This window comes from Scyliorhinus canicula, chromosome 18, assembly GCF_902713615.1.
Source record: "Scyliorhinus canicula chromosome 18, sScyCan1.1, whole genome shotgun sequence".
NCBI classification, from domain to species: domain Eukaryota; kingdom Metazoa; phylum Chordata; class Chondrichthyes; order Carcharhiniformes; family Scyliorhinidae; genus Scyliorhinus; species Scyliorhinus canicula.
The window spans coordinates 14,441,011-14,722,776 of NC_052163.1; the positions used below are offsets into that span (position 1 = coordinate 14,441,011).

The 281,766-nt window shown below is 45.3% G+C and overlaps 2 protein-coding genes across 6 annotated transcripts; both read right to left on the reverse strand.

Annotated features, from left to right (window-relative positions):
• Positions 1-1,635: 1,635 nt before the first annotated feature.
• Positions 1,636-199,774, reverse strand: LOC119953583 (E3 ubiquitin-protein ligase rnf213-alpha-like). 4 transcript variants are annotated; one of them, XM_038777977.1, is made up of 68 exons: positions 199,589-199,774; positions 196,632-196,757; positions 182,570-182,796; positions 173,261-174,247; positions 164,834-165,487; positions 161,135-161,394; positions 143,826-143,978; positions 139,406-139,611; positions 136,744-137,033; positions 134,978-135,228; positions 130,065-130,283; positions 124,239-124,431; positions 123,282-123,337; positions 120,601-120,781; positions 118,542-118,700; positions 115,179-115,277; positions 114,188-114,310; positions 113,852-114,041; positions 104,993-105,166; positions 104,746-104,886; positions 102,340-102,938; positions 98,972-99,131; positions 97,577-97,794; positions 96,568-96,705; positions 96,208-96,372; positions 93,172-94,345; positions 91,535-91,725; positions 88,155-88,310; positions 81,467-85,051; positions 80,901-81,037; positions 80,000-80,095; positions 75,229-75,347; positions 74,526-74,648; positions 72,973-73,028; positions 72,202-72,355; positions 71,605-71,740; positions 67,372-67,560; positions 65,693-65,823; positions 62,391-62,548; positions 60,217-60,429; positions 58,190-58,368; positions 54,257-54,377; positions 52,020-52,120; positions 50,453-50,635; positions 49,092-49,264; positions 44,750-44,849; positions 38,689-38,803; positions 37,717-37,915; positions 36,487-36,683; positions 34,879-35,001; positions 30,449-30,559; positions 29,903-30,145; positions 23,240-23,321; positions 23,112-23,146; positions 22,917-23,014; positions 21,621-21,774; positions 18,867-19,032; positions 18,681-18,775; positions 13,257-13,505; positions 11,745-11,877; positions 11,577-11,660; positions 9,555-9,738; positions 8,710-8,911; positions 8,499-8,576; positions 6,933-7,130; positions 4,758-4,847; positions 2,806-2,984; positions 1,636-2,422 (listed from the first exon to the last, which is right to left on the reverse strand). In XM_038777977.1, the coding sequence occupies exons 2-68, from the start codon at positions 196,747-196,749 to the stop codon at positions 2,263-2,265; spliced, it is 16,611 nt and encodes a 5,536-aa protein (XP_038633905.1). In that variant the 5' UTR covers positions 196,750-196,757; positions 199,589-199,774; the 3' UTR covers positions 1,636-2,262. The 4 variants fall into 4 exon arrangements, with proteins under 4 accessions (XP_038633905.1, XP_038633907.1, XP_038633908.1 ...); XM_038777979.1 differs by lacking the exons at positions 196,632-196,757; positions 199,589-199,774 and having other exon boundaries at positions 173,261-174,246; positions 182,570-182,782; XM_038777980.1 differs by lacking the exons at positions 196,632-196,757; positions 199,589-199,774 and having other exon boundaries at positions 173,261-174,249; positions 182,571-182,780.
• Positions 199,775-221,139: 21,365 nt separating this feature from the next.
• On the reverse strand, positions 221,140-238,450 carry LOC119953494 (BTB/POZ domain-containing protein 17-like). Of its 2 annotated transcripts, XM_038777835.1 has the most exons (4): positions 238,192-238,450; positions 234,281-234,568; positions 226,141-226,423; positions 221,140-223,249 (listed from the first exon to the last, which is right to left on the reverse strand). In XM_038777835.1, exons 1-4 carry the CDS (start codon positions 238,274-238,276, stop codon positions 222,169-222,171), a joined length of 1,737 nt encoding a protein of 578 aa, XP_038633763.1. In that variant the 5' UTR covers positions 238,277-238,450; the 3' UTR covers positions 221,140-222,168. The 2 variants fall into 2 exon arrangements, with proteins under 2 accessions (XP_038633763.1, XP_038633764.1); XM_038777836.1 differs by lacking the exon at positions 234,281-234,568 and having other exon boundaries at positions 238,192-238,447.
• Between the last annotated feature and the right edge of the window lie 43,316 nt (positions 238,451-281,766).

Consider the following 281,766-nt stretch of genomic DNA (forward strand, 5'->3'; position numbering starts at 1 on the left):
GCCATTCAACCCATCATGTCTGCACCGACACCTCTGAAAGAGCCCACTCCCCCACCCTATCCCTGTAACCCCACCTAACCATTCTGACTCAATTTCTATTTCAGTCCCTAAATGGTCTCAACCGTAGACTATCCTTTCACCATTTTTGTTTCTAACACTCTAGGCTCCCGTTTATGTTAATTGGTAATCAGCTTTCATGCTCTGTCTCATCTATTCCCTTTTCTATAAATCTCTGTATTTGCTTTATTCAGCCTGGTTCTCTACATTAATATGAATCTTAAGCCTCCTTTATCTGTCTCATTTTGACCTCGACATCTCGAGTCATATCCAGGGACCACTAGTTTTAGATGACCCCTCGAGGAAGTGTGCCTGCTCGGTCCAATTTCCTTTACGAAGGCCTCCAGTTGTTCAATTATTGATTTAGGAATTTAATTTACCTGGGCCAGATCACTTTTCAATTCTGATGTCAGCCCTCCTACAGCTAAGTATTTTCACAAACTTTCTCTCCTAGTGTTTTTCAATAACTATTCTAAACCTGGTCCTATTATGATCATTTTTCACTCCCTGAAGAAACTCCAGTTCTCCCATTTCATTCTGCCAGAACTAGATCTAACATTGCTTCCTTCCTTGTTGAGCTGGAAGCACACTAATGAAGAAAGTTCTCTTGCCCACATTTCAGGAAATCCATTCTATGTCCTCGACACTGTTATCCCGGTCTGTCTTTGGATAATTTATGTTCCCCATTATCACTTCTTGTATCTTTGTAACCTGTTTTCAAAGTTCCTCCTCTATCTCCTTCCCACTGTTTGGCAACCGGATACACCCAGTAATGCAATAGTTCCTCTATTCTTTAATTCTAATCAAATAAATTGTTTTTAAACCTCTTAACTAGAACAACCCTCATCAATGCTTTAATAGTTTCTCCATATCTCTCTTTAATAGAGGGCTGATTCACTCAGTTGGTTAGTGTGGGCCTCAGAATAATGCTAGCAGTGTAGGCTCGATTTGTGTTTGAGCTGGGATCTGCCTCCCCACCTTGCTCCGGAGCGTAGAAGGCATGGCAAACCACTGCTGACAAAAAGTCAAGGAAAACAGCTAAGGATGAAGCATCAGCAAACAATGAGCTAGGGACCTGCCTATAGGCAGGGCACACATGAACAAAATCTACCCGAAACACCTTGTAGCCAGGAACATTTAAGTTCTCAATCCTTCTTTGAACCAGGTTTATTATTCAATTGCACTGTGGCCCCTTTAGTGACTGGAGCATGCAGCTCAACACCCTTTTTGCACTTTACACATGCACTCCAAACCAAACTTAGACTGCTTTACATACACCCATCTGATCTCTAAACTATTCTTTACTATTATTTGTTTCTATAAGCCATCTGCACACCTCATATCTCCTCTCAATATCGGTTGCCCAACCAAATGTCAAATTAGTTTAACCCTCCCGCACATATGGCTAATTTATGCTCATTCACGGTTGAAGTTACCCACAGAAGTAACACCTACACCATTTAAATCGGGCCTCGCGTCTTCCCTCAACGTCTGTTCTGATGTGACATGCAGGTGATGTTAACATGTTTCCAACACGATTTGCAGTCGCATTGTTTTCAAATAATAAAGGTTTGCTGCTTTGTTGAAAATCATGTATTTTTTAATTAACGCGCTTTATTTTAGTAGAAACGTACAGCAAGACATAAAATTAAAAGCAAACATTATGTTTTCAAAATTTACTGAACAGTTTATAAAAAACAAATGCACTTGGAAGTCTTTATTCAAATATGGCTTCTTTACGGAAACCAACATCCACGTTTTTAAAGCAGCTTTTTAGCATAAAGGCACCTCAATGAATATAGAAGATCTTGTACATTCTTTGTTATCACAGGCAGAATATATTCCAACACCCGTATTCAGATAAATTTAATGTGCAGCGCAGAGGAAAATTGTAATTTCATGATGTGTTACAATGCTTAATCAACCTTGGACTAAGACACCAAGATAAGCAATGACTGACTGAACTTTTAATAATGTAATCTGTATTTTGTAAACTTCAAACATCTCTTCAAAGCAATTTAAGGTGCAAAACAAAAGCAGTTATATCAGACAGTCCTTCATAAAATCATTGCTTCAGTGATAAGTAGAAACATTTAGTTTCCAATTCTTAAAATAAAAAATCCCTTTTCTTAATGATCTCTATTTTGTATTAGAATTATAGTTATCGCTATGAAACAAAGATTTTTGTCCAAAGGTTCTTCGAAATTATCTCAAAACTTGTAATCGTTCCCGTTTGAAAGTCACGGCAGCTTTCCAGGTCGCCACACTCTTTGACAACAGAATTTGGTCTGGGAAAAGATCATCAAGTTCAGGCAAATTATCCTCCACCTTCATATCCATAATAATTCTCAGTGACTCTTTCAAACTGAAATGCAAATAAAAATTAGCTTCAGACATTGGAAAAAAATAAGGTTTTTCAACATTATTATTAAAGTTCCAAGTTGCTTTGAATTTAGAAACAGGAAGCAGGAATACATTCAGGAGGCAGCTCGATATGGCACTTGAGGCGATTGGGATCAAGGGTTATGGAGAGAAAGCAGGATTAGGTTATTGAGTTGGATGATCAGCCATGTTCGTGACGAATGGCGGAGGAGGCTCGAAGGGCTGAATGTCCTCCTCCTGCTCCTATCTTCTATGTTAAAACTGTATTTTACTTACAGTTGAATGGTCCACTGAAAAACTGACAGCAAGATGTTTTGGCATGATGAAGTGATTTACTGGTACAACTTTTCTAACAAATGGACATACCTCCACGATGACTTTAAAGATTCCGATGGTTGAACCTTTTTGCATTTCAGGGTCAACATTTCATGCAGTTCCAGTATAAATCTATCTACACTTGCTTGAACGAAGAAGGCATGCAACTGTTTCTTTTCCTCTGCACTGAGGTCCTTTTTATATTCATCTCGAATTCCTGAGAAGGGATCCTGAAAATACACATGGAAATAATGAAGAATCTACACTTTTGATTATTACATTACTTTCTGTCTGATTGTATAGAAAGTTGCCCCTTTGGGAATCAATCAAGTTAAATGGCTGTAACTGTAGGACTGTAGTAAGTATGGACCATGCAGAGCTATCATTCATTTTTTAATCTGTACTGAAGCATCATCTAATTACTCAACATTTTATCGTGCACACTAGCCTTTGATGGTTCTATTAATTAAATGCCAAATTATTGCTTGATAAATTGACAGTAACTTTTCTGTTATTAAACCAGCAGTAATCTGAAACAAATGAAATTTCACTTCATCCCACTGTTCTTCACAACATATGATGCATGGAAGTTAGTTGACTAACCTTTCCCAGACTTTAGCCAATGCCAATTAAAGCCTACCGCTCAAAGACATGTACCAATGATCTGGGATTAAACACCACTCTTTGCAGGGAAACACCTTGCATCTACCCAGTTCTTTCCTGCAGAGGTGCAGATCAGAAAATCAACAGCATGAACACTAAACCCAAACTTGTGGCAAAATATATTGGTATTTCAATGTATATATTGAGCATTGGCCACCATGAGCAATTAGCGTGCAGTACATTGAAAGCTCCTAGCAGAACTGAAAAATTTCAATTGAAAATAGTACAAAACGCTATATGATATGCTGTTCACAATTTACTCGTGGTTTAGGGTGTTCCCTGAACCTTCAAAACTAGTTGCTGCCTTTTAATTGCACCCAAGTCCCCTTATTTATATATAAGCATGCAAAAAAACATTGAATATTAACGTTTTTCTGTAACTAACATGCATTCACAGATGATACCAGGAAGTCCATCCCATGCACTGACAAATACCGTTCTGAACCTGACCATGCAATAACAAATGGGGCAGAACCGTGACTACTCCCATCAATTACGCTCATCTTCTTGTGGGAAGGTTTTTGGTCTTAACCCAACCCCTCTCTACTGTGCCTGGTTGAGTCCATGGGTCAAGTAGATGGGGGAAAATCACCAAAGTTAGCCAGTTGCTGTTTAGTTATTATACCCAATCGTCATTCATTCACAATTTAGTGTTTGATTGCAATGCTTTCTTCTTGACAACATAGCTGAATATATATTTTAACTGAAAACAGCCAAAACACAGTCAAGTGCCTACAGTCATACATAAGTATGTAAATTTATTAATGTATGTAATGGCGGGTGCAGGTGCAGTACCATCCAGGACCAGCAGTTCTCAAATCATCACCTCTGCCATTGAACTCAAAATCAACTCCTACCATCACAGTTCACTGTGCTTGCTCTATGTACTGGCTGCAGAGTGCACAGCAGGAACTCATCAAGGTAACCTCTACAGCAGTGCATCTCAAACTATCTGATGTGGCGTACCGGCAGTTTTTTGTTTCAATGTGCCGGGGACCGGTGAGCGAAACAAGTCAATCCAGGATTACTGTCTCTTTCTTTTCTGGAAACACTCCAAGTACCGGCAGACGATGGCTCGCGTACCGGCACACGTACCACACTTTGAGAAGCACTGCTCTACAGCACTTCCCATGACCACTCTCTCTACTCCCAAGATGGCAACAAGAACACAGGGACACCATTATCTTCAAATTGCCCTTCAAGTCACACACCATCCTACTTCGACGCCATTCTTTCGTCTGGGGAACTGAGGGATTGAGCAATAAATGTGACCATGCCTGCAAAGCCCCAACCCCAAGAAAAATAAAATAATTTTTGCTGATAACGATTCCAGTTCATACCCTCTTCAGACGGAGAAAGCATTCTGATTTTCTTGCAGCAAGCAGTTGCCAAAGTGCTTGGATGTGTTTTAAGCTGCACCTCCTTAATGCCTAGAGTAAAAAAAAATTATATAATATGTATTAAGAACGCATGTACTAACAATCACTTGGTGTGAACAGCTTCAAACAACAAAGATATTTTTTTTACAAAAAAAAGTACCCAATTAATTCTTTCCAATTAAGGGGCAATTTAGTGTGCCCAATCCACCTACCCTGCACATCTTTGGGTTGTGGGGGCGAGACCCACACAAACACGGGGAGAATGTGCAAACTCCATACGGACAGTGACCCAGAGCCGGGATCGAACCTGGGACCTCGGCACCATGAGGCAGCAATGCTAACCATTGCGCCACCGTGCTGCCCTCTCAAACAACAAAGATAAAAGTTCAACAAGTCTGTTAACAATAACATTCTGATAGTAGTACAATGCATTATGTTCCAATGGTACACGATGATGATGGATGAACATGCTGCATGGAATTTTCCAATCCCAGCTCCCACCCCTCCCAACAGCATCAGCTCGGGCAGCCCGCCAGCTATACCGGCGGCTTTTCCCGCCATACTTTGTGAAGAACAGTGTGGGATCAGGACGCACGACATGATGCTGGCGGACGAGCTCTGAATGAGCCACTCCCCCAGCAACGTAGGCTTTTAAAAGATCGGCATATCTTTTTTAAAGAGCTCCCCGATTTAAAAACAAACACTCCACGGAACCTCCCAGCCACCTGCCATGGAACCCCTGCACCCTCTCCACACAAACCTCCCTCCCCCCAACTACCCAGGTATGACCCTCTCCCCCAATGGATACTCACCTGTGCACCGCTGGTGGGTTCTGCTCGCCAGATGTACATTGTGGCGAACCTATCATGATGCACATGTGAATGGCCAGACTAACATGGGGAGGGGGGAGAATAAAAATCAGACTGCATATTCAAGTATGTTCTTATATAGGTGTAAACGGGAATCCTGACGTATACATTTGGGACCCCCATTATATCATTGGTAGTGGGAAGAGGACAATGGAGTGTGGAAATCGTGCAGCGTAAAAGCCATTTTGGGTCTCTTGCTCGCTCTTCCGCCCCCTCTGCTGTTCCTGACCCACAACAATGGGAATGGAAAATGTCATGCAGGTATAGGAGGAAGGCAATTTGCTTGCAGCAAGATCACACAATAGAAACTAGATGAATGGCTAGTTAATTTGTTTTTGGTTATGCTGGCTGAACGTGTGACTCTTAACCAGGATACCAGGAAATTCCCTCTTCTCCAATAAATGCTATGTAATCTCGAGAGTCTATCAAATCATCTGAACAGGCAGGAGTGCCTTATAGAATTTACAGTGCAGAAGGAGGCCATTCGGCCCATCAAGTCTGCACCGGCTCTTTGAAAGAGCACCCTTCCCAACCGCACACCTCCACCCTATCCCCATAACCCAGTAACCCCACCCAACACTAAGGGCAATTTTGGACACCAAGGGTAATTTGTCATGGCCAATCCACCTAACCTGCACATCTTTGGACTGTGGGAGGAAACCGGAGCACCCAGAGGAAACCCACGCACACACGGGGAGAACGTGCAGAGTCCGCACAGACAGTGACCCAAGCCGGGAATTGAACCTGGGACCCTGGAGCTGTGAAGCAATTGTGCTAACCACTATGCTACCGTACTGCCCGTGCTTGTTTTCAGCATTTGCAGTACTTCACCGTTGTAAATTGTCTTGGCTTTGTGTTGAATCAACAGCTCCAAGCGCCAACTTAACAATGCTCCCTTACAATGGCTGATGTCCTGGAGCAAGGCTTGAACCCACTGTGCTCCGACTCAAAAAGGTGAAAGCGCCATCGACTTTTCACAGTAACTTAATTTCAGTGTTAATGTAAGCCTGCTTGTGACACTAATAAAGATTATAATTGAGTCAAGTTGACACATCACCAAGAAACACTGAACATCTCCATGAATGGGCTTGAATATTACTGTGGTGCATTACACATAAGAAGAAAGTGGAAACCAATTAATGATGTAGATTTAGTACAAATAGGAATAATTAATAAAGGGTTCAAGGGGGAAAAAATGGTGTATGTTAGCTTAACCACAAAAAATCCAGAGCAACCTATTGCAGAGTCAGGATAAACATGTACTTACTTCCATTACATGAGGTGCCATTTGATCTTCCATTTGCAAAACCTCCTTCAAGTAAACCACCAGCTGCAGATCAGGATCCGCCCCTGACATGGCCAAAAATCCTAAAGTGACTTCTACGGCAGTAAATGCTTCACACACGTCACTGTATGACTGCAATTCACCACTTATGGCATTAATAATCGAGTTTGGCAGTAATTCCTAAAAGGAAAAACATTGGTAGATATAGAAGATGGGCTGACACGAAACTGGATGAAGGAAATACCATAAATGGGACATCATTTTATTTGGGAGGAGATGAATAGGATTGCCATCTATTGTCATTCAGTTTTCCTCACAGTCTCACCAATATTGTTACATTTGTGAGATCTCTTACGCAGGAAATTAAATGTGAAAATGTCATATTCAACTGCAAGAACTTGAATTTGTTAAGGAGAATTGTGCCATTTCAAACATAACTGTAAATTGAGAGTATTCTGTGCTTTGCGAAAAAATGAATTTTAGCAATACTTCCAGAGTCTATCTTGGGTGCAGAATTAGCAAAAAAACATAACCGGGAGCACTGACAATTTGAACCCACAGTAATTTTTTTATAAACTTGAAAATCTGAGCTGTTCAGAGACTTATTTTAGGTAGCTATCTTATTCAGGACTGGATTCAAAGTTTGGTACAAAAAGAAAGACAACAATATGCAAAGATCGGCACTTTCCATGGAACCATCTTTTATTTCTTGTTCCATTACCACCCACTTTTTCTTTTTCCTTTTTTTTTCTATAAATTTAGAGTACCCAATTAAGTTTTTCGAATTAAGGGCAATTTAGCACATCCAATCTACCTACCTTACACATCTTTGGGTTGTGGGGGTGAAACCCACGCAAACACAGGGAGAATGTGCAAACTCCACACGGACAGTGACCCAGAGCCGGGATCAAACCTAGGACCTCAGCGCCGTGAGACTGCAGTGCTAACCACTGTGCCACCACCCACTTTTTCGAGGCACCATCATCCCCCTTTGTTATTTAATTCCAGTGTTTCACAGAGCTTCCCTCTTATTTCTTCCCCACTAGAATTTACAGTGCAGAAGGAGGCCATTCCGCCCAACGAATCTGCACCGACCCTTGGAAACAGCACCCTACTTAAGCCCACACCTCCACTCGATCCCCCGAACCCAGTAATCCCACTTAACCTTTTTGGACTCCAAGGGCAATTTAGAATGGCCAATCCACCTAACCTGCATATCTTTGGGCCGTGGGAGGAAACTGGAGCACCCGGAGTAAACGCACACAGACACGGGGAGAACATGCAGGCTCCGTACAGACTGTGACCCAAGCCGGGAATCAAACCCAGGTCCCTGGCGCTGTGAAACAAAAGTGTTAATCACTGTGCTACCGTGCCGCACATACCGTTTAGAAAGTGTTAACTCACTTGCAACTTTGAGTTTGAATAAAAGGCCATGGCTTGACATATCAAAGTTTGTTTCTCTCCCTACAGATGCTGCCTGACCTGAGGATTTCCAGCATTTTCAGTGCAAGACTATCCTTCCGCTTGAAACATAAAAATAATAAGTACCTGAGGCAGCTTGTTGTTCACATCTTTAAAGATGTTTTCATAATTTCTGTCTTGTCTGTAAACCATAGTTGGTATTCCCTGAAAAATTGAGGAAAAAGATTTCTATGCAGAGCACCATACTAATATAATTCACAAGGTCCCTTACCATGGGTATGGTCCTCATGGTTGATCACTGACTCAGATTTATTTACAAATCCCTCTTTTGACTTACTGTTAAGCTAATAAGTGGTTTTCCTTTCAAGAATCTGTTAGTAAGTTGCTGTTCAATTCTCCTCAAGTCATACTCAAACACAGTTTCCCCTCCTTTTTCCATCGTGTATTGGCAGTTGGATGAAATGAGAGGAATCAGGTCTCTCCCGATCTCGTACTTGATTACATGCAAGTCTGCAACATCGGCTGGGTTGATCGAGTATCTATAAAAGTTCAAGAAATATGCAGTTTGTAAGATGAGCACAAGGCTGAAAACATTAATTTATATGTTTGAATGATTGATGGGGGCACAGTGCTGGAAGGGAACCCTTGGGGATAAGAGTTTTACTCGTGCTACATGTTTGCATACACGAGGATACAACTGACTACTGACGTACGATTCGAGTTTTTAATCTTTACTCCATGAAACATAGATATTCACATTCTGGACACCTTTCACCACTGTGACCTCCCAATCAAATTATCACCAATTAGTTCCAAATTAGAGGGCCCTTTTTCTGATGCTCTAATGGCCAAATTGACTCTAAATGTTCATGTTTTGCAAATTTTAGGCTTAGAAAGATACGTACGTGGGTTTTACATTACAGTTGCTATACAAGCTTTAATTGTCCCCAATAATCCACTCCAACTCGCAGACCCACAAATAGATATATTTTTTATTCTTCCCGGGGTTTCTGATACTCAGTGATCTTTTTTCAAGCAAGGAAAATTAAAATTTGAAACATGGGATAAGAAAAAGATGGAAGAAAACCCGACCATTTATTTTTGCATGACAGCTCCGGTTATTAAACCATGAATCTAAATACACCAACGTTAGGAGGCACTACTAGACAGAAATAAACTCACAGTGCAGATTTGCTGGTGTACTTCTCCACTGTATAAACAAAGTCATTCTGAAGATCAATTAGGTAGCTAACTAACGCTGTGGAGCACAAGCCAAGATTCTGTCGACGGGGGAGCAGAACTTCAAGTCTGCAGTTCTGCATGTCCAAATCAGAAGCACAGTATTCCTCAGGAATTTTAATTGCACCTGTAGAATAGTTTGTGATTTGTTAAACAAAAAGTCAATTTTCCTCAGAATTAAAAATGTTGAAAAAATAATGATACTTTATTCAAGAAACACATTGCAGCCTCCAGGCTGAAATCCTGGTATATGATTTAATATCGTTTGAATGCCGTAGTATTTTCATTGAGGTCATCCACCTCAGCAATGCCCAGACTGTAATGTTTTTGCAGGCCACTTAGTCAAACGCTATGGTGTTTTAGAAGTAATATTAGGATTTCAATCAATGCTCCCATTCGTTCGGTTCTCTTGCAAGGCACGGATAAAACATCTTGGGTGAGATTCTCCGCAAATCCGGCGTGCCGTGAAGGCTGGCGTGAAACTGGCCGTGTTTCACGCCAGCCTCGGAGCTCCGTCCCGGGACCCGATTCTCCCCCCCCGGGCGGGGCTAGTATCGGGGCCGGGGGAATCACGGTGACGCGGAGTTAGCGAACGTCGCTAACTCCGCCCGCCAAGAGTCACGGCGGCTGACACGCACGATGACGTCAGCCGTGCATGCGCGGGTTGGACGGCTCCAACCCGCGCATGCGCACGATGACGTCATCACGCAGATGCGTCAAACCCGCGCATGCGCGGGCCGTCATGCACCTCAGCCGCTCCGCGGACTGATCCTGTGGGGCGGCGGCGGAAGAACAAATAGTGCGCGAGTATCGGACCCGCTGCCCACGATCGGTGCCCACCGATCGCAGGCCCATGCCACCCTTGGCACGGTTGTGCCAATCGGTGCCATGGTTGTCCGGGATGGGCAGTTTGCGGCCGTTTTCACGAACGCTGAAAGCAGGTGTGATCGCGGCCGTGATTCGGCCCATCGGCCTGCGGAGAATCGCTGTTCGCCGTAAAAAACAGCGAGCAGCGATTCGTGTCGGGGGGCGGCCGGAGGGAGGGGGGGGGGGGGGGGGGGGGGGGAAGAGAGAATAGCGGGAGGCCGTGAAAATTGTCGGGAAGGCCCTCCCGCTATTCTCCGACCCGTTGTGGGCAGCGGAGAATCTTCTAAGTTGTAACAAATTAGTGGCTGCTGTGGCTGCGGTTGGAAGCAATCCAGCTTAACACTCCTGTGCCATTGAGGGAGTGCTGCACAATCAGAGGTGGGACCTTTCAGCCCTCGCCAGTGGATGTTAAAGATCCCACGGCACTATTCTGAACAACAGGTTACTAAGATGACCCAGAATTCTGGCCAATATTCCTCCCTCAACAAAAACCGTCAAAAAAAAAATTATCAGGTCATTATGACATTGGTGCTGGTGGGACGTTGCTTCATGTAAATAGGTAATAATGTTTTTGGCTTTAACTATTTACCACGGAAGTGAATTCTACAGTCAAATTGGCTACACTGCAGCAATGACTACCCAAACAAAATTGCATTGGCTGTTGTAATGCTCTTTGGGATGTTCTTAGTCATAAGGACTTGCATTTACTTATAGTGTCTGTCTTTTGAATGTTCTAATTTAGGATTTTTGCACCAAACTTGTAGGTTCTGAAAGTTCAAACAAAACAAACCAACATAAAAGAAATGCAAACAGGACCGAATTGTCTGGACTAGGTGGGCTGGATCGCAGTGGCTCAGGGGTGAGAAATGGTCCATGAGCCATTATCTGAGTGCCCCGCTCTGCCTGGAATATTTAATCAAATATCCTATACTTCAATCAGAGATGTATCATGTCCATATTATCACAATAATAACAGTGATGATAAAATATAACATTCTGCTTCCAACATTGTGGATTCGTTTTATTTTTTCGATGAAACAAATAGCTAAAAAGTCATTTTGTTGTTAATTTAACTGGTATAAATAAGGTAACACTCACCGTTAGTTACAAGGAATGTTCGAAGTTGGTTCCACACATTGAGGAAACATGAGATTCGGAATGCAAATGTACGTTTTACAGACTCTGAAAAAAACAAAGCACGTGTTGGAATAAGGATGGATACTGAAAGGACTCGGGTCTGAACTGCTTTGCAAGATGATTAATTACCTGGACTAAAGTTCTGAAGAAACTCATGAGCAGATTGTGCAGGTACCTCAGTTGCATTCTGAAATCGTTTCACCAAGTCGTACTGGAGCGCCAGTATTTCTGGCAGGAACATCACCAATCTCAACTGAGCTTCCTGCACATTAGGAGATTGTTAACAGGTTGCAGAAATGCCACGGATGAATCTACGACACATCAGCAAGTTACATTCACTACACTTAATGTTTACACTGCTAATGTGGGCATGAACAGGGAAAACATGAAATAAGCTGAGCACTTCGATTTGGAATACTCCAATTAATGTGAGCTATACTAAAATTTTACTAACAATGAAGCATTTGTACTCAAATCCTGGCTGTTTCTTTCAGATAACTATTTCAATGCTTTCCTTTCCCAGCATCTCAATCTCCCCCTTCCATAAACTCCAACTTGTCTAAAACTCTGTCCATTTGTTAAACACCAGCTCTCACTCATCCATTCCTTCAGTCCTCACTTCGCAGCTTTCTCATCCACAATACGTTAAATTTTAAATCATTATGCCCATGTATAAATCCTCCGCCGCATCACTCCAATCCTTTAATTGCCCCGCTATACTTTCTCACTCTAATATTAGTCACATCTTCCCTATTCAATCACTGGTAACGCAGCCTTTAGCTGCCCAAGTACTGGTCTCTCTTCACATCTTTCTCAAACCATAAAAAACCCTCTCTAAAAACATCCTAGCAACCAAAGTGTCAATTTTTCCTTACTTTTTTTAACACCATTATTCAGACTCGGTATCCATTTCCAGCATACATTTGTGAAGCACTGTGGTCCTCTGCTAAATGTTCTCTAGTTTACTCCTCAATGTTTTTCAAAATCAATTCAAATGATGCATTTGATATGATAAAGTAAAAGTCCAGAGCTAAAAGTTGCACTGATTACTTGGATTAAGTGCATTTTGAATTTAGAGCAAACTATAGAAATAATAGTTATTTTTGATACTCATGTTAAATGATGTATTTCAGATATTTCTTATTCTGGTGTTTTATGCCTTAAAATGTGAGTGTCTATAGTGACAATTTAGGAATCAATACTTTGTGGAGAATGTCACCTTTTTGTGCATCATAAAATCAATATTTTTCCAACACTTATTGGCTGGGCCCAAAGCAACTTTAAATCTTTACGTCCGTCTTAGATTAGTGTCTCCCTCATCAATGTGCTTTTATTAAAATGCAGCCACAATGTTGAAAATGTCGCAGAAACATTAAGTATGCCATTTTACATGAAAAATGAGAAAATTATTTTAAGAATTATCTTTGAAAAGAAGAATGGAAATTTCACGCTAGTTAGCACTCATATTTTGTTCTGATGCACAGGAACTGGATTCTTTCAGCTTACACCAAGCTTTTCTTCACTCCTTGTGATGTTTTATGTTCGAGGGTGAGCTATGTCATTACCGTGAACACTCAAGAATATATATAAAATTTAACCAGAATATATGCACAGGACCATTAGACAAGCTGCATCAAATACCTTTTGCAGAAACCTCCACAAAATGGGTAGAGTATCTTTTCCATCCTCATGTTCCACTATATGTCTCAAATGTTCAACAGAAATCCTCTTCCGGCAGCTCCATATAGTGGAACAGTACAGCGCATTCCCTTGAGGTAGTTTAAGGAATGTTTGGGGGTCCCCATACACAACTTTGACAATGGGATTTGAACATATTCGCTTATCCTGACTTATTCGGCTGTTAATATCCACAATCTTTCTATCCAGGTCCTGTTAAAATAAAGTTGCACAAGTGAAATGATGACAGAAGTGTAACGATTACATGTTTTAATTGGCGTCTCACACCCATCTACATGAAAATATCATAATGAAGCTTTTAGTAATTTTATTTAAAAAGAAAAAGCCAGCAGAGATGTTAAAACAGGACATCATGCACTTATAAAGTTGCCTTTTGATCCTTGGGGCTTTTCAGTCAATTAATTACTTCCAAATAGTCGTGGCAGCCTTCCGTCTCGTAAGGATGGCAGCTCTGCTCTGATCTGGACGAAGGTATAGGTGGTCTGATGAGCAAGTTTGCAGATGATACTAAGATTGGTGGAGTTGCAGATAGCGAGGCGGACTGTCAGAGAATACAGCAAAATATAGATAGATTGGAGAGTTGGGCAGAGAAATGGCAGATGGAGTTCAATCCAGGCAAATGCAAGGTGATGCATTTTGGAAGATCTAATTCAAGAGCGGACTATACGGTCAATGGGAGGGTCCTGGGGAAAATTGATGTACAGAGAGATCTGGGAGTTCAGGTCCATTGTACCCTGAAGGTGGCTACGCAGGTCGATAGAGTGGTGAAGAAGGCATACAGCATGCTTGCCTTCATCGGACGGGGTATTGAGTACAAGAGTCGGCAGGTCATGTTATAGTTGTATATGACTTTGGTTAGGCCACATTTGGAATACTGCGTGCAGTTCTGGTCGTCACATTACCAGAAGGATGTTGATGCTTTAGAGAGGGTGCAGAGGAGGTTCACCAGGATGTTGCCTGTTATGGAGGGTGCTAGCTATGAAGAAAGGTTGAGTAGATTAAGATTGTTTTCATTGGAAAGACGGAGGTTGAGGGGAGATCTGATTGAGGTCTACAAAATTATGAGAGGTATGGACAGGGTGGATAGCAACAAGCTTTTTCCCCAAGAGTGGGGGTGTCAATTACAAGGGGTCATGATTTCAAGGTGAGAGAGGGAAAGTTTAAGGGAAATGTGCGTGGAAGAGTTTTTTACGCAGAGGGTGGTGGGTGCCTGGAATGCTTTGCCAGCGGAGGTGGTAGAGGCGGGCACAATAGCATCATTTAAGATGCATTAAGATATATGAACGGGCGGGGAACAGAGGGAAGTAGATCCTTGGAAAATAGGCAACAGGTTTAGATAAAGGATCTGGATCGGCGCAGGCTGGGAGGGCCGAAGGGCCTGTTCCTGTGCTGTAATTTTCTTTGTTCTTTGTTGATTCTGCAGAGGAAGACTGAGAAGGTGCATGATTAGCTTGTCTTTGTTTTGTCTGAGCCTTAGCCCTCTTCTTGGCCAGCTGAGCTTTTAATTTCTGCTCGTCTTTTCCAATCAATTAGCCTCCATAGGCCATGGCCGTCAATGACTGTCTCACAGTTCCATTGTCAATATCTGCCATCTTCAAATCTTGCTTGCAGGTAGCAGAGGTATGCATGCCCAGGAAAGTGTGACCCAGGGGCCAATTCACCACACAGACGGTTTTCGGGTGTACAGCTGTCACACACTCGATTAATGTGGCCAAGCCAGTGCAGACATTGTTGGCATAGCTGATGGAATTGTGATATTCCAGGACCTCGGGGTTAGTGACCTTGTCCTGTCAAGATATTCTGAAGATATGTCTAAGGCAGCGAAGGGAGAAACTTCAGTATTTTCTCCTGCCTAGCATATGTTGACCATGTCTCACCACAGTGGAGGAATGCGATGTGCAGAGACAGTTTTGGTAGACAAATCAGTTTGGTGTTCTCAGTCAGGTTGCTGTTGTTCCACACACTCCTACTCAGCTTGGAAATAACAGCTGCAGCTTCTGAGCTGTGTGCGCAGATTATAGCATCGAGTGACAGGTTGCTGTGATTGTGGAGCGTAGATATATGAAGTTATCAACAACCTCCATTGACACAATGTCAGTGCTGATAGATGATGGTATGGCAACATTGTGGACCATGACATCTGTCTTTCTGATACTGATGGTCAATCCACACTACAGGCGTGACAGTCTTCCCAATTGCCACTGAAGGTGTTCTTCAGGATGGAATGTTAGTGCAGCATCATCAATACAGAGCAACTCGCTGATGAGGACTTGGTAAACTTTGTCTTAGATCTCAGGCAAGCTAGGCTGAACTGCTTCATCAGTAAATAGATACCAGGCATTATTCTGCCAAAAAATTAAGAAGTGTCATTTTGGGCGGGTTTCACGAGGTGATCCTGACAGGGTGTTTGGATGTGATCCAAGTCTGTATCCACCCACACGTAGCGCCCACCACCCCCTTCCAACAGCCTCCGAACTCCCGGCGTGGCCATCATGTCTGGTCTCCATTTCTGGAGACTAGTACTAATTTGCGTCGGCGCAGAACCTGGTCGGTGACTACCAGGAGCCGGGAGACTGTGGCCTCTAACTGGCGCCGCATATTTAAATGAGCCTAATGACTCATTTAAACATGCTTATCTGGATCTCCCACCCAGCAAAGGTGTGACTTAGATCGCGCCAGGCGTAGTGTGTCCGGTGCATTGCGGATGGAACAGCACAAAACCCATTTTTGGCCTCTCTAGCTATGCACCCAACCATGCTCTCCGTCTGAAGATGGCCTGAAGGCATATGGCAGTAGCTAAGAAAATAATATTCCAAAGATTGTCAGTGCTAAAATACAACCCTGTTTGACTCCACTGCGATCTCCAATGGTTCTGATTTTGCCCCTCAGTGCTGACCTTTATCCATCATGTTGTCATAGAAAGAGATCACACGGAGTGGGGTGGCCAATTTTCTTCAGCAATTTAAATATGCTGCCTCTGCTCACATGGTTGAATGTCTTGGTGAGATCTGTGACGGCAATATATAGTAGTCTTCTTTGTTCATGGCATTTCTCTTGCATTTGCCAGACAGAGATAATCATGTACCTTGTAGATCTTCTAGTTCTGAGACCACACTGGGTATCAGGTATCAACCAGGATCTGACTTGTCACAGACCTTTCCCATGATGCTCAGCAGGGAGGTGACTCGATAGCTTTTGCAATTGCTGCAGTTGCCTTTGTTCTTCTTATCTTTGCACTAGAAGGTCCTTGGGCACAGCTCCTTCCATCTAGCAGAGGCAGAATGGTTTGTACAGATGCCGCAGGAGTGCCGGTTTCCACGGTAGTTTCCCTTGAATAGCAGTAACTTTTAATTAAAGTCAATGCACACAAATTTCCAACACTCTTGTATGTAAATTGTTCTCCTCACTGAATTCTCCAAGATGGCACCGGAGTGTGGTGACTCTCTGTGAGCTCTCCCAAACAGAACCTCGTTTTACATCTCCTATAACTGTAATAATCTCTTAAAATTTTATTCTAACACTATCACTGTTCTTTCTCTTTTATCGAGGTATTTACATTGTGTACCTTGTGTTGCCCTATTATGTATTTTCTTTTCATGTACTAAATGATCTGTTGAGCTGCACGCAGAAAAATACTCATCACTGTACCTTGACAATAAACAAATCCAATTCAATCTCATTCAGCCAAACTATGAGGTGTAGAAAATCTAACAATATAATAGCAGAAACTTTAAACCTACCAAATACCAAGCATTGTGATTCTTTTCTTTGGGTACAAATATTCATCAATTAAAAGTGTTCCAAACTTAATAAAACACAAAAAGAGTATGCACATTTCATTATGATTAAATCTACCTATACAAGTTCCATTTCTATCTTTGACCCACTTTGTTCTCAAAGGCCTTAATCTCTCCCGAAAGTTTGTGCTTTGCATTCATGCACTCCCAAAGGCATCCAAACTCAAAAGATTAGCTCCATTCTCTCTCCACAGATGTTGTCAGACCTGCTGCGCTTGTCCAGTATTTTCTGTTTTTGTTGCTATTAATTTGTCAACCAGGCTTCCACCAACAATACCTTTATTTCCAAGAAAGCAACAATCTGACCATATCGAGTGTAGAGGATTTCCTAGCATTGCAGCATTCTCAGTGCAAACAGATCCACTCCATTTCTCAGTCTACAATACAATCATGTTACAAACGTATGGTTTTATAAGATGTTTTTGTGCTGTGTCTATAATTTTGGGGGAAATGGAGCAATGGAGGGGTCACTTGTTCAGTTAGAAATTCTGCTGGCAAGAAGCCTGGATGCTCTGGTTGTTAAAGGAATGCCGAGGTAAATGAGCTCAGGGTGTGCCTTTTCACAGCTATCATGTGGTTTTAAATACATACACCATATAAACACAGTTACACAACTGCATTAGGATATAACATTTGTCAGATATGATATACCACTCCTGAAGCTCGAAAAAAAAACATAGCATCTATATTTAACAGACTGCCGCCACATCTGCCACCGTTCCTAATCGTTTACCAAGTTAAAAAGAGTTTTCCAAAATGTATTTTCTCAAGAGTTATTAAGCCAATGTGCAGAGCGCATGGGGCAAGCCCCTAATCCATCCCCTTACTTGCTCCAAAAAAAACAAGTCAATTCATGGTCGCTAGACAAGGGACATACCAGATGACAGGAACAGGTATTACACCTGATACCTCACACCTGATCTTAGTCTAAAGGCCGAAAGGGTGTATTGGCTCAGCCATATTAAGTTGTACCATCTGAAAAACAGTTTTGCATCTGGCACTAGTCCATTACATCCCAGGTCGCACACGGTAAGGTGACAGCTTATAATATTGTTCTAAATCTTTGGAGGAAGAAAGGTAATTATACACTGTGATCTTCTTCTGACCCAGAACTCAAGTATAAAAGATGCATACACATCGCTTCTCGGCCTTTTGGCTCAGATCTGGCATGCCTCCCTTGTGAGGACCATGAATTGGATTCAATTTGAATTTGAATTGGTTTTTGAGCAGGCAAGGAGCTGGATTAGGGGTTCGCCCCTGACCATACTGAGCCCTGGCTTTGTAACTCAGAAAAAGTAATTTAAAAAAAGATGCATTCACTGACCTCAAGAGTTTAAATAAAGGAGTAATTACTTGGGGTTGCCATTTTAGATCGAACACAAATACTTGGGCAGTGATCTTAAATGGCCAGTTAAATACAGATTTTAAATATATTTGTGATACTATGTAAAACGCTTGTAAAATTAATTCCTCCAAAGTGGAATATTCACCATTTAAGATCTATATATATATATATATATATATATATGTGTTACATTAATACATCAAAGCACAAAGAAAGATACCTCACCTCCATTGTAGGAGTTATCACAAATTGCAAAATCATTTGCTCCCATTTATTTCTTTGCTGTTTACTGGAGAGTCTTTCACTTCCGAAGCTAGGCACTGGAAAAATATATAGTATATCAGAGACAGGCACAAATGGGTTAATTACGGAACTGAGTTTTCCACTATTTTTTAAAAAGTAAATACTTACGCTGCTTTTGCCACATGAGATGGCTGAGAACGAGATGAATAACTATAGCAGCTTCATCAGCACTCTTTCCCAGTGACCTCATGAGTTGGTCCATGTCTTTTTCAATATGGCACAGGAGAAAGTCCGCTGGATTTGGAACTTGTGGCTTTATAATGTGTGCTACTGCCTGTAGAAAAGAAAGCAACAGGTCAAAAATGATCCAAGCTTGTTGATTTATGAAACATTAATTTTCTTTCAGCAAGAAATCTTGTAATTGAAACCTGGATTCATTTGAAAGATGTACATGTTCCTGTAACATTGCAACTAGTAGGTCCATCTGTGCACAAGTTGATGGCGTGCCGTTTTTTAAAAATTCTTTCATGGGATGTAGACCGCTGGCAAGGCCAGCATTTGTTGCCCATCCACAATTGCCTTTGATCTGAGTGGCAGTTAAGAGTCAACCAGAACAATGATAGAGAAATTACAACATGACTGCACTTCGAGCTGCCATAAGAAGACTCTCATCTGAAAGCCCGAGGATGATCATGAACACCTTTACTCAGAAGGAAACCACCCAAGTTAGCAGGAACTAGCTCCAGAATCAGAACTGATTGCTATTGAGTAGGCAATTCACAGACAATAAATTCTCCTTAGGCTTTTGTTTCCTTCCCCTGAATCTATGCAGCTAACACTACTTTTTAAAAAATCAATATGGCACCACTGCCCGTTTTCAGCGCCCATTCATTTGCTACTATTATAGACAAACTGGGTTTGCCCAGTTACATTGCTTTCATCAGAAAAACTGAAGCACTCAATTTTGTGTCAGTCTTATTTTGTGGCTAATATTTGAAGGGATTACAAAGACAATTCAATTGCTCTGCTAGTCACAACTAATTGGCTTTGTGTTAGAAGAGATCTGTAGAATGCACATTTTGATGTCAAACATGGAGCTCTTTAGCTATTGAATACTGACAAAACCTTGGGTTCTCTGCAAAATCCCGAGTATGACTATAAGAAAGGGTTTACAATTCCCAAGCAGAAGACCAATATCTGCACAAAAAGCAGAACTGTAAAATGAACCATTCTTCATTCACTCATTCCCAGGATGGAAAGACTACATACATTCTTATCACTTTTCTTTCCCTCTTACAATGCCCAGACATTTAAAAGTGAAGATTTGTAGCACATAAACAGCAAATTCCAGATCTACGAGTTACCTTTTCAACAGTGGCCAACTTTTGTTATGGCCCCAAATTATGGATTTTGACTTTTAGGCATAAACAAACACACTGTTTTTAGAAAGCGTGCCTTGGGGGGGGGGGGGGGGGGGGGGGGGGGGGACCCTGAAACGGAACCGTAGCGAGGGGGGGACTGGGCAGCTAACATAGCCACGATAAGGAAATGGATGGTGGTTACGGGGTCGGTTTGGGAACGGGTGGAGGCTGCTTCGTGCAAGGGCACCAGCTTGCAGCCCTGGTCACGGCTCCCCTGCCACTCCCGCCGGCCAGGTACTCCACCAGCCCTATAGTGGTGGCGGCTCTGATGGATTTGGGGCCAATGGAGGAAGCATGCGGGGGAAGTGGGAGCGTCGGTCTGGTCCCCAATATGTGACAACCACTGATTTGTCCCGGGGAAGATGGATGGCGAGTTTTGAGCGTGGCGGAGGTGGGAAGGATGGGCAACTTGTTCCTGGAAGGGAGCTTCGCGAACATGAGGGCACTGGAGGAGAAGTTCGGGCTGGCGAGGGGGAATAACTTTCGGTACTTGCAGGTGCGGGATTTCATACGTAGACAGGTCCCGTCCTTTCCATGCCTTCCACCAAGGGGGATCCAGAACAGGGTAGTTTCCAGGGGTGAGGTAGGAGAGGGGAGAGTCTCGGATATTTATAAGGACACAGGGACCGAGGAACTGAAACTCAAGTGGGAGGAGGAGCTTGGTGGGGAGTTGGAGGGAGGCATATGGGCAGACGCTCTGAGGAGGGTAAATGCAACCGCAACATGTGCCAGGCTCGGCCTGATTCAGTTCAAGTTGTTCACCGGGCCCACACGACGGTGGCCAGGATGAGCAATTCTTTGGGCTGGAGGACAAGTGTGATAGATGTGGGGGAGGACCAGCGAACCATGTCCACATGTTCTGGGCGTGTCCACAACTCAGGGGATACTGGCAGGGATTTGCAGACGCCATATCCCGGGTACTGAAAACAAGGGTGGCGATGAGTCCAGAGGTGGCAATTTTTGGGGAGTCGGAGGACCCGGGAGTCCAGGAGGGAATAGAGGCCGACGTTGTGGCCTTTGCTTCCCTGATAGCCCAGCGACAAATACTGTTGGCCTGGAGGAACCCAAAACCCCCAAAGACCGAAGTATGGCTGTCGGACATGGCAAGCTTTCTCGGCTTGGAAAAAAATCAAGTTCGCCTTACGAGGATCGCTATTGGGGTTCGCCCAGAGGTGGCAACCATTCGTCGGCTTCTCCGCGGGGAACTAATCGTCAGCAAGGGGGGGGGGGTAGAATAGTGTAGAGTAGGGGGAAAGAATAGGCGGGTCTATTTGTGAGAGAGGAACTGTTATTTGCACTATGTTTTTTGTAATTGGTATCTGCACACTAATGTATATTGATATTGTTTACAATGCCAAAAAATACCTCAATAAAATTGTCTGTTAAAAAAAAAGTGTGCCTTCCTTATGGGAGATTCTGGGTTAGCAGTATTGATGTAACTGATCAGCAGGATTATATGAGACACTGCTAAACTAAAACCAAAATACTGTTAATTAAATACCTTAGGATCTTGTATTGTTCCTAGAAACATAGCTGCGTGCGTGATTAGACGAGCAAGTAGAAACGAAACAACGGACATCTGCCGGTCAGGAGCAACAACTGTTTCTCTTTTGCTTGGATCTCCTAGAACATGTCCCTTTTGTGTTCTGTCCATTCTATAAATCAGACAAATAGACTAGAATACATTCTTTATAAAAATAAATATTTAGGACTAAGGATAGGTTATCTCATATAGGATAAGTTAATCATCTTTTTCAGAAAACTCATAGTTGTTTAGACACAGGAAATTTAAATACAATATACAGTCAAATAAATACAAATCCTGAGGTTATACCATCAAACTATAAGACTGCCCGAGTTCAATTCTGACACCTACTAAAGATGATTGCTTCAATAATCATCCAGCTAGCTGAACAGAATACAGTATCTTGCAGGGGGAGAACACCTAATCGATTTTGGGGAAGTAAACCAGCTGTTATTACCCACTCTAGCCCCTGGGTGACTCGAGGCTCACACTAAAGTTGACAAGAAAAACGACCTTAACAAACCACTTAGTTACATCAAACCTCCACAAAGAATTTATCACAGGGATTGCTGCGGTTCAAAAAAGTAGCCAAACGCTATCTGCTCAGGAAAACTATGCCAGGCAAGAATGCCTGCCTATCCAGAGGCACCCGCATCTCGTAAAATAATAAGAAACTTGAATCTCTATGTTTCGCATGTGTTTTTCAAAGTAGTGACTGAGCTAAAGTTTCTATTGCCTTTTTTCAACTGCTCCATTCTGCTCCTCATTCCTCATCTAAAATCTTCAATAATAACCAGAAAAGAGAATAATGTAATATGAATGCGCATGTGGTAACATAACTCAGCAATTTCCAGGTTACATCCTTTAAAAACAGAGGACCTTTTGGGGTGTATTAAACTTTGCTTGTTGGCGGGAGTTGGACTGAGCTATTTAATTTGGTACTATTTAAGAGAAAACAAAGGGAAAGAGATTACAGGAGAAGATTTCTTGCGTAACAAGAACTTGCAATTAAACTTCAACGCAGCCGTGATTTGCATGCCAAAGCATCCGAAGATACAAGTTGACATGAGCCACTATCTTTGGACACCTACCACAGAAATAAACTCACCAGTAATTTCTGATCGATATGATTTTTATTAAAAATGAAGACACCAAACGAATGTTGCTGATGTCAAAACATATCAATGTCCAGTTGACTAAATAGCTGCTTATCTGTCTTCTTAGTTTTAGGCAAGGCATTTCTTTACTTAGTTTGCATGGAAATGTTCTTACCCAACAGCATGGCCGAATCCAGCAACTGCCCTGTGGTTAACTCCTCCAATTGCAACATTACATTCAATACAGCGAGATGTTTCCATAGGCTGTCCACACTACAATTACAAAACAGCATTGCTACAGTCCAAAGCATTTCACCAATATGGCATTTAAAATATGCAATTAATAAAATTAAAATAAATCACTTCTTACCTCTCCTACAACACATGGATGTCCATTCGGGCACTCTGAAAGGTAAAGGGAATTGCTGATGGTTCCTTAATCGTTCAACATTTCTCAAAACGGGTAAATAAATTCAGAGAGAGATTTTTGTCACTTACGAAACCACACTAGATTCTGAAGAGCAGTCCAGCCCCTAGCTTCTAGAGTAACATCCTCAGGCATGGTAGGCAAGAATGCATCCTAAATGTGGGAGGAAGAATGAAAAAAAAGCAAACTTTATTTTCAGTCATTCTTATCTCTCTCGGTCGTGTCTTTTTGTGCCCGTCACCAGCAATTCTTCCTTTCCATCTGAAAATCTGATAAAGATTGGAATTCAGACTGAACATGCTGAGATTTTTAAAATATTGCTTGCAGATATTGGGGAAACTATTTAACAGACGACAGGTCTTTCCAATGGGGATGGAAGCGAATTTAAGTCAAACTGGGCTCCCTCTAGTAACATGCAGCTCAAGACCGCTAGTCAAAGTTGAATGTGCCCATCTGCTTGATGTAACATGAAGAATGGAAGCCTTTATGAAGAAGGGCAGCATGGTTGCACAGTGGGTAGCACAATTGCTTCCAGGGTCCCAAGTTCGATTCCCGGGTTGGATCACTGTCTGTGTGGAGTCTGCACATTCTCCCCGTGTCTGTGTGGGTTTCCTCCGGATGCTCCGGTTTCCCTCCACAAGTCCTGAAAGACGCGCTGTTAGGTAATTTGGCCATTCTGCATTCTCTCTCTGTGTACCCGAACAGGCGCCGGAATGTCACGACTAGGGGCTTTTCACAGTAACTTCATTGCAGTGTTAATGTAAGCCTACTTGTGACAATAAAGATTATTATTATGATTAAAACATTAGAAATTGTACGACGGGAAAGAGAATCGGAAAAGAAAAACATTGTTTGAAATACATTGAAATTGAGCGGCAGGAAGAATTGCTAATAGTGGTCTTGCTTTACAACCCCTGGCTGCAGGCTGCCAACAGATGGTTTGCAAATTTCTAGTTCAATAAGTCCAACTGAGTGTGTATACTACTGCCAGAATCAACAAAATATGTTTTCATCAGCTTTCTCGCTGCACCAGTTGAAAAGTCCCGTAAAATGTACAGATACCTTAATTTATAACGCTCAAGATCATGGAGTAATTTACAAATCTATTCTTCAATTAAAAGGACTTTTGTTTTCTCTATTTTCACTCTGTTTTACACAAATTCGTTGTATGAAATGGGCAAAACAAAATCTTTCATTAATTTAATCTGATCGACAAGAATGATAGTCAACATTTATACCAATGATCAGGATTATATCACAGTTCTTCCATAACTGTTTCTATACTCCCCGGTATTCCAACTGCTGCCTGGTGCATACTTGTCCAGAAGGCTGCTCACCACCACCTGGTTAAAGGCCTAGCTGCAAAACACGGACAGAGACCACAGAGTACAAGATGTAAGCATTAAAATTACTGTTGGAAAAGTAGATATGGGGATTTGTCGGGTTTTACATGGCAAACAAGCTTTTTCCAACATTAGCTCTCAGAATCCGATTGCAGCTTCAGGAGTTTTGCACACATGAACACAATATTCCTGAAGTTGCAGTCGTCAATCACTGCTGCGCCATAGGCTGCCCCGTCAACAAACCCACCCCAAAGTTGGATATCAATTCACTCTGGTGGGAACTTCCCCTTTCCACTCTAATTTCACTGCTGAATTACTTAAAATGTTACGCCTTGCTTAATGAGGTCCAACCGAGCTTTTAACAGTTATAAGCAATAACTATTGTTAAACACCCGATTTGTCTCAAAATGCAGAAGGTCTCCAATATGATTAATAACTAAATTTGTTAAAATAATTTAACTAATTTAAGTATTTCATGATATTTCAGCTTCTACCTTCACCCCAAGTGTATGCCCCAACTTTTATTTTGCATTGCAACATTTTTAAGTGATTTGATTATTGGTCATTTTAATTTTCTGATTGGATACTTTAACAGTGTGAGGATGGTGGATGAAGTTTCAATGGGGGAGCATTTTGGAAACAGTGACCATAACTCAGTAAACTTTACGGTAGTTATGGAAAGAGACAAAGATAGACCAGAAATTAAGGTTCTGAATTAGGGGACGGCCAATTTTAACAAAATAAGACAGGATCTGTCCAAAGTTAACTGGAAGTAGCACTTGTCGGAGAATCTACATAAAAGCAGTGGGATTGATTTAAAAAGGAAATAGAGGGCGACATGTGGCGCAGTGGTTAGCACTGGGACTGGGGCGCCGAGGACCCGGGTTCGAATCCCGGCCCTGGGTCACTATCCGTGTGGAGTTTGCACATTCTCCCCATGTCTGCGTGGGTTTCATCCCCACAACCCAAAGACGTGCAGGTTAGGTGGATTGGGCATGCTAAATTGCCCCTTAATTGGAAAAAAAATTAATTGAGTACTCCAAATTTTTTTAAAAAGGAAATAGAGAAAGTACAGGGCCAACATGTTCTCATGATAGTGAAGGGTGGGAGCAATAAGTCCAGAGAACCTGGACTTAGGATAAGGAAAAAAAGGGAGGCTTACGGCAGATACCAAGGACTAAAAACAGCAGAAACCCTGGAGGAATATAGAAAGTGCAGGGGGTTACTTAAGAAAGAAATTAGGAGAGCAAAGAGGTGCCATGAAAAAGCACTGGCGGGTAAAATCAAGGAAAATCCAAAGGTGTTTTACAAGTATATTAATGACAGAGATTTGATCAGGGTAAGAGTGGGGCCCATTAAGGACCAATGTGGCAATTTGTGTGTAGAATCGGAAGAGGCTTTAAATGATTACTTTGCATCTGTGTTCACCAAGGAAAAGGATGCTGTCGATGAGAAATCAGGGAAGCGCATTGTGATTTACTCGAACATCTTAACATCGAGAGGGAGGAGGTATTAACAGTTTTAATGGGCCCAAAAGTGGATAAATCCCCGGGTCAGATGAGATGAATCACAGGATTCTTTTTCCCAATTAAGGGGCAATTTAATGTGGCCAATCCACCTACCCTGCACATCTTTGGGTTGTGGGAGTGAGACCCACGCAGGCACGAGGAGAATGTGCAAACTCCACATGGTCAGTGACCGGGGGCCGGGATCGATCCCGGGTCCTCTGTGCCGAGAGGCAGCAGCGCTAACCACTGCACCACCACACTGCCCTGATGTATCCCACTTGCAGAACCTCTGACAAAAATTTTCAAATCTTCTCTGGCCACCGACGACTGGAGGACAGATAATGTGGTTCCATTATTCAACCATTATTCAGGAAGGGAAGTAGGGACAAACATTGAAATTACAGGCCAGTGGTGGGCAAAATACTTGAAAAAATTATGCGGGACTGAATTAATCTCTAGTTGAGAGGCAAAGATTAATCAAAGATAGTCAGCATGGTTTTGTCTTAAAAACTTGATTGAATTACTGGATGCGTAAATGAGGTTAGCGAGGTTGATGTAGTCCACATGGGCTTCAGTAAAGCTTTTTACAAGGTCCCACATCGGAGGCTGATGAAGAAGGTAAGAGCCCATGGGATCCAGGGCAATTTGGCAAACTGTATCCAAAACTGGCTGAGTGGTAGGAGGCACAGAGTATTGGTTGAAGGTTGGTTTTGTGACTGGAAGACTGTGTCAAGTGGTGTTCCACAGGGATTGGTCCCGGGTCCCTTGTTATTTGTAGTATACATTAATGATCTGGATGTGAATGTGGGAGGAATAATAAGCTAGTTAACAGATGACACAAAAATTGGTGTGGTAAATAGTGAGGAGCAAAGCCTGAGATTACAGGATGGACAAAAGAGTAGCAAAATGCATGAATTCACATCATGAAAAGTGTGAGGTAACGCATTTTGGGAGGAATAACAAGGCATGGGAATATACAGTGAATGGTCGGACGTTAGGAAGTAGAGGATCAAAGGTACCGTGGTGTCCACAGATCTCTGAAGACAGCAGGGCTAGTAGGTAAGGTTGTTAAGAAGGCCTATGGAATTCTTGCCTTTATTATCCAAGGCATTGAATATAAGAGCAACGAGGTTATGCTGGAGCTGTAAAAGAAACGCTGGTTAGGCCCTAGCTGGAGTACTGTGTGCAGATCTGTTCACCACACTATAGAAAGGAGGTTATTGCACTGGAGAGGGTGCAAAACAGATTCACCAAGATGTTGCCTGGGCTAGAGCATTTCAGCTGTCAAGAGAGACTGGATAGGCTGGGGTTGCTTAAGGAATCGCACCTAGAAATAGTAGATTAATTGGCAGTCATTTTCCAAAATTCTTTGGACTCTGGAATGGTTCCTACAGATTGGAGGGTCGCTAATATAAGCCCGCTATTCAAAAGGGGAAGTAAAGTTAAACAGGGAATTATAAACCAGTGAGCCTAACTTAGGTAGGAGTTGCTGGAGTCCATTATCAAGGATTTTATAGCACAGCATTTGGAAAGCAGTGATATAATCAGACATGGTCAGCATGGATTTACGAAAGGGAAATCACGCTTGACTATTCTACTGGAACTCTTTGAAGATGTAATTAGTAGAGTTGAACAGGGAGAACAGGTTGATGTGGTTTATTTAGACTTTCAGGCTTTCAACAAGGTCTCATATAGCAGATTACTATGTAAAATTAAAGTGCAGGGGATTGCGGGTAGTGGCTTGAGATGGAATAGCGAGAATGGATAGAAAGCTGGTTAGCAGACAGGAAACAAAACATTGGAATAAATGTTTTTCCCCCCCCCGATTGGCAGGCAGTGACTAGAGGCGTACTGCAGGGATCTGTGCCAGGACCCCGACCTGTTCACATTATATATTATTTTATTTTTTAAAATTTGGAGTATCCAATTATTTTTTTCCAATTAAGGAGCAATTTAGCAGGGCCAATCCACCTAACCTGCACATCTTTGGGTTGTGGGGCTGAGACCCACGCAGACACGGGGAGAATGTGCAAACTCCACACAGACAGTGAGCCGGGGCCGGGGTCGAACCCTGGTCCTCGGCACTGTGACACATTATATATTAATGATTTGAATGAGGGAACTAAATGTGTTATCTCCAAATTGTGCAGATGATACAAAGTGGGGTGGGAGGGTGAGCTGTGAGGAGGATGCAGAGATGCTTGCGTGTGATTTGGACAGGTCGAGTGAGCGGGCAGATGCAGTATAATATGGATAAATGTGACGTTATCCATTTTGCTAGCAAAAATAGGAAGGCAGATTATTATTTGAATGGGTGTAAACAGAGAGGTGGATACTCAGCGAGACATTGGAGTCCTCGTGCATCAGCCACTGAAAGTTAAGCGCACAGGTACAGGTACAACAGGCAGTTAAGGCGGCAAATTGTATGTTGGCGTTCATAGTGCAAGGAGTTGAGTATAGAAATAGGGATGTTATGCTGCAATTGTTTGTAGGATGCTGGTGAAACCACACCTGGAGTATTGTGTGCAGTTTTGCTGTCCTTAGGTTCATAGAAGTTACATTACAGGAGGCCATTTGGCCCATCGAGTCTGCACCAGCCCTTGGAAAGAGCACCCTACTTAAGCCCTCATATCCACCCTATCCCCGTAACCCCACCTAACTTCTTGAACACGAAGAGGCAATTTAGCATGGCCAATCCACCTAACCTGCACATCTTTGAATCGTGGGAGTAAACTGGAGGAAACTCATGCAGACACGGGGAGAAAGTGCAAACTCCACACAGCCATCCGAGACCGGAATTGAACTCGGGATCCTGGAGCTGTGACACAGCAGTGCTAACCACTGTGCCGCTGCGAGGAAGGATGTTCTTGCTATGGAGGGAGTGCAGCGGAGGTTTACATGGCTAATTCCTGGAATGGCGGGACTGTCAACTGAGGAGAGACTACTTTGGTTCATTAGACATCCTTTCTCAACCAACTTTCAATCGGGACAGGTCTCCCCAAAGAATCAGGTGAAAAAGGCCAAAAACCAAGGACTCTTGCGGGAGCTACCCAACGTGCGACCGTCTCCTACATGTTGTCCCCGGAAGTCTCACATGAGGGAATACTAAGTCAGTTGGGATTATATTCATTGGTGTTTAGAAGAGGGAGAGGGGAATCTCCTAGAAACTTATGCAATTCTAACAGGATTAGATTCAGAAAGAATGTTCCCGATGTTGGGGGGAGCCCAGAACTAGGGGGGTCACAGTTTGAGGATAAGGGGTAAACCTTTTAGGGCTGAGGTGAGGAGAAATATCTTCACCCAGAGAGTGGTGAACCTGTGAAATTCACTACCACAGAAAATAATTGAGGTCAAAACATTGTGTAATTCCAAGAAGGAATTAGACATAGCTCTTGGGGCTAAAGGGATATGGGGGGGGGGAGCGTGTGTGTGTGTGCTGGGTCCGGGTATCGAACTTGATGATCAGCCATGAGCATAATGAATGGCGGTGCAGGCTCGGAGGACTGAATGGCCTCCTCCTGCTCCTATCTTCTATGTATGTTTCTAAGTAAGTAGTGGCATCTGTGGAACTGTATCGCAGCAAGCAATCAATGTCTTTATCCTGATTATCTGCTGAAGAAGAAAAGGAAGAAAATAACAATAAAATATCAATTAATAAGGGAAGAGCATGGAAAGATGGAGGACGAGAATGCATAGGTTGGTTCAGCTCAATCTGCTGCCTGGCGTTTTTGATTATAGGTAAAGTCTGTGAGGAGAAAAAGTGCAATTATTATACATGATCTGCGAAGTGACACAATGGAAATAATGCATTAACAATTATGTTTTATCTAGACAGACATTTAATTATGGAAATGGTAAAACAAAATATGAAGAGAATCCATACCAACATATCAGCAGGTTGGAATGCAAGGTTTTGCAGTGGAGTCAGGATACAGTTGTTCCCCGAGATGAAGACAGCTGCTGCATGAACGATTATTTCTATTATTGTCCGCTTCAGGCTACTTTGCTTAGGATTAATCGGAATTCCGGGAATGCCATTGTCGACTAATGTAATGGCAAATGTCTTAAACCTGTCAGAACCAGGCAGCATTTTCTTCTCAATGTACTTTTTAATAGTGTCACATTGCTGAAAAACATCATCAATGAAATTCACTCAGGGAACTTGAAAATGAAACGTGATAAAACTTTAGGTAAAAGAAACAATGTCCTAAAGCTGAAGGCCTGCAGTGGCATTTCTCCATCAAGGAAACATGCTTGACCTGGGACTGTTCGATATTGACAAGCATTGAGATGCTCAATTCCCTATCACTAACATTCTCCAAGCACAAATGCTCACCAGAAGAACAGAAAGCAACCCATCCTAGATGCTTTACTAAACAACAAATCATTTCAAAGAACAAAATCCTTCATACTTATTATTCAGACTTACAGATTGCTGTGGCTGGACACCTGGGTCGCTTGATGCGTTCAAAATAGCGATCTCCCGGAATATTGCAAGAGTCACGTAAACTTCTTGTTCATTGAAAGGGCATTTGCAATTCTAAAGAAAAATAACGCTCGTCAAGATTACCTTAAAAGCAGAACCATGCATAAAAGCTAATAAACACGTCATAGTCGGCTGAGCCTAATGAGAAAACAAAACTTTGTTCACAACATTAAGTCTAGGATGATAGATGACACAGCCCCAGAACTTCCTGGAATTTATTGCTGTTTCTATGGGGCAACATTATGTTGCACCAATTTTTTTATTTTTTTTTAAAAAAAGGATATCTGTAAGTAATTGATTTAAACTGGTTTTATACTGAAACAGCAGCATACAACAATTTCTTAGATTTTTTGCACAGATTCCGCCACTCCTGCAAAGTTTTTCAATAAGCAAAGAGTAAGAGAAACAGCAGTGGCAGGTGGCTGAGTGTAAATGGTGATGATATAGGGCAGCAGCCCCCCTGAAATTACCTGTTGTATTTGTACCTGTTTTTTTTTTTTACAGCACAGAACAGGCCCTTCGGCCCTCGATGTTGTGCCGAGCAATGATCACCTTACTTAAACTCACGTAACCCGTATACCCGTAATCCAACAATCCACCCATTAACCTTACACTACGGGCAATTTAGGATGGCCAATCCACCTAACCCGCACATCTTTGGACTGTGGGAGGAAACCGGAGCACCCGGAGGAAACCCAGGCACACACGAGGAGGACGTGCAGACTCCACACAGACAGTGACCCAGCCGGGAATCGAACCTGGGACCCTGGTGCTGTGAAGCATTGATGCTAACCATCATGCTACCGTGAGGCCTTTTATAATGAAGCACGGGCAAATAAGCTCTGCAAGCTTTTGTCAGCAAGACTGGTACCAAAATCGGATTAAATTTCAGTCATTTCTGCATACGGATAATCGAGGAAAACCGTGGCAAAGTCTTCAACTTCTTCCAGACAAATCTTGAAACATGGTAATGTGTGTAGAACAGAATGCGCTCAATAATAACAAAAATGAGGCAAGTCACGAGTCAGCAAGTTTCCTTCTGCCTGCCTCTCCAAAGGATCTTCTGGAGTTTGATTCATAAACTCAATTCCTTTTTCCTCAGCTTGGGCAGAACAAACCCAATCCCAGGGAGAGACAGGAAGTTTCAACCACCTGTAGCATGCAATGGGTTTCCAGCTAAATTATAAGTATTGTCTGACAGCAGTGATTCTGAGCTGGTCAGATGATCAATTTCAGGCATTAGCAATTTCTTCACGTAGGCCAACATAAATAATTACAAAAGACAGCATATCCACGGGTTTCAAATGCTTCATAAATTGTTTTAAGATCTACATTCAGTTATTTATGTTAAAGAAAGTGGTTTTCAAATTAAATTGCCTTCTTCTTTGGCACCATCTGTCTCAGGAGACGACGGACAGCACCTGCCGTGTAGATCACTTCGTCATTGGCCATTTTCTGCTGTGGCTGTTGAGGCTGTGTCACAACGTTCTTTCTGGAGCTGGCGCAGTTGAATTCCATTGGCTTGAGGTTCACCGATGTTTCTTTCCCCTTCTGGCGGGTGCTCTTTTCCGCCATCTGGTCATTTCTTTCATTCTTTACTTCTCCACGATATTTCTGACTGTCCATCACCAGGCACTCCAGTCAACAGCAAGGACTTTTCATCCATAAACTCCGATCCTGGTTGAGGTGTTGCTTACAGAGGTCCTTGTAATGCAGATGTAGACGCCCTGTCGTTTTCATGCCAATAGCAAGCTTGCCATAGAGTTTATCTTTGGAGATATGGCCATCACCCATTCAGTGCACATTGCCCAGCTTGCAGTGTCACTGCTGACTCAAGAGAGTAAACATGTTAAGGATCCCGACACACTGATGCACTTCCATATTTGGCAGGGTCCCAGGTTCGATTCCTGGCTGGGTCACTGTTTGTGGAGAGTCTGCACATTCTCCCCACGTCTGCGTGGGTTTCCTCCGGGTGCTCCGGTTTCCTCCCACTAGTCCCGAAAGACGGACATTCTGAATTCGCCCTCTGTGTACCTGAACAGGCGCCGGAATGTGGCGGCTAGGGGCTTCTCACAGTAACTTCATTGCAGTGTTAATGTAAGCCTACTTGTGACAATAAACATTTTTAAAAAAAAATTATTAAGCTGTGACATGACAGCTGTTGCCTTCGCAATTCTACTGCTGATTTCAGCATCAAGGAACAACATGTTGGTAATTGTTGATCCAAAGTATGTGAAGCTGTCAACGACTTCCAGACCAAGGTTGTCAATCTGCATGGAAGGTGGAATCTTTATGTTCGGGCTCATAACATTTGTCTGAGGCCGATCATCAGTCCAAACTCATTGCAGGCCCAGGAGAACTGGGACATTATGCACTTTGGTCTTGGTGGAGAGTCTTGCCAAGTTGAAACGCTTGCCATCAGCTCTGACATGCAGGTGGACCCCCTCATCTGAGTCACCAAAAGAGCTCAATTGCAGCATGGAAAAAATATATCAAAGCATCCTGCTGCTCATCTTAAAGACATTTGATTCTTCTCGATTGTAACGGACAGAACTGTGCGTGTTCTTTTCGAATGAAGAAATCAATCACATGAGTCATGGCAAGCAGCTTATTTCTCGCAGCAATTTAAAGACACCCTCTCTGCTGACAAGACTGAAGGTCTTGATGAGGTCTTTGAAGGCAATATAGAGTGGTCAGCATTGTAACTGGCGAAGTGAGAAAATCATGTTAACTGTCAATCTGTCAGTTTTGAAGCCACACAGACACTTTGGAAAGTCTGGAATGGCTCCGAAAGCTTCTTCAGTACACAATACAGTTCAAAGTAGTGCTTCACCCACCTTTCAGCTGCTTCCTAGATTCAATGATGATGATTCCTTTCTTTTGTCTTCAAAGGGTTTGTGATGATTCATGACTTTTGTCTTCAAAGGAGCTGTTGCTTTCTTGATTCCTTCATACATCCCTCTAACATCCCCAGATTCAGCAGCAAATGTTATATAGTTGCAGAGCTTCAACCAGTCTGATTTGGCACAGTGCCTAGCAGTCTGTTGAGGTTTTATCCTGACAGTTCTGAGATCATCTAGATTTGTTTGCTAGGAACTTGCTTGTAAGTTCTTGAGAGCCCTCCACTTGTGACAATATAGGACGTCTCCCTCCGCCTTCGTTTGGGGAGGGGGTGAGCACTGCAAGTAGTGTTACTTCCCACTACAAAACCCACGTCAAATGTTGCCTCTTGGGTTTTCCCCTGCCAGAAAGGCATGTTGCATTTCTCTTTTAAGGGATACACTCTGATAAGGCCTATTTTTATATATTGTTTTTGCAGAGTAGCAATGTCTACATTGAGCCTTGTAAGTCCTTTGTTTATCACAGCTGTCTTCCCTGCGAGATTAACTTGCAAGTCGTCAATAAGGCCATTACCTATGGTCCTCACAGTTCAGTTTGTGATGTGAAAGTCTGGTGTCTTCTTTGTTGAGTTAGTCTTGTCTGGTCCATAGATTAGCAATCTGCCTTTCAAAAGATTACTTTCTGAGCTCAAAGTACCCATTGAAGCAAGCATGCCCTGGTGGGACAGCACCTAACTGATTGGGGACTGCTCAGCTTGGGGAGGGTAACCGTCCACTGAGATGCGATGATCTCTTCGTCTTCAGCAGTAACCCCTGGCACTCATATTCTATGACAATCGAGTGAGAGGTTCTAACAGTTCCTGTTGCTTCCTGTGTTACGCCATTCTAAGTCATGAAGCAGGAATGCCCTCTCCAGGGCGCAGGCATGGGTAAATAGTATGGAGACCCTTAGTTGCACAAGCATTAGGGCTGCCCCCTCTCGGCATTACTAGTATTATCTAAAGGAAAGGAGAAAACCAGTCCAGCTTGGTACCAGCTCTGTTGCAGGAGTTTTTGGAAAGCTGCCAACATGACTCCACTATGGATTTTCTGTCAGGGCTTACTCCTTTAGTTTTCTTCTCTCCCTTGACACCCACAAGGCAGTGGAGCTATTTACCCATGGCTGGGCTTCTGGTTTGTGGTTCTGGTTTCCTGGTGCCCATGAAATTACCTTGTGGGACAGTGTTTTTGAAGTCTTCTCGTTATTAGTGGAGCCAGAAACCCATTTACTTTTTAGTTGGTTAATGACTCCACTAATATATTGGGCAGAGAAACTTCAGCATCCACACGTGATTAATCCACAGCTCAGGTTGAACTGAATAAGTAGTTAAAATCAATAAAATTCCAAAATTTATCAAGTAACTTACTCACAGGTAGCTTTTTGTAATGTTAAACTGCTTTGAGCTTAATTAATTTGTTAGTTCAGTCAGTTGGTGACAAACATTGCCCCTGGCTTCAATGTGCTATCGTGATTTCAGATGTTCAAACACTTACCTTCTGAGCTTCAGCTATACTTTCAGCCTTGCATTCAAGAATAGCACTGCTTATTGCATCTCGAATCAGTTTATAATTTTCACCATACACAAGGTAACGATCAATTTGTCCAGGATGATCTCTCTGAAAGCAACAGAACAGAGCAAAGTCGATTTTTGCCAATAACACAACATTTCTTCAAATTACAACCATTACTGCTGACGTTTTCTCACGGGCAATGAAAGTTGCTGCATATGTTTCTACGAGAATTTATAGTTTTTTTAGAACCTCATCCAGGTGTCCATTTGCTACGTGCGAACATTACTGCTGGCAGCCTATTTGATTATGAGCAAAATGGTAAGCAAGCTTAGTCCCAGCAGGAGCAGAAGAGATTTGTTTCCTGGCTCTAAGTCAGCAGTGTCCACCATTTCAAATATTCCATTGAAATTTTACCCTTTGGAAAAGGCAAATTTTCATCTGTATTGAATTTTTATACCCTCAAGAATGTCCTAAAGAATTTCACATAAAGAAGTACAGTTGTTAGGAATACGAGATCAGGAAAGGTTTCATTGAAGAAGTTCAGGCCTCCATTTTGTAGTTCAGGGATATTTTTCAGAATTTGTTAAAACAGGCAATATCTGGCAGGTCAAACTTCCCAAGACTAAAATGATGCAACCATTCTAATACAAGATAGGCCTGTGTAGTCTTAATGTTCTAACAGATATATGTATCCATCGGTTGACCGTTTCTTCACAAGAATTCTTATAAGACCCATCCTCTGGAACAGAGAGCTGAACTGATGTGGTTAAACCAGGATGAAGTCATGGAATAAGTATGATGTAATAACCTTTCAGCTGAGGAGGAAAAGTGAGACCATTGTAAGGAAATTCGGGAATACCCAGAGAGCTGACTGTACTCTGGTCAAACTCAAATATTAATTCAATGTCTACAGCCGCCTTGCATCACTGTGCTACTCAAGAGGATGAGCTGAATTTCCTTGGCCCATTCGTGAAGGGCTGGCAAAAGGGTGGGGGGAGGAATGTTGGGAGGGCCGTCACACATCTTCCCATTTCCATGCCATTTTGTCAGCAGTGAGAAAGGTAGCAGCTTGACTGCCTGCCCAGTGGCCAATTGAGCCACCCAAGAGGTCAATTAAGGGCCACTTCCTGCCTCTGCTGGCATTTTGCCAACATCGGGAGGGTGGTCTGCTTTATGGGGCGACTGCGAGGTGAAACATTTTTGAGCTGGTGAATGAAGAAAGGAGTTCCCCATTCAGGAGACTATGGGACATTCAAATATGCATTTTCAAACATTTGCCAGATTTTATGTGAATTTAGTATTATATTTGCTCTGGTTCCACACCAAAAAGTTTATAATTTTGCTATTCCATTTGGATGTTGATGGAATATACATCAGTGATATGTTTACTTATAGTGTGAATATACAGTCTTACAGCAATATTTTCACAGCCAAGCGCTATAACTTTTACCACTAACCTTTCAAGGCTGTTGGTAACTGTGAGAAAGAGTATTTAGTTCATCATTCATGGAAAAACAAAGTTAACATTTTTAATTGATCTTGACTAAAGTACAAGGGACTCAAGAAATAAACAGATTATTTATTTTGTACCTGTTGAATTATTTCCTCTGGAAACACCCAAGCAAATTGATCATGCATTGAAAGCTGCTGAACAAACTCCATTCCGTTCAGACTACATAGCTTCCGCACAAGGTAGATCCGGAACCAATCATTTCCACGCTTTTCAAACATTTGCTTTATCGACCGCAGAAAAGTTTCTTTTGCACGAACATATTCCAAATGTGCAGCTGGAATCATGAATAAAGCAAACATCGATTTTCAACATGGGCCAATATGAAAAGGTATTTACACTTCATTCTTATGTCATACACTGAATAAGAAGCAACTGTCCAGTACTCAACCAAGTCATTCTTCACACAAGTCGAGACAGTGAGCACTAGTAGGTTATTCACCTCAGATAATGAGAAGCAGCTATCATGACTGATGTATCCTTTTTCTAACCAATGCGCACTAAAGTCAACTATAATAAAAGCAAATACTGTAGATAGAACATACAGTACAGAAGGAGGCCATTCGGCCTATTGAGTCTGCACCGACCCACTTAAGCCCTCATATCCACCCTACCCCCATAACCCAATAACCCCTCCTAACCTTTGTGGTCACTATGGGCAATTTATCATGGTCAATCATCCACCTAACCTGCACGTATTTGGACTGTGGGAGGAAACCGAAGTACCCGGAAGAAACCCACGCAGACACGGGGAGAACGTGCATACCCCACACAGACAGTGACCCGGCGGGGAATCGAACCTGGGACCCTGGCGCTGTGAAGCCACAGTGCTATCCACTTGTGCTACCGTACTGCCCCTGTTGGAGATCTGAAATTTTTAAAAAACTGCTGGATAAACTCAGCGGGTCTGGCAGCATTTGTAGAGGAACTGAGTTAACATTTTGAGTCCAACATAACTCTTCATTTCTGAAGAGTCATCCGGACTCAAAATATTAACTCAGCTTCTCTCTCCGCAGACGCTGTCAGACCTACTGAGCCTATCCGGCACTTTAGTGAACGATAAAACATATTTTCTGTTGTTGCTTAGTCAGCTGATAATAGATAAGCTGACAAGAGGCGATAACATGCCTGGTCTGTACATCTCACTACCATAACACACAGATCTTTACTGAATAACAGATTTGGCAAGCACAATTTAGACTTGTTTGATTATTTTGTTTACTGGTCCAGTTGGGTGGAGGTGGGGGGTGGGGGGGGGGGGGGGAGAGAATACAATACAAACATTATTTAAATAAAAACGCCAGCAGTACCAAATGTATCATGTGATTCACACAGCAGTTGAGAAGCCATGTCAAAACAAAGTCGGATTCGAGCAATCATCTGCAGGGTTTCTATCGGAGTCTGACAGCCCTTGTGTTTAATACACTTCTGAAGGAAATCTTTCTCTTGAGCCAGATAAGCAACTTTTTCTTGCACCGTACAAATCTGGGATTTTTCGTATATAGCATCCTGAAAATAGGAAGGAAAAAAGTCTAGTTAATGTTTCCAAAATGCTGATGTTTTTGTCGACTAATATTAATCACGGGCGTGTAAACTGTGTTCCCTACAAGTGAATTTATGCTTTAATTACTTTATCTTCTTTCTGAAAAAGAGGCAAAAAAAAAGAATAAAAGAAATGCTTGCATTTACTGCATCTTTAATGACCTCTGAACACTCCAAACTCTTTGACAGGAAATGCAGTACTTTTTGGTGTAATTGTAATGCAGGAAACATGGCAGATGATTTGTATACAGCATGGTCTCAAAAATAGTAATGTCATAACAACCAGATATTTTCCTCTTCGGATGTAGATTGAGGGGTAAGCATTGGCTGGGAACCATCCGATTCTTCAGTATAGTGCTATAGGCCTTTTATGTCCACTCAAGAGGAAGCATGGGCCATGGTGTAACGTCTCCATCAAAGTTGGCACATCCAATAGTGCGGCACCATCTCGATACTGAACAGAAATGTCTCCCTCGCCTATGTACTTATTTGGATTATGGTTTGAACTCAGAACATTCTGCCTCAAAGGCAATAACTTCGACTGAACTAATGTAACGACAAATAATATATGCATTCCATAGACCAACATTAAATCATAGCAATATCATACCAACTATAATTGTGATGATGAAATAACTAAGAACTTTGGAAGGAGTACAGAATATTTAGGCAATGATCTGATTTGTGATAGAAGCTGCTTACAGTTTTAAATTAGTACCAATGAGTTTAAACAAACATACCTCCAAACAGTTCAAAAAAAGTGTATAGAGTTCAGTCCGATCTTCCTGATCGAGAATGTTTGTTTCCTGAACCGCAGTAAGATACTGCTGCAAATGATCCTTAATGTCATCAAAACTGGAAGGAAATCATTTATTTCAGTTAATTTAACACTAAAAAGTGGAATAGAGAACTAAAATAGAGAATTTAAATCTTTGCTCTTGTGGTGGGATTCAACATTTGCATAACATTTTTTAAATGCAGAATCATAAGAAGTACAAAGAACAAAGAAAATTACAGCACAGGAACAGGCCCTTCAGCCCTCCCAGCCTGCGCCGATCCAGATCCTTTATCTGAACCTGTCACCTATTTTCCAAGGATCTACTTCCCTGTGTATTCCCGCCCGTTCATATATCTGTCTAGATGCATCTTAAATTATGCTATCGGGCCCGCCTCTACCACCTCTGCTGGCAAAACGTTCCAGGCACCCACCACCCTCTGCGTAAAAAACTTCCCACGCCCATCTCCCTTAAACTATCCCCCTCTCACCTTGAAATCGTGACCCCTTGTAATTGACACCCCCACTCTTGGAAAAAGCTTGTTGCTATCCACCCTGTCCATACCTCTCAATTTTGTAGACCTCAATCAGGTCCCCCCTCAACCTCCGTCTTTCCAACGAAAACAATCCTAATCTACTCAACCTTTCTTCATAGCTAGCACCCTCCATACCAGGCAACATCCTGGTGAACCTCCTCTGCACCCTCTCTAAAGCATCCACATACTTCTGGTAATGTGGCGACCAGAACTGCACGTAGTATTCCAAATGTGGCCTAACCAAAGTCATATACAACTGTAACATGACCTGCCGACTCTTGTACTCAATACCCGGTCCAATGAAGGTAAGCATGCTGTATGCCTTCTTCACCATTCTATCAACCTGCGTTGCCACCTTCAGGGTACAGTGGACCTGAACTCCCAGATCTCTCTGTACATCAATTTTCCCCAGGACTCTTCCATTGACCGTATAGTCCGCTCTTAAATTAGATCTTCCAAAATGCATCACCTCGCATTTGCCTGGATTGAACACCATCTGCCATTTCTCTGCCCAACTCACCAATCTATCTATATTTTGCTGTATTCTCTGACAGTTTGCCTCGCTATCTGCAACTCCACCAATCTTAGTATCATCTGCAAACTTGCTAATCAGACCACCTATACCTTCCTCCAGATCATTTATGTATATCACAAACAACAGTGGTCCGAGCACGGATCCCTGTGGAACACCACTAATCACCGTTCTCCATTTTGAGACATTCCCTTCCACCACTACTCTGTCTCCTGTTGCCCAGCCAGTTCTTTATCCATCTAGCTAGTACACCCTGAACCCCATAAGACTTCACTTTTTCCATCAACCTGCTATGGGAAACTTTATCAAACGCCTTACTGAAGTCCATGTACATGACATTTACAGCCCTTCCCTCATCAATTAACTTTGTCACTTCCTCAAAGAATTCTATTATAAATGTGAATAGATCCTATCCCTCAGTATCTTCTCCAACAGTTTGCCTACACTGACGTCAAGCTCACAGGTCTATAATTCTCTGGATTATCCCTGCTACCCTTCTTAAACAAAGGGACAACATTAGCAATTCTCCAGTCCTCCAGGACCTCACCCGTGCACAAGGATGTTGCAAAGATAACTGTTAAGACCCCAGCTATTTCGTCCCTTGCTTCCCTCAGTAACCTGGGATAGATTCCCATCCGGTCCTGGGGACTTGTCCACCTTAATGCCTTTTAGCAGACCCAAAACTTCCTCCTTCCTTATGCCGACTTGACCTAGAGTATTTAAACATCCATCCCCAGCCTCAACATCCGTCATTTCCCTCTCCTTGGTGAATACCGATGCAAAGTACTCATTAAGAATCTCACCCATTTCCTCCGATTCCACGCATAAATTCCCTCTTTTGTCTTCGAGTGGGCCAATCCTTTCTCTAGTTATCTCTTGCTCCTTATATACGAATAAAAGGCTTTAGGATTTTCCTTAACCCTGTTAGCCAAAGATATTTCATGACCCCTTTTAGCCCTCTTTATTGCGGGTTTGAGATTTGTCCTACTTTCCCGATATTCCTCCAAAGCTTCATCAGTTTTAAGTCGCCTAGGTCTTATGTATGCTTCCTTTTTCATCTTAGCTAGTCTCACAATTCCACCCGTCATCCATGGTTCCCTAATCTTGCCATTTCTATCCCTCATTTTCACAGGGACATGTCTGTCCTGCGCTCTAATCAACCTTTCCTTAAAAGACTCCCACATTTCAAATGTGGATTTACCCTTAAACAGCTGCTTCCAATTCATATTCCCTAGCTCCTGCCGAATTTTGTTATACTTGGCCTTTCCCCAATTCAGCACTCTTCCTTTAGGACCACTCTCGTCTTTGTCCATGAGTATTCTAAAACTTACGGAATTGTGATCGCTATTCCCACAGTAATCACCGACTGAAACTTCAATCACCTGGCCGGGATCATTCCCCAATACCAGGTCCAGTATGGCCCCTTCCCGAGTTGGACAATTTACATACTGTTCTAAAAAACTCTCCTAGATGCTCCTTACAAATTCTGCTCCATCTACACCTCCAACACTACAAGAGTCTCATTCAATGTTGGGGAAGTTACAATCTCCCATCACGACCACCCTATTGCTCCTACATTTTTCTATAATCTGTCTACATATTTGTACCTCTACTTCATGCTCGCTTTTGGGAGGCATGTAGTAAAGTCCCAACAATGTTACTGCACCCTTCCTATTTCTTAGCTCTACCCAGATTGCCTCAGTGCTCTAGTCCTCCATCGTGCCCTCCTTAATCACAACTGTGATATCATCTCTAACCAGTAATGCAACTCCTCCACCCCTTTTACCTCCCTCTCTATCCCTCCTGAAGCATCTATACCAAAGAGTCCAAAGATGTGCGGGTTAGGTGGATTGGCCATGCTAAATTGCCCGTAGTTTCCTAATAAAAGTAAGGTTAAGGGGGGAGTTGTTGGGTTACGGGTATAGGGTGGATACGTGGGTTTGAGTAGGGTGATCATGGCTCGGCACAACATTGAGGGCCGAAGGGCCTGTTCTGTGCTGTACTGTTCTATGTTCTATACCCTGGAGTATTTAGTTGCCAGTCTTGTCCTTCCCTCAACCAAGTCTCAGTAATACCAATATCATATTCCCAGGTACTAATCCAAGCCCCAAGTTCATCTGCCTTACTTGCTACACTTCTCGCATTAAAACAAATGCACCTCAGACCACCTGCCCCTTTGCGTTCATCATCTCTTCCCTGTCTACTCTTCCCCTTAGTCACATTGAGTTTATAATCTAGTACCTTACTGGCTTTAGTTGTTGCCTCTTTACTGTCTCTAACTTCCTAATCTGGTTCCCATCCCCCTGTCACATTAGTTTAAAACCTCCCCAACAGTGTTAGCAAAAGCACCCCCTGAGACATTGGGGCAATAGTAGGGGCAGGTTTAGGCCATTGAAGTCCTTTGACCCGCTCTACGGCTGATGTGATTGTGGCCTTAACTCCACTTTCCTGTCGGCCTCTCACTCTCAATATCCCTACAGATCGTATATCTGTCCAATTCAGTCTTGAACATATTCAATGGTTTCCCAGCCTCCACTGCTCTCTGTGAAAGGCTAACAGCCCTGAGAGAAGAAACTTTCCTCATCGCCACCTTAAACGATGGCCCCTTTTTATTTTTAAACTGCTGTTTTGTGGATTCCTCCAAGAAGTTAAACATCCTCTTGGCATTTGCCCTGCCCATTAGAATCTTATGTTTCAATAAGCTCACCTCTCATTTGTCTAAATGCCAATGAGTGTGGGCCTAACCTGCCCATACTCCCTTTCCTCACAAGACATCCCAGGAATCAGTCTAGTGAACCTTCTTTGAACTGCTTCCAATGCAAGTAAGGAGACCAAAACTGTACACAGTACTCCCGGCAGTCTCAACAGGCTTTGTACAGTTGTGGCAAGAATCCCTACTTTTATGCTCAACCTCCCTTGCAATGAAGGCCAATATTCCATTTGGCTTTCTAATTACTTATTGTACCTGCATCCTAGCCTTTTGTGATTCATGTACAAGAATACCCCGATCCCTTTGTGCCACAGAATTAGGCAGTCTCTTCCATTTAAATAATGTGTTTTCCCTATCCTTCCTGCCAAAGTGGACAACTTCACATTTTTCTACAATATACTCCATCTGCTATTTTGTTGTCCACTCACTTAACCTTTTGCCGACTCTTTGCATCGTCCTCACAATTTGCTTTCCTACCTATCTTACACAGAAAAAGTGATCACATGGCTAGAAACTAAACAATTATATGCCAACACATTAGATTGGACACAATTCACAAGAACAATTCCCCAAATCTGAAAAAAAAATGACAATCAGCCATCTGGTATGTTGTAACTTAAATAAATAAGTATACTCAAGTTACGCTGCTGATTTGTAAAGCAAATGATCAGATCAAAAGTCATCTTGTATAATCCCTGGGATGATGAACGTTTATAAAAACTGCTTGAGAGGAGTGAGCAAACCATGTGTCCATGAAACCATGACATAGAAATGAAACTGAAGAACAATCATGAGATGGACAAAAACTGAAAAAAAGCCCTCTGACCCTTCCACTCTCCTTTGATAAAGAATTGGAGATCATGAGTTGCTGTTTTCAGTGTTAAGAGGGGGGATTTTGCTCGGAAATAGAAACACTCGTAGCTGAATCTCTATGTTCATTAAACAGATGGCTGACTACTAAGAATCGTAGAATGGAATCATAGAATTTGCAGTGCAGGAGGCCATTTGGCCCATCGAGTCTGCAACGGCTCATGGAAAGAGCACCCTACTTCAGCCCATGCCTCCACCCTATCCCCGTAACCTAACCTTTTTGGACACTAAGAACAATTTAGCGTGGCCAATCCACCTCACCTGCGCATCTTTGGACTGTGGGAGGAAACCGGAGCACCTGGAGGAAACCCACACAGACACGGGGAGAACGTGCAGACTCCGCACAAACAGTGACCCAAGCTGGGAATCGAACCTGGAGCTGTGAAGCAACAGTGCTAACCACTGTGTTGTCCCCACTGTGCTACCGCGTGCCCCCACTGTGCTATCGAAATAGCAGAATTTTAAGTACTCGAATATTATTCACGAGATGCAGGACAGATAAAGTCAAAACCAAACCAATAAAAGATGGTTTTGCACAGATGTTTTGCAATGGGCAAGTATTTCAGTGCTGCTCGAGTCATGCCATTTTAAATTTGACTCAGGTTTAGAAATGTGACATATTGGAATGGTCAGGTTAACTGTCACATCCAAAATCAGATTAATTTACCCATTACCTCATGGACACCTGTAGGATCTTCTGGTGTGTAAAATGGCTGCCACAACAGCGGCTGCCTTTCAAGGCAACCCTGCGCACAGCACGGGTTGTTAAGTTTGGCAGGTGTGATAAGGTGCTGTGTACACATTTCCATTCCATTTTAAGAGAATGAAGAGTTTGTAGTTGCATCAACCAAATCATGACATTAGAATTGTAATCCAGTAGGGCAGCACGGTGGCGCAGTGGTTAGCATTGCTGCCTCGCGGCGCTGTGGTGCCAGGTTTAATCCCAGCTCTTGGTCACTCTCCGTGTGGGATTTGCACATTCTCCGTGTGTTTGCGTGGGTTTCACCCCACAACCCAAAGATGTGCAGGGTAGGTGAACAGGCCACGCTAAATTGCCCTATAATTGGAAAAAATTAATCGGGTACTCTAAATTCTAAAAGAAGAATTGTATTCCAAGATACTTAATCCATTCAGTAATGCCATTCCCATTTAAAACTGTTCAATAAAGCATGTGGTTGCGACTAATTTCCTGAAGCTTCTATTAACTATCCACAGTTTTATACAAACTTTATTTGGGACCAAGTTCTTCAGTGAGAATAATTGAAGAGTTCTGAATGAACATAAAACACTACTCTTCTTCCATAATTGTTTTTGGATTTATAACAGAAAACAAATGATTAAAATGCTACAGCCTCCTTATCCTATCAATAGTTTGTACCTGTACTTTAGCAGCAGTTTAAGTACAATGGAACGGACAACAGGATTTCGATCAACTGAGTCATCAAATGGTGAAAGGGTTCTGGTATGATACTGGCGATCTAAAGAAAGACAAAAATAAATATCTGATGCAAAAAGAAAAGTTTCCAGTGGAATGTTTGAGATAGATACAAGACTTACATGCTTTTAGAATGCTGATGGTAGACGGTACAAGTTGGGCATTTAGAGCATTTGCTTCCCAGCAAGCCGACTTCTGTTTGGAGTAAAAAGCGGCAGAACAACAGCTTCCACCGGGCCAGATAAAACAGTGAGCAACAAGGAATGCCCCACTGCAGCAAGAAGGAACTAAGCTACAATGAAAATGGTTCTACTGCCTCTTAAACGATGACTCCAAACTGCAAGACGCCCAACAGACAGCACTGCATTTGAAAAACATGTTGTTTGCCTTTCCCAACATTTTCATTTTGTACATATAGCAGAATAATTGTGATTATTTTGAAATGAACCGAATCCCAGTTGTTGCCAAGAGGTTTCCCCAACTCCTAAGCAACTCACTCCCTTTGCCTGTTCATTTATTGGCCCACCGCCTTTTATTGTGCATTCTGAGCTATTCAGTGAAGGGTGTCACTGTTGATATTTCTATTATTTATTCATGGAAAATAGGCATCGTTATTTAGGCCAGCATCTATTGTCCATTCTTAGTTGTCCTTGAGAAGGTGGTGGTGAGCTGCCTTCTGAACCACTGCAGTCCATGTGGTGTAGGCACACACACAGTACAGTTAGGGAGGGAGTTCCAGGATTTTGACCCAGCAATAGCGAAGGAACAGCAATATATTTCCAAGTCAGGATGGTGAGTCACTTGGAGGGGAACGTCTAGCTGGTGGTGCTTTCATCTGTCTGCTGCACTTGTCCTTCTAGATGGTAGTGGTCGGGTGTTTGGAAGGCGCTGTTTAAGGAGCCTTGGTGCGTTCCTGCAGCATCTTGTAGAGGGTTCAGAAAATTTACAGTGTAGAAGGAGGCCATTCGGCCCATCGAGTCTGCACCGGCCCTTGGAAAGAGCGCCCCACTCAAGCACATACCTCCTCCACCCCATCCCCTTAACCCTGTAACACCAATTAACCTTTTTGGACAATAAGGCCAATTTAGCCTAGCCAATCCACCTAACCCACACATCTTTGGACTGTGGGAGGAAACCGGAGCACCCAGAGGAAACGCACGCACACACGGGGAGAACGTGAAAACTCCGCACAGACAGTGAAGTGACCCAAGCCGGGTATCAAACCTGGGACCCTGGAACTGTGAACCAAATGTGCTAACCGCTAATGTACCGTGCTGGTTCACATTACTGCCACTGTTCATCGGTGGTGGAGGGAGTGAATGCTTGTGGATGGGGTATCAATCAAGCAGGCTGCTTTGTCCTGGATGGTGTCAAGCTTCTGGAGTGTTGTCAGAGCTGTATTCATCCAGACAAGTGGAGAATATTTCATCACGCTCCTAACCTGTGCTTAGTAGATAGTGAACGGGCTATGGGGAGGCAGGAGGTGAATTAGTCACTGCAGAATACTCAGCCTCTGACCTGCTCTTGTAGCCACAGTAGACATACGGCTAGTCCAGTTCAGGTTCTGGTCAGTGGCAACCCCAGGATATTGACAGCAGGGGATTCAGCAATGGTAATATCATTGAATATCAAGGGGCAGTGGTTAAATTCTCCCTTGTTGGAGATGGTCATTGCTTGGCATTTGTGTGGCATTGTTGCAAATGCCTCGTCTTTTGCACTGAATTTCTGGGTTCCCCCAACATTAAAGATGGGGATGTTTGTGGAGACTCCTCAAGTGAGTTGTTTCATTGCCCACCATCCATCATGACTGGGTATGGCAGGACTTCAGAGGTGAGATCTGATCCATTGGTTGTGGAATTGCTTAGCTCTATTTATTACTTATTGCTAATGCTTTTTGGCTCACAAGTAGTCCTGATTTGTAGCTTCCCCAGGTTGCTATCTCATTTTTAGGTATGCCTGGTGTTGGCTCCTAGCATGCCCTCCTGCACTCTTCATTTAACCAGGATGATCCCCTGGCTTCGCAGCAGTGGAAGAATGGGCACCATAAGGTTACAGATTTTGATTGAGTACAATCCTGCTGCTGATGATGGCCCACAGTGCCTCATGGTTGCCCAGTGTTGAGTTGCTAGATGTCTTTGAAATCCATCCCTCACAATCCCTGCCATGCATACTTTTGCATAGGGGATAGTGAATCGCCTCATGATTTACACTCCCAGCGTGAATGCAAATCAGAGGCGATTCTTCTCTGGTGGGAGAACATAGTCTCACAAAAGGAGGATTCCAGCCATTGTGTTTAATCTAAGTAAATAGGTCAGATGATATTGAGTGGTTGGTGGGAGGAACCAGGTCTGGGGCAGGCAGAATTGGTTTTTGGCTGAAAGCCGAGCCGAGAAGCAGTTTCTGTGGAAGGCTGCCAGAGATTCTACATTATTCTGACAGGGCGTCAGGTCTCTCTCTTCAAGCAGTCTCACAAGATCTCGATCCAATGTTTGGCAAGTAACCCTGTGTTTGCCACCTCTATTTAAAAGTGGGTTTTGACCTATGCTGGGTTTGCGTGATTGGAGATAAAGAAGATATCAGTCAGGAGTTAAAGTGTTTCCTTTAATTGTTCAGCATTGTTTAACTGGTAATTGAAAGCCATATTTCTGTAATGTTAGGGTAGTTTTAATACTGTGTTAGAAATAAAGTTTGTTTTAATACACCATATCCCTATTTGAGCATGCAATCACTCCTGGAGCAAAGTATCCTTTCCTCAACAGTTCTACAAATTTATTAAAAGTATTGGAGCTTCTGTCCGGTACCCTAACAAATGTTGGGAGTGTGGCCCGGGATCAGAATAACAGTAAACTAATAGAATCAAATAAATTTACAGCATAAAAGTCCATTTAGACATTCGCACCCATGTCGGTTGAAAAACACCTCTCAGGCTTAAACACAATTACAATCTTAATTGATGGACGTTTAGTTCATGGCACTTCACATTTGCAAGCTAGTACTTCTTAAATGTTCTTCTGCCTCGCCCATCCTTCCAGCCCTCCACCTTGCTCTAAATTAAAACATTTAGCTTCAGCTACCTTTTAATCCTTCAAGGGTTACTTCAAATCTAGAACCTGGTTATTGACGTCTCTGCTGTAGGAACTAGGTCAATTTTGTCCACTCTATCTGGCACATCATAATTTAATAGACCTCAATTAAATCTCCCCAAAGCTTTCATGGTTCCAAAGAACACCAGCCTATCCAATTTTTCCTCATAGCTGAAATTCTCCAGGCTTGGCAACACCCTCATAAATCTCTGTACCTTCTCTAGTAGTCATACTTTTCCTCAAATCTCTCAACCATTTGTCCAGACCTCTGGATTACTAGCCTGTAACATACCACTATTGCTATCGAAGAAGAAAACCAATTAATAATTGTAGGGTTATTGTACAAGGTTAAACAAAAGGACTTGTACTTTCCAAGTGTTTTTCACAGCCATCGGACATCTCAAAACAATTTACAGCCAATGAAATGCTTTTGAAGTGTAGTCACTGTTGCAATGTAGAAAACACAACAGCTAATTTTCACAAGCAAACTCCCAACAAATAGCAATGTTAGCACTGCTGCCTCACAGCGCAAGGGACCTGGTCTTGGGTGACTGCCTGTGTGGAGTTTGCACGCGCTCTCCGTGGGTTTCCTCCGGGTGCTCCGGTTTCCTCCCACAGTCCAAAAATGTGCAGGTTAGGTGGATTGGCCATGCTAAATTACCCCTTAGTGTCCAAAGATGTTCAGGTTAGATGGGGTTAGGAGATAGATGGGGTGGCGGAGTAGGCCTAGGTAGGGTGTTCTTGGTAGGGTCGGTACAGACTCAATGGGCCAAATAGTCGCCTTCTGCACTGTAGGGATTCTATGGATAATCGTTTTTGGTGATATTGATTAAACAGTAAATATTAGCAAGGATGCTAGGAATAACTCCCCAGACTGCTATGAGATGGTACCATGGAATTGTTTATGTCACCCTTGGAGGGGAGACAGTTTGATGTTTTATCAAAAAGACAGCTCCTCCAATTGTCCACTCTTCTCAGTTCTGCATGGAAGCATCAGACTATGTGCTCCAGAGCTGTATGCCTTAGAGGTAGGATTACCATCAACTGAACCACAGCTGTGCTGCTGAATAGAACCCAACTCCAGGAATAAGGCAATATCATCAGGAGAGAAGAGTGGAAGGAGAGAGAGGTTGGGGAAATACTGTACCGCCTACTCCATTAAAAAATGTATGGAAATTACTTTTCCCAAAACGTATCCTTACCTATGCCGGAGATGTTGCGACACAGCTGCTTTTCAATAACTAGTTGTGACAGAAGATCAGCAACCACTTCTTTTGCTGGTGGCGAATTATCTTTGAAACAGACCATGGAAACCAGAGCTATGAAAAACGCGTCACACCTCTTACGAAAGATGGCATTTTTTCCAACAGCTTCTCTGTAATAGAAAGGAGCTCACATTAATGAAAATAATGGGAACATAAACATTTGGCTGAAAACATGAGCAGCTATATTGAATGGTCTCCATTTGACCATCTTCCCTGCAGCCATGCCAATTACAAGGAGCCCAGAAAATACAATTTTCTTCCGTATTGCACACAATGGGCTTTTCACAGTAACTTCATTGCAGTGTTAATGTAAGCCTACTTGTGAGAATTTAAAAAATATTATTATTGTAAAATGGGGCAGCACGGTGGCTCAGTGAGTAGCACTGCAGTCTCACGGCGCCGAGGTCCCAGGTTCCATCCCGGCTCTGGGTCACTGTCCGTTTGGAGTTTGCACATTCTCCCAGTGTTTGTGTGGGTTTCGCCCCCACAACCCAAAACGATGTGCACGGTAGGTGGATTGGACATGCTAAATTGACCCTTAATTGGAAAATATGAATTGGGTACCCTAAATTTTTTTTTTTTAATTCTTGTAAAATGGTTTGCAACAAACAAAGGTGCAGAAGTGAACACAATTCTGCCTTAATTGGTATATTAAGAGGGCACAACTTTGCACTATAGATATTAAAATTTATGTGAATTATTGGATAATAATAAAGTTGTTGGAGTGAATGATACAGTTTAGGGCTGTCATAAGCCAATTGCTTTTATTAACAAAAAACGTGGCTATTTTAGTGGAGATTTGATGTGTTAAACAATTGACTTTAATTTTAAGTGCAAATCATTGAAAAAATGTTGTTCTTTTGTTAGTATCTCATTGATGTGGAACATCATTTGCACCTTAAGTTACATTACTGAAAACCAAGTTTATGCAATGAATTGCAGAGCAACTGTTATGCAGTTATAAAATAAATCCTCGAGAGAAAGCCATTGTTTGGTTAAATGACCTAAATCGGATGATGCAATAGCATATGATTTCGTTCATCATTCCAAACTAGCAAAATTCTAATGACAATCAGAAAATATCATGAAGCTCCTGATCCACGTGTATCAAACTGTTAATACCATCACCTTCTCAGGAGGATTTAGGGGTGTGAAACAAATGCTGGCTTTGCCAGCAATGCTCACATCCTGTGAACTAAGAAAATACAAGGCTCTTGGTGGCTGCTCTCTATCTTTTAACTGTCCCAAACAACAAAAATAATGCAATCGTATTTTTCTCTCCAACCTCTTAAGCGTACCTTATTTCTTCAGATACCTTCATTACGTAACCATCATCGAGAGCAGTTATGCACATTGGGCAAAACATCTGCCCTGGAGCAAGCCACAGCTTTAAACAGTTGTGACAGTAAATGTGATCACATGGAAGTAAGATAGGATCGTTAAGCTCTCCTAAGCAAACTGGACACGGCCTCAGTCCATATCTGTAATGAAACAAAGACAAAGCTAAAATAAAATCAACAACTCTGTAGGGTGGATGGGGGCTGCACTTAAGAGAATTACCGAGGAAAGTGTGTCTACGCTAACAGTTCTGTGAGTTACTATTTTAAACTGTGCAGACATTTTGTGTCCTGACAATCTGGACGCTACTATAAAGAAATCAGTAAAAGATTGGCAGAAGCACAACTCAGATCAGATTGGGAATGAGGGATTGATGGTCTAGGAAGGAAAGTTCAAAACAATGATTTCAAATGGATGCACAAATGTCACAGTTCTATCCAATTTTGGTTCAACCAGATCTAAACCGAATAAGAACAAATATGTGAATCAAACTGCCTGAGATCACTATTAGGGAGACTATTTGAAAATTCTCTTTCTTCATTTATTTGTTTTATCCCACATTTATTTGCTTTATCTAACTTGTTGGATAATAACAGACTTGACTAAATAAACCCCGGATAACTTCTTGTTCGAAAGGACAAATATGGTGTCATAAACCGTTAATCAGTTTTCTACTTGATTTAGTTTGGGAAATATCTGACTGAACTCAACTTAAATAGACTTGGAAAACCACCTAATTTAAAGTGAGGCATACTTCACTGTACAATGGAAGGAATCTTCTAACGTTGTGGGGAAACTTTCTAAGATGTAAACATAGTACTTTGTCTATTAATGAGACCATCTAGCTTCAGATGTGCTTTGTAATCCGGTAATCCTAAAACCTGTGTGTAATTGTTAAGTTAAAAGGGGAATAAAGGAGTGTTGTATATTGTCGTGGGCGGCACGGTAGGATAGTGGTTAGCACTGTTGCTTCACAGCAGCAGAGTCTCAGTTCGATTCCTGGCTTAGGTCACTGTCTGTGCGGAGTCTGCACATTCTCCCCGTGTCTGTGTGGGTTTCCTCCGGGTGCTCCGGTTTCCTCCCACAAGCCCCGAAAGACGCGCAGTTAGGCAATTTGGACATTTTGAATTCTCCCTCTGTGTACTCGAACAGGCGCCGGAGTGTGGCGACTAGGGGCTTTTCACAGTAACTTCATTGCAGTGTTAATGTAAGCCTACTTGTGACAATAATAATGATGATCATAATCCAAGTTTTCATGCTTAACAAATTTTTTGTTGGTAAAATTAATTAATGGACCTGTGACTCTGTTCCTCCAAGTTTTATTTTTAAAAAGTAACATTTACGGTGTTTGAGCCAGGGTTCCATTCTAGGATCTTCCCGTCCAGTTATAACATCGAATGGAATTGTAACACTGACCCATGACCTTAAATGGACCCACGACCAATAGCAGATGCAGGAAAGCCACCAATCTATAGCCACTCGCAGCTCTGATGTTATACCTCATTATAATGGCACACAATCTCTTACCTACAGAACACGTGTCCTGCAGTATCTTTACAATCTCTTAGAACCTTAATCACAGCCCGAAAGGGATCTTGCGTTCTTACATCCGAGTTGTTGTGTAAACACTGTAAAATAGGGAAAAAAGAGGCTTCAAAGTACAGGTTATAAATAAAGGTGAGCCATTTCTATTAACTTAAATAAACTGGATTTTTTTAATAATCAAACAATTGGGTGTGTACTTCATTATCAATAAACAAACTATTTACCATAAAATTCTCATTTACACCTTTAATGCAAAACAAGCATTAGGTTAATGTTCTGACAGGCATCAAGACTGTGCTCGTCAATGGGCTGGTCCTTTGCTTTGATGAATTAATGTAATAACTATTTATCTTAGGTCACTAGCTTCTGCATATAAAAGGGCATTGCACAGCTTTGAATTTAACTGAGTACGCCGTTTTTGAGGTGGCTGTGCATCTCAAAAACGGCCCCACCCCCGATTCCAGCTGAAACGGGGATTCTCCGGCCGATTGTCAAACGCAATTTCGGCGTTGGCGATCGGAGAATCCAGCCCTATATTCTCCAGCCGAAGTTGAATTGCACCAAATTTGCACTGCCAACCGTAGGATTAAAAGGGATTCCCTAGGGAATTCCGCATTTGGGGTGCCGTTTTGAGCGGGCAGACTGATAGCGAGGTCCCGCGACTGCTACCTGGATTTTCTAGCGCCCGCCCCATGTACAGGGTGACCTGACACCTCCTGCCAACCAGAGACCCGCTAAATAAAGACCCATCCCAAAGAACCCCCAAATAAAGAGACCCCACAACCCCCTTCAGAGGGTCGTTTCCAGCTGACCACTTCAAAATCACTCAACTGTGAAAAGAGATGAATGGAAAACACTTAACTCTGTTTGAAGTAAGGGCAGCACGGTGGCACAGTGGTTAGCATTGTTGCCTGCGGCGCTGAGGACCCGGGTTCGAATCCCAGCCCTGGGTCACTGTCCGTGTGGGGTTTGCGTGGGTTTCGCCCCCACAACCCAAAAGATGGGCAGGATAGGTGGATTGGCCACCCTAAATTGCCCCTTAATTGGAAAAAATAATTGGGTACTCTAAATTTATTTTTTTTAAACTCTGTTTGAAGTGGTCCAGGAGCTGTCAATCAAAGATGGATGTTTATAAACATTGCAGTTATTTTCTCAGCTGACCACTTCAAAGTTATTCAACTGTGAAGGGAGATGAATGGCATAATGCCGACAGCTGGGGGGGCGGTTGATTTGGAAGCTGCCAATCACAGCCTAGTGAAGTCAATATCAGAGAGAAGTTAATGAATGGTTTGCAGACAGAGATTTAAGGGGGTTTAAACACAGCTGACTATGTTTACTGTTTTCTCTTTCCAAGAATTGACAGATGTTGTTACCTGTGCCTGAGCAAGCAGGTGTATTGTCCAGGTGAGTATTAAAGCAGTTATTTTTCTCAGTGCCTCTGTCTGGACTGCTCTCCAACTTCCAGTCAGGGTCTCTCTCCTGGGGGATTCCTGGTGGGGGCCTCTCTCCTGGGGACTTCCTGGTGGGAGCCTCTCTCCTGGGGACTTCCTGGTGGGAGCCTCTCTCCTGGGGACTTCCTGGCGGGGGCCTCACTCCTGGGGAGAGGGCTTTCTGACAGGGGCCTCTCTCCTGGGGGGCTTCCTGACAGGGGATTCTTCTGGGGGGTTTTCCTAGGCGGCTCTTCTTTGGGGGCTTCCTGTCAGGGATCAGGAGGGTCTGTGGGGATGTCTTTTATTTAGGGGGTTTCTGGTTGGGGGGGGGGGGGGGGGGGGGTACGTAGGTCTTGCATTGTGGGGGTAGAGAGTGACCCTCTGATGAATGTTTGGGGCAACTCCCTTAAAATAGTTATCCCTTTGGCCCACTGCAAGGCCCACAGCGTCAAAAACACGCTCATCAGGGCCAGCAATAATTCTCACCCATGTGATTCCTGGCTCAGAGGCTTGGAGGATATGGTGTCTGTCCCAATAATTGGATGAGCGGGTCTTAATGATGGATTTACATCCTCCCACCTGCCACGAACTGTGATCCCGACGCCTGCAGGTGGGCAGAACATCGGAAACAGGTCACCGCCGTTTTCTCCTCGACACTGGATTCTCCGGCGCATCGGTTGCGCCGCTACCGGTGGCGCAAGGCGGAGAATCCAGCCCTATAGACCCGTAGACTTTCATAAACATAAGAAATTATTCATGGAATCACAAACATAAAACACAATGGGAGACCTTTCCAAGGAATCCAGCATATGTTGCAACCAACTCCTGCAGCCTCTTGTCAATTTCTTCAACTCCCAGCATCACATGTTCCACAAAAAGTGACACTGAAAATATTCGATTCCAACCCGTTCTGAAATACAAGTGCAAGCACTTAATAGGTAAAGGTAAAAGATCTTCCTTCTAAATGCAGCACATACTTATTCAATTTACAGCTAAGAATTTGATAGCTCCATTTGTTGAGAGGATGCGACTCATTTGTAAATACCATCTTTGCTCCTGTAAAATAATGAATTACAAAATGGCTTTTTGTATTTTGTAAATACTGTAAATTAAAAGAATAGTTCGACAATGAAAGAATATGAGCAAATATCTTTTTTTTAAAAAAATTTTTGTTTTTCATAAATTTAGATTACCCAATTATTTTTTCCAAATAAGGGGCAATTTAGCATAGCCAATCCACCTACTCTGCACATTTTTGGGTTGTGGGGGCGAAACCCACGCAGACACGGGGAGAATGTGCAAACTCCACACAGACAGTGACCCAGAGCCGGGATCGAACCTGGGACCTCAGCGCTGTGAGGCGGTTGTGCTAACCACTAGGCCACCATGCTGCCCATGAGCAAATATCTTGACGGCCGATTGGATAAAGGAGTCTGAATGGATCAGTAGCACTGATAGCCTGTGTTCTCATTCAACCAACAAAAAATTTGCTATTATTAGGATCGATTTCACAGGACGGGTCTCCGCGTAACGTATACGAGGCAACTGAAAGTGCTTATCGAATAAAGTACTGTTTGTCAATAGTTTTACAAAGCTCTTTAAGATTTCAACCAAAAAACGTATCCCTTTTGAGAACATAATATGGAATTGTTATATTTAAGGACAAGTTTCATTCATTGTTTTGGGTGACTACAACTTTTCAAGGAACTGAAATAGGATTTTATCTCGTGTAAGGTGAAAGCAAAATTACCTTTTGTTAGACTACTAAATTATTTGGTGCATTCTGGCTCTTAACGGTTTGCCATTTAACAGTATTTGATCTCTCTCAAGGGGTCTGACCGGATGGCAGCTTCATAACGGAGCTCCTTTCTTCTGCAACTATTCACCATCTTTTACCTTTTCTTCCCAAGTTCCTCTCTTTTACTACTCGAGGTCCTTAGGCTCTAATAGTGGCAGGAATTTAACCAAAATTACAAGTTCAAGTCATAAGTTTAAAGCCACCTCTATATAGCTGCTTGTTCATTTCCTGGCCTTGATGGTTATTCCATTTCCACAGTGCTTTTATCAATGGCTGGAACTTTAGAACATAGTGCAGAAGGAGGCCCTTCGGCCCATCGAGTCTGCACTGACCCACTTAAGCCCTCACTTCCACCCGATCCCCGTAACCCAATAACCCCATCTAACCTTGTTTTTGGACACCAAGGGAAATTTATCATGGCCAATCCACCTAACCTGCACGTCTTTGGACTGTGGGAGGAAACCAGAGCACCCGGAGGAAACCCACGCAGTAACGGGGAGAACGTGTAGACTCCGCACAGACAGTGACCCAGCAGGGAATCGAACCTGGAACGCTGTGAAGCCACAGTGCTATCCACTTGTGCTACAGTGCTGCCTCAACTTTGTTGAGATTTAGTTTTGAAATTCCTTCAGGATCCAAATAGGCTGCTCTATTAGATTGGACTGTACAGCTCGTGTAACCACGCACTAGTTTGCAATAGTTTCTACAACTTAGTCATTAAAAAAGTCTATGCCAGTTCTCTGTGCAGCAATACAGTAGATCTCATTCCTTGCTCCACCCCAATATAGATTTATATTTGTAAATTTCAAGTTTTACGTTGAGCTTTTCCATTTGACAGTCCACCTTCCACTTGCTGCAAATCTTGCTCTACGGTCTTTTGCTGTTTGTCCAGCCTTATTCCATTTATATACTGCAACAAAATTCTCTGATGGCCCATTCAGATTCTAGTATCTGGCCTGCAGCCGAGTCCTCAATTCACCGTTCTTTTCTTTGGGAAATTTCCAAATCATGCTTAGCTTGTTCTGATACTTTTCTGCGGGTTCCTGCTCTGCATTCTGCAAAACTGCTGCGGAATGACTTTTCCTGTAACTTACTGCCGGATTGTCACTATGGCTACTATATCTCTGCCACTACACCAAACATCACCAGTTCCACTCTTACCTTTGCTGGATCAAACTATGTTGGTTCACGGTCTATTTTTTACGCCTCCTTGATTCCCCGGCTTCTATGGGAAAACCTTTAGCAGTGCGTCCAACAATACTCTGTACTTCAAGCAGTTGCTGAACACACTCATACACTATATACTCACTCACAGACTATATCCAAAACTCTGCTGTCCATATTCTAAACCTTAGCCCAGTCGTTCTATTATTTGTGCTCACTGACCTGCATTGGCTCCCGCAGTCTGTGAATGCCTCCAATTAAAAATTCCCATCCCCGTGTTCAAAGTTTCTCCATGGCCTCACCTCTCCACACCTCTTAATGTCCTCTCTGTACCTCTATTTTCCTCCTGGTTTACAATTCTTCAATGACTCTGTTCCCCAAACTTTGACTTCTTATACATTCCCCATCCCCTTCGACCCCACTGTCTGTGGCTGTGCCTTCAGGCACTTTTGGTGCTAAGCCTCAAAATTCTCTGCCTAAGTCACTGACTCTTGTCCTCCTTAAAACCCATCTATTTCACCAAGCTCTTCTTCATCCTTATTAATATCTCAGGCTTTAGCTCAACCTCAATATTTGCCCTATTATGCTCATGTGAAGCATCTCAAGATGTTTACCTACATCAAAAGCAGTATACAAACGTTGTGGTGATTAATCTAACTATTGAATGTGCAGTATCACTGGCCACACAGTAAACTGAAATGTTTCCTTTATCACTGCACATGGTTGCTTTAGGTACATTAACATGGGACAAAAATGACGGCAGTTATACTGTCACAAGGTTGGAGAAACACAGGCCACATGGTCTAATTTTAATTCATTTGGGAAAATTTGAACAAGATGGTTCTGCAAAAATATCCTTTTTTATTGTGTGTTATTTTGGGGATGTCGCAAGAGTTAATTCCTTTAACAAGTTTCTAAATTAACATTAAATTTAACATCACCGTAAACAGAATGCCCCTTTAAATAATTTATTGCTTCACTGATTTAAAATATAATGTTTGTGTATATTTCTTTGTGAAGTGAGAGCCAAGTCTGTTTCAGGGAAAATGTTTCCTAGCGCTGAGTAGGAAACAGGAAAGATTGAGGGAAGGGGTGAAAGCATAGTTGGGGTGATGAGCTTTTTAAAGGAGTATGTTAATACTCAAACTCATAGAAATTACAGTGCAGAAGGCCATTCGGCCCATCGAGTCGGCAATAAAGTGAAAAGGCTGAAGTAAAGTAGATTTGAAAGAGAATTCCAAAGAAGGGGGCAGTGATTTAAGGATCAGCGACCAAGTGAAATGAAAGTGCAATAATGTGGTGTCACAGGATTATAAAATAGTGAGCTGGTATACTTAGCTGGAGGAAAATGCTCATCAGTACATTAGAAGAAACGTCCCTGCTCATAATTTTAATAGCAATTTATTAACGCCTTATCACAAAGCATAACCTTGTTGGTGATGATCCCAAATCTTGATGCTACTTTGCAGTATTTCCCACTTATGTTTAATATCTGGTTTAGCTCACAAGGGGCTGGTTTAGCTCACAAGGCTAAATCGCTGGCTTTTAAAGCAGACCAAGCAGGCCAGCAGCACGGTTCGATTCCCGTATCAGCCTCCCCGGACAGGCGCCGGAATGTGGCGACTAGGGGCTTTTCACAGTAACTTCATTGAAGCCTACTCGTGACAATAAGCGATTTTCATTCATTTCATTTTCATTTCATATCTATGCCTCTTTCACTTTAAATCTTCAAAGTGTATGCTAATGAAAAACATTCTTACTGGACTAACTGTACAATCGGTGATTTGATTCCCTGGCACTGCAGAAATTCTTCAGTGCAGATTAGCTCAATCGGCATTTGCAGACTGTTCACCTTCTGCAGCCAGACCGTACATGATGTTTCAGTACGTGCAGATTCTAGCATTTCAATACAGGCAGCTGCTGCATAAACATCTATGACCTGCATTAAAATAAGAAAAAGTAATTGACCACAAGTTTATAAATGGATGGAAAAGTTCCATAGAAGCAGCTCTGCACAAATGTAGGGGAACCCATTAAGCTATTAATGACGGAGGTTGAGAGGCGACCTGATAGAGGGCTACAAGATTATGAGTGGCATGGACAGAGTGGATAGTCAGGTACACTTTCCTAAGGTAGGAGGGTCAAATACCACGGGTCAAATACCATGGGACATAGGTTTGAAGTGTGTGGGGGAAAGTTTAGAACAGATGTGCCCGGCAAGTTGTTTTTTTTTTTTTTACACAGAGGGTGGTAAATATATGGAACGTGCTGCCCTGGAGGTGGTGGGAGCAGGTACGATCACGGCATTTAAGGGGCATCTAGACAAATATATGAATAGGGTGGGAATGGAAGGATACGGACTTCGTAAGTGCATACGGTTTTAGTTTAGGCAGGTACCATGCAGGCTTGGAGGGCCGAAGGGCCTGTTTCTGTACTGTATTGTTCTTTGTTCTAACACTCTGGAAAAAGGCACTTGGAGAAGTCTGAGTTAATTAAGGACTAGCCAGTGTGGGCATGTAAAAGGCAGATTTTGCTCGACTAATCTAACCTAATTTTTGTGATGAAGTAACAAATAAAGTGGATGATGGGAATGTGGTGGATGTTGTTTATAATGATATGGAAAGCATTTGACAAAGTACCAAATAAAAGGCGGCTTATACGAGGTTTATGAAAAAGGGCACCAGTGTCCAAAACTGGTTTGAGGACAGAAAGCAGTTAAATTGTGGCAGACAGTTGTTTTACAGACTGGAAGGTGGTGGACAGTGGCACTCGCCAAGGGTCAGTGCTAGAAAGACTGCTTTTTGCTCCAAATTATTTGGTTCTAGGACCTTGAAATGGGGAGTAAAATTTCAAAGTTTGCCGATGGTACCACAGTGAAGATAATATGAATTGCCTAACAATAGGATATTGATAGGCTGCAGGGGAGCCAGTATGGACTTGATGGACTGAATGGCATCCTTCTGTAACATAAATGACTATGACATCAGATACAACACATGTTTTTGAAATTCTGATGTCCTTAACTTTACTAAATGCACCACAGATATGCCGATAGCAAGCTCAAAGACAATTAAGTACTAATTGTTTTGCACTTAAACTTGCTGAAATACATTTGTTAATATTGGAAATTTTATCAAATGAACTCGTGCGCCACTTGAAGTGTGGATGAAACATTTCTGTTTTGGTACATAACGGGTGATTCACAAGTATTTGTGTCTTCTATGTGGTCTATGGATATAGCACTCACTAGAATTCAATAACGAATGACATTTAATAACAATAATAGTCTTTTACTGTCGCAAGGAGGCTTACATTAACACTGCAATGAAGTTACTGTGAAAAGCCCGTAGTCGGCACCTTCCGGCGCCTGTTCGGGTACACAATAGAATTCAGAATGTCCAAATTACCTAACAGCGCGTCTTTCGGGACTTATGGGAGGAAACTGGAGCACCCGGAGCAAACCCACAGAGACATGGGGGAGAACGTGCAGACTCCACACAGACAATGACACAAGCTGTGAATCGAATCTGGGACCCTGGAGCTGTGAAGCAACAGTGCTACCCACTGTGCTACCATATTGCCTCATTTCTTCTGCCTACGATAATATTAATGGTTAGTGACCAAAGAACAGTGGTTGGTCTTTGAAAATGATCTGGGTTGAGATGTTCCAAGTGTAATCAAAAGATGTTAAATGAATGCAATTTTTTTCTTCCCTATGGTTATGAAAACTAAATTACGTTGTAAAATCGTTCTGCAATTTCACCAAAATATTGATAAGCATACTCACCATCTCTCTGTTTTCTGCTCTCTGAATTTCATTTCCAACCCTCTGTAGAAGCTGCAGGACCAAAGGATGTACTGCAACAATTCGTGAAAAATTTTGCAGACGATTTTTGAAGTGTTGATATGCAAAGTGCACCCAAAGCAAAGAGACTTCATCTCCCATGCTATATTTTATTTTCAGCTCATTTACACAGGACATCAGTGCTCCTCGAAGGAACTAAATTAAACATGCAAAAAAAAAAAAAAAGTTCAACAAATTTAACAATTAGGATAACACATTTAACAAAAGGTTCCTCAAATAGCTCTCCGGCTGAGCTGTACAGTAATCATACTACATGAATTACTGAATATACTGGTAAAAAGTTGAATTTTGAGAGCCTTTTAAAGCAAACAAAAAGTTAGGGGGTCAACCTTTACACAAGTAATGTTTGTGAGGGGTTGAAAGTTAATGGGGGAAAGCTATCGCCGAGACAAAGAAAGACGGTTGTGACCGTTGGAGGCCAACATCTCAGTGCCGGGACATCACTGCAGGAGTTCCGCAGGGTAGTGTCCTAGATCCAACTATCTTCAGCTGTTTCATCAATGATCTACCTTCCACAGAAGGTCAGATGTGGGGATGTTCACTGATTATTGCACAATGTTCAGCACCATTCGTACGAATGTAGCAAGACTGGACAATATCCAGGTTGGGCTGACAAGTGTCAAGTTACATTCGCATCACACAAGTGCTAGGCAATGACCATCTCCAACAAGAGAGAATTTAACCATCTCCCCTGGACATCACCAAAACCCCCACTATCAATATCCTAGGACGTGCCATTGACCAGAAACTGAACTGGACTGGCCATATAAATACTGTGGCTACAAGAGCAGGTCAGAGGCTAGGCATCCTCTGAAACTCACCTCCTGACTCCCCAAAGCGGTCCACCACCTACAAGGCATAAGTCAGAAATGTGATGGAATACTCCTCAATTGCCTGGATGAGTGCAGCTCCAACAACATTCAAGAAGCTCAACACCATCCAGGACAAAGTGTTCCTGCTTGATTGGCACTCTTTCCACAAACATTCACTCCCTCCACCACCAACGCATAGTAGCAGCAGTGTGTGCCATCTACAAGATGCTCTGCAGGAACTCAAAGCTCCTTCGGCAGCACCTTCCAAACCCATGACTACTACTATCTAGAAGGACATGGGCAGCAGATACCTGGGAACATCGCCACCTGGAAGTTCTCCCCCAAGTCACTCAGCATCTGACTTTGAAATATATCGCCGTACCTTCACTGTCACTGGGCCAATATCCTGGAACTCCCTTCCTAACAGCACTGTGGGTGTAACTACACCACATGGACTGCAGCGGTTCAAGAAGACAGCTCACCACCACCTTCTCAAGGGCAATTAGGGGTGGGCAACAAATGCTGGCGTAGCCAGTGAAGCCCACATCCTGTAAAAATGAATTTTAAAAAACATACAGGAACACTTGATCAGCATTCCTTTCATTTGGGCAGGTGTCTATGAACAGTCGAAAGCCATAGAATAAAACCAGAAAATGCTGGATAAACTCAGTTAATCTGGTCAGCATCTATGGAGAAACGGAATCAACGTTTTGAATCTCTGAGTCTTCTGGGAGGACTGAAGGTGACTAGACCTCAGGTGGGTGGGTTGACACTATCAATGCCTAGGTCTTTACAATAGTTAGTTGAGGTTTTCTCTCTAACTTTTTCTGGGTAACTATTTGTGTGACACATACGAAACCTATCCAGAGTTTGTGATTTAAATAGCATTTTTGGATGGTTTCCAGCACAGGGCAGTTGCCGTGCAAACCCTTGTCTGGGAAGTTCCGAGAGGGACTTCCCAGTGAATCTTTGGGCTACCCACACAATCTGATGCTGGGGAGCACGGAAGTCACGTCCTATTGTGTTCCGGTTTCTAATTTTAATTATGAAGCCTTGCATTTTCCTAGCACTATACATTGTACAATAATATAGATTATTTGAAAATTGGGGTCGATTTTCAGTTTATTGCCTCTACAGAGTACACAAATGGAATTTGGTTGAGGTCCTGCTTTTTCTTCTTCTCTGGTCTGTCCAAATGGTAAAGATCTATCGCGTTATGAATAGTTACATGAAAGTATTTTCCCATTTTTGGAAAGTTAAATCACCGAGACTGGAATACTTTACCTGAAACTCCAATTCGCAAGAAATGCTCATGGTCATCAGTAGGAAATCATCCAAGTATCTCCAGAAAAATTCCAGTCTCCATTCTTCACTCACATTTGAGAGGTACTTTCCAAATCCAGTTTTGTTAAATATTTCATTCACCTTTTGCTCAGTTCGTCCTGTTTTTGAGTTTGAGAAATAGGACAGGTTATTATTAATTCTGTGAAATAACGTCAAATTTTCCAGCTATTTTGTTTTGCTGTCTAATATATTTCGCAGAAGGTACATGGAGATAATAGTACTAAATAAAAAAGTGACTGTTGTGTGGTATCATGGTATCTATAGGCCTACTCCATTAGCTCAATCCTGATATTTTCACCTGAGTGTTGAAATGGAGAATTTGTGTTCATCTGCTATCTTACCCACTGAGTCATAAATATCAGTATATGATGGAGGTATAATGAAAGAGACTCAGTTCAAATTATTACACCGTCTGGATATCAACACCAAGCTTGAGACACAGGTTAGACTCTGCTACATCCTCGTTGTGCCAAAAGTGCAAGGTAACTGAGGGAGACTACATACACTGTGTGGTGTCCTGTCACAAGATTAAATCCTATTGGCTTGGTGCTTGAGGACATATTCGGCATGGCCTTAGAATTTGATCCTTAATTCCTATTTTTGAGGCTCCCAGATAGAATATTGATGCTAATAAAAAAAGGCTGTGTAGCATCCTAGCTTTTGTGCATGGAAGAACATGCTTTGCTGGTGGATTAACGATAAATATTCTTCAATTCAGACCTGGCGTAAAATTATTATTTTTTTTTTCAATTTCTGGGATGTGGGCTTCATGGACGAGGCCAGCATTTGTTGTCCATCCCTAACTATCTTTGAGAAGGTGGTGATGAGCTGCCTTCTTGAACTGCTACAGTCCATGTCATGTAGATATACCCACTGTGTTATTCGGGAAAGAAATCCAGGATTTTGACCCAGTGACAGCGAAGGAACAGTGATATATTTCCAAGGCAGGATGGTGAGTGACTTGAGGAGCACGAGGTGGTGGTGTTCCCATGTACCTTGTCTTTCTAGATAGTAATGGTCATGGATTTGGAAGATGCTGCCTAAGGAGCCTTGGTGAGTTCCTGAAGTGCATCTCATAGATGGTACACACTGCTGCTACTGTGTCAGTGGTGGAGAAATTGAATGTTTGTGGAAAGGGTTTTCCTGGATGGTGTCAAGTTTCTCGAGTGCTGTTGAAGCTGCAGTATCCAGGAAAGAGTGTGTGTGGTGGGGGGGGGGGGGGGGGGGGGGGGTATCCCATCATACTCCAGACTTATGCCTTGTAGGTGGTAGACAGGTTCTGGGTGTCAGGAGGTGAGTTACTTGCCACAGGATTCCTGGCCTCTGACTTGCTCTTGAAGCCACAGTATTTATGTGGCTGGTCCAGTTCAGTTTCTGAATACATCCCGATCGAGTTCCTAACTTGCATACTCAATTTTAAATCAGATGCTCTCCGAAAAGTATGGGACCCCATCTCAAATTTATAGGTTGTAATGTCTGACTTGCTCCTACAAGGTTTTCCAGAAGTTATGTAGCACCATCTTGACCTCGCTACACCTGATGGTGTGCATCATATTACCATATTTACATAGCCTTATTCTCTTCTCCCCCATCCTCTAGCTTATTCATTCTGTGTTTTTTAATGGCATAATCGGAAGCACCAAGCTTAATGATTAAGCTGAACCAATTGTGCTGCATTCTTCTGTCTTTTTCTGTATTCATGTATGCAGGAGCATTTATGCTGTACTCTACCAGTTTTGAGGATTTGGTGCATTATTTGTAAAAATTGAAAAACTCTAATAAAATACATATAAAAAAAGAAATGCAATGTCTGCTTGGTACAAAAATATATTTGCTGATGTAGGAACAAATAAACTGAAACGGGACTAATGGTTAAAACAACAAATGATGCAAGGGAGTCATGGGGTTGGAGCCCAAGCAAGTAAACACTGTGCGCAAGAATTGGATAATAAATAGGGTTTTGGTTGCAAGCCAGTGATTGGTTTAATGGGTCTGATCATTTTTGATCCACAGAAAGGATACACAAAAAGCGTGATTGGGCGAATACTTTATTTGTTTCTGCAGTTGTTCAGCCTCTGCCAAGGCTGGATTCACGATATCAATAGGACTGAAGGAGGATGGTGGTTGGCTGTTCTATTTTACCGTTTCAGTTCCAAAGCAATGCCCAATGAAGCAGGGGGAGATGTGTGTTTCAGCACCTGGTTCCTTATGCTGTTTGTTCGATTCTCAATTATATTTGTTTGGAGAGAATGGAACAGAGATCACAGGGAAGATGGAAAAATCAGTGTCAATAGCACAGGCTAATTCCATGCTCTGCCTGCACCTCAATTAAACAGTGCCACACTACATGAATGGGTTTGAGTCTGCGCTTTTCTGGCAGCTGAAGAAAGGGGTATACAGCAAGGGTAGATTTAAATAAATAATGGTTTCATATAAAGCTTATCCAATTCATTTCCAATGGAAATAAGATCTTGGGCTGGATTCTCCGTTTTAGCGGCTAAGTGCGGGCGCGAGTGGAGAACGCCTGGTCTTTTATGGCCAAAAAATTGGCGCGAAACTTTCACGATTCCGTGACCGGTGAGGGGCTAGCACCGGCGTCAGGTGAAACTCCGCCTCCCACGACCTGCAGCAGTTGCATCGCACAACAGGTAGCCGGCCGTGTGCGGACCCAACCCGCCATCCGCGACCCCACGGCCCATTTGCACCGCACAACAGGTAGCCGGCCGTGTGCGGACCCAACCCGCCATCCGCGACCCCACAGCCCATGGCCTGGCCACCCCCACCAGCCCTCGTGGAAGACCCGCCCGGCCAGTGGCATGGATCCTGGCCATGTGTGACAGCGCTGGACATAGTCCGCAGCCGCCAAGCCGGATTCCCGCATGGCTGACACCACACGTGTCCCGCGTTGTCGGGAACTCGGCCCATCAGGGGCGGAGGATTGCAGGTGGCCTGGCCGATGATGCGCCAACGCCGTTGCAACGCCGTGTGCTGCAATGACGTCATTTCCAAGGGGGCGGAGCATGGCTGACCGCTGTCGAACCGGTGCTGGGCCCGAATCCGCCGTCAGAGCCCATTCTCCGCCCAATTGCCGAACATGATTTTGGCGTCGAGCAATGGAGAATCCCGCCCCTCGAGTATTTTGTTTGAACCCCCTACCAATTGTCTATGTGTAAACATATCACAGCAATAATACAAATATTTAACTTCATTTAACTCTCCTTGTGAACACAGTTATCAAATACCTTCCATGTACTGGGTCTGAATCCACAACTCATCCAGAAAATCTTTTATTCTCCAACTGAAAGGCAGGACATTGCTAATTGCCAGTACATCCATCTTCAAGTAGTTGTGGACAACAATTTCAGATTGTAAGCTGACAAAACAAAAATTAACATATTTCTCAAAGATTATAAGGAAAGTGCAGACCATTTTAACACACAATTTAACTTTTCACCTGGCAGGTAAAAAGGTAAGCCAGAAATGTACGGGGATGATGCAAAACAAAACTGCTACTCTGGAAGCCTGTGGTGATGGTGTCAACAACTGAACTGAACCCTACTTCTTGTTAAGTTCTTATATCTGCACATGAATGGTAGACACAGTCCTCTTTAGGTAAGACAGAAATTGAGTTTTCTTCAAAATACAATAAGGGGAAAAACCCGACTGTTTATCATTCACTATATCTGGCACAGGAACAGGTCAGCACATGTAGCCAATAAGGTAAAGGCTTAAAACCTGTTCCTGAGTCTGTGCAAAATCAAATGTGTGCTGGGAGCACTCTATATGGGGCGGCATGGTGGCACAGTGGTTAGCACTGCTGCCTCATGGCACCAGGGACCTGGGTTCAATTCCGACCTCGAGTGACTGTGGGTGCGATTCTCCGAAACGGAGAAAAACACTCCGGCCTTGGAGGCCGCCCCCCCCCCCCCCCCCCCCCCCCCCCCCCCCCGCGGGAGGCTAGGAGCGGCAGTGCACAAATCTCGGGCGCCGGGCCTTGACACTTGCGTCAAAGCGGCGCGCCGAGGATGACACGGCCGGCGGCGCCTAAGTGACGTCAGCCACGCATGTGCAAGTTGGCCGGCTCCAACCCGTGCATGCGCGGTTGCCGTCTTCCCCTCCGCTGCCCCGCAAGACATGGCGGCTTGATCTTGCTGGGCGGCGGAGGGAAAAGAGTGCGTCTCTTAGAGACGCCGGCCCGACGATCGGTGGGCACCGATCGCGGGCCAAACATCCGATGAGCACGCCCGTGGTGCTCGATCCTCTCTCCGCCCCCCACAGACCCCACTGTGTCACGGGTAGTGAATTCCAGGGTTAAGCCAACCTGGGGGCTTTCAATATTTCAGGTGTCAGATGAGCCGGGAGTGCAGGAGGCGAAAGAGGCCAGTATTCTGGCCTTTACGTCCCTGGTAGCCCAGCGAAGGATTCTGCTTCAGTGGAAGGATGTGAGGCCCCCAATCGTGGAATCCTGGATTAACGACATGGCAGAGTTTATTAAATTGGAGAGGGTGAAATTTGCCTCAAGGGGATCTGTGCAAGGGTTGGGGATTTATTATTATTTACTGGTTAACGTTTATTTGTTTATTTATGCACTTTTGTTCTTGTTGTTTTATTATTGGTGTAAAGGGGCTTGGGGGGGGGGGGGGGCTTTCTATTTTTCCTTTCTGTTATTTATATTATGTGAAAAGTTTGAATAAAAATTATTTTTATAAAAACACTGGGGAGATAATGAACCATCCTGATATTATTCAGTAGTGGAAAATCCAGTACACGGTGTGATACATTAAAGCAGTATAGATAACAGATGCTGCACGTATGCAGAATGAGCGAGGGAGGAAACTACATTTAGTATGCATTATGTCACAGATAATGATCAGTTTGGAGCCTTTATAACAAAGACCTTTCTACTTATTAAAATACCTACCTGAAGGTACTTCTGTTGTAAGGAATATCCAGCAGATTTGAGTCACTAAAAATGTCCATCCAAAGTTTTTGTACAGATACAGGAGAATCATCAATTAACAAGTTTAGGTTACAGTCCCGGTCTATAATCGAGATAATCTGTGCCAGGAAAGGTGTCACTACTTTTTGAACTCGTTTCCAAAGTGTGTGCCTGTAAAACAGGAAGTATTTATAAAAAATTGTGATCAAAAACCAAGTACCAGGCAGTACAAAGATTGGGAAGTATAGAAAAGGTAAGTCGATAAGTGAAGCCAATCTTGTGTTTTAAAGGTCCATAAATTATTGGGATGGACAGTATTGTAACATCACAGGAGTTAATGCCAATGTACAGTGGCACAGTGACGCAAAACTATTTGTGCAATGAAGTAGTTAAAGTCTCATTAGATTCCCATGCCTGGAAGCAGGAGACTGTTGTAAATTGCCTCATATTGTTTAGACTTTACAGATGTGGTATAAATATACCCCAAAAAAGACTATGTTGAAACTCCTGGTATCTTCCTTATCAGAGCATGGGATTTATTTTAATTTTAGGAGTATTCTGAAAGAAATACAATTCCTACTCATTCTCCCTACGTTGAAAATTAGTAATCTATCACATGCTCTCATTGTTCTTTCTTGTTAACATGAAGTTGAAGCGTAATGATGTGGATGCTGTTAAGAACATAATAACTAAGAACTAGGAGCAGGAGTAGGCCATTCGCCCCCCCCCCCCCCCCAAACGTACACCACCATTCAATGAGATCACGCTGATCTTTTTGTGGACTCAGCTCCACTTACCCACCTTCAAAAATCTATCTTTGCCTTAAAAACATTGAACGAGGTAGCCTCAACTGCTTCACTGTGCAGGGAATTCCACAGAATCACGACACTTTGGGTGAAGTTCCTCCTCATCCCCATTTTCGTTCCGAGGGCCTTTTTTAGGAGGGTGAACAGCAGCATTCTGGGATTTGTTTGGGCGCACGGGACTCCGAGGTAAGGAGGGTCTTTTTGGAGCGGGGCAGGGATAGAGGGGGACTGGCGCTGCCCAACCTCGCTGGGTACTATTGGGCGGCTAACGTCTCGATGGTATGTAAGTGGGTAATGGATGGGGAGGGGGCAGCATGGAAACGGATGGAGATGGCGTCCTCTGGAGGCACGAGCCTGAAGGCACTGGTAACGGCGCCGCTGCCGCTCCCTCCAACGAGGTACACTACGAGCCCGGTGGTGGCGGCTACCCTCAAAATTTGGGGGCAGTGGAGGCGACACGGGGGGGGAAGTGGGGGGCTCGGTGGAGGCCCCGCTGCGGGGGAACCACCGGTTTGTCCCAGGGAACATGGATGGCGGGTTCCTGGGGTGGCACAGGGCGGGCATTAGGATGTTAGGAGACCTGTTCATTGACGGGAGGTTTGCGAGCCTTGGTGAATTGGAGGAGAAGTTTGAGCTCCCCCCGGGGAATATATTCAGGTACCTTCAGGTCAAGGCATTTTCTAGGCGGCATGTGGAGGGGTTCCCTTTGCTGCCCCCGCGTGGGGTAAGGGATAGGGTGCTTTCGGGGGTGTGGATCGGGGATGGGAAGGTGTCTGACATCTACCAGGTGATGCAGGAGGTGGAGGAGGCGTCGGTAGAGGAGCTGAAGGCTAAATGGGAGGTGGAGCTGGGGGAGCAGATTGAGGAGGGGACTGGAGAGGGCTGAGGGACTGAGGATTGGAGAGGGCGAACTCCTCCTCTTCATGTGCGAGGCTTGGCCTCATCCAGTTTAAGGTGCCCACATATTCGGGTCTAGGATGAGTAGGTTCTTTGGGGGCGAAGACAGGTGTGTCAGGTGTTCGGGGAGTCCAGCGAACCATGCCCATGTTCTGGGCATGCCCGGCACTGGAGGAGTTCTGGAAGGGGGTGGCGAGGACGGTGTCGAGGGTGGTAGGATCCAGGGTCAAGCCAGGCTGGGGACTCGCGATATTTGGGGTTGGGGTGGAGCCGGGAGTGCAGGAGGCGAAAGAGGCCGATGTCTTGGCCTTTGCGTCCCTAGTAGCCTGGCGGAGGATCTTGCTGCAGTGGAAAGATGCGAGACCTCCGAGCGTGGAGACCTGGATTAATGACATGGCGGGATTCATTCAGCTGGAGAGGGTCAAGTTCGCCCTGAGGGGGTCGGTACAAGGGTTCTTTAGAAGGTGGCAGCCTTTCCTCGACTTTCTGGCTCAACGATAAGGAACTAGGTCAGCAGCAGCAGCAACCCGGGGGGCAGGGGGGAGGGTTAATTTGCTTATTGTTAATTTATTTTGTTGTTTATTGGGCTGGGTGGGGGGGGGGGGGGGGGGGGGGGGGGGTTGTTATATGTGTTGTTACGGGTGCCGGGGGGTGTTTATTATTGTTATTGCTATTATTGTTCTGTTGATATTTATTTTTCATAAATTCCAATAAAAATTATTTACAAAAAAAAAAGAAGTTCCTCCTCAACTCAGTCCTAAATCTGCGCCCCTTATTTTGAGGCTATGCCCCCGAGTTCTAATTTCACCCGCCAGTGGAAGCAACCTCCCTGCTTCTATCCTATCTATTCCCTTCATGATTTTATATGTTTCTATAAGATTCCCCCTCATTCTTCTAAATTCTAATGAATATAGTCCCAGTCTACTTGTGTCTCTCCTCATAAGCTAATCCTCTCAACTCTGGAATCAACCTAGTGAATCTCCTCTACACACCCTCCAGCGCCAGTACGTCCTTTCTCAAGTAAGGAGACCAAAACTGTCCACAGTACTCCAGGTGTGGCCTCACCAGCACCCTTTCCAGCTGCCAAATAATCTCCCTGTCTTTAAACTCCATCCCTCTAGCAATGAAGGACAAAATTCCATTTGCCTTCTTAATTACCTGCTGCACCTACACACCAAATTTTTTGTGATTCATGCACAAGGACACCCAGGTCCCTCTGCATGACAGCAAGCTGCAATTTTTTACCATTTAAATAATAGTCCATTTTGCTGTTATTCCTACCAAAATGGATGACCACACATTAATCAACATTGAACTCCCTCTGCCAGACCCTTGCCCACTCAGTTAAACTATCTATATCCCGCTGCAGACTGTGTGTCCTCCGCACACTTGGCTCGACCACTCATCTAAGTGTCATCTGCAAACTTTGATACATTACACTTGGTCCCCAACTCCAGATCATCTATGTAAATTATAAACAATTAAGAAGTGAAAATGGATGAAATTTTGATGGGAATCGGACAAAAATGGGTGACAGTCAAATGATAAGAAGGTCAAGCCAATTTACAAAAAGTTAAAAAGTGGGAAAGCTTCTGAAAATTACATGAAATGAAAATGAAAATTGCTTATTGTCACGAGTAGGCTTCAATGAAGTTACTGTGAAAAGCCCCTAGTCGCCACATTCCGGCGCCTGTCCGGGGAGGCTGGTGCGGGAATCGAACCATGCTGCTGGACTGCTTGGTCTGCTTTAAAAGCCAACGATTTAGCCTGGTGAGCTAAACCAGCTCCATGTGATGCAAGACTAAATTTGCTCATCCTGCGCACTCAGAGGTAAGTCATACTCGAAGGGCGATGCAGCAATGCAGCATTAACGATACAGTGGTGTTGTTTTACCAGCCTATGTCCTCTCGGTACAGCATTACAATGGGAGAACAGGATTGTTGAATGTACGTTGTATAATTGAGATTCATTTGTGTCCTCAAGTGTGAATTCAGCTAGCGCCAGCGCACTTTAATTTTATACAAGCAATTAACAAACTTTTGTCTCATGCAAGTATATTTTGTGGGCAAGTCATAGTGCATTACTAAGTTATTCTGGTATGTGCCTGCTGAGATCACAAATTAAATTGTTCTAACTGATTAAAATGCAATACCAGACCATCACTAAATTTTCAATTTACAGGAGACATTTTTTTACAAAGAGAATCTTCAACAATTATTTATTTATTTATTTTTTTTTAAATGATGTTTTTTAAAAATTTCAGAGTACCCAATTATTTTTTTCCAATTAAGGGGAAATTTTAGCATGGCCAATCCACCTATCCTGCACATCTTTGGGTTGTGGGGGTGAAACCCATGCAGACAAGGGAAGAACGTGCAAACTCCATACAAGTGACCCAGGACCGGGATTCAAACCCGGGTCCTCAGCGCCGTGAGGCAGCAATGCTAACCACTGTGCCAAAAATCAAAATGATGTTTTTTGACCTTCACAGAATGACCAGAATTGGACGCACCTGAAGGTACCACCTTCCTGAAGTGCTTCGAGGTTTGAGGCTTCCCGCACCATCCACTCAGTTGCGTTGAGAGACTCCTCATCTCGTTTCAGCAGAAGAGAACATAGCTTTTGTTTCATCATTGCCAGGAAGGAAGCTAAATGAGAAAACAGTATGAAACGGTGAATCCACCGAGAAGTCACTGTCCTGTACACCACAAATATCTTTCGGTAATTAACACGTAAATGCTGTCCATTTTTACAATAAAGACACAGTAAATAATGCATACAAGATAATTATTTAAGTCAGTTTGAAAATCATCCAGAACACTGAAACGAGGATATGCAAGACCAACATAAATGAAATGCTTTAAGCTGTGTGTTCTATATTTAAAAAGTTTAAGCAATCCTAGTCATTAAAGAGCCTGAGACCCAATAGCTATTTCAACTTACCACTTCTAGTAATATTGCATGATCAACATAAATCTGTGCATGACAATCTCAATCGCTGCAATGAACTTTTGATGGATGAACAGAAACCTGACATGATGACGACGGTAGTTTGTAAATTGCTACTTTTAGACATAATACCTTGATCAATGTAAAGCAGTTAGCAAACCTTTGAACTCAACATCTTCCGTTAACAGCGAAAGCAGGATCTCTACTCGTTTGGTGCTGCGACTAGAACTTTGGTGCTGGTCCCTCAGCATGCTAACAGCAGACTGCACACAACTCCTTATGAGGGAAGCTGCATCAAGCACCTTTTCATTATCCTTTTGAAAGAAATAAGTTACATTTGAAACCAGTTTGTAAGTGATTAAGTTTTAAATATACATAACTAGTTGCAAAATACCTGCAGTGCAACAACGCAATGAAGCATAATTATAAATTGTTTATAACCATCAATATCAGTAACGCAGGAAAAACTACACTTCAATTCACTAACACAACAAAATTACGATTTTCCTAAGATGTTTGAACTAATTTCATTGTTATCTTTGTTTTTCTTTGGTATTTTAGAATGCCAACTCAAATCTGCCAAGACATGTTTTTTTAAATTTAAAGTATCCAATTCAATTTTTTTCCATTAAGGGACAATTTAGCATAGCCAATCCACCTACCCTGGACATCATTGGGTTGTGGGGGTGAGAACAGAAACACAGAAACGGAGAGAATGTGCAAACTCCAGAAGGATAGTGACCTGGGGCCGGGGTTGAAACCGGGTCCTTTGCGCCATCGACAGCAGTGCTAACCAATGGGCCACCGTGCCGCCCGTTCAAAACTTGCTCTTAATGCTTAATTTCAAGATTTGAAACATTGCACAAATATGGTACTGCCAATAGCAGATTCAGTGATTTAAAGGATTCAAAATGAATTAGCAAACACTTACAACAGGTGGTTCAGCTACAGGCTCTTCAGGCATCTCCTCCTTGTCTACAATCATGGCTGGGATACAAACAGATAGCTGTTAAGTATATTAATTTTATTTTCAAAAAGCCATCAATTAAACAACTAATAACATAACTTTTGGTGAGTTATTTATTTGACTTTATTGCACCAGTTAAGGGCTAATAATAGCATTAAAACATTCTAATTATTGAACTAGACACATATCAAACAGATATCCAAAGTTTTGGAAAGAGAAAATCTATTTCATAAATACAATTAAGATTTGACCATTAAAATCATTAAGCATTTCATATGTACTTTGAAAATGTTAACTTTTATATTAAGTCACAATATTGATGCAATTGTTTTAGGTTACTGGTAGATGTACCTTGAAACCATCAGCACAATTGTACTTAAGCAGTAAAGTTTAAAAATATGATCTTGAATGGTATAGACAGGGAACAAAACACAAATCACAGAGTTTGGAGGCAGCACTCCGGTTAGGCTCAACTGCAGTACAATGTACAATTCTGATCAGCCAATACAAAAAAGGATAAAGTTACACTGGAAGGTATGCTGTGACGGGCAACTATGTCGACAGCTGGGAATAGACATTTGAGTAATGAAGAAAAGGCTGCAGAAACTGGAAATGATTACACTCGATAAGTAGTCTCAGATGACGTTATAGAGTATAAACAAGATAAACATCATTAATAGATACATAGTGAGATTTGTAGCTCTTGAACATTTGGACTGGCCAGAGGGATGGAAGTGTGCTGTTTTCTGTTTCTCTATGTTCCTGGGCGAGACAAGGATTCTGTCCCATAGGGCAAACGCCATTGCTTACATCTGGGTTCTCTTTAAAACAAGCCGAATAAAAGGCAGGAAAAGAAAAGGTATGTCTCTCAGGTAGAAAAGAGAGATTATCAGATAGGAGTGACATAAATAGGGTTGCAGGTCACCTGCTCACCCATATGGTCGAGGGACAGAACATATCACAGGTCCTAAAAGTGGGGTGGAAAACACATGATCAAGTAGCAACTATATAATTCACTAAATATATCAAACCAGAAAATTCGAATTTTAGGATACTTTTAATTTATCTGGGTTAGATAAACAGTTCAAGTTATTGACTATCATTCAATTATCTAATAACTAATTGCCCCTGAATATAACAGATGCTAATTTTCTGGTATTTTCCTGAAAGATGCTCATATCCTGAAATAATTGAGCATCCTGCCTAGGTCCAGGGTTTTAGTTTGAAAACATCTAGTCACTACCCTGGACAAATGTTTACTGCATGGCAAAACTATTTTAAAGCAGGTGCTGGGAATAGCACAAAATATTGGTCACACAATTGTACCAGAGCTCTGCTAAATAAGAAGCCACATGAAAGCAAATCAATCCAAGCGCAGGGGCCAGTTTTCAAACTCTTCTGCAACTGCTCAACTTCTTTTAAATGAAAATTAAATATCAATTCAATGTTCATTAAGATCAGGTTGCAGATATCGAAAAAACACCCAGAAGAGCGCACAAAAAATATGAAATACATACGTTCAGGCTCCACTGGCTCTTTGCCAAAGAGCTGGCTAATAGTAACACCTTTGAAAGCAGTCACATTTGCAACCATGTCTTTCGACTTCCTGAGGTCATCAATATGACCAGACAGCCACGGATCTAATCAGAGATAGAACATTTATATTCATGATTTACTGCAACTTACGTTTTTTTTTCAAATGTACAAATGCATAGATTGGACTACATATTGATTAAATGTTACACAAAGGCAATATAAAATGTACACAAACCCTGAATCACGTTTCATAATTTACCATTTCAAAGTAGCCACTGGATGTTGCGATAGCTTGCAAGAACATTATTATGGTTATCTAAGCCAAAGATGTTCAGGATAGGTGGATTGGCCACGCTAAAATGCCCCTTAATTGGAAAAAAATTAATTGGGTACTCTGAGAAGGGCTCAGAGATATTTTACAGGGCAATTCATGGTGATTCGATAAAGAGTCTGCTGGATTTAACAATCCAGACAGGTCCCTAATTTAAAGCAGACGACAATAATGTCGCAAATAAAACAGTTCAATAATAATTCACGGTCTTAGCATAAACTATTGCAAAGATTTAGATGCGCAACCACCAGCACACAAACTAACTCCATGCTCGATCAGTAAGGTCGCTTTGACCCAGGAATTTTGAAGAAAAAAAAATTTAACTTGTGGAAAAAAAAATTCAATTTCTTTACCTCCATGAAATCCTACGTATGTTGATCCACCTTCCATTCTTGGCAATTTAATGATGAAATACACATAGACTGTCCAATCATCACTTTTGTTTTTACTGATTTCATTTATAGCAGAGTACCTACCAAAAGAGCAGGGTATTGTATTATAACAGGTATAAACTGAGTTCAGTGAGTAATCTCTTATTCACCAAAATCTGTGGCTTGCATGCAATGATCTTTATATCCATGAGCCAACTTTCTCCTCCTCAATGATAAAGTGATTGTTTTTACTCATCAGTTAGAGGATCGTTTCTATCCTTTCTAATCAGCACTTCCAGTTATTTTCTACTTCCATTATTTATAAGTCTGGAAATTTACAGGAAACCAACTTTACAAATGTTAAAAGACAAAATGTACATATTGCAGAACAAGCAAAAACAACACAAAAGACAAAGTTTTTCTTCATCAAACTCATGGATGCAGAAAAATAACGAGGAAGAGATAATTATTTTTAAAGGTTTGGGAATGAAAAATGAGAGATTACTCCATTTTAGCGGTTTTAAATTTATTTTTTAGTATTAAAAAGGGTAGCAGCATAAATGCAAATATTGCTGGTGGAAATACTCATTACAAGAAGAAATAGCAGTAAATTAATGATTCTCTACCCAGACATGCAGTGGGTGCAATTGCAAAAATATGAACCGAGCTCCCAGCAATATGTAATTCCAGTATTCAGTGCCAGGAGATCACATGACTGTTTAACATGATACATACTTAGGAAGAAAACCCAAGTTCAGAATCATAGAATTCCTACAGTGCGGAAGGAGGTCATTCAGCCCATTGAGTCTGCACCGAACCTTCAAATGAGCACTCCACCCCTGTACCTAACCTAAGGAGGCGAATGGAGTTTTGTCCTTCACTGCTAGAGGGATGGAGTTTAAGACTAGGGAGGTTATGCTGCAACTGTATAAGGTGTTAGTGAGGCCACACCTGGAGTATTGTGTTCAGTTTTGGTCCCCTTATCTGAGAAAAGACGTGCTGGCGCTGGAGGGTATGCAGAGAAGATTCGCTAGGTTAATCCCAGAGTTGAGGGGGTTGGATTACGAGGAGAGGTGGAGTAGACTGGGACTATACTCATTGGAATTTAGAAGGATGCGGGGGGAGGGGAGAGAGAAGATCTTATTGACATATATAAAATTATGATGGGAATAGATAGGATAGATGCGGGGAGGTTGTTTCCACTGGTGGGTGAAAGCAGAACTAGGGGGCATAGCAGCAGAACTAGGGGGCATAGCCTCAAAATAAGGGGAAGTAGATTTAGGACTGAGTTTAGGAGGGACTTCGTCACATAAAAGGTTGTGAATCTATGGAATTCTCTGCCCAGTGAAGCAGTTGATGCTTCTCCAGTAATGTTTTCAAGAAAGAAATAGATAGTTTTTTTTGAAGTATAAAGGAATAAAGGGTTGTAGTGTTCGGGCGGGAAAGTGGGGCTGAGTCCACAAAAGATCATCCACGATCTCATTGAATGGTGGAGCAGGCTTGAAGGACCAGATGGCCTACTACTGCTCCTAGTTCTTATGTTCTTATGTAACCTGCACATCCCTGGACACTAAGGGGCAATTTAGCATGGCCAATCCACCTACCCCATACATCTTTGGACTGTGGGAGAAAACCTACGCAGACATGGGGAGAAAGTACAAACTCCACACTGACAGTGACCCACGGCTGGAATTGAACCTGGAACCCTGGCGCTGTGAGGCAGCAGTGCTAACCATTGCGTCACTGTGCCGCCCCGCGAGTTCCCATTACTAAATTCATTTCAATAAAGAGGATTTTTATGAAAAGACTATTTTAAGCAAATTTTGATGGGAGCTGGATACAGAATTAAACTGTGGGCTGTGTCACAAATTGGGAGACCCAGGTTAATATTGTTGACATCTCGGTCATTCCTCAGGGAATGAGTTGCTTGCCTTGACCAAACTTGTACTAAAGTCTCTCAGGACAAAACCAAGCAGGTTAGCACACTCTCCAATTTTTTTAAATCACTTGGGCCCTTTTCCTATCTCACCACAATATGATAGCCATCCACAGTTGCCTCTCATTTCTCTCCTATTTGCTTCATATATTCTCTGAGCAGATCTTGTTGCTGAGATCCACCTCTGAAAATTCCATTTACTACCAACATGCTAATGATCAACTTCCTTTGGTGGTTCTTGTACTCGCTGACATTGTGATTGTTTCTCTGCTTTTCCTGCCGAAACCAGCATCATCTAAAACAAATCTTCAACCGCTCTCTCCTTGCAAACTACCATCTAATCTCGAAACTTCACCTTACTACCGTGTCTGTCTTTCCAAACAAACTTCATGCTTTCCAGTTAAGCTTCTGTTCCTTTTATAATAACTTCAACAATTAAGGTGCATTAGCCTCCATCATTCTCCTTGACCCTTTGACAAAGTCTGTACCAGCTTCTTCCAATGCCTAACATTGTCCAGATCAACAGTACTGATCCTTACTTGGAATCATTCTTAAGCACTTGATCATAGTCAGAGCATCTCCATCAAGAGAATTGCTTATTGGCCTGTTACCCTGAAGAAATTAACCATAACCCCTTCACTTCCTCAATTACCAACAGCAACATTGGTAACATTACCAGCAGTCATGAGGTCCTTTCATGTATAGTGTGCTGATAACACCTAGTTCTTCAGTTTTGACCATGTTTTGTTTCTACCTTTCCACTACTCTTCATGGTCTGATTTTATGTTGTCAGACTGCTTGTTCGACATCCAGTATTGGATGAGCTTTGCATCTTCAGCAGTGATCCCACTGCCCACCGCAGCCAATAACTAGCCACAGGCTAAACCATCCTTAGTGTCCAAAACGGTTAAACTGAGTTAAGGGGATAGGGTGAAGGTGTGGAGAGCTGTTTCCATGGGTCGCGCACTCGATGGGCCGAATGGCCTCCTTCTGCACTGTAAATTCTATGTCTAATTCACTGGTTCAGGCATTTATCAACTTTGGTGTCTTATTTAAGCCTGGCTGAGCTTCCAACCTCACCACCTCTCAATCAAAAAGACTGCCTACTGCCACTTCAATAGCACCATCCACCTCCAAACGTATCACAGCCCATCTTCTATTGAAACCCTTGTCCATGTCTAAAGGGACTACAGAATCCTCCCGTACATGTACTGTAAAATGTTAGCATGCAGATACAGCAATTAGGAAGGCAAATGGAATGTTGCCCTTTATAGTAAGGGGAATGAGGTACAAAGGTAGGAAAATAAAAGTAAAATACTGCAGATGCTGGAAAAAACTTAAGTAAATGCAGCAATGCTGGAAATACTCAGCAGGCCTGGCAGTATCTGTGGCGAGAGAAGCAGAGCCAACAGATTTGAATAGTATTCTTCAAAATGAAGGAAGGTAGAAATGTGATGGATTTCAAGTTGTTAAAAGGTGGGTGGGGTGGGGGGGGACAAAAGGGGAGGTCTGGGTATGTGTAGAGGGTGGGAGAGATTAAATGACAAAGATGTCATGCAACAAAAGGCAAAAGTGATGATTGCAGTAAATAAATAAAGCATTTGTCCAGAGTTGGTGTGATTATTAAAATAAGAAGTCTTGCTACAACGGTGCAAAGCATTGGTATGCAGGGCATTGGTAAGACCACAACTGGAGAACAGCATTTAGTTTTGGCATCTTAGTTTAAGGAGGGATATACTTAGATTGAAAGCAGTTCAAAGAAGATTCACTAGGTTGATTTCTGGGATGAAGTAGTTGTTGTGTGAGGGAAGTGTAGACATATACTTGTTGGGAGTTTGGAAGAATGGGAATTGACACCAGTGAAACCTATAAGATTCTGAGGAAGCCTGAAATTATACATACCAGGAAGAGGATGTTTTTCCTTGTGGGAGAACCTTCAGGGAGCGCAATTTCAGAATAAAGGGTTTCCCATTTAAGATAGAGGTGAAGATGAATCACTTTTCTCAGAGTTGTGAATCTTTGGAATCCTCTTCCCCAGAGAGCAGTGGAGGCTACGTTATTGAATATATTCAAGGTTGAGTTAGAAATAGATTTGATCTACAAGAGTTTGGGGAAGTAGGAAAGTGGAGTTGAAGTTGATCTTATGGACTGGCGGAACAGGCTCAAGGGCCAAATGGTCCACTTCCAGTCCCTACTGCTTATGTTCTTAGTTGGGCATTTTCACATGACTAGTCAACAGCTCTCCTGGCTGGCTTCCCATTCTTCACCTTTAGCTCATCCTGTGTTTTTACACAGCAAAAGTTTATTCCTGTGCTCTCTGAACTCCATTGCTTCCTGGTCCTTCAATGCCTCCAATTAAGTTTATTATTCAAATGTTTGATTCTCCCCATGATCTCAACCCCTCCCCATCTCTGTAAATTCCTCCAGCCCTAAATATTGCCTGAACGCTGTCCTTCCCCTCTTTTCTTGTACATTTTCATTCCCTTTATTGTATCACGGTTGCCGAGCCCATGGCCTGGTCTCTTTAGTCCATCTTCTCCCACTCCTTCCATTAAGACATTCCTTAAAGACCTGTGCAGTTATGTATGTTCACTGTATGATGATTTTGGCAAATTAAAACTTGGGAGCTTTTCATTCATTCTTTAAAATATAAAAAGGCACATTGTATCTTCAAGAACGGAAGTCATATCACTTTGCAACTGCAGTGACAATGCTAAAGAACAGAAGAGCCCAAAACTAGATCTACGTTCTTCTAATTTATACCAAAGGAAGAAAAATAAAGTAATAATGAGGGCAGAGAACAGGTATGATACTCACTTTGCAGAGGCAATCAAATTTGCACTTTGTGAACTGTTTTCAAAGTCTGTTTGGACAAGCAAGATTTTGCTTCCATGGTTGGAATCAACACAGTGCCTAGAGACAAATAAAATAATTAAGGACATTTAACTCGGTCAACATTTTGCATTCTTTTAAACATTGAGGAAGCAAGAATTAAGGAGGGTTCCTCTTGGAAACAATATTGATCAAAACATTAGTTATCTGGTGAGCCACACTTTTTTTGTGCGAGGACCTGTATTATCTACCAGGGAAAAAGACAGGAAACTTTATTACAGCTCATCCAAGTAAAAGCATATAATAATTGCAGAGCCCCCAGAGCATGCAGTCATTATCAAGTACATTTATCTATTACCAACTATTTTAGGACACATTGATTCGCTACGCTAAATTCGCCCTTAATTTGGAACAATAAAGAATTAGGTATTTTAATTTTTTTTTTAAATAGTAACATTTGCACTGTAGAATAGGGATATCGTTATAAATTATTGGTCCAAAGAAATACAACTAGATGTTGCAAAAACAATGGCATAGACAATTTATTGTCACGTTTGAATTCTGATTAAAAAATTAGATTTGCAATGGCTAAAATAATAGAACTGGTCTGAGTGGATGAATGGTCTGTTCCTATTTGTATGTGGAGCATTTTTACATTTTCAAGACCCTCCCGTAACAAGAAAGGTAGCAATTTAAATTATTGCAATAAAAAAATACCTGGACTAAATTTAAATGTTCAATGTTTTCACCCACTTTGTGTAGAATACAACTTGTGCTTTGTGACACTGGCAAAAAACAAAGTGACCATTTGCTGTTGCCGCTCACTGAAGATAATGGTTAATTAGCAGGTAACAGTTTAATATGCGAGTACCAGTTGATAACAAACCTTATTTTCTTCAGAAACGAATGTTCTGTGTCAAACTGCTGCAGTGAGAAACAGAAGACCGTCTGAATACTTTCACTTACTTCCCTTTGCAAAAATTCAATGTCAGAAGCTGTTAGAAGCCGTGAATAAGTTGTAAGCTGAAACAAAAAATACAGTTCTTCAATTACAGGTAAGAATGCAGTGGGTATCACAATCCTTTGTGTCCCAATAAAACCTACAATTACAAAATTGAGTCTTGTGCTTTTAACACCAGCCATGGTCTTACCAAGCAAGACCAAAATTGACAACTAAATACCAAATTGCAAATACAACTATAGTTAAAAGGTAGATAAACAGAAACCTGAAGTATTATATAAAGAAATTTAATTAAAAGGTCACTTGCAAACAATACATTAAAAGATTCAAATGTTTACGCCTGCCTTAGGAAGTCAATCAAGTGATAAGGGGGATTCTCTATATTGAATCTGCATTATAGTTAGACTGAGACACTGTAATCCAATAACTGACATATTTCTATGCTACTGCAATAACATAGAAAAATATGTTTATCATTACATGTCGCTTACCTCAGTGTAAACTGCCCAATGTTGAATTTTGGATTTGATGTGAGAATGGATGAAATCCGCAAGGGAATCGTGATGCTGGTCTACAAAGTACTTCTGCATTATCATGTCAGCTTGATATGAAGGAAATTCAGAACTAGATAAACGAACCACAGAATCTGGGGTGGCACAGTTCAACAACACACATTGTGCTTCTTTGAGAATTTCCTCCCAAGAACCTTCAGTCTGCTTCAGCCTTTGAGTCAATTGTGAAACAACAGATGCACAGGTGTCAGAGTGATAGCCAACAAACACATCTGATGGACTGTATTCCTGCTGCCTTCCATGGATCGAAGCATTTCTGGGTCTGACTGCTGTGAAAGTTTGCACCCATTGCTTCAGCTGTTTTACAATGTCCCTTTGATCTCTATCAAGAACCGTGTTAATATCAACGTAATGCTTTTCAAGCCTATTGATAAGTGGAATTGGAAACTCTTTGTAGACCACCTCCTTCTCTTCTATAACGATCAGTCTAAAATCTGGATGGACTCTGCATTTGACTCTATGGGTTCCCAAGCCCAAATCGACATACTTCTGTCCTCCAAGGTACACATAATATTGATTCAATGCATCATAAAGACTTTCGTAAAGATTCTGCAGATTTAACAGAACCACTGTTTGCCCAGTTTCCATGCAAATCTTTACCCGGTTGATGTTTCTGCAAATCTGAGTATATTCTTGATCTTTGGGAAAACTGGACCCAAAGATTATCTCAGGCTGCTGTCTTCTGGAGAAGAACATCTGCTGAAGTATTTGAAGGGCTGCGTAGTTTTTGGTTAGAATGAGCAAGTACCGACATTCGCTGTCACGAGAATCAGCATATATATTGTGACTGATCAGTTCCAATGTGTCAATGCCATCACGGGAGGCATTCTTGAGTACAGGCTTGAAAATGTCCATAACATTAACATCATCACTTCCACTGAAATTACGCAACACAATTTGCACCAACTGCTCTGGGGTTGGTTCTGACTTGGTGGCTTTTGAAAGTGAAAAGACCATTTTTATTAAGCTGTAATAGTCACGCAGCCCAAAAAACTCTTTACTTTGTTTTTTGCAAATAGTTAGATAAGCTTCTGCCAGGCTCACAAACAAACCAAGCACCTTTCTCTGTATCACAGGGTCAGAAGAACAGATCCCTTTGGCACTTTCAATCAGTTCTTTTTTGTCAGGATCCCCTCGGGACACAAAGATTCCTCTATTCATTTTAGCAGGATCTAGAGCCCAGTTGGATATTCCAATGAAACCAACTTTTTTGTGTTTAAGGGGGTCATCATCAATACACCCATCTTCCAGAAGTGGATGAAGAGTTTTCAGCGGCATTTTTGGAGAATCTTCAGCGAGGCCAATTTCATCCAAGACAACGACTGAAACATACTCGTCAAGGTTCTTCCCTTCTTGGAAACGCGCACACTGTTTAAATGTATTAATGATTCCCTCGGGGGTAGAATGGGGACTGCACTGAAATGACACTAGGTGGATCTGCTTTAGGTCTTTATACAGGTCAGAATGAGCTGCTTGTCCCTGCATGGCATCTGCTACAATTGTTTTTGCAAGAGACTTTGAACTGCCAGGTTTTCCAACCAAGAACAGTGGGATTTTCAGTTCAATGCAAATCACCATCATGAAAACATTTTCTTTTAATGCTGAATTTCTTGCAATCGTTTCTCGCAGTGGTACACCACTCAATAAAAGATCTTGAAGGAGCACAAGTTGCTCCAAAAACTTGGCAGGATTACTGTACGGTGGAGGGAGGTGACGGCAGATGGCTCTCCGATATGGGTTCTTCTTTTCCAAACATGCATGATAAGAAACTCCGAGTGCCAACACCAAACACCAGATGACTTCATTGTTCAATGCAGTGTGCACACTCCTATTGGCTTGACCTTGGTTCAATTTGTGCAACAGCATCTGCCGTTGCTCATAAAACCAAACAAACACTTTCATGCACCTCTCAACGTCGCGAAGACTGACAAAACTGCACTCATCTTGCTGATGCCTCATGAAATGTTGTGACGCTGACAAAACATCCACTATGCATTTAATATAGGTAGAGGGAACTGAAATGGACTGAATCAGCCTTTGAACGATTTGCTGGATGTACATCTTCTCAGTGGCATCATTAAGTTGCCCAAAATCCCACACCAATGGGATCATACTTGGTGGCAACGCTTGTACACGATAAACAAGTTGCCTCAAAGGAATAGATCCCAGTTTATCTTCTGTATCATCTGCTCGAACACGGTAGCCTAACCCAGCTGACTCTAAACGCTTTATCATTTCATCTGTATGTTTTCGATAGGGATTGCAGGCTGCTATTATTTGCAAACCTGTATTGGGAGTTGAAAGTTCCCCTTCAATCATCTGATCACAAAGAACTTCCTTAATGCAGCTAACAGCTTCAGTTGTATTGGCTTCATCAAAAAATAGAATGGTGTCAAAATCAAAATTTGCCTTGTTATACATGGCGAGAGCTTCTGCATCCTTAATTTTTGAATAGATCATGTCCGCAGTTGTTCCACCATGAACCTTCACTAGTTTCATGTTCTCAGTGTTAACACCTGCTTTCCGCAACTCGCACAAGTACTTGATCAACCTGGTCTTGCCACAGCCAGTCTCGCCCATGATAATCACAGGAATGCCACATCTAAAACGCATGTGAATCGCAAGAATTTTTAAAATATTATCCGTGGTGAGTTCATAGGTTTCATCAGGGTCCATTGGCCACTGAATGCCCAATACTGTGCAAAGACGCTCAATCTTTTCACCACGTGGAAGCTGGTCAAAATCTGTGTTGAACGGGACTCTTTGTAGGAGTAAACCTTGGTACAGTTCACGAGTCATTATATTTGGTTTAATAATCTTACGATTTGATGGATTTATAGCATCAATCCCACCATTGCCATTTTCTTGGAGGTGGAACCCAATGAAAGTCATCGATGTATGGTCATCGTTGAAAAAAATGTACGGGTGCGGTTCCGACTCCCACTTCTTCCTCACAAGAAACGGTGCAAGATCTTCTTCATTAACACCTTCTAGGTTAATGGCTTCCCTTCCTGGACTCTGGTCTGATATGCTCAGAGAAGGTGTTGCAAAATCTCTCGCCATCAAAATCATGAAATTAACAACAAAATTTTTGAATCCTTGCAGAGTATCTTTGATAAAATCAAAGTCACAAAACACAGAAGTTTCACAGTCCTTTAGCTGCAGATTAAGAAAACAGGCAAAATTCCGCAACTCAGACCAAGAAGGATCCATCACCCCACAATAGATCAGAAACAGCTGCAGGCACTCTACATGGTTGCCTTCAATAGTTCCCTCTGAGTAACTAAAGGTATCCAGGTTTTCTTGGTTTTTGAATCTTCTGAGATACTGATATGGCCTCTGAAATGCCTCACTCTGAAACTCTTCAGCATCCACAAGAGGATCAAGGTCATTGCATGACAGATTTTCAGATTTCCTTACTTCCTGTTCAAGTACTTCTTTGGGTGGTCGACAATGTACTTTGGGAAAAACATCCAAAAAGCCGTGCTTTGGCATTTGGGCCCCCTGAAATGAAAAGACAGATAATTGAATCAGAACATCATTCTGAATTGCTAAGTGTAATTCTACTGTCCTTTCCACATGCTCATTTTTTTTGCTTTTTACAGAAAGACATCAAAAACAGTTCAATTATATTTAGTTGCTTAGTGGCACAGGACTGGACTATTGCTGAACCACGAAACATGCCGCTGGCGTTTTTCGTCTTGGACTCATCAGGACAGGCACAGCAATGCCAAATTTCAAAGCGAGCAACAATTTATACTCCTGAGAAAAGGGCGACCATTGTTTGGCAAGTTTATTCCGATTGGTTGACACCTTTCCATGGAGAATGCATCAGGGGACTTTTTCCCCCATTCCAATTCGGTTCCCACACCTAGTGGTGCACTAAGGAAGACTTTTGTCCATTTCCATCGCTAATAATTCCTGGAACAGGTCGCGCGTATGTCGCCAGAGGCTTATAGTTTGAGGAGCTGCAAGCGTGGCTGACCAGGAGTCTCTCCCACTCTTTCTGCCAGCCACGAGTGTGCCTGGAAGGATTTACAGGTTGACAAACCCAACCTGTTGGACTGTGTTATGAATCCACCTTCCTTGGACATCAACTTCTGGGGTGTGACTTGAAGCTGGTGCTTATGGATGAGGGGCGGGGTGGTACCCACTGTGCCACAAGACCTCCACATTGTCCCCCATGTTACAAAAAAAGTGTGCAACGCCTGGACATGTCCATTTTGCCTGCAGAGAGCAGGTCCCTGCGCATGAATATATGTAGCTGCTATCAAGGGTAAGTGAGCCACATTGTCAGCCCGACTGAATCTTAAATTGGCTGCCAGTGTAATCCGCAGCACACATTCAGCAAGTGCTGTCCAATTACGGAATCACATCTAATGTTAGGCATTATGTTGGGTTTTGCAAGCACAGGCTGGTTGAACCGGGTCAATACTGTTCCTATTGCAAACATCTAGCATACAGAGGAGGGTCCTTCTGATGGGCATTGTTGTTTGATATATCCAAAGTACATGACATCACACCTGCACTGAAATTCATATGCCATTTGAGGGATTCTATGATTTGACTTCTTGTGTTGACATCACTACATTTACTAGAATGTTGCCAGGGCTGGAGAATTGTAGCTACGAGGAGTGATTTGGGTTGTTTACCTTAGAGAATGCTGAGGAGGTGACATGATTGAGGTATGCAAAATTGCGAGGGGTAGAGGTAGAGTAGAAAGGAGGAACCAATTTCCCTCGGCAGAGAGTTCAAAAATCATGGGACATAGATTCAAGTCGAGTGGCAGAAGGTTTAGAGGGGACATGAGGAAAACATTTTTTTTTCGTAGAGTGCAGTGGGTGCTTGGAATTCGCTGCCCGAGTTCGTGGAGGAGGCAGAGACCCTACACTTTATCTGCTGTAAGTTGCAGGGCAATGGGCCGGGTGCAGGAAGATGGGTTAGAAAGCATTTGGGTGTCATCATCATAATAATAATAACAACAACAATAATAGTAATAATAATAATCGCTTATTGTCACAAATAGGCGTCAATGAAGTTACTGTGAGCGATAGCATAGTGGTTAGCACAGTTGCTTCACAGCTCCAGCGTCCCAGGTTCAATTCCTGGCTTGGGTCACTGTCTGTGCAGAGTCTACACGTTCTCCCCATGTGTCCGTGAGATTCCTCTGGGAGCTCCGGTTTCCTCCCACAGTCCAAAGATGTGTGGGTTAGGTGGATTGGCCATGCTAACTTGCCCATAATGTCCAAAAAGGTTAAGTGGGGGTTACTAGGATAGGGTGGGGATGTGGGCTTGAGTAGGGTGCACTTTGTACGGGCCGGTGCAGACTCGATGGGCCGAATGGCCTCCTTCTGTACTGTAAAGTCTATGATAGCTCATTTTTGTGTTTGGTGGAATGTCTTTTTGACTTGAAAGCAGTATCCTGTTTGTGGAAAATACCACTTGTGTTAGTGCTGTATGATAGCAGCATGAAATGGCTAGCTTCACCTGTTGCTCAAAAATGTCAAGATATCTTACCCTTCCCGGGTAATCTGTGGTAGACTGGGTCCTTCTCAGGTCCACGATTGGTGGCCTTAGGCCCATTAGAGAGTATGTGCTTTCCACAATGAACATCTTTTCAGGGTAGCCATTGTCCCACAGGATAACTTTGTTATGGCCTATTCAGCATCAAACTTGCATGATGAACAAATGGCTTGGGTCTTATTTAGGAGCTGTCAACAAGGCCATTCTTATAGCACGTGGAGCTGTAGGAATCCCAATGTATATTTTGGCTTGTGACAGTAGGCAGTAGAATCATAGAATTTACAGTGCAGAAGGAAGCCATTCGGCCCAATGAGGCCACCCATTTGGATTTCCCAATAACTCTTGTACATACTTATCTTGCATGTTTTCTCGAAAGGAATCCAGATTCCTCCAACATTTGTACAATGTACATATGACATGGCTTGCACTTCCACATTTTTCCATCAGTGCCCATCAAGTACCCTTGGAAAGAGCACCCTACTTAAGACCAAACTCCACCCTATCCCTGTAACTCAACCTAACCTTTTGGACACTAAGGGGCAATTTAGCATGGCCAATTCACTGAATCTGCACATCTTTGGACCCACGCAGTCATGGGGAGAAAGTGCAAACTCCACATAGTCACCCGAGTAGGCAGAGGTGGAGAATCCATTGGTGCTATTTTCCACTAAAATGATGCTGCCATTAACTCAAAAAGATGCTTTGCCTAATACACAAATGAGTAACATGGTATATGAATTTCAATGCCGGTACAAAGATCACACATCTCGATGACTAGCAGTAATCAGCACATCCCTTCGGCAGTTCACAACAGAGTATTGAGCATACTTATCCAACCCATGCTTGCAAAATTAAGTATATAATATCAAACATGGAGGCAAAGTTAATCAATTTGACCAAAGTGGAACGAGACGATCATGGTGGTGGAGCAAAGGTTCACCTTGGAATTGAGAGTGACACCAAAATTACAAACAGTTTGGTTCAGCCTTAGGACATTGGCCTGGGTGATGGACAATCAGTGACTAGAAACAGAGTGTGCAGCAGGGGCCACCCAATTGGATTTCCCAATAACTCTTGTACATACTTGTCTTGCATGTTTTCTCGAAAGGAATCCAGATTCCTCCAACATTTCTACAATGTACATATGACATGGCTTGCACTTCCACATTTTTCCATCGGTGCCCATCAAGTACCGCAAGATGAGTAGTTTAAAAAGAAACTCGCATAATCCTTTCTGTACCTGAAAGAAAAATACTTTGATTATGAGCTAAATGTACAGTAAAAACAAAATGTTAATACTTAGGATGTGCAAACAGCATTTCTAATGGAGTCACGACAATGCATTATAGCCTGTATTCCTTACAGGTATATTGAACTTCTTAAGAGAGACGTGTCTTCAAACAAATGCAAGCAGAGACAATTGAAAGGGGAGATAGGAAAATGCAGAGGCTGAACTTTAATCTCCTGCAGTTAGGGAAACCATGGAGGTTGATTGTCACATCCCAGCAGACTCCAAAACCCATCTCCTGCTGATGTATAGCTCAGAGTGTGGAAATGGACCGAGTTCGAAGAAAACTGACTCTGAGGGGAGAGACACATTGTTTGTTTCCTTCCATGAGTACACAGGGAACTGGGATAAAAAGCCAACTGCAGACCTGATCAGTGTGTACTGCGATGTCAATGTGTGTGTCACAGAATCCAGAGACAGCAGTTACGTCATCCCTGCAGCTTGGATGCAAATATTTCTCTCTTTCTCTCTATGGGTGGACGACAGCTCAGCAAAAGCCACAAGCGAAATGAAATCAGACAGTTCTTCAGTGACCCTGCAGAATCCAGTGTCTCCAAACAAACTGTTTTCCTGCCAAATTCACCTCGATGGAATCACTCAACTTAACCACTACAATGTATAATGATCTACGCTCAGCCAAAGACGGATTTGTATATTTTGTCATTTTATCTGGACATTCAACTTCTCATCTGATCAGTGTGTGAATGTGCGTGTTGTGTTATTTATTATTTTCTCATTTTCTTTTGGTAACAAATAAACTTACTCATTCTTTGACTCAAGAAAGCCCAGTTAAATTCGCTCTATCTAAAATACATTTGGACTGGGAAAAGGTATTCATGGCCGATGTGCGTGTGTGTGTGTACATGCACACGCGTGCATGCGTGTAAGTAAAACAAATTCAAAAATGTGATTGTGGAACCACAAAACACAATTAGCTCTCAATATTCTCAACTGATCTAACTTTACAGTGTGGAATGCTAAAAGTGGGGACACTGTTGAGGCATTCCTGCAATAGGCAATTAATTAACAGGATACTGGGCGAGTGCAGCATGGCAGCGCAGTGGGTTAGCCCTGCTGCCTCACGGAGCCGAGGTCCCAGGTTCGATCCAGGCTCTGGGTCACTGTCCGTGTGGAGTTTGCACATTCTCCCCGTATTTGCGTGGGTTTCGCCCCCACATGCCAAAGCTTGCAGGGTAGTGATTGGGCATGCTAAATTGCCCCTTAATTGGAAAAAAATGAATTGGGTACACTAAATTTATTTTTAAAAACAGGATATTGGGCTGAAAAAAATGTGTTTTTTCAGTACAATAGTCCTATTCTGTAGTATTCATTTTCAGCAAATGGAAGTAATCAACATAATTTATTTAAAACAGCATTTAAATAATAATACGGAGCCATTAGGTTCATTTAAATATGTATGGCCTATTTGAAAGCACATTCCCCCCCGTGCCCAAGAGTCACCTGCCGCATCAGCAAAGCATCAACCGGGCACTCATTACTACTGGTCTCCACTTCGTGATAGCCATTCCGGGGGTCATGAACGCCATTGGAGCACCTGGATGGTCAGGGACCTGGCACATTAACACCCTGGCATGCCCCCTTGCAGTGCCAACCTGGCACCTATATGCAATGGACTGAATTGGATGCTTCTCCCAGAGATGGGTTGGGAGGTGATGGTAAGTGGGAGGGGGACCTTATAATGGGGCAGGATGGGCGGCATGGTGGTGCAGCGGTTAGCACTGCTGCCTATGGTGCTGAGGACCCAGGTCATTGTCTGTGTGGAGTTTGCACATTCTCTCCGTATCGAAGTGGGTTCCACCCCCACAACCAAAGATGTGCAGGTTGGGTGGATTGGACCCTGCACTCCCAATTCCCCCTGTTAAAGTCCAGGATGGAACGGGTCAAAGAATCATAGAATCCCTATCGTGAAGAAGGAGGCCAGTCAGTCCATCAAGTTTGTCCTGACCCTTCGGAAGACCACCCTACCTAGGCCCAGTAACCCCAGTCAACCTTTGGACAGTTAGGGGCAATTTAACATGGACAGCCCACCTAATCTGCACATCTTTGGACTGTGGGAGGAAACCTGGTGCCCCCAGAGGAAACCCACGCAGACATGAGGAGAAAGTGCAAACTCAGTAGACAAAACTATTGTCTACAGGAATAGTGCCAGAAGACTGGAGGATAGCAAATGTTGTCCCCCTTGTTCAAGAAGGGGAGTAGAGATAACCCTGGTAACTATAGACCAGTGAGCCTTACTTCTGTTGTGGGAAAAGTCTTGGAAAAGTTTATAAGAGGAACAATTTGATTAGAGATAGTCAACACGGTTTTGTGAAGGGTAGGTCGTGCCTCACAAACCTTATTGAGTTCTTCGAGAAGGTGACCAAACAGGTGGATGAGGGTAAAGCAGTTGATGTGGTGTATATGGATTTCAGTAAAGCGTTTGATAAGGTTCCCCATGGTAGGCTATTGCAGAAAATACAGAGGCATGGGATTCAGGGTGATTTAGCAGTTTGGATCAGAAATTGGTTAGCTGATAGAAGACAAAGGGTGATGGTTGATGGAAAATGTTCCGACTGGTGTCCAGTTACTAGTGGTGTACCACAAGGATCTGTTTTGGGGCCGCTGCTGTTTGTCATTTTTATAAATTACCTGGAGGAGGGCGTAGAAGGATGGGTGAGTAAATTTGCAGACGACACTAAAGTAGGTGAAGTTGTGGACAGTGCAGAAGGATGTTACAAGTTACAGAGGACACAGATAAGCTGCAGAGCTGGGCTGACAGGTGGCAAATGGAGTTTAATGCAGAAAAGTGTGAGGTGATTCATTTTGGAAGGAATAACAGGAAGACTGAGTGCTGGGCTAATGGTAAGATTCTTGGTAGTGTGGACGAGCAGAGAGATTTCGGCGTCCATGTCCATGGATCCCTGAAATTTGCCACCCAGGTTGAGAGGGTTGTTAAAAAGGCGTACGGTGTTAGCTTTTATTGGTAGAGGGTCAATCAGGAACAATAATTCTTTTTAAATGAGCTCAATCAGAAACCATTGAGGCATTACAAAACTTTTTCAAAGCCTTTAAAAAATGATTAAAAATTACAGTTGTAAATCTAAACTTTCTAACTTAGACATGTATCACATGTAGAAATAAAAAACCTCAAGTTCATTCTTCAAAAGCAAACTTACAGAAGAAGTGATGTCAAAATGAAAAATCATGGGCTCCTTCTCATTTGATGATTTCATCAATGACAAAACGGTTTGGAGAACTTTATTTTCATCGATTCGTGGCTCTATTAGACGGATGGTTTTCAACAGGTTACCTTTCCTGGTTTGTTCTTTCAACGTTTCATGTAATCTCTTAACATAAAGTGATTTCCCTTTTGAAAAAAAGTTTTTTTTTTTTAATAAACTTCTATTTAACTTAAAATCTTTCCAGCTTTCATTACAACCCAATCCAGAAACTATTCAGAGACAGTTCAAAATCAGGTCTTCAGAAATAGTACACCCATCTCAGTTTGGGAGTAGGGACGGCCATTTTTTTCTATGACTAATTCGGCCTTTAAATTAATTACCCAAAATTATTAAATCTTACATTAAAATGTAGGCAACATTCAACTTAATACAAGTACTGCATAACTTGAAAAGAACTGTTACTTTTATCAACTGGAGCATTGTTCTGAGCTTTGATTTTTAATAAATCATATTTCAGGTACTCTACTCAGTTGTCCAATCATCAGTTCTAAAATAAACCTGGATCAATGAGTTTTTAAAAAATTATGAGTACCCAATTCATTTTTTCCAATTACGGGGCAATTTAATGTGTTCAATTCACCTACCCTGCTCATCTTTGGGTTGTGGGGCGAAACCCATGCAAAAACGGGGAGAATGTACAAACGCCACACGGACAGTGACCCAGAGCCGGGATCGACCCCAAGACCTCAGTGCCATGAGGCAGCAGTGCTAACCTGCTCGCCCTAACCTGGATCAATGATAAGTAATGATAAATACAAAGGCAGCAATTTACTTTATTTATTAGATTTTACAAATTTGTTTTGTGTTTGTCCACACCTGTACTCAAACCAATCAGACCAACCATAAATGATAGTTCCTTCCTTGCTCATTTGGCACATAATTCCTTATTCGTTGTTCTTTAAAATTTCTGACGGGTTATGTGACTTTAAAATGGAGTCTAAATTTTGGTACCTTGCTCTGGCCCAACTAGCCCGTGCCCCAACCCCATTTCGCTTGTAGATTTTGATTCTCCTTTCCTGCTGCAGTAAATGGGATATTTGGCTGAGCACCAAATTCTCCGTCCTCGCTGGCAGCGGTAGCAGGGCGGACTCGCAATGGAGAATCCCGCCTGTAGTCTATGTGTACCACATCATTGTTGGTTGATTAGTTAGAACATACAAGTTGCAGTATTGAACAAAAATGTATCAGTACGCAGTAACTAATAGGAATGCACAAAAATAAAACATTTGTACAGTACATAACTCCTCATATATGCAAAATGATGTAAACTTTTAACTGAATATTTGTAATTATTTGAGAGATGACTGCTCAGATTAAACTTTATTTTTAAACACAGTATCACAGTAAAAATCCTCCATTCTATCTTGCTGGCGACTTAAGATCTTCTATTTAGTTCGTATGAATCTGCCACTTTCCCACCATTATTGCCTCCCTCCCAGGTTAACAGTGATCTTACAGTTACATTCTAAGTACTGTTGTACCATACATACACATGAATGAACCAGCAATATGTTTTGAGACTTCCCAAACTCACTTCACTTCATAGCCAGCAAAAATAGGAAAGAACTTACCAACTCCAGCTCTTTTGGAAGATATGATCCTTACAAACATCCTATCGTTAAACACAGAAGCCGCCGATGAAATGGTCGTTGCAATTCTGTAGTGCGTCTGTAGGTAACTCTGGATTTTCTCTAAAGGTTCATTAGGAATTACATGCACCTTGTATCGACTAAATGCAGATGGAATGTAGCAGTGCTCCCTCTCACAATTGCATAATATGACCATTTTATAATCTGGCGGACTCTCCAACTCGAAACTTATGAACAGTTCTTCGCACCTTACACTGACGTCATAAGTCAGTTCATCTGCATACAAAAGTGCATATATCTTGGAACCTTGGCAGCCAGTCAGGCAGCGGCGCAGAAACAGCTCTACTTGCTCAAATGTGGTTTCAGCTGTGCAAAGCAGTACTTCATCATAAGCAGGCAATGGCTGATCACTGGAGTACATATATACACACAAAGCAGATGTAAGCAATTCAGAGGGTTGACAGACAACAAGATTAGGTTGACCTTTCTGAAAGCCAGGTGGGAGAGCTCTTGCAACAGTTTGCTTTGTGCCAGCAACAATATTAAGAAGTTGACCAAGCGTGTTGACATCCAGACAGTTGGACAGAAAATAACTCATATTCTTCATAAAGTGCTCCCACAACAAGTCCATCTTTTTCTCCATGTCTTTTTCTGTTGCTATATCTTGGATACCTGCTGCAGTTTCACTATCCTCCCTGCCACCAGCTAAAGGCTGGTTTCTTGTAAACCTACTTTCTCCAAAAATCTTCTGCAAAGCTATCCTTACATCTTTGGCAGTACAGTCAGGGTTAATGAAGGACAACATCATCAGGATTTGCAGACTAGTGTAATTCTGGTCAAATAACTCGGTGCTGAGGTAAACAATCTGCTCCGCTGTATAGAAGTTTAAATAATAATATTGGGATCTTTGCTGATCCATATATTTCTTCCACTTTTCCAGATAGGTTTCCATCTTTTTGCAGAGAATCGGAAGCTGTTCAGTGACATTTCCAATAGCATGAATCTTGCTGACGACACTCAAGTTAAAATCAATCATCATGCAAACCTTTTTCTCACTTGAGCAATATACTTCTGTTTTCCAATTTCTAAATAACATGTTGCCAGCTGAAAACAGACTGATGAATGATGCTGCAAGCCGTTGAATATTGGCAAACACCTGCAGACAAAAGAATGTATTTATGTAATATAATCTTTATTAATGTCACAAGTAGCTTACATTAACACTGTAATGAAGTTACTGTGAAAATCCCCTAGTTGCCACATTTGGATAGCTGTTCGGGTACACTGAGGGAGAATTCAGAATGTCCAATTCACCTGGCAAGCACGTCTTTCGGGACTTGTGGGAGGAAACTGACGCACCCAGAGGAAACACACGCAAACAGGGGGAGAACGTGCAGACTCCGCACAGACAGTGACCCAAGCCGGGAATTGAACCCGGGTCCCTGGCGCTGTGACACAATAGTGCTAACCACTGTGCTGCCATTTATGGTTTGCAGCTTAAGTCAATGTGAGAACAGTTAGAGCACATGTAAAATAACTAATTGTACATTTTTTTTGTATATATTTGACAAGTTTCAGTCAATAATGCACCATCTCAATGATGGTTTTCAAATAAGGCAAAAATATCTAAAATTTTCACGTTTGGCTCCACTAGCCACTAGGCTGAGTCTTGATATTTTTAAGTCTTTTATTTCACATTCAACCTAGGAACTGTTTAGAAAGTTATCAATATATATATATTTTTAAAACTTACTAAAGAAAAAGAGGCATAATTTATCATGGACTTTCATGATTGCCTTAAATACAGAAAAAATAAGATATATACATCAATGTATTGTAAGGGCGCTTCCCATTGATTCCCTTATTTCCCATTTGTTTTATTTTGCTGTTATCATTTTTGGTCCATGGATGTTTCATGGACATGTTCCTTTAAGTTGAGCATAGGAAGTGAGGAACTCAAAAGTTACAAAATAGTACACTGTGCTAGCTTTCAAACAGCAGAATTCAGACTTTTTGGCACCGTGAGAGCAGAGGGACCCGGTTTGATTAGTTGGCTGGTGACCAATGAATTGGTCAAAAGGATGTATTCTGCCTGCCGACCTGCGGTGATTGGGTCCTACCCGTGTGGGGTGGTGTTCAGAGAGCCAGGAAAAGAATAGTTGGGGTCTGGAAGAAGCCGCGATTCTCTCACCATCTCTCCAGAAATGCTGCATAGCTGCTGTACTTCTGAACATACAGAAAACCTGGATGAATCTACAGTGAAAACCTTTACAAACTGAAAGCGGATACCTCAAACTGAAAGCCTAGACTGAAGGAAGGTGTGCTCGAAGATAACCATCTGTAACAAAGACTCTTATCCTTTTCATCATTAATTTTACACTTCCCCCCCCCTCTATGTTTATTTGTGTCTTGTGTATGTAATGGGGGGAGAGGGGAAGAAAGAGAGCGTTAAATAGAGGGGGCTTAGGAATTTGATAATAGTTAACCAGTTGTATTTTCTACATATTAAATTATAGTTATTGTTATTAATAAAATTGTGTTTAAACTTACAAACCTGGTGACTGTAGTTATTGGACAGCCAAGGGCCAAATACTTTTTTCCTAAGAATTATTTGTTAATTTCAATTGACCGCACAATAACCAGGGGGTTTGTAACAGTATTACAATACTAATGTATTGTCATTAATAATAATGTACTAATAATCATTGCACTGCCAATGAAATTAAGCTTTCCATCATAATTTACTAATTCTCACTATTTCTCACCTCTTCCTATTTTTGTAGGAAATGGCAGTGAGGTGCTTCTACCATTAACCTAGCGAGAACGTATGAAGCTAACAAGGGTTGGTGGATTGGACATTGCGGTAGCTCTGATTCAAACTGCAACCTGGCTCCTTATGAACGCACTTCAGCATTCAAAAACTACTGTTTCAACCTCGAGCTTCTTACTCTGCATCAAATTGAAACAATAGATCACTGAACCACAGATGTGGCAAATCGCTTTGAGAGAGATGATTACCTCTACAAATCTTTCGACTTCTTCTCGTCCATGGTCTCCCTTGCCCGACATCAGCATGAGTTTGTTCTGCAACTCTTTCAATTCTTCAAGAGAGTAGCTTCGCACCTCCTCACTGTCATCGTGCACTTCTGACAGATTTAATGTGATAGCTGATCCAAATGAAAGCTGTGAAATAAGAGATTACCAACTCAGAACAGTTTAGATCTATTGCCTTTGAAATTAAAAGTTTTAATGGCTACTTTTGATCCGCCAGAATCTATGATCATAAAGTGCCAGGAAGTTGCATTCAACCGGCTCAGGATCGCATGCATACAGAATTTAAATGTTTGGCTACTTAGAATAGTTTTGCCCTTACTGTACCTTATTTTTCTCCGGAGAGCTGATGATGTAGATTCCATTGTTGTTTATGGCGGAAGCCAGCGAAAGGGATGACAGCTCTACAGATCCATGACTTTCCTTCACAGTTTTTAGCCACTCCAAATGCCGAGCTGAATCTCGCTAAGTGGAAGAGGAAAATTGAGAAGCTGCCTTCAAAACTCATTTGCAAACCAAGTAAAACTGTATGCAGGATACCACTGGTCCATCTCACCAGCTCTTCCAGACCTCACACCAGTCTGCTCATTGTGAGTCAGGAACTAATAAACCAATATCCTTTTCCATTCCGGCCCTCCAGGAACAATATTGGGGTTGCTGGAACAGGCAGGGTCCCAGGGGTTAGGCCATGACTGGAGGTTACCAGGCCTTAAGGAGGGACACCCCTAGTCAGGATGGAGCTTCTGATGAACTCTCCATCTTCGAGTTTGCCACCCTAATTGGTCAGTCACCTGCCATGTCTAAAAATTGAGGCTGGGTGGAAAAAGGCCCTTAAGTGGCCATTTAAGGGTCTTAATTGGGTCAAAAGCAGGCTTTCTGGCTGAGGCCCCATCCATCCTAGTGAAAAATAACCATCAGGTTGGGGGCATGTTGGATGCTGGAGGGAATGCCATTCACGCAAATCCACCCCTCCACTGTCTCTGGATCCTCCAGGGGCTGGGAAGCATAAATATCTGGCCTTAAGGTTGATAGGAAAAAGTATTGGTAGAATTATGTTCATTAGCCAGAACTATTTTGATTCAAAGAAACTCTGTCACCAATATTCATTATTACAATAATTATTGTAAAAGGAATGCTCTTAACTACGAAGTAAAACTTTTGAAACCTCATTTTGGAAACACTGTATCCAAGGAATGGTAGTCTTTTGGAACAGACTCAGATCCACAGCTGCAAACAGGAAATAAGTTACCACTCAGACGAAATGCTTTTTTAAATTATTCACTCTTTAAATTTACATAATAAACACAATAGTGTTGAATATCAAGATTCGATTTACCAGCTTCTTGGAAAGATCAGGATCATTGTCTAAAGCATTCCACAACTTCTCTAGACAAGACATAAAGTCAGTAAATCCGGCATTTGGCTTTAGTTCAAAAAGTAACGATGAGTAGCCTAACACAGCATCATGAAAGCAAGCCACACGATCAACATCAAGATCATTTTCACCAGCTGAGATTGAAGCGAGGTCAACAAACACTTTCAGCTCATTTGTATCTAGAAAAGAAAAAACAATGGAGAAAGGGGCAAAACTTAAATGTTCGTTAACAGAGAAAATGAAGCACAAAATATATAACAGTTGCTCAAAGTATTTCACAAACTAATTGAAGAAACACCAAAACCTGAGAAAATCACAAACAGATTACGCATATACATGATCAAATTTTCAATATTCAACTCGACGGTCCGTGGTTGGTCCTCATTCGGTAACGGTCTGATTACCAACACACTTCCCAAATGACCTGCCCTCTCAAAGCAATGGCTCTTTGCGACATGACATGCTGCATCACTGGCTTCCACCATCCAGTACTTCAACATCCAAACCGTCTGTTATGGCAAAGTTGTGCATGACGCAACAGCATGTTGACCATCTTCTCTTCCTTCTGGCCACCTTCCCAAAATTTGAGACGCACCTGAAGCAGCTCCTCCGTACCCTGATGGACCCCTCAGCTAACTGCCTTGTGGACGCATGTACTTGACTGTACCTCTCCTGTTTTGTGAAATGGAGTCATGAAGCACAGCAACAAGGAACCATCCCGATCGCTGATGACCCAGCTTTTCATTACCACATGTGAACCTCGACTTTAAAATCAGTTATTGCTTTTGTTATCTGAAATGTCAATCAAAGCCTATACATTCTCTGCTCTGGGTACATGTGCGCAGAGTACTGTCTCTACTTGCGATGCTTCACACCCTGGGCCTCATGTTTGGTTCTTTTACTCACAAGAGTAAATAGCAGTAAGTCAATAAAAGGGGCATTTTTCTTAACAAAATAACTCTAAAAATGGTTGCCTGAAGTGGCAAGATGAGAATATCCTCAACGTATCCTAGAGTAATTTCTCAGTCCTGCTACAATATTGGGCTGAGCAAATACAATTCAATAAAAATATACAATAAAAATGTACACACAGGTTTGGTTATGGGGTACTATTGTAGTCAGAGATTTGTAGGCTATATATTTACAATGCACCTTAATTGTGCTTCTCTGAGGGAAGTCCAATCTTGAAGTTCAAAGATGGTGGAACATTTAATTAATATTAAAGTCTCTTCAAGTAAAAATGTAACCAGCTCAATAAAAAGAGACACAAATCAAACCAACTTTCAGAAATAATGCAGAAAAAGTTAAATTAACTAATGCATATTACATAGCTTGCAAAACATTTATTTGATTTACCTTCTAATGCTTCTTTGACCCAATGTATGAATTGTTGTCTTAGTGTAAGCTCTTCCAAACATTTTCTGCGAGGCTTTGTCATTTCCTCAAGACGATTTTTGGCTTGTATAAATTGGTCATCTATGCAGTCTAGCCTTTCATTCTTATAGGATTCATCTGTCTAAAATAAAACATAAAATTGTGTTATCATCTGATTTAGAATCAAACTATTTCAAGCTTTTGTCGACAAGCAATCGTAGTAATTAAAGTTCAGCAAGACTTCCGGTGGCAACCATGGAGTGAGCGGTCGCACATAGGGCAACTCCGGGTCCAAGGTGTTGGTTTGGGCACTTTATACCCGTTAGTGGGGTCGCTTCAGCAGGAAAGTGGTGCAGAAGGCGTAGAGGGCAATGTTATCCCCAGAATTGGCATGTCTACTGGCTACCAGCCCCAGCAAAAAGCAGTCAAGGACCTGACTAAGGAATTGGAACGGGCCTGTGGCGTAGCAACAAGTGCGAAAATTGCATGGTGGGGGATTATAGGGGTATTTATAAATGCCTTTATAAAAATATGTTTTTAAAAAAGGAAATGGCAGAGAGGAAAGCCCCAGATGGAACAGTTGATGAATTTTGCCAGCAAAGGAAGGCGATGCACGGTTACTGGTCGAAGGCCACTGAGGGAGCAGTAGCACCTCTGCGAGGATTGATGCACCATGTAGGGAAGTGCCAAGGGGTGAAGATACGAAAGGTGGAGATGGTAGTGTCGACCAGAGCGATCGGATCCTGTCCTTGGAGGAGGAGGAGAAGGAGGAGGTGGGGGGGCTGTCTGTGCAAGTCGTTGAGGGTGAAGATGGAGGAGCAAGAAAACAAGTAGAATTAGAATTAGAACAGTACAGCACAGAACAGGCCCTTCGGCCCTCGATGTTGTGCTGAGCAATGATCACCCTACTCAAGCCCACGTATCCACCCTATACCAGTAACCCAACAACCCCCATTAACCTTATTTTTTAGGACACTAAGGGCAATTTAGCCTGGCCAATCCACCTAACCCGCACATCTTTGGACTGTGGGAGGAAACCGGAGCACCCGGAGGAAACCCACGCACACACGGGGAGGACGTGCAGACTCCGCACAGACAGTGACCCAGCCGGGAATCGAACCTGGGACCCTGGAGCTGTGAAGCATTGATGCTAACCACCATGCTACCATGCTGCCCCGAAGTACAGATGGCAGAACTTGCGGATTGTATACCAGAGGGTGTGGAAGGAACGAGCGCCACAAAATATGTGTCAAGGATGTTGGTCGGGCTGGTGGAGGAGGGAGTGCTGGACAGGGCCCCAGAGGTAGACAGGGCCCACAGGTCTTTAAGGCAGAGGCCGGAGCGGGGAAGCTGCAGTTATTGTACAGTTGCACAAATTTGTGGAGAAGGAAAAGATTCTATGATGGGCCAGGGAGAAGTGAGACTGTGAATGGGAGGGGAATCGTATCTGAATATATGAAAATATTGGTGTGGAGCTGGCAAAGAGGCATGCAGGATTCAGCAGGGCCAAGGCAGTGTGGTACTGAAGGCATATTCGGTTTGGGGTGTTGTACCCAGCAAAACTGTGGGTCACATTTGAAGGCCAGGTGTACTATTTTGAAACATCAGAAGAGGCTAATGACTTTATATGGGTCCATAAACTGGGGGAAGAACGGAGAGTTGGTTCAAGACAGAGAAGTTGCACCTGTAAAGGTTGGAGATTTGATTGTTGTACGTTGCTGGAGCATGGAGGGTTTTTCTCATTTGTTTTTGCTATTTTGGAGAGTTAGAAGTTCATATAATCTTTATTATTGTTACAGGTAGACTTACATTAACATTACAAAGAAGTTACTGTGACAGGGTAGCCTCTCCCTTTATTCTCTACGGGTAAGGGGTGTGTACGGTGGGGCCCACTGGGTGGGGTTAAAATCCAAAAGTCTTAACAAGAAGATTGCACCTTCGCTGAAACTGAGGATGGTTTGAAAAATAACCTGTACCTCAAGAGTTATATAATATTGGATGTATTTTGGGGAAAGGGGCATCTCAGAGTTCAGGAAATGTGGGTGGTCGAGAACAATGGGGTAACCTCATGTGATACTGTGTGTGTGTGTATAGCCACAAGTGTAGTTGAATGTACTGTGGTAGTGTATTTATAGTCCTTCTTCTCATGTGTTTTTCTTTCAAGTTAATAAATATTGTTTATTAATTGATCACACATCGACTGAATTATTCCTCCCTGGTCTGCATATCTTTTCCCACAGTATACCAACTTAAAAATATACACCACTAAGAACTGGTGTCCCAACCCTTCTAGGTTTTGGGATACCCCTCGCAGTTATCAGCGGGGTTCTTAACTATATTGTCTCTCGTGTTCATCCTACAAAAATGCATCACTTCTCCGCATTGACCTTCAGCTGCTGCCTATCTGCCTCTCCACCAACTTGTCTATGTCCTTCTAAAGTTCTATATGGTCCTCTTCAAAGTTTACAATCCTTCTTAGTGTCATATCATCTGCAAACTTTGAAACTGTCCCCTGCACACTAAGATTTAGGTAACTGATGGGGGGGGGCAATGGTTAATACTGCTGCCTCACGGCATGGAGGACCCAAATTCGATCCCAGCCCTGGGCCACTTTCTGTGTGGAGGTTACACATTTTCCCCTGTGTCTGCATGCGTCTCACCCCCACAACCCAAAGATGTGCAGGTTAGGTGGATTGGCCACGCTAAATTGCCCCTTACTTGGAAAAATAAAGAATTGGATACTTTAAATTTTTTTTTAAAAAAAGAATATGTGTTAATTGCAATGTTTAACCATTCGGATGAAATGTGGACCTTTGCAGTACCGTGATAAATCCTCTCTTCCTGCATGGAATATGATTTGCAGTTTGAGTACCACTAACAGCTGGTTGAGTGCAGTTCCAACAACACTCAAGATACTTAGCACCATCTGGGACAAAACAGCTAGCTTGATTGCCCCCTCCTTCACAAACATTTACTCCCTTTTCAAACACACGATGGCAGCAGTGTGTGTCAGCTCCAAAATTCATGGCAGCAATTAATCCAGGCACCTTCCAATCCCTTGATCTGTACCACCTAGAACAAGGGCAGCTGGATCACCATCACCTGGAAGTTCTCCTTCCAGCCACGCACCATCCTGACTTGGAACTACATCACCTTTCCTTCACTATTGCGGAGGCAAAATCCTCGAACTCCCTCCAAAACAGCACCGTGTGCACACCTGCACCACACGGACTGCAGCGGTTCAAGGGGGCGGATCAACACCACCATATCCGGGGGAATTAGGAATGGCAACAAATGCCGGTCTAGCCAGCGACGGTCACATTCAGTGAAGGAGTAAATAAATAACTTACCAGACTTAGTAGCGTTTGCAGAATACTGAAGTTTCCAGTAAGGCTCAACATATTCTGGGCTTTCATGATCACTTGGGCAGACTCAACAGCCAAATGTAGCTTGTGGTATTCCTCAATTTGTTTGATTCGTTTTTCTATCCAGTCGCTGTTGGTACTCATCTCTATTCCACACATAATCTTGAAATCACTCCTTAGCTCCTCATATCGATCAACATAAACTTTAAAGATGGTACTGACCTCTTCAAATGTAAGACTCCCCTGCTTTGTTTTTTTAAAAATCCCCTTGTACTTATCCAAACATGGTACCCACATCGCAGTATGAACAGCTTCGAGAGGTATTTCTGATGCTTCTTCATCATTAGCTGCGTAGTGCTCATGAAATGCTTTGGCCTCGTTTTCCCAGCACATTTGTAAAACATGGCTATCTTTAAAGTTATGAATGTCTCTTGCCATTTCTTTCAGCTGCTCACTCAAAGTGAAGTAAGTAACCCGAGTGGGGAATGGCACCAAATCTTCAATCTGCTTTACAGTCACTAGTTCACTTAGTCCCTTTGATTTAATATTGGCTGAAAGAAGTTTTTCATGCTCTTCAATTTCCACTGCAATTAAAGAGAAAAGTAGATTAATATTTTGCAGAAATACAACAGAGGTTCTCTTCCCACATTGAAGCTTGATCATCCATTGCAAAAAAAAAAATTCTTTACTCAGATGAATTGCAAAGCCCCATATTGTATTACATGGGTTTAGATACTTCTCGAAGCAACAAATCCTCGAACTATTGGTCGTAAATTTCCTACTTTAAAAAGGGCAACACCGTTCTATGAAAGCACACATCTTCGAGGGAAGATAGGACTAAAGAGTAGGGGTTGGCTGCTTGGTCCTGCCACCTTTTCTAATCTGGATGGGGCCTCAAACTCCACCTACCTGCCCGTCACCCCCCACAGACTAATGACTCTCAGAAAAATTATTTCTCATCTCCATATCGGGCGGCACGGTAGCACAGTGGTTAACACTCTTGCTTCACAGTGCTAGGGACCCGGGTTCGATTCCCTGTCACTGTCTGTGCGGATTACGCACGATCTCCCTGTGTCTGCATGGATTCCTCCAGGTGCTCCGGTTTCTTCCCACAAGTCCCGAAAGACGTGCTGCTAGGTGAATTGGATATTCTGAATTCTCCCTTTGTGTACCCGAACAGGTGCTGGAGTGTGGTGACTCAGGGCTTTTCACAGTAACTTCATTGCAGCGTTAATGTAAGCCTACTTGTGACAATAATAAAGATTAATATTATTAAAAGGGAGGCCTACTCTTTAACTAGTTCTACTTCCCCTAGTTCTGGTCTCCCCATTGTATTCATCTCTCTCACCTTTTTTACCCTACGCCAATTTTCGAGGGTTTAGGTAATAATCTGGAGATTGCTTACGGTTTTCTCTTTAAATTTAGCCTCTAACTGCTCATAATCTCAGAGCAGAACCTTTTTTCTTATCCTACCTATGTCGTTGTTGCCTATATGGACTACGACAACTGGATCTTCTCTAAATCTATGCAGCTAGCCCAAACCCTGGCATCAGACATACAACAGAGCAAGTAAGATTCTCGCTCTCAGCTTTGGAGATCTGTCTCTGTCCTCTTATTATACTACCCCCACTATGCTAGATTCCTATCTGCTCCCCCCCACTTAACTGGCTTCCTGTACCATGGTCATTTTGCTCATCAACCTTGCAGACCTCACCATAGGCTTCACTGACTAGATTAGCATTTGCTGCCCTTCCCTGATTCTTCATAGATTGCAAGAACCTCAAATCTGTTAGACAATCGCAAAGGCTGCGGCTCCTCCAGCCCAAGGGGTGTGACTGCCGATTGGAACAAAGTGGCCAGGTAACTTTCACCGTCCCTGATGCATTGCCGTGTGTGCAGCTCAGTCTCTAGTTCACTGACTTTGTGCCGAAGCTCCTCGAGCCACAGGCACGTACTACAGACGTGTTTCCCCTGGACCATACTGTTGTCCAGGAGCTCCCACATTCTGCAGCTGCGACCTATCACCTGCCTTGCCACCTTTACTGTGTACTAATTAATTTGTTTTTCTCAATTAAATAAACCCAACAACTAATAAGTCTTACCACTATTAGGAAACACCATTACGAATAAAACCTTATAATTACTAATGAATTACCCGAGTTTCAAAATGCATATGAGAAAAACCAACCAATAGGGCTATAGGTGGAAATCAAGCAACATAGTCTTAATGGTTAGTCACCAGAGGCTAGTGGCAGCCTAATGGGTCACCGCATACAAGATATCTGCCCTCTGCAATTGCGCCTCCATACAGCCAGCTGTAGTTGTAAACCATGAAACCAAGTCCTCTTGAAACAAATATAAGATGTAAATAAAAATGCAAAAAAGCAATACCTTTCGCAAACTCATTAATTTTTCGACACATGATCAAGAGACTGTCCATCCAATTACTTTCCTCATTAAATGCAAATAATTCCTTTTGTCGCAAAACCAACAAGTCTTCTAGATTCTTTCCTCGGAAAGATCCTGCATTTCCTACAAAAAATAACTCGGCATTAAAAAAAAATTCAGCAATGTCCTTTATGTGTCTGCATATGGAAGTTTTCTTTTGAAGCATGACAGTTTATATTAAAAACTTTACTTGTGTTGTGCAAAGCTTTAAAGCTGCTCTTCTTTTTTAAGATCCACTCCAAATGTTTTACTTGCACGGAGCCATCTCGAAGTTTGCTCATCAGGTCCAAGAACACCGAATCTGCCATTGCCATCAAATGGCAAGCTTCATCTGACAGCTGATTAATAAGTTTGCTGTCCATTCCTATTCACAAAAACAGAATGAAATAGTACTGGATGAAAGAGGGCTTGGAGACATTAAGGCTAATTACAGTTTATATCAGGACTGTTCATACGTCAATTTGATCAAATTTGCAATTGGTTTTGTTCAGGGACACTGCTATGTCAAATCATATCTGAAGTTTAAACTGAAATGTAATACACATTAAACCACTTAGTTGACAAGGCTGCAGGAATGCAAAAATTAGGACATGCACTTTGAAACTGATGTAGAGGTGCACGAGGAACCTGGTGAGAACTAGGGTGATTAGATGATTGGTGATGGTAGGGCAGTTGATGTTGTCTACATGGACTTCAGTAAGGCCTTTGACAAAGTCCCTCATAGAAGACTGGTACAGAATGTGAAGTCACACGGGATCAGAGGTGAGCTGGCAAGATGGATACAGAACTGGCTCAGTCATAGAAGACAGAGGGTAGCAGTGGAAGGTTGCTTTTCTCAATGGAGGGTTGTGACTAGTGGTGGTCCGCAGGGATCAATGCTGGGACCCGTTTGCAGCGCTGTTTGTAGTGTATGATATATATATATATATATTAAAAAAGGACTTGGAAGAAAATGTAACTGGTCTGATTAGTAAGTTTGCGGAAGACACAAAGGTTGGTGAAATTGCGGTGAGGACTGTCGGAAGATACAGCAAGATATAGATCTGTTGATATAGAGATGGCAGATGGAATTTAATCCGGAAAAATGTGAGTTAATGCTTTTTGGAAGGTCTAATGCAGGTGAGAAATATACAGTAAATGGCAGAAAGCTTAAGAGTATTGACAGGCAGAAGGATCTGGGTGTACAGGTCCAAAGGTTACTGAAAGTGGCAACGCAGGTGGAGAAGGTAGTCAAGAAGGCATATCGCAAGCTTGCCTTCATCGGCCGGTGAACTGAGTATAAAGATTGGCTAGTCATGCTGCAGTTGTATGGAACCTTACTTAGGCCACACTTAGAACATAGTGTTCAATTCTGGTCGCCACATTACCAGGAGGTGGAGGCTTTGGAGAGGGTACAGAAGAGGTTTACCAGGCTGTTGCCTGGTATGGACGGCATTAGCTAGGAGGTGAGGTTGGATAAACTTGGTTTGCTCTCACTGGAACGACAGAGGTTGAGGGATGATCTGATAGAAGTCCATAAGATTATGAGGGGCATGGACAGGGTGGATAATCAGAAACTTTTTCCCAGGGTGGAAGAGTCAATTATTGGAGGACATAGGTTTAAGATGCAAGGGGCAAAGTGTAGAGGAGATGTGCAAGGGAAGTTTTTTTACATAGTGGGTAGTGGGTGCCCGGAACTCACTGCCGGAGGAGATGGTGGAAGAAGGTGCGACAGTGACTTTTAAGGAGCATCTTGACAAATACATGAATAGGATGGGAATAGAGGGATACGGACTCCGGAAGTTAGACGGGCAGCATGGTCGGCGCAGGCTTGGGCGACCGAATGGGCTGTTCGTGTGCTGTACTTTTCTTTGAAAGTTCAGGATTTTGAGCAAAAATAGGCAATGGCACCAACATCTGAATACATTGGTGGAAGAACAGTAGAAATGTTGCAATTTCTAGTGATTAAAGTGCAGATTAGAGTCTCAGTGGCAGCAAATAGCTGGAAGTGAGCAATATTTTGGCGGTGGAAGAGGGCCTTGGTGACAGAATGGAGTGGGAAAGAAATCTGAACTTCAAGAGCCATCAGACTTGGCTCAAGTTCACAATCAGTTAATAGTTGATAGAGTTAAGTGAGACACATTAGTGCCAGGAAAGCCAAAAAGGCCGACTTTGGTTTTGTCTGCATTTAATTGGAAGTAATTTAGATTCACTCGAGATTGGATGTCAGATTTATTCTGAATAGTTGAGAAATTGTTTTGAAAAGGAGCAAAAAGGTTAAGCTGCATGTCACCAGCACACACTAGGGTCCGAATCTAGTGCTTGGGGATGTTGTTACCAAGGTGGAGCATTCCCCAGTGCTGAGATAAGTGACAAAGGATAGAATCCGGGAGCTACATCAATGGAGGCAAGACTCCATTGGAGGATGCACTTAATTATTTTAGGGCTAAGTGTGAATGAAGCAGTTAAAGACAGTCTTTGTGGGAGGATGTGTGTTCAAAGCCAACGGCAGTAACTAAATATGTACAGCAAGTGTACACCGAATTAAAAAAGGGACAGAAAAGAATTACCACAACAGAATATGTCAGTCTGATTATAGGAATTTTGACTATAGGCAGTACAGAAACTATTCACAGGGTTCAAATGAAGTAGTTGACGTGGCACAGTAGAGCAAGGCAATTTAGTCCAGAACTTGAGAAGGACAAAATTTCTATCTGAACCCTGGTCAATAACTGGAAAACGTTGAGGGGTTTAAGATGGGCGGCAAGGTAACACAGAGGATAGCACTGTTGGTTCACAGCGCCAGTGTCCCAGATTCGATTCCCAGCTGGATCACTGTCTGTGCGGAGTCTACACGTTCTCCCCGTGTCTGCGTGGGTTTCCTCCGGGTGCTCCGCTTTCCTCCCACAAGTCCCAAAAGGAGTGGTGTTAGGTAATTTGGACATTCTGAATTCTCCCTCTGTGTACCCGAACAGGCGCCCGAGTGTGGCAACTAGGGGCTTTTCCCAGTAACTTCATTGCAGTGTTAATGTAAGCCTACTTGTGACAATAAAGATTATTAAGGCAGGTTTCTCAGGAGAGATTGACAACAGCTATCTGTAAGAAATAAGGATGATATCACAGGGTACAGCCAGAACAATGATTCTGGCAAACCAAGGGTAGAAACGGAAGACTCGGAGGGGAGGGGGAGGGGGCTAGATATGGTAGATGCCGAGAGGATCTTTTTAAGCATGGCAAATCCAGAACTACGGGACAGTTTATAAAAGGTCTCCATTAAGATGGAGATGAGGAGTTGCTTCTCAGAGGTTCATTCATTTTTGGAACTCTGTTCCACTGAGAGCAGTGAAGGCCGAGTTATTGAATATATTCAAGGGTGAGCAAGACAGACATTTTATCTACAGGGAAGTCAAGCATTATGGGGGGCAGACAGGAGAGTGGAGTTGAGGCTGTGATCAGATGTCATGATCTTATGGGATGGTGGAGCAGGCTCGATTGGCCAAATGGCCTATATCTTTAGGGAGTTATTGGCAGAGTGGCAATGTCACTGGACATTACCAGGGAGCCCACCATTGCAAACAAGAAAACTGAAGCATTTGCTGCAATCTTCAGCCAGAAGTGCTGAGCGGTTGCTCCATTTCGGCCTTTTCCCCAAGTCCCCAGCATTACAGATACCAGTCTTCAGTTAATTTGATTCGCTGCGCGTGGTAACAACAAACAGCTGAAGACACTGGATACAGCAGCAGCTATGAGCCATAACAATATTCCGACAAGAGCAGTGAAAACCTGTGCTCCAGAACCTTCCACGCCCCTAAGCAAGCTGTTCCAGTAGAGTCGCAACACAAGCATCTACCTGGCAATGTGGAAAATATACATATGCCTTGTATAACCAAAGCAGGTAAACGAAAGCTGGCTAATTATGGCTCTATCGGTCTAGAACAAAGAACAAAGAAAATTACAGCACAGGAACAGGCCCTTCGGCCCTCCCAGCCTGCGCCGATCCAGATCCTTTATCTAAACCTGTTGCCTATTTTCCAAGGATCTACTTCCCTCTGTTCCCCACCCGTTCATATATCTGTCCAGATGCATCTTAAATGATGCTATCGTGCCCGCCTCTACCACCTCTGGTGGCAAAGCATTCCAGGCACCCACCACCCTCTGCGTAAAAAACTTTCCACGCACATGTCCTTTAACTTTCCCCCTCTCACCTTGAAATCGTGACCCCTTGTAATTGACACCCCCACTCTTGGAAAAAGCTTGTTGCTATCCACCCTGTCCATACCTCTCATAATTTTGTAGACCTCAATCAGGTCTCCCCTCAACCTCCGTCTTTCCAATGAAAACAATCCTAATCTACTCAACCTTTCTTCATAGCTAGCACCCTCCATACTAGGCAACATCCTGGTGAACCTCCTCTGCAACCGCTCTAAAGCATCCACATCCTTCTGGTATGGTCATTCCGACCAGAACTGCACGCAGTATTCCAAATGTGGCCTAACCAAAGTCCAGTGTTACAACTGTAACATGACCTGCCGACTCTTGTACTCAATACCCCGTCCGATGAAGGCAGGCATGCTGTATGCCTTCTTGACCGCTCTATCGACCTGCGTTGCCACCTTCAGGGTACAATGGATCAGAACTCCCAGATCTCTCTGTACATCAATTTTCCCCAGGACTCTTCCATTGACCGTATAGTCCGCTCTTGAATTAGATCTTCCAAAATGCATCACCTCGCATTTGCCTGGATTGAACTCCATCTGCCATTTCTCTGCCCAACTCTCCAATCTATCTATATTTTGCTGTATTCTCTGACAGCCCGCCTCGCTATCTGCAACTCCACCAATCTTAGTATCATCTGCAAACTTGCTCATCAGACCACCTATATCTTCGTCCAGATCATTTATGTATATCACAAACAACAGTGGTCCGAGCACGGATCCCTGTGGAACACCACTAGTCACCTTTCTCCATTTTGAGACACTCCCTTCCACCACTACTCTGTCTCCTGTTGCCCAGCCAGTTCTTTATCCATATAGCTAGTACATCCTGAACCCCACGCGACTTCACTTTTTCCATCAACCTGCCATGGGAAACCTTATCAAACGCCTTACTGAAGTCCATGTATATGACATCTACAGCCCGTCCCTCATCAATTAACTTTGTCACTTCCTCAAAGAATTCTATTAGGTTTGTAAGACATGACGTTCCCTGCACAAAACCATGCTGCCTATCACTGATAAGTCTATTTTCTTCCAAATGTGAATAGATCCTATCCCTCAGTATCTTCTCCAACAGTTTGCCCACCACTGACGTCAAACTCACAGGTCTATAATTCCCTGGGTTATCCCTGCTACCCTTTTTAAACAAAGGGACAACATTAGCAATTCTCCAGTCCTCCGGGACCTCACCCGCGCTCAAGGATGCTGCAAAGATATCTGTTAAGGCCCCAGCTATTTCGTCCCTAGCTTCCCTCAGTAACCTGGGATAGATCCCATCCGGTCCTGGAGACTCGTCCACCTTAATGCCTTTTAGAATGCCCAAAATCTCCCCCTTCCTTATGCCGACATGACCTAGAGTATTTAAACATCCATCCCTACCTCAACATTCATCATGTCCCTCTGCTTGGTGAATACCGATGCAAAGTACTCATTAAGAAGCTCACTAATTTCCTTTTGACTCCACACATAAATTCCCTATTTTGTCTTCGAGTGGGCCAATCCTTTCTCTAATTTTCCTCTTTCTCCTTATATATGAATAAAAGGCTTTGGGATCATCAATAGAGTGCTGGAAGCGGTCATCAACAGGGCTCTCAAGTGGCACTTGCTTGCCAATAATCTGTTCACTGATACTCAATTTGGGTTCTGCCAGGGTCACTCCACTCTTAGCTCATTACAGCCTTGGTTCAAACATCGATAAAATAGCTGAGCTTCAGAGAGAGTAACTGCTCTCGACATAAAGGCAGCATTTGATCGAGTAAGGCAACAAGGAGTCTGAGAAAAAATTGAGTCAATCCAAATTGGGGTGGGGGTGGAGAGATGACAACTCTCCACTGGTTGGGACTCATACCTAGCACAAAGGGAGATGGCTGTGATGGTTGGGGGTGAGGAAGATGGTACTGATTGTTGGAGGTCAGGGGCAGCATGGTGGTGTGGTGGTGATCATTGCTGCCTCACGACGCCGAGGTCCCAGGTTCGATCCTGGCCCTGGGTTACTGTCCGTGTGGAGTCTGCACATTCTCCTCGTGTTTGCGTGGGTTTCACCCCCACAAACCAAAGATGTATAGGTTCGGTGGATTGACCATGCTAAATTGCCCCTTAATTGGAAAAAATGAATTGGGTAATCTAAATTTTTTTTTTTAAATGATTGTTGGAGGTCAGGCACCTCAATCTCAATGCAAGAGTTCCTCAGGGTAGTGTCCTTGGCCCAATCATCTTCAACTGTGTCATCAATGACCTTTCTTCAAGGTCTGAAGTGGAGAGGTTTGTTGATGACTGCAAAATGTTCAGCACCACTCGTGACTCTTCAGACACTGAAGTAGTCCATGCCCAAATGCAGTAAGAATTGGACAATATCCAGGCTTGGGCTGTCAAGTGGCAAATAACATTTGCGCCACACAATGTGCCAGACAATGGCCATCTCCATAAAAAGATAATTTAACCATCGCCCCATGGCATTCAATGGCACAACAATTGCTGAATCCCCCACTATCAACATCCTGCGGGGTGATCAGAAACCAAACTGTACTAACCATATACATACTGTGGCTACCAGAGCACGACAGAGGCTCGGAATCCTGTGGCGTGTAACTCACCGCCCAACTCCCCAAAGCCTGTCCAACATCTACAAGGCACAAGTCAGGACTGTGAAGGAAAACTTTCCCCTTGCCTGGATGAGTGCAGCTTCAGCAACACTCCAGACATTGAACACTATCCAGGACAAAGCAGCGTGCTTGATTGGCACCCCAGCTACCATCTACAACATTCACTCCTTCAGCACTAAAGCACTTTGGTAGCCATATGCAACATCTACAAAATGCCCTGCAGCAACTCACCAAGGATCCTTCGACAGTACCTTCCAAACCCTCGACGTCTACCACCCAGAAAGACAAGGCACAATACACATGGGAACACCACCATCTGCAAGTTCCCTTCCAAGTCACACACCATCTTGACTTGAAACTATGTCACTGTTCCTTCACTGTTGCTGGGTCAATATCCTGGAACCTCCCTAACAGCACTGTTGTAGCCACCTGGGTTGGCCACTTTCTCACACAAAATGGAAGAACACAAAGATTGCAGGGTAAAATGGACATTGGCAAAGAAACCAGCAGTCTGCAGAATCCCCTGTATTCTAGCTGCCACAGAAACCCGACAGAATTGTAACTAACAAGCTGCGCATATTAATGAAGCGATTTACGGTGATTCCCAGGCACAATGGACACAACAGTTAAACATTCTATGGAAGGCCAGGCATTCCGCCGCCAGTAGAGCCTAAGACCAATAAGGTGTAAGGAATCGGCCGGTGATCGAGGGACAGCCCGTTATTGGGGAAATTCAAATCAATCGATTGGGAAAAGAACCAATCGATTGCAGGTTTATAGAGGGTCCGCCCTGAAGGAAACAAAGCCCCTGGGACCTATAAAAGACAGGTCCCAGAACTGATTCGCTCTTTTAGCCAGCCTCTCCTTGACCAGCCATCCCTCCCAGCAGAACACCGTTGCAGCTGAAGACCTTGAGAAGGAGAGGCCTGGTCGGCAGCCGCCATCAAGTAAGTGTCATACAACGCACGCTACGAGAGTAGACACTCCTGACCCCTTTAGTCCACACCGACTGGAAGCCTGCAGAACCAGGACAAAGCAAGAGGTGGTTGTTCCCTGATCCGGCAGTTCCCTTATTCCAGATAAGTATTGGCCTGTTAGTGGTAGGATTAGCCTAGTCTTGTAGTTTTATATGCACAATTAGTAGATAACTAGTATAATAAACATGTCTTGTTTGAACTTACTAACTGGTGTATTGAGTTATTGGTCTGAACTTGAACTTGAAACCTGTGGCGGTATCTTAACGATACCTGGCGACTCTAGAGCTAAGGAACGAAACAGAGCCAAATTGAGTGTAAAGCACACTCACCCAGAACGAGCAACACTGTGGGGGTACCTACATCACATGGGCTACAGTGGTTCAAGATGGCTGCTCAATACCAGCTTCTCAAGAGCAAGGAGGAATGAACAATAAATGACCAGCAACATCCACATTTTTTAAAAGAATATTTTTTAAACTCCTGTTCCAATTCCTTATGATCAGATTGGAATATTGGATGAAAAGAAATCAAAACGAACAAGTTGTCTTCAAGAACAGGATGGGGAGAAAAAGGAGGAAATGGGGGTGGGGGAGAAATTATGAGTAAGCTTGGAGTAAAAGCTGACTTGGAGGAGGGCAGTAGCATGGGATCGGAGGTAAGTGACAGGAGGGTACCTTCAGTTTTGAATATATGAGGTCGATAAGTAGTTAAGATGGGGGTAGGTTTGTCCAAAGTAAGGCCCTGGGGCCGGATGTGAAGCCCCTCCATGTGACCCCCCCCTTCACCAGTTTTCAAAATCCAGTTCAAGATCTAGTTTCACTGGAGGATCCTACTTGGTGCTGGTCCTCCAAACAGTTTCTTTCTAAAATTTGAGTGAGAGAAGTATGTAAATGTTGTCCCTCGAGTGAAACAGTTGGACAAGTCTGACCTACGCTATATTATTTCAACTTGGTGCTTCCAGCATGCAAGACTGTCCATGAGACACAAAAGTCAAAAAATTATCCCTTTGGAGCATAAAAGACAAAAGGGAGAAGGCAATACAGGAAAAAGTTGACAGCGGAGAAGAAAAATGAACGAGCACCTCGGAGAAGAACTGGGATAATTGTGACTATGAGCAGCTGAAACGAAGTATAATGGACATTCCAGAAAAAGGGGCATCAGGATTCTGCATTTAAAATATCTATACTTCCTGGTGGGTCACTGGAGGACTCAGGTTAAAGGCCATGCACAATTACCATTACCAAGTAAATTAAACATACTAATATTGTTCCCATACCTTGCAATTTAAAGATAGTTCTTGTCGCTGACCAATCAAGTAAATGCTGGACAACTGAATCACGATCGTCCAAAAAATTTCCATCAAGGTTCTTAGGCCAAGAATTTTCAATTATTTTTGACACCAACTTTCCAAATTTGCTCAAATTATAATGAAATAAATGATCTAAAAGTCTTGCCTCAGACTTGTCCTAGAAGGGGCAAAATACAAAAAAGTAGCAGGTAAAGTATGAACTAGTCTTTGAAAAGTATGAATATTAACCATCTAATTTTGATTGATTGATTAACCATCTAATTTTGATTGATTGATTAACCATCTAATTTTGACTGTTGATACCTGACATATGGAATGGACAGCATCAAGTGCACAATTCTCAAAACATTTTGCAACCAAAGGCTGCAAGCTGCTCAACTCCTCAATCTGTTGGCAGTAAATTTCTATCTGATGTTGAGGACGCTCCTGATAAAAAGAAAAGGTATGTTGTTATTTTGATGCCTCAATCTGGAATAGGATTGCAAAAACATTTTAAAAATGGACAGATGGCTAACACTATTCAAGTCCTTGTGCAACACTGGCAATATTTCATGTTTCCTGCTGAAAGAACTGGCCATATTAGTTCTTTTGTGTAGCAGGAATTAAGTGCCTGCTAACTTTTCAGAAGTTCATAAATGAAAAAATGAAAATTGCTTATTGTCACGAGTAGGCTTCAATGAAATTACTGTGAAAAGCCCCTAGTCGCCACATTCCGGCGCCTGTCTGGGGAGGCTGGTACGGGAATTGTATCCTTCCAGCCATTAATGTTACAAATTATTTCCAACAGATTAAGCACAATAGCCAGAGTACCACATAAGGGTACAAATATAGAGTGCAAGACATCTGCAGTTAAGAGTATTTTCCTTTCCAAGAATATGCTTTATACATGCAGAGTTCTCACAATGGCACAGTGGGTGCATGTGCACCATGTTGTATGTGCAGACATACAAATCAGAAATGCCTCAAAGTCAATTCTTGGTGTGTATTGAGTTGCCTAGCCTCTGTAGGTGCAAGTCTGCAGTTGGCCTCAGCATTTTGACTCCAATTTCCACCAAGGATGCTCTTTGGAAATACGCGAGAAATATCAGGTGAAAACACATTAGAGCTTCACCGTTGTACTCCCTTTTTATCCCCTCACGTTCTCGTGTTTGCACCTGGAAGAGATGTCACAGGGCTGTTGACTTTGATCAAATGTTAATGTAGAATTAGTCAATGTGTTAAGGAATGGCAGATAGATAATTTAAAATCTTAACATTCAGACACGTGACCTACATTTGGATATCTGATACACTACCTTCTTTACCCGTCCTTCCAGATCACTCAAGAGTCCTTCCCTCCATATGGAAGTCCATTCTTTGTCTCCCAAGTCTAACGATACAAGTGTGACCCACACCTTTATAAATGAATAGAGAGTATTTTATTCAAATACACCTTTATCTGTACATGTCCAAAATCTTGGCTAATATTTATCCTTCCACCAACATTGCTAAACGAGATTAGCTGGTTATTACCTCAATGCTGTTTGTCAGACCTTGTTATGTGGGCTGCTACGTTCACCTAAATTTAAATAGTGATGGTACTTGACACACTTTGAAATAGCAGTGCTTCCTTTTTTTTAAAAATTCAAATAAATTCAAAACCGAAATAAACTCAGTTTTTCCCCATCCCTCATTTTCCTTCCATATGTTAATAAAAGCAAAATACTTTGAATGCTGGAGATCTGGAATAAAGACGGAAAGTGAAGGGAAACCTCAGCAGGTTTGTCAGCATCTGTGGAGTGAGAAACTATTAACGTTGTGCCCCCGATATGTATTTTTCAGAATATTGGACTCGAAATCTTAATTCGGTTTCTCGCTCCAATGATGCTGCCGGAGCAGAGGTTTTCCAGCATTTTCTGTTTTTATTCCAGATCTTAGGCAGCCTCGGTACTTTGCTTTTATTAACATGGAGATGAATGGGGTAGTGCAAAAACCGAATTTGTTTGGTTTAGAATTTTTCAAAAAAAGGAAGGAACCTGCTCAAGAAGGAAGAAGATACGTATCGATGGGAGGTCTCCTGGAGAGTCTAGCAGGAAGACCTCTGGCAAACATTGTTAAGCAACCGACAATCATCTCAGATTTACCATTTGTGGGCAACTGCACGATTTGATTGAAACTCAGAGAAGATGCGCATCAATGGGAAGAGTACTGGTGAATCTCAGTCAAAGATCACTCTTATGTGGCCTACAGTCATCTCACAGCTGCCCCTCAGATGTTCAATCAACGATTTAATTGAAAAAGTTTTGTTCTAAATTCTCAATAAAAGGTATTGTATTTAGGGAGATATTGGGCGTAATTCTCCGAGCCTCCACGCCGAAATAGTGATCAGCGCAGGAGCGGAGAATGGGCAGTGGCGCCAAAATTCGGTGCGCCGCCGCTCAAGTGATTCTCCGGTACCGCGTGCATTGTCTACGGGTTGCGGGTTATTGACAGAGGCCCCAGCGGTTCTCCAACAAAATCTAACCGAGTTGAGTTCCCGACAGCGTGGTTCTAACCACGTTTTGCCTGTCGGGAACGGCCAGTGGCAGCTGCGGAATCAGTCCGCAGCCGCCCTGATGGAGGGCAGGGTTATTGTTCATCGGGTTTGGGGGTGGGAGGCTCTCACTGGAGTGGGGGCATATCCCCATTATTGGAGAATCCAGCCTATTGTGCCAATCATAGCTTTCGTTCTATGAATTCAAGAAACAGTAAAATCACCTATGTTTAAACCTGCCACCACTGTGCTATTCTCCAAAGCTAGGACATTGGTCTTAGCCTTCTTCAGCTGAAGCTTGTTGAACAGGTACATTACACTCCTGTCCTAGAACTTGTCTCAATGTCCCAGGAACCTGAACATCTTCTTTCTATCAGCATTCTTTAGCGATACATTAAACTCCCTTAATTTATCATTCCTAAAATGAGAAGCAGTTGACACTAGAGATTAACAAATAGCGCTTTCAGGGCAGTAATGTAACACCTAATTTTACTAACTCACTTTGCAGGACACTAGTTGTGTCCCTTCCTATGATATTACTTCTATTATATTATCATGAATCAATCTATTACTGGTTTCAAACCATTCAGTTGGATTTGGATTTGATTTATTGTCACACGTACCGAGGTACAGTGAAAAGTATTGTTCTGCGTACAGTCCAGACAGATCGTTCATACTTGAAAAAAAAATAGGACATACATAAATACACAATGTAAATACATAGACACAGGCATCGGATGAGCAGACGGAATGTAGTACTAATCAGTAGAGAAGATGTGTGAAGAAATCAGGTCAGTCCATAAGAGGGTCTTTCAGGAGTCTGATAATAGCGGGGAAGATGTTTTTGAACCTGTTAACGCGTGTTCTCGGACTTTTGTATCTTCTGCTCAATGGAAGAGTTTGGAAGAGAGAATAACCTGGGTAGAAGGTGTCTTTGATCATGCTGCCCGCCTTCCCAACGCAGCGGGTGGTGTAGACAGTCAATGGACGGGAGGCGGGTTTGTATGATGGACTGGGCTGTATTGAGAACTCTCTGTAGTTGGGTCAGGTAGTTGCCATACCAGATTGCAATGGAGCCAGATAGGATGCTTTCTATGGTGCATCTGTAAAAATTGGTAAGAGTCAACATGGACATGATGAATTTCCCTAATTTCCTGAGGAAGTATAGGCGCTGTTGTGCTTTCTTGGTCATATCATCGACGCATTGAGGACTATCGTGGAGGAGGTGTTGTTGTTTATCCTTACTGATTGTGGTCTATGGGTCAGGAAGTCGAGGATCCAGTTGCAGAGGGAGGAGCCAAGTCCTAGGTTTTGGAGCTTTGATAGAAGTTTGGCTGGGATTATGGTGTTGAAGGGGAGGTTGTCAATGAATAGGAGTATGACGTAGGAGCCCTTGATGTCGAGATGCTCCAGCGATGAGTATAGTGCCAGGGAGATGCAGTTTGCTGTGGACCGGTTGTGGCGGTACACGAATTGCAGTGGATCACGGCATTCTGGGAGTATGGAGTTGATGTGTGTCATGACCAACCTCTCGAAGCACTTCATAATGATCGATGTCAAGGCCACCGGACAGTAGTCATTGAGGCACGTTGCCCGGTTCTTCTTTGGTCTATGATGGTGGTCTTTTTGAAGCAGGTGGGAACCTCGGAACGGAGTAAGGAGAGATTGAAGCCGTCCGTTAACACACCCGCCAATTGGTCCACACAAGATCTGACCAGGGACTCCATCAGGACTCGTTGCTTTCCAAGGGTTCACTTTCAAGAAGGCTGATCTGACTTTGGATGCTGTGGTGGTGGGTATGGGTGTGTCCAAGGCTGCTGGGGCAATTGACACTGGTTTGATGGTTTCTTGCTCGAAACGAACATAGAATGCATTGAGTTCATCGGGGAGGGGTGTGCTGCTGCCGAAGATTCTACTCAGCTTCGCTTAGTTAAGATCCCAAATAAAATAAGCTTAAACAGTTCTTATTTCATTTATTGAACAGTTAAAATGAAGCAAAAGTTAATCTCAAAAGCAACAAATAAATTAATAAATAATAATTTTAGCAATTGTGCCCAAACTATTGCCATGAGGCTAAATCCCATATTCCATGACCATTTACACTTCAGGAGAAATTAATTTAGGTCTTATCACAAAATGGCCTTACCTGGAGTTCACGTTGTTTGATCGAAATACCAAATTCATATCCACTTGTGTTAAGGACATCTTTCAGCCAACTTCTTGTATTTTCCAAAGCCTTGTTTAGGAATATTTCAGTGCTTTGCATTGTTGGGCCTTCTTCATTTTGAAATTTCTCATCTGCAATCTAAGTTTTTTTTAAAAGTGTTCACTGACTTATCCCTTCAAAGACTGAGTTAAAGCGCTATCATAATAAGTGCATGAAACGGAGGTAGCCGTTTAATAATAATAATCTTCATTAGTGTCACAACTGCAATGAAGTTCCCCTAGTCACCACATTCTGGCGCCTGTTCGGGTAAACGGAGGGAGAATTCAGAATATCCAATTCATATAACAAGCATGTTTTTCGGGATTTGTGGGAGGAAACCGGAGCATCCGGAGGAAACCCACCAGACACGGGGAGAGCGTGCAGACTCCGTACAGACAGTGACACAAGCCAGGAATCCAACCCGGGTCCCTGGCGCTTTGAAGAGAGGGAGAGGGGTGAGGGGGGAAAGGGAGAGAGAAAGAGAAATAAAGGGAAAGAGAGACAGAGACAGACAGACAGCGACACAGAGACAGACAGACAGACAGCGACACAGAGCGACAGACAGCGACACAGAGAGACAGACAGACAGCGACACAGAGACAGACACGAGAAACAGACACGCAGAGACAGAGAGAGAGGCAGAGAGAGATTCACACACACAGAGACAGGGGGAGGCATAGACATGCACTGACACAGGAGGAGATACGGACACACATTGCGAGAGGGGATACACATACTCAGACACACTGCGAGGGGGGGAAAACACTAAGGGAGAGAGGAGAGCCAGACTGATGGTTACCCATGTGGGTGAGAAATTAGATTTTTCTCTGGAGACTAAGTATCTTTGAACTCTCCCTCAAAAGGCTGTGGAAGCAATGTCAAAGAACAAAGAAAATTACAGCACAGGAACAGGCCCTTCGGCCCTCCCAGCCTGCACCGATCCAGATCCTTTGTCTAAACCTGTTGCCTATTTACCAAAAAGAAGAAAAAAATATATATGGCTTCGAATATTTCTACGGAAGAGTCCAGATCCACCATGATCTCGTTGAATGGTGGAGCAAGCTGAAAGGACTGAGTGGCCTATTTCTGCTCCTAATTGGTACGTCTATATTTGTGTGAAGGATCATCAGAATGATTCTAGAGACAAGGAACTTCAGTTATGTGGATAGATTGAAGGAGCTGGGGCTGATCTCCTTGGAGTCGAGAATACCGCTGATTTGACAGAGGTGTACAAATGTATGGGAGATGTGGAAGAGCAGATGGGGAGAAATAGTTTCTGCTGACGGAAGTATGTAGAAACAAAGAAGACCAATTTAAGGCAAGTAGTAAAATCAACAGTAGCAGAATGAAAACCCCTTTAATGGAGTGAATGCTTTGAATCTGGAAAGCTCAGCCTGCGCCTGTGATGGAAGTAGATTCAATCAAAACCTTCAAAAGAGAATTGAATTAATTATCTTGCAGCGAGCTGGCGTGGACATGATGGGTTGAATGGTCTCCTTCTGTGCTGTAACCATCCCATGTTATACTATCTAACAGCATTCCTTAAAACAAATTAGAAATTTCTAGTAATAATCTTTATTAGTGTCACAAGTAGCCTTACAGTAACACTGCAATGAAGTTACTGTGAGAATCCCCTCGTCGCCACATTCCGGCATGTGTCCGGATACACAGTGGGAGAATTCACATGTCCAATTCACCTAACAAGCACGTCTTTTGGGACTTGCGGGAGGAAACCGGAGCACCCGGAGGAAACCCATCCAGACAGAGGGAGAATGTGCAGACGCCGCACAGTGACCCAAGCTGGGAATCGAACCCGGTCCCTGGTGCTGTGAAGCAACAGTGCTAACCACTATGCTACCGTGCCTCCCTTCACCATCGTCCAATTTTACAGAATATCCAACATTGCACACAAACAATTAAGAAAATTATTTTTTATTATGAAATATAAATCGACAATTTCAATGATTTGAACCATAAGTTATTATATCGGCTGTTTCACCTGTGTATTTGTTTTTACTGATGCCTTTAGTGAGGATTTTTTTAATTCAGAAAGCTTGCTGATTAACCCAATAGAAATGGTAATCATTTCTACACCGCTCAATGCTCGAGATTTACATATCTTCTCATGGATTTTCAAACTGATCTTCATGCACGCTTCAATATGTTCACCACCAAGATCACTAGAAGTGGAAACATTGAGATACATTTCTCAAAACAATATACATTTGCAATTACCTTTATAAAGTAAAACTAATTAGAAAGACTAATTGATTCAAGACCGGCAATGATCAGATACAGTTTTTTTAATTCAAATAGTGACAGAAAACTATTGGCACAGTGATAGGTTGCAATGTATGGAAGTGTATTAAATGGCAGATTATTAGGTATTCACTATCAATTAACACCCAACGTTACCTCACTTAAATTTAAGTGGGCAGAATGAAAATCAAAACCTGCACGAACATACTTGGGACACGTCATTTAACCTTTTACGTTAGTCTTTTTCCTCACATTATACGTTATCCCACAGCAGCTAAAGAAATGCAATGTACATACACCCACATCCCAAGTACAGATTTATATTCACATGTCATTTACATGATATGAATTTCACAGACATTTATAATCTCGCTCTCAAAAGATTAATAATAATCTTTTATTGTCACAAGTATGAAGTTACTGGGGAAAGCCCCTAGTCGCCACATTCCGACGCCTGTTCGGGTAAGCTGGTACGGGAATTGAACCCGCACTGCTGGCCTTGTTCTGCATGACAAACCAGTTGTCTAGCTCACTGAGCTAAACCAGCCCATAAATCATCCCTTTCTGATTCTTTCATCTTTCTGACAACTTCAACTCTGCCAACACTTTCTCCCAATATGATTTCCTGCATCAGGTGACCATATCTAGAGTAGTGAACATTCTTCAAAGTTGCAACACTTAATGTTGTAATATTCTCATTAAAACCAAAATTAAGTTTTCTAGATAGTTACAATTATTTTCACTTGTACGAAAGTTCTAATATAAATATTAAAACTAGTTTTGACATCTTGGATTCCTTCAATCACCGTCTTTGGGGGAAGCAATAGTGCCATTGACGGCACAGGAAGAGGTCGTTCGGTCCACCGAGCCCATACCAGTTCACTGCAGGATAATCCAGCTCAGTCCCCATAGCCCTGCAAGTTTATTACTTTCCAGTGCCAATCCAATTTTCTTTTCAAATCATTGATTGTTTCTGCATCCACCAGCAGAGTAGGCAGTGAGTTCAGGTCAATACCATTCACTGCGTAAAGAGTTCTTCCTCACATTCTCCCTGCATATCCTGCCCAAAATCTTAAATTATGTTTCATCAACTAATGGGATGAGCTTTTCCTTATTTATTTTATCCTAGCCCATACTGCAATCAACTCTCTCCTCAATCTCCTTTGCTCCAAGGAGAACATCAGGAGCATTTTCAACCTAACCTTAAACTAAAGTCCCCTTCCCTGGAATCGCCCTGGTAAATCTCCTTTGCACCTTTTCAGGGATCTTTCCTAAAATGTGGTCACCAGAAGTGGCACCAGAGCCTTATATAGGTTCAGAATAACTGCTTATGAACTCAATGTCCTTATCTATGAAGCCTAAGATCCCAAATGCTTTGCTGAGCAATAAACATCCAGTATCGTGGAAAGACGCTTTCTCTACATGCCCCATTCTGGTAGGCTTTCAGTTCCAAAGTACACTTAAAACCATCATTATACAGCAAAGCTTGCATATCAAGTAACATTAGAATTGATAAAAGGGGAACTGAAATTTGAGGAAGATTCAAAAAATAAATTTGCTGAAAGATGCTGCTTTGTAACTTGAAAACATTGTGACACCAAATACTGCAACCATTTTATATAACTATGTTTTATTTTCTTAGTGAAGTTGGCTGCAGACCCATCATCCTGTGTTCATTGTTGGGCACCAAAATGCAATCAAGAAATTCAATTCACCACAAGGCCAGTGGCTAATGTATTTATGATGCTAAAGGCAGATAGAAACATAAGGAATAGGAGGAGTAAACCAGGTGGCCTTCAAATCTCCTCTGTCATTCAATAAATTGGGGCCGGTTTAGCACACTGGGCTAAATCGCTGGCTTTTAAAGCAGACCCAGGCAGGCGAGCAGCAAGGTTCAATTCCCGTACCAGCCTCCCCGAACAGGCGCCAGAATGTGGCCACTAGGGGCTTTTCACAGTAACTTCATTGAAGCCTACTTGTGACAATAAGTGATTTTCATTTCATTGGCTAATCTTTTGCTTCAAATCCACCTTTGCACACTACCCGCATGTCCTTCAATATGCTCAATGACTGAGCATCCATAGCCCTCCAGGTTAGAGAATTCTACTGATCCATTCTTTGAGTGAAGAGATATCTCACCTCAGTCCTAAAATGCTCGGCATTTTATTCTGAGATCGTGGTCTCTATTTCAAACTCCCCAGTGGGGACACACCCTCACAGAATCTAGCCTATCAAGCCCCTTTAAGAATTTTATGTGTTTCAATGAGGTCGTCCTTTATTATTCTAAGCTCTAGAGAAAACAGGTATAGTATTCAATCTCCCCTAAGCGGACAATTCTCTCACCTTAGGAATGTCTGTATGTACAATAACACTCTTTAAATAAGGCAGATCAGATAGATATAGTATTAGAAACGGATGTACCTTCTTTGATGACTATCCACAGTTTCTTTTACATATTTCAACAGGTTTTCGAAATGCTACAAGCATAATATAGATAAAAGCAAAAACAGAATCAAAATTAAGTTTACCAATACACTAAAATGCTTTCATAATAAAATCCAACTACAATATTCACATCATGGGTCATTAATACAATACTTAGATATGAACACAATGTGTGAATTAATACAATGCCACAAAAACTGGAGTTATACATTGTAAGATTGCTAAAAGCATTATATCGTTATTTTAGAAGCATTACCACAATACAAGTGATAATGCTTCCAGTAAATAATTCGAAGCATTATATGACTTAAATTATTTTACCAGTTGAATTGCTCATTTTCAGACAATAAAGAATACACATTGTGATTTATAGAAGAGTATTAAAGCCAATTTTGTTCCAATAGATGAATGAAATTCATATAGAAATCAAGCGACCAAGCAGCCAATGCATTTGAATCATTCAGTGCATTAATTTTAAAAAGTAAATGCTCAAATTCTCAAATTTGTGGCTAAAATGTTTAACCCCAAAAACAGGGACAGGGATTAAGATTCCAAGGCAAGGTATAAAGGCAATTATAGATTTGAGATCAAATTATCAGAATCAGAAGTTACAAGTAAAATTAGGTATGGGGAAGGAATCTGTAACTTGGCTTGTCCAGGACAGCACAGTGGCGCAATGGGTAGCACGGCTGCATCGTGGCACCGAGGTCCCAGGTTCGATTCGGGCTCTGGGTCACTGTCCGCGTGGAGTTTGCACATTCTCCCCGTTTGCGTGGGTTTCACCCCCACAACCCAAAGATGTGCAGGCCAGGTGGATTGGCCATGCTAAATTGCCCCTTAATTGGCAAAAAATTGGGTCCTCTAAATTTATTTTTAAAAACTTGGCTTGCCTTGAACTAGCATTAAGCATACCACTTGTCTCAAAACACAAACCTCATTTCTGCGTAAAATATAGCCACTCTTCACTCTCTGAAAGATTCCTTGTAGGATATCGAGTAGATCAGGAGTCATCATTTTTAAGTACTCTGGCAAAGCTTCCATTGACAACAAACTGAACCAAGATCGGATCAACAGTCTATCTACTGTCATCAAGTGCTTATTTTTGCACATCAGTTCAAGCAGGTCCCTTCATAAAATAATTCACAAAAAGTTAAATCCATCACGTCATTGTGCACACTGAATGATGAGCATTTTCAAAGGAGCTTATTTTAAGGCATGCCAGAAATATGAAAATGTTCTTAAAATTGTACAATTTAAATGGTTGGCCTAGATTGTTGAAAGGTACATTGCTCGCTGGTCCAAGAGTTTCAAAGTTTCACTTAATGTATGAATTAGATTCAGACATTGATGAAAATAAATAGCAATGTAGAGGCAATCAACAATTTCCACCTTCTCTAATCAGTTTTCTGAATGCCCACTGCCAACAGTAATTATAATCTGATGCAGCATCTGATGCATTACTCAGATGCCATTCATTTCATGAACCTTGGCAGTGAATATAGCTATTCAACTATACAGATCATTATATCATATTCACAAAGCTCAGTGGTTGTTGAATAGACAAACGGTAGACACATTAACTTATACTCAACAGCCTGGAAACACCTATGCCAGCAGCAATGCCTGCTATGAGATCAACTAACTCAACATAAATTAGGGATCAAACCTGGGATTATTTGTTCGTATACTGTTAATCCATAATTGCCGTCGAGAAGATGGTGAGCCACCTTCTAGAGCTGTTGCAGTCTTTTGGTGTAGGTATGTTCACAGTGCTGTTAGGAAGGGAGTTTGACCCAGCAACAGTTAAGGAACGGCAATGTAGTTCCAAGTCAGGACGGTGTGCAACTTGGAGTGGATCATGTAGATGGTGGTGTTCCCATGTGGCTGCTGCCCTTATCCTTTTAGGCGGTGGAGGTCACGGGATTGGAAGGAGCTGTCGATGGAGTCCTGGGATGCATCTGGTACACATCTGGTACACAGTATACACTGTTGCTGCACATCAGTAGTGGAGGGAGTGAATGGGGTAGTGGTCAAGCATGCTGCTTTATCCTGGATTGTATTGAAGTTCTTATGTTGTTGGAGCCACACTCATTCCAGACAAATGACAATAGCCTATCACACTAGTGCCTTCCAGATTGTAGGCAGGCTATAGGGAGTCAGAGGGAGTTACCCAGCGCAGAATTCCCAGCCTTTGACCTGCTCTTGGAGCGACATTTATAAGGCTAGTCCATGTTCGCGAGGCTGATGGTGGGGGATTTAGCGCTAGTAATGCCATTGAGTATTGGATTGGATTGGATTTGTTTATTGTCACGTGTACCGAGGTACAGTGAAAAGTATTTTTCTGCAAGCAGCTCAACAGATCATTCAGTACATTGGAAGAAAGGGAATTGAACAGAATTCAAGAAAGTACATGAGAATACATAATAGGGCTACACAATATATACAATGTAACTACATAAGCATTGGCATCGGATGAAGCAGACAGGGTGTAGTATTAATGAGGACAGTCCAGAAAAGGGTCGTTTAGGAGTCTGGTGACAGTGGGGAAGAAGCTGTTTTTGAGTCTGTTCGTCCGTGTTCTCAGACTTCTGAATCTCCTGCCCGATGGAAGAAGTTGGAAAAGTGAGTAAGCCGGGTGGGAGGGATCCTCCCATATCAAAGGGAGATGGTTAGATTCCTTAATGTTGAAGATGGTTATTGCCTGGCACTTGTGTGGTACAAACATTACTTGCAATTTATCAGCCCCAGCCTCAAAGTTGTCCAGGTCGTCCTATATGTGCACATGGACAGCTTCAGTATCTGAGGTGTTAAAAATGGTTCTGAACACTGTGCAATCATCTGCAAACATTCCCACTTCTGATCTTACGGTGGACGGAAGATCAAGTGGAGCCTAGGGACTGCTGCAGTGATATCTTGGGGTTGAGATGATTGGCCTCCAACAAACGCAACCTTCTTTGTTTGTGCCAAGTATGATTCTAACCAATGGACAGTCCTGTGACAACCCCTGCAGCCCCCCCCCCCCCCCCCCCCCCCCCCCCCCCCACTTTGCATTGATGTCAAGGGAAGTCAGTCTTGCATAACATCTCAAACTCAGTTCTTGATAGCACTGATGATCAAGATCAGGCTAATAGGGTAGAAACGGAATGTCTTGTTCTTGTGTGGACATGGCACACATGGGCACTTTCCCATATTATTGGGTAGACACCAGTGTTGTGGTTATACTGAAATTGCTTGGCGAGGGACCCAGCTAGTTCTGAAGTAGAGGCCTTCAGTATTACTGCTTGGATGTCGTCAGGGCCAATAGTCTTTTCCTTTCCGTTTCCTGATATTACAGACAGTTAATTTTCTTTTTAAAATCTTTTTATTGCCATTTTCAAAATTATGTACATTGCCGTTCGTTTTCCTTTATTGTACAGTATCCAAAGGCTTCTTCTTAGGTTTCTCTATTTACAGTTTGTCACCGTCTGACTCAGCGTACAATCCTCTGTACCCTCCTCCCCCAGCTTCGACGACCACCCCCCTCCCTTCTTCACTGCTGCCCCCCATTCTCTTCCTTTCTTGCTAAGTGTTGCTACCTCTCCTTGCTTCCCCCCCCCCCCCCCCCCCCCCGTCCCCCTCCCACAGGTTCACACCAGCACTCCTCTCCTTCCCTCCTTCCCCCCCGGCTTTCCTATATGTCTTGTCCTGGCTATTTTTCCCTGGCAACTGGCTATTTATTTATGTGTTTATATTTATTTATATGCCACAAACAGGTCTTGGAACAGTTGGGTGAATGGCTCCCATGTTTTGTGGATGCCCTCTTTCAACCCACGATGATGAATTTGATTTTCACCATTTGGAGAAATTCCGAAAGGTCAGAAAGCCAATCTGTAACTTTCGATGGTGCTGATCGGCAACCAAACAGGATTCTACGGCGGGCGATCATGGAGGCAAAGGCAAGGACATCCGCCCTCCTCCCCATGAAGAGATCTGGCTGGTCTGATACCCCGAAGACCGCCACTTTCGGGCATGGCTCCTCCCTCATCCCCACCACTTTGGACATTGCCTCGAAGAAGGTTGTCCAGTACCCCACAAGTCTGGGGCAAGACCAGAACATGTGGGTGTGGTTGGCCGGGCTCCTTGGCACCGTTCACATCTATCCTCCACCTCCGGGAAGAACCTGCTCATTTAGGTTCTGGTAAAGTGGGCTCTATGTTTTAGCTGCATTAGGTTGAGCCTCGTGCATGTGGAGGTAGAGATGACCCTGTGCAGTGCTTCGCTCCACAATCCCCACTCTATTTCGAACCCCAAGTCTTCCTCTCATTTCCTCCTCGTCATGTCCAGTTCGGTGTCAGCCCTCTCTAGCAGTCGTTCGTACATATCAGTAGTTTCCTCTGCCTAGACTGTCTGCGTCCAGTTGCTCTTCTAATAGTGTCTGTCGTGGTGGTCGCGGGCTTGTCCTCATCTCCTTCCGTAAGAATTTTGTAAGCTGCAGGTACCCGAATTTGTTGCCTTTAGTTAGTTCGAATCTCTGCGTTAGTTCTTCCAGTGGTGTGACTCTGCCGTCAGTGTATATGACTGTCAATGTCTCCCTGTCCTGTCTCGACCTTTTGAAGGTGGTGTCGGTGAGTGCTGGTGGGAACCTGTGGTTATTGCAGATGGGGGCTTTGTCGGACGTTTCGGTAAGTCCAAATTGCTGCCGTAGTTGGTTCCAGGTCTGGAGGGTGGCTATCACCATTGGGCTGCCCAGATACTGGGCTGGAGTGTTTCTTGACAGAGATGGGAGTGCCGCCGTGGCTAGGACCCGGAGAGAGGTCCCCTTGCAGGAGACCTCCTCCGCGCGCACCCACTCGGCTTCTGGCTCCTTCGTCCATCCCTTCACTCTTTCCGCTGTCGTTGCCCAGTGGTAGAATTGTAGGTTTAGGGGGGCTAGCTCTCCCCTTGATTTTGTTTTCTGTAGGACCTTGTTTGTGATCCTAGCATTCTCCCCCCCCCCATACAAACACCATGATTAATTTGTCCAGTGAGTTGAAAGAGGCTGGGAATATAGATCAGGATGGATCTTAGGGGAAAGAGGTATCTGGGCAGTACGTTCATTTTAATTGTCTGTACTCTCCCTCCCAGAGAGAGTGGGAGTGTGTTCCACCTCTGCAGGTCCTTTTGGACTTCCTCTGTCGGACTGGTCAGGTTCCATTTGTGGATCCCCGTCCAATCATGAGCAATTTGGATCCCCAGGTAGTGGAATTTCTCACATTTGCTCATGTTGATGTTGTAGCCCGAAAAGGCACCAAACTCTTTCAGGAGATCACGGGGAGTTAATTGAATTGGTTGAAGACTGTATGTGTGATGCTGGGGAACTCAGGAGGAGGCCAGGTTGGATGATCCATTCTTGATAATTGCAAATGCTGAGCTTCCCCACCATTGAGAATGGAGATATTTGTGGATCCTCCTCCTCCAGTTAGCTGCTTAATTGTCTACCATTGTTTCTATTGCCAATGTTTCTATTTCTTATTTAATGTGCCAGCCCGAAGCGAGAAACTTTTATGTCAAGCTAGTGGCAACTCGGGCAGCACGGTGGCCTAGTGGTTAGCATAACCGCCTCACGGCGCTGAGGTCCCAGGTTCGATCCCGGCTCTGGGTCACTGTCAGTGTGGAGTTTGCACGTTCTCCCCGTGTCTGCGTGGGTTTCGCCCCCACAACCCAAAAAATGTGCAGAGTAGGTGGATTGGCTACGCTAAATTGCCCCTTAATTGGAAAAAAATAATTGGCTAATCTAAATTTATAAAAAAAAAAAAAAAAAAAAGCTAGTGGCAACTCTTCACTGGTGCTGGGATAAAGGAATAGTGGGAATTTGAACTGTCTTGGGCTTTCTTTCCGACTGTTTTGTGTGGTGTAATTTAGTTCACATTTCTCTTTTTAATAAATATTTTATTCTTTGTATTAAAGGTTATCAGCAGATTCCTGTAAATTTGTTCTGTAACTTTCCTCCACAGTTTAAAATAAGTTACAATCTTATCAAGCCTGGTTTCATTCTGGGACTTGTCCAGTATTAATGGCTTCACAGCTCCTGGGTCCCAGGTTCGATTCTGGCTTGGTCACTGTCTGTGCGGAGTCTGCACATCCTCTCCGTGTGTGTGTGGGTTTCCTCCGGGTGCTCCGGTTTCCTCCCACAGTCCAAAGATGTGCAGGTTAGGTGGATTGGCCATGATAAATTGCCCTTAGTGTCCAAAATTGCTCTTAGTGTTGGGTGGGGTTACTGGGTTATGGGGATAGGGTGGAGGTGTTGACCTTGGGTAGGGTGCTCTTTCCAAGAGCCGGTGCAGACTTGATGGCCCGAATGGCCTCCTTCTGCACTGTAAATTCTATCTAGCTATCTATGATAAACAGCAGCTGAGATCATAACAGCACACACACAGGTAGAAACATACACACATGTACACTATGTAGATGGGCACACACATACGCATTCATACACACACACCCACCCACCCATAATATATAGTTATATATAAAATATATATATTTCCTACAGCTAAGAAATTTATGCAGATCTCCACTACAGAGGAGTCAGAATATGGGTCAGAATGGCAGATAAAGAACAATGGGTTTGCCAGTTTGTGCTTGTATCCTAGATTCTTAATTAGGGACCCTGCCAATTAACTCCCTGCCAATTAACTCACACAAGTTAATTTAACATCAGAGAAACTGCAACAATTTGTCTACAGGGCCCCAGGGATATTGTATACTAACTGACCTCATGGGTTAAAACAAAAGGTTTACCTTGGCTTTTTGTACTGAAATTGGTCTCTGAAATTAACAAATGGAAGTCCATCAAGTCCAGCCCAGCTGGCTTCAGATTTAAAACTCGTGTCCGGAAGATCTGGGTTTGCTGGATTGGATGAGACACCAAATAAATGGAAAACTGGAATCACTTGCACCCATTTTATTATTCCTTCATCAATACATCTGACCATCATCTGCTGCAGTAAAGTTTCAATGCTATAAAAAATAAATTTCAGATATATTAAAACTTGGAAAACATATTTACTTAAAGTAGCACTGTGGTTATTACACAGCTTTGACGTATTAAATTGTAGAAGACACCAGACTATAGCTTATCCTTAGCCACAGTGCATAGTCCATTACTATTAACTTCAGAGCTTGGGATACAAAGATAGGCTTCTTCACCCCTGCATTTCAAAATTGGCTTATACAGAAAAAATGTAATAAAAGTTTTATATAATGGGAAAATTGGTGCCAAGTTCCTGAATAACATCACATGGTTGATCCAAAAGAAGGCGTTACCATATCAACTTGCTAAGCAAGCTCCAGACCAGTTGAGAGCCTACATAACTTTGCTACATTGAGGACACACATTAAGAATATCACGCAATTCTTAAGTTGTATTTAAAGAAGTCTATCTTTGGCAAGCAACCACTCTAGGAGTAGGATTTTGAGGATGGCAAGCAATCAGCACTCGCACCATCCCGAGGGTAGGGTGGAACGCATCTCGAAATCCCACTGCCGTTTAACGCTCACTTGCACGTTGCTTGGACGTGGGCGGGACTTCCGACCTCCCTTGGAAGGAAGCCCAGTCTGTGAGAGCTGTCGGTCAAACAGATTGGCCAACAGCTCTCCAACCCGGTGAGGCACAGTGCTGTAGTGGCCAGAATTGGTACGACATCACTCTGCCTGGAACTCTTCTGAAGGCAAGTCCCAGGAGTGAGAGGGAGTCTCAGAGCATCATGGCTCTGGAGGGGAAGTCACCCCAACTCGGAAGGAGCCTTCAGAGTGAGGCTATCCAAGATGGGCAAAAGTGTTTTTTTTTGTACATTTCCCACCCTACCCACACCCACCAGCCTAAAAATTGAGTTTGAGCAGTAAAAGTTAATAGGTGAGGGGGCAGGATTTTGGCCTGAGGCCTGCCCGCTCAAGTGTGAACTTTGGGTGGGGAGGTTCCTGTGGGAATCCCATACATTAAATTTTAAGCTCCCCCACCCCTCGGTCTCAGAACCTGCCTTGAGGGGAGGGGAGGCGTAAAATTCTTCCCCAGAAGCGCTGCCCCCTTAGAAAGAAGACTGCCTTGTTGTTTCTCCAAATTACTTTGTACACAGTTGTCCTGATCCCCAAAACAAATCATCACTGAGATATTTAGAAAGCCTTGGAAATTCTGAACCAACCACAATTTCAAGATGATAGTATAGAATAGGCCTTAATTTTTCAGTAAGAACATGTTTTTTTGATTAAAAAGGTATTTTTTAAATAATTCTTAAAGATATTGGGCCTCACGGTAGCATGGTGGTTAGCATCAATGCTTCACAGCTCCAGGGTCCCAGGTTCGATTCCCGGCTGGGTCACTGTCTGTGTGGAGTCTGCACGTCCTCCCTGTGTGTGCGTGGGTTTCCTCCGGGTGCTCCGGTTTCCTCCCACAGTCCAAAGATGTGCGGGTTAGGTGGATTGGCCATGCTAAAATTGCCCGTAGTGTAAGGTTAATGGGGGGATTATTGGGTTACGGGTATACGGGTTACGTGGGTTTAAGTAGGGTGATCTTTGCTCGGCACAACATCGAGGGCCGAAGGGCCTGTTCTGTGCTGTACTGTTCTATGTTCTATATTCTAAATTATACAGAAACTAGAGATATTGTTCAGTTCTAATGCTGTATTGTTCTGGTACATAAAATAAGAACCCAAGTTAAACAGAATTGTCTAAGATGAAGAATGGCCCCATCTGTACAGGATGTGGAAGTTTACATTGCTCTACGCTGATATACAGTACTTTTGCATGGTTTAATTTTGGCAATACCTCTATGCACAATTGCTCTTCCAAAATGGCTAATGCTCAATGTGCATAAATGGGTATACTCCATATAGTTCCAAAAAATGTGTATATTCACTAATCTGGTTGGAGACTCAAGATAGAGGATTTGCATTAACATTAAGATATTCACCTTGTGATGGCTGCAGGAATTTCATATATATTGTATTGTATGTATTTGGTGCAGTCAGGGTTAAAAGCCTGGTTTAGTGTGAGCATGGCTGCTGCAGTAGTGTTTTTAAAAATCCTAGTTTGCAAGCCAGCTAGGCTGTTTTGAGCCATAGGTACAATTAAAACATCGTAAAAGTTCGGGGTAATGGAATTTTAATTTTATATTAAGAGGGTTCCCTGTGGAGTAGGCGCAATTCTCCCCCCCCCCCCCCCCCGCAAACCGGCGCGCCGAGGTTCACGGCTGGCCGCTCGGAGAATCGCTGCTCGCCGTTTGCAACGTGCGAGCAGCGATTCTCCGGCCCAGATGGGCCGAGCGGCCTGCCCAATATGACGGGTTCCTGCCGGCGCCGTCCACAACTGGTCACTGCTGGCAGTAACAGCGCGGGAATGCTGGGGGGGGGGGCTCAAAAGGGGTCTGGCCCACGATCGGTGCCCACCGATCGGTGGGCCGGCCACTCTGAAGGAGGATCTCCTTTCCTCCGCCGTCCCGCAAGATCAATCCGACATTTCTTGCGGAGCGCCCCCGGGGAGGACGGCAACTGCACATGCGCGGGTTGGCGCCGGCCAACCTGCGCATGAGCGGGTGACGTCATTTACGCAGCGCCAGCCACGTAATTTACGCGGAGCCATGGCCCGGCGTGCGTAAATGATGCGCCGCCGCACCTAGCCCCCTGGTGGTGGGAGAATAGGGGCGAGGAGTGGCCTCCATCGCCGGAGTGAAACACTCCGGTTTTCACTCCGGCGTCGGGACTGAGTCTCCCGATGGGAGAATCTCGCCCAGGGGGTGGGTTTCTCCGCCCTGCCGCACCAGATTTCAGGTGTGGCACGCCGTCGGGTTTCTCAGTGTCGTCGGCTGGTCAATGGGGTTTCCCATTGTGGGGCAGCCCCACGCCGTCGGGAAACCCCCGTGCTGCCGGCAAAACGGAGAATCTCGATGGCAAAGAATTCAGCCCATTGTGTTCAGTTTAGTGAAACAATGTAGTTTTTTTTTATAAATTTAAAGTATCCAATTATTTTTTTTCCAATTAAGGGGCAATTTAGCTTGGCCAATCCACCTATCCTGCACATCTTTAAGTGTGGGGGTGAGACCCACGAAAACATGGGGGGGAATGTGTAAACTCCACACGGACAGTGACCTGGGGCTGGGATTGAACCCGGGTCCTCAGTGCCGTAGGCAACAATGCTAACCACTGCGTCACCCTGTCACCCAAGATGATGTAGTTAATGGGAGGAGCATGGGGTTGAGGTTTTCAGAGAATTAATTTTTGGCTGGAATGCAAGCTGAGAAGATTTCTGAAGAAATACAGCCAGAGATTTTGCATTATTCTCACAAAGTATCAGGTCTTTTTCTTTAAGCAGTCTCAAAAGATCTCTCTTTCTCAATTATTCAAGACAAGTCTTTACAAGTATTCCAGAATGCTGACTATATTTAAAGTGGATTGGATCAGAGTTGGTTTTGTTTTTGAGTGGAAATAAAGATAGCAGTTAAGGGTTATTGTGTTACTCGATTAGCATTGTTTCAGGGGTAACTGTAAACTATTTTCTTGTGTGATGTTAAAGATATTTTAATAATGTGTTTGTAATTAAGTTTGTTTTAATATACCATATCCCTATTTTGTATGAAATCACTCCTGGAACAAGGTATCCTTTCCTCACAGTCTTGCAAAATTAAAATAAGGGTCAGCAGGGTCGCGCAGTGGTTAGCACTGCTGCCTCACAGCACCAAGGACCCACATTCGATCTGGCCCCAGGTCAATGTTCGTGTGGAGTTTGCATATTCTTCTCCGTGTCTGTGTGGGTCTCACCCTCACCACCCAAAGATGTGCAGGGTAGGTGGATTGGCCACATTAAATTGCCCTTAATTGGAAAAAAAAGAATTGGATACTCAAAATTTATTAATTTTTAAAATTAAAATAAAATATTGGGGTTTCTGTCCAGTATCCTAACCACTGGTTTAGCTCACAAGGCTAAATCGCTGGCTTTTAAAGCAGACCAAGCAGGCCAGCAGCACGGTTCGATTCCCGTACCAGCCTCCCCGGACAGGCGCCGGAATGTGGCGACTAGGTGCTTTTCACAGTAACTTCATTGAAGCCTACTCGTGACAATAAGCGATTTTCATTTTCATTTTTTTCCACTGTTGGTGGCTGGTCCGAGACCGTAATACCAGGTTTCCCCATAAAATTCTGATACCAAGAAATCAACATAAAGCTAGGTTTACAGGGAAGCACTGAGGGAGTGCTGCAGAGTGTGTCAGAAATGCTGTCTTTCTGGTCTGCCTGTTCGTATTAATGCATAAAATCCCATGACACTTTGAGCAGGAACAGGATTCCCTTCTAATAATAATCTTTATTACTGTCACAAGTAGGCTTATATTAACACTGCAATGAAGTTGCTGTAAAAATTCCGTAGTCGCCACATTCTGGTGCCTGTTCGGGCACACGGAGGGAGAATTCAGAATATTCAATTCACCCGACAAGCACGTCTATTGGGACTCGTGGGAGGAAATCGGAGCACCCGGAGGAAACTCACGCAGACACGGGGAGAACGTGCAGACAGTGACCCAAATGGGAATTGAACTGGAATAACTTTCCTACAGAAACTATATAACCTCATTTATTTTAAGACCAAACAGAATCAAATTTTAAAGTTCAACCATGACACAAGCATCATAATCCACTAAATGCTGTCATTCTATTTACAGTTATTACCTTTCCTTAAAATAGAAGCTTTCTTCAAGTGCCTCAAATTCCTTAGTAAGGTTATTCGCTGATTTTTGCTGTATGCAGAGAAGATCACAAACCATGTACAGATCAGATTTTTGTATGTCGAGTCTGTAAGCGTCAGCCAGGTACAAGAGTAGCACGCCTGTTTGCAGACGGTTTTTCACAGAAGATGTCTCAGCTTCATTATCTGGACACTTAGCCCTTTCTTTCAAAACCTTGTATAGGAGATCCTTAATCTAAAAAACAAACATAACACTATCTGAACATGTTCAACAGTACCTCTAGTCAATCTGCAGAGAAAGCATTAATCATGGCACTGGAACCTTTATCAGTCTTGCTACAAAAGCAATTTTGCTCGAATAGTTCTGCAGAAATATCTAATGCATTTCCAAAAGATCCTCTTTTCTTTTTTTTAAATAAATTTAGAGTACCAAATTCATTCTTTCCAATTAAGGGGCAATTTTAGCATGGCCAATCCACTACCCCGCCCATCGTTGGGTTGTGGGGGCAAAACCCACGCAAACACGGGGAGAATGTGCAAACTCCAAACGGACAGTGACCCAGGGCCGGGATCGAACCTGGGACCTCAGCGTCGTGAGGCAACCGTGCTAACCACTGAGTCACCATGCTGCCCAAGATCCTCTTTTCTGCCTTCTTTCCAGGCTAATATGATTTTTTTCTAGCATGGAGATGTGTCTTCCAAAGATACAAGATGTGTTGTTCAGTGAGTCAGGGCCTGTTTCTGCCTTTCAAGAGATAAATTAAATTCATTGATTTAGACTGACAATGAGCCCAATTCCATTTTTATTCATGTGATTCTGGGATTTTTGCTGAAGCTTTGGGAATTGAATTTCAAAACTCTGTGAATGAGTAATCTCATAGCTGTTTCCATTCCCTTGAAGGAGCAGTGCTCTGAAAGCTAGTGATCTGAAACAAACCTTTTGGACTTTAACCTGGCGTTGTAACATTTCTTACTGTATCAACAAAAAAGTTGTTAAAAAATACTTTTTTTTTGTTAAGTTTCGAGTACACAATTCATTTTTTCCCAATCAAGGGGAAATTTAGCACGGCCAATCCACCTAGCTTGCACATTTTTGGGTTGTGGGGCGAAACCCATGCAAACACGGGGAGAAAATACAGAAAGGAGCACATTGAGCAATAAAATGATTTTCCAAGATGGGCCAATTCAAGGAGAAAAAGAACAACGGTGGCAGCTAGAGTAGAACTTTGTACACCATGTTAAGCAAAACCAGGTGATTCATGTAGCTATTTTCAGGAGGAAGTATTAGCTAAAAGGTCTGTGCCCTGTGATTTGATCCAGCCTTCAGGAATATTTGAGTGAAGAATGGGATTAACTTGTATCAAAACGTTTCCATGCAAAGATTTGCCGTTCAAATTGAAAAACAATAGTTTTTACTGGGGCGGTACGATGGCGCAGTGGTTAGCACTGCTGCCTACTGCGCTGAGGACCCGGGTTCGAAACCCGGCCCTGGGTCACTGTCCGTGTGGAGTTTGCACATTCTCCCCATGTCTGCGTTGGTTTCACCCCCACAAACAAAAGATGTGCAGGGTAGGTGGATTGGCCAAGCCAAATTGCCCCTTAATTGGAAAATAATTATTGGGCACTCTAAATTTATAGAAAATAACATTACTTTTTATATTCTCAGAGAGACCACCTTTCTTTAAAAACAGACTCATTTCTGTACATTATTCCTGAATAATACAAAGCATCAATGTATAACCCTACTCACTTCCTTCTCCCCAATCGAAAGGCTAGCCCAATGAATGGGTTCTCCTTCAAAAACCATAGGATGTTTATAAACTTCAAAGAATTGCCGCAGTTGACTCAGGAAACTCTTCAAATTCTTTTCATTCCACGTTGAAAGGATGTTAAACATTGACTCCAACAAGATTTTTCCAGCTATTAGTTTTCCTTTTGAAACATCATTTTTTTTGTTTGTCAATCTCCACCACTGCTTAATTTGGGCTTTCCAACCTTCCTCGGGTGCCGCACAGATAATATCATCATACTGATGCCATTCTGATTAAATACAATAAGAAACTTTTAGCAGTGAAAGAATGTGTAAAAGTACCCCAAAAAAATGCATATGACGTTCTCTCAGCCAAGCTTCATCTACTTTTCCTTTAAATGATGCAATGGTCTTTCCTTAACTGACGACGCATTCTATACTCCACCTTTTTGTATAGAATTATTTCTTATGCTTTCCTTACCCTCCCAAAATTAGATAACCAACGGTGAAATATGTGCATAATGGTAGAATCAAAGAATACAGGAGCAAGGGATGTACAATTTTAATAGAATATATGTATAGCATCCTGATTAGGAAATAGGTTTATTTTAAATGAGCCAGACCTATTAAATTAGTAGATACCAGTTTTATCAAGTATAATAGTTTGAAAGGAGGGAGAGAAAGCATTAGACTTATAAATCTGACATCAGGAGTAGCAAAAATCTATTAGCAATGTGTGCAAAAGCATTTGGAAAATCGTAACGTGATGAGGCAGAGTCAATACAGTCTTACGAAAGGGAACTTATGTTTGATAAATCTATTCAAAAAATGTTTTAAATCTTTTTATTGTCATTTTCAACATTATGTACATTGACTTTCGTGGTTATTTATTGTACGGTGTAATGCAAAAAACTTTTTGTCTTACTCTACTTTATTTACAGATTGCTGCCGTCTCGTTTGGCATGTCCCCACCACCCTCCCCTGCACCCACCCTCCTTTCCCTGACCCCTCCCCATCTCCCACCTCCCTTGCTATCCTTCTCTGTCGATACGGGGGTTCCCCTTTTTTTTGGTGGATGAGTGGGGGGGAAACAGTAAGAATAAATGACCACCCATCAAGTTGGCAGGTTGCAACTAGTGGATGCTAGGACCTCAACTATTTACAAACTATATTAAATTACTTTGATGAGGGAACAGAATATAATGGGCACGATTCTCCGCTCCTCTCGCCAGGTGGGAGAATCACGGCGACCGGCGATTCTCCGGCCCGGATGGGCCGATCGGCCTGACGTTCCCGACCTGTTCAGGCCGGCGGCAACCGCACCTGATCGCTGCCGTCGTGAACATGGCGCCAAAGGTTCGTTTGTGGCTTCTGGGGGGCGGAGAGGGGACTGGCCCGCGATCAGTGCCCACCGATTGTCGGGCCGGCGTCTCCAAGGGACGCACTCTTTCCCCTCCGCCGCCCCGCACGATCAAGCCGCCACGTCTTGCGGGACAGCGGAGGGGAAGACGGCAACCGCGCATGCGCAGGTTGGAACCGGCCAACCTGCGCATGCGCGGCTGACGTCACTTAGGCACCGCCGTCGCGTCATTCTCGGCGCGCCGCTTTGACGCAAGCGTCAAGGCCCGGCGGCCGAGTTTCTCACAACGCCGCTCCTAGGGGGGTGAATAGGGTGCGAGGAGCGGCCTCAGACGCCGTCGTGAAACTCAGCCGAGTTCACGACGGCCTTCCCGATGCTGCACGGGAGCGGAGAATCGCGCCCAATGTATCTATGTTTGCTGACAAGACAAAGCTAGGTAGGAAAGTTATCTATGAGGTAGACAAAGGAACTGTGATGGAAAATAGACAGGTTAAGTGAGTGCGCAATGCTGCAGCAAATAGAATATAATGTGTGGAAATGTGGAATTATCCATTTAGGTAGAATTTTGTTTCAGGATTCACACCATCGGTTGCATGTTTTTTGGTCTTCCTTCAAAGGAAAACAACCACTTGAAAAGAATGAAAATGACATGCCGAGAAGCAAATAAAGAGAAGCAGAAGAGAGACAAGGAAAGAAACAGCATCACAAAGACTACTGACAACATATAGAGACTATATTCTCGGAGTTAATGGACAGTACCCCAAAAGGTTGAAAAACGTATTTCACAATGTGTGCAGGCTTTGGGGAGCAATGGCTCTGGCTTTCTCCTAACTTTTTCTGTCGTATTCAGGACAGGGAGGCCGTTCAATAACAGATCAAGATTTCTAATAACCAAAACCTGCACCTTTATACATACAATGAATGCGGTGACATGTAAATAATCCCTGAATTATGGAGCAGAATGCAAGAGATAATGCAGGATGCTGATCATATTTAAAACCACCATTTTAAGTGAAGCAAAGAGTCAGGTTTATTTACAAGCTACATGGTACACAGAAGAAATAACCCACAGCAAGTTAGTAAATGCTGAAATACACTGTGTAATGCGGTATGAAATTAAACCAGGATATGCATAGTCTAATTGATGACCTAATGTGCCAACAACTTCAATAGAGGTGGAATAAGATTATAGCACAGCAAATATTTTATAACAGGACCATGTCACTTCTATATATTATTTTTAAAATTGAACTGGTTATGAAACTAGCAAATAAAATTGGCTGAGAGTGCACAGCTACTTACCTCCTTCATGAAGCAAGTGTGGGTTAATATGTAAACAACGATCAGTGGTACGATCGTCAGGTGTATCCCACTTATAAATCATTTCATACTCCACTTGATTACTATGCGTTTTACGGACAGCATATTTATACGGAACTTTCAAACCAACTATTTTTTTATGAACAAATAGCTGTCCTTCAACTAAATGTCCGTGTTCTTTCAAATTCCTGTTATGGAAGAAACAAATAACATTATTCATTGACTTAAATGAACAAGTATTTTTTATAAATTTAGACTACCCAATTCTTTTTCTCCAATTAAGGGGCAATTTAATGGCCAATTCATCTACCTGCACATCTTTTTGGGTTGTGGGGAATCGAACCTGGGACCTCGGCACCATGAGGCAACAGTGCTAACCACTGCACCATCATGCTGCCCTAAGTATTGCAAACAAATTATTCAGATCGTTACTGATCACTCAGTGAAATACGATTGTTCTAGGTTAAGGAATGCAATAGAACCCTATCCTGAACCGAGGAGGTTCCTGTATAGAAAGTGACATACTATTAATAACATGCTACAGGAATTCAGCCCCTTCAGCCTATTCTGCCTTTCACGGAGATCTGCAACCTAAATTAATATTGCCCTCGTCGCATATCCCTTAATATTTTTAGATGGCAAAAAATCTATCAACCTGTGTTTTAAAATTAAAAACTGGTCTAGAATCAAAGAGGAGCTCAAAATTCTACTGCCCTTTGTGTGTACAAGTGTTTCCCAATTTTATCCCAATCTTAGACTCCCCAATCAAAGGAAATAGTTTTCTCTCTCTACTCGACATCTTCCCTTCAGTGATGGGAGGAGGAGGTGTTACAAAATATAAAATTTGTAAAATTGTTGTTTTCTTGTTGTGTCTTGTACTTAAGGTAAAATGGAGAATTGAAAGGCCATGTGAGGAGTTCTCAGTTCAGCCTGACAACATGCCTGGCCTGACTGCTATGGAAATAAGAACATCCCAGTCAAGAGGCTTGTTCAGCAAGGTACAACATTCTCATACCTGTGCTGACAATGAACAGATTTTCTACCACTGGGTTTTGGGCAGAAGAGGAAAAGAATGGGAATTAGTGTGGTTAGCAGAGAGAAGAAGCGGTGAGTACTCAGTGAGCTACCAAAGCAGGATCAAAGAAATGCATCCCACAGCTATCCAAAGAATCCAGTAGATTCATCCTGGATTGGAGGTAGGGTTCAGAGGAAAGAATTGTCAGATTAGGCTTTAGTGCTGGTAGTGGATTTGGAAACGGTACAAAAACTGAGGGATGCACCTCAAGTCTGTCACTTGGAAGTTCCTACTTAGCAAAACAGCAAAAAGTGAACCCATTGGAAGCTGGGAGTGGCTGTGGATTGTTTGGATATATGGACTGCAATATTGTGGAGAATGTGGCATAATATATAGCCATATTCAAGGATGTGGCAAAAGTAAAAGGAGCAAGTTATTTTCTGGAGTTTGGAGTTTAGTTGCCTACTCAAATAATATTTAGTCAAAGTCGTTTTTAATTCATTTGCTACAATAAAAGTTTAAAAACTGAAAGAATCACCTGACGATTTCAAATCAGTCATGGGAAGTTAGAAAATATTTTTTAAAGTGATCAATCTCCATGGAGATTGCAAAAAGTACCTTAAATTTTGATCAAATCTTCCCTTAACTTCTAAATTCTAGGGAAAACCTTAATTTTCACTCAATCTCGGAGTTTAAATATCATTCGAATGGATCTGCGCTACCCTCCCTCCAAGGCGCAGTACCCCAAATCCAGCAACCCCAGAAGCAAGGCCATGCCATATTTCAGATGTTCTCGGACCTTGGATTGCCCATTTAAATCATGCTTTTTCATCATGGTGAAGCCACAAGAAACAAATAACGTGCCTGAGGATACAACCATTTTCATTTCTGCATCCATCTATAAGCAAGTATTCCCATCTTTGATCTTAATTCTGACACAACTTTCTTTAAAAATAAATTTAGAGTACCCAATTCATTTTTTCCAATTAAGGGGCAATTTAGCATGGCCAATCCACCTAACCTGCACATCTTTGGGTTGTGGGGGTGAAACCCACGCAGACACGGGGAGAACATGCAAACTCCACACGGACTGTGACCCAGGGCCAGGATCGAACCTGGGACCTTGGCGCCGTGAAGCAACAGGGCCAACCCACTGCGCCACCGTGTTGCCCCATTCCAACACAACAATGGCAAGTAACAATAGATCAGGTCTCTGATAGCAGTGCTTTAGAAGACATCAGTGGTTGCACTGCGCATGCGCAGAGTTCTCAGTGGCAATCTTTAATGTTGGAGACCATATGTGCTGCACCAGAAATGGTACTGTTACAATGCTAGCCTACACCAGCAACCAGGATAGCTTCTGAATGCTGGTATCTGAGGCACATGTTATTTGATAAAAGAGACAAGGTAAATTATATAAAAGTTGTGATGTTGAGTGGTGCCCAGAAGAGAGAAAAGTGCCAGATTTTCAGACAGCTGGATTTGGTGCACTGTACCTGTATGTTCCTCCTTAGGTGTGGTGCCCAAACTGTTCCCAGTGCTCCATGGGTATGCTAACCAGAGTTTAGTAGATCTGAGCCTACTTCTTCCTTATATCCCAGTACGTTAGATGTAAAGGCCAGCATTGCATTTGTGTTTTTGAATACTTTCTGTCCCTGTTTGTGGCATTGCAATGAACCTCCACTTTGGACCTTCATGGTTTCCAGTTTAGAAAGTATACTGTGTGGTCCTCTGAGATACAAAGTAGATGGCCTCACCTTTGCCTACAGTTTTGCCCATTCACTAATTATCCACTTCAAACTCAACTGCTTACAATGTTGTCTATCTTCTGTGTCGTCAGCAAATTTGGATATGTAATTTTCTATCCCATCATGTAAGCCATTAATAAATACAGTGAATAGGGGAGGCCTCAAACAGATCCTTGCAGGTCTAGTCACATTCCAGTAATTAGAACGCCTATCTGCCTCCTTCCCCTCAGCCAATTTTCTAATCAAGTTAATAACTTTCCTTCAATTCTATGAGCTTCAACTATAGTTAAAAGACTCTCAAGAGGCACTTTTTCAAATGCCTTCTGGAAGTTCATATAAATCAAATCCATAGACATTCACCTGTCCACCACTTCAGCTTACAGGTCAGAAAGCCACAAGACAGTCATCTTTCTATCCCTTATAAAATGGAAAGAATCAAATTTGCAACAATTCACTGCGGTATATATGTTCAATGGATAGCAATTTATATCTTGTTTTATCTTTAATGCAAGAATTCGTTTTTTTAAATACATGAATAATATAAGCCAATTTTGCAAAGCTACAATATTTAAGGTGTAATGGCTTGCATGACTGGCCAAAATAAAATGAGATTTTATATGCAAAATCTTAGCTGAGTTTCTCCCAAAAAAGGACATAATTTATAACTCATCAAATATTAAAAAGCATCACCATTTTAGTGGTGGAAAACGTTACATTAAAGTTCATTACAATGCAAGTTGTCACGTTAATCTTCAAGTGCATAACTTGTCAGATGAAGAGTCCAGCACGCCATGTTCCCCATTATGAATCGTTTCTAAAGGAATTAGATTTTAGGGTGAAAGCATGTTAATTTCACGTCTAAGGCAAAGTTTAAGTTTTTGAGCTGACAGAGAATATATTGCAGGATTCAAATTTACCAATTTTCAACAGGACATTGGCTTCTAAACAGAAGGCAATTTTAGGTCCAGTAGAATTGACCAGTGAGACAGATGGACCATGACACAAGTCATTCCTTCCAGTGGTTTGGGGGCTTGACCACCTTTTTCACCTCCAGACCACACTCCTGCTTCAGCTTGTCCGTTTCAGAAATCCTCATTCATTCCTTTTTACCTTTAGACTTGACTAGTCAAACACACTCTTGGCCAGTCTTACATCTTCCATTAACTTGAGCCAAAGCCATTCTGCACGTATCCCAATTCACATTAGGTCTCATTCACCCAACAACACTTTGCTTGATGAAATATATTGGCTCTTGGTTAGGCAACCCTCAAAATCCTCAATGGTATTTTCAAATCCCTCCATGGCTGCAACCTCCTCCAGTCCTTCAAGAAACCTGTGCTCCTCCACTACTGGTATCTTCCACATCCATGATTTTAAACATGCTGATGCAAGTTCTGGAAATTCATTCTTAAACCTCCCTTCCTCTCTACCTTTCTTTCCTCTTTAAAACCTACCTCTGACCAAGTATTTGGTCATCTGCCCCAAGATTTCCACATGTGACTTTGCTCCTGCTATAACCTATTTTAAATATGCAAATATTTTAATTTCTCTCACGTTCAAAGTATATATATATTTTCTTTAAGTGCCTTGAAAGACCTCCAGCAGTAAATCTCACAAAGTGCATAAATCGGAAACATACTTGGTTACATTCAGCTCCAACATATCCTTGTTCCAGTCACTGCCAAGACCTCTCACAACTACCACATCCGATTCCGGATTGAATTTAAAATCCTTCGATAATAACGCATGGAAGTAAATCACAACAGTATCTTCTTTGTTTGAAATGGCAAAGCTGTTGATCAAAAAATATTACTTTAAAAGAACAGAACAGATAAACACTAATCGTTGAAAGACAATATTTGGCATTCAATTTTAATAAACTTTACAGTTTCTACCATTTTATAACTTTCAGCTTAAAAATGCAAATACCTGCAGTATAATTGATGTTCTGCAAGGCTTTGGCAAGGATTGTGTGTTGGTAGTGACTGCAAAACCGTCAATACCCCGTTGAAACTGGCAGCAACTTCTGGAGTTCATTTGTGCACTGTTCAACACAGAAATCCAGGAGTTGCTACCAGTGATTCTCCATAGGTTGTACTTTTATAAAATAAATTTAAAGAACCCAATTCATTTTTCCCAATTAAGGGGCAATTTAGGATGACCAATCCACCTACCCTGCACATCTTTGGATTGTGGGGGTGAGACCCACGCAGACACAGTGAGAATGTGCAAACACCACATGGACGGTGACCCAGAGCAAGGATCGAACCTGGGACCTCAACGCCGTGAGACAGCAGTGCTAGCCACTGCGCCACCATGCTGCCCCGTCCATAGGTTGGACTGCTCGGTCCATGGAGACTGCAGCCAAATAGAACTCGCTGAGCTGAGAAAATTATTTCCCTTTACATTATCTTTTTTTTTTTAATTTAGAGTACCCAATTATTTTTTCCAATTAAGGGGCAATTTAGTGTGGCCAATCCACCTATCCTGCACATCTTTTGGGCTGTGGGGGCGAAACCCACGCAGACACGGGAAGAATGTGCAAACTCCACACGGACAGTGACCCAGGGCCGGGATTCGAACCCGGGTCCTCAGCGCCGTAGGCAACAATGCTAACCACTGTGCCACCGTGCTGCCCTCTCCCCTTTACATTATCAGTCTTGCTGTAATAACCCTTGGAAGAAAAGTTACACCTTTTTGAATGAGATGTATTTATTGTAAATCGGCACACCGTAAGCTCATAATTATGGCTGAGAAACCTCTAGACCGATAAAGCTAATTTTAGGTTTATGCAATGTTAAATGTCTTAAAGGAGTCCTTTAGTTTGGCACTTGCGTTTGGTATTTCAGCTTCTACCTTAATTCTATTTAAATATTCCAATCACTTACTTTGCTCTGTAAAATGTAACTGAGAAAAGGATAATCAGTGGGTTTTACTTTCTAAAATTCAGTGTTTACCCTGTCAATTAATTGCATCACTGTTGCTGGATGGCCTGGAGATCACCTTGACTTTGTGAAGATTCAAACTAATATTAGGAAAAGGGAAATCCATGGAGCAGGGATCACTAGGTCTTTGCATGCAGCTTTTTTTGAAGTCAGTGGCAAGCATAGTTATTTAGCCACTGACATCGAAATTATCGATTTAACGTTATATCTGCAATAAAGTCAACCACCTCAACTTAACTGGTCACAACTGTGAAAGGCTTTTGTCAATGGGTGGACTGCAGGCAGGGATATCTTTAGAACACAGGACACTGTGAGTGGTGATAATCTTGTTTTTAAATGTGTTGAGCTGAGGAAAGCTGCCAGCATGGCTAGACATAGCTAAATAATCAGAGCAGGTAGCTGTGATTGGCACTAAACAGAAAATGGAGGGTCTTGAAGCATAAGGAGCTCCAGAGAAAATGAGGCTAAATGGTTTTGAAAGGAAATATTGTTCAATGGCTGCTGGGAGCAGGGACCAAAACAATAAACAGAGGGAGCAGCAACTGGGACAATCAAGCGTGGAGTGGGTGACTGGAGAAGAAAGTAGAAGGTGGGAAACTTTGTTTAAAATAAATTTAGAGTGCCCAATTCATTTTTTGTTCCCAATTCAAGGGGTAATTTAGCGTGGCTATCCACCTAACCTGCACACCTTTGTGTTGTGGGAGTGAGACCCACGCAGAGGCGGGGAAAATGTGAAAACCCCAGATGGACAGTGATCCGGGGTCAGGATCAAACACGGGTCCTTCGGCGCCGTGAGGCCACTGTGCCACCGTGCTGTTCATGAGGGACGGGTTTTTTTTCTTTTAAATTGCAGGGACCATGAAGAAAACCAGAGAGCATTCAAAATGGGTAAGATAGCCAAGAAAATTTTGAAGTATAATCACTGTTAGAATATAAATACCGTATATACTCGCGTATCATGCGACTTTTGAAGACCTAAATTGTAACCTAAATTTGGGGGGTCGCATGATACGTGAGATACAAATTTCGCGGGTGTTTTACTTGCTGTTTTTATGAATGGATACGTCAAGTGGCTGAACATCTTCCCATTAGAATGCTGTGGTCAAAATCTGTAGAGGGTGGTCCGGTTGCGGCTATGACCAGCTAAGTCGCACGTTTGGCTGCTCCTGCTACAAAGGTGTTTTCGGGCCGATTGGAGGGCCCCAACGGCGCTGTAAGGACAAATCCCGGTGGGGGAAGGCTCCCTGAAGAGAACCAGACCAACTTTATGGTCGGTACCCGGAGTGGGGTGGTAAAAAGAGCAACAGCAGCTCCCAAAAAAAAGCGGGGGAAGAAGACCAAAATGGCGGCCGGTGGTGCACCCGAGGAATGGAGGAAATGGGCGGAGGAGCAGCAGGCCGCTCTCCTGCGCTTCTTTACGGAGCTGAAAATGGAGCTCTTGGAGTCAATGAATGCGACGACCACCAGGCTGATGGGAGCCCAGGCGACCCAAGAGGCGTCGATTCGGGAGCTGCAACAGGAGATGACTGCGAGGGAGGAGGAGGCCACGGTCCTCGTGGGAAAGGTAGAGGTGCACGAGGCACTCCACCTGAAATGGCAGAGCCGTTTTGAGGAGCTGGATACCCGAATGAGGCGGAAGAACCTGAGGATCTTGGGCCTGGCAGAAGGCCTGGAGGGGTCAGACCTCCCGGGATATGTAGCAGAAATGCTGAGCTCCCTGATGGGGGCAGGGGCCGTCCCTTCGCCCCTGGAGCTGGAAGAGGCCTACAGGGTCATGGCTAGGAGGCCAAGAGCAAATGAGCCCCCGAGGGCGGTGCTGGTGCGGTTCCAGCGACTCAGCGACCGTGAAAGAGTGCTGGAGTGGGCCAAGAGGGAAAGGAGCAGCAAGTGGGAGAATTCGACAGTGAGGGTCTACCAGGACTGGAGTGCGGAGGTGGCAAAGCGGCGGGCCCGGTACAACCGGACGAAGGCGGTGCTACATGCAAAACGGATCAGGTTCGGAATGCTGCAGCCAGCGCGCTTGTGGGTCACCTACAGGAACCAACACCACTATTTTGAGTCCCCAGAGGAGGCGTGGGCCTTTGTGCAGGAAGAGAAACTGGACTCGAATTAGACCCAGGGGATACTTGGCGGCCGTAGCCGCTCGGGTACTTTCAGCTGAATTCTTTGTTTGGATTTTGAACTCTTGCTGTGGTTTTTCTTCTGATGTTTTTTCCCCCTTTGCCAACTTCCCTTAGTTATTGTTATTGTGGTTATTCATGGTTATTTATGGTTATTTATGCTGTTTGGTAGAGGGCGACTGTTAAGTACATTGTTATTTGTTATTTATCTGTTATTTATAATGTTAAGTTGGGGAGGCGGGACGGGGGGGGGAGAGCAGATCGGGGATATGGGCTCCTAGGGGGGGTTCTTTTACAGGCATGGACGGGGACGGGGGTGGAACTGAAGATGGCGGGGTGGGGTGTGGCAGGGCGAAAGCGCGGGCTTTCCTCTGTTTTCCCGCGCGCGGGGCAGAGGAGGGGGGAGGGGAGGAGTGCGGGGCGTGGCTAGCAATGGCGACCTTTCCCGTGCTGGAGCGGGGCCAGGGAGGAGTGGCAAGGGGGGGGAGGCCCCCCCCCCGAGCCGGGGGGAGTCGGAGTGTGGCAGGAGCAGCCGGGTCAGCGTGAACCAGCTGACTTACGGGAGTACAATGGAGGGTACATCGCGGCTAGGAGGGGTCCTAGCCTGGGGGGGGAGGGGGGTTAGGGAGGGACACCGGGTTGCTGCTGAAAAGACCAGAAACGAGAAGTGGAGGACTGGAGAGGTGGGGGGAGGGGGACATCGCCATGGGGAGCGGGTCAGAAGGGGAGGGTCGACCCGGGGCGAGCAGGGAACAGGACATGGCTAATCGGCAGGGGAGGGGGGCGGGTCGTCCCGCGACCCGGCTGATCACTTGGAACGTGAGGGGGTTGAATGGGCCGGTCAAGAGATCAAGGGTATTCTCACACCTGAAGGGACTGAAGGCTGATGTAGCAATGTTACAGGAGACCCATTTGAAGGTAGTGGACCAGGTTCGCCTGAGAAGGGGGTGGGTGGGACAGGTGTTCCACTCTGGATTGGACGCAAAGAACCGGGGGGTGGCGATTCTGGTGGGAAAGAGGGTGTCGTTCGTGGCGGAGGAGGTGGTGGCGGATAAGGAGGGTAGGTATGTGATGGTGAAGGGTAAGCTGCAGGGGGAGAAAGTGGTGATGGTCAACGTATATGCCCCGAACTGGGATGACGCGGGTTTTATGAGGCGCCTATTGGGCCTCATTCCGGGACTGGAGGCAGGGGGCTTGATCATGGGGGGGGACTTTAACACAGTGCTGGACCCCGGGCTAGACAGATCGAGCTCAAGGACCAATAGGAGGCCGGCAGCGGCAGAAGTGCTGAGGGGGGTACATGGAGCAGATGGGAGGAGTAGACCCATGGAGGTTTGGTAGGCCGAGGGCGAGGGAGTATTCCTTTTTCTCCCACGTCCATAGAGTGTACTCCAGAATCGATTTCTTCGTGTTGAGCAGGGGGCTGATCCCGAGGGTACGGGAAGCTGAGTACTCGGCCATTGCGATCTCTGATCATGCACCACATTGGGTGGATGTGGAAATGGGGGAGGCGAGGGACCAGCGCCCGTTGTGGCGGCTGGATGTGGGGCTGTTAGCGGACGACGAGGTGTGTAAAAGGGTCCGGAAGAGCATTGAGAGCTATCTGGACTTGAATGACACGGGTGAGGTGCAGGTGGGGATGGTCTGGGAGGCCCTGAAGGCAGTGATCAGGGGAGAGCTGATCTCCATAAGGGCGCACAGAGAAAGAAAGGAGAGGCAGGAGAGGGAGAGGCTGGTGGGGGAGCTATTGGAAGTGGATAGGAGATATGCGGAGGCACCAGAGGAGGGGCTGCTGGGAGAACGGCGCAGCCTGCAGGTCAAGTTCGACCTGCTGACCACCAGGAAGGCAGAGACGCAGTGGAGAAGGGCACAGGGCGCGGTTTATGAGTATGGGGAAAAGGCGAGCAGGATGCTGGCACACCAGCTTCGCAAACGAGATGCGGCTAGGGAGATTGGGGGAGTGAAGGAGAGGGGCGGGAAGGTAGTGCAGAAGGGGCAAGAAGTGAACGGGGTCTTCAGGGATTTTTACAAGGAGTTGTATCGGTCTGAGCCGCCGACGAGGAGAGGGGGAATGGAGGACTTCCTAAACAAATTGAGGTTCCCAAGGGTCCAGGAGGGGCTGGTAGAAGGGCTGGGGGCGCCAATAGGGCTAGAGGAGCTAGTCAAGGGAATAGGTCAGATGCAGGCGGGGAAGGCGCCGGGGCCAGATGGGTTCCCGGTGGAATTCTATAAGAAAAATGTGGACTTGGTGGGACCGGTACTGGTACGAGCCTTTAATGAGGCGCGAGAGGGGGGGGTTCTGCCCCCGACAATGTCGCAGGCTCTGATCTCCCTGATATTGAAGCGGGATAAAGACCCCGTGCAGTGTGGGTCCTACAGGCCTATCTCGCTTCTGAACGTGGATGCCAAGTTGCTGGCAAAGATCCTGGCAGCTAGAATAGAGGATTGTGTGCCAGGGGTAATCCATGAGGACCAGACGGGGTTCGTGAAGGGGCGGCAGCTCAACACGAACGTGCGGAGATTGCTGAATGTAATTATGATGCCGGCAGTGGAGGGGGAGGCTGAGATAGTGGTAGCGCTGGACGCGGAGAAGGCATTCGATAGGGTGGAGTGGGAGTACCTGTGGGAGACGTTGGAACGGTTTGGGTTTGGGGAAGGCTTTATTAAGTGGGTGAAGCTGCTCTACTCGGCCCCGACGGCGAGTGTAGTGACAAACGGGAGGAGGTCGGAGTATTTCGGGCTCCACCGAGGGACCAGGCAGGGATGTCCCCTATCCCCCCTACTTTTCGCACTGGCGATTGAACCGTTGGCGATGGCACTGAGGGGTTCAGGGGGGTGGAGAGGACTGACTAGGGGAGGGGAGGAACATCGAGTATCGCTGTATGCGGATGATCTACTGCTGTACGTGGCAGACCCAGAAGGGGGAATGCCGGAGATAATGGAACTATTAGCAGAGTTTGGGGACTTTTCGGGGTACAAACTAAATTTGGGCAAAAGCGAGGTTTTTGTGATACACCCGGGGGACCAGGGAGAGGGTATTGGGAGACTCCCCTTCAAGCGAGCAGGAAAGAGCTTTAGGTACTTAGGGGTGCAGGTGGCAAGGAACTGGGGGACCCTCCACAAGTTGAACTTTTCCAGGCTGGTGGAACAGATGGAGGAGGAATTTAAGAGGTGGGACATGGTACCGTTGTCGCTGGCGGGGAGGGTGCAGTCAATCAAAATGACGGTCCTCCCAAGGTTCTTGTTTTTATTTCAGTGCTTGCCCATCTTCCTCCCTAGGGCCTTCTTCAAAAAGGTGACGAGTAGCATCATGAGCTACGTGTGGGCGCATGGCACCCCAAGGGTGAGGAGGGTCTTTTTGGAGCGGAGTAGGGACAGTGGAGGGCTGGCACTACCCAATCTTTCGGGGTACTACTGGGCGGCAAATGTGTCAATGGTGCGCAAGTGGATGATGGAAGGGGAGGGGGCAGCTTGGAAACGAATGGAGAGGGCGTCCTGTGGCAACACAAGCCTGGGGGCCCTAGTAACGGCACCATGGCCGCTCCCCCCCACGAGGTACACCACGAGCCCGGTGGTGGCGGCCACCCTCAAGATATGGGGGCAGTGGAGGCGACATAGGGGGGAAATGGGAGGTCTGTTGGCGGCGCCAATAAGAGGGAACCATAGATTCATCCCGGGGAACATCGACGGGGGATTTCAGAGCTGGTACAGGGTGGGCATACGGCAGCTGAAGGACCTGTTTATAGAGGGGAGGTTTGCGAGCCTGGGAGGGCTGGAGGAGAAGTTTGAGCTCCCCCCGGGAAACATGTTCAGATATTTACAAGTGAAGGCATTTGCTAGACGGCAGGTGGAGGGGTTCCCCCTGCTCCCCAGTAAGGGGGCGAGTGATAGGGTGCTCTCGGGGGTCTGGGTCGGAGGGGGGAAGATATCAGACATCTACAAGATAATGCAGGAGGCGGAAGAAGCATCAGGGGAGGAGCTGAAAGCCAAGTGGGAAGGGGAGCTGGGAGAGCAGATAGAAGACGGGACGTGGGCGGATGCACTGGAGAAGGTCAATTCTTCCTCCTCGTGTGCGAGGCTGAGCCTCATTCAATTTAAGGTGCTGCATAGAGCTCACATGACGGGGACAAGGATGAGCCGGTTCTTTGGGGGTGAGGACAGGTGTGTCAGATGTCTGGGAAGCCCAGCGAACCATGTGCATATGTTCTGGGCATGTCCGGTGCTGGAAGGGTTCTGGAAGGGGGTGGCAAGGACGGTGTCGAAGGTGGTGGGGTCCAGGGTCAAACCAGGATGGGGGCTTGCGATCTTTGGGGTCGGGGTAGAACCGGGGGTACAGGAGGCTAGGGAGGCCGGAATACTGGCCTTTGCATCCCTAGTGGCTCGACGAAGGATATTAATTCAATGGAAGGACGCGAGGCCTCCAAGCGTTGAAACTTGGATTAACGATATGGCTAGCTATATTCAGCTAGAAAGGATCAAATTTGCCCTGAGAGGGTCGGTACAGGGATTCTCCAGGCGGGTGGCAACCTTTCCTTGACTTTTTAGATCAGAGATAGACGTTCGGGGTCGTGGCAGCAGCAACCCGGGGGGGGGGGGGGGAGGGGGGGGAGGGGGGGAGGGGGGGGGAGGGAGGGGGGGGGAGGGGGGGGGCAGCAAGGGTCGTGGGGGGACATGCACGACTGTAACGCGGGCAAGTCTGCTCGCTGCTCATGTCTGAAACTGTAGGCTGCCTTGTTGTTAAGGTTGCCTGGGGGGGGGGGGGGGGGGGGGGAGGACGGGTGCGCGCGAGAGGGCGGGCGAGGGAGGGACATTTGCCTAGAGGGATTGTGTTGTAAATAATTTAAAAATTAGTAGGGGTAAATGTTTGTATGGAAAAACTCTTTCAATAAAAATTATTTTAAAAAAAAAAAAAAATCTGTAGAGTAGTATCCAAATCATTAACGACTATTGGTTCTTTGTTCAGGTTGTCTTCCTGATCATATGGGTAGTTTATTCAATACATGGCCGTCTTTTTCCGATACAAAATTCGCGGGTGTTTTACTTGCTGTTTTTATGAATGAATATCAAGATGGCTAGGGAAAAGACTTTCTTTAACGGATAGATTTGGCAGACTGCTTATCTTCGCGTTGTTGTCCCATGATATGTGCTTATTAGTTTTTTTGTTGGTTGGATGTTAAGAGGTTAATTTACCCACTTTCCTTATGCATGGTTCATATATTTCCCTCCTCTTCAGTTGTATTATGAAAATGAAATTTGAGCCAATCAAGTCAGATGTAAACTTTGTCCATGAAGTGTAATGCTGAGCATTGAATGATCAATCGCATGGTCCTTAAAAGGGACAGCTGAAGGCTGCTTGCAAAACGTACAAGCAAATGCAGTGATTATTGTTAGGGCTCAATGGACGTGCGTGTTCCTCCTGCCCCGACTGAAAAGATCGCAACTGCTGTCAATCCTTAAGTGCTGCACCTAACATCCAGTGCCCTGTCCTTTAAGGTCCACGTCCAGCTCTGCTCTGCTGAGGAGCTGCTAGATCCCGCATTATATTAAGCATTATGGCACAGTTAAAATGACCAATACGCCAGCAAAGTATCTGCCCTTGTATATTTCCTGGAGTGTGGAAGGTGTGAATCTGTTACTGACACTGTGCAATGGACAATGAGTCAAGGACACTGTACCGAAAACAGGAAAGGCCTATAATCAGAAGACCTCAACTCTGATATACATTGCCACATATTATTTAGCTGAGCATAGTATTTGCCTCTGCATGGAATGTCCCTAAATGTACTTTCCTCGTGCTGGTGAGGTCAATGTATGATGAAAACATTCATGCGGAGATTCTTCTTCCTGTTTAATTTCAAATGGTAAGTGGAACTTCTCAAAAGTTGCCTAGAGAATAAAGCTGCAAGGATTCCAATATCTATCCTATATCTAATATTCCAGGTTAATGTGAGGTACATGTGAATTAACAGACAATTCGCAGGTGTTTTACTTGCTGTTTTTATGAATGGATACATCAAGTGGCTGAATGACGCTAGTCAAGCCAGCTGGAAAGCTGTTCGATTCGCAAACAGCTTTCACAACAGAATCCACTCTGCAGAATCCACAGACAATGATACCATTTGGAAGTTTTAGTTTGGGCATTAATTTCCAAAAAAGTGACTCGCATGATACATAAGATATAGCATAAAATCATGTTTTGGGGACGAAAATTTAGGGGTCGCATGATACGTGAGTATATACGGTAAGTATTGGCACAAGATCCTCGTGAGACAAAATCATACACTATCTACAGTGCAGGAGGAGGCTATTCGGCCCATCAAGTCTGCACCAACCCTCTGAAAGAGAACACAATCTAGGCCCACTCCCCCACCTTATTTCTGCAACCACATAACCCCACCTAACCTGCACATCTTTGGACACACAAGGGGCAATTTTAGCATGGCCAATCCACCTAACTTGCATATCTTTGGACTGAGGGAGGAAACCGGAGCACCCGGAGCAAACGCCTCACAGTCACCAATGGCAGGAATGGAACACGGGCCGCAGGCGTTAAGAGGCAGCGGTGCTAACCACTGTGTCACCCTGACCAGGAATAAATGACCAGGAAATCAATTTTAGAGATGTTGGTTGAGCTATCAATATTAGTCAGGACACCAGAAATCTCTTCCCTTCATGTAGGCTGAACGTTTCATCGGAGGTACAGAACCTGTGACAGTGCAGCACGCCCCCTAAAGACTAAACTAATATATGGCCTGAATTTGAGCTCAATTCTCTATAATGAGGCTGTTTTTACTTGAATAGCACTTTTGACACAAAGCTCACCATAATTTGGAAAAACAAGATTGCCGAATTGAAGTTGGTCCACCATATAGACCGAGGGGCTCAGAAATGTAAAACTGAGGGAAGTAAGTTCCACCAGCTATGTGAGGATGTCATTACATCAGAAATTCACACAGGTGATTTTAATTGTGATCACAAATATATAAATTTTAAATGGCAAATGGTCACAAAAGTGTAACAAAGTCTGTTTTGAGTATATAAATAGATGTGCATATTGCAAAATAATTTAAAATAACAGAAGCTGGATTCTTCGAAAATGGGGCTATGTCCCCACGCAGGCGTAAAAACGCTGGCGTTTTATGCCAGGCTTTCCTTAAAAACATTAAGAGGTATTCAGCTACCTGCAGGGGACTGGCAGGGCCCCGGGGTTCTTCTCACAGCTTTAGCTGCGGATACGGGCCCCCGCAACTCCGGTTCAGAGTCCTCGCATGTGCACGGCGGTTGCCTCCAGCGGCCAAGCCGAACGTGATGGCGGACTCAGCTGGCAGACCTGGACCAACAAACAAGGTCCCAACAATCTGACCCGCTCCATCTAACCTGCCCGATCAACGCCCTGGCTGCCCATAAGGTGTCCGTCCCCCCCCCCCCCCAGGGCGGCCGCAGACTGAGTCGCTGGGTGGGCCGCTGGCAATGGCCCCCCAGCCGCGTAAATCGTGCACGAGCCGTTCTCCGGAGAATCGCGGGAGCGGCACCAGGCCTGATTCGGGCGTAAAAGTGGATTCTCCGCCCCCACACCAAACGCAATTGCGGCACGGGGCTGCGGAGAATCCAGCCCCAGATATTTAGGAGGTTAAAAAAAAAAGCTCTCGGGACTTCCGGTTGCGGCTATGACTAGCTAAGTCGCACGTTTGGCGGCTCCTGCTACAAAGGTGTTTTCGAGCCGACTGGAGGGCCCCAACGACGCTGGAAGGACAAATCCCGGTGGGGGAAGGCTCCCTGAGGAGAACCAGACCAACTTTATGGTCGGTACCCGGAGTGGGGTGGCAAAAAAAGCAACAGCAGCTCCCCAAAAAAAGCGGGGGAAGAAGACCAAAATGGCGGCCGGTGGCGCACCCGAGGAATGGAGGAAATGGGCGGAGGAGCAGCAGGCCGCTCTCCTGCGCTTCTTTACGGAGCTGAAAGTGGAGCTCCTGGAGTCAATGAATGCGACGACCACCAGGCTGATGGGAGCCCAGGCGACCCAAGAGGCGTCGATTCGGGAGCTGCAGCAGGAGATGACTGCGAGGGAGGAGGAGGCCACGGTCCTCGTGGGAAAGGTAGAGGTGCACGAGGCACTCCACCTGAAATGGCAGAGCCGTTTTGAGGAGCTGGATACCCGAATGAGGCGGAAGAACCTGAGGATCTTGGGCCTGGCAGAAGGCCTGGAGGGGTCAGACCTCCCGGGATACGTAGCAGAAATGCTGAGCTCCTTGATGGGGGCAGGGGCCGCCCCTTCGCCCCTGGAGCTGGAAGAGGCCTACAGGGTCATGGCTAGGAAGCCAAGAGCAAATGAGCCCCCGAGGGCGGTGCTGGTGCGGTTCCAGCGACTCAGCGATCGTGAGAGAGTGCTGGAGTGGGCCAAGAGGGAAAGGAGCAGCAAGTGGGAGAACTCGACGGTGAGGGTGTACCAGGACTGGAGTGCGGAGGTGGCAAAGCGGCGGGCCCGGTACAACCGGACGAAGGCGGTGCTACATGCAAAACGGATCAGGTTCGGAATGCTGCAGCCAGCGCGCTTGTGGGTCACCTACAAGAACCAACACCACTATTTTGAGTCCCCAGAGGAGGCGTGGGCCTTTGTACAGGAAGAGAAACTGGACTCGAATTAGACCTAGGGGATACTTGGCGGCCGTAGCCGCTCGGGTACTTTCAACTGAACAAGCGGTTCTTTTTCGGCTGGGTCGGTACTGGGCAATCCTTATTGGAACGGTTTCCCTTTTTTTTTTCTCCTTTCTTTGTTTGGATCTTGAACTCTTGCTTTGGTTTTTCTTCTGATGTTTTTCCCCCCTTTGCCAACTTCCCTTAGTTATTGTTATTGGGGTTATTCATGGTTATTTATGGTTATTTATATTGTTTGGTAGAGGGCGACTGTTAAGTACATTGTTATTTGTTATCTATCTGTTATTCATAATGTTAAGTTGGGGAGGCGGGACGGGGGGGAGAGCAGATCGGGGATATGGGCTCCTAGGGGGTTTTTTTTACAGGCATGGATGGGGACGGGGGTGGAACTGAAGATGGCGGGGTGGGGTGTGGCAGGGCGAAAGCGCGGGCTTTCCTCTGTTTTCCCGCGCGCGGGGCAGAGGAGGGGGGAGGGGAGGAGCGCGGGGCGTGGCTAGCAATGGCGACCTTTCCCGCGTTGGAGCGGGGCCAGGGAGGAGTGGCAAGGGGGGGGGGGGGGGGGGGGGGGGGGCCCCCCCCCCCCGAGCCGGGAGGAGTCGGAGTGTGGCAGGAGCAGCCGGGTCAGCGTGAACCAGCTGACTTACGGGAGTACGATGGAGGGTACATCGCGGCTAGGAGGGGTCCTAGCCTGGGAGGGGGGGGGGGGGGGGGGTGTTAGGGAGGGACACCGGGTTGCTGCTGGAAAGACCAGGAACGGGAAGTGGAGGACTGGAGGGGTGGGGGGAGGGGGCCATCGTCATGGGGAGCGGGTCAGAAGGGGAGGGTCGACCCGGGGCAAGCAGGGAACAGGACATGGCTTATCGGCAGGGGAAGGGGGCGGGTCGTCCCGCGACCCGGCTGATCACTTGGAACGTGAGGGGGCTGAATGGGCCGGTCAAGAGATCAAGGGTATTCTCACACCTGAAGGGACTGAAGGCTGATGTAGCAATGTTACAGGAGACCCATTTGAAGGTAGCGGACCAGGTTCGCCTGAGAAGGGGGTGGGTGGGACAGGTGTTCCACTCTGGATTGGACGCAAAGAACCGGGGGGTGGCGATTCTGGTGGGAAAGAGGGTGTCGTTCGTGGCGGAGGAGGTGGTGGCGGATAAGGAGGGTAGGTATGTGATGGTGAAGGGTAAGCTGCAGGGGGAGAAAGTGGTGATGGTCAACGTATATGCCCCGAACTGGGATGACGCGGGTTTTATGAGGCGCCTATTGGGCCTCATTCCGGGACTGGAGGCAGGGGGCTTGATCATGGGGGGGGACTTTAACACAGTGCTGGACCCCGGGCTAGACAGATCGAGCTCAAGGACCAATAGGAGGCCGGCAGCGGCAGAAGTGCTGAGGGGGTACATGGAGCAGATGGGAGGAGTAGACCCATGGAGGTTTGGTAGGCCGAGGGCGAGGGAATATTCCTTTTTCTCCCACGTCCATAGAGTGTACTCCAGAATCGATTTCTTCGTGTTGAGCAGGGGGCTGATCCCGAGGGTACGGGAAGCTGAGTACTCGGCCATTGCGATCTCTGATCATGCACCACATTGGGTGGATGTGGAAATGGGGGAGGCGCGGGACCAGCGCCCGCTGTGGCGGCTGGATGTGGGGCTGTTAGCGGACGACGAGGTGTGTAAAAGGGTCCGGAAGAGCATTGAGAGCTATCTGGACTTGAATGACACGGGTGAGGTGCAGGTGGGGATGGTCTGGGAGGCCCTGAAGGCAGTGATCAGGGGAGAGCTGATCTCCATAAGGGCACACAGAGAAAGAAAGGAGAGGCAGGAGAGGGAGAGGCTGGTGGGGGAGCTATTGGAAGTGGATAGGAGATATGCGGAGGCACCAGAGGAGGGGCTGCTGGGAGAACGGCGCAGCCTGCAGGCCAAGTTCGACCTGCTGACCACCAGGAAGGCAGAGACGCAGTGGAGAAGGGCGCAGGGCGCGGTCTATGAGTATGGGGAAAAGGCGAGCAGGATGCTGGCACACCAGCTTCGCAAACGAGATGCGGCTAGGGAGATTGGGGGAGTGAAGGAGAGGGGCGGGAAGGTAGTGCAGAAGGGGCAAGAAGTGAACGGGGTCTTCAGGGATTTTTACAAGGAGTTGTATCGGTCTGAGCCGCCGACGAGGAGAGGGGGAATGGAGGACTTCCTAAACAAATTGAGGTTCCCAAGGGTCCAGGAGGGGCTGGTAGAAGGGCTGGGGGCGCCAATAGGGCTAGAGGAGCTAGTCAAGGGAATAGGTCAGATGCAGGCGGGGAAGGCGCCGGGGCCAGATGGGTTCCCGGTGGAATTCTATAAGAAAAATGTGGACTTGGTGGGACCGGTACTGGTACGAGCCTTTAATGAGGCGCGAGAGGGGGGGGTTCTGCCCCCGACAATGTCGCAGGCTCTGATCTCCCTGATATTGAAGCGGGATAAAGACCCCGTGCAGTGCGGGTCCTACAGGCCTATCTCGCTTCTGAACGTGGATGCCAAGTTGCTGGCAAAGATCCTGGCAGCTAGAATAGAGGATTGTGTGCCAGGGGTAATCCATGAGGACCAGACGGGGTTCGTGAAGGGGCGGCAGCTCAACACGAACGTGCGGAGATTGCTGAATGTAATTATGATGCCGGCAGTGGAGGGGGAGGCTGAGATAGTGGTAGTGCTGGACGCGGAGAAGGCATTCGATAGGGTGGAGTGGGAGTACCTGTGGGAGACGTTGGAACGGTTTGGGTTTGGGGAAGGGTTTATTAAGTGGGTGAAGTTGCTCTACTCGGCCCCGACGGCGAGTGTAGTGACAAACGGGAGGAGTTCGGAGTATTTCGGGCTCCACCGAGGGACCAGGCAGGGATGTCCCCTATCCCCCTTACTTTTCGCACTGGCGATTGAACCGTTGGCGATGGCACTGAGGGGTTCAGGGGGGTGGAGAGGACTGACTAGGGGAGGGGAGGAACATCGGGTATCGCTGTATGCGGATGATCTACTGCTGTACGTGGCAGACCCAGAAGGGGGAATGCCGGAGATAATGGAACTATTAGCAGAGTTTGGGGACTTTTCGGGGTACAAACTAAATTTGGGCAAAAGCGAGGTTTTGTGATACACCCGGGGGACCAGGGAGAGGGTATTGGGAGACTCCCCTTCAAGCGAGCAGGAAAGAGCTTTAGGTACTTAGGGGTGCAGGTGGCAAGGAACTGGGGGACCCTCCACAAGTTGAACTTTTCCAGGCTGGTGGAACAGATGGAGGAGGAATTTAAGAGGTGGGACATGGTACCGCTGTCGCTGGCGGGGAGGGTGCAGTCAATCAAAATGACGGTCCTCCCAAGGTTCTTGTTTTTATTTCAGTGCTTGCCCATCTTCCTCCCTAGGGCCTTCTTCAAAAAGGTGACGAGTAGCATCATGTGCTACGTGTGGGCGCACGGCACCCCAAGGGTGAGGAGGGTCTTTTTGGAGCGGAGTAGGGACAGTGGAGGGCTGGCACTACCCAATCTCTCGGGGTATTACTGGGCGGCAAATGTGTCAATGGTGCGCAAGTGGATGATGGAAGGGGAGGGGGCAGCTTGGAAACGAATGGAGAGGGCGTCCTGTGGCAACACAAGCCTGGGGGCCCTAGTAACGGCACCATGGCCGCTCCCCCCCACGAGGTACACCACGAGCCCGGTGGTGGCGGCCACCCTCAAGATATGGGGGCAGTGGAGGCGACACAGGGGGGAAATGGGAGGTCTGTTGGCGGCGCCAATAAGAGGGAACCATAGATTCATCCCGGGGAACATCGACGGGGGATTTCAGAGCTGGTACAGGGTGGGCATACGGCAGCTGAAGGACCTGTTTATAGAGGGGAGGTTTGCGAGCCTGGGAGGGCTGGAGGAGAAGTTTGAGCTCCCCCCGGGAAACATGTTCAGATATTTACAAGTGAAGGCATTTGCTAGGCGGCAGGTGGAGGGGTTCCCCCTGCTCCCCAGTAGGGGGGCGAGTGATAGGGTGCTCTCGGGGGTCTGGGTCGGAGGGGGGAAGATATCAGACATCTACAAGATAATGCAGGAGGCGGAAGAAGCATCAGGGGAGGAGCTGAAAGCCAAGTGGGAAGGGGAGCTGGGAGAGCAGATAGAAGACGGGACATGGGCGGATGCACTGGAGAAGGTCAATTCTTCCTCCTCGTGTGCGAGGCTGAGCCTCATTCAATTTAAGGTGCTGCATAGAGCTCACATGACGGGGACAAGGATGAGCCGGTTCTTTGGGGGTGAGGACAGGTGTGTCAGATGTCTGGGAAGCCCAACGAACCATGTGCATATGTTCTGGGCATGTCCGGTGCTGGAAGGGTTCTGGAAGGGGGTGGCAAGGACGGTGTCGAAGGTGGTGGGGTCCAGGGTCAAACCAGGATGGGGGCTTGCGATCTTTGGGGTCGGGGTAGAACCGGGGGTACAGGAGGCTAGGGAGGCCGGAATACTGGCCTTTGCGTCCCTAGTGGCTCGACGAAGGATACTAATTCAATGGAAGGACGCGAGGTCTCCAAGCGTTGAAACTTGGATTAACGATATGGCTAGCTATATTCAGCTAGAAAGGATCAAATTTGCCCTGAGAGGGTCGGTACAGGGATTCTCCAGGCGGTGGCAACCTTTCCTTGACTTTTTAGATCAGAGATAGGCGTTCGGGGTCGTGGCAGCAATGGTCGTGGGGGCACATGCACGACTGTAACGCGGGCAAGTCTGCTCGCTGCTCATGTCTGAAACTGTAGGCTGCCTTGTTTGTTAAGTTGTTGCTTGGGGGGGGGTGGGGGGGAGGAATGGTGCGCGCGAGAGGGCGGGCGAGGGAGGGATATTTGCCTAGAGGGATTGTGTTGTAAATAATTTAAAAATTAGTAGGGGTAAATGTCTGTATGGAAAAACTCTTTCAATAAAAATTATTTTAAAAAAAAAAAAGCTCTCCATTCAAATAAAAGATATGGCATTTATTGTTACGGTTTATAATTGCAATTTTGGTGAGCTTCCCGTGCTAACAGATATTTTGAGGGAAAATTCTCCTTTTAAGTAATAAAAAAGTCAATGCAAATTGAAATTTAGCACATCGTCAAGATGTACAAGATACTGACGCAAAGTGCAATGCCAAGATATATTAGAAATTAAATAATCTAAAGTTAGTTAACAATTGATGTTTGTTTCATAAACAAACTGACATTTTTCTATAAAATAAACAGTTCGCTACCCCTGAAGTTAGCTCATTTCTCACCTTTGGATAGATGGCTTGTTACTTGAATCTTTTTTCTTCTTCTTTTTGCCCTTTCTATTCGAGCTCCCAGATTCAGTGCCTTTCTCGTCATTTTTGTCATTCGTTGCTGTAGTAGACAATTCTGTACTGTTTTTCCACTTCATCGGTTCCAATGAGCTATCTATCAATTTTTCCTGCCCAGCTTCGGGATCAGGCTCAAGTCCTTTCTTTTCATTCTGTTGAACCTGATTCGCTTTATCGTAAGTTCCTGAAAGTTTATCCTGGAGGCCACCAAAAAAAAAAACAATCTGAATGCACCTGCCATCTGAGGTCTTGACGCTTTATTTATTTCCTCTAGGTTTAGAGTCAATAGCCACCACTGCAAGTAATCTCGTGATCTCTAATGTTTTGTGGGTTTTTCCCCCAGTGTCAGCCATCGCTCAGTTGGTGTCAATAAAAAAAGACCAAACTCTATGTGAACAACCAATTCTTTCATAGACATCGTTTTTCTTTTTTTTAAAATAAATTTTAGAGTACGCAATTGATTTTTTCCCCAATTAAGGGGCAATTTAGCGTGGCCAATCCACCTTCCCTGCACATCTTTGGGTTGTGGGGGTGAGACCCATGCAGATGTGGGGAGAATGGGAAAACTCCACACAGACAGTGACTCAGGGCCAGGATCGAACCCGGGTCCTCAGTGCCTTGAGACAGCAGTGTTAGCCACTGCGCCACTCCCTCAACATCCTTTTTTTTAAAAATAATTTTTATTGAAATTTTTTGAAAAATATATAATCAACAAAACAATACAATAATAACAATAAACACCCCCCCCCCCGGCATCCGTAACAACGCATATAACAAACCCCCCATCCCCCCAACCCCAATAAACAGAATAAATTAACAATAAGCTAATTAACTTAAACACTATCCCCCTAAACCCCCCTCCCTCCTTTTCTCCCCTCCCTTTCTCCCCCCCTCCCTCCCCTTTCTCCCCCCCCTCCCCCCCCCCTCCCTCCCCTTTCTCCTCCCTCCCCTTTCTCCTCCCTCCCCTTTCTCCCCCCTCCCTCCCTCCCCTTTCTCCCCCCTTCCCTCCCCCCCCTGTCTCCCCCCTTTCTCTCTCCCCCCTTCCTTTCTCCCCCCTCCCCTTTCTCTCCCCCCCCCCTTTCTCTCCCCCCCCCCCTTTCTCTCCCCCCCACCCCCCTCCCCTTTCTAGGGATGCAAAGGCCAAGACATCGGCCTCTTTCGCCTCCTGCACTCCTGGCTCCACCCCAACCCCAAATATCGCGAGTCCCCAATCTGGCTTGACCCTGGATCCCACCACCCTCGACACCGTCCCCGCCACCCCCTTCCAGAACTCCTCCAGTGCCGGGCATGCCCAGAACATATGGACATGGTTCGCTGGACTCCCCGAACACTTGACACACCTGTCTTCGCCCCCAAAGAACCTACTCATCCTAGATCTGAACATGTGGGCCCGGTCTCCCTCAACATCCTTAATATAAACTGGGTCATTGCTTTCCTCACAAGGAACCAAACTGCATTTTCTAATGTAGCAGTTAGTAACTTCATTCCAAGCTCAAGTGGCTAAGTGTGTGTGATACATCCATCACATTATGTATAGTTTTACATATCTTTGAAATACAGATTCCTCAGAGGAAACTGAAACGAAACAGCGTGCATGAATTGTTATCTGTCTGTCAGGCTTCTAATTGCTATTGCGTTCCTCCTTCCTTCCTTCCTTCCTTCCCCCCCCCCCCCCCCCAGTCCTTCAAGATATTTTCTTTTCAGAATTCGAGAAACTGGAGAATGGTAAATGCCTTGCTTCTGCACTAGTTTTCCAATGCTTCATTCCTTCAAATTTTCCTGATAACCACTTGTTGTCACACACTCATGACGCTAACAAATAGGTTTCACAGAATTTACAGTGGAGAGGAAGGCCATTCGGCCCATCGAGTCTGCACCGGCTCTTGGAAAGAGCACCCTACCCAAGGTCAACACCTCCACCCTATCCCCATAACCCAGTAATCCCACCCAACATTAAGGGCAATTTAGCATGGCCAATCCACCTAACCTGCACATCTTTGGACTGTGGGAGGAAACCAGACCACCCGGAGAAAACCCACGCACACACGAGGAGGATGTGCAGACTCCGCACAGACAGTGACCCAAGCCGGAATCGAACATGGGACCCTGGAGCTGTAAAGCAATTGTGCTATCCACAATGCTACCGTGCTGCCCTTTGGCAAGTTGACCACTAAACGCAAATTGAATTGGAAGGTGAAAGTTTCAGGTTCGAAGCTGACAAATGTCATTAAAGTGAGATTTCTGCGCGTCCCAATTATATACAAGTGGGATTTGCAACTAATTAATTTTCAATAAACAAACTTTTCACACTTAAAATAATTTATTTATTTATTTATTTATTTATTAAATTTAGATTACCCAATTATTTTTCCAATTAAGGGGCAATTTAGCGTGGCCAATCCACCTACTCTGCACATTTTTGGGTTGTAGGGGCGAAACCCACGCAGACACGGGGCGAATGTGCAAACTCCACACGGACAGTGACCCAGAGCCGGGATCGAACCTGGGACCTCGGCGCCGTGAGGCGGTTGTGCTAACCACTAGGCCACCGTGCTGCCCTCACACTTAGAAGTAATGATGGGGGGGGGGGAATGGGACTTTAGAAGTGTTTGTGATAAATAGCAATTGCAATAAAGTAAATCGACAATAAATAGGACCAGATATAGAAATGGGACTACTGTACATATCAAAAGCGAAAAAAGTTAAACGTTCATAGGTAATTCTAGAGTTTTAAAAAATTAATTATAAGTGTTGGCTAGTCGATCTCATCTTTCTGCAGAATGTTCAATGTGCTCAACTGAGCTGAGTTTTGCTGGGCCAAGATCCTAGAACTCCCCTCCAACGACATTGTTTGGGGGTGGGAGGTTGTCTCTGAACATGTACACCAGTTCACGGTGGTGGCAAATCAGAACCTTCGAGGGCAACTAGGGACTGACAAATAAATGGCAATGCTGGGCAATGCCCATATCCCAAAAATTACCATGGTGAAATCCTGGAACAAAAGACATTTCAAAAAATTCTTCTTCGGAGCTCTGAATCTTACCGACTCAAAAAATTAACTGCGTTTCCCTCTCCACTGGTGCTACCAGACCCGTTGAGTTTTTTCAACATTTTCTGTTTTTGTAACAAATATCCCATGCTTTTCTCTTTATTTATAATGTCTTTACAAATTAATTGAAACTAATACAGGACAAAATAATTAGGGGCTGTTCAAGGTTCACAAAAAGCACCAGAGGCAATCAAAAGATCATGACGCATTAGCAGTCAAGGCAGAAATTATGGATATGAAAAAAGCTTTTTAAAACTCATGCAGAATTATCTTTCTTTAGAAGAACAAATCGCTTATTGTCACAAGTGGGCTTCAAATGAAGTTACTGTGTAAAGCCCCTAGTCGCCACATTCCGGCGCCTGTTTGGGAAGGCTGGAACAGGAATTGAACCGTGCTGCTGGCCTGCCTGGGTCTGCTTTCAAAGCCAGCGATTTAGCCCTTTGCTAAACCAGCCAACATTTGTTCGGGTATGTCAAGTTTCATTAGAGTTTCAAGCTACTTTTATTGATTAAAATATCATTCAATTATTTTTAAATCTAAAATAGTCATAAAAAATGTATTTCTTTATAATATAGTAAAATTGTAACCTTGGTGCATCGAACGTCCTTTTCTTTCTTCGAGTCATATTGCTTACTAACATTTTCTGCAACAGAACTATTCAGGTCACTGTCAGTTGTGTACCGTTGCTCACTGTCGGTATTCACAACTGCTGCTCCAGATTCACCTGAACCATCCTCTCTTCCAAGTTCAATGTCCTCTTTACCAGTGCTCAGTTTCTCAGTGGTTAAAATCCCATCACCCATTACGTAGGGCGATTTGTTGTCCCTGTTTGGGTGAGGTAGGCCAGTTCCAGTAGCAGTCTGGACTGCACTATCCTTGTTCTCAGTAGTTACAATGGCACCTTCGGATGCTGTAGAGCCTGGATAAACCGGATCTTTCACTCGATTAGAATTATCTGGAGTTTCCTCCGTACTTGTTGAGTTGGGAGGATGTCCATCATCTATTGCACCCTGCAGATCAGCAATATCACTCGCAGCGTTTAGGTCGTTGGTCAAATCATTGCTGGCAGAGTCACCACTAGTTTCAATACCAACTTTATTGAGTTGGTCAGTTACATTGTCAATTTTAATTTGTTGTTCAATGTCCTTGTGTTCACTTTCACTCAAGTGCTCAGGTTGAAGAGCAGAAGAGATCTCTTTATCAGCTGCACTCAATTTCTTCAATCTCTTTTTTCTTTTTTTCTATATAGAAAAATACACAATATCAGAATCAGGCTCCAGTGTAGGAAAACAACGAATACCAATATCAAATTGACTCAACTACAAGACACAGGAATTTACTCATTTAAAAATTCCATCCCTCTTCTATCGCATAGCTACAAAGTGTCAAATTTCCTCAACTAATTTGTTGAGGTTATAACATTTCAAGGAAGGAAAACATTTTTAAAAATATATTTACTTTAAAAAAGCGACAAACTCCTGTTTAGTGCTGAGATGTTACCAACATAAAAGGGATATATAAAATCTGATGATAAATTTGGTTCAACCCTTCATGGCATTTTTGAAATCTTTAATAAGAAACGGCATGAACTAAAATATTTAAATCTTGGGAATTAGCCAGACTACGCCATTTTACAGAAGAAACTTCAACCTGGCCCATCATCACTGGGCCAAAATCCCAGAACTCGCTATCTAACTGCACTGTGGGAATTTCATGACCACATAATAACAATAATCTTTATTGTCACAAGTAGGCTTACATTAACACTGCAATGAGGTTAAGAGAAAAAACCCTAGTCACCACATTCCAGCACCTGTTCGGGTACACCGAGGGAAAATTCAGAATGTCTAATTCATCTGACAAACACGTCTTTCGGGACTTGTGGGAGGGAATTGGTGCCCGGAAGAAACCCTCACGAACACAAGGAGAACGTGCAGACTCTGCACAGACAGTGACCCAAGCCAGGAATCGAACCTGGGACCCTGACACTGTGAAGAAATAGTGCTAAGCACTGTGCTATTATGCGAGATTGACTACAAGAGCTCAAACCACCACCTATTCAACTTCAACTAGGGATGAGCAACAAATGGTAATCTTGGCAATGATGCCCACATCCCAAAGATTACAAAAAATCATGCTCTAGGGAAATCCTGGAACAGATAACATTAGAACAATGATATTGGTTTGACCACCTGCAACGTTATATTTGTTTTTTTTTTAAAAAGTATGTGGTCTTCAAACAAAGTCCATAAAATCCAGATAAGTATGTAAAAGGGAAGAGGGTAGCTAACGTGAATGTTGATCCCTTGGAGCATAAGACTGAGGAGTTAATAAGTGGGGAACACAGAAAGGTGGCAACACTAAATCAATATTTTGCCTAATTTTTCACAGTGGAGGATACTAGTACCACCCCAATAGCAACAGGTAATGTATAAGTAATAGAAAGGGAGGAACGTCAATAGGGAAAAAGTACTCAACAAACTATTGGGATTGAAGGCAGACAAGTCCCCGGGGCCTGATGGCCTACATCCTGGGATCTTAAAGGAAATGGCAGTGGAGAGAATGGATCCATATATAATATAATATTCAAAAATTCGCTGGATGCAGGAAAGGTTCCAGTGGATTGGGAAAATACTAATATTGAAAAAGAGAGGGAGGCAGAAAGCAGGAAACTATAGGCAAGTTAGTTTAACATCTGTCATTGGGAAATTGTTAGAATCCATTATTAAGGAAGTAATAACTGGACATTTAGAAAGTCAAAACACAATCCAACAGAGTCAGCGTGGTTTAATAAAGGGTAAACCGTGTTTGACTGATTTGCTAAAGTTCTTCGAAGATGCAACAAGACACGTGAATAGTGGGCACTCTGGAGATGTAGTATATCTGCACTTCCAGAAGACATCTGTTAAGATGCCGCACAAAATTGCCACAGATTTCGGTCCTCGGGCCCCAACTATTTACAATATATATTACATAGAACATAGAACAGTACAGCACAGTACAGGCCCTTCGGCCCACAATATTGTACCGACTATTTATCCCAATCTCAGATCAACCTAACCTACACTTAAATGTCCCTAATGACTCTGACTCCATCACCTCTGCTGGCAGTGCATTCCACGCACCCACCACTCTCTGTGTAAAGAACCTACCTCTGACATCTCCCTTATACCTTCCTCCAATTACCTTAAAATTATGTGCCCTCGTGACAATCATTTCCACCCTGGGGAAAAGTCTCTGGCTATCCACTCTATCATGCCTCTCATCACCTTGCACACCTCTATCAAATTACCTCTCTTCCTTATTCACTCCAGTGAGAAAAGCCCTAGCTCCCTCAACCTTTCTTCACAAGACATGCCCTCCAGTCCAGGCAGCATCCTGGTAAATCTCCTCTGTGCCCTCTCCAAAGCATCCACATCCTTCCTATAACGAGGTGACCAAAACTGGACACAATATTCCAAGTGTGGTCTAACTAAGGTTTTATAAAGCTGCAGCAAAACCTCGTGGGTTTTAAATTCAATCCTCCTATTAATGAAAGCCAACACACCACACGCCTTCTTAACAACCCTATCAACCTGGGTAGCAACTTTGAGGGATCTATGTACATGGACCCCAAGATCCCTCTGTTCCTCCACACTTCCAAGAATCCTGGCTTCAACTCTATTAATGGCTTGGATGTCGGGATAGAAGGAATTATCGCCAAATTTGTAAATTGCATTAAAATAGACGGAAAAGTAAGTTGCAAAGAGGAAATAAGAAATTTACAAATGGATATCATAGAATCATAGACAAGCTATAGTACATACGGAGATCATTCGGCCCATCTTGTCCATGTCAGCCCTAGGACACCCAGGTGCCCTTTCTAATCCCACCTTCGTGCACCAGGTCCACATCCCTGGAGCTTAGAGCACTTAAGGTGCACATCCAGGTGCCTATTAAGAATTTCGGGTCTCAGCCTCCACCACCAACTCAGGCAGTGAATTCCAGACACCCTCTACCCTCTGCATTAAATTATTTTTCCTCATGTCTCCTCTACACCTTCTGCCACTTATCTTGAATCCGTGTCCCCTAGTTCTAGAATTCTCCGCCGGGGAAACAATATTATTCTGTCCACCCTATTTCTTCTCCTGATAATTTTGTACACCTCAATTAAGTCACCCCTCTCCCTTCTTTGTTCCATGAAAAATAACCCCAACCTAGCCAATCTCTCCTCATAGCTACAATTTTATAGCCCTGGCAACATTCTTGTAAACCTCCTCTGCACTCTCTCCAGAGCAATTACGTCTTTCCTGAAATGTGGCGACTAGAACTGCACACAATATTCCAGTTGTGGTCTCACCAGCATTTTATGCAATTCTTTTTTTCCCCTTTTTTTTTTAAAAACAGAATTTAGAGTACGCAATTATGTTTTACCAATTAAGGGGCATTTAGCATGGCCAAGTCACGTAGCCTTCACATCTTTGCGTTCTGGGGGGTGAGATCCACACAGACACGGGGAGAATGTGCAAACTCCACAAGGACAGTAACCCAGACCGGGATAAAACCTGGGTCCTCAGCAACACGAGGAAGCAGTGCTAACCACTGTGCCGCTCCTGTTTTATGCAATTCAAGCATTACATCCTTACATTTATATTCTATACCTCTGTCAATGAAGGGGAGCATTCCATATGCTTTCTTAATAACCTTCTCTACTTGAACTGCTGCCTGTGTACCTGCACTCCAAGATCTCTCACTTCATCTACCCCGCTTAGTATATTCCCATTTATTCTGTACTCCCTACAACCCTTTCACCCCCTAAACATACAACCTCATACTTGTGTTAAATACCATCTGCCACTTTATCACCCACTCCACCAATCCATCTATATCATTTCGAAGGTTATAGCTATCCTCTACAATGTCCACCACTCAGCTCATCTTTGTGTCATTTGCAAATTTCCCAATCATGTTCCCTATGTTCACATCCAAATCGTTAATATATAACACAAATAATAAGGTCCCAACAAAGCCCTGTGGAATACCGCTTGAAACAACTTTCCAATTGCAAGGGAAGCCATCTGCCATTACCCTTTTGTTTCCTGACGCTAAACCAACATTTTATCTAGCTTGTCACATTGCCTTGTATCACATAGGCTTTCACTTTCTTGACAAATCTGCCATGTGGGACTTTGTCAAACGTCTTGCTAAAATCCATGTAAACCATAACCACTGTACTACTTTCATCAACCCTTCTTGTCACTTCCTCAAAGAATTCAATCAGATTTGTGAGGCACGACCTTCCTTTAACAAATCCATGCTGACTATTCCTGACTAGTCCATGCCTTTCTATGTGACAGTTAATCCTATCTCTCAGGATTGATTCTACTAATTTGCCCACCACTGACTCAAGACTAACTGGCCTATAATTGTTCGTCATTTCCTTCAATCCCTTTTTAAACAATGAAACCACGTTGGCATTTCTCCAGTCCTCCCGTAGCTCCCTGTGTAACGCGAGGATTGGAAAATCATTCTCAGAGCATCTGCTATCTCCTCCCTGACCTCCTTCAATAGCCTCAGAAACAATCCATCCGGCCCTGGTGACTTATCAACTTCCAAGTATTTCAATCCTTCGATTACGTCCTCTCTCTTTATGATTATCCTATCAAGTATCTCACAATGTTCCTCCTGGACTACTATATCAGCATCATCCATTTCCTTTGTAAACACAGAGACAAAATATTGATTTAAAATCCTTCCCACAGCCTCTGCATCTACACAAGTTCCCCTCTTCATCTCTGACAGGTCCCACTTTTTCCTCAACTAACCTTTTATCATTAATATATTGGTAAAACATCTTTGTTTTGGTTTTTTTTTTAAATCTCTCTTCATGCCCTCTCTTTGATTTCCTTATTTCCTGTTTGACTTTGTCCCTGCACTTCCTATATTCATCCAAGCTATCTGCAGTGCTTAGTTCTTTACGCCTATCGTACACTTTCTTTTTCTGTTTGATCTGGTTTTCCACAGATTTATCCCCTCGCAGTGTTTGCCAGTCCACCTCAGACAAGTCTCTTCGCATTTCTACAAAATTTGCTTTCCCCAGTTCAAAATTTTTACACCTGCTTTATCGCTGTCCTTTTCCATGGTAATACTGAATCCTTTTTTATATAAATTTAGAGTATCCAATTAATTTTTTCCAACTAAGGAGCAATCCACTTATCCACCTACCCTACGCATCTTTGGGTTGTGGGAGTGAGACTCATGCACACTTGGGGAGAATGTGCAAACTCCACACACACAGTGACCCAGGGCCGGGATCGAACCCAGGTCCTTGACGCCGTGAGGGAGCAATGCTAACCACTGCAGCACCGTGCCGCCCGGTAATACTGAATCTAACTGAATTGTGCTCATTATCCCCGAAATGGCCACTTCACCCACTTGCCATTCTTCGTTCCCCAAGACTAGGTCTGGAATTGCATTTCCTCTGGTTGGGTTTGTCACTAATTGGGTGAAATTCTTTTTCTGGAGATACTGCATGAATTTTTCTCTCTCAATTGTCGGAAAAATGGATGTCAACTTATCTAAATGGAGAGAAACATCAGAGTGCTTCAGTGCAGAGGGACCTGGGTGTCCTTGTGCATGAATCGCATAAAACTAGTATGTAGGTACAGCAGGTAATAAAGGAAGGCTAATTAAATTTTAGCATTTATAGCTGTTTAAAAGTATTGCTGAAACTGTACAAAGCATTGGTGAGACCGCACCTGGAGCACTCTACAGTTTTGACCCTCTTAATTGAGTAGGGATATAGTTGCATTAGAGGCAGTTCAGAGGAGGTTCACTAGATTGATTCCAGAGATGAGGGGTTTGTCTTATGAAGAGAGATTGAGCAGTTTAGGTCGATACTTTCCCCAGTTTAGAAGAATGAATGGACATCTATTTGAGCTATACAAGATGATAAATGGTATTGACAAAGTAGAGGTAGAACGATGCTTCCTCCAGTGGGGCAATCTAGAACAAGAGATTCTAGTTTTAGGATAAAGGGTAGCATATTTAAAACAGATGAGAAGAAATTACTTCTAGAACATAGAACAGTACAGCACAGAACAGGCCCTTCGGCCCTCGATGTTGTGCCGAACAATGATCACCCTACTTAAACCCACGTAACCCGTATACCCGTAACCCAACAATCCCCCCATTAACCTTGCACTACGGGCAATTTAGCATGGCCAATCCACCTAACCCGCACATCTTTGGACTGTGGGAGGAAACCGGAGCACCCGGAGGAAACCCACGCACACACGGGGAGGACGTGCAGACTCCACACAGACAGTGACCCAGCCGGGAATCGAACCTGGGACCCTGGAGCTGTGAAGCATTGATGCTAACCACCATGCTACCGTGAGGCCCCAATTTTTTCTCTCACAAGGTCATGAATCTGGGGAATTTGCTACCTCAGAATGTAGTGGATGCCGGGACATTCAGTAAATTGGAGAAGATTGACAGATTTTCAAAAAATAATGGGTTGAAGGGGAAATGAGCAGGAAAGTGGAGTTGAGGCCAAGAGGAGATCAGCCATGATCATATAGAGCAGCAGAACGGGATTGTGGGGCTGAATTGCCTAATCCTGCTTCTAATTCTTAAGTTCTTAAATGGTTTTTTCATTCTTTAGTTCTGCTAAAAAGTTACACCTGAAATTGGAACTTATTCTGTATTTTCCACAGATGAATGATCGGCTGTGTATTTCAAGCATTTTCTATTTACCTTTCAGATTTCTAGCATTTGTTTCTTGGTTATTTTTGAATGTTTTGAGATAAACTAAGTTATAGATTGTACGGTTACAGAAAAACAAGATGTCAATAAATAATTCATCATAGACAAAGGTGCTCTATTTTTGCCATGGTTGAAAAATAAGCAGGTCAAGTGACCCAGTTAGCTCCAGTATTGCTATCTGGATAGTCAAGTTTTTCAGCCACACCAAATAGATAGGTAGACCCACTAGCCAACTATTTACCAGTAACAAAACATGTGCGGAATCATCAGCCTTATATCCAATTGGCTTTGCGTTCAGTAAATACCTCAAAATACCATAGGATGCAGAAAGCATTCCAGTCAATATAGTTTTTAGAATTTTTATCCCATCCTTAAAGTTACACAATCTGCAGAGTGGACAGGACAATCCCTTAATCCATCTCATTGCTAGCTCCTAAAACCAATTCAACTTCAATTGGTCTTCACAAGAGAGACATACAAGATCCAAGCTGACAAGCAATGGCATCGCACCTCATCTTGGGCTCAATCTGATGCTTGATCGTAAGGATGAGAAGCAATGCATTCCAGTCAACATAAATAAGCAACTGCATGGTCTGTGAGTTAAATGAAAGCATTTAGAATATTTCAGGTGACAGCATCATGGATCATGTACAACAGACCATTCAGCCCAGAGTTCATTCCAGCTCTCTGGAGAATTGTCACTGACCTGAAACATTAACCTTCACAGAGCTGCTGATTACTTCCAGCATTATGTTGCAGCTAATTCCAGTGATTTAAGGGACCCCTAACTCAAACAGGCTCAAGTAGTAAAAACTGTGTGTTATTCCATATAGCAAAGCCTATAGTATTCAGGTAATGAAAGGGCAGCATTTGTCAGTGATGCATCATCGATTAAATATGCTGCCAATAGTCACTACTCAATCTACTCTTCTGTCTTTAATGGTTCGACAGATTAGTTTTAAATTAATAAAAGAAAAAAAGGCTCTTCTAGGCCCTCACGTGAATGAGATTAGGGGAGATGTCAGAGCCAGAATCTGCGGATTGTGCTCTTGGAAATTCGAGGGGAGAGGATTTTAAAAGTTTGAAAAAGCATTCTTAGAATTGCCCTGCTCCACTAACTATCTCACCAACAGAAAAGAACACATCAAACAGAATTTCAACATTTGTTCTGGTATGAAAGTTCAATTTGACACTTTCAGGTTATTCCTATTTGTCTGAAACAGCATTTTTCTTTAAAGGCAGTTTGTTTCATAAATAAAAATTGTAACCTTAATGAGTGGAATGTCCTTTTGTTTCATCTCACATTGCTCATCAGTTTTTTCTTCACTAGAACTATTCAAGTCGCTGACGGCCGCATAGAGTTGCTCGCTGTCGGCCGTATAGAGCCGTTCAGTGTCGGCAGTATAGAGTTGCTCAGTGTCGGCAGTATAGAGTTGCTCAGTGTCGGCCGTATAGAGCTGTTCAGTGTCGGCAGTATAGAGTTGCTCAGTGTCGGCAGTATAGAGCTGTTCAGTGTCGGCAGTATAGAGTTGCTCAGTGTCGGCAGTATAGAGCTGTTCAGTGTCGGCAGTATAGAGTTGCTCACTGTCGGCCGTATGGAGCTCCTCACTGTCGGCTGTATAGAGTTGCTCAGTGTCGGTAGTATAGAGTTGCTCAGTGTCGGCCGTATAGAGCTCCTCACTGTCGGCTGTACAGAGCTGCTCATTGTCGGCCGTATAGAGCTGCTCACTATCAGCATTAACAGCTGCTACTCCAGAATGATCTTCTCTCCCAGTCTCAATGTCCTCTGTCCCAGTGCTCAGTTTCTCAGTGGTTAAAATCCCATCACCCATTACGTAGGATGATTTGTTGTCCCTGTTTGGGTGAGGTAGGCCAGTTCCAGTAGCAGTCTGGACTGCACTATCCTTGTTCTCAGTAGTTACAATGCCACATTCGGATGCTGCAAAGCCTGGATGTACCGCATCTTTCACTCGATTATAATTATCTGAAGTTTCCTCCATACTTGTCGAGTTGAGAGGATGTCCATCATCAATATCACTCGCAGAGTTTTGGTCATTGGTCAAATCATTGCTGGCAGAGTAACCACTAGTTTCATGGCCAACTTTATTGAGTTGCATTGTTACATTGTCAATTTTAATATGCTGTTCAGCTTTAATGTCCTTGTGTTCACTTTCACTCAAGTGATCAGGTTGAAGAGCAGAGTCAATCTCTTTTTCAGCTGCATTCAATTTCTTCAATCTCCTTCTTCTTTTTTTCTGTATAAAAGATATCAGAATCAGGCCATGTAAAGGCTAACAATGAACACCAATATCAATCTACTCAATTACAGGTCCTTTACTCATTTTAAAACTCCATCCCTCTTCTATCACATAGCTACAAAACTTTAAATTTCCCCGAACAAAATATAGTTAACTCCTTTGACAAAAAGCTTTGACAAAGAGTCATCGGACTCGAAACATTAGCTCGTTTCTCTCCCTACAGATGCTGCCAGACTTGCTGAGATTTGCCAGCATTTTCCTTTTCGTTTCAGATTACAGCATCCGCAGCAATTTGCTTTTATATAGTTAACTCCGCCGCTCACGGGAATTCTCACGAGCGAGCTACAAAATCATGAATAGCGTGCTTGCACATGTGCAGAGTCAGCGAGAGTTTAACATTCGAAATCGGGGATGAGCGAGGCCACGAATCGAGATTATATCTACAATTACATTCGTGTGGGCAAACAAATTTGTGATGAGAGGAAGTCGCAAACAATGAGAGTTAACTGTAATGTCAATGAGAATATTTCATGGAAGTAAAATATTTCGAAACTTATTCACTTTTAAAAAGGGAGTAACTCCTTTTCAGTGCAGCAACATTACCAACATAAAAAGGGACATTTAAAATTTGTGCTAAGAACCCCAATGATTTCAAATGCTAATTTATCCCAAATCCCGGAACGGAAACTTTCTATTTAGAACGCCAGTTAGTCAATGTTCATTTGCAATTTGGTATACGGTGAGAAAAATCAGTGAGAATAGGTCCAGTCTTGTTGCGTCACTCAAGGGAGAAGGCCAGTTGCCTGTTGGCAGGCAGGTGCCCCCGGGAGGGGGCTGGATCCATAATGTAAACAAGTAGGTTGTTTGAGTAAAGGGACACAGGATGCCCCACCACTCCCTGACTAATCCCCCCCCCCTCACCCCACCCGCCCTACCCCACCCCGCCACTTACTAGAGGACCTCAGCGCTGCGAGTTGCTCTATTGCCAAATATTCCATTTGAGCAGCAAACTTGTTTCCACCCCTCCTCAGGTTAATGAGACCATTGAATCTTTGTACCGCGATCTTTATAGATCGGAGCCTCCTGCGGATGGGTCGGTCATGTCTGACTTTCTGACGGCCTACCCATCCCAAGAGTTGAGCTGGATACGAGGCAGCGAGTTGGAATCCCGGTAACACCCTGATGAAATTTTTTAATATATGGTGTTGATGCAATCTGGCAACACCGCTGGTCTGGATGGCATTCCGATTGAATTCTAGAAGAAGTTCTCAGAGCAGCTTGTGCCTTTAATTTTAGACATGTTCAATGACTCCCCATCCAGTGGTCATTGCCCCTAACCCTCACTCAAGCCTCTATTTCCCTGCTTCTTAAGAAGGACAAAGACCAAATGCAGTGTGGTCCATACAATCCTACTTCGCTTCTGAATGCAGTCGTAAAGCTACTCACTAAGGTGCTGGCACTTCGGTTGGAGCCTTGCCTCGCAAATATAATCTCGGAGGATCAAATGGGCTTCGTGAAGGGTTGACAACTGTCGGCCAATATATGTCCCGTTGGCCTTTTCCCCTCCTCAGTGTCCAAACCGGAGGTGTTAGTATCTCTTGATACCGAAAATGCATTCGATAGAGTGGAAAGGGAGTATTTATTTGAGATTCTTGGGAGGTTTGGATTTGGCCACAAATTTATTTCTTGGTTTTGTCGGCTGTACCGTGCTAGTGTTAGCTCTGTACAGAGCTCCAGTGCCTCTGGTTAGCAGCCTATAAAAGAAGAAACTTAACTTGGGAACAAAGCAGTATAAAGATGATTTATTGATGTATGGTTTTGTCAATTGTAACAATGCAAGTAAGGATGCAGAGCCCATGTGTGCTATATGCAGGAAGTACTGGCAAATGAGAGAAAAAGTTTTAGATTTTGAAAGAGAAGTGGTGGGTAAGAAATTCCTTTTGAGAATGAGTCAATTATTAACTTACAGCTGACTAAAATGAAAAGACTAAGCTGCTGTACCTGATCTGTGATGGCACATTAAAAACACGCCAAAGGACTTCCGGTGGCGTGGGCGCGCAGGGCGGCCGCAGCGCAAAGAGCTCCCGCCGGTGGCCGCGAGTCGCGGCGATTTTGGGGAAATCCCTGAGTTTCAACACACCCCCCGACTACCGTCGGCCTTTGGGCCTTTGCGAGCAGCCAGCGCGGTCAGTGAAGAACCCCGCGCGGGTGTCGGGGCGGCAGGGGCTGAGGTCCTTGGCCCAGCGTGGCATCGGGGCCAGAGCAGCGGGGGGGAGCTACGAGGAGGCCGAGGAGGCAAGCCCGAGTCGAGGACACCATGTAAGTGCGGTGTCCCACAACGGATGGCTCCCACCTAGGAGGAAAAAAGAACGCTGGAACCTGGTCCCAGGGGAGTTCTGGATGAGTACAGAGGGGAAAGGAAGAGAGCTGGAAGATTTAAAGAAATTTAAAGAAGTTTGGTGAAGTTTTTTTTCCCTCCCCTTTGTCTTTAAAAAAAGAATAATTCAGATTGATGAAGGGCAGAAGGGTGGAGGGAGAGAGGGAAGAAGAGAAAGAAAGTGAAAAACAATAAGCTGCTAAAGGATGTGAAAAGCAGCGTCGAAGAAAGGAGGAAACGCGGGGTCGCCGCTGATGGAGAAGACAAATAAAAGTGGTGATAGGATGGCGGAAGCCGAACTGCAAATCGGGGCCACACTATTTACGGTGGAGAAGATGACAGAGGTGATGGCGGGGGAGCTGGAAAAACAGTTTGGAAGGCACATGGAGGCCTGGGAAAAGGAGACAGCGGCCGCATTGAAGTTACTGGTGGAGGAGGCAATCGCCCCAATAATTGCCCCGTTGAAGGTGGCGATGGCAAACGCATTGGCCGAGGTGAGAGAGCAGGGCGAGAAGATGAAAGAAGTGGAGGAAGCCATGTCACGACACAGCGACCAGGTCACCTCGATGGGAGATGAGTTGTGGAGGGCTGGAATAGCAAAGCTGGAAGACTTGGAAAACCACTCAAGGCAGCATAATTTGAGAATTGTGGGCTTGCCCGAAGGGACAGAGGGCCCAAGGCCAACACAATACTTCGCTAAGAAGTTGGCGGAGCTAATGGGGGAGGGTGAGAGCCCCTCCCAGTACGAGCTAGACCGAGCCCATCGGTCATTAAGGCCGAAGCCCAAAGTGAACGAGCCGCCAAGGGCAGTAATTATCTCCTTCCATAAGTTTTGTATGAAGGAGGAGGTGTTGAACTGGGCGAAGCAGAAGCGGGAGATACTATGGGATGGTACTACGGTCCGGATCTACCAGGACTTGACGGTGGAGTTGGCAAAAAGACGAGCGGCGAGTGAAGGCGACGTTGTACAAGGGGGTACGGTTTGGTATGGTGTACGCAGCAAGGTTGAGGGTAACGTATAACGGCAAAGACTTTTATTTTGAGACAGCGGATGCGGCTGAGGCGCTCGTGAAGGCAGAAGGCTTGGATAGACATGAAGAGCGGAGCTGGAAGAGAGACTGTGGACTGTGTCTGAACAGCCAGAAAATGTATAAATGTTATAACTTTCTTTTTATGGATTTGTATTGTAATCTACTTCTCTTTGTATTGTTGTAGAGTTTAAGTTAATGGTGGGTTGATGGGCGCTCTGTGTTGCGACGGTTAAATGTTATGTTAGTGAATTGTATGGGTTGGATTGTTGGGTTTGGGTTTTTTTTTCTCTGGGACTGGGTGGAAGGGGATGATATGTCTTGGCGGGGGGGAGCCACCCGCACTAGGTAGCTAAAGTCAGTCAGCTAGTGAACGGAGGTGAGAGGAGAGGAGGGCTGTGGACATTGGAGTCTGGATAGCAGCCGTCAATGTGCCTACGAGGCGAGCAAGAGGGGGGGGGGGGGGGGGGGGGGGGGGGTTGGATGCTGGGGATGTTGTTTCTAGGGGGAAAGATATGGGGGGGTTTCAGGAGGGGGGTTCGATGTTAACAATGGACAGGGGCGGGTCAGGCTTATTGGGGCAGGGCCCGGCAGTGTGTTGATGGTGGATAAGGTGGGGGGGTGTGGGGAGGCCCCCAGTAAGGATAGTTACGTGGAACTTGAGAGGGCTAGGAGGTCCAGTCAAGAGGTCAAGGGTGCTTGCGCATCTTAAAAGACTGAAAACCGATGTGGCAATGCTGCAGGAGACTCACTTGAGGGTGAAGGACCAGGTGAGACTTAAAAAGGGTTGGGTTAGCCAAGTGTTTCACTCTGGATTTGATGGAAGGGCTCGAGGGGTAGCAGTGTTGGTCAGCAAAAGGGTACGCTTCCAGATGGAGAAGGTAGTGGCAATCAGGGGGGTAGATATGTGATTGTGCCACGCTCGCTGATCCCATCAGGGGGGGCAAAGGCGCTAGCTGGGCTAACGGTTTTGCTGGCTGGAGTCAAGGGGTCGGCATACTCTGCAATTGCTGTGACAGATCACACGCCACATTGGGTGGATATGGTGCTGGAGAAGGGGGTAGTGCAGAGGCCGGGATGGAAACTGGATGTGGGGCTTTTGGGGAACCAAGTATTCTGTGAAAAAATTGAAAAGGAATATGTAAGATTCTACTGTACGGGTGAGGTGTCAATGGCAGTCGTCTGGGAGGCTCTAAAGGCGGTAGCGAGGGGTGAGGTAATTTTGTTTACGGCCAGGGTGGACAAAGAGGAGAGGTTAGAGCTGCAGAGGCTAATAGATGAGATGTTGGAGGCAGATAGGAGTTATGCGGAGGATGGGGACCCAGCGGTGCTGGGAAAGTGGAAGGAACTACAGGCGAGCTTCGACCGACTATCCACCAGGAAGGCAGTGCGCCAACTGAGGCGAGCGAGGGGTGCAATTTATGAACATGGAGACAAGGCAATGTTAGCAGGTCAGCTCCGGAGGGAGGCAGCAGCAAGGGAAATTCTTCAGGTCAGGAATAGGGCCGGGGAGTTGGTGGTGGCTCCGGAGCTGATTAACAAGGTTTTTGAGGAATTCTACGAGAGGTTGTAAAGGTCAGAACCACCCAGTGAAACATAGAACAGTACAGCACAGAACAGGCCCTTCGGCCCTCGATGTTGTGCCGAGCAATGATCACCCTACTCAAACCCACGTATCCACCCTATACCCGTAACCCAACAACCCCCACCCCACCCCCCAACCTTACTTTTTAGGACACTAGGGCAATTTAGCATGGCCAATCCACCTAACCCGCACATCTTTGGACTGTGGGAGGAAACCGGAGCACCCGGAGGAAACCCACGCACACACGGGGAGGACGTGCAGACTCCGCACAGTGACCCATTTATGCCAAGCGCCATGCTACTGTGCTGCCCCCAGAGACCGGGAGATGCTGGAATTTCTGGATGGGTTGGAGTACCCGAGGCTAGGGGAGGGAGACAAGGCTACATTAGAAGGAGCAATACTGGAGCAGGAGATAAAAGACGCGATTGGGAGGATGTAGTCGGGGAAGGCGGCAGGGCCGGGTGGATTTCCGGTGGCATATTATAAAACATTTAAGGATAAGTTGGCACCCCTGATGGTAGGGATGTTTGAAGAGGCGATAGGGAAGGGAGTGCTGCCGCAAACCTTGGGGCAGGCATTGATTTCACTGTTGCTTAAAAAGGATAAGGATCCGACGGAGTGTGGGTCGTATAGGCCCATATCACTTCTTAATGTGGACGCAAAGGTATTGGCAAAGGTACTGGCGGGTAGGCTGGAGGGGTGCCTCCCAAAGATGATAGGTGAGGATCAGACAGGGTTCGTGAAAGGGAGGCAGCTGTTTTTGAATATTAGGAGGGTCTTGGACATCGTTATGGCACCGGCGGAAGGGAAGGAAACAGAGGTGGTGGTGGCACTGGACGCCGAGAAGGCGTTTGATCGGGTGGAATGGGGGTACCTGATGGCAGTGCTGGAACGGTTTGGGATTGGAGCAGGATTTGTGAAGTGGGCAAAGTTATTATATAAGGAGCCGAAGGAGAGTGTCCGCACGAACAATATCAGTTTGAGATACTTCTCTCTCCACCGTGGGATGAGGCAGGGATGTCCTATGTCCCCCCCCCTGCTGTTTGCGCTTGCGATTGAGCCGTTGGCCATCACATTAAGAAGTTCGGGAGCATGGAAAGGAATAGTGAGGGGTGTGGAGATAGAGCATAGGGTGTCCTTGTATGCCGACGACTTGCTGCTGTATGTGTCGGAGCCGAGTGCGTCGATAGGATGAATATTGGAGTTGCTGCAGGTATTTGGGTCTTTCTCTGGGTATAAGCTGAACTTGGACAAGAGTGAGTATTTCGTGGTGTCTCAACCGGGGGTGGGGGCAGGGGTGGTGGGGCTGCCATTCCGTAGGGCAGGGACTCACTTTAGGTATTTGGGGGTGCAGGTTGCCCGGGAGTAGGGAAGGCTTCGCAGATACAACATCACTAGTTTGGTGGGGCGAGTGAAAGCCGATCTGGCAAGGCGGGATGGTCTCCCTCTGTCACTGGCAGGTCGGGTACAGGTGGTTAAAATGAATGTGTTGCCGCGATTTCTGTTTATTTTTCAATGCCTACCGATTTTCCTGCCAAAGTCTTTTTTCAGGGAGATTGAGGGGAGGATTACCTCGTTTATATGGGGAGGGAAGGTGGCCAGAGTGAGGAAGGTGCTACTACAGAGGGGAAGGCAGGCAGGGGGTTTGGGTCTCCCGAACCTGATGTACTACTATTGGCGAATGTGGAGAAGGTGCGGAGCTGGGTCAGAGGGGTCGATTCCCAGTGGGTCAGAATGGAGGAGAGTTTGTGCAGGGGGTCGGGGCTGAAGGCACTAGCAACGGCCCTGCTCCCGATAGCTCCGGGGAAATACTCAGGGAGTCCGGTAGTAATAGATTCATTGAAAATCTGGAGGCAGTTTCGCCAACACTTCAGGTTGGGGGCAGGGTCGAGGGAAATGCCGATCCGGGAGAACCACAGATTTGAGCCAGGGAGGTGGGACGGAAGCTTTCGGAAATGGGAAGAGAAGGGGATTAAGACTCAAAGATTTGTTTCCTCGGGGTTGATTTGCAGGATTGAGGGAGCTGGAAGCGAAGTATGGGCTGGAGCAGGGAGAAGTGTTTAGATATATGCAGGTTCGGGACTTTGCCAGGAAGGAGATACAGAGCTTCCCGGAGGAACTGGCTTCCACGTTGTTGGAGGAGGTGCTGGCGGCAAGGGGACTGGAGAAGGGGACAGTGTCAGCGGTATACGAAGCTATGTTGGAAAAGGATAAGGCACCACTGGAGGGGATCAAAGTGAAGTGGGAGGAAGAATTGGGAGAGATTATAGAGGAGGGGGTCTGGTGTGAGGTGCTCCGGAGAGTGAATGCCTCCACCTCGTGTGCGAGGTTGGGGCTGATACAGCTGAAGGTGGTGTACAGGGCACACCTCATGAGGGCAAGCATAAGCCGATTCTTTGAAGGGGTAGAAGATGTGTGTGAACGTTGCCGGGGGGGCGGGCGCTAATCACGTTCATATGTTTTGGTCCTGTCCAAAGCTAGGGGAGTACTGGAAGGAGATGTTTAGGGTAATTTCCAAGGTGGTGCATGTGAAGCTGGACCCGGGTTCCCGGGAGGCCATATTCGGGGTGTCGGGTCAGCCAGGGTTGGAAACGGGTGCGGAGGCAGATATCATAGCCTTCGCCTTGTTGATCGGCCAAAGGCGGATCCTGCTGGGATGGAGAGCGGCCTCTCCACCCTGTGCCCTGGCGTGGCGAGGGGACCTGTTGGAATACTTGACCCTTGAGAAGGTTAAGTTCGAACTGAGGGGAAGCTCGGAGGGGCTCTATAAGTCATGGGCACTATTTATTATGCACTTTCAAGAACGGATAACATCGAACATTAGTTTGGGGGGGTGGGGGGGGGGGGGGGGGGGGGGGGGTGCGGTGTATGTTGAAGATGGTTATGAGTAATCCCCGATTCCTTTTTTTTTTCTTTGTCATTTGTTTATGTTAACATGCGGGCTGATGTCTGGGCATGGTGGGAGGATGGGATTGTTGTTACTGTTATGGGGTTTGAGATATTGGTTGTTGGTTATTCATTGTTGTTGGGTGTAAATTCGGGAGAAAAATTGTGAAAAAGGAGGAGAATAAAAATATTTGTTTTAAAAACACGCCAAAAGCCCATGAGGCAGTCAGCATTCTGGAGTAGCATCCCCCAGGAGTATCCAGTGCTCTGTAAAACAAGCATTTTGTTGCTATTGTCCTTCACAATAACTTAAATGGGTAAGGCTGGATTTCCCGTTTTCATAAAGATCGTTCAGAGTAGGAGGCGAGTTAGAATTTATAGTACACCATCATAGAAAAATAATCCATAAATTGTGAATACAGTTGCGTGCTTAACTAACTTACCTTTTTATTTGAGTTCTCCTTTCGTGGATGCTCGGATGTTTTGTTTTCCTTTTCTAAAATGGCTGAGTTTTGACCACACTGCACCTGACGAGGTGCTTCTGGTTCCAGGGAGGACAGGTCACTCTCAGTTGTTGTCTGGGTGGTAGAAGACACTTCCAGGCCCACATCCAAGGGCTTCAATAAATTTGGAGCTTCTGCTTCAATCTTCGCACTGATCAAAGGCGTTGCTTTAAGTGAACAAAAAACAATTACCAAAAAGTGAACCAGGACAAATAAACCTAGAATTTACACACATTATTAACAATTTGATAAATATTTCAAGAAATTTTCCTAATAAGAAATATTATTCCAAATGTTCCTAGATTTCCTCCCATTGGCACAAAACATTTAAACAAGCCAGGATCTTAGCTACCTCGGAAGTCTGCGGGCCTCAAATCACAAATGACTGTCCAACAAGATATTCCCAAGACCCCTAAATTCATCAATAACCGCGTCAAACCAGACAGAACAATTAAAGTCCGCATTCCAGACAGTAAGTGAACTTGCGAATATGGTGCTTTACAGACCCAATAAAGAAAATCAGACTAATTTTGATTACATACGGCTTGAAAATAATATTCACGACCAAAACCTACGACTACAGCAGGATAATTTCAATTTCTAACACACCTTGCTGATGTAATAATGCAGACAATGCCTGTTATTTGTTTGTGCCTAATTTAAACTACTTTTAGATTTCCAAACAATTTGCATTATTCATATTAGGGGATAGAAATCTTGTAAAACAGGGCAGCACGGTGGCGCAGTGGTAGCATTGCAGTCTCACGGCGCTGAGGTCCCAGGTTCGATCCCGGCTCTGGGTCACTGTCCATGTGGAGTTTGCACATTCTCCCCGTGTTTGCGTGGGTTTCGCCCCCACAACCCAAAAGATGTGCAACGGTAGGTGGATTGAACACGCTAAATTGGCCCTTAATTGGAAAAAATTGGGTACTCTAAATTTAAAAAAAAAAGAAATCTTGTAAAACCAGTTAAATTGAAGTCTCTGCCCTCCATAAATTGTTCCTCATGCAGATGCCATAGCCTGTTCCTTCCCCTTTCTCTGAAGGTAGTCTCCAAAACAAAACTAGGCAGTGACTTGACAACAATTTTAAATATTAAATATGGGGTTGCTAGGGTATAAGTAGAGTAGAAATGTTACTCTTTAGGGAAAACCAAAAGTACGAACTAGAAATATAAAACAGTTACTAATAAATCCAGAAAAACTCCTTTACTCAGAGAGGTGAACATGTGGAATGTGCTACGATGTGGACCAATTGAGGCAAATAGTGTGGATGCATTTAAAGGGAAAGCTGGATAAATATATGTGGGAGAAAATAATACAAGGTTGTGCTGTTCAGTGAGATGAAAAGCTGGGAGGAGGCTTGATGAAAGGATTAACACTAGCTTGGACCAGTTGAGCTAAAAGATGTTTACAGCACATAAAAATGAAAATCCCAACAATAATCTCCAATTTCCCTCACCAGCATTTCTCCCAATGTCACTAACTGGCACAAAGGTTTTACAAGTGGCTGGGAAGAATGAAGGACTAGCATTTATTTAGAGCCTTATCGTTTAGATTCAGATGTTTACTGCACAAATGGAGACCATTTGGCCCATCATGTCCATGCCAAGCAAAGGTCTGGCTACACTAATCCCATTTTCCAACGCTTGGCCCTAGAGGTTATGGCAATGCAAGTGAATATCTAAATATTTCTTAAACGTTACAAGATTTTCTGCCTCAACCACCCTTTCAGGCAGTGAGTTCCAGACTCCCACCACCCTCTGGGTGAAAAAGTTCACATTAAACAGCTGTACAATCCACGACTTCCCAGAACAAATCCACGTTGATGTGGTTTTCCAAAGGAAGATTCAAAACAAACTGTTTCTCAGAACACATATTCTCCTGGCCCAAAACAAGAGTTGCTTTTTTCACTTAAAAGACTTTCATGGGCAGCACGGTGGCCTAGTGGTTAGCGCAGCTGCTTCACGGCACTGAGGTCCCAGGTTCGATCACGGCTCTGGGTCACTGTCCGTGTGGAGTTTGCACATTCTCCCCGTGTCTGCGTGCGTTTCGCCCCTACAACCCAAAAATGTGCAGGGTAGGTGGATTGGCCACGCTAAATTGCCCCTTAATTGGAAAAAATAATTGGGTAATCTAAATTTTTTTTAAAACTTTCATAGCTTTTTGGCACACTTTAAAACACTTCCAACGGTACCTTCCCCTACCCCATATCAACTAACTACAGCTGAAAGCCCGCTTTCATGAATGTCTTTTCACCTCTTTCATTTTTGTCTGAAAATATCCCTTTGAAAACTCAGGTTCCCATTACATCAAAACCTTTCACCTTCCTCTTTTACCACAATTTGATTCAATAAAATTTAAAACACCTGCCCCTGTTTGATAACGAATCTCCTTCGTAACCTTTGAAACTCCTTTGAAATGCACCAGCTACATATCACTTTTAAAACTTATCCCCAAATGCAAGTTTCAGATCTGCGCTGCCTCCTTAAATTAAGGCCCACCAAGTGCAGCACGGTGGCCTAGTGGTTAGCACAGCTGCCTTGTGGCGTGAGGTCCCAGGTTCGATCCTGGCTCACTGTCCGTTTGGAGTTTGCACATTCTCCCCGTGTCTGCGTTGGTTTCGCCCCCACAACCCAAAAATGTGCAGAGTAGGTGGATTGACCACACTAAATTGCCCCTTAATTGTAAAAAATAATTGTATCTCTTCGAGGGGAAGGGAGCCGACGTCCTGACCTTCACTTCCCTGATAACCCAGCGACAACTCCTACTTGGGCAGATTAGCAACGCCATCTAGGGCCTCGGATTGGCTGGCAGACGTGGCAGAATTCCTGAAGCGGGGAAAGAATTTAATTTGCCATCAGGTAGTCAAAGGAGGATTCCAGGTGGAGGCTGTTCACCGCCATCTTTAAGGATCTGTTTGTGACCAGCAGCTTTGATTGATTTGATTTATTGTCACATGTACCGAAGTACAGTGATAAGTATTTTTCTGCACCCGAGGGAACGTACACAGTCTGTACATAGTAGACAAACACATTGTCAAATGGTACACCAATAAACAGAGATTCGTTACAGCACGGAACAAGAGGCCAAACAAAGCAAATACATGATCAAGAAGAGCATAGGGCATCGTGAATAGTGTTCTTACAGGGAACAGATCAGTCCGAGGGGATGTCATTGAGGAGTCTTGTAGCTGTGGGGAAGAAGCTGTTCCTATGTCTGGATGTGTGGGTCTTCAGACTTCTGTACCTTCTGCCTGATGGAAGGGTATGGAAGAAGGCAATGCCTGGGAGGGAGGGATTTCTGATAATGCTGTCTGCCTTCCTGAGGCAGCGGGAGGTGTATACAGAATCAATGTGGGGGTGGCAAGCTTGTGTGATACGTTGGGCTGAGTTCACCACACTCTGTAGTTTCTTGCAATCTTGGACCGAGCACATAACAGGCTGTGATGCAGCCGGATAGGATGCTATCGCACAGAAATCTGTAGACGTTTGCGAGAGTCGATGCAGACATGCCAAATTTCTTTAGCTTCCGTAGGAAGTAGCGACGGTGTTAGGCTTTCTTCACTCTTGCATCAACGCGAGGGGACCAGGAAAGACTGGGTTTTTTAAATTTAGAGTACCCAATTATTTTTTTTTCCAATTAAGGGGCAATTTAGCATGATCAATCCACCTACCCTGCACATCTTTTGGTTGTGGGGGTGAAACCCACGCAGACATGGGGAGAATGTGCAAACTCCGCATGGACAGTGGCCCAGGGCCAGGATTCGAACCTGGGTCCTCAGCGCCAGGACAGACTGTTGGTGATGGTGACCCCCCCCCAGGAACTTAAAGCTATCGACCATCCTCACTTCAGAGTAATTGATGCAGACGAGAGTGTGTTGTGCTACACCTCCTGAAGTTGATGATCAGTTCCTTGGACTTTCCGACATTTAGAGAGAGGTTCTTTTCGGTACACATGCAACCAAGGGATTGATCTCCCTCCTGTAGTCTGATTCGTCGTTGTTCGATATACGGCCCACCACAGTCGTATCATCCGCCAACTTATAGATTGAGTTGGAGTTAAATCTTGCCACACAATAAATGGGAGAAACAACTCGGGGAGCAGATAGAGGACGGAACTTGGGCGGATGCCTTGGAGAGTGTCAACTCTTCCTCCTAATGTGCGAGGCTTAGTCTCATCCAATTTAAGGTGCTGCACCGGGCCACATGTCCGGGACTAGGATGAGTAGGTTCTTTGGGGGTGAGGACAGGTGCACCAGATGTTCGGGGAGTCCAGCGAACCACGCCCATATGTTCTGGGCATGCCCAGCACTGGAAGAATTCTGGAAGGGGGTGGCGGGGACGGTGTCAAGGGTGGTTGGATCCAGGGTCAAACCAGGGTGGGGACTCGCGATTTTTGGAGTTGCGGTAGAGCCGGGAGTGCAGGAGGCAATGTCCTGGCCTTTGCGTCCCTAGTAGCCCGACGAAGGATCTTGCTGCAGTGGAAGGATGAGAGGCCCCCAAGTGTGGAGACCTGGATCAGTGACATGGCTTTGGGGGGGGGGGGGGGGGGGGGGGGGGGGGGGTTCCTTATTGGAGTTTCTATTATGTAACTTAATATTGAGTTAATTTACGTTGTTATTAAAATGCTGTGTTGTTCATGGAGGTGGGGCGAATGTTTATGATGGCTAAATATTATTGTTATTTTTAGTATTTTATTATGGTTCGTTGCTGTATAAATTCAAAATTTTTCAATAAAATTTTTTTAAAATCTTGCCACACAGAAAGGGAGGGCGTGAACCCAATTAAACCCGACTAAAATCAAACAAAACTATTTGCACAACATGCGTTGTACTGATGCTTACGAGCTGTATGGTTATGGTGCTGTTCTTTTTTTGAAAAAAAAGGGAATTAGATCTGAAAAGAAAGATTGTGCCAGGTTATAGGGAGAAGGCGAGGAAACAGCACTATCTCATTGCTCATTCAGAGAACCAGTGCAGATACAGTGGGCCAAATAACCTCATCTGCACCATATCAACTCTGTGATTCTGTTTATCGTCCCATTCCCACATCCCTTCTCACACCTTATCCAATATAATTGTGACTGTATATGCAGTTTTGTCCTCAGCCACTAATAAGGTAATGAAAAGGCAAACAAAGAAATTTGGGCTGGTAAGTAGAAATGATTTTAGGTACCTACAGTTGCGGGACTTTGTTCGTAGACAGGTCCCATCTTTTCCACGCCTCCCGCCAATGGGGATCCTAGACAGAATAGTCTCTAGGGGGGGAAGAAGGGGAGGGTACAGTCTCTGGTATTTATACGGTGCTCATGAGGGAGGAAGGGTCCCAGACAGAGGCACTGAAACTTAAATGGGAGGAGGAGCTAGGCGGGGAAATGGAGGACGGGCTGTGGGCAGAGGCCCTGAGTAGGGTAAATTCGACCGCGACATGTGCTAGGCTCGGGCTGATTCAATTTAAGGTCGTTCACCGGGCCCATATGACGGTGGCTCGGATGAGCAAATTCTTTGGGATAGAGGACAAATGCGCTAGGTGCGCGGAGGACCAGCGAACCACGTTCACATGTTTTGGGCATGCCCTAAGCTGATGGGGTACTGGGAGGGATTTGTGGGGATCATGTCCCAGGTGCTAAAAACAAGGGTGGTGATGAGTCCAGGGGTGGCAATTTTTTGGGTTTCGGAAGACCCGAGAGTCCAGGGGGAGAAAGAGGCCGATGTTTTGGCCTTTGCTTCCCTGATAGCCCGGCGACGAATACTATTGAAATGAAAATCGCTTATTGTCACGAGTAGGCTTCAATGAAGTTACTGTGAAAAGCCCCTAGTCGCCACATTCCGGCGCCTGTCCGGGGAGGCTGGTACTATTGGCGTGGAGGGACTCAAAGCCCCCGAAGATTGAGTTGTGGCTTGCAGACATGTCGAGTTGCCTGGGTATGGAAAAAATTAAGTTCGCCTTGAGGGGATCTGTACAGGGGTTCTCCCGGAGGTGGCAACCATTTATTGACTTCTTTGCGGGAGAGTGAGCGTCGGGGGGGGGGGGGGGGGGGGTTTAGAGTAGAGTAGGAGGGAAAAATGGCGGGTAGTACCGTGGGAGCGGAGCGGGCTTGTGCAGTATGTTACGATTGAAGTATTGAAAGTACATGGATGTTTGCACATTTTTGCCTTTTATGCTTTCTTTCTGTTGATGTCTGTAACTGTTACAAAGCCAAAAACTACCTCAATAAAATTGTTTATTAAAAAAAGAAAGGGCAAACAAGCACTGGACTTATTTCCAGATGAATATAATTGAAAACCCGTCAAGTTATGTGAAACCTGTCCAGAACCTTGGTTATGCCACATTTAGGATACTGTGAACACCTCTGGTCCTTTTATTAAAAGCATTTTGAGCCGCTGGATAAGGTGCAAAGAAGATTTACTAGAATACAATAACTGAGATGTTATACCTCTTGGGCTAGGCTACATAGGTTGGTGCTCTGTTCTCTGGAAAAGAGAAGACTGAGGGATGCTCTGATGCAGGTTTTTAAACAGTTCGATAGGGTAAGCGTAGAGAGGTCAACAAGATGGCGAAGTCGTTAGCAGTGCTGCCTCACGACGCCGAGGACCCGGGTTCAATCCGGCCCTGGGTCACTGTGTGGAGTTTGCACATTCTCCCTGTTCCTGCGTGGGTCTCATTCCCGCAACCGGAAAAGATGTGCAGGGTATGTGAATTGGCCACGTTAAATTGCCCCTTAATTGGAAAACAAAATAATTGGGTACTTTAATTTTAAAAAGGTAAGCATTGTGGTAACCTAGCAAGGCCTAAATTTAGGCCCGATTAAAATTGGGTATTTTAAATTAAAATATTGGCCGATTAAATTAGATATCCTAAGTTAAAGAATTGGGCATTATAAAATCATACTGCAGTCAAACCTCAGGCAGGCTGTTGGAATTCAGACATGGCCAAAGTCAAATACACAACCACCAGACAAGCTGGCAGAACATGTATGGGCCTGTCCCATCAATCACCCATCAAGGAGATCACTGCACTCTATTGATATGCACAGGTTTATTGTCTGTAGCCCAGATCTAGCCAGACTTTCCGTCACCCAGAGTTTCTACTGGTACCTTATATGGGAATAGGTTATGTGTAACCAACACCACCAGAGCTGGGACACCTGGGCAGCAAGGTGGCGCAGTGGTTAGCACAGCTGCCTCACATAGACATAGAATTTACAGTGCAGAAGGAGGCCATTCGGCCCATCGAGTCCGCACCAGCTCTTTGGAAAGACAGCCCACCCAATGGTCAACACCTCCACCCTATCCCCATAACCCAGTAACCCCACCCAACACCAAGGGCAATTTTGGACACTAAGGGCAATTTAGCATGGCCAATCCACCTAACCTGCACATCTTTGGACTGTGGGAGGAAACCGGAGCACCCGGAGGAAACCCACGCACACACGGGGAGGATGTGCAGACTCCGCACAGACAGTGACCCAAGCTGGAATCGAAACCTGGGACCCTGGAGCTGTGAAGCAATTGTGCTATCCACAATGCTACCGGTGCTGACCCTTTTTTTTTTACTGCTATCAAACTGACAGGGTTGCAATTCAACACTTTTCCCCCCATTCCCCATCTTTAACACTGGAGTTACAATTTCTACTTCCCTCTCTGCTATTTTAATCTCTGCTCCCAGTCTCTCCCAACACTGCCACCCACTGTCCATTATATTGATACTGAAATTATGTCCTGGTTCAGACAGGGAGATTCATTATCCAGTAATTTCCCACGTCTCTATTTTTTTCTCTCTGACAGTGTGACTCTCTCACGGTGCTGAGGTCCCAGGTTCGATCCCGGCTCTGGGTCACTGTCCGTGTGGAGCTTGCACCTTTCCCAGTGTTTGCGTGGGTTTCGCCCCACAACCCAAGATGTGCAGATGAGGTAGCAGGATTGGGGCAGCCGGTAGCATGGTGGTTAGCATAAATTGCTTCACAGCTCCAGGTCCCAGGTTCGATTCCCGGCTGGGTCCTGTCTGTGCGGAGTCTGCACGTCTCCCAGTGTGTGCGTGGGTTTCTACCGGGTGCTCGGTTTCCTCCCACAGGTCCAACGATGTGCGGGTTAGGTGATTGGCCATGCTAAATTGCCCGTAGTGTCCTAAAAAGTAAGGTTAAGGGGGGGTTGGTGTGGGTTTACGGTATAGGTGGATACGTGGGTTTGAGTAGGTGTCATGGCTCGGCAACCAACATCGAGGGCCGAAGGGCCTTTCTGTGCTGTACTGTTCTATGTTCTAGGTGGATTGCCTGCTAAATTGCCCCTTAATGGAAAAATGAATTGGGTACTCTAAATTAGAACGTAATTTTTAAAAATAAATAAATAAAAATAAAGAGAGATGGGACACCTGGGGCGGGCTCAGGTGGCCTGTCAAACAGTCATCAACTGAACCATTGGCTGCTGAGACCCCCTCCCGAGGGCAATCATTGGCGGAAAGCTAGAGGAATAGCAAAAAGCCGTGGAAGGGGATAAAAACTGGCACTCCAGACCCCTCAAAGCAAAGACTCAGTGTACGAGGTGACCTTGACCAGATCGGAGAAGTGAAGACCAGACCTTGACCAGCCAGACCAGAAGGAAGCAAGAGTCCACCAGCGAGAATCACCTTCGTGAAGACGGGCCAGAGGAATACCAGCGAACAGATCCATAGCCAAGACATCTCTACGGGTAGTATACACGGATCTCGTGTACCTTTCGTATTTCGTGGGTAATTTAAGGGTTAATTGTGTTAAATAAATACTGTTGAATTTGAACTTTGTGGTTTTGTTTCCTCGTAAATAAAGACACCATAGGTAAAATCTTTGAATAAGTAAACTGGTCAAAAGTACCTGAAGTTTTACAGGTACAACAGCATTGAGGTGTTCCATCCTGCAGGGAACACCAGAACCAGGAGCCATAAATAAGACAGTCACTAAAAATCCAATAGTGCATTCAAGGGCACCTTCTTTAACTAAATTGTGGTCACGTACGGAACTTACTACCACAGGAAGCAGTTGAGACAACTAACATAGATGCATTTAAGGGGCAACTAGATAAACACATCAGAGAGAACAAAAAAAGACATGTTAATAGGTTAGCTCAAGAAGCATGGGAGAAGGCTTGCATGACTCGTACACAGAATAAATCTGATGGGCATACTCGTCTGCTTCTATGCTGTAACCACGTGAATAAAATGAAATGAAAATCGCTTATTGTCACAAGTAGGCTTCAAATGAAGTTACTGTGAAAAGCCCCTAGTCGCCACATTCCGGCGCCTGTTTGGGGAGGCTGATACGGGAATCGAACTGTGCTGCTGGCCTGCCTTGGTCTGCTTTCAAATCCAGCGATTTAGCCCTGTGCTAAACAGCCCCTGCGTTAAGTATGTGATGGAATAAAGTGCTACAGAAATAACCAGAGTAAGAGGAAGTGAGCAAATTCACAAGTCTACAAAAAACTTGTATGAATCTTGTGACTTTAACATACGGAACATCCCAAGGGTTGTGAGCATTATAAAACAAAGTATGACACCAAGAGATATTAGGTCAGAAAAGACTTTTAATATGTACTAGCACTGTTCATGGCACTGTCCCAAAGAATCAATGACCTGAAGATTTTAGTAGACCCAATTTGTGACAAATACTTCAGTGGCCTGTTATATAAAGCTACCTACCTGGAGGCTAGCTGCAACTAGTGTGATAGATGACAGTAAAACTGATGGGGAAAAGCTGACATGACAATTTATAATGGTAAATGTTGATCGTTACTATCCCAGTTGATGTTATAACTGGGCGGAAAGATCCCAGACTACTTTTTATAAAACGTTGGAGGAACAGTCACAGAACCGCTAATGAGTTTTAACAAGGGAAAAATCATTAAACTTGAAAAGTTGCATTTACAATACTTCTTTACTTACACCTTAGCTTACCAAATGGACAGAGATTTAAAGATTAACATGGATTACAAAGTATATCTTAAACTACAATGGTCTCATTACGATAAAAGTTCCTTTTAAGCACACAAAATGACTGTGGTCAAATACACGCACTCTGCTCTGAACCAATTTAGTGTCTGCGGCTTGCTCCTCAGATCCCCCAACTGATGATTACAGGAAGTTTCCAAACTCCACGCCAAAAACATATTTTAAAATCTTTCTCATAATGCTTTCCTATAGCGGTTTGAAGTCTGAAACTCAGACCAGGTTTTCCAAACTACACTTTTAAACAAAACATGCGCTTCACTTTTAACAGTAAATCCAGTCCAGGATTTTATACCACCACCTTTTAGGTTTCCTCTGTCATAACTGCTTTTACACAAACTACCAAGATCCAGTCACCGATTTCCAGTTATTTCAACGCACGTTCACAGGCCGTATTAAAATATCACAAACCTGAAAATCACTTCAGATTTGGTGTATCAGCCTTCTTCTCAGCTTGGTCTGTCTTTACTTAACAGTGCTCTGTTCTGGTACCTTTAACCTCGGACGTCTTGGAAACTTCTCTTCATTTCTCCAGCTTCCTTAACTAGCTGGACTTTAGATTTCTGGCATCTGTTTTCTTCACCATTACTCCATACTATGGGTTTCCTTCTAGCAAGGCCGAGAGAGGAGTTCCCTCTCCAGCCTTCTAAAGCAACTGCTTCTCGTAGAGCTGTGAAAGCTGCCTTCTCTCTCTACCTATCTCCAACTGTAATCAAATTAGCTAAACTAAAACCTAAAGCTTTTCTACCATATGCCCAGGTGCGAAGCAAGCTCTGCTGGTGTTATTTTGTTTTCATGCCGTAGTCTATCTAAGCACAATAGAACTACAGTTGTAACTTATGTCAGGCTATTGCTTAACTAGTCTGTGAGGCAGCTCCCAATTTTGGCACAAGCCCCAGATGTTAATGAGGAAGGACTTTGCAGGGTCCAGCAGGGCTGGGTTTGCCGTTGTTGTTTCTGGTGCCTGGTGGTACGGGTTTTATTCTACTTGTTGTTTTCATAGTGGTTGAATACAACTGTGCTCGGCCATTTCAGAGGGCATTGTTGTTGGTCTGGAGTCACATGTAGGCCAGACCAGGTCAGGAGATTTCCTTCCCTAAAGGACATTAGTGAACCAGATGGGTTTTTACAACAATAGACAATGGTTCCATGGTCATCATTAGACTTTAATTACAGATATTTATTGAATTTAAATTCCATCACCAGCCGTGGTGGGATTCGAACCTGAATCCCCAGATCATTCTCCTGGGTCTCTGGATTACTATTACTAGCACAATACCACTACACCACCTGCCTCCACATTCTGACTTTTATTCCAAATGAATGGGCTAATGATGTCAGAGGACATTTACCCAGAACTATTGTCTACAAACAAACCATGATAGTTGTGTACCAAAGCTGCCTTTAACCTTTTCTCACCAGATAAAAATTTAAAAATCTGCTACAATCCAGTTAGGGAGCAGTAACTATTTAAAGTAGATAAGTTTGAAATCCCAGGGTATTTACTTAGATAATTTAGATTTAGATTTAGAACAGTACAGCACAGAACAGGCCCTTCAGCCCTCGACGTTGTGCCGAGCAATGATCACCCTACTCAAACTCACGTATCCACCCTATACCCGTAACCCAACAACTCCCCCCTAACCTTACTTTTTAGAACACTACGGGCAATTTAGCATGGCCAATCCACCTAACCCGCACATCTTTGGACTGTGGGAGGAAACCGGAGCACCCGGAGGAAACCCACGCACACACGGGGAGGACGTGCAGACTCCGCACAGACAGTGACCCAGCCGGGAACCGAACCTGGGACCCTGGAGCTGTGAAGCATTGATACTTCACAGTATAACCACTATGCTACCGTGCTGCCTAATGAAGCCACAAGATTCCATGGTTTAAAACAAACAAAATAAACTTTACTATATAGAGTCAGAAAAATTAAATGATCTACAATATCTGTCATGTACCCTGACATTCAGAATTAACATGAGGTAAATACAAATTAACAGGCAAAGTAGACACACCACAATGCACATTAAATGGCAAATGTGACTAAGAGATATCCCACGGATTTCTCAGCACCCCATCCAGGCATCAGTGATTACTGAGAGTCACAATCTCTTAAAACTGTCTCTTCTCTTTATAATTTCAAAACCTCTGATTTCCTCAAAAGCCATACCAACTCAGACTCTCTCAATAAGTGCTCACCTCCTAGTGTTTCAAACGCTTCTCCTGCGTCTGCATTCCCCAGCAGTCAGAAAGCTGCACACCCGCCTCTATTACCTGCATAATTCCAACTCCTTTGCAGTGCTCGCTCCACTAAGCTGACACTGCTCAGGGTTTTTCCTGAATGAAGGGTCTCCCAGGTGCACTGAGCTATAAATGATACCAATAGGGCAAGCACGGTGGTGCAGTGGATAGCACTGCTTCCTAACGGAGCCGAGGTCCCAGGTTCGATCCCGGCTTTGGGTCACTGTCCATGTGGTGCTTGCATATTCTCCCCGTGTTTACGTGGGTTTCGCCCCCACAACCCAAAGATGTGCAGGTAGGTGGATTGGCCATGTTAAATTGCCCCTTAATTGGAAAATAATTAATTGGGTACTTTAAATTTAGAAAATAAATAAATAAATGGTACCCAAGGCTTCCCTGAGCCCCATATCCTGCATAGAACCAATGACTTTCTGTCACCTTTTCATTTCCCCAGGACCTCTCCTGAACCCCAACAGCACCAAATAGCTCCCAGATCTCCTCTGTGAACTGCAAACCACACAAATTCCAAATTGCCAACTGTCCTCCCCCTCTCAGCAAACACACAGAAAAGTGAAAGCAGGGAACCTTCTTAAATTCCACCAGTCTCCATGACGATGCAGCCTTTCAGGGTTCACTGAATGCTTTTTTTTTAAAATTTAGAGTACCCAATTATTTTTTCCAATTAAGGGCAATTTAACGTGGCCAATCCACCTACCCTGCACATCTTTGGGTTGTGGGGGCGAAACCCACGCAGACACGGGGAGAATGTGCAAACTCCTTACAGACAGTGACCCAGGGCCGGGATTCGAACCCAGGTCCTCAGCGCCGTAGGCAGCAATGCTAACCACTGTGCCACCGTGCTGCCCCCACTGAATGCTTTTAAACTAATTTAGTTCTAACTCCAAAAACAAAACATTGTCTCTGCACTGCATGTTTTTGCAAGCAATGTAGACGTCCCCGCTTCAAACTCTTCAGCAAAGTCTTATGCCATCTCTTCTATTTTGATGCTATTAAACATACATGAGCAACCGTCTGAACTTCTTTTAGATGTTCTGCCAATCTTTAAATCCAGGCATTTTAGTTACCTTTATTCTTCCCAGAACTAAACATCACCTCTGAACTAGTAACATGAAACTAAAACTAGATATTTGTCACAAATGTCAATTTCAATAATAACATGTATTTTCATCACATCTTTAAGCATTATGAAGCAAACTTTGGCAGAGCCACACAAGGAGATATTATGACATACAAAAAGCTTGGTCAGGAGATAGGTTTCAAGTTGAGTCTCAAAAGAGAAAACAGAGAGAGGTGAAGAGGTTTAGGGAGGGAATTCCAGAGGTTAGAACTTGGCAGCTAAAAGCATGATCAATAGTCTGGTGATTAACATCAAGGGTGTGCAAGAGGTCAGAATTAGAGGAGTGCAGAAATCTTGGGAGGGGTCGTGATGCTGGAAGAGGTTAAACACCAATAACCTAGTTTTATAGCAACTTTAATTCAACGAAAGTTCCCAATGCACGTGAATGTTATAAAGCAAGATTGGACACCCAGGTCACACAAGGGCAATATTAAGGTAGAGAACCAAAAGATCGGTCAAAGGTATTTTTAAAGGAGCATCTTAATGGAGGCGATGGAAGTAGAGAGCTGAAATGGTTTGGGGAGATTATAGCGAGGCCATGGATAGATTTGAAAAGAAGCTGCAACTCAAGATGACAAAAGAAAACATCAATTCCTTCCCAGCAGCAATTAATTAATGACTGCCTTTCCCAACGCTTACCGTTCTTCGCAATGCTTTCCACCAGTTTGATCCCACATTCGCTGCAGAATTTGGGAGCTTTCTCTTCAGTAACGTGGCCGCAATTGGGGCACTTCATCTTTACACTCTCGGTATCCATCTCCACCTCTGTCAGGCGCAAGAGTGAAGGGTGAAAATCAACAAGATCTCCAGCAGCATCCCGAATAACAGCAGGCTTCAGGAGGCGGACTTTTGACAAGATTGTACTTCTTCTCCCCCCCCCCCCCCCCCTTTAAAAAAGGTGAGCCTAGTTGATGTGTATTGAGTGAGCCCAGCAGGAGGGGTGTGCACCCTGGGTTGTTTATTACTGAGAGGGGGTGGGAGGGACTGGCCTTGCTCCTCCTGCAGTCAAAGGCCACTCAGCCCCTCACCGACCAACTCGCCTCACGGCCGCCACCCATTCATCACCGAGCGGGACCAGCCTGCAGGAGACCTTGACTGTCTGATAACCCGGTCCCAACAAACAGACACTCGACCCGGTAAAGACAACAAGGCGATGAGGATGATGCTGAACAACAACAACCGGGACTCGGGCGCATGCACGCCAAAACACCTGGTGGGGGAGAGAACGCGCAGGCGCACAGGGACCCGACCCGCACACCTGCGCAACCCCGCGGGTGGGAGGCGCCGAGACGCGCACGCGCTGAAAGGCCCAAGGCGCGCGGCCTGCGCGTTCCCGCAGCCGGGGAAAGGGGGCGCGGTGACGCGCATCCGCCTTCAGGCTGAAATGTTCTTGTGACTGGAAGTCCCCCACACACACTCCCCCCCCCCCCCACCCCCATTCCCCCACACACACACCCCTCCCACCCCCATCCCCCCCCACACACACCCCCTCCCACCCCCATCCCCCCCCACACACACCCCTCCCACCCCCATCCCCCCCCCACACACACCCCTCCCACCCCCACACACACACCCCCTCCCACCCCCATCCCCCCCACACACACCCCTCCCACCCCCACACACACACACCCCTCCCACCCCCCCCCCCCCCCCCACACACCCCCCTCCCACCCCCATCCCCCCCCCACACAAACCCCCATTCCCCCACCCCTCCGGCCCCCACTCCCCCTCCCACACCCATACCCCCCCACACACACTCCCCCCCCCGCACCCCACTCACCACCCACCCCCATTCCCCCACACACACACACCCCTCCCACACACACACACACCCCTCCTACCCCCATCCCCCCACACACACACCCCTCAAACCCCCATTCCCCCACCCCTCCGGCCCCCACTCCCCCTCCCACCCCGACACACACCACCCACCCCTCCCACACCCATACCCCCACACACACCCCACCTACCCCCCCCCCCACAAACACCACCCACCCCCATTCCCCCCACACACCCCTCCCATACCCCCCCACACACACACACCCCTCAAACCCCCATTCCCCCACACACACACCCCTCCGGCCCCCACTCTCCCTCCCACCCCCACACACACACCCCTCCCACACACACACACCCCTCCCACCCCTACCCCCATCCCCCCCCCCACACACTCCCCTCAAACCCCCATTCCCCCACCCCCCCACACACACACACACCTCCGGCCCCCACTCCCCCTCCCACCCCGACACACACCACCTACCCCTCCCACACCCATACCCCCCCCACACACACACACACCCATCCCACCCCCACCTACCCACCCCCCCACAAACACCACCCACCCCCATTCCCCCCACACACCCCTCCCATACCCCCCACACACACACCCCTCCCACCCCCATTCCCCCCACTCCCCCTCCCACCCCCCCAATACCCCCCACACACACCCCCATTCCCCCCACTCCCCCTCCCACCCATACCTCCCACCCCCACACACACCACCCACCCCCATTCCCCCACACACACCCCTGCCACCCACCCACCCCCTCCACCACACACACACCACCACCCCCATTCCACCCACCCCCATACACACTCCCATTCCCCCCACCCACACACCCAGCCCCATCCCCACACACTCCCCCACACACACCCATACCTCCCACACACACTACCCATCCCCATTCCCACCACATACCCCCCACACACACCCCTCCCACCCATACTTCCCACCCCCAGACACACACACCACCCACCCACCCTCTCCACCACACACACACTACCCACCCCCACATACCCCCTACCCCCACACACACCCCCACATACCCCCCCACACACCCATCCCCCACATACCCCCACACACACCCCTCCCACCCCCACACACACCACCCACCCCGTCCCCCACACACACACCCCTCCCACCCCGTCCCCCACACACACACCACCCACCCATACACCCACCCATAACCCGACCCACCCCGTCCACCACACCACTCCGTCCACCACACACCACCCCCATTCCCCCCACCCACCCCCTCCACCACATGCCCCACCCCCCAACACACACCCCCATCCACCACATACCCCCCACACACATCCCTCCCCCCCACACACACACCCCACACAACACCCACCCCCATTCCCCCCACCCACCCCGTCCACCACACACACCCCTCCCACCCATACCTCCCACCCCCATTCCCTCCACCACATACACACACCACCCACCCCCACATACCCCCTACCCCACACACACCCCCCACAAACACACCCACCCACGCCCACAAAACACACCCACCCACCCCCCCGCAAACACACCCACCCCCCCCACAAACACACCCACCCCACCACAAACACACCCACCACCACCCCCCCCCACAAACACACCCAGCACCCCCCCTACAAACACACCAACCCCCCCCAAACACACCAACCCCCCCCACAAACACACCAACCCCCCCCCACAAACACACCAACCCCCCCCCCCCCCCCCCCCCCCCCCCCCCAAAACACACCCACCCCGTCACCGCAGGTGCACCTCACTAAGTTTCACCCTCAGGGTGGAGGGGTTATTCATGCAGATTGTGAAAGCCCACCTTGCCGAGCAGCCCGCTGCCAGCCTCGCCTCAATGTCACAACCTGGAGAAGGTAGCAGCTGAGGCCGGTCGAGTGCAGCCCAGCTCCCGCCGCTCTCTGACTGCGGGAAGCGCCGCTCGGTTTCGTTTCATCGGAAAACAGCGGCCAGATTCACTTTCACTTCGCACTGAATCTCCCAACGTCACCTCCCTCACACAAAGCAGCGACTGCCGAGCTGCCCACCCACCCCCCCCCCCCCCCCCCCCGCCCTTCCCTCTCCCAAACCTGCACCCCCTCTCCCAAACCTGACCCCCCCACAACCTGCCCCCCCTCTCCCAAACCTGCCCCCCACAACCTGCCCCCCCTCTCCCAAACCTGCCCCACCCTCTCCTCCCAAACCTGCCCCCCCCCAACCTGCCCCACCTCTCCCAAACCTGCCCCCCCCAACCTGCCACCCCCCGCCCTCCCCTCTCCCAAACCTGCCCCCTTCTCCCAAACCTGCCCCCTTCTCCCAACCTGCCCCCCTCTCCCAAACCTGCCCCCCCCCCTCCCAAATCTGCCCCAACCTCTCCTCCCAAACCTGCCCCCCCCTCTCCCAAACCTGCCCCCCTCTCCCAAACCTGCCCCCCCTCCCAAACCTGCCCCCCCACCCTCTCCTCCCAAACCTGCCCCCCCTCTCCCAAACCTGCCCCCCCTCTCCCAAACCTGCCCCCCTCTCCCAAACCTGCCCCACCCTCACCCCCTAAACCTGCCCCACCCTCACCCCAAACCTGCCCCACCCTCACCCCCAAACCTGCCCCACCCTCACCCCCCAAACCTGCCCCACCCTCACCCCCCAAACCTGCCCCACCCTCACCCCCCAAACCTGCCCCACCCTCACCCCCAAACCTGCCCCACCCTCACCCCCAAACCTGCCCCACCCTCACCCCCCAAACCTGCCCCACCCTCACCCCCCAAACCTGCCCCACCCTCACCCCCCAAACCTGCCCCATCCTCACCCCCCAAACCTGCCCCACCCTCACCCCCCAAACCTGCCCCACCCTCACCCACCAAACCTGCCCCACCCTCACCCACCAAACACGCCCCACCCTCACCCACCAAACCCGCCCCACCCTCACCCCCCAAACCTGCCCCACCCTCACCCCCAAACCTGCCCCACCCTCACCCCTAAACCTGCCCCACCCTCACACCCCTAAACCTGCCCCACCCTCACACCCCAACCTGCCCCATCCTCACCCCCCAAACCTGCCCCAACCTCACACCCCCACCCCATGACAGAGTCATGACCCTGTGTTAGAATGATGAATGGAGATGACTCAGCGTTCATATTAAGAAACACGATATAGGGCAGCACGGTGGCCTAGTGGTTAGCACAACCGCCTCACGGCGCTGAGGTCCTAGGTTCGAATCCCGGCCCTGGGTCACTGTCTGTGTGGAGTTTGCACATTCTCCCCGTGTCTGCGTGGGTTTCGCCCCCACAACCCAAAAATGTGCAGAGTAGGTGGATTGGCCACACTAAAGTGCCCCTTAATTGGAAAAAATAATTGGGTAATCTAAATTTAAAAAAAAAAGAAAAAAAAAAAGAAACACGATATAATAGTTTCCTCGAAGCCACGCTTGAAATAAGCCTAAATATATCTCACATAAGCCGTTGAAACTGTGGATTCATGCCCAAATTACCATGGATCTAAACTGCTCCAGTATTGAGCACAAATCTAGCACTTATAAAAATACATTTTAGAGTACCCAATTCTTTTTTTTCCCCAATTAAGGGGCAATTTAGCGTGGCCAATCCACCTCCCCTGCACATCTTTGGGTTGTGGGGGTGAGACCCACGCAGACATGGGGAGAATGTGCAAACTCCACACGGACAGTGACCCCGGGCCAGGATCAAACCCGGGTTCTCGGTGCCATGAGGCACTAGTGCTGACCACTGTGCTACTGTGCCGCCCCACAGAGCATTTTAAAACAAAGTATGACTTCAGCCCATCTACGGAGATATTAGCGCAGGTGACCAAAAGTTAGCTTAAGCTGTTAGGTTTTAACCAGTGTTTTAAAGGAGGAAAATGTGAGAGAGGCGGAGAGGTGTAGAGAGAGAATTCCAGAGCTTGGGCCCCAAACAGGTAAAGGCACAGGGATGCACAAAGGTTCAAGGAACACAGGTATCTAATAGACAAAAAGTGTTCAAAGAAAATGAAAAAAAGATGCGAGTTTTAAAAAGTTCTCATGATTTTTCTTCAAAATTGCTCACAGCAAGTTGTTGGTCAATTGATGTCACATGAATAGTTTTAGTTTGGTGTAATAACACATTTTTTAAAATTTTATTTTTCCAATTGAGGGTCAATTTAGTGTGGCCAATCCGCCTACCCTGCACATCTTTTGGGATGTGGGGGCGAAACCCACGCAGACACGAGGAGAACGTGCAAGCTCCACGTGAACAGTGACCCAGAGCCGGGCTCGAACCTGGGACCTCGGCACCGTGAGGCCGCAGTGCTAACCCACTGCGCCACCCTGCTGCCTGTAATCAACACATTTGATTCTGATGAAACTGGTAGTGAATTTTAGTTTGAGCATCATGTGACGATTCTTAGCTTCACTTCACAGGACGCTGCATCTTCGGATTTTAGACAGAATAAAGCTAACTGTGGATGAGCTAGTTACAGAAAACATTCCTGATGTAAACTCCTGCAGGAGTTTGTAGCCTTCAAGGCTGAATGGGCAGCTCACATTGGTTCTCAGCTAGCAGGAATGTATGGGTACAAAAGGGGGAAATATAACAGCAGATGTTCCCTTCTGTTAGTTTAGCTCATAAGATTTTAAGAAGAAGCAATTACCCGTAACTTTGTATTGGAGTTAAATGTTGTGACAGTATGTGATTAGCTGCAATAGTACAATTCTGTAGATCATTATTATCAGTGGCGGACTGGCAAGGGTGTCAGCTTGCCCGATGGCAAGTGGGCTCCTGATGAAGTGGGCCCCCTATATCAAATAAAAATGCAATAAAGAAACAAACACAGACAACTGTTTTAGTAATAAAAAGGAATAAGAAAAAAAAGAGAACAGGACACAAATAAGCAGTGCATGAAAAGGAACAAAGCAGGGGAGGTAGTGGAAGGATGTGGAATAGGGGGGCCCGGATCGGGCATAATTAAGGAAATTCCATGTTTTCAGCAAGAGTGTGTGAATTTAAAGATAAAGTTACAATTCGTGATTTGAAATGGTCGGCAACTTCAAAGGATATCAACCAGTAGTCTTGGTTCAGCCGGTACATCGGTCCGGGGCCCGGAGAGCCAAGAAGGGGCCCGTGAATCTCTGAAGGGCCCTTAAAAATCATAATTAATTAGATAAATAAATCTCCAACTTCTTTCCTGAAATTTGTATTCTAACTTAATAAAATATAATTGTTTTTAAAAAGAGCAATACCAAATAAAAATGCAATAAAGAAACAAACAAATAATCACTCAGTGTATGAAGGAACGAAGCAGTGTTAAACGGATGTGAAAAGGAGTGGAGGGGGGGCAGGGCTGGTTCACCCGGGTCGGACATAGTTGGAAATCCACGTTTTCAGCAAGAGTGTGTGAATTTAAAGATAAAGTTACAGTTCGTGATTTGAGATGGTCGGCAACTTGAAAGGATATCAAGCAGTACATAGGGTCGTGAGGTCACCGAAAAGGAGAAGCGGTACCTTTGACCGTGAATCATGAGGTCAAAGATATTGATGTGATAAGCCATGATCGGTAAACTCAAAGGGTTGCGACTTGTAACACTACACTGGTATCAAACTGGACATGTTAACTTTGGTCGTGGGACAATTCTTAATGTTTTACTATAGTCGGACCAAACTTCTAAGTTTCAACAGTTGTCTCAGTTGCTTGCTGGTGTGAACACTGGACAGTGGATTGTCTCCTCTTCTGAAGCTGCATAGGCCACAGTAGCATTGACTAATGAACATAGCCTATTGAAGTGTAAGTAAGTTATTTTATATTTTTTATCAAGTAGGGGTTTATCTGGCGTTCCTTCAAGTTATTCTTGCAATCGTCAATATTCATTTTTCCCAATGTGGGCTATTTTTAATTAAGTTTTTATTTCAGGAATATTACCCCTACCAGCATGGAAAAGAAAAAGCATAAATCTGGGTCACTAAAACGCAAAGAACAAAAAGAAGCAGAAAGGAAGGAATCAGCCAAGCGATGCAGGCCTATTACAGAGATTATAATACCACAAGCACAATCCACATCAATATCCAGTTCTGCAACAAATAATCAAGAAGCAAGAAACAATGCTCATGGTGATGATGCAATGACATGCGAGTTACAAGAACAGAGAAGAGCTACTTTGAATATAGAGATAAATACAAGTGCATCCATTACTAATCAACCCAGGCCCAATATTTCTTCTGGCTTCCTTGTTCCGGTATCTGTACAGCCTGTAGTTGCAACATCTGAACACATAGCTTAAACTAGTGACAGGGAATCAGATATTCCTTCAAGCATAAATGACTTGGTTTCTGAAGCACCTCCTGTAAATGAACCTACGCAAGAAAATGAAAGATCAATTACTGGAATCTTCCAATATCCATCACGAGCAAAGCTTGATGATCTGCCATTTGATGCTCGTTTGTATGAGAGGAAAATTATGAATGACTCAGTCCCAAGAAAATGGCTAACATATAACAAAGAAAATAGATGCTTATATCGTTCATACTGCTTAGCTTTAGTGACTACAGGCGTATTAGCCAGAGCTTGACTTTACATGAATTGACAACAACACATGTCAGAAATGCTCAGCAATATATCAGTGTGGTTAATGATGGCACCTTAGATACATTTTTTGCAGCATCACTAATTAAAAGGAAAGAAGAAGTATTGAAGCAGAGAAGTATTGTCATGAGGATTATAGACATCATAAAGATGTTAGGCAAGCAAGCACTTCCTTTTCGAGGTCACAGAAATGAATCGGCCTACACTCTAGATAATGAGGTTCTGAATCATGGCAATTTTTTAGCTACAGTGCAGTTGATGGCAAAATATGACCCCATTATGGCAGCTCACGTTTCTGCAGTGCAAAACAAGTCTAAACAAAGAATCAAACAATTAGAGCAACAAGGAAAGGCTCAAAGTAAAGGCCGTGGTGGACTTGCTACATACCTGAGTAAAACAACTATAAACATGTTAATCAAAATTATGAAGAATATGATACAAGAAAGAATTAGTCATGAAGTTTCTCAAGCAAAATATTATTCTATTCAGGTTGATTCAACACAAGATAATTCATCCATCGATCAGTTTAGCATTAATATTCGGTATGTGCTTAAAGGTATTATCTGTGAGCGACTACTTTCAGTTGTGCCAAGTAACGATGGTACAGGACAGGGACTTTTTGATCTATTGATTGAAACATTACAGCATCTTAAAATTGACCCCCAAAAATGTTTATCTGATAGCACAGATGGCGCTGCAAGCTACCATGGCCAGTATAATGGTTTACAAAGTAAAATTGCTGATGTGGCTGATCAACATGTTCTTATATGGTGCTATGCCCATGTCTTGAATTTGGTGATAACTGAAACAACAAAATATTGTGTGCCTGCAGTTTCTTTTTTCAATTTGCTCCAGAATATAGCAACTTTTGTGAAAGCATCATACAAGAGGATGGCTGTATGGATAGAAGTTGTTGGAAAACATCTAGGACAAGAAAAAAATGAAACGATTAAAGCTAATTGGTGAGACCAGATGGTCAGGAAAATCCAATGCAGCAACAACTATATTTGGACGTTTTGACGATGCCGCTGCCAGTACTTTCGTAAATCTATTGACATGCTTATCAATGATACAAGATTCAGAAAAGTTTGATGCAAAAACAAAACATGAAGCAAATGTTTTACTTCAAAGTCTGCTAAAGTTTGAAACCATATTGACAGCATTTACTTACTTGTATATATTTGAAACTACAACCCCGTTATCAAGTTATCTACAGACAAGTGGTTTAGATATGCTTACTGCATGGAGTTTGGTAGATTCAGCTACAACAAAGTTGAAGGAACAGACAAGAACATTTGATAACGTTCACAGCAAGGCTTTGGAATTTGTAAATAATGTAATGACAGGATTTCACAGATGAATATGGATGAAAATCAAACATTGGAAATTGATGCGTTGGAAACAGCATTGCCAGTTAAGAGGCAGAGGAAGAAGAAAAGAATGGCAGATGAGCTTATTGATGATGAAAGAAACTCCTCAGATTCTCTAGCTGATTTTCGAGTAAATGTGTTTAACCTAATAATGGATCGCATTGTCCAGTCACTAGAATCATGCTTTGTACAACACAAACAGTTGTATAAACATTTGTCCTGCTTGGACCCAGCAAAGTTTAAAACTATTGCAGAGAAGGGCCTTGAAGATGAAGCATTGGAAGGTATTATTTTTTTTTTTAATAAACAATTTTATTGAGGTAGTTTTTGGCTTTATAAACAGTTACAGGCATCATCAGAAAGAAAGCAAAAAAAGGCAAAAATGTGCAAACATCCATGTACTTTCAATACTTCAATCATAACATATTGCACAAGCCGCTCCTCTGCCACCGGTACTACCCGCCATTTTTTCCCTCCTACTCTACTCTACTCTACCCCCCCCCCCCCCAACCCCTGCTGACGCTCACTCTCCCGCAAATAAGTCAATAAATGGTTGCCACCTCCGGGCAAACCCCTGCACAGATCCCCTCAAGGCGAACTTAATTTTCTCCATACCCAGGAAACTCGACATGTCCGCAAGCCACAACTCCGTCTTCGGGGGCTTTGAGTCCCTCCACGCCAATAGTATTCGTCACCGGGCTATCAGGGAAGCAAAGGCCAAAACATCGGCCTCTTTCTCCCCCTGGACCCCCAGGTCCTCCGAAATCCCAAAAATTGCCACCCCTGGACTCATCACCACCCTTGTTTTTAGTACCCGGGACATGACCCCCGCAAATCCCTCCCAGTACCCCCTCAGCTTAGGGCATGCCCAAAACATGTGCACGTGGTTCGCTGGTCCTCCTGCGCACCTAGCGCATTTGTCCTCTATCCCAAAGAATTTGCTCATCCGAGCCACCGTCATATGGGCCCGGTGAACGACCTTAAATTGAATCAGCCCAAGCCTAGCACATGTCGCGGTCAAATTTACCCTACTCAGGGCCTCTGCCCACAGCCCATCCTCCATTTCCCCGCCTAGCTCCTCCTCCCATTTAAGTTTCAGTTCCTCTGTCTGGGACCCTTCCTCCCTCATGAGCACCTTATATATACCCGAGACTCTACCCTCCCCTTCTTCCCTCCTAGAGACTATTCTGTCGAGGATCCCTATTGGCGGGAGGCGTGGGAAAGATGGGACCTGTCTACGAACAAAGTCCCGCAACTGTAGGTATCTAAAATCATTTCCCCTTACCAACCCAAATTTCTCCTCCAAGCTCCTCAGACTCGCAAAGCTCCCTTCCAGGAACATATCACCCTTCCCGCCCCTGCCCGCCGCCATACTCGGAACCCCCCATCCATACTCCCGGGGGCAAACCGATGGTTGTCGCAGATTGGCGCCCAGACAGACGCCCCTATCTCCCCCACATGCCTCCTCCACTGGCCCCATATCCGCAGGGTCGCCACCACTACCGGGCTGGTGGTGCACTTGGCCGGCGGCAGCGGTAGAGGAGCCGTGACCAGGGCTGCCAAGCTGGAGCCCCTGCATGAAGCCGCCTCAACCCGCTCCCAAATAGACCCCGTACCCACCATCCACTTCCTTATCATAGCGATGTTGGCCGCCCAGTAATAATTGATCAGACTCGGCAAAGCCAGCCCTCCCTCGCTGCGGTTCCTCTCCAACATCGCCTTCTTCACCCGCGGGGATTTTCCCGCCCAGACAAAGCTCATGATCAGCCCTTTACCTCTTTTGAAGAAGGACTGTGGGATAAAGATCGGGAGGACTGTGGGATAAAGATCGGGAAGACTGTGGGATAAAGATCGGGACATTGGAAGGTATTATTAAGCTATTTCCACAAATCAGCAAAGATCAAGTAATATTGGAATTGTTTTCTTTTGTTTCAAACTTTGATGTATTAAAGCTATTGCTTAATGATGGTGAGAATATGGATTCCAGTTGCAACAATTGTAAAATTTGCAGCACTTGCCCATCGTGTGTACTATAAATTCTGGCATCCAACAGACTTCATGACAAGGCAAATAATAACCTTTATGAACTTTATAAAGTCATCTGCACACTCAGTTACTCAAGTCCAATGTGAGAGGACATTTTCAAAGCTAAAGATCATAAAGACAAGGTTAAGAAATTAGCTGTCTGAGGAGAATTTGGAATCATACATGTTGCTATCCATTGAAAAGGAATTGTTAGATGAATTGGATGCAGAAGCAATTATTGGCAGATTCGCACAATCATCTAGCGAACACAAATGATTGCCCTTAATATAGTGGACTGCATGCAATACTCTATTGTGCTTTTGAACTATCTGTTAATGTGTAAGTTGTGCAGTAAACTATTTAAAAATATCAACCAATTACATAAAATAAAAAAAATAAAAAAAATTCAATTATAACATTCTGTATTTACATTTGGTATCTACTGCCAGTAATATGTACAGTACATGTACACTGTAATTACTAAGAAATACACATTTTTTTCCACAAAAATTTTAATTGTACCCTTTTTTCCATATGTATTTTTTGAAAATGTTATTTATTCGTTGTGAAAATTAAATGATAGCATTGTAGTTGTGAGTGGGCCCCCTTTGTCTCCTGGCAACCAATATTTTTAGACCCAGTCCGCCACTGATTATTATTCAACACTATGTATTGACTAAATGTATAAGGAGACTGGTTTAGAATGTCACATTTTAAGCATGATGTGGATATGCCGGCGTCGGACTGGGGTGAGCACAGTAAGAAGTCTTACAACACCAGGTTAAAGTCCAACAGGCTTGTTTCAAACATGAGCTTTCGGAGCACTGCTGCTTCCTCAGGAGAATGGAGAGGTATGTTCCAGAAACATTTATATAGACAAAGTCAGAGATTTTAAGCAGTCACTATTGCTATGTACTTATATTGCACACTCAGTCTGTACAGCTTTAAGTACAGCTTGCATTGAAACTTTCTGTATTCGTACTTCGTAGTATTCAGTCTTAGGTAAGCATAGTTGTAAGTTATAAGCAACTTTACCACTTTATTCTTTGTTCTAACATTGAAGTGACTTATTCCAAGAGCCCACACCTACAGAATGAAGGGCAGGGCCTCTAAAACAGTCACTGATAAGGATTTGATTTAATGAGAAGTTGCACTAATTCAGAAAATCCCAAGACAGCCATAAGGATAAAACAGCATACTGCCACCAACCTAAACAAATGGCCAAGGAAGATACCATAAAACAATGTTTGATCTTAGCAAGAGATGACAGAAACACCTAGCTGGCACATTTTTGGGTTGTTGGGCGAAACCCACTCAAATACGGGGAGAATGTGCAAACTCCACACGGACAGTGACCCAGAGCCGGGATCGAACCTGGGACCTCAACGCCGTGAGGCCGCAGTGCTAACCCACTGTGCCACCGTGCTGCCCCTGGCCACACTAAATTGCCCCTTAATTGGAAAAAATTAATTGTGACTCTAAATTTATTTTAATAAGTAAAAATAAATAAATAAAGGAAGCAATTTATTATCACACACTTTTCCGGATGTTTAAATCACAATGTTTCACTCATCAGACTCACATTTACCATCTCACACACACACACGCACAAAGACTATATACAGATGAAGGCAAAACAATATCATGAATTATTGTCTCAGTCTCTTTCATGGCAGGTCTTTGGTTTTGAGGATAGGTTGTTGTTTTAGTTGAAGGGAAGGTCTTATAAAGCAGTAGATTCTTAGTGACCTGTGAGCATCGTGAAGTCGGATATCCATCAGGTTGCTTCTCAGGTGAACTTGAAATTGGAACAGATCATGAGGGGGGAAATCCTTCTCCCACTTTGAAGGTATTGCTGTTTATTATGACTGCGTAGATGACTTTTTTAAAATCTTTCTATTCTCCTCATTTTCAACATTTTCATCAATAAACAACCAAAGAAAAAACAAACAAAAACAAATACAATAACAATCCCCCACACACATAAACAGCACCCACTCAATATACAGACGAAAACATCCATCTGTATATTCCAGGTATAAAACAAAAATTAACAATCAGTTTGTAAACAGTGTAACCAAAGATAACAATGCCGCCAACATCCTCCCAGAATCCCTCCATCCACTTCATCTCAAAAACCCCTCACCCAGTATCGGCCCCCTCCCCCATCTTTTCACAGCTCCTATGCCCACCGATATCTGTTCTACCAGGCTCCGAAGGCTGCAGTTCCTCCCCCCACCACACTCCTGTTCACTGGCTAGCTTGAGCTAGCCAGTGTGGAGACCCCTGCCCAGGCCCCACTCCCCTCCAATCTCCTCCCTCCCCCCCCCCCCCCCCCCCCATCCAGTCCCAGGAAAACAACGTCTGAAAAGGATTGAAGCGACAGATGACTGAAAGTAGACAAGCAGGAGAAGAATGAATTGCTGGACACACAATCTAGTTGTTAATGACAAAAAAGATAGCAGTTTTCCGACTGAATGCCGTCATAGAGTCATGGGTGGGATTCTCCGCCCCGACACATTTCTGCCTCAACTGGCCGGCAGGATTTTCCGTTACGCTGGCCGGTCAATGGGATTTCCCATTGTGAGGCAGCCCCACACCGTCGGGAAATCCCTGTGCGTTGGCAAAACGGAGAATCCCCCCCCCCCGGCGGAGAATCCCAGCCAGAGTCATAGAGTCGTACAGTGCAGAAAAGTCCCTTTGGTGCATCGAGTCTGCAGTAACAATAACTACCTCAATTTCATGCTAATCCCATTTACCAGGACTTGTCCCATATAATTGAATGTGATGGTCTTTCAAATGCTCATCCAAGTGCTTTTGTTGTGAGGTTTCCAGCCTCACTGCTGATCACCCAGACAGTCACATCATTCAGCAGTTGTTTCTTGTTCCATTCTATTTACCAGGACTGCAGTATCCATTACTGTTCAGATCATCTATTGTGCAATGCTGTTGAACTCATGCATAGTCATGTGTTTGTTAAATGTTTGTACTCACCTATTTTGTATTTGTATTGGCTGCAAGCATATTTGTCCAACCCGCCTTTAGCTTCGAATTGTCTGACGTTTAGAGCACAAAACTACACAGCATTTGCATCAGCGTTTGTCACACATAAATGCCAGAAGCCAAATCAATGAATTGCAGTCTTCCAAAATCAGACCTCGGCCACCATCAAACTGATCAATGAATGACCTCTTACCTGATTTAAGTAAAATTTCCTCTGATCTCTTCTTCCCACAACAATAACTTCACCCAGCTGCTGTGTGAACACCCTCACAACTTGATGAACATTTGTAGCTCTTGAGTTCTCTGGGGAGGGGTTTAAATTCTGGACTTTCAGGCACGCAAAGCAGGGTAGTTTCATTTAGTCAAAAAGTATTTTGAAAATTTTACAAGACCACCGTCTCTTCCACCCCTGTGTTTAGCACACTGTGTACTGTATTACACTAAAACTTGCTTGGTTCTCCCGGAACTCTTTGCCGCAGAAGGCTGCGGAGGCCAAATCACTGAGTGTCCTTAAGATAGAGATAGATAGGTTCTTGATTAATAGGGGGATCAGGGTTATGGGGAGAAGGCAGGACAATGAGGCTGAGAAACATATCAGCCATGATTGAATAGCGGAGCAGACTCAATGGGCCGAATGACCTAGTTCTGCTACTATGTCTTATGGTCCTATGACAACATAATTTTAATCCTCCAGCAACTAGACAGAATAGAAACTTTGTCCACTCATAACGTCACTACGCACTGTGATGTTCATGTTAAGAACCCTGTTTTTTTTTTATTTTTCTAAAAATTTAGAGTACCCAATTCATTTTTCCAATTAAGGGGCAATTTAGCATGGCCAATCCACCTACTCTGCACATTTTTGGCTTGTGGGGGCGAAACCCACGCAAACACGGGGAGAATGTGCAACTCCACACGGACAGTGAACCAGAGCCGGGATCGAACCTGGGACCTCGGCGCCGTGAAGCCGCAGAGCTAACCCACTGCGCCACCGTGCTGCCTTTAAGAACCCTGTTGATGTTAAATGTGAAGGTATCCCAAAGCCCAGAAGGGTCATTTGGAACACCAGTGGTGTACACGGGGCGGCACGGTGGCACAGTGGTTAGCATTGCTGCCTACAGCGCTGAGGACCCGGGTTCGAATCCCGGCCCTGGGTCACTGTCTGTGAGGAGTTTGCACATACTCCCCGTGTCTGCCAAAGATGCCCAAAGATGTGCAGGTTAGGTGGATTGGCCACGTTAAATTGCCCCTTAATTGGAAAAAATGAATTGGATATTCTAAAAAAAAAAATTTTAATTAGTGGTGTACACTTTCAATTTGGTATTCTATGAGGAAAGATATGCAAACCAGGGAGAAATATTTCAGTTGTTTTGTGATTAATAAAAAATAAAGACAAACACATGACACGAAGGATTATTGTTGGAACCAACAATTCTACGGACACGTGCTTGTAGGATTAGAATAGCGGTTTTAATATACTCACAACAGAGCCAGCCGGTTAGCCATTGAACTTTAGGTGAACTGGCCGGCTGACCATGTGGCACTGAGCTTTTATACAGCAGCTTCCGGGGGAGGAGTCCTGGGCAGAGTCAAGGGAGAAGCCCCATACAACTCGAGCATTCCCAGAGCTACTCCCCCTGGAGGACAGGTAGTGCAACAGCACTTACAATACAGACACATGTATATACAGATTATAGTCCGGTGTGAATCACATTCACCACAATTATAATGTACTATAACAGTACATTTAACTACACTGACGCCTATACACATGAAGTTCCCAACCACCCATGTTTCCTGAACTCTGAGATGCCCATTTTCCCCAAACAACATCCAATATTATCTAACTCTATGAGCTAAATCTAGCAGATAATTACCATTCACAGGTTGTTTGTCCGCTTTTAAGAAAACCGTCTTCAGTTTCAGCAAAATTCAAAACACCAACCCTGTACAAAATCCCCCCACAACCTTGCAAACACAACAAAACACAACAGAAAATGAACAAAATACCCCCTTGACAACTGCATCCCTCCCCCCACCAACAGCTAACAGTGACCAATTCTCTGAAATACAATAAGGGGCTGGTTCAGCACACTGGGCTCAATAGCTGGCTTGTAATGCAGAACAAGGCAGCAGCGCGGGTTCAATTCCCGAACAGGTGCCGGAATGTGGCGCAGTTACAATGACAGTAACTTCATTGAAGCCTACTTGTGACAATAAGTGATTATTATTATTATAAACTGCCATTTTCTGATTGGACGCTTCAATCATCTCCTCAATGTGTATTTGACCTTCTCAAGGTGCAAAAACTCCATCAAATCCCCTAACTAGGCCGGAACCTGGTGTTGCCAACCTCCAGCCCAACAGAATCCGCTTCCACACCACCAACGAGGCAAAGACCAGGACATCCGCACCCGTGCCCGTCCGCAACTCTGGCACATCCGAAACCCCAAAAATAATCATCAGGGGGCAGGCTCGAGCTCAATATTTAGGATTGCCAACATAATTTCGAAAAAGGACCTCCAGAAGCCCACCAGCTTAGAACAGGGCCAGAACACATGTGTGTTTGTGTGGACCCCCTTGAGCAGCGCTCACACCTATTGTCTACTCCCTCAAAAAATATGGCTCCCCCCCTCCCCCCCCCCCCCCCCCCCCCCCCCCCCGCCCACCACTGAACCTTCTCTCAGAATCCCACTCCCCTGCCAAGTTAGTTTAAACCCTCCCCACAGCACTAGCAATCCTCCTTGCAAAGACACTTTTCCCATTTCGGTTCAGGTGCAACCTATCCGCCTCGTACTGGTCCCATTGTCCCCCAAAATGTTCCCAATGCCCAGAAATCTAATGTCCTTCCTCCTGCACCATCTCTCCCCAGCCACGCATTCATCTGGACTAACCTTCTATTTCTATGCTCAACTGGCACGTGGCACCAGATGTAATTCAGAGGTTACTACCTTCTGGGTCCTGTTTTAAATCTATTTCCTAGCTCCCTAAATTTTGCTTGTAGGACCTCATCCCTTTTTCTACTTATATCACTGGTACCAATGTGTACCATGATATCTGTCTATTTGCCCTCCCCCTTCAGAATGTTCTGCAGCCATTCAGTGACATCCCTGACCCTGGCATCAGGGAGGCAAGATACCATCCTGGAGTCTGTTTGACAACTGCAGGAATGCCTGCCGCTTCTCTGTACTATCGAATCCCCAACCACTATAACTCTGTCGTTCTTCATCCTCCGCTCTTCTGCAGCAAACCCACCCACAATGCCATAAAGTTGGCTGCTGCCGCTTTCCCCTACAGTCATCTCCCCCAACAATATCCAAAACGGTATGCACTATCCATCCTCCTAACTTACAGAGTGGTCAACCATGTCCTTTCTGCCTGTTCAATCTTCACCTGTGCTGTGACCACATCACTGAACATGCAATCCGAAACTTGCTCAGCATCGCATCTGTGAGGACACCATTCCCAGGCCTCTTTTTGTTTCTTTTTTTTTTTAATTTAGAGTACCCAATTAATTTTTTCCAATTAAGGGGCAATTTAGCGTGGCCAATCCACCTACCCTGCACATCTTTGGGTTGTGGGAGCGAAACCCACGCAAACACGGGGAGATTGTGCAAACTCCACACGGACAACGACCCAGAGCCGAAATCGAACCTGGGACCTCGGCGCCGTGAGGCAGCAGGGCTAACCGTGCTGCCCTCCCAGACCTCTTAACGGTGATGCTGACTGTAAGGACACTGTCCCCAGATCGCTTCACAGTGATGCTGACTGCAAGGACACTGTTCCCAGAATACTTCACGGTGATACTGTCGGTGAGGACACCATTCCCAGACTGCTTCAGTGTGACGCTGTTGCTCGTTCTGGGTGAGTGTGCTTAACACTCAATTTGGCTCTGTTTCGTTACTTAGCTCTGGAGTCGTCAGGTATCGTTAAGATACCGCCACAAGTTTCAAAGTCAAGTTCAAAGCAATAAACCATACACCAATTAGTAAGTTCAAACAAATGAGTTTATTATAATACAATTATAATACTACCCATGCACACGCTAAGATGATTAAACTATTCCTACCACTAAATAAACCAATACTTATCTTAAAGGGCACTGCCGGATCAGGGGACAAGGCCTCTTGCTCTGCACTGGTCCGCAGACTTCAGGTTGGTACGGGTTAAAAAGGGGTCAGGAGTGTCTATCTCTGGTAGCGATCATTGTGAGACACTTACTTGCTGGCGGCTGCTGTCCCAAACCTCTCCTCTCTCTCGGTCAAGGTCTTCTTCGGTAAAAGGCTGGTCGAGAGGGCTGGTCAAGAGAGGAGGGCTGGTCAAGAAGAACGAACTATGTTTGGGACCTGTCTTTTATAGGTCCTAGGGCTTCGCGCCCTTTTGGGCGGACCCTCTACCTGCTGGGAATCGATTGGGTCTCTTCCCAATTGATTTGTTTGAATCCCCCCAATACTGAGGCTGTCCCTCGGTTACTGGGCGGGCCTTCAGGTGCTTTGTTTTTGAACCCCGCTGGAGCCGGGGTGTCTGGTTTCCCATACACTGTTGCAATCACTTCCCTATTTGTGTCCATTGTCCCTGGGATCGTTCCATTACTATGTTAACGATCCCGGAGATTGCCTCATTAGTATGCGGAATGTTCATTTTGGTGCTGTCTGCTCTCTTAGCAGACAGAATACACATTGGCTTGGTGCAGCCTGCTTGTGCTGCAAACTTTGTCCATTTTAACCTGCAAGCTTTGCGTTCCTCCATTTTGTATTGAGGGAATGGCCAACTTCGGTGGCTACAACGCTGACTGCGAAGACACTGTTCCCAGAATACTTCACGGTGATACTGTCGGTGAGGACACCATCCCCAGACTGCTTCACTGTGTCGCTGACTGCTAGGCCGCTGTTCCCAGACCACTGCACGGTGATACTGTCTGTGAGGACACCATTCCCAGACCTCTTCACTGTGATGTTCACTGTAAGGCCAGGACCTTTCCTCACTGGTTTGCATAGCTTTCATGTTATACCAAATTGCAAAATAAACAATTAATTTGACCAGGATTTTCCTGGCCAGCCCATGGCGGGAATTGCCGCTGGCAGAACGAAAATATGATGGAGCAGCTAAAAGTCTGTTGACTTTCGGTGGGAACTTCCGGATGGGAAAATCTAGGCCTTTGTCTTTGTCCTGATTCAGTACTGAGCTGTATCTCAGAAGCATTGTCACCATGGGAGCAATTGGGAAGCATGTGCCAACAATGTCTCGAATCCTTCGATCTTTATCCTTAATTCTAAGGGTGTCTTTGTTATATTAAGGCATCGCCAAACTTCCGTCAACCAAAGGTGAGGCCGTTTTTCATTTCCCCTCCTTCATGGCTCAAGTCACATAAACCAAAGACAAATGTTCTTCTTTGTCAGCTCTCTAGCCCGGAGAATATGTTTAGCTATCAACAAATGTTACAGGGATAAATGACAGTTCCCAAAAACAGTATTACATCCTGTATCAATACTGAGGCATCTCAAGTTGGTTTCCCATGAACGTGGGAATTATTCATCCAATCAAATTGTCCCAATCATGCCAGGTGGTAGTGGGCGCCTCTCAAGATGCAAGAAAGATAAGAAAGGACAATGTCTATCCAAATTGTAGATGCATTACTTTATCGGTATTCAAAGGCTACTCCTATGTTGCATTAGCTCTTATCAACATAGGGAGGGATTTATGCTGCAGGTAATCACTTTTAATCAGGTCCTGTGTTCATTTCTCAAGACTGTGGAGACCTTGACTCGTTCTCAATGTGCGTTGAAAACAAAAGAGACCCTGTAATGTCTCAAACATCCTGGCACCAGAACGAGCAGCTTCAACTGTTTCACAGCTGCTGTCTTGCTGATTAACTGTTTAATTACCTCCTCGTAACAGACAGGAATTTAAGCTTATCTACCCAGTTCAATTCTGGCCCCGGATCACTGTCCGTGTGGAGTTTGCACATTCCCCCCCCCCCCCCCCCCCCCCCCCCCCCCGTGTCTGCGTGGGTCTCAACACCACAACCCAAAGATGTGCTGGGTAGGTGGATTGGTCATCCTAAATTGCCCTTAATTGGAAAAAGAAGAATTGGGTACTCTAAATTAAGAGAAAATGTTTTTAAGCTCATCTATTCAAAATGTGTTCAATGTCAAACTTCAAAATGTTAATCTTAATATAAAATCCCCAAATGGGTATATTATCAAAATCTTACGCTACCCACTGAATTCAGACTGCCCCACTGCCTTGCCATCAACTCCTGTCACCAACTCAATGGGTTTAAAAAGCTGGATAGATAATATTATTTTTTTTTAATCGCTTATTTTCACGAGTAGGCATCAGATGAATTTACTGTGAAAAGCCCCTAGTCACCACATTCCGGCGCCTGTTCGGGGAGGCTGTTACGGGAATTGAACCATGCTGCTGGCCTACTTTGGTCTGCTTTCAAAGCCAGCGATTTAGCCCTGTGCTAAACCAGCCCCTATTCTGAACAAGATGAAGAAATCTCTTGCAGCTCTATCAATACTTTCAGTTCTACTTTCATTTCTTTGGAAAGTGGACTGTTGTGATACATAGAAACATAGAAAATAGATGCATGAGGAGGCCACTCGGCCCTTTGAACCTGCTCCGCCGTTCATCATGATCATGACTGATCAGCGAGTTCAACACCCTGATCCCACCTCCCCCCCCCCCCCCCCCATATCTCCTGATCCCTTCAGCCCCAAGAGCTAAATCTAATTCCTTCTTGAAATTACACAACATTTTGACCTCAATTACTTTTTGTGGCAGTGAATTCCACAGGTTCACCACTCTCTGGGTGAATTTCAGCCCTAAAAGGTTTACCCCCTTAGCCTCAAACTATGACCCCCTAGTTCTGTACTCCCCCACCATCGAGAACATTCTTTCTGAATCTACCCTGTCTAATCCTGTTAGAATTTTGTAAGTTTCTATGAGATCCCCTCTCACTCTTCTGAACTCCAATAACCCCGATATAATCTCTGCTCGTATGGCATGAGCCTATTTCATTCCATAGTGTGTGTCACCGAAAGTAGTCTTTTATATTTACTTAATTGTATTGTGTAAGGCTAGTTTCAAACTGTGCTCTGTGTTCAATGAATCAATGAAATGACTTCCCCTTATGCTGTAAACTATCTGAGAAATACCTGTGAATTGTCAAACACAAATCCATGAAATTGTTATCTCTAATGAGGTAGAAAACTCTTCAGAATCAGCCTTGGGGAAAATAAAACAACTATCACTGACAAAACAATAAAAGCAACATGAGAAAGCTAACAAGGAATGAAGATATTTCACTCCCAAATGTTAAACTGAGTCCCTATTGTTCATGGCTGTGATAAGATAAATACCCATTCTAAAGAAAAGATAACAACAGTCTACAAATAAATAGGCCATAACATCTTTCAGGTTTGCAGATTTGTTTGTTTCAGTTCATTGCTGTAAGGAGACAGAAAGAAATACTTTGATCAGAGATTTTCCATTTTTACAAATAAGACCTCAAACTGGTAGAGTACAGCAGAAATGCCCCTGCATACGTGAGTACAAAAAAAGACAGGAGAACAGCAACACAATTGGTTCGGCTAAATCTTTAAACTCGGTGTCTCCAATTATACAATAACAATGAACAACAAGCGGATATGTTAGAGAATAGGGGAGTACACAAAATTTATTTTAAACAGGGGAAAGCAGCCTACGGAACTAGGGTGATTTAAAAAAAAAAATTTTTTTAGAGTACCCAATTATTTTTTTCCAATTAAGGGGTACTTTAGCGTGGCCAATCCACCTACTCTGCACATCTTTAGGTTGTGGGGGCGAAACCCACACAAACAAGGGGAGAATGTGCATACTCCACACGGACAGTGACCCAGAGCCGGGATCGAATCTGGGACCTCGGCACCGTGAGGCAGCAATGCTAACCACTGCGCCTGGCTCCGAGATCTGACCGAACCCCAGGGGCTAGAAAAGATAAAATTCAAAATAAGAGGGTCCGAGGAGTGATAAGAGGGAACAAATTCACAAGCCTCTTCACAGACCTGTCGGCACTGCTGCGTATGGAGTTAAGTATCCGGGTTCGATACCGGCTCTGTCTGCCCCTTAATAAGAAGAAAATAATTGAGTACTCTAAATTTTAAAAAAAGACCTGTTTGCAACCAGCAGCCAGCTGGGGGTTGCACTCACCTCAAAGCCTTGCGTGAACTGAGGGCCGCCTTGTGCACGCCACACTTTTTCAAACAGTTTTGAGGCCAATGTGACTTCCCGGTGAGGTGACGCAAGATTCGGGATTCCGATGAGCAGCTGGTTTAATGACCGTCCATGAGATGAAAACGGCATTCACGCCGCCAGGCAACGGGAGAACCGAGTCCCATTAGCCCACCTGTTATGTTATGCTGTTTGATTAACATAAGTTGCGACTGACCATAGGCGACGTTGAAAGACACTCCAGTCCTTGAAGTTAAGTTGAAAGGATTTATTCAGTAACAACAACTAGATAAATTGGTTTGCCACTTTTCTCATCTAACTCTAGTAACTCAGTGATAATGACTAACTGTACAACTGGGATCTAGGCGACATGTGATGACCCAGCCTGAGATCTAAACTATTGGTTTAAACTATTGGTGCTAATCCTACAGTCCCTGCCGGGAGTGAGAGCGAGGGTCTAGTGTGTGTCTGGTTTTCTAATGAGTTGTGTAGTGCCCTCAAGTGGTCATGCTACAGCCAGGTGTTCTGATTAACCCCTTAGTTTCCTATCAGTCTACATAGGATTGGATTGGATTTGTTTATTGTCACGTGTACCGAAGTACAGTGAAAAGAATTTTTCTGCGAGCAGCTCAACAGATCATTAAGTACATGGGAAGAAAAGTGAATAAAATAAAATCCATAATAGGGCAACACAAGGTATACAATGTAACTACGTAAGCACCGGCATCGAATGAAGCATACAGGGTGTAGTGTCAATGAGGTCAGTCCATAAGAGAGTCATTTAGGAGTCTGGTGACGGTGGGGAAGAAGCTGTTTTTGAGACTGTTCGTGCGTGTTCTCAGACTTCTGTACCTCCTGCCTGATGGAAGAAGTTCGAAGAGTGAGTAAGCTGGGTGTGAGGGATCCTTGATTATGCTGCCCGCTTTCCCCATTCAGTGGGAGGTGTAGATGGAGTCCATGGATGGGAGGCAGGTTCGTGTGATGGACTGGGTGGTATTCACGACCCTCTGAAGTTCCTTGCGGTCCTGGGCCGAGCAGTTGCCATACCAGGCTGTGATGCAGCCAGATAGGATGCTTTCTATGGTGCATCTGTAAAAGTTAGTAAGGGTTAATGTGGACATGCCGAATTTCCTTAGTTTCCTGAGGAAGTATAGGCGCTGTTGCGCTTTCTTATCATTACACCCCCATTGGGTCAATTTCAAAATGGTTTTACGGCGGTAAGTTCCCGGCCTTTTGGTTTCTGCTCAATTCCCCTTTCCCATCCGCCACCAAACCTGCCACGGGCAGAGAATAGTAGTTACATTTAATTAATCCCAGTAAAATGAAGATTATGGACAAAGATTTACATTTAACCTTCGCTTTTAATTTTGAAGATCCGAAGTTGCTTTTGTGCGTCTTAAAACAAATAAAAACAACGGGACCAAAAGAGGAGATTTGACACAAAGCTTTATCAAAGGGGTGGGGTTTCAAGTCTTAAAACTGGAAAGGGCGGGGGGGGGGGGGGGGGTATATGCTTAGTCGGGGAATGTGTGCAGAGATATAATAATTTCCAATGCCGAAAAATTGTACTTAGAACTAGGGGCGTTGTTCCTGTTTTTTAGACAGGAAGAGAAGGTAGACAGTCGCATCCAGAAAACATTAGCTCAAACCGAGAAGGAAGAAGTTCAAAATGAAGGCTGAACTTCAGAAAGTCACTAAAAGGTCAACCCAGTGCATCAGAGATCCTTACACTTTTATTTTTATTAATATTTTCTTTCCCTTTCCACCATCCTTTTCCCTCTGTGTTTGTGTGTGTGTGTGTGTATGTGTGTGTGTGTGTACAGAGGGTGGGGACAGTTAGGAAGGAGGTCTTGTGAGGCAGCACGGTGGCGCAGTGGGTTAGCCCTGCTGCCTCCCAGCGCCGAGGTCCCAGGTTCGATCCCGGCACTGGATCACTGTCTGTGGAGAGTTTGCACATTCTCCCCGTGTCTGCGTGGGTTTCGCCCCCACAACCCAAAAGATGTGCAGGCTAGGTGGATTGACCTCGATAAATTGCCCTTTAATTGGAAAAAATGAATTGGGTACTCTAAACCAGGCATTGTCAAACTCAGGGGCGCGGATCGCAGGCGGGTGTCGAGAGGGTCGCCGGGCCGTCCGTCGCGGCGCTCCCGATCGCGTAAATCTGCGCGCAACAGCCGTAGCAGCCGGCTTTTAATAATGCTGGCTACGAGCGGCCTTCAAAATGGCCAGGAACAGATTAAAAAAATTCGGCCGCACTGCGCACCCGCTCCGATGATCGGGCACGCATGCACAGTACGGCCACATTTTTTTTTATATGGTCGGAGCCGATTTTGTTCCAAGTTCAGGGGCCAAAGGGACGATTGGGGTCAAAGGGACCCAAAACCATTTCCTCCATTTTTGTCAGCAACAAACAAGGTAAGAGAAAATGGCGGGTCACGCAGGTCAGCCGGCGTGGGTCGCGAAGGTCGGCTGGCGTGGGTCGCGAAGGTCGGCCGGGTTGGGTCCCGAAGGTTGGCCGGTTGGTAAAAATGGGTCCCTGGAAAAAAGTTTGAAAAACACTGCTCTAAACTTATTTTTTAAAAAGCTGCCATTCATAGAAAGCCACAAATGGCTTTGAGTTTTATTTCCACATCTCCCTGTAAGTTATAAAGGTGAGTGGAATGGAATGTGATTAATTTTTCAGATAATAATAAATCACTGAGGGTATCTCAGCTACGAAGTTTTTAGTAATGATTCCCATCTGTCTCTTATTTTCTTTTTAAAAATAAATTTAGAGTACCCAATTCTTTTTTTCCCAATTAAGGGGCAATTTAACGTGGCCAATCCACCTACCCCGCACATCTTTTTGGGTTGTGGGGGCGAAACCCACTCAAACACAGGGAGAATGTGCAAACTCCATACGGACAGTGACCCAGTGCCGGGATCGAACCTGGGACCTCGGCGCCGTGAGGCAGTAGTGCTACATCTCTTATTTTCTATGGAACAAAATATCTAGTCCTGGTCTGATTATCAACAGATGCTAAGTTGTTGAAAGACATGACTAGGACAGATTGTGTCAATCAGATCAATCGAGGATTTTCGGGCTGTCCGTAACAAGTGTGGGGCAGGTCCTGACACATTTCAGGAAACAAGGGATTTTTTTATAGGACAGATTTGTACTCTGTTAGATGCACTAGCCATTATTTACTGAGGTTGTTTTAGACTCACCTCTTCCAGAGAAGAGAATCATTTTATTGCTTTAATCAATGATTGGTAAATTGGTTTAATGATAATGTGAAGATGAAGGGATTTATCAATGAGGTACTCTGAGGAAGGCTTCTGGAGATCGGCCTGGAGGAGGAAGTCACCTGTTTCCTCAGTACTTTGATGAAAATCATAGATGTGTTTCACGTACGACCTGCCATCCTGCTTCACCCGCACTAGAATCGTTTTCTGAAAATTGATTCCTGCAAAGCTGACACTGTTAGTAGATGGAGTGATTATTATCCTTGGCCTACTATCTTCAGGGCTGAAGGCCTGGGCTGCCCTATAGCCTGAATAAGCGTAAGAGGGCCTCACGCTGACTGGCAGCCACCTTGGTGAAAAGAGGGCGTTCCAGGTCACCTTTTTGCTGGCATCGTAATTACTCGGAGCCAGTTGAGTTTGGAAGCTTGTGCTGCGATCGTCTCGAGCTGGGTTGTTGATCACCCACTGGGAACCCCAGGAACTGGACAAATAATTTCTTGGTATGAACAGGCTGCAATTGACATCGAAATATTTGGCAAACACCGGCGGGGTGGTAGAATGAAATTGGAAGGCAAGGAAAAACAAGTTGTGGATCGAACTGTAATGTTCGTTCATGATGGACGATTTCTTCTGAATGTGGAACAGTTGCTGGGGGCTGATCATGGTGTAGCGAATTGATTTGAGAACGGTCTCTGCCACCATGATATCAGGCTGATTCCTCCTTATCCACTCCTCCACTCCGTAGTAAATCTCCAGTTCGTTTTCCACGACCAGGTCAGAGCGTTGAAGCAAGGCGATCATCAGGTCGTCGCTAGTGGTTTGCCACTCTTTGCTGTGAATGACAGTGGACATGTTCCAAGCCAGAAACTGCTTGCATCTTTCCTGCAGGTTTTCATCGCCTATTCTGAGCGAGTAGTGGTACCAGCTGACCACGTGACCCCGGGGAGATGCACGGGCGAGTTGTTGGCTCATGTACTCAATAATGCCTTGCTGTAGGGCATCAACATGGTACTTGCTGGCTAATCTATGCAGAGGAACAGCTTGATTCAAAAGAATGGTGATCTCGCCACAGTACAAGTATCTGGAAATCAAAGCAAAATTTTCCTGTTACATGTCTTGTACTTAATTTATTTCCACTAGACTGCAGTGCCTCAAATAACATTGGGGGCCAGTTTAGCTCAGTTGGCTAGACAGCTGGTTTGGGATGCAGAGCCAGGCCAGCAGCACGGATTCAATTCCCGTCCCGGCTGAGGTTATTCATGAAAGCTCCGCTTTCTTAATCTTGCCCCTCACCTGAGGTGATGATGTTCAGGTTAAATCGCCACCAGTCAGCTCACCCCCTCAAAGGGTGGTCATCTGGGACTATGGCAAAATTATTTACTTTTATTGCAATTACTGCTTTTATTTGTCTTCCGCATAATTCATGACAATCCACTTCTTGAAATAAAAAATAACCATTTTCCGATTAACGTTTTCAGCAGTCTGGGTTCTTTTCATGACTTAAACACTCGGGGAATACACACTATAAAGGTCTACGCCTTCAAAATTACCTCTACAGCTGTGGGGCTGTTGCTAAGGCATCTTGAAGCTCAGAAGGTGGCAGCCAGAATGTCACTCGCAGAATAGCTCGCATGGCACATCCTAAGTGCCTCGACTAATGGTGTAGGCACAATTTTCTGTTTATTGACTGGGCGCTGATTTCTCTGCCCTCACTAACAGCGTTAATGGGGCGGACTCGCAACGGAGAATCCTGGCCTCACTGTCAACTCAGGCGGGAAAAGCGATGCGTGGCTTCCCACCATATCAAAAAATATCCTGAAGGAGGTTCACACAATGTCACGCTGGCGGGGCAGGGTCTGAATGAGCCTGCCCAACCAGCAACAACAGCCTTCAAGAGATCGGGCCCCCGTCCCCCCTCCCACTTTGTTGAAGGTTGTCCCAATCGAACAGAAATAAAATAATCCCCTCCCCATGGACACAGGGACCGCCCCCCCCCCCCCCCATTGTGGTATTATCATAGCTATAGGAACTTCAAGGGTTAATTAAGTGTCTAGAGCAGCCACTAGAGGGAGGTACAGTTCCAACTATATAAGGCAGTGTTGCTAAGCCTTGTGGGGAGAGTGTGTGCAGGAGTTAGCTACAGGGAGTCAGAAGTACAAATAGTGCAAGTGAGAGCAGATCATAATTTTAAAAAATAAATTTAGAGTACCCAATTCATTTTTCCCTATTAAGGGGCAATGTAGCATGGTCAATCCACCTAACCAGCACATCGTTGGATTATGGAGGCGAAACCCATGCAAGCACGGGGAGAATGTGCAAACTCCACACAGACAGTGACCCAGAGCCGGGATCGAACCTGGGACCTCAGCGCTGTGAGGCAGCTGTGCTAACCACTAGGCCACCGTGCTGCCCACCCTCCCCCATTTTCTAAATGGGGAAATGCTTAGGAAATCAGAAGCACAAAGGAACTTGGGAGTCCTTGTTCATGATTCTCTTAAGGTTCATGTGCAGGTTCAGTCGGCAGTTAAGAAGGCAAATGCAATGTTAGCATTCATGTCAAGAGGGGTAGAATACAAGACTAGGGATGTACTGAGGCTGTGTAAGGCTCTGGTCAGACCCCATTTGGAGTATTGTGAGCAGTTTTGGGCCCCGTATCTAAGGAAGGATGTGCTGGCCTTGGAAAAGGGTCCAGAGGAGGTTCACAAGAATGATCCCTGGAATGAAGAACTTGTCATATGAGGAACGTTTGAGGACTCTGGGTCTGTACTGGTTGGAGTTTAGAAGGATGAGGGGAGATTTTATTGAAACTTACAGGATACTGCGAGGCCTGGATAGAGTGGACGTGGAGAGGATGTTTCCACTTGTAGGAAAAAATAGAACCAGAGGATACCATCTTAGGCTAAATGGACGATCCTTTAAAAGAGAGGAGGAGGAATTTCTTCAGCCAGAGGGTGGTGAATCTGTGGAACTCTTTTCCGCAGAAGGCTGTGGAGACCAATTCACTGAATGTCTTTAAGACATAGATAGATAGGTTCTTGATTAATAAGGGGATCAGGGGTTATAGGGAGAAGGCAGGAGAATGGGGATGAGAAAAATATCAGCCACGATTGAATGGCGGAGCAGACTCGATGGGCCGAGTGCCCTAATTCTGCTCCTATGTCTTATGGTCTATATCACGCCAGCATGAAAGCTGTTTTGGGACTCCCCCTTGATCCTCCGCCTCTGCTGAAGTGTAAAAGCTTTCATTTATAGTTTTTAAGATTTACCACAAGGAAAATTGTTCAAATTCTCATTTGCGCTCCACTTGTTGGGACATTTGATGACGTTTTTATACCGTGAAGCTGTTGATGATTGTTTGAGCAGGTGTTTCAGATAATATGAAATAGCATGCCGTCGACATCTATGGGGGTGGGGTGGGGTCAGTGTGGGTGGGAGGGAGGAATCAGTAACAAGGAAGGGAAAGTAGAATTTGGGCATCCCTATGTTATTAAAGGAACTGTATGAATGTACGTCTCAGGGCAGCATGGTGACGCAGTGGTTAGCACTGCTGTCTCCACGACGCCACGGTGTCAGGTTCGATCCCGGCCCTGGGTCACTGTCCGTGTGGAGTTTGCACATTCTCCCGTGCTTGCGTGGGTTTCGCCCCCACAACCCAAATATCTGCAGGCTAAGTGGATTGATCCCTTAATTGGAAAAAATGAATTGGGTATTCCAAATTGAAGCAAAACAACAATTGCACAGAGTGCTGGATCAGGTGGTGCACATCCAGCTCGGAGATGTCTGCAAACCTGCTGCCTGCTGCATTGCAGCTTAGCCAGCCAATTAACACTCAAATTCCGGGCACCGCCTCACCATATTTACAGGCCCCTAACTTTGAATGGGTCATTCAGTTAGTTCCAGTGAGCCTGAAACCCATTAGAAAATTCACAGTGGTTATGTTTCAATACAGCAACCTCAGCCACAGTGACCTACCTGAGCAGCTTCTCGAAAAGGGCAGCACATTCAGCTGTTTCCCGTAAAACGAGTGTAGTAACACTCTGATTCAGCAAGAGTTCCTCAAAGACATCACTCTGCAGGATGAGAAGGAGGTGATGTGCGTGGAACACCTTGACCTCATCCGAATTACCTGTATAGACTTTCAATGTGACATCGCTGGAGTTGGAATTGTACAGCAGAACCTGGAGGTGATCAATAAGGCTCGATGAATGATTGATCATTGCAAAGGTGTTATCATCATTGAGGTCCATTTTCAGGGCTATGAAGGAAAGAACAACAATGGAAAATTAATCCTTTTTTAAAAGACTAACATACTCTGCAAATGTGGTTTTATCATGGTGTTATTTCATTTATTTTGTTAATGAAGGGGGACCCAAACCACACACGCACTGAACGTGTATCTCTTACTGGAACAGCTGTGCGTTAGTAAGGGATGCTCTTAGATTTATTTATTTGTCACTGAAAGTCCCTTTGAGTTAGCCTTCAAAAATGCAAAAGAGAATGATTTCTATGTTTATTTAAAATACATTCTACTTATGGCGCTGAGGACCCGGGTTCGATCCTGGCCCCGAGTCACTGTCCATGTGGAGTTTGCACATTCTCCCCGTGTTTGCGTGGGTTTCGCCCCCACAACCCAAAGATGTGCAGGGTAGGTGGATTGGCCACGCTAAGTTGCCCCTCATTTGGGAAAAAAAGAATTGGGTACTCAAAATTTATTTTAAAAAATGCATTCTAATGATTTATGACAATTGTATTTAGCACAAAATTCTTTCATCAGAGTAAAACCACTGGATTTTCTTGAGTACTTTCATACTTGCCTAACCTCAGTTGCCCAATTAATCATTTATTCATAAGAAAATAAATTACTTTGCAACAAATTACTCATAAATGAATTGTTTACTGTCGTTACCAAACAATGCAGTAATAAAGTTAAAATACAGAGAACTCGCTTAAAGTTAAAGTAACATTTTACATTGGGGTAAATGTTCAGATTAGAGGTATAGAAGCCCGGATTCGAGCAGACCTCGAACACTTTAGAGTAGATCTAATGTTCCTGGTACACATTTGGACACAGATGTCAAGGGTCCCACTGCACTTTCTGTCCATTAAACGAAACATCAGGAGCATATAAGACCATAAGACATAGGAGCGGAAGTAAGGCCATTCGGCCCATCGAGTCCACTCCACCATTCAATCATGGTTGATTTCAACTCCATTTACCCGCTCTCTCCCCATAGCCCTTAATTCCTCGAGAAATCAAGAATTTATCAATTTCTGTCTTAAAGACACTCAATGTCCCGGCCTCCACCGCCCTCTGTGGCAATGAATTCCACAGACCTACCACTCTCTGGCTGAAGAAATTTCTCCTCATCTCTGTTCTAAAGTGACTCCCTTTTATTCTAAGGCTGTGCCCCCGTGTCCTAGTCTCCCTTGCTAATGGAAACAACTTCCCTACGTCCATCCTATCCAAGCCATTCATTATCTTGTAAGTTTCTATTCCTCAACTTCCCTACGTCCATCCTATCCAAGCCATTCATTATCTTGTAAGTTTCTATTCCTCCCCGTGTGTGCGTGGGTTTCCTCCGGGTGCTCCGGTTTCCTCCCACAGTCCAAAGATGTGCGGGGTTAGGTGGATTGGCCATTCTAAATTGCCCGTAGTGTAAGGTTAATGGGGGGATTGTTGGGTTACGGGTTACGTGGGTTAAGTAGGGTGATCATTGCTCGGCACAACATCGAGGGCCGAAGGGCCTGTTCTGTGCTGTACTGTTCTATGTTCTATGTTCTATGTTCTATCTCCCCTCAACCTTCTAAACTCCAATGAATATAATCCCACGATCCTCAGACGTTCATCGTATGTTCATAAAATCCACTCTATTGGTTTTTTACATGGAAATTGGTTCAGGGTCAAATCAAATCGAAACGCATTCTTCTCATGGCTTTTGCAATTCATCAAAATAACATATTTGGGAGTTTCAAATTTGTTCCCAGCAGAGGCAATTTAATAGCCTGAAATTGACCATAAATACATGGTAATCAGGGCCTCTCATCCAAAGGCACATAGTGGTTTGGTAAGGGAATTGCATTTATATGTGAAATCACAATTCCATGAGTAATGTAGAAAACGAATTGGGAACATAAGCAGTGATCAGTCAAAGATAGTAGTCCAGATCAGTTGCTCTATGCTCCACCTGACCTGAAGATTCTTGGTGTTAGTATTGAGCAGTATCGTGCAAAATGCGCAGCACTTCAGGGAAAATAATGACTTCATGCACATGGCAAGTGAGTGAGTAGATGGGAACGGCACAGTGGCACAGTGGTTAGCACCACTGCCTCACAGCACCAGGAACCCGGGTTCAATTCCGGCCTTGGGTGACTATATGAAGTTCTCCCTGTGTCTGCGTAGATTTCCTCCAGTGCTCCGGTTTTCCCCCAAAGTCCAAAGATGTGCAGGTTAGATGGATTGGCCATGATCAATTGCCACTTAGTGCCCAAAGATGTCCAGGTTAGGTGGAGTTATGGAGTTACAGGGATAGGATGGTGGGGATGGGCCGAGGTATGGTGCTCTTTCAGAGGGCTGGTACAGATTTGATGGGCTGAATGGCCTCCCTCTACAGTGTAGGGATTCTATGGCTATTGGTACTGGGCTTAAATCCTGTTTGGAGCTCACAATTAACTATAAATTGATTAGAAGGAACTTGTCTGAACCTATGGAAGTCTGAGCATCCATGGATTTAAATAGTTAGTGAGTAGTTTGGCTTTTCCAGCACTTACTGGCAGCATCTTTTAGCTTTGGACTATTTCAGAAAATCTGGCTCATTTGTACTGGTCTTGCCACATTGGGGGGTGAATCAGTAATGTTGTGCTCATTTGAATATCCAAGGAAACCCTGACAGCCACACACCACAGACTTGAATAGCTTTGAGCTCATTTGCGTGGAAAACTGATTGCACATTAGCCCACATTTAGCTGAGAAATTCCATTAACATCAAGCAACATGACTATTGGGATTTCTATTGTGAACAAGAGCAGTGCACTTGGCAACGTAAATACTTAATAAGCTGCAAGAAAAGAGCAATTTAAATCCATTTAACTTTTGAGATGCAAAATAGCAGGATTTGAACTGACTTTCAAGAGATTTGGGTCCCATTACCTTGCTGCCTCACATTGCGGTTTTTCAGTCAGCATATCAGCAAGCAGCTTGAAGAACCAACATATTTACTTACCTGCATCAGCAATTTATTTTTTTAAATAAATTTAGTGTACCCAATTATTTTTTTCCAATTAAGGGGCAAATTAGCATGGCCAATCCTGCACATATTTGGGTGGTGGGGGCGAAATCACGCAAACACGGGGAGAATGTGCAAACTCCACACTGACAGTGACCCAGAGCCGGGATTGAACCTGGGACCTTGGCGCCATGAGGCAGCTGTGCTAACCACTGCGCCACCGTGCTGCCCCTGCATTAGCAACTTCTATTGCACCTATTGCAATCCAGGTACCTCAACTATAATCTTTTTTTTTGTTAAAATTTAGAGTACCCAATTATTTTCTTTGCAATTAAGGGGCAATTTAACGTGGCCACACTAATTGGAGAAAAAAAATAATTGGGTACTCTAAATTTATACTTTAAAAAGTAAATGCACGTTGTAGGAAGAATTTCTATATGCAATAAATTTGGTGATATTGAGAAAAAACACTAAACCAACAAAAGGTTACAATCATTACTTTATTCAGTGGTTACAACTACATTTATTATAGTTTTTTATTGTGGTGTGGACTTGAGTTGGAATTGAATACTTGGTAGTTGGCATGCCGACATATAGGGTGGCCAGAACCTTCTAGAAAGTGCAGGGTCCCTTCAATTGGTTCTGGTGGGGGGCTGTCCTAACTCGTGAAATTCTTACCGCTGTTGTTTAATACACCACCGTTCACATATTGGAAGTTTGAGCTGAGGTATGGGGTCACCATGGTGATTTATTGATAGGTCAAACCAGCTGGCCCTACTGCACAGTGTTAATAATGGTTTTGCACCCAGGTTCCATATGGGGGCAGATGGAGGCGAGGTTGTGTAAGGGATCTAGGGATCTAGTCTGGGTGCGTTAGTGACAGCCTCGCTTCCCTTTTCTCTGTCTAGGTACTCCCTGAACCCGGTGGTCGTGTCCACTTTAAGGATATAGAGACAATCCAGGCAGCATTTTAAGCTTGGAGCCGTGTCAAGACGGTCCCTGATCTGTACCGATCATTTATTTGAGCTGTCCAGATTTGACACCACATTCAAGATGTGGGAAGGGAAGGGAGTGGAGAGATTCGGGGGTTCGTTTATAGAGGGACGGTTTCCCAGCATGGAGGAATTGTCGGTCAAGTTTGAGCTGGGAGGGGCGAACTTGTTCAGGTACTTCCAGATAAGGAATTTTATGCTGGTGGTCTTCCCTCATTCCCTGAGGCACCACGGACTTCTCTCGGAAAGGAAACTTTGGCTGGCGGAGTCGGAAGTGGGTAGCATGTCTACTATTTATGGGCGAATTGTGTCTGAGGACTCGGACTTGGCGGATGGAGTGAAGGCGAAATGGGAGAGGGAGCTGGGGCCTATAGTGGAGGATGAGGTGTGGAGGGTGAACTTCATGTCTTCATGTGCGCTGCTTGTTCTAATCCAGTTTAAGGTGGTGCATGGGAAGCAGCTGACCAAAACTAAGTTGAGTGATTTATTTTCCCCCCCGGAGGTAGAAGACAGGAGTGGTGTTCCGGTGGGCCGGCCAATTACACACACATGTTCTGGTCTTGCCCCAAAGTGGTCAGCTTTTGGATCTCCTTCTTCAACACCATGTCGGCGATTTTGAATATTTTTGTGCGTCGTCTGCTGTGTTGATATGGATTTTGCAGTAAATTTATTATAAAATTGAAAATCTCTAATAAAGATATTATTTTTAAATTGGTTTGCAATCTGTTGAGTGTATTATAAAACAAAACGAGAAAATGCTGGAAATACTCAGTAGGTCAGACAGCATCGATGGGAAGAGAAAAGATTCATCAACGTGAATCGAGGACCCATTTATTAAAAGGTGAGGGGGTAAGCGGAATTTTAGAACGGGTCTGAGTACAATCGCGATTCTCCTCTGCCCACGCCGGTTGGGAGAATAGCGGGAGGGCCTCCCGACATTTTTCACGCCCTCCCGCTATTCTACCCCCCCCTCGCCCGACCCACGTCACGAATCGCCGCTCGCCGTTTTTTACGGCGAGAGGCGATACTCCGCGGCCGATGGGCCAAGCGGCCGGGCCTTTACGCCCGTTTTTTCACGGCAGCAAACACACCTGCTCGCTGCCGTCATAAAAACGTGCGCTGGATGCCCGTTTGGGGTTGGAGCACCACCATTGTGCTCGGGAGGGGACAGGCCCGCGATCGGTGCCCACCGATCGTCGGGCCTGCATCCAAAAGGGACGCACTATTTCCCCTCCGCCGCTCGACAAGATCAAGCTGCCACATCTTGTCGGGCGGCGGTGGAGAAATTCGGAACCGCGCATGCTCGGGTTCCGTGAATGGCGTGATGACGTCACCCGCGCATGCGCGGGTTGGAGCCGGCCGCGCGTCACCTTGGCGCGCGGCCTTAACGACGGTCGTTAGGGCCGCGACGCCGTGATTCCCGGGGTCCCGCTCCTAGCCCCAATGGGGGGGGGGGGAGAATCGGGTCCCGGGAACGGGCGTGAAGGCTGCCGTGAAACACGGCCGGTTTCGCGGCAGCCTTTACGACTCTCCGCATTTGCGGAGAATCTCGCCCATTCCTCTTTGACAGGATCCTGACATTAAGGCAACCTGATTGACGGACTTGGTTAGGTGGAGAACATATTCCTCTGATGTATAGTTCAATGGACTGAAAGTGCAATGGGACCCATTCCAGGAGCATAAAACCTACTCGAGGGTCTTAACTTTATAGGTCTGCTTAAGGCAGATTCCAGAAATTCAACCTTTGATCCTATGTAAAACTATATTTTAACTTTAAGCAAGTTCTCTACAATATTAACATTATTACTGCATTGTTGGTGTGGGGTGGGGTAGAGGGGGGACCTTTGGAATAGGCCATGGGCACAGATCCAGGAAGGGGGAGGTCTGAATCCAGAGTCTGTCCCCTTGACTCTGTGGCTATGGGACCAGATCTGGGATTGGGGAGATTGATGAATAGGGGTGGGGGGGGCGGGGGGGGGGGGGGCAGGTTCTAATTGGGAGAAGTGTCTGAGTACAGGGAAGGATTTAAACCTGTGGGGTAAGGGCTGGGGAACAGCACTCCTGCTCCTGGTCAATGAAACAGTGCTGGAGAAACACCTGAAGCTGCCTTGGTTTCCCTTGTACTATCTGTTTTCTGAGGCCTTCAGGTTGAAAGTGAGGCTTCAAGCCTTATTATATTCAGCTCTATGTCCGGGAGTGGGTTGGTACCTTGTCCTTTCCATCTCACCCCTAATAAATTTTGAACTGGACAGTGTAAGGGCCCACACAAACATGGGGAGACTGTGTAAACTCCACACTGACAGTGATCGGGGACTGGGATCGAACCCTAGTCCTCAGCGCTGTAGGCAGCAGTGCTAACCACCATGCCACCGTGCCGCCCTGTCTCCATCTTAATGACACTCAGTGACTTGGCCTCCACAGGCTTCTAAGGCAATGAGTTCCACAGATTCACCACCCTCTTGCTTTATTTTGCTGTTAAACTTTTTGATTCATGGATGCTTAATGGATATATGCCTTTCAGTTGAGCAGGGAAGTAGGGAACTTAAAAGTTACAAAAGAGAACACTGTACTAGCCTTCGGTAGCAGAAATCAAACTTTCCGGCAACCAAGAGATTGGTGGGACTCAGTTCGATTGGTTGGCTGGTGGCTAATAAATTGGCCAAAAGGCTGCATTCTGCCCATTAACATGCGGTGAGTTCGATTGGTTGGCTGGTGGCTAATGAATTGGCCAAAAGGCTGCCTTCTGCCCATTAACATGCGGTGATTGGATCCTGCCTGAGTGGTATGATTCTTTTTCAAAGGACCAAGGACGAGCAGCTGGAGTCATGGATGCTCAGGGGAAAGAAGCTTCTCTTTCTCTATTTCTTTCTCAAGAAAAGCTGCTGTATTTCTGAAACTGAGCTGAATGAACCTACTGTGAAAATTATTACAGACTGAAGACAAAAACCTCAAACTGAAAGCCGAAACTGAAAGAATGCATGCTGGAAGACCACCATCTGAAACAGACCCTTATCCTCTTACTCATTATTATACATCCCAGGGCAGCATGGTGGCACAGTAGGTTAGCCCTGTAGCCTCACGGCGCCGAGGTCCTGGGTTCGGTCCTGGCTCTGGGTCACTGTCCCTGTGGAGTTTGCACATTCTCCCCATGTCTGTGTGAGTTTCGCCCCCACAACCCAAAGATGCGCAGGATAGGTGTATTGGCCATGCTAAATTGCCCCTTAATTGGAAAAAATGAATTGGGTACTCTAAATTTCAAAATATATATATTTTACATCCCTCGTTTCCCCTCTGTGTTTATCTGTCTTGTGTGTGTGTAGAGGATGGGGTGAGTGTAAGTGTGGGGGGAGTGGTTTGTTAGGAATTGGATAATAGTTAACCAGTTTCATTTGCTGCATATTTAATCATAGTTATTGTTATTGATAAAAATTAATTGTGTTTAAATTTACAAACCTGGTGACTGTAGTTATTGGGCAGTCAAGAGCCAATGGGTGTTTTTCTAAGAATTGTTTAGTTTAAATTTTGTTGCGATTCCAGGCCAAGAGGGATTGGAATTGATTGCGCACTAGCTCAGGCATCATAACAACAGGTTGTCGTTGGTTTTGAGATTGTTTTTAGAATTTGAACATGCCACCTAACCTCAACCCAGCTGTTTTGGGAGTTACAATTCTTCCCCTAAACTCTGTTATTCTCTCTGCAGATGCTGTCTGACCTGCTGTGCATGGCCTGTGTTTTCGGTTATGTTTCGGATTTCCAGCTAGTCTCCCCCCCCCCCCCCCCCCCCCCCACCCAGTATTTTGTTTTGGTTGATCTTGTCCATTAAGCTCTTTAACTGGCACATGCACAGCAGCACGTGTCCTACGTCAGAAGTCACTCCAGCGTACAGCACAGACTCACTTCTAGCCAAGGACAGCGATCGCCTGACTGCCACTTTACGCCTCAATGTATTCCAAGGAGTCACCTCTGGAAAAGTCAGACTGGAGGAACCGCCATGACTTTCGCCAGCATCATCATAGTCTTTCTTATTGTTTGCCACCCTGGTGTTCCGTTCCTCCTCAGCTGGTGAAGGTGCCCATACAGTTGTATCCTCTGACATTGCTGGGACGTTAATGTTGCTGTTCTGTGTAGGGACTGTACTGCTGGTTTCTGATTGGGACGTGAATCTCCCTAAAGGTCCGCTGGAACCTACAGAAAACATGAAGCCAACCTTGAAAAAGTGAAATCTGACATCTGGCAATTTAATTCAAAGGAACAATGATTGACTCAAATTGAGAATTTATCTTTGCAGTTGCAAACTCAGCAGTTTGATTTCTGCCATTCGCTACCTTATAATGGAATTATAGATAGGGGCCATGTGTGCAGTTCAAACCTGTACTTTAATGTATTAGGTTAAGACGATGCCTTTTATCTCTCTGATCGCATGTCATTTACGTTTACGAGCTTAAGACATCAGCCTTTGTGATAGTTCAGAACCATATTGGGCAAACAAAATAATCTCAACCAAACCATCAGATAAAAGGGCAAAATTACCTTCAAGGGTTGCTCCACCTACTACATCGTGTCCTAATCCAAATTTGATTCCTGTAGTGATGAATTGGGACAGGTGGCCCTTTAGTCTGGGGCAGCTGTTCATCAATGGTTCGACCAGCATCAGGACCCTCTCCTTGCTCTTACCCTTACATCAATTCACAGCTGGTATTTCTTTGCAGTCAAGTTCCCTCCAAAGCCTCCAGGCTGTCTAGTCCTTTAATGGATGCCTGCTGTCATCAGACTTTTTCTTTATTTCTTTGCATCTCAAAAAAAAAGCACCCTGCACGTCCATATGAAACATTTTAACTATTTACCCTCCCTTCCTTGCCATATCATTAACCCATTCATGACATCCATCTACCTTCACCTTCCTGGACATTCCCAGATATGATTTGCAGTTCTTATTCAAACCACAATTAGGTTTGTGAGCTAGGTCTAATGAGTACAGTTTGAGATAACTGGGATCTGCAGAGGGATTCTCCGGAATCAGCGCAATGGCACGACGCTGCCGTCAAAAACGGCGCAAATCACTCTGGCGTCGGGCTGGCCGGAAGTAGCAAAATCCTCCGCACTTCCGGGGGCTAAGTGGGCACTGGAGGGGTTGGCGCCACGCCAGCCGATGCCGAAGGGACTGCACGAGTCGCGCATGCGCCAAAGGACCAGCATGATCCCGCGCACGCGCAGAACCGCCGGCGTATTCTGGCGCATGCGCAGGGGGGGTGTCCTTTCCGCGCCGGACATGGCGGAGCCCTACAGGGGCCGGTGCTGAAGGAAGGAGTGCCCCCACTGCACAGGCCCGCCCACAGATCGGTGGGCCCTGATCGCGGGCCAGGCCACCTCGGGGCTCCCCCCCGGGGTCGGAGCCCCCCGCGCCCCCCCCCCCCCTGAGGACCTCCCCAGCTGACGTACCTGCCAGGTCCCACTGTGTGGGGCCATGTTTAATCCACACCGGCGGAACTGGCCATAAACCAAAGGCCACTCGGCCCAACGGGGCCCGGAGAATTGCCGGGGGGGGGGGGGGGGGCACTGCCAATGGCCCCTGACCGGCGTGGCGTGAACCCCTCCCTGGCTGAAAACCGGCGCTGGAGAATACGGCAGCCAGCGTCGGGGTGGGATTCGCGCCGCCCCCGGGGATTCTCCGACCCAGCGGGGGGGGTCGGAGAATCCCGCCCCAGATCTTTGAAAAGTATGAAAAGGTGTTTAAAATAAGTAATCAAAAGGAGATTAAATCTCGAGTAATCAACGGAGAATTAAATTTGGGCAGATTACTCATCCCTTTCTTTGGGTTACATGTGGACAGAAAAAGTACTTAACGCAATAATGGGACCAAAGTGAGACAATTTTATCTAAGAACAGACACTTCACCAGCAGTCAAAGACAATCCAACGGTAAGTCGAAATTCTCCTAAGCCCTATACCAAAATCGGGATCGGCGATCGGGTGGAGAATGGATTCCAACGCCGGAATCGGGGCAAGCGCCGGTTTGATGCCAGTTCGCGATACTCCGCCTCCTCCAAATCGGCGTCATCACGGCGCACGCCACGCGCTGTTGCAATGCTGTTGGCGCGTCATCAGCCGCCCACCCGCGATGCTCTGCCCCAGATGGGCCGGGTTCCCCATAGCATGTGTTTTCCGATGCAGCTTGTCAGTCCTGCGCATGTGCGGCCCGGAACCCGGCGATTCACGGCTGTTTTCCGCGCGATCCGCAGGTGTTTCACGTTGCGCCGGTGCTAGTCCCTCACTGGTACCAGAGTCGGTGAAGGGTTTGCGCCGATTTCCCATCGTGAAACCCCCGCGGATCCTCTGTTGCCGCCGGCATTTCACCTCAGGAACGGAGAATTCTGCCCAGAGTATTTGAGATACATGTATTTTTAAAATGGTGACCCTTTTATAGCCTAATATTGGTCTAAAATTCCTATGTGGCAATGGTTGTGTTGAACATAGAATCGTACATCACTGAAGTAGGCCATTCGCACTATATTTATTTCACAACAGGTGACGGTATACACAGCATTATACTGCCAGCTGAATGCCTGCTGACAGCTGCCTATGAGCAACAGTTCCTGCTTCTGTTAGAAACTTGTGAGGAAACTGGATACTTGAGGTGAGAATAATGTTAAAATACAGCCATAAATTTCCACTGGAAAATTGTGATTAGCTCAAAGGTCCTCAAGTAGCGAAAGGTTAAGGGCTTAAACTTTTAGCAGCAGAAAGCAACGCCTGAAAAATTGTACAACCCAATTTTGTACAATTCTTTAAATTGTCCTTGGGCCAAGAGACATTGGTCCCTGGCTTTGAAATGTTATTGTCAGGAAACACATTAAGTTTCTTTGCTTTAAAATCCTGTGATTGATATTGATTTGTGGTCATGGTTTAAATGGCTGAGAAGGACATTCAACAGTGAGCTCCTCCGTTTCCATGTGAAAATATTCACGAAACATCACAATTGGGACATTTATCTCTATTCCTTGGCAATCTCATTATGTCAGTTGAATAAATTTAAACGCAAGGACAAATTCACCTTATTAAATTGTCCAGCCCACGATCCATTTGCAGTCTTTATTGGGGACAACACAGAAATGCAGAAAGGCCCTTGTTCTGCTCTGTAACCAATCACTACTTGTTGTATACCTTGTTGATTATTATACACGACTGTGTACGCACTGTGTACATTCCCTTGGCCGCAGAAAAATACTTTTCACTGCACTTCGGTGCATGTGACAATAAATCAATCAATCAATCAACTTATTCTCCCCCCAATATAAATGAAATATGACAAAGCAGAAAATTATAAAACTTTTACAAAGTCCAGGACTCGACCGTGTCGAAGGAACTTCAAAGCTGACAACATTTCAAGGGAGTCAAACAATATTTTGAAACTTCAGCCCTGTGATCAGTAAAACATTCCTGAATTGTGGGCAGCCGTTTTGACCAAGGGATTGTTAAATATTCAAACAGCATTTTGTCCCTTGTTATTTCTTTTAAATTGGAGAGAAATTGTTTTTTAAAACATCAGGCTTCCACTTTCCAGACATTCACAAAGTCTTTCAAAAGTTTTAAAATTTTTTCACACAACAAACAAATCGATGTTTCTGAGCTTTCCCCAAAAAGAAAACATTGATTTGAATCCCAAGTCGCTGATGCAACAGTGAAAGCATATGTTGAACACTGTTTGGCCAACAAGGCTTGATGTACAATCGTCTTCAGAGTGCTCGACAAAGCAACAAAAGAATGATTCAAACTGAAACAGAATAAATATCTCCACAACATCACTCCTACCTCCTTCAGCGACGGCACTCAATAAAATCAAAGTTGCAAAGGGAAGGATACAGTTCCTTCTGCTCAGACTTTTACTGTCGAACATTGTCACTGGGAGCTTCTCCCACTGCCCGGGAAGAATAAAACCTCACACAGAATACATATGGATCACTGGACACTTATGTAGGACACAGCTCCTTTTCAGCTGCCCCTCAGCTGAAATGGCTTCTTTTATTGGTGGAGTCTGACCTGCGCTGCCATGGGAACTGGTTCGATTCTGATTTCTGTTCATCGTTCCGTTGTGTTGGATGAATCTGCACAAAGGAATGTGGAGGAGAGGTTTTTTTTAAAAAGCTTGAATGCGTTCAGAATATATGGAAGCGATCATTTTCTCTCTTTTCTAAGTTTGGGATATGAATACGTACGAGAAGTAAATGATGTGGAAAAGGCTGAATATAAATTAACACAAGGAACAAGTGCCACACATATTTAAATATTCAGCTAGCTAAAGAGAGAATATGCGCTTTCACTGGCAGCTCAGGCTATGCATATAAATATTAATAGTAAGATTCCTGCAAATTTTCACATAGGTTAGCACTGGCGCTACTGTTAAGAATCATTTATTTAACAATATTTAGATTTCTGTACATCCCCTGACAGCCAAATTAGCTTATTTTTGATAGGGAAGAATTCACCTTTGTGTGTTTAATGTATTATGTAATTTAAAGTTTAAAGTTCAAATATCAAGCCTTGTTGATCCCAGCTCTGGGCCACTGTCCGTGTGGAGTTTGCACATTTGCGTGGGTTTCGCCCCACAACCCAAAAGATGTGCAGGGTAGGTGGATTGGCCACGCTAAATTGCCCCTTAATTGGAAAAAAATGAATTGGATACTCTAAATTTATTTAAAAAAAATATAAAGCATTGTATGCTCCTAATTTCAGAATGACTCCACATGCCAATGCAGAAAATGCTTTAGTATAGCTCAGGGCAGCATGGTCAGAGTTGCCTGCTTGCAGCACTTTGAAAGATTGTACTGATGTCAAACCAATAGAAATTGAAAAATCGCACCGTTAAAGACAAGGTAAGATGAGAAACACCCAGAAAGACAGTGGGCGGGATTCCGGGGGTCGGCGTGAATCCTACCCCACCGCCAGCTGCCTAATTCTCCGGCGCTGGATTTCGGGCGGGAGCGGGGATCATGCCGCGCCGGTCAGGGGCCTTTGGCAGCGCCCTCCCCCCCCACCCGGCAATTCTCCGGGCCCAGATGAGCCGAGCGGCCGCCCGTTTTCGGGCAGTCCCGCCGGCGTGAAATGGACATGATCCATCACGGCGGGACCTGACTTGTAGGCCGGCTAGGTGAGTCCTTCGGGGGGGGCACGGGGGTATCCGGCCCCGGGGGGGGGCGGGGGGGGCACGGTGGCCTGGCCTGCGATCGGGCCCACCGAACTGCGGGCGGGCCTGTGCCGTGGGGGCACTCTTTCCTTCTGCGCTGGCCTCTGTAGGGCTCTGCCATGGCCGGCGCGGAGAAGGACCCCCTTGCACATGCGCAGGAACACACCGGCCGGTCTGCGCATGCGCGGATGCACGCCGGCGGTTCTGCGCATGCGCCAACTCGCGCCTGCCCTTCGGCGCCGGTTGACACGGTGCCAATCCCTCTGGTGCCGGCCTAGCCCCCAGATGTGCGGAGGATTCCGCACCTTCCGGTCGGCCAGGCGCTGGAGTGGTTTGCGCCGCTCAGGGCCTGTCAGCGTTGGGCCATCCGGCCAGTTGCGGGAGAATCCCGCCCAGTGTTCCAGTAGAACTTGCAGAGGCCTAATGACACATCGCATCTTACAGTCAGACAACAAACTGCCCATCAAAACACCTTGAGGAAGATTGCAGCATTCATTTCAAATCTGCGCTGAAGTTTGGAGAGAGCCTTGCTTCCCAACTCAAAGAAATGTTGAAAGTTAATTTTTGCAGTGAATATGTAAGATTAAAGTATTGGGCGGCACGGTGGAGCAGTTGTGAGCACTGCTGCCTCACGGCACCGAGGTCCCAGGTTCGATTCCGGCCCCGGGTCACTGTCCGTGTGGAGTTTGCACATTCTCCCCGTGTTTGCGTGGGTTTTGCCCCCACAACCCAAAGATATGCAGGGTAGGTGGATTGGCCAGGCTAAATTGCTCCTTAATTGGAAAAAAGAATTGGGCACTCTAAATTTTAAAAACTGGAAACCTAATAAGCAGCTGGCGGTCTTTGACTTCCATCCCTGAAGGAAGTCACACCCTCAAAGCTGCAGGCCGGAGACTTCTGGTGGCGGCTATGAAGGAGTAAGTCGCACATTTGGTGGCTCCCGCTCGGGTCGGACTTTTGGTCCTTTTCCCCCGATTTTCTACCAGACTTGAACTGTAAAACTGAAGACAGAGGCAATTGTGTACTGAATTCCCACATCGGTCCATGGAGAGAAGGACTAGAAGTGCTCGTAAAGGCAGAAACAGAAAGACAGAGGAGGCTTGGGCTGAAGCTGCGGTGGGAGACAGCATGGCGGAGGACAGAACCTCTGGTTTGTCGACCCAGCGGTCAAAGGAGCAGCTGATGCAAGTTATTCAGGAAGGCTTTGCTAAGCAGAAACGGGACAGCTTGGACCCAATAAAAGAGTCAATTGAGCGGCTGGAGCTTAGATTGGATGCCCAAGATCGGGCGATCCAGAAGGTGGAGAAGGCGCTGGCTGAGCAGGAGGAGCATCAAACTGCGGTGGAGTTGGAGGTGAGGATGCTGAGAGACCAGCAGAAAAGGCTCCTGGAGAAGGTGGAGGACATAGAAAATAGGTCCCGCCGGCAGAACGTGAGAATCGTTGGGTCCCGGAGGGATCCGAAGGAGCGGACGCTGGGGCATACATCGCAGGTATGTTTGAGAAGCTGCTGGGGGATGGGGCATTCTCCCGACACTTGGAGGTGGACAGGGCTCACAGAGCGCTCGCGAGGAAGCCGTGAACGGGAGACCCCTTCAAGGGCAATGATGGTGCGCATTCTACAGTGGGCCAAGCAGACACGGAGCTGTAAGTGGGACAATAGTATCCTGCGGGTTTACCAAGACCTGAGTGTGGAGATGGCCAGAAGAAGAGCAGGCTTCAACCAGATTAGGTCGATCCTTTTTAAGGAAAAAGGGAAGTTCGGACTGTTGTATCCGGCCCATCTGTGGGTCACGCACGAGGAACAGCACTTCTATTTCGAGTCGCCTGAGGATGCGCTGGACTTCCTGAAAAGGAAAGGACTGGTGGTGGACTGAGAACTTTTGAACTTTGCTGCAAAGTTCATGGGGATTTTTTTTCTTTTTGTTTCTCTGTTCTGTTTTTAAAAAGTTTCTCGTTTTTGGTTTTGTGGAAGCTGTTTGTAATACCTTCTGTATTGATGTGGGACCAGTGGCAGAGCCGAGTGAGTTAAGGTTTTCATTTGCACCTTTGGGGGATGGGGGTGTGCTTGTTTAGATTTTGGTGCTTTTCTATCGGGCAATTGTGTGGGGATTGCTTGATGTTGGAGTATATTTGTATGAGCGGGGGGGGGGGGGACAATAGGTGGGAGACTATCCGGCGGCAGGGATGGCGCCACCAAGCTAGCTGGGTGGGCTAGCTCACGGAAGCGCAGTGGGGTGTGTGCATATGTTCAGTTTATCAAAGGGGTTGGGTTACAGAGTGTTATTACTGGGGGGGGGGGGGAGGAAAATGTTTTGCTGACAAGGGAGGGGCTTGGGCCAAGGGACAGAGAGGAGGTTGGGGGCGGAAGCTGCCTGGGGGCGGACCGGTGCAGGTGTGGAACATGGGCTGGAGGCGGGCCCAAAAAAGGGGATGGCTGATCGGCGAAGGGGGGGGGGGCAATGAGCCCCCCAACTAGGCTGATCACCTGGAATGTTCAAGGGCTAAATGGGCCGGTCAAGAGGGCACGTGTGTTTGTGCATCTTAGGGGACTGAAGGCAGACATGGTAATGTTGCAGGAGAAGCACCTTAGAGTAACTGACCAGATTAGATTGAGGAAAGGCCGGGTCAGTCAGGTCTTTCACTCGGGACTAGACTCAAAGACTAGAGGGGTTCGCGATCCTGATCAATAAGCGGGTGGTGTTTGAAGCGGGTAGAATAGTCTCGGATGTGGGAGGTCGGTACATTATGGTCAGTGGGAAACTAGAGGGGGTGCAGGTGGTATTAGTAAATGTGTACGCGCCAAATTGGGATGATGTAGAGTTTATAAAGAGGATGCTGGGGAAGATACCGGACCTGGACTCGCACAGGTTGGTCATGGGAGGGGACTTCAACACAGTTAATGACCCTGGCTTGGACAGGTCAAGCTTCAAAAACAGGCAGGGTACTAGCAATGGCAAAGGAACTAAAAGAATTCATGGATCAGATTTGGGGGGGGGGGGGGGGGGGGGGGGGTGGATGGATCCATGAAGATTTGGGCAGCTGAGGGTGAAGGAGTTCTCCTTCTACTCACACATGCATAAAGTGTACTGCCGGATCGATTTCTTCATTTTGAGCAGTGCCTTACTGGCAGGGGTGGTGGACACGGGGTACTCGGTGGTCACAATCTCAGAACATGCTCCGCATGGGGTTGACCTGCAAGTTAGTAAAGACAGTAACCAGCGCCCGCACTGGAGGTTAGATGTGGGACTTTTGGCTGACAAAGGGGTGTGCGAGCGGCTGAGGAAATGTATTCAGAACTACCTGCAGGTCAATGACACGGGGGAAATTTCAGCAGCAATGATCTGGGAAGCACTGAAGGTGGTGGTCAGAGGGGAGCTGATCTCGATGCGGGCCCATAGGGAGAAGGTGGACAGGGCAGAGACGGACCGACTGGTAAAGGAAATACGACAGATCGATAGGAGATATGCGGAGACCCCAGAGGCGGGGCTTTTAAGTGAACGGCGGAGGCTACAGGCGGAGTTCGGCTTGTTAACCACAGGGAGGGATGTGGAGCAGCTGAGAAAGGCTTCATGGAGAGAAGGCCAGCAGAATGCTTGCACAGCAGCTTAGAAAGATGGGAGGCAGCCAGGGAGATAGGGAAAGTAAATGACGGAGATGGGAATCTGGTTGGAGATTCAGCAGGGGTGAATAAGGCGTTTAGCGACTTCTACAGCAGGCTGTATAGTGGAGCACAGAGTCTCGCTCTATGCAGATGACCTGCTTCTGTATGTATTGGATCCATGAAAGGGGATGGAAGAAATCATGAGGATTCTCGAGGAATTTGGCTGGTGTTTGGGGTATAAGCTAAATATGGGGAAAAGTGAGAAGTTTGTGGTCCAGGCGAGGGGACAGGAGAGGCGATTAGTTTAGATTAGTAGGGGGAAGCTTTCGGTACCTAGGAATTCAAGTGGCGCGGGAATGGGACTAGCTGCATAAATTAAATCTGGCCCGGCTAGTAGACCAAATGAAGGACGATTTTTGGAGATGGGACGCGCTCCCATTGTCATTAGCTGGGAGGGTGCAGACGGTGAAGATGACGGTCCTCCCGAGATTCCTGTTCGTGTTTCAATGTCTCCCCATCTTTATTCCGCGGTCCTTCTTTAAAAGGTCAACAAAGTGATCTGTGGCTTTGTTTGGGCAGGCAAGACCCCGCGGGTAAGGAAGGTAATGCTTGAGCGGAGTCGGGATGAGGGCGGACTGGTGCTACCAAATTTTAGTAACTATTACTGGGCGGCGAATATAGCCATGATCAGGAAGTGGGCGGTGGTGGAGGAGTCAGCATGGGAGCGTATGGAGGTGGCTTCATGCAAGGGCACCAGTTTGGGGGTGTTGGTAACTACGCTTCTGCTGTTCCCGCCGGCAAGGCACTCCACCAGCCCTGTGGTGGTGGCGGCTCTGAGAGTCTGGGGGCAATGGAGGAGACATGTGGGAGCAGAGGGAGCATTGGTCTGGTCTCCAATTTGCAATAACCACTGGTTTGCCCCGGGAAGTATAGCTGGGGGGGTTCCGGATATGGCGGAGAGCAGGGATTGAGAGGATGGGGATATGTTTATAGAGGGGAGCTTTCCGAGTATGAGGGCGCAGGAGGAGAAGTTTGGGTTGGCGGGGGGAAACGTGTTCAGGTATCTGCAGTTGTGGGATTTCCGACGTAAACAGGTGCCAACCTTCCCACTCCTACCGCTAAGGGGCATTCAGGACAGGGTAGTTTCCAGAGGGTGGATAGGAGAAGGGAGCGTCTCGGACATTTACAAGGAACTTATGGGGTCAGAGGAGACACAGACCGAGGAGCTGAAGCGCAAGTGGGAGGAGGAGCTGGGAGGAGAGATAGAGGATGGTCTATGGGGGACGCGTTGAGTAGAGTCAACGCGTCCGCAACATGTGCCAGGCTCAGCCTGATACAATTTAAGGTCGTTCACCAGGATCACATGACAGTGGCCCGGATGAGCAGATTCTTTGGGGTGGAAGACAGGTGGGCAAAATGTGCGGGAGAACCAGCGACACATATCCACATGTTCTGGGCATGTCCGAAGCTTAGGGGATTTTGGCAGGGGTTTGCAGATGTCAGGTCCACGGTGTTAAAAACAAGGGTGGCGCTGAGTCCAGAGGTGGCAGTTTTCGGGGTGTCGGAAGACCCGGGAATCCAGGAGGAGAAAGAAGCAGACATTCTGGACTTTGCTTCCCTGGTAGCCCGGAGACGGATACTATTAGCTTGGAGGGACTCAAAGCCCCCGAAGTTGGAGACCTGGCTATCGGACCTGGCTAGCCTTCTCTGTTTGGAGAAAATCAAGTTCGCCTTGAGAGGGTCACTGTTAGGGTTTGTCCGGAGGTGGCAACCATTCGTCTACTTCTTCGTGGAAAATTAATCGTCAGCAGAAGGGGGGGGGGGGGGGGGGGGGGGACTAGTTTAGCTTAGAGTAGGGGGTTAATAAGGGTGGGACCTGTAAGGGAGGGAGACGGCTTTTGTGCTATGTTTATAATTTAATGTACATTGTTTATTATGTTGTTATAATACCACAAAATAACTCAATAAAATGTTTATTTAAAAAAAGCTGCTGGCCAATCTGGTTGGACAGCAGCTCCAGCAGTCTCTGCAGTGCCAGAGCTCAGTTGTGGTTGCTGCTGGTACTGCGAGGAAGCCCTGGGAAGAAGATCATGGTGACCATGGTGGTTTTCGGGCAGGGAAGGATTGGACAGCCTGGAGGAGTGGTGGGTGGGTGAGGGAGGGATTGGAATTTAGGCGGAGAGGAATGAGAAGTTTGACATCTTGGGTGGTGCACCCAATTTGCACAGGGCCCTCAACCAATGAGACACTCCACCCCCACCCCACGTTTTCCTCTTTCACTTGTCGCTGATCAGTGTTTCATGGCAGTAGAGGATATTTGAGACCTTTCTTTGCCAGTTAATTGGGCAGTTAAGGGTCTCAATAGGCTAAAGGGCAGGCAGGGTAGTGGGTGCCTTATTCACCCCTGTATTATGGGAAACTGGGTAGGGCTTTGGGCAGGAGGGTGGGCTGGCCAACCTACATATTTTATGTGCCCTCGTCCACCTCTGAAAACGCACCAGGCAAGGGGCCATCAGCCGATATTACGATATTCCTGCCCTTCCCCTTCCTCTCCCAGGTACTGGGCAGGAGCAGCATTTTCAAGGTGCACTAATCTGTCCAGGTCAAGCAGCATGATGTATCAAGCCTTAGCCTGATCCAGTTCCGCCCGTTGCGGCAGGTTTGTCCTCTGGGACCTCGCCCTGGAAACTGCAGGAAGAAGGAGGCTGTTCGACTTCAGGGCCTACTGACTACTGTTGGAGATGAGCAGCCAGAGGTCATCAATGCTAAAAATAATAGCCTGTAACTTTCCAATAGCCTTGGGCAGCACGGTAGCAATGTTGCTTCACAGCTCCAGGGTCCCAGGTTCGATTCCCCGCTGGGTCACAGTCTGTGAGGAGTCTGCACGTCCTCCCCCTGTTTGCGTGGGTTTCCTCCGGGTGCTCCGGTTTCCTCCCACAGTCCAAAGACGTGCAGGTTAGGTGGATTGGCCATACTAAGTTGCCCTTAGTGCCCAAAAAGGTGAGGAGATAGGATCGAAGTTATGGCTTAAGTGGGTCGGTGCAGACTCGAGGGGCCGAATTGCCTCCTTCTGCACTGTTCTATGTTGTATTTCAGGTCTGAGAGGGATTCTGATATAAAGATCATCGCTAGCGTCTTTTGCCACTATGGGTATATGGATGGATGCAATCTAAGGACATTGAAATGGGAGATCACAGGGGAGAAATTCTATTAAAAGTTTAAAAAAGAATTAATTTAGAGTGCCCAATTATCTTGTTTTCCAATTAAGGGGCAATTTAGCGTCACCAATCCACCTCACCTGCACATCTTTGGGTTGTGGGGGTGAAACCCACGCAGACACGGGGAGAATGTGCAAACTCCACACGGACAGTGACCCAGGGCCAGGATCGAACCCGAGCCCTCAGCGCTGTAGGGAGAAGTGTTAACCACTGTGCCACCGTGCTGCCGTTCAAATTTTTTTTAATGTGCAGCACGGTGGTGCAGTGGTTAGCACTGCTGCTTCACGGCGCTGAGGTCCCAGCTTTGATCCCGGCTCTGTGTCACTGTCGGTGTGGAGTTTGCACATTCTCCCTGTGTTTGCGTGGGTTTCACCCCCTAAAGATGTGCAAGGTAGGTGGATTGGCCACACTAAACTGCCCTTAAGTGGAAAAAATGAATTGGGTACTCTAAATTTATTTTTTAAAGTTTTAAAAAATAATTATTGGTATGGCTGTTGACATTCTCTCAATAAGCTGTCGTTCAAAACTTGGACAGACACTGGGGGCGAGATTCTCCCTTTTTGGCGATAAGTCCCCATGCCCGCCTGAAAATGGCCGGGATGATTCTCCATTTTCCAGGGGACTAGCAGGGCTCCGGCGTGGATCCTGCAGCTCTGGCTGCCGGCAGGGCCCGGTTGTCTAGACTGTGTGGCCGAGCATGCGCACGGCGGTCGCAAGCGGGATTGCGCATTCGCGTGGCTGCCCACTTTGGCACGGGCGCCGCCGACATGGCGGACCCACACCGCAGGCCTGCGCAGAATAATGTAGGTCCCTGCCAGATCGCAATGACCCGCCGATCTGGGCCCACTGCTGAGGCCCCCCCCACCTGGAGTCAGATTCCCCCGCCCCCTCCACCAGGCCGCCACTGCGGCCGCGGGTCCAAGCTCCCGCCGACTGGTACCAGATGTAAACCACGCCGGCGGGAGTTCGGCCGGTCGACCGCGGAGAATGGCCGCGGGGGGCCTCTTTCAGCGGCCCCCGACCGGCACTGCGTCGATCGCGCGCGCACAACTGGCGGGTCCGCGGTGAATCGCAGAAGCGTTGTTACGCCGGATTTCCGGCGTGAGTGACTATTCTCCGCCCCCGCGCCGGGCGCGATTCCGACACAGAGGGTCGGAGAATCCCGCCCAGGGCATGTATTCAGGGTATATGGGTGCAAGCTCCATCTATTTGTTAATCAATTTTGATCGGGTGTCGTAAACCTGCTTTAGGACCTCAGTTTGCATCTGGAAGGCACCTAACTCCTCGTTCAGGGCGCTGTATTCATTCTTGGCATGTGGGTATTACTGGCTAGGCCAGCATTGATTGCCCACCCCTGGTCACCTTTGAGACGGCGGTGGTGCGCTCCCTTCTTGAACCGCTGGTTTCTTATGGTGTAGGGAGGGATTTAGGGAGGGAGTTCCAAGAATTTGACCCAGCGACTGTGGAGGAATGGCGATATATTTCTAAGTCAAGATGGTGGGCTTCAAGGTAGTGGTATTTCTAGGCGTCTGCTGCTCCTGTCCTTCTAGATGGTAGTGGCCGTGGGATTGGAAGGTGCTGCCTCAGGAGCCTTGGTGATTTCCCGCAGTGCGTCTTGTAGATGGTACACACGGCTGCTACTGTGCATCGGTGGTGGAGGGATTGAATGTTTGTGGAATGGGTGCCAATAAAGCGGGGCTGCTTTGTCCTGGATGGTGTGCAGCTTCTTGCGTGTTGTTGGAGCTGCACTCATCCAAGCAACAGGAAAGTATTCCTTCCCACTCCTGACTTGTGCCGTGTAGGTGACTGTCTTTGGGGAATCAGGAGGTGAGTTATTCACCAAGGGATTACTAGTTTCTGTCCTGCTCTTTTAGCCTCTATATTTATATGGCTAGTCCAGTTCAGTTTCTGGTCATTGGTAACCTTCAGGGTGTTGATGGCACAGCTAAAGATCAACTGGCACCCAATGTGGAAGGGGAGATCAGGGCGGAAGATCACACCCTGAAAGGTGCATCCCACAAAATGTGGTGCAATGATGTTGAATTTCATCCCCTATGTGGAGTATTAAGGGAACAAAATCACAAATATTTTGGCACCCATTAATATTTTGCTTGATTGTAATTGTTTTAAATAGTATTCAAGGTACTAATTCCTTTCTTGTGGTTGCTTTGAGCAGCATACCACGAAAATCCCAAATTGCACTCGACGAGAATCAGGTTTCAGGTGAAGTTTGTGAAGATCAAATAAAATGTAAAACCATTTCTGCAGGAAATTCAAAATCAACCTTGTGTCCACCTCCGTCAATTCTCTTTTCTGTCCGTAAACAGAATATATGGGTGCAAATATTTTAGGAACAGACTTCGTAATTTAAGCCTGAGGTGTCAGCTGTGACTCAGGGGATTCCACGCTTGCCTCTGAATCCAAAAGGTTGCGGGTTCCGTTCCCACTCCAGGACTTGAGCACAAAAACTGGAGTTAATAATAATAATAGTCGTTATTGTCACAAGTAGGTTTACATTAACACTGCAATGAAGTTACTGTGAAAAGCCCCTAGTCGCCACATTCTGCCGCCTGTTCGGGTACACGGAGGGAGAATTCAGAATGCCCCAATTACCTAACAGCATACTTTTTGGGACTTGTGGGAGGAAACCGGAGTACCCGGAGGAAACCCACGCAGATATGAGGAGAACACAGACAGTGACCCAAGCCAGGAATCAAACTTGGGACTCTGGCGCTGTGAAGCAACCGTGCTAAGCACAGTGCTACCATGCCGTCCTAAATTGAGACTCCAGTGCAGGATTCAGGCAGTTCTGAATGGTTGGATATCTTGTCTTATGCACGAGGCATTCAATCTCATGTGCCCTTTCATGTGATTGTAAAATGCCCCACGGTATTTGTTACGACCCCCTACGGGGACGGAACCTGTATTGCATCCAATTCCCCTCCTACACCTCAGAGTATGAGCTCCCCAAGTGACTAGGGGTTGGAACTTCCTCCCAATTGGAGGAACTACCCACAGGATTTAAACGCCAGGCAGGTTGGGGAAGGTGACCCTGCGGGGGAGTGGAGAGGAGTGATTGGCATACCTAGTGTGAGAACAAAGAGAGTTGTATCCTGTCAGCTTGGCCTCTTGTGGAGTCTTTGCCTCCGTCCACAACAGTATTTGTTCTAACCCCCAAGGATCATCGTTTTCCCGTGACACGCACAGAATATGAACTTGTGTGCTACTTTATGCAGAATCTACAGCATTGTTTCAAAATGTGAGCAGGGAGTTATCCTTGAAGTCCTGGACAATATTTATTCATCAATTAACGCCACACGAACAGACCATCAGGCCGTTATTCCCTTGCTGTTTGCTGGAGATTGCTGTGCGCAAATTTATCACTGTCTTTCTGACCTTACAGCATTGACCAAACATCAAAAACATACTTTATTGGCTGCAAATTGCCATGAAAGATCCTGCATATAAATGCAAGTCTTTCTTTTATCTTTTGGGCTGGCAGTCATTTATAAATATTCACATGAAACTATGATTGGGCAAATGAGAATTCTGCTGCTTTAAGCGTCGATATGATGTTGTACTTTTCTGCAATTTGTAAACTTCTTTTAAAAGCCACAAGCTCCATCTGTACTGATCAATGTTCATCAGGTTTTTAACACATACAGTTGATTTAACACTGGGACACACGCTCTAGGTTATTGACTAACTGTCTACTTCAAAGTAATTTAGTTTGACAGGTTTATCCCACCCCCGTTTGAGATAGAGTCTGCCATTGAACAATGTCTGGTGTACTGAAGGCAACAGCGTGTACCATTAACCAGTTTGTTCATGCAATGCTTATTCTCACCTTATCACTGTTTATTATTTAAACTTTATTTTTAGGGTAAAGCAGATAGAAATGCTGCGTTAAACCTCAAAAGAAAAAGTCTGTGGGTGGCACGTGGCGCAGTGGTTAGCACTGGGACTGCGGCGCTCAGGACACGGGTTTGAATCCCGGCCCTGGGTCACTGTCCGTGTGGAGTTTGCACATTCTTCCTGTGTCTGTGTGGGTTTCCCCACAACCCAAATATGTGCAGGTTAGGTGGATTGGTCACTGTAAATTGCCCCTTAATTGGAAAAAAAAATTGGGTACTCTAAATTTAAAAAAAAAGAAAAGGTCTGCCAACTTATATTTCCATCGCAGAGCCACCAGCATCAGCACCTTCTGAGTCAGAATTGATCAGAAGCTGAACTGGATTAGCCACATTGATACCACGAGTTCAAGGGGAGGTCAGAGGCTACATATTCCTTTTAAAAAATAAATTTAAATCACCCAATTATTTTTTCCAATTAAGGGGCAGTTTAGCGAGGTCAATCCACCTACTCTGCACATTTTTGGGTTGTGGGGGCGAAACCCACGCAGACACGGGGAGAATGTGCAAACTCCACACAGACAGTGACCCAGAGCTGGGATCGAACCTGGGACCTCAGCGCCGTGGGGCTGCAGTGCTAACCACTGTGCCACCGTGCTGCCCAGAGGCTGCATATTCTACGACTCACTTCCTGCCCACAAGGTTCAAATCAGGAATGTTTGAAAATACTCAACACTCACCTGAATGGGCACAATCACAAAAGTACACAAGAAGGCTCAGCATGGTGGCGCAGTGGGTTAGCCCTGCTGCCTCACGGCGCCGAGGTCCCAGGTTCGATCCCGGCTCTGGGTCACTGTCGGTGTGGAGTTTGCACATTCTCCCCGTGTTTGCGTGGGTTTCGCCCCCACAACCCAAAGATGTGCAGGGTAGGTGGATTGGCCACTCTAAATTGCCTCTTAATTGGAAAAAAATTAATTGGGTACTCTAAATTTAAAAAAAAGAAGACTCAGTACCATTCAGGACAGAGAAAACAGTTAGATTGTAAGACCATAACACATAGGAGCAGAAGTAGGTCATTTAGCCCATTGACTCTGCTCCGCCATTCAAAGAGATCATGACTGATCTGATGCGATAATCTTCAACCATTTTCCCCCTTTATCCCCATAACCCTTGATTCCCTTACTGATTAAAAATCTGTCTATCTCTGTGCAGCACGGTGGTGCAGTGGTTAGCACTGCTGCCTCACGGCACCGAGGTCCCAGGTTCGATCCCAGCTCTGGGTCACTGTCCGTGTGGAGTTTGCACATTCTCCCCGTGTTTGCGTGGGTTTCACCCCCACAACCCAAAGATGTGCAGGGTAGGTGGATTGGCCATGCTAAATTGCTCCTTAATTGGAAAAAATGAATTGGGTACACTAAATTTATATATTTTTTCAAATCTGTCCATCTCAACCTTGGAATTACTTAATGGTCCAGCCTCTAGAGCTCTCTGTGGTAAAGAATTCCACTGAATCACCATTCTCTGCGAGACGAAATTCCTCCTCATCTCTGTCTTAAATGCGTGGCCCCTTACTCTGAACACATGAATGGGGTCCTTGTAATCAGAATTTCCAGGCGCGCACTCCAACTCCAGCAAACTGAGGCTACAATAAGTTCAATGAACTGTAATGATTGACCAAGGTTACTGTTATAACCCACACCAGTCCCACAGGGTAGGGATCATAGAACCATAGAACACCTACACTGCAGAAGAAGCCATTCAGCCCATCAGGTCTGCGCTGGCCCCTGCTCCGATAGTGCAACCTACCTAGGCCTAACCCCCTGCCCTAACCCTGTAACCCTACCTAACCTTTGGGCACTAAGGGGCAATTTAACATCGCCAATTCACTTAACCTGCACAGTCTTCGGAGTTGGGAGGAAACCGGAGCACCCGGAGGATACAGGGAGAACGTGCAAACTCCACATAGACAGTCACCTGAGGTCAGACTCGAGCCCAGGTCCCTGGCGCTGTGAGGTAGCAGTGCTAACCACTGTGTCACCGTGCCATCCACTCAGTGGACGATCCACTCAGTTTCGTAGCAAAGCCGCATCCCCATTTTGCACAGCACCCAATTTCCATTTCAGAGGTGTGGGTAGTAAGTCTCCACCATCTGCTGTCTGCAAGGGGTTGACATCAGGATTTTTATAGATGCTGCATCGATCAGGAAAGCCTCGTCATTAGGCTGTGCATGCACTGCCCACAATTTCCCATTCATTGTAGAGCACATCGCAACTGACAGGCAGGTGATAACCCTCTGCACATTTTCCAAAGGCTGACCTAGAAATGCGTCCGTTAAAATGAAACACGATTTCACAATTATTGATGTTCAGTAATTATCTAAATTACAAAAAGCTTGCAGCACAGAAACAGGCTGCCCGCTCGCTCTCAAATATATCTTTCCTATTCACCTAGGCTGTTCATGCAGAATCATATTTTAACCACTCTCTGGATAAATGAGTAAATAGAAACAAAGTAGGTCACAGTTAATACTAAATTCTCCTTTGGCCGATTATTAGCTGAAATAATTGTTAACGGGGTGAAAAGCTGTTAGCATTACATCCAAAGTACACAATAGTCAAGGCTCTAAACCACACCGAAAAAAGAATTGATGCAGACAATAAAGTAAATATTAACTACTTTCAACAGATAAAACTAATAGGCTCTGATTAAGGAGCAGTTCACCTGTTAAATGGCTATCTGCCAACACCAGGCCCAGTCCATGTTTCATCTTTGATCTTCTTCATCACTGGAGAATAAGAAGACAAGAAATAGTTTAGTAACTGAGGAAGCCAACAGCAGTGGAACAAGGATTTATTGAACTATGTAAAATACTCTCTCCACAAGCCAGTCTCCGTTGGGACAACAAACATCCCCGGGCCCTGCTTGGGCCCGCTTTTATGTGTACGTCTAATGAGCTGCACCTGAGTGGCCTCCGTTACTACCCACCGCCCCCCCCACCCCCAACCCCCCTTACCTGGAAAGCTCATACTCCACGGGTCCCACGGGGAGATCGACAATGGTTTCCCCCGTGGTCCTCATGGGGGGGGGAATTGTGACAAATCGGGACAGAAGTGGCCCCTCAGCTGCCCAGCCATTCAATATGATCAAGACTGATCTACTGCCTGAACTCCAACTTTCCCACCCACACCCCATATTCCTTGACTCCTGAAAGGCCAAAGTCTGTCGATCGCAAGCTTAAAAATGGAGCAGGTATGATCCTCTGAGGTAGAGAATTCCAAAAACATTCACCACCCTTTGAGTGAAGTAGTTTCTCCTCCTCTCAGTCCTAAATGGTCAAAATCTGATCCTGAGGATCTAGATACCCCAGTCAGGAGGAGCAACCTCTTCATGTCTATTCTGTCAAGTCCATTCAAGAACACAAGCATTCGGCCCATCAAGCCTGCTCCGCCATTCCATGTGATCATGGCTCGCCTTGCGGCTTCAACTCCACTTTCCTGCCCTTTCCCCGTGTCCCTTAATTCACTAACCTGCCATGGAGGCCTGCTCATCCTAAACGCCCATACTCTGATGGAGAATTTGTTAAGGAGAATATTGCTGAAGTTGCTGCAGTTTTAGATCCAAGGAACACAAAATTTCAGTGACTATTATCACAGATTCCAATTTCACACCACAGGGTGCAGAGGTGTATCTCCCAGGTCAGCGCTGATGCTTCCCGCCGGATATGGAACAATCTACAGAACTCTCTAGCATTCAGCTTAGTTCCTGATGAATCGACAGACATACAAGACAACCCACAACTGGCAATATTTCTTTGTTATGTTCCCTCGGATGTAATTGTGAAAGAAGGGCAGCACGGTAGCATGGTGGTTAGCATAAATGCTTCACAGCTCCAGGGTCCCAGGTTCGATTCCCGGCTGGGCCACTGTCTGTGCGGAGTCTGCACGTCCTCCCCGTGTGCGTGGGTTTCCTCCGGGTGCTCCGGTTTCCTCCCACAGTCCAAAGATGTGCGGGTTAGGTGGATTGGCCACGCTAAATTGCCCGTAGTGTCCTAAAATGTAATGTTAAGGGGGGGGTTGTTGGGTTACGGGTATAGGGTGGATATGTGGGTTTGAGTAGGGTGATCATTGCTCGGCACAACATCGAGGGCCGAAGGGCCTGTTCTGTGCTGTACTGTTCTATGTTCTATGTTCTAAGATATGTTGGATCATGTGGCACTAAAAGGAACAACGCGTGATGTTGTTGTAGAAGAGGCAGTTGGCGGTGTGTTAACAAATGCCGATGTACCACTGGATAAACCTATCAGTGTTACAGGTCTACCTGCTGAGGAGACTCCAGCCAGTCACCGTTTAGCACTGGTCGCCACAAACGGGCAGAATGACACTTTGGGGGGTCTCCCGGACAATCGGGGGTTCCCGGGTATTTGGTATCTGGGTAGGGTGGCACCCAGGCACTGCTGATGGCCCAGGCAACCTGGCACTGCCAGCCTGCACCCTGGCACTGCCTTGGTGCCCAGGTGGCACTGCTAGGCTGGCAGAGGCACTGCCAGAGTGCCAGGCTGGCAGTGTGTTGGAACCAACAATTCAACAGACACGTGCTTGTAGGATTAGAATAGCGGTTTTAATACACTCACAACAGAGCCAGCCTATTAGCCATTGAACTTTCGGTGAACTGGCCGGCTGACCATGTGGCACTGATCTTTATACAGCAGCTCCAGGGGGAGGAGTCCTGGGTGAACCAAGGGAGAAGCCCAGTACAATTCTCGAGCATTCACAGAGCTACTCCCCCCTGGTGGTCAGGTAGTGCAATTGCACTTACAATATAGACACATGTATATACAGATTATAATCCGGTGTGAATCACATTCACCACACAGTGCCAAGGTTGCGTCGGAGGGGAGTCGAGGTCAAGAGATAAATGGCGCCCCGATCTCTTCCTGTACTGACGAATGGAGCTCCTCAGAGCAGGACATGCGATTGAGTGTGGTTTTGGCGGGGTGTTCCCCGTTGAGGCCCTAAAGAAAATAGAGTGCCATTAGATAGCGGGGTGGTTTCCTGCACTACACGCACTGGGAACAACCCTTCTAATCCTGCCCAGGACGGACTCTGTGTATTTTAAGTTAGATCGCACCCATTGTTTTTTTTTATTGAATCAAGAATTTTATGAAGGTATTAACAATTCTCAATTTGAGGCTAGTCACATTTTAGAGGATTCTGCCCAGCGTAAGTGTACGGCAGAATTTAATATGCAAGAACTGCTTGATTCTCATTCTTAAAATGTTATCAGTTTTTGTTTTATATCCAAATACTTAAAAATGCAAGGAAAAAAAATATGCAGCAGAATGAGTGAGTTGATGGAGATTTGGTTCAGATCTCCCCCCTCTGTTTAATTGAATGCACATCAAATCCCTCCACTTGCCACTTCAGCAGTAAAGGCATGTTGAACATACTGTTCCAAGTTCACTATCAATAATTTAATTTCCTACACCGAATTTATAGCTGAGTCCAATCAATGGAGCCATATGGAGCAAAAAAGAGACTAAATCAAAATGCCTGGCTGAGTGACAATCACCCACACATTTCAAAGGGAAAGTATGAGGGTACCTGGAGGGGACGATCTGATCCTAAATGAGTTGTCCTGACTTGCACTGGTGGAGATGTTCAGTTTTAAGGAACTGACTTCAGGAGATTTACCGTGTGTTGCTTACAAGATTTAAAATATATATATTGCAATAAACAAGGAGAATTTATAATGACAATTTAGTAGAATTTTCATGGAGCATTACACAGAGCAGAATATACTCCCTGGGGGGTTGTCACAGAGGGCTGAAGGAGACTTTATGTGTAACAACAAGAAGCCTGACACCATCCAGCAAAGAGCAGACCATTTGATCAGCACCCTACCCATCACTTAAATATCACTCCCACCACCACTGGCACACAGAGACTCCTTAAAAAATATTTCATAGGATATGGGCATCGCTGGTAAGGGCAACATTTGTTGCCCAGATCTAATTGCCCTTGAGAAGGTGAAGGTGAGTCATAGAATCATAGAATTCACAGTTCAGGAGGCCATTCAGCTCATCGAGTTTGCACCGGCCCTTGGAAAGAGCACCCTACTTGAGCCCACGCCTCCACCTTATCCCAGTAATCCAGTAACTAGCCTAACCTTTTGGATACTAAGGGGCAATTTAGCATGGCCAATCCACCTAACCTGCACATCTTCGGACCATGGGAGGAAACCGGAGCACCCAGAAGGAACCCACGCAGACATGGAGAGAAAGTGTAAACTCCACACAGTCACCCGAGGCTGGAATTGAACCCACGTCTCTGGAGCTGTGAGGCAGCAGCGCTAACCACTGTGCCACCGTGTCGCCCACACCTTGAACTGCCTCAGTCCATGTGGTGTAGGTACATCCATAGTGCTGTTAGGAAGAGAGTTCCAGGATTCTGATCCAGCGACAGTGAAGGAACGTTGATGTATTTCCAAGACAGGATAGTGTGCGACTTGGAGGGGAACTTGCAGGTGGTGGTGTTCCCATGCATCTGCTGCCCTGGTCATTCTGGGTGGCAGAGATCCCAGGTTTGGAAGGTGCTGTAGAAGGAATATTGCTGAGTTGTTGCAATGTGTCTTGTATGTGGTACACACTGCTACCTCTGCGCATCACTCATGGAGGGAATGAATGGTTAAACTGGTGGAAAGGGTACCAATCAAATGGACCTCAGGACCTCCGGGATGTTGATAATGGGGGATTGAGCGATGGTAATTTTTTTTTTTTTTTTAAATAAATTTAGATTACCCAATTATTTTTTCCAATTAAGGGGCAATTTAGCGTGGCCAATCCACCTACTCTGCACATTTTTGGGTTGTGGGGGCGAAACCCACGCAGACACGGGGAGAGCGATGGTAATTGAATGTCAATGGGAGATAGAGATGGTTGGAGATGGTCATTACCTGGCACCTGTGTGGCACAAATGTCACTTTTGTTTCAATAAATTTACTGTACCCTCTTTATTTTTTCCAATTAAGGGGCAATTTAGCATGGTCAATCCACCTACCCTGCACATCATTTGGGTTGTGGGGGCAAAACCCACGCAGACACAGGGAGAATGTGCAAACTCCACACGGAGAGTGACCCAGAGCCGGGATCGAACCTGGGACCTTGTCACCGTGAGGCAGCAGTGCTAACCACTGAGCCACCATGCTGGCCTGGCACAAATGTCACTTGCCACTTACCAGCCTTAGTCTGAATGCTGTCCAGCCTTGTTGCACATAGACACAGACTGCTTCATATCTGAGGAGTTGCAAATGGTACTGAACATTATGCAATCATCAGTGAACATCCCCACTTCAGGAACGTCAATGATGAAGCAGCTGAAGATGATTGGGGTTTGGTCACTTTTCTGAGGAACTCCTGCAATGATGTTTTTAATTTTCTTTTTCATAAATTTAGAGTACCCAATTCATTTTTTTTCCAATTAAGGGGCAATTTAGCGTGGCCAATCCACCTACCCTGCACATCTTTGGGTTGTGGGGGCGAAACCCACGCAAACACGGGCAGAATGTGCAAACTCCACACGGACAGTGACCCAGAGCTGGGATCGAACCTGGGAGCTCGGCCTCGTGAGGCAGCAGGGCTAACCCCCGGCGCCACCGTGCTGCCCTACTCCTGCAATGATATCCTAGAAAGTGAAATGATCAATCTCCACAAGACACAACCATCATCCTTTGTGCTATAGTTATGGCTCCTCTGGGTATGACTTCAAATTGAAGAGTATCCCCCCATTTTCCCAATGACTTCAATTTTGCCAAGGCTCCTTAGTGCAACACTTGCTCAAATGCTGCCTTGATGTCGGGGGAAGTCACCCTCACCTCACCTCTTGTGGTCGCTGTTTTGTCTATTTTTTCTCCAAGGTTGTAATAAGATCAGGAACTGAATGGCCCTGGTTGGACCGAAACTGAGCATCAATGAGCAGTTTTATATGTTGTTAGTGCCGTTTGATAGCACTGCCAATAACACCTTCCATCATTTTGCTAACGATCGAGAGGATGCTGCTGTGTTAGATTTGCCCTGCTCGGGGCAGCACGGTGGCGCAGTGGTTAGCATTGCTGCCTCACGGCGCTGAGGTTCCAGGTTCGATCCCGGCTCTGGGTCACTGTCTGTGTGGAGTTTGCACATTCTCCCCGTGTCTGCGTGGGTTTCGCCCCCACAACCCAAAAATGTGCAGAGTAGGTGGATTGGCCACGCTAAATTGCCCCTTAATTGGAAAAAATAATTGGGTAATCTAAATTTATTTAAAAAAAAGATTTGCCCTGCTCTTTGTGAACAGAACATACCTGGGAAATTTTCCACATTGTCAGTGTTGAGCTGTACAGCAAAAGCTGATTGGAGGTGTGGATGTTGTAGAACAAGAGGGTACTATTACCAGGATGTTGACATGATCCATAGGCCGAGCAGTGTCCAGTGCCTTCAGTCGCATTTGTTGATATCATGTGAAGTGAATTGTATTGGCTGAAGACAGGCACCTGGGATGCTGATGACCATCCACTCGGCACTTCTTGCTGTAGTGTGTACCACCTACAAGATTCACTGCAGCCTCTTCCCATTGTTGTTGCTTGTGTCCAAATCCAGGCACCGCATTTAGGAAGCATGCCAAGGCCTTCGAGAGAGAGCGCAGAGGAGATTCATAGAATGGTTTATTACTAGGTTGATCCCAGGTATGGAGGGATTTTCTTATGAGGAGAGGTTGAGTAGGTTGGGCCTGTACTCACTGGAGTTCAGAGGAATGAGGAGCGACCTTATTGAGACATATAGGATTCTCGGGGGCTTGACAGGGTGGATGCTGACAGAATGTTTCCTCTTGTGGGAGAATCTAGGACCAGAGGGCATAATCTCAGACTAAGGGGCCGTCTATTTAAATCAGAGATGAGGAGGAATTTCCTCTCTCAGATGGTGGTGAATCTGTAGAATTCTTTACCACAGAGAGCTGTAGAGGCTGGGCAATTAAATACGTTCAAGGTTGAGATGCACAGATTTTTAATCAGTAAGGGAGTCAAGGGTTATGAGGATAAGGCGGGAAAGTGGAGTTGAGGATTATAATATCAGATCAACCATGATCTCATTGAATGGTAGAGCATACTCGAGGGGCCGAGTGGCCGATTTCTGATCCTACATCTTATGGTCTTCTAGTCTTATGGTATCAAGGATGCGGGATTTAAATTATATGGAAAGTCTAGAGAAGCTGGGATTGAGGAGAAAGTTTATTATTTTTTTAAAATTTAGAGTACCCAATTAATTTTTTCCAATTAAGGGACAATTTAGCGTGGCCAATCCACCTACACTGCACACCTTTGGGTTGTGCGGGCGAAACCCACGCAAGCACGGGGAGAATGTGCAAACTATTAAGGAGAGATTTAATGGTAGTGTCGTAAATCACAAAGGATTTTGAAGGGATAATTAAGAGGAACTGTTTCTAGTGGCAAAAGGGTTGGCAACCAGAGGACACAAATTGGTCAAAGAGCCAGAGAGGAAATGAGGAGAATTGTTTTACACAGAGAGCTGTTTGTATCTGGAATGCAGTGTCTGAGAACAGAATGAATAGTAACAGTCAAAAGGGAATTGAATAAATACTTCCAGCTGAAATTATTGAGAGGATTCAGGGAAGGAGCAGGGGGTTGGGACTAACTAGATAGCTCTTTCAAAGTGTGTTGCTCGTTCTGGGTGAGTGTGCTTAACACTCAATTTGGCTCTGTTTTGTTCGTTAGCTTTGGAGTCGCCAGGTATCGTTAAGACACCACCACAAGTTTCAAGGTCAAGTTCAAATCAATAAACCATACACCAATTAGTAAGTTTAAACAAATGAGTTTATTATAATACAATTATAACACTACCCATGCACACGCTAAGATGATTAAACTATTCCTACCACTAAATAAACCAATACTTATCTTAAAGGGAACTGCCGGATCAGGGGACAAGGCCTCTTGCTCTGCACTGGTCCGCAGACTTCAGGTTGGTACGGGTTAAAAAGGGGTCAGGAGTGTCTATCTCTGGTAGCGATCGTTGTGAGACACTTACTTGCTGGCGGCTGCTGTCCCAAACCTCTCCTCTCTCTCGGTCAAAGTCTTCTTCAGTAAAAGGCTGGTCGAGAGGGCTGGTCAAGAGAGGAGGGCTGGACAAGAAGAACGAACTAAATTTGGGACTTGTCTTTTATAGGTCCTAGGGCTTCGTGCCCTTTTGGGCGGACCCTCTACCTGCTGGGAATCGATTGGGTCTCTTCCCAATCGATTTGTTTGAATCCCCCCAATACTGAGGCTGTCCCTCGGCTACTGGGTGGGCCTTCAGGTGCTTTGTTTTCGAACCCCGCTGGAGCCGGGATGTCTGGTTTCCCATACACTGTTGCAATCACTTCCCTATTTGTGTCCATTGTCCCTGGGATCGTTCCATTACTATGTTAACTATCCCGGAGATGGGCAGCATGGTGGCACAGTGGTTAGCATTGCTGCCTACGGCGCTGAGGACCCGGGTTCGAATCCCGGCCCTGGGTCACTGTCCGTGTGGAGTTTGCACGTTCTCCCCGTGTCTGCGTGGGTTTCACCCCCACAACCCAAAGATGTGCAGGTTAGGTGAATTGGCCACGCTAAATTGCCCCTTAATTGGAAAAAATAATTGGGTACTCTAAATTTATAAAAAAAAACTATCCCGGAGATTGCCTCATTAGTATGCGGAATGTCCGTTTCGGTGCTGTCTGCTCTCTTAGCAGACAGAATACACATTGGCTTGGTGCAGCCTGCTTGTGCTGCAAACTTTGTCCATTTTAACCTGCAAGCTTTGCGTTCCTCCATTTTGTATTGAGGGAATGGCCAACTTTGGTGGCTACAAGTGATCCTAGTTTGGAGTGTCAAACTCATTTTGTATGGTGGACCTGACCGGGGCCACCGATCTGCGGGCGGGCCTGTGCCGTGGGGGCACTCTTTCCCTCCGCGCCGGCCTCTGTAAAGCTCCGCCATGGCCGGCGTGGAGAAGAAACCCCCTGCGCACGCGGCAACACGTGCTGGCTGGTGGAGGCCCTTCGGTGCTGGTTGGCGTGGCGCCAACCACTCCATCTCTCACCTAGACCCCGGAAGTCCAGAGGATTCCCCAACTTTCAGGCGGCCCGACGCCAGAGTGGTTCATGCCACTCTTTGGCACCAGTACGGCCTGCCTGTCGGTTGGGGGAGAATCCCGGCCATTGTTTTTTTTTTAAATTTAGAGTACCCAATTCATTTTTTTCAATTAAGGAGCAATTTAGCATAGCCAATTCACTTAACCTGCACATCTTTGGCTTGTGGGGGTTAAACCCACGCAAACACGGGGAGAATGTGCAAACTCCACACGGACAGTGACCCAGAGCCGGGATTCGAACCTTGGACCTCGGCGCCGTAGGCAGCAATGCTAACCACTGCGCCACTGTGCTGCCCCCCCTTACGGTTCACTAGCGATTACATTTCAAAAGTACTTAATTACCTGTAAAGTTCTCTGGGATAGTATCTAAATGTCTTGGGCAAAATGGAATTGAGGATTTATAGCCCCAAGTATTTATTAAATTGTTATAAGCTTCGAGAGAACCACGCTATTCACAGTAAGCAAAACCTAGGGTGAAGAGTGGAGTTTCCAATTTTCTATGGTTGATTCCATTGTATCTGCAGCATTGACAATGGAGCAGACTCTGTCACATTTTTTTTAAAGTCAGTAGTGTCCCACTTAGATTTCAAAGTGCAAATATGGCTTAAGAGCATAGACCTGATACATACACAAAGCTTTGTGCACATGCACTCCGTTTGCACACACTATGCATTTTACTATTTCAGGCTATCATGTTCCTATGGAAGAAGATTGAGTGACACAATTTTCTGAATAACTAATGGCTAATATGACCAAGAAGCAAACAGGTTAATCATAGCCAGTGGATTTAGTCTGTAGCATTGGGAATTGTCCAGGTTAAAAGCTATTGTGGATTCACTCGTTTTTTCAAAAAATGGTCGGTATTTACTCCCCTTTTATATTCAACTAATTCGCGGAAAGACAAAAGAAACAACATATTGTTCTCCTTTAGTCTGCGCTCGACTGTCAAAGTCTGCAAACATTAAAATAAAGGCAATACTGCAGATGCTGGAAATCTGAAATTAAGGCAGAAAGTGCTGGAAAAACTCAGCAGGTCTGGCAACATCCTTCCGAGGGTTCCGATGAAGAGTTCCATCGAACTGGAAACATTGGGCGCAATTGTCTGATTTCTTTTCAAAGTGCCACCTCGGGCAGGAATAGCAGAGAGTAGCCCGCCAGCCGTGCTGATGGCTTTTCCCGCTGTATTTTTTGACACTTTGAAAAAAAAAGTAAAGTGCCGGGTCCCACAATATAAAGGCCTGTTCTGCCAGCAACGGAGGCATTCAAACGATCAGGCTGCTGTTTTTAAAGGGCGCCCCCCATAAAAATAAATAAAAGAACACCCCGTGGAAGATGCCCCCCAATGCATTTCTAACTTCTCCCCCACCCCCTTGCCCCCCACGGAGCTCCCACCACACCCCCCATCACTGACTATTATAGATTAATACCCCCTTGCCCTCCACGGAGCTCCCACCAAACCCCCCCCCCCCCCCCCCCCCCCCCCCCCCCCCCGCCACCACAGAACCTCATCCCCAACCACGGAGCCCCCAGCACCTTCCCCACAGACACCCCACATAAACACATTTTCACGGAGATGTAAATGATGTCGGGATCCTCGTTATGTTATTGGCAGAGGGGGGAGTGGGGGGTGGGCAAGGATAATCGAGCGGGGAAACCCCATCGGTGTAAAAGTGATTTTGGATCTCCCACTCGATTCTCCGCCCCCTCTGATGTTCCCGCCCTCTGAAAACGCGGGGGGGGAGGAGGGGGGAGAAAATTCCCCCTCAGTAACTCTGGGCGCAGATGGCACGGTGTTGCAGTGGTTAGCACTGCAGCCTCGCGGCGGCAAGGACAGGGGTTCGTTCCCAGCCCCGGGTCACTGTCCATGCGGAGTTTACACATTCTCCCTCTGTCTGCGCGGGTCTCACCCCCACTACCCAAAGATGTTCAGGGTAGGTGGATTGGCCTTGCTAAATTGCCCCTTAATTTAAAAAAAATCTCTGGGCACAATTTAACGGCCTTGTTGCACTCGACTTGAGGTCACGACGCTAGAGATGTCTTGCGAGATGAAACAGAACCTTGTGAGACGTGATCTGGATCTCGCCCTCGCTGGGCATGATCTAGGTATGCATATTTATATTAGCCATTAGGCTCTTTTAAATATGCGTTTGCCTGATTTTTCCGGTGCCCGGGACCTAACGGACTCACCTGGGAGAGTCTGGTCCACACAAACTTGGACCAGTCATAATGGCACCTGGTGAGGTCGCCCAGGCCATTGGAGACCCCTGAGTGTGGACTGGGCAGGGTGGTACTGCCAGGGTGCACAGGTGGCACTGCCAGGCTGGCAGGGAACTGCCATGGTACCAGGCTGGAAGTGCCAAGGTGCTCAGGTGCCAGGTTGCCCATGCCAGGGGTTGTGCCCGAGGGACGTTGCGCATTACAGGTGGGGGGGGAAGGGGGTTGAGGACCCTGGAAGCGTTACATATGTTGGGTGAAGTGGGGGGTTCGGAGGCCGCGGTGGGGGCACTGAGGTTGGGGTTGAAAGATCGGGGCTGCCTTTAAAAATGGCACCCTGATCCGCGAGTGTCTTCCTGCGCTGGCAAGCTGACTTCGTCAGTGCAGGAAATGCCTAAAGTGCCGCCTTGTCGGGGAGTTCCTCGGCAAACAGCGGGGTCTTTCTCGACCCTGCAGACACCGTGAAACACCCCTTCACATGTGCCGAAAACCGGACATCGAAGTTTTGTGTTTCTCTCTCCACAGATGCTGCCAGACCTGTTGATATTTTCCATCATTTTCTATTGTCATTCCTGCAGACGTTAAGTTGCACGACAATCACTGACTATTATAGATTAATACCCGAATCACAGATATGTATTGAAAAGCTCCATTCACTAACTTAACCTCCCTTGCTCTCTTTTTGTAAATCTGTATGTTATAATAATGGATTTCTCCAAGAAGTACATTTTGGAAAACAACTGCATACAACCTAGTCTGGATGGGCAGGATTTAATTACATGCATCACCTAGCTTTCTGCCTTATTGTTCCACATTACATCTGTGTGTTAATGTGCTTTCCCAGAGCACTCCATCCACACTCTGCACAGCTGGGTTATCCGCATGTGATGACCTGTGCATTTAGCAAACAATTAAATTGACTCCAGGCACAGGTCCAGTCACACCACATAAGCATTTAACCATCACCGGGGAGCGTAGGGTGATTTGAACAGTCATGACTTGTTTGTTTCTTAATGATTTATTAAGCCTTGCCAGTCATGTGTTTTATCATTCAGGGTTCAGGTATGCCTGAGGTACTTTGAAAATTAATGTAATTCTAAAATTCCTCTAATCATGCTTTGCCATAAAAATGCAACTAGGAACTTTTGCGGTGTTGATATTTTAGCTCAGTAAGAATATGGGTGTGCCAGAGCATAAAAGTTGATTCCAGATCATTCTGTGAGTTATGTTGATCAAATATCTTCACAAACAAGTGGCAGCACCAAAAGTAGGCTTTACCCTGAATAATTTGAAGCATCTTCATCAACTCAACATCATCGCCGGGTCAGAACTCCCTATCAACCGGCACCGCCTTCACCGCACAGACTGCAGCTCTTCCAAAAGGCGCACCACCACCTCCTGAAAGGAAACTAAAGGTGGACAATAAATGTCCACCCAAAGGTGGACCATTTGACAGTGACCCCAAAGGCATTCTCCAACAAGTGGCTGATTGAACCAGCAAACCATCGTTTTCAAGCTTCAAGGGGTTCAAATTTCCTGTTGTACATGTTTCAGTCACTGACGGAATCTTCCCAATTTCTTCCCGCAGGAAAGTCAACACGGACATTGTTTACGCCAGTCTAATTTCTCTGAATTAATTATTTTCAAGGAAAATCCGGGTCTGGATTCACCGCCGTCGGGATGCTCTGTTTTGCCGGCAGCCCGGGGGGTTTCCCGATGGCGTGGGGCTGCCCCACAATGGGAAACCCCATTGACCAGCCGGTGTAACGGAGCATCCGGCCAGCGTGCTGAACCAGAAATCTGGTGCGGCGGGACGGAGAATCCAGCCCCAGAACTCCAAATAATGAATATGCTTCAAAATATATTGAGAGCTGAAGTAAATGATGTACAATATCACATACCAGTTCCTCACGGTGGATATAGACTTTGAACATCTCATTTGGTGTCTATACCATTGTATTATAGATCGCCAGATAAGCAATGTAAACTGTCATTCTATTTTAAGGCTGGAATTAAACAAAAGCAAAGCTGTTGCTATAAAATAAGTGAAACATAAGAACATGAGAAGTAGGAGCAGGAGTAGGCCATCTGGCCCCTCGAGCCTGCTCCGCCATTCAATGAGATCATGGCTGATCTTTTGTGGACTCAGCTCCACTTTCCGGTCCGAACACCATAACCCTTAATCCCTTTATTCTTCAAAAAACGATCCATCTTTATCTTAAAAACATTTAACGAAGGAGCCTCTATTGCTTTACTGGGCAAGGAATTCCATAGATTCACAACGCTTTGGGTGAAGAAGTTCCTCCTAAACTCAGTCCTAAATCTGCTTCCCCTTATTTTGAGGCTATGCCCTCTAGTTCTGCTTTCACCCGCCAGTGGAAACAACCTGCCCGCATCTATCCTATCTATTCCCTTCATAATTTTATATGTTCTATAAGATCCCCCCTCATCCTTCTAAATTCCAATGAGTACAGTCCCAGCCTACTCAACCTCTCCTCATAATCCAACCCCTTCAGTTCTGGGATTAATTTAGTGAATCTCCTCTGCGCACCCTCCAGTGCCAGTACGTCCTTTCTCAAGTAAGGAGACCAAAACTGCACACAATACTCCAGGTGTGGCCTCACTAACACCTTATACAGTTGCAACATAACCTCCCTAGTCTTAAACTCCATCCCTCTAGCAATGAAGGACAAAATTCCATTTGCCTTCTTTTTTTTTTTCTTTTTTTTTATAAATTTAGATTACCCAATTATTTTTTCCAATTAAGGGGCAATTTAGTGTGGCCAATCCACCTACTCTGCACATTTTTGGGTTGTGGGGGCGAAACCCACGCAGACACGGGGAGAATGTGCAAACTCCACACGGACAGTGACCCAGAGCCGGGATCGAACCTGGGACCTCAGCGACGTGAGGCGGTTTTGCTAACCACTAGGCCACCGTGCTGCCCTCCATTTGCCTTCTTAATCACCTGTTAACCAACCTTGTGCGACTCATGCACACCCAGGTCTCTCTGCACAGCAGCATGTTTTAATATTTTATAATTTAAATAATAATCCCGTTTGCTGTTATTCCTACCAAAATGGATAACCTCACATTTGTCAACATTGTATTCCATCTGCCAGACCCTAGCCCATTAACTTAACCTATCCAAATTCCTCTGCAGACTTCCAGTATCCTCTGCACTTTTCGCTTTACCACTCATCTTAGTGTCATCTGCAAACTTGGACACATTGCCCTTGGTCCCCAACTCCAAATCATCTATGTAAATTGTGAACAATTGTGGGCCCAACACGATCCCTGAGGGACACCACTAGCTACTGATTGCCAACCAGAGAAACACCCATTAATCCCCACTCTTTGCTTTCTATTAATTAACCAATCCTCTAACAATGCTACTACTTTACCCTTAATTCCATGCATCTTTATCTTATGCAGCAAACTTTTGTGTGGCACCTTGTCAAAGGCTTTCTGGAAATCCAGATATACCACATCCATTGGCTCCCCATTATCTACTGCACTGGTAATGTCCTCAAAAAATTCCACTAAATTAGTTAGACATGACCTGCCCTTTATGAACCCATGCTGCGTCTGCCCAATGGGACAATTTCCATCCAGATAACTCGCTATTTCTTCCTTGGTGATAGATTCCAGCATCTTCCCTCCTACCGAAGTTAAGCTCACTGGCCTATAATTACCCGCTCTCTGCCTACCTCCTTTTTTAAACAGTGGTGTCACGTTTGCAAATTTCCAATCCGCTGGGAACACCCCAGAGTCTAGTGAATTTTGGTAAATTATCACTAGTGCATTTGCAATTTCCCTAGCCATCTCTTTTAGCACTCTGGGATTCATTCCATCAGGGCCAGGAGACTTGTCTACCTTTAGCCCCATTAGCTTGCCCATCACTACCTCCTTAGTGATAACAATCCTCTCAAGGTCCTCACCTGTCATAGCCTCATTTCTATCAGTCACTGGCATGTTATTTGTGTCTTCCACTGTGAAGACCGACCCAAAAAACCTGTTCAGTTCCTCAGACATTTCCTCATCTCCCATTATTAAAACTCCCTTCTCATCCTCTAAAACCTTAGCCACTCTTTTTTGTTTTATATATTTGTAGAAATCTTTACTATCTGTTTTTATATTCTGAGCAAGTTTACTCTCATAATCTATCTTACTCTTCTTTATAGCTTTTTTAGTAGCTTTCTGTTGCCCAGTCCTCTAGTCTCCCACTAATCTTTGCCACTTTGTATGCGTTTTCCTTCAATTTGATACTCTCCCTTATTTCCTTAGATATCCACGGTCGATTTTCGCTCTTTCTACCGTCTTTCCTTTTTGTTGGTATAAACCTTTGCTGAGCATTGTGAAAAATCGCTTGGAAGGTTCTCCACTGTTCCTCAACTATTCATAATTTCTGTAATTTCTTTCTTTCACTGTGTGGCTGACAATCTTTCAATGCCAGGGCAATATCAACATCTCCTCCTTTGTTCAAACTATCGGCAGGAATTAAGTTTTCTGTGTTTTGTGCCAAATGACAAATCTTAACTCATCAGCACGGTAGCATTGTGGATAGCACAATAGCTTCACAGCTCCAGGGTCCCAGGTTCGATTCCGGCTTGGGTCACTGTCTGTGCGGTGTCTGCGCATCCTCCCCGTGTGTGCGTGGGTTTCCTCCGGGTGCTCCAGTTTCCTCCCACAGTCCAAAGATATGCGGATTAGGTGGATTGGCCATGATAAATTGCCCTTAGTGCCCAAGGTTGCACTTAGTGTTGGGTGGGGTTACTGGGTTATTGGGATAGGGGGAGGTGTTGACCTTGGGTAGGGTGCTCTTTCCAAGAGCCGGCGCAGACTCGATGGGCCGAATGGCCTCCTTCTGCCCTGTAAATTCTATATCTATATCTATAGAAAATCCAAGGACATCCAAGACTTGAAAGTCACCTGGGGATTCTCTTCTTTCACACTTTGAAATGAGTTTCAGTAAAGCTTATACTTTCTCAATTACTCTCTCCTACTCAAGCAAGAAGAGGAGAAATATTGGGCGGGATTCTCTGACCTCCCGCCGGGGGTCAGCGTGAATCCCGCCCCCGCCGGCCGCAGAATTCTCTGGCCCTCCAAAAGTCGGTGAGTTGCGCCGCCCCCCTCAGAGAATGGCGGGGGCCGGCATAACTCAATGGGCCCCGGGGCTGCCCTGAATTCTCCGGCCCGCGATGGGCTGAAGACCCGCTGGTTTTTTGTAGGTCCCGCCGGCGTGGATCAGACTAGGTCCCTTACCGGCGGGACCTGGCGGCGTGGGCGGGCTTCGGGGTCCTGGCGGGGAGGTGCGGGGCAATCTGGCCCCGGGGGGTGTCCCCACGGTGGCCTGGCCCGCGATTGGGGCCAACGATGCACGGGCGTGCCTGTGCCATGGGGGCACTCTTTTCCTACGCGTCGGCCGTGTGAGCCTCCGCGATGGCTGACGGGTAGGTGAAAAATTAAATGAAATGAAATGAAAATCGCTTATTGTCATGAGTAGGCTTCAACTGAAGTTACTGTGAAAAGCCTAGTCGCCACATTCCGGTGCCTGTTTGGGGAGGCTGTTACGGGAATCGAACCGTGACCCCCGCCCTGCGCATGTGCGGGGATGACGTCAGCCAGCGGGGTCCCTTCGGCCCAGGCTGACGTGGCGCCAAAGGCCTTCCAGACCAGCCGGCTGGTCGCAAACCACTCCGGCGCCGGCCTAGCCCCTGAAGCTGCGGAGGATTCCGCACCTTTGGGGCGGGCTGTCGCCGGAGTGGTTCACGCTACTCCGTCCCGCTGGGATCCCCCGCCCCACTGGGTACGGGAGAATCCCGCCCATTAATTAAACTAATTTAACTCAAAGAGGATCTGATTCAGAAGGATTATATCCGTACCTTTAGGCATATTTAGTAATTTACTAGAAGAAGGTATGGTGCCAGAGGGCTGGGGAATAGCTAATATTATGCCTATATTTAAGGGAGATAAAATATATCCAGGGGTCTGTAGACCAGTCAGCTTAACATGTCGGAGAAAATAGAAAAACATCTAGGGTGCGATTCAACAGCCACCCTGCGCCCAAAAAGCAGCTCCCCGCAGCCCAGTGTGGTTGATAAAGGCCGCGAGACTTCTCTCGCATTATCTACATGGCTTGCAACGTTTCGCGAGGTCTAATACGATCTCACGAGAAATTGCGATGAAAATTCTGCCCATTGAGGGCAGCACGGTGGCCTAGTGGTCAGCACAACCGTCTCACGGCGCTGAGGTCCCAGGTTCGATCCCGGCTCTGGGTCACTGTCCGTGTGGAGTTTGCACATTCTCCCCGTGTCTGCGTGGGTTTCGCCCCCACAACCCAAAAATGTGCAGAGTAGGTGGATTGGCCACCAAAATGCCCCTTAATTGGAAAAAATAATTGGGGTAATCTAAAATTTTTAAAAAAAATTCTGCCCATTGTGGGCAGGATCACTTTTTAGAAAATCTGCACATTAGAGCGAGGCAGCTAACCTCACTCCAATATGCAGTTCCCTGAGGTGCCCGAGGTGTTGGCATTTATCTCCTTTGCCTCGGTGACCTTGGGCGAGTGCGGTTCAGCACTGATCCAGCACTGATCCAGCACAAACGGGGTCCAGATGCAACTGCACTTGTGGGGGTCTCCCAGGGGATCAGAGGCCCCCAGGTGCTTGGGCATGGTGGTACAGCTGGTGCCACCTGAGCATTCTAGCACTGCCAGTCTGGCACCCTGGCAGTGCCACATGAGTGCCATACTGGCACTGCCATGGTGCCACACTGGTATTTTTTATGTGCTGGTGATCGGGCCTGGGGCACCTGCACCGGTGTTGGGGACCTCCCATAGTGCGTTGGGGCTTGGGGGAGTTGAGGGTCACTTTGGAAGCTTTGGAGATCGGGACGCCATTTAAAAAAGGTGTCTTGATCTCTTGCTACACTGAGGAGTTCCAGCAAGTGGAGCTCCTCAGTGTAGAAAATGGGACTACGTGCGGCCTTGGACATGCGTTACCCACTGAGGCCTCATATTTAATACGAGTGGCATCGTATAGTCATGTGTCTCTTGGCGCTGCGGGTGTCGGGAAACTCGCGGCTAAACGCACTGGCTATGGGACTTTGTTCCCATTTAGTTGAACTATTCACCTAGAAGCCAAAAATATAATAATGAACAGTCAGCATCATCTTCAACATCTTGCTAGGTCAACCTCTTTAATTATTTGAAGAGGTTGCAGAGAGAGTAGAAAAGGGTAATGCTGTGGATGTAATATATCTAGATTTCCAAAAGGCTTTCAATAAGGTACCACATAACTGACTGGTAAGTCAAGCCATAACACAGAGAGGCACGGGTCTTGCAGTGGAATGGATAACTTCTGGTTAAAAGACAGAAAGTAGAGACGAGGGTGAAAAGGTAGCCATCCAGAGTTGCAGAAGGTGGGTCAACAGTGCTGGGACAATTTTTGAACATAATTTCTATTAATGGTTAATATTTTGCAATTTAAAAAACAATTTCCAAAATTGGAAGTGACAGTCAACACTGTGGCATGCAACAAATTACCAGAAGGAATGACTAAATTTGCAAACTGGGCATATAATTGATAAATGTATTTCAACATGGAAAAGCGCGAGGTACAAAAATAAGGGGCGGAATTCTCTGATCCCCCGGGGGTCGGGATTCTCCCCAGCGAGGCGGGGGGTCCCGGCGTGTTGGAGTGGTGTGAACCACTCCGGCGTCGGGCCAAGCTCTCACATTGAGAGGCTAGGCCCGCGCCAGAGTGGTTACCACTCCACCTGCTGGCGTGAACGGCCTTTGGCGCCATGCCAGCCGGGGCTGAAAGGACTTCGCCGGCCGGCGTAAGTCCATGCATGCGCCGGAGCGTCAGCGGCTGCTGACGTCATACCGGCGCATGCGCAGGGGAGGGGGTCTCTTCCCTGGAAGAAAAAGAGTGCCCCCACGGTACAGGCCCGCCCGCCGATCAGTGGGCACCCCCCGGGGTCAGATCGCCACACGCCCCCCCCCCCCCCCCCCCCCCCAGGACCTTGGAGCCCGCCCGCGCCGCCAATCCCGCTGGTCAGGTAGGTGGTTTAAACCACGCCGGTGGGAGAGGCCTGTCAGCGGCGGGACTTCGGGCCATCGCGGGCCGGAGAATCGCCGCGGGGGGGCCCGCTGACTGGTGATTCCCGCCCCCGCCGAATCTCGGGGGGGGGGCGGAGAATTCAGGACACGGCGGGGGCTGGATTGACGCCGGCCCCGGGCGATTCTCCAACCCCCCGGGGGGTCGGAGAATTCCGCCCAAGGAGTTCACGTGTTTATTCGAAAATAAGAACCTAACTTTTTTTTTTTTCTTCTTTTTTTTATAAATTTAGTGTACCCAATCATTTTTCCAATTAAGGGGCAATTTAGCGTGGCCAATCCACCTAGCTTGCACGTTTTTGGGTTGTGGGGGCGAAACCCACGCAGACACGGGGAGAATGTGCAAACTCCACACGGACAGTGACCCAGAGCCGGGATCGAACCTGGGACCTCAGCGCCGTGAGGCGGTTGTGTTAACCACTAGGCCACCGTGCTGCCCAATAAGAACCTAACTGAGGCAATGGAGGAAAGCAATCTGGGAATATACAAATCACTAAATACTGCGAAGCTAGTCAACAAGTTCAGAACGAAAGGAAACCAAGCACAAGCATTCATTTCTAGAAGAATTAAATTGAACAGTAAAGAAGTTATGCTGAACATGTATGAAACCTTAGTTAAGCCACAGTTGAACTACTGTATTCAAGTCTGGTCACCATATTATAAAAAGGACCTGAACATACTGAAGAGGATATATTTACCAGGAGTGTGAGGTTAAAACCAATCAGGAAAGGAGACACAGACTGGGCCTCTTTTCTCCTCTGCAGAGATGGTTGAGCAGTGACAATACTATAGATATTTAAAATTATGAAAGACTTTGTGGTAGTCGGTATTAGGGGTATTATGGTACCCTGGTTGAGGCTGTAAGACCATTGGTGTGGGAGGTACCTGAGACAGCAATATCATTGGTGAAGCCTGCCTGCTGATTCCGCCCAGTAAGGCGGAGTATAAGTGCCTGTGTCTCCCTAGCAGCTGCATTCTGTACCTGCGCTGCTGGGGGAAACATCTAGTCCAAAAAAGCCTTCAATTGTCGTCCAATCTCGCTTCTGGAGTAATTGATCGAGCATCAGACTTCAATTGCATAGAGACGTAGAAACTGTTACGAAACTGGAGGACACGATAAAAGATATTTACTAAGAAATCAAATCGAGAATTCGGGGTGGGGGCGGGGAAGCTTTTCCTTGCAAGAAAAAATGGAACTCATAATCACAGGAAGCGGCAGCATGGTGGCGCAGTGGGTTAGCCCTGTTGCCTCACGGCGCCGAGGTCCCAAGTTCGATCCTGGCTCTGGTCACTGTCCGTGTGGAGTTCCACCATAAAAAATGAGTTTGACACTCCAAACTAGGATCACTTTGAAAGAGCTATCTAGTTAGTCCCAACCCCCTGCTCCTTCCCCGAATCATCTCAATAATTTCAGCTGGAAGTATTTATTCCATTCCGTTTTGACTGTAACTATTCATTCTGTTCTCAGACACTGCATTCCAGATACAAACAGCTCTCTGCGTAAAATAATTCTCATTTGCTCATTGGCTCTTTGACCAATTTGTGTCCTCTGGTTGCCAACCCTCCTGTCACTAGAAACAGTTCTTCTTAATTATCCCTTCAAAATCCTTTGTGATTTACGACACTTCCGTTAAATGTCTCCTTAATAGTTTGCACATTCTCCCCGTGTTTGCGTGGGTTTCGCCCCCACAACCCAAAGATATGCAGACTAGGTGCATTGGCCAGGCTAAATTGCCCCTTAATTGGAAAAAAACGAATTGGGTACTCTAAATTAAAAAAAATAATGATCACAGGAAGCGGGGTGCAAAGATGTGTTTAAAGGGAGGTTCAATCAACAGGAGAAGGAGATGGGAATGGAGAACAGATGGGGAAGGATGGGAGGGGACTCAAGTGGATCATAAATGCCAGTATGGACTAGTTGGGCTGAATGGCCTGTTTTGGCCTGTACATTCTATGTAATTCTGTACGAATGGAAGACGAAGAAATAGAAGCAAAGGGATGCAATATCTCCCATGGCCTGGTTTAAAGTACTGCATATGGCAGCACAAGATGCACTACGTGGGACCTGTCATATCTGACTAATGTGGGCAGCACGGTGGCGCAGTGGGTTAGCACTGCCGCCTCACGGCGCCGAGGTCCCAGGTTTGATCCCGGCTCTGGGTCACTGTCCATGTGGAGTTTTCACATTCTCCCCATGTTTGCGTGGGTTTCGCCCCCACAACCTAAAGATGTGCAAGCTAGGTGGATTGGCCACGCTAAATTGCCCCTTAATTGGTAAAAATGAATTGGGTACTCTAAATTATTTTTTTTTAAAATCTGACTAATGTGCTTCATGCGCGCACTGCTTACAAATGTTTACCATTTCTCATTGCTCCCGACATATTCAACTCTAAACTTGATCAAGGTTTACAGATGCCAGGCATGTCACTCGTATCACATTACTTGAAAACTTGCGTAGTCCTTGAAAATAAGCGAATGAATTTGCATTCTGCCTTCAACAGCTCTCAAATGTACCATTCTAGTGAAAATGATTGAAAGTACTGCTCTGCTGTTAAAGCTGCAGTGATTATAGTCAATGAAATAAATTCTGACAAACTACAGCTGTTCACCTGGCTTGGTTAAGTTTCGGTCTGTGAAATGGCAGAAGTTGGATCAGTTTTATGAGTGAAAAGTGAATTTATTAAAGTATTCACCTTTTCTATCCCCGTGGATACACATGGCGCATCTGGTAAAAGTTGTATTAGGAATAGTTTCATAATCCCACCAAATGGTTCTGCGATTGATGATCAATTATAAAATATGCTCATTCTTTTTTCCCTTTGGAAAAGATTTCTGCCAAAATCCACGCAATTCAAAAAGAGCGGCTGAAATCTAATCCTGATTGTTCCATGTAGGACAATGATTCATTGTAATTTAAGCAACGGTGTAGAATTATACCATTGTGTCATCATGCGGAAAGTTGCAGACTTTTATGTAAAAAGACCTTTGGGAAATTTTGAATAATTCTGATGCAGGAATTGTGCCCCCATATCAGAGAGGTCAAAGTGTAAAGGCGAGGGGGGTGATTTATGAAAGGCGAGGGGGGTGATTTATGAGCATGGAGAGACGGCAAGCAGAATGCTTGCACAGCAACTTAGAAAGAGGGAAGCTGCCAGGGAGATTGGGAAAGTAAAGGATGGGGACGGGAGCCTGGTTGGAGACTCAGCAAAGGTGAATAAGGCGTTTGAGCAGTTTTATAGTAGGCTGCATGGGTCGGAACCCCCAGCTGGGCCGGAGGGGATGAGGCACTTCCTCAGGGGGGGGCTGAATTTCCTGAAGGTGGACGGAGAGCTGGTAGAAGGGCTGGGGGCCCCGATCGGGATGGAAGAGATAGTGGAGGGTCTGAAGGCCATGCGGGCGGGTAAAGCCCCAGGGCCAGACGGGTACCCAGTGGAGTTTTATAAAAAATTCTCTGGGATATTGGGGCTGCTGTTGGTGAGGACATTCAATGAGGCAAGGGGGAGAGGGGTGCTGTCCCCGACGATGTCACAGGCCACGATCTCATTGATCCTGAAGTGGGGCAAGAACCCGGAGCTGTGTAGGTCCTATCGGTCGATATCCCTATTGAATGTGGATGGCAAACTGCTGGCCAAAATGTTGTCCACTAGGATTGAGGACTGTGTGCTGGACATTATTGGGGAGGACCAGATGGGGTTTGTTAAGGGTAGGCAGTTGGTGGCCAATGTAAAAAGGTTACTAAATGTAATCATGATGCCCCCGGAAGGTAGAGATGTGGAGGTAGTGATCGCAATGGATGCAGAAAAGGCTTTTGATTGGGTAGAATTGGAATATCTGTGGAAGGTACTGGGATGGGTCGGATTTGGGTGGGGTTTTATTGACTGGATCAGGTTGCTGTATCAGGCTCCTGTGGCAAGTGTACAGATGAATAGGACAACATTGGACTATTTTAGACTGCATCGTGGGACGAGACAGGGATGCCCCCTCTCCCCACTGCTGTTCGCGCTAGCTATAGAGCCATTGGCGATTGCGCTGAGAGCCTCAAGGGACAAAGGGGTTGGTCCTGGAGGGGGGGGGGGGGGTATCACAGAGTCTCGCTTTACACAGACGACCTGCTTCTGTACGTATCGGACCTGGTAGAGGTGATGGATGAAATCATGAGGATTTTGGGGGAATTTGGCTGGTTTTCGGGGTATAAGCTAAATATTGGGAAAAGTGAGATGTTTGTGGTCCAGGCGAGGGGACAGGACAGGCGATTGGGGGAGCTGCTGTTTAGATTAGTAGGGGGAAGCTTTCGGTACCTAGGCATTCAAGTGACGCGGGAATGGGACCAGCTTCACAAACTAAATCTGGCCCAACTAGTAGACCAAATGAAGGACGATTTTCGGAGGTGGGTGGCGCGCCTCCGTTGTCATTAGCTGGGAGGGTGCAGACGGTGAAGATGACGGTCCTCCCAAGATTCCTGTTTGTGTTTCAGTATCTCCCCATCTTTATTCCGCGGTCCTTTTTTAAACGGGTCAATAAAGTGATCACTGGCTTTGTTTGGGCGGGCAAGACCCTGCAAGTAAGGAAGGTAATGCTTGAGCGGAGTCGGGGAGAGGGCTGGCGCTGCCAAATTTTAGTAATATTACTGGGCAGCGAATATAGCCATGATCAGGAAGTGGGTGGTGGGAGAGGGGTCGGCATGGGAGAGTATGGAGGCGGCTTCATGCAAGGGCACCAGTTTGGGGGCGTTGGTAACTGCGCTTCTACCATTTCCTCCGGCACGGTACTCCACCAGCCCTGTGGTGGTAGCGGCCCTGAGAGTCTGGGGGCAATGGAGGAGACATGTGGGAGCAGAGGGAGCATCGGTCTGGTCTCCAATCTGCAATAACCACCGGTTTGCCCCGTGAAGGCTGGATGGGGGGTTCCGGAGATGGCAGAGAGCGGCGATCGAGAGGATGGGGGATATGTTTATAGAGGGAAGCTTTCCCAGCTTGAGAGAACTGGAGGAGAAATTCGGATTGGTGAGGGGAAATGAGGTGCGGGACTTCTTACGTGGGTAAGAACCTTCCCGTTCCTACCACTAAGGGGGATTCAGGACATGGTAGTTTACAGAGTGTGGTGGGAGAAGGGAACTCATGGGGTCAGAGAGGACGCAGACTGAGGAGCTGAAGCACAAGTGGGAGGAGGAGTTAGGAGGAGAGATAGAGGATGGTCTCTGGGCGGACGTGCTGAGTAGAGTCAACACGTCCACAGCATGTGCCAGGCTCAGCCTGATACAGTTTAAGGTTGTTCACCGGGTTCACATGACAGTGGCCCGGATGAGCAGGTTCTTTGGTGTAGAAGACAGGTGTGCAAGGTGTGCGACATGCCCAAAGCTTAGGGAATTTTGGCAGGGTTTTGCAGATGTCATGTCTACGGTGTTGAAAACAAGGGTAGCACTGAGTCCAGTGGTGGCGATTTTCAGAGTGTCGGAAGATCCGGGTATCCAGGAGGAGAAAGGGACGGATGTTCTAGCCTTTGCTTCCCTGGTAGCCCGGAGACGGATATTATTAGCTTGGAGGGACTCAAAGCCCCCCGAAGTCGGAGACCTGGCTATCTGACATGGCTAGTTTTCTCTGTTTGGAGAAAATCAAGTTCGCCCTGAGAGGGTCAGTGTTAGGGTTCACCCGGAGACGGCAGCCATTCGTTGACTTCTTTGGGTAAAATTAATCGGCAGCAGAAGGGGGGGGGGGGGGGGTAGCTTAGTTTAGTGTAGAGGGTTAATAAAGGTGGGACCCGCAAGGGACGAAGACGGCGTTTGCACCATGTATACAAATTCATGTACATTGTTTATTTTGTTGTCAAAGTGAAGGGCTTGCAGGCAGTCCATAATGTGTGCGCTCGTAAAGTGTCACTTAACCCGAGCATAGCTCCTGTGGTGTTTTGAATCAGAAACAGAAAGTGCCAGAAAAATCCAACAGATCTGGCAGTGTTTTTGGCGGGAAAAATAGTTTTTTTAAAATAAATTTAGAGTACCCAATTATTTTTTCCAATTAAGGGGCAATTTAGAGTGTTCAATCTACCTATCCTGCACATCTTTGGGTTGTGGGGGTGAAACCCACGCAGACACGGGGAGAATGTGCAAACTCCACACGGACAGTGACCCGGGGCTGGGATTCGAACCCGGGTCCTCAGCGGCGTAGGCAGCAATGCTAACCACTGTGCCACCGTGCTGCCCAAATAGTTTCTTTTTTGAAAATAAATTTAGAGTGCCCAATTAAAAAATATTTTTTTTCCAATTAAGGGGCAATTTAGCGTGGCCAATCCACCTAACCTGCACACCTTTTGTGTTGTGGGGGTGAGACCCACGCAGACACGGGGAGGATGTGCAAACACCACACGGACAATGAGCCGGGGCCTGGGATCGAATCCGGGTCCTCGGCGCCATGAGGCAGCAGTGCCAACCGCTGCGCCACTGTGCGCAGTGTGCAGTTTCTAGTTCTTGATCATTTTCAACTGGAAAAGCCGGAGATGCAACAGGTTTTAAGCAAGTACAGAAATCAGTGGGAAAAGCCCCGCTGGTTGGAGTCGTACCTGGCACAAAGGAAGATGGTGGTGGTGATTGGAGATCAATCATCTTGGCTCCAGGACACCACTGCAGGAGTTCCTCGGGGTAGTGTCCTCGGCCCAACTATCTTCAGCTGCTTCATCGATGACCTTCCTTCCATCATAAGGTCAGAAGTAGGGATGTGCTTAATGTTCAGCACCATTTGCGACTCCTCAGATAATGAAGTTGTCCATGTCCAAATGCAGCAAGACCTGGACAATGTCCAGTTTTGGGCTGCCAAATGGCAAGTTACATTCGTGCCACACAAGAGCCAGCAATGGCCATCTCCAACAAGAGAGGAACTAACCACCGCCCCATGACATTCAATGGCAATGTCATTGCTGAATCCCCACTATCAACACCCTGGGGGTTACCATTGATCACAAACTGAACTAGACTAGCTATATAAATACTGTGACTACCAGAGTCAAAGGTTAGGAACCCTACTCACCTTCTGACTCCCAAAAGCCTTTTAACCATCTGCAGGGCACAAGCCAGGAGGATAATGGAATACTCTCCACTTACCTGGATGAGTGCAGCTCCAACAACACTCAAGAAGCTCAACACCATCCTGGACAAAGCAGCCTCGCTTGATTGCTCCCCTTCCACAAACATTCAATCCCTCCACCACCGATGAACAGTGGCAGTCGTGTGTACCATCTACAAAATGCACTGCAGGAATTCACTAAGATTCCTTAGGAAGCACCTTCAAACCCACAACTACTACCATCCAGAAGGACAAGAGGAACCCCATCACCTGGAGGTTCCCCTCCAAGTCACTCACCATCCTGAATTGGTAATATATCGCCGTTCCGTCACTGTCGCTGGGTCGAAATCCTGGCACTCCCTCCCTAACAGCACTGTAGGTATACTTACAACTCAGGGATGCAACTCACCAGCACCTTTTAAAGGGTAACTAGAGTTTGGCCAATAAATACTGGCCTAACCAACAACGCCTACATCCCGTGAATTACTTTTAAAAAACATCGAGAAGTTTGTATTTAAATGGCCCTTAATACCTGGAAAAGTAGAAATGAGTCAAAACTGTTCAGCTATCCAGCTCCCTCTTGTTCACTCTTCTTTCAACACTGCACAGTTCCACATCTTCCTCCTCCCTGGCACCAAGCTTATTTCATCCCTGATCCTGGTACCAAGCTTACCATCCTCTGCTCCTGGAACCAGGTTTACCACCCTCTGCTCCTGGTACCAAGCTTACCACCCTCTGCTCCTGGCACCAAGCTTACCACCCTCTGCTCCTGGCACCAAGCTTACCACCCTCTGCTCCTGACACCAAGCTTACCACCCTCTGCTCCTGGCACCAAGCTTACCACCCTCTGCTCCTGGCACCAAGCTTACCACCCTCTGCTCCTGGCACCAAGCTTACCACCCTCTGCTCCTGGCACCAAGCTTATCACCCTCTGCTCCTTTGTTCCTGTTTTTGTCATTGAAGGCTTTCAAACTGAGCTTGCGTCACTGTTCAAGATGGCAATCAACTCCATTACTTCAACAACTCCACGTGTAACATCAATAACCCTCTGCACATTTGCCTTGCACGTTTATCTGTACAATTCTCTTGTAGTTCGTGCATTTCTTCCGCATACATCTCCTCATTCCTTCAATGATGCAGAGACCAGGATGGATCTCCTCCCCTGAGTCTTTATCCTGCAGAGAGAAGCTCTACCTCCTGATATCTCCTCATGACTCATTGATCAAAGACCAGATACCACCCTGGTCATTCTTCTTTGAGACATTTCCAATGTTTGTATATATTGGGGCGGGCGGGGGGGTGTTGGGGGAGAAATAACCCGAAAGAGACTGCAGAGGGCAGTAAAAATAAGGCAGAAAAATAATTATAATTTAACTAAAGGTCATTCTTGTTGGGGGTGCACTGTGACCAGGGCAATAGCAGAGTAGTTCAGATGGCTAGTGGAGTTACGTATAGTTACCGCATTTAGATCTTGTTAACCTTATCACTAGTATCAAAGTTAAAGTAAAGAACTCATGCAATTATTGTTGTAGTTACTCAATAAACCTTTTGTTACTACTGGATGACTTTGAGTCTTCTTCATCGAGATTCAGAAAACCTCTTCATTAGCCAAGGATTGGGTAGCACATGTTACCTACCACACAGGTAACGAAACAGAAGGTTTAAACAATGGTTGCACAGTTCCTTTAGCTTAAAATGGATTTGAAGGTAAGTGGGACCACGCACTCAGTGGCAATCATAATGTTGCAATATTCTGATAACAGACATGCCAAATGTAGTTTTATATTACGAGTGGGGCAGCTGGAAGCCAGGCCTCTATCTGTTCTGGCAATTACTGTCTGCAAACAGTCATTAAGCTATTTGCCTTCCCAGAGGCGCCATAGCCACTGTTCTGTGAGCAAATGCTCACTGGCATCCTGAATTAAAATATTAGATTGAGCTTCATATCAATGATAAAATTAAAATGATATATACTGATGTCAGTGAAAGAAAAAAAACACAGAAGCACAAGAAATTAATATAAATTGGCCATTCTAAGGGGGAAGGGACCCGGGCGGGGGCCTACACGCTGGCCGGTCTAAGCCGGCCAGTGAACAGGAGTGAGATGGGGGGAGGGGCTGCGGCCATTGGGGTCTGGCAGAACAGGGTCCGAGTGGTCTAGCCGGGGTGGAAGGTTGGGGGGAAGGAACCGAGGTTGGGGGAAGGAGTTTTACAAGAGGCAGTGGACAGGAGGAGTATTTTCTGCAATAGCCTACCGTGGGGAACCTTATCAAACACTTTACTGAAATTCATATACACCACATCAACTTCTTTACCTTCATCTACTTGTTTGGTCACCTTCTCAAGGAACTCAATAAGGTTTGTGAGGCACGACCTATCCTTCACAAAACCGTGTTGACTATCCCTAATCAAATTATTCCTTTCTAGATAATTATAAATCCTATCTCTTATAATCCTTTCCAAGACATTGCCCACAACAGAAGTAAGGCTCACTGGTCTATAGTTACCGGGGTTGTCTCTGCTCCCCTTCTTGAACAAGGGGACAACATTTGCTATCCTCCAGTCTTCTGGCACTATTCCTGTAGACAATGATGACATAAAGATCAAAGCCAAAGGCTCAGCAATCTCCTCCCTAGCTTCCCAGAGAATCCGAGGATAAATCCCATTCAACCCAGGGGATTTATCTATTTTCACACTTTCCAGAATTGCTAACACCTCCTCCTTATGAACCTCAATCCTGTCTAGTCTAGAAACTGATCACCCAACCTCTCCTCATGGTCCCCACCTTAGCTGATATTGTTCTTCAGATGTTGTCCCTCTCTCCTCTAAATATCCATCATCACCTTAAAAATAAACCCCGTGACCTCACCGTCCTTGCAAATTACTGTCCCCTGCTCCAATTTCCCTTTCCTCTCCAAAGACCTCAAAAATGTCGTCACCTCCCAAATCCCTAAGATGTATCACTTCATATTTTTCTGCA

Coding starts and splice junctions, on each gene's coding strand:
- LOC119953494 (XM_038777835.1), bottom strand. CDS start 238,276: ATGTTCGACAGTAAAAGTCTGAGCAGAAGGAACTGTATCCTTCCCTTT. Junction 234,569..238,191: donor GAGTGCCGTCGCTGAAGGAG/GTAGGAGTGATG, acceptor TGTTTTCTGTAG/GTTCCAGCGGACCTTTAGGG. Junction 223,250..226,140: donor CTTTTCGAGAAGCTGCTCAG/GTAGGTCACTGT, acceptor TTTGATTTCCAG/ATACTTGTACTGTGGCGAGA.
- LOC119953583 (XM_038777977.1), bottom strand. CDS start 196,749: ATGGATACCGAGAGTGTAAAGATGAAGTGCCCCAATTGCGGCCACGTT. Junction 35,002..36,486: donor CAGAGGAAATAATTCAACAG/GTACAAAATAAA, acceptor TGTTGCTTTCAG/AGAGATCATCCTGGACAAAT. Junction 2,423..2,805: donor TCTTTAAAGTCATCGTGGAG/GTATGTCCATTT, acceptor TTTGCATTTCAG/TTTGAAAGAGTCACTGAGAA.